Raw genomic sequence first — 288,358 nt, forward strand, 5'->3', positions numbered from 1 at the left:
GCCGACCGATAACGGCAGAAGAATTGATTGGGCTGTCTGTAAAATTTTGAAGGCAACCCAATATCGGCCATTGTTACTGCTGAATTGTCAGATACAGGTAGAATTCTATTGTTTCTACCTGTATATCGGACAAATAAGTTCTACACGTGTGTATTGAAACAAATCATCTTTCCTTTTTCTTTAGTGGCTGATCCTAGGAATGACTTCTATTACTGGAGTCAGAAAGCAGTCTATGGCCACCATAAGACATAGTAACTGCCACAATCATGCAATCTTCTCTTGCGTCTGCACAGAAGAGACACTTAAAACTGCCTCCACTTGGTCAATCAGTGTTATATAATATTATCCGCCCTGCTGGCTGGGAACCTTCAGATAAGAAAGCCCTTGTCAGATTTTGTAGTTAAGATGCACAGTGAGTAACCTTTGCACTCCAGCTGTTGCTCTAATACAGCTCCATAAAAGGAGTCCCTGTATATTCCTTTACAATCAATGTGTTCCAAGTGGTTTTATGCCATTGGGACACCTATTCCTCTCCATCACTAATTGTCTCTCCAGTTTAGATATTATGCCAGGTGCAGGTTAGTAACGCTGGAGCCTCAGCAAGACAGATCTGATTGAGGCCAAACGTTGTACTTGCACATGGCACTAAAACATATATTTAGTGAGCGTTAAATACAGGACCACAAAATGGTCAGAAAACTGGTGTGACATTGGAATATTTGCTTATCTGCATGCCTACTAACCCAATCTCTTCATTATTGGCTGATGGGCTATTTAATGCACCATTGAGTCTCCACTCAGCCAATGACGTTTGGCACAACCTACTCTACACGTATCCCTTTATAGTACAAGTAGGGTTAATAGTTTTTGTATGTTGTATGGTTGGCAGCAGAAGAAAAAAAGCTTTACAGACTGTGCAATGATATTCAAACATTCTTATCGCAAAAGGAGTGTTCTAAATATATATTATAAACATGCTTCTTGGCAAGCGGGCAGTAGATAAAGGTGAGATTTGGCACCATATTATATAGCCGTGCACTTTATAATGAGCGTGGAGATCAGCTTGTCAGACACCGCACATATAATTGCACATGGGGCTTTTTGATGACCACTTGCATCTGGGTGGAAACAGCGGTGATCAGAACGCCCCTGTCAGTTGAGTGAAATATTTTGCTGCACAAAAAATGGCCATAATGTTCAGTTAAAAAATGTTGTATGGGTTTGAAAAATCTTGCGTGTCAAATGGCCCATTGGCAATTTCGTGAATTTTCAGTGAATCGAAACAAATCATATATTATAATGTAATGTGTGGCTTAAGCTAGGCATGCACAGGAGCATGTTGCCAAATGTGCAGAATTGTGCTTGATTTAGTCCCCTACATGGGCCATGTTGGGCTGATCCTACTGCCTGCCTCCAAGGCCAACAATTGAATCACCCATCGAGCAAAGGTGACCATACATGGGCAGATTAAAGATTCTGATATCGGTCCTTTAGACCGATTCGGCAGCTTATCTGACCATATATGGTTGCATCCGAAGGGTCTCGACGATCGATATTAGGCCAAAAATCGGACAGTTTTAGATTCAATGAAGGAAATGGGCGTTGACGGATCAAAAGACTGCATCAACTAGCCGATGCGGTCCTACTACCCGTCAGTGCCTATTTCCTTCATTGTGGATTGGTGGGCATATTGGGTTAAGATCCGCTCGTTTGGCAACCTTGCCAAACAAATGGATCTTATCGTATATGGCCACCTTTAGAAATGCATCCACAGTTAAATACAGTGCTCAGGTCAATGGGATTTTATGTAAATGAGCCCTGATGCTGGGGGAAAGGGAGGGGGTGATATCACTCAAATTTGCAGTACAGCCATAAGGAATGAATAAAGTCAGATGACTGTGGACAGCTGGGAAACTGACACTATGTCTAGCCTTTGTCAGATTTCAAAATTAAATATAAAAAAACACAGGGTAGCTAGTGAGCAGATGTTGCTCCAACGAGGAGAAATAGTGGGGTAAGGACCCCGTGGTATTTGAACCACTAGAGCAAGGACTACAGTGGGTGAGTTGAGGACCAGATAGGGTGCCAAGACTCAAGACCCCAGGCTGAATACAGTGGGTGAGGTGAGGACCAAGTCCGGTGCCAAGATACAAGACCCCAGGCTGAGAAACCCATGCCTTAGTGTTCAACCAGAGGGATAGTGCCCAGTGAGAGTGGTAACTATTCCCCAAGTCTATTGTTGCTGTAACTTTGATACATATTGAATATTAGCCCGTCTGCTACTTGTGAACTACTACCTTGCCACTGTTCTCTGTAAATAAACAAGTTATAGTTTACTGCAAAGAAACTGTCTGGCTGAATATCCTGCTGCATTAATCTACACCAGGTACGGGAGTTGCAGTGAGTTGCACGGGTACACTGGGGTCACACTACAAGCAGTTTTAGCCTGGTCACACACAGCCTTAATACACAGCAAAAGTACACTCAAGGGTGTGCTACATATAGGAAGGCTGCTATTTTTTTCCAGAAAAAGTGGCAACCCTATTGCCACCTGGCCGGTATTTTACCAGCCTAGCTGGTGAAAATGATGGCTGGTCCGAATGTTATTAATTGGGAAAAATGATAAATATATAGGAAGGCTGGTATTTTTTTCCAGAAAAGGTGGCAACCCTACCTCCACCCCACTCAGTGCTCCAATGTGTACCTCCTCTCTCCTACTGGGCCAATGGCTCTCAGCCAGAAGGGGGCCCACAGACCTGGTCACAGATCTTGGGCAACAAAGATGCCTGCAGACTCTGGCCATCAGGGATTTAGGAAGGCAGTGGCCCTGGGTTAGGGGCACAACAGGGTTTCTTCTCCCGGCCAGTATGTGCGATCATAGATTGTAAGCTCCACTAGAAAAGATTGTATTTGTGGCACACCTAGGTCACCCGTCTTCCCGCTCCCCCCCCCCATCTTGAGTGTGTATGTGCACATGCTTTTTACTCCATTGGTACAAGAGAGTTTTAAAAAACTGTCAAAACATCCTACACGCCCCCAGTATGTGTAGCAGATAGGTTGCCACCTGGCTGGTATTTTACTGGCCTGGCCGGTAAAAATTATGGTTGATCCCAATGTTATTAATAGGGAAAAAAGATAAATATATAAGAAGGCCGGTATTTTTTTTCTAGAAAAGGTGGCAACCCTAGTAGCAGATAGGGAGCAGATACGTCTGGGCAGCATGCCCTCCCTAAAACTGTGCCAGCCTAGGCCCAGACCTTTATGGCCTTCCACAATTCCGTGTCTGCTGTAGGGGCAGGGACTGATGGAAATGATGAATCATTTCTGTAAATATAAATAAAGGATAATGATTTATATACACATATACACAATTAACTTTACTTTTTGATTTTATCCTATGCATCTACAGGACACAGGAGCAGCTTCTATTCCAAGCCCATCAGAGCCCTCCAAACCTTTCTATCTGCACAAACATCCCGCAGGCTCCTGTATCACTTGCACTTGTTTTTACTGTTTGTTCCTTAATCCCTGAACTCCCATTAGTGAAACTGAATAAATCCCCCCAAAACAGACAATGACTTGCGTCTTTATTTCTTACAGCAAATGCAACAAATACACACATATTGGCTCAATCTTCTCTCCAGTTCTCCCTGTGAATCCCTGCAGAAGGTGAGCTACTCATTAACCTGCCTGGAATCCCTCCTCCTCGTTGTTTTCATATGCAAAACAACACAAAAGGCTGTCTACGAAAGGGTTAAACAGATTTTGAAGATTGCCGGCATTCCTATTGAGTGCAAGCGTTCCCTATTTAGCAGGTGTGTGTTTGTGAGTGAGTGTGCAGTGCAATGGGTGTTGATGCAAATTGAGCTATAAAATATTCTAGGGTTGGAGATTCTTCAGATAGACATTGCTGACATCACACTGAGTCTTCTCAAATTCCTTTCCAGCCTTCCCTCAATCAGGTAATTCCAATCCAAACTTGTGCAAACTCGTTTTTTTCTCTGAGAGCTGCAGTAGGCGACAAGCGTGTGGGATACTTCGAGCTCTGTTTACAAGCAAGTCATGGCTTAACCACAGCTCAACGCTGCGAGACCTGGCCCCCCTGGAACAGGTAAGATGTCACTTTTTTTAACAGTTTTTTTTCCCCTTCCGACGCCTGAATTTGAAAAGGAATAAATTACATTTTTTTAAAAGAAATGTTTCCTGACTTGTCGGCGGGAGGACTGTACATGTGCTGCCTCTCTGTCCTGCTTTGAAAGGCAAAGTAGAAAGTAAAATCAGTTGGTAGAAGCCCGAAAGTATTTATAGCTGAATGGCGCTCCACAAACATAGGAATTTTTCCTCCCCCCCCCTTTCCCTGTTTCGTACACCTGGTGGGTTTCCCGGAAAAGAATAAAGTGAAATTAAAGAAAAGGAAGAACTTTGAAACCTGAAAAGAATGAATTTAGTAATATTGCAGACAAAATGGGATTATTTCCTATTCTTATCTCTAAACACGATGCTTGATATCATGACATAAATATATATTCATCATACAGTATAATATAGATATTTAGCTAATTAGGACAGCTGGGGAATGGGATGAAGGAATGCTAATGAGTTTATCCAAGAGAAAACATGTTGTGCTTCTTGGGATTGTAGACTTTGAACCCAGAGTGCTGATTTATCACCATTCTGGGGCGACTTTTGCTGCTTGTGTGGATTTTATTGTTGTGTCGTTGGGTGTGAGTCGCCATTGACAGAGGGGGGGGGGGCAAGGCCAATGGCTGCCATTCACTTGACTTAGATGGGTGTAAGTGATTCCCGCATCCCTGGCTGCTACAGTGAAGGTATTTCATATTTAAGTGATGAGAATGAGAATGTGGCAGTTGCACATAATAGATAATCAGTGGCGTAACTACCGGGGGAGCAGGGGGTGCGATTGGGCCAGGGGCCACACCCCCTCAGGGCCCCCTCGGCAGCTCAAGCACCACGATTCCCGTCGATTCCGGGTGTACGGAGGGGGCGGGGGGCCCGGCAGCGCGTCCCGCGCCAGGGCCCGCCCCCCTCTAGTTACGTCACTGTAGATAATCTGACACAGGTATTTGTACTGGAATGCAGCACATGTACACCACGAATACCACTGCCCATAGTTATATACCCTTGTGGCTATACAAGCTAACCATTACAATCCAGAGCTCATATACCGATACCTGTATATGCTAAATGGTGCCAAATTAAACCCCATAGATCACCTTATACTTAGCAATTAAGCCTATGCTAGATACTGTATATGCACTACACCTTTGTTGGCGCACCTGGCATAAGGTGCAAAGTGCAGAGATCAGGAGCACAAGGAATCCTTGCACATATCACCTACCTTGAGTAGACCGTCAATAACAGGGTTCATAATCCACCTTGTGCCCATAGGTGCTCCAGCTTGCCATTCAGAAAGTATAGTGTAGATGCCCATGGGTCCCGCTGGAGCTACCCCTTACATGACAGGTGAAGAGTATTCTACAAGGCGCAACCAGTTTGGTTCACAATCAGGAGCTGATAGAAATGTCCATTATTGGGGAGAAAAAATTGTATTTTTCCTCTGTCTTCTGCATTTTGCTAGCCTTGAGACAATTACCCGTTTTGTTTACTCGTAATACATTTTGTTCTCCGTTTTTATGGTTTTTTTTCAATACTCAAAAGAATGGAGGTCAATGCTACAATTTAAAGTGATTATTGCTAAGAGACCTTCAGCTGTCAGAGTGCTCAGCGTGCAATCATCCTTGATCAATTGTAATATGTATTCACAAATATAAGAGCAGTGGTGGTATTGCTGCAGCCTGTATTGCTTTCATTATTTCAACCGTGCTAGAAAGATTAAAAAAAAAATCATTATTGATTGGTTACAAATGTGCATAGAACTTGAAGTTCCCCAGTAAATGAGGGGACACTCACAAATGATCCCTCTGATAGGGGTTCATTGATGACGACTGAAGTCATGTGATATTATTGGCTAACTGGAGAGAGTACTGATTGCATCAAGGGTGATTTGGATGGCAAATTGCAGTGATTTGATCACGGGACTTGGGTTTCATTGATTTGCATCGGAAACAAGAGGAAGGTGTCACTCCTCTTGCCTCTTGGTCAGTAAAGGTGGCCACACACACACCAATATTATCATACAAAACAAATACACTTAATTGTTACGTGCATGGCCACCTTAAAGGTCACCAACAAGGACTGATGGGATACATTGTTATTGTTATCCGGGGGGCTGTAGAATTGGTTAAACACATAGAACCTATCCACTGTACTAGAGTTTTCATAAAATTGCTAAAGGCAGCAATGGGGGCAATTTTGGGTGTTTTGTCTTTGACGCAATGGATAAAATGTCCATAACTGTTCTGGTTGCCCCTTTCTGTCCCCCTCTCTAGTGCTGTCACCAACTCATCTAGTAGAAAAACAATGTACAGTACAAAAAACAACGCACAGTGTAATTTCTGAAATTTAAGAAAGGCCATAATTTCCAAAATATTACATAAACAAGGCCTGCGAGGACAAAGAACCAGTGTTACTCTCGGTGTAATAACCAGTTCACGCCAGGCACAAAATCTGTGGGAATGGAACCTATAAATATTGACATTTCATTTTTCTTTTCCTGTGATTTCTGAGTAAACAAAGCAAGTCCTGCTATGGAGGCACCAGCCGAGGTTGTTTCACTGTAACTCTGTTCCACTTGAATGGACAGGGCTCTCTGATCATCTCATAGGAACCTAGAGGAGATATTCCTATATTGCTTATTAGTTCAGACCCAATAATGGAAAAGTGGGCAGGGCCTGTAAGGAGTAGTTTATATGGGGGGCATTCATTGGTTCAGTCTTACTATGACATATGTTCATATAGAACAATAGGTAAGTGGGTGTAGCCAATAGTCCTATTATATATAAGGCGTTCCTCATATCTAGGTGTGCATTGCCTTCATCACATCAGTTAAACGGTTGAGAACACAGATTGAACCGTGTCAATGGAAAGAGACTGGCTGGAATTCGATGCTGCGACGAGATAGGTGGCTGCCATAATGGGTTATACCTTCGGCAGTAACTGGTAGGGTAAAACATTCAAACAAACAAAAACCCAAGTTTCCCGTGGAGGTTTTACAGAATACCCAATATCTACAGTGGATTTGCCCAGCATTTATTATATCTTACACCGAGACATGAGGTGAGTAGTGAGGGGTGAGTAAATTCGGCAGACGCAAATTTGCAGGCGAATTTAGGCATTTCTCCGCAATTGAATTCATTTACGAAACTGTGGTGACAATTAGCTGGCGAAAAATCTGCCGCGTCACCCCAAAACTTAGGGATGAAGGGGTTTCCATCATAGACCTTCCAAAAAATACTCTAATATTAAATCCACCTCCCATGTGGTAATGTATCTAGATGCAGACTGTGATGATGACTTCTGGGCAGCCATAGCCAGGAAGATGGGAAAGTCTCATAATTTAAAACGTGTATTAATCACAATCTCCCTTGCTGACTTTATTATTATGGCCTAGGGGCAGGGGTAGTAATTGCCCCTGGAACAGTCATCTTCATCTTTATACCCAGCAGCTGCAGTTTCCTATTTTATTGATAATTTCAGTCTGAGAAAACAGAAACCTTTCCCCGCAGCATTCTGCACTGAAATACTAATTCTCTGTACCACAGTCTATACTGGGTTCTATACTACAGTCTCTACTAGTGGCTTTACTACAATCTCTTTCTCTACTAGAGTCTATATTACAACCTGTACTGAATCCTATACTGAATCTGCACTGAAATACTAATTCTCTGTACCACAGTCTGTACTTGATTCTACACTACATTCTCTACTAGTGGCTATACTACAATCTCTACTAGAGTCTGTACTAGAGTCCATACTACAGTCTGTACTAGAGTCAATTCTACAGTCTGTACTAGAGTCTATACTACAGTCTGTACTACAGTTTGTACTAGAGTCTATACTAGATTCCGTACTGCAGTCTGCACTAGAGTCTGTACTAGAGTCTGTACTTGAGTCTGTACTAGAGTCTGTACTAAAGTCTGTACTAGAGCCCGTACTACAGTCTGTACTACAGTCAGTACTACAGTCCGTACTACAGTCTGTACTACAGTCCGTACTACAGTCTGTACTAGAGTCTGTACTAGAGTCAATACTAGAGTCTGTACTAGAGTCCATACTACAGTCTGTACCAGAGTCTATACTAGATTCCGTACTGCAGTCTGTACTAGAGTATGTACTAGAGTCTGTACTAGAGTCTGTACTAGAGTCTGTACTAAAGTCTGTACTAGAGCTCGTACTACAGTCTGTACTACAGTCCGTACTACAGTCTGTACTACAGTCCGTACTACAGTCCGTACTACAGTCCGTACTACAGTCCGTACTACAGTCTGTACAAGAGTCTGTACTAGAGTCAATACTAGAGTCAATACTAGAGTCTGTACTAGAGTCCATACTACAGTCTGTACCAGAGTCTATACTAGATTCCGTACTGCAGTCTGTACTAGAGTCTGTAAGAGTCCGTACTACAGTCTGTACTAGAGTCAATACTACAGTCTGTACTACAGTCTGTACTAGAGTCTATACTAGAGTCCGTACTGCAGTCTGTACTAGAGTCTTTACTACAGTGTTTACTGAGTCTGTACTACAGTGTTTATGGAGTCTGTACTACAGTATTTACCAAATCTGTACTACAATGTTTACTGAGTCTGCACTACAGTATTTACTGAGTCTGCACTACAGTGTTTACTGAGTCTGTACTACAGTGTTTACTGAGTCTGTACTACAGTTCATGCCGTAAATAATAGCAGCTGATTTCCAAGCATTAAATATGCACTTAGCAGTCATGTTTGTGTCTCTGGACCCATTCCCCAAAATTCAGAGCAGAACCCCTAGTTTGGAGGACGGAGGCTGGATTATCAGATCATTAGAGCCTTTCAGTATTTAAAGGTTGTTTTTGGACAAGTGATATCAGGCTCCCATTTCATTTCTCCTCTGAAAATCCTCAGATCTGCAGAAAAACAAGAAAATAACGTGTCTTTTTTTTCTGTCTTTAGCTGCCTAATTGTAAAAACCTGTCTGTGTTGTACAAAAACCCAATATTTTATAGGAATTTGCAAAGGTTGCTTTTAGATGTGTATATTTATTTTACCAGTCGCAGGGAGTGGGTAGCGCCAGTGTCACTGGTTTCAGTACAATATCTAGCTGGCTGGCACTGCCACATGGACTGGGTACTGCTCCAACATACATCATCCATGGGATCTGTTATCCAGAAACCTGTTATCCAGAAAGCTCCCAATGATAGGACCCATCTCCCATAAACTCAATTTTCATTAAATAATTAACATTTATTAATATGATTTCCCTTTTCTCAATAATAATAAAACAGTACCTTGTACTAGATCCCAAATACAATAGAATTAATCATTATTTGAGATAAAACAATCCTAGTGGGTTTAATTCATGTTTAGATGACTGTTTAGTAGAACTATGGTATGGAGATCCAAATTACAGAAAGATCCATTATGTGGAAGACTCCTGGTCCCAAGCATTCTGTTTAACATTTCTCATATCTGTAATTCAAAAATGTAAAACCTACATTCTTTTTCTCTGTAGTAATAAAACAGAACATTATACTCGATCTCAACCAAATCCTTACTGGAGGCAAAACAATCCGATTGTGGTGTGAGCCCCTTGGGGGGTGCGGGGGTCCCTGGGGCGACAGCACTGGTGCTCCCTGCACCCACTAGTCTGAGGCAACTCATACCTGTAGTTCTTATTAAATACCCACTAATAGTGATGGGCGAATTTGCGCCGTTTCTCTTCGCTGAAAAATTCGCTAAACGGCGAAAAATTCGAAAAACGGCGCCGGCGTCTAGTTTTTGACGCTGGCGTCCTTTTTTTTTACGCCGACACCCGTTTTTGACGCCGACAATTTTCTTTGACGCCTGCAAACTTTCGCCAGCAAATTTTCACGCCCGTTTCGCAAATTTATTAGCCGGCGTCGAATCGCGCAAATTCGCCACGAATTCGCACCTGCCGAATAAATTCTCCCATCACTACCCACTAACGTTTGTTTTTGATTTTTCAACATTTCACCTTAATATAGGTCGAATATTAGCAAGCCCGCATTTCTTCTGTGCATTCATGTAGAACAGTTATAACCTGTTTATATGTTATTCTATTTCTTTTCACACGTTTTCTTCATATACATGATGGCAAGTGCATTGTTTTCAGTAAATAGGGGTTGGCTGGGAGTCAATATAAAGTACCAGTATGTTACACTGTGTTGTAACCCAGGACAGAAAGTCTCTTTATTCTGCTACAAACTGGTTACAGGACCTGTAACTCCAGCTAATAAAAGGCATTGGTTACTATAAAACCCATTTACTCTGTGCTTGTAAAAACCCCCTGCTTCCTTCAGAAATCATTTATTGACTGGAAAGTCCACTTGCAGCTTTATATGCCTCCCCTCCCGAAGGTCCCTGTCTTTCTCAGCAGTAGTGATGAGCGAATCTGTCCCATTTAGTTTTGCGGAAAAATTTGCGAATTGGCGGAAAAAAATGCGAAACAGCGAAAAATTCGTGAGACGCGCAAAATTTTTATACGCGCGACGATTTTGTCCAAATGCATTAAACTCAATATTTAATTTTTTCGCTGTGTATTTTTTGCGGACTGCGAATGTATTTGCGGGCGGCAAATAGCGGAAATTCCCTGCGAATCCATGCCTGGAGAATTTATTCACCCATCACTACTCAGCAGGTAAGAGATAGTGCAATGATCACAAACAGAGGTCAAAACTTATTCTTGTCTCTCAACACATTGGTAACAGGTATCATTCTTGATCCCAGTGGAGGTTTTCAAGACCGCTGCCACCTGCTTGTAATTTCCACTTTAAAAAGCAATTCCTATATGATGAAACAGGAAAGGGCCTTGCCCAAACCATTGTTGGGAAGAACAACCAAAGCTTGAATGAATAATGTAGCAGCACAGTTTCTGCATTGGAGTATCTGTTCCTATATCCAGAAGTATTAACCAAAGCTTATGTTACTGAAACAGGAAGCATCTCCTGACGCTTCCCTGTTCTCTGAGCCATAGATCTGAGATATTTCATATAAGTGATGGCATTTCATTAACTCGCTACAGAGAGACTATAAACTTTAGTACCTGCGCCATAAGTGTGAGTAGGGGAAGGTGTGACACATAGGGGCCGATTCATCAAGCTCGAGTGAAGGATTCGAAGTAAAAAAACTTCGAATTTCGAAGTATTTTTTGGGCTACTTCGACCTTCGACTACGACTTCGAATCGAAGGATTCGAAGTAAAAATCGTTCGACTATTCGACCATTCGATAGTCGAAGTACTGTCTCTTTAAAAAAAACTTTGACCCCCTAGTTCGGCAGCTAAAAGCTACCGAAGTCAATGTTAGCCTATAGGGAAGGTCCCCATAGGCTTGCCTAAGTTTTTTTGATCGAAGGATATTCCTTTGATCGTTGGATTTAAATCCTTCGAATCGTTCGATTCGAAGGATTTAGTAGTTCGATCGAAGGAATAATCCTTCGATCGTACGATCGCAGAATTTGCGCTAAATCCTTCGACTTCGATGGATTTCAATTCCTAGTCGAATATCGAGGGTTAATTAACCCTCGATATTCGACCCTTGATGAATCGGCCCCATAGGGGCAGATTTACATAGGGTCGAATATCGAGGGTTAATTAACCCTCGATATTCGACTGCCGAATGTAAATCCTTCGATTTCGAATATCAAAGTTGAAGGATTTACCGCAAATAGTTTGATCGAACATTCGAATGAAAAATCATTCAATCGAACGATTAAATCCTTCGAATCGTTCGATTCGAAGGATTTTAATCCATCGATCGAACGATTTTTCTTCAACCAAAAAATTGCTAGGAAGACTATGGGGACCTTCCTCATAGGCTAACATTGCACCTCGGTAGGTTTTAGGTGGAGAAGTAGGGGGGTCAAAGTTTTTTTAAAGAGACAGTACTTCGATTATCGAATGGTCGAATAGTCGAATAGTCGAACGATTTTTAGTTCGAATCATTCAATTCGAAGTCGAAGTCGTAGTTGAAGGTCGAAGTAGCCAATTCGATGGTCAAAGTAGCCAAAAAAAACATTTTTTTATTCTATTCCTTCACTCGAGATAAGTAAATGGGTCCCATAGAGTTGTCGCTCCTATAGAGCTCAGGTACAGTGCTTGGTGCAGTCTGTTGTTTGCTTTGCCTGCCTGTAACGGCATATGAACAGGATAATCCTGGCGGAACCTTGCTTCAGGCATTAGGTGAGGTGTCAGGTTAAGTTCTGTCTGTGAAAGTATATTTGCATTGTACTGTGAAAACCCCAGTTTGAAATCTTACATGGTATTTTACAGATAAATAAGATGATCTGAGGGCAGGGCTAGCTAAATCAAAAGTAAAACATAAGTCTAAGATAAATTATTTATACCCTAACACTTTATTGTTTGTATGGATGAATATGTAGGCCGTATAATTATGGTATGTTTACCTACAGGCTTTGAGCAGGCTGTTCCTGCTGAATTGTGCTTAGTACAGGGGAATACCTATGCTGCCATAGTTTTATGATATCTCTCTGTACAGGCTATGAGCAAATTTAGGGGACTGTTCCTGCTGAATTGTGCTTAGTACAGGGGAATACCTATGCTGCCATTGTTTTATGGGATCTCTCTGTACAGACTATGAGCAAACATAGGGGACTGTTCCTGCTGAATTGTGCTTAGTACAGGGGAATACCTATGCTGGCAAAGTTTTATGGGATCTGTCTGTACAGACTATGAGCAAACTTAGGGGCTGTTCCTGCTGAATTCTGCTTAGTACAGGGGAATACCTATGCTGCCATAATTTTATTGGATCTCTCTGTACAGACTATGAGCAAACTTAGGGGGCTGTTCCTGCAGAATTGTGCTTAGTACATGGGGTAGATTTGCTTCCATAGTGTTGCTAAATGCTGCTGAAACTTGATAAGTTAAAAATCTGGGTATAAATTAGTGAAAGTTGTACTGTGGAACCTTGTTTTCTGTGTCAGGTTCAATGAGGAAACACATGTTGTTTATTTATAACCATAGAGATTATGAAAATGTTTGTATTATGTGAGTGAGTCTTTGTGCAGTATTTAAGAATACTCAGGGGTATTCCCAGCTCTCTGGGCTTGTGTAAGGACAGTGTGCAAAGCCTTAGATGTGCCTCCTGCTAAGATATCCGGTGATGCGGAACCTTCAGTATCAGCCAAGAGATTTGCTCCAAGCCCGGGACTCCTTTTATTACCTCTATTAATGGTATTAGTTGTTACTAAATGCCAAACGATCTTAAGTCAAAGTACACAGATTTGATTACCTGTTTACCACTCCGTTGGTCTTGGTTTAACCGATTTAAATCATCCTGGCACTAAATTCCACCTCCCGTGAGCTGCAAGTGCTAAAGCAAAAACGGAACTAGAGGGGGGTGGCCCTGGCGCAGGACGCGCAGCCGGGCCCCCGCCCCCTCCGTACACCCGGAACTGGCCGGGGAACATGTGGCGGGCGGACTGCCGGGGGGCCCTGAGGGGGTGCGGGCCCTGGCCCGCTCGCACCCCCTGCTCCCCCGGTAGTTCCGCCCCTGTGCTAAAGGGGTTGTTCGCCTAAATTAACTTTCAGTATGACGTAGAGAGTGATATTCTGGGACAATTTGCAATTGGTTTTCGGGTTTTATTATTTGTGGCTTTTGACTTATTTAGCTTTTTATTCAGCAGCTCTCCAGTTTCAGAAATCTGGTAGCTAGGGCGCAAATTACCCTAGCAACCAGGCACTGATTTAAATGAGAGCCTGGGAAAATGAACGAGAGGCCTGAATAAAAGGATGAGTAATAAAAAGTAGTAATAACAATGCATTGGTAGCTTTACAAACCATTTGTTTTTTGATGGGGTCAGTGACCCTCGTTTGAAAGCTAGAGAAAGGTAAGAAGATAATAATTCAAAAACTATAAAAAAAAGAAAACATGAAGACCAATTGAAAATATGCTTTGAATTGGCCATTCTATAATACTAAAAACGAACTTAAGGGCAGAGACACATGCTCATATTTGGGGGATTAGTAGCCCATCGACAAATCTCCTCTTCTGGGGGCGACTTATGACCCCGAACTGCCTCCCGCCAGCTAGAATATAAATCAACTGTGGGATGGCAATCGGTGAGCTTCGGTTTCCGAAGTCGCCCGAAGTTGCCTCACGAGGAGGCAGTTCAGGGAGATTAGTTGCCCCGAAGAAGAGGCGTTTTATTGCCGGGCGACTAGATCTCCCCGAATTTGAGCGTGTTTCTCTGCCCTAAAGGTGAATCACACCTGTAATGGGCCAGGAGATTTTATAGTTCCATAGAGAGAGAGAGAGAGAGCTATTAATTCTTGTTTATCTTCCTGTGTAAGAACTAAACCCATAGTATTCCATGAGACAGAGGCAGAGACACACGCTCATATTCGGGGAGATTAGTCGCCCAGCGACAAATCTCCTCTTCTTCGGGGGCGACTAATCTCCCCAAACTGCCTCCCACCAGCGAGAATATAAATCACCAGTGGGATGGCAATCGGTGAGCTTAGTTTTCCGAAGTCGCCCGAAGTTGCCTCACGAGAGAGAGAGAGAGCACTATTAATTCCTGTTTATCTTACTGTGTAAGAACTAAACCCATAGTATTCCATGCAGCTTATCGGTTATCTGCTGAGCCTTTGTCCTGTAGCCCTACTTTAGCTTGGCCTCATAGTGCAGGTCTATAAACCACAGTAGCATCGTGACGCTCATTACCAAACCCATTCATTATTTGGGTGTCATAACTCCTTTAAACGTGTATTCCTACTGGGTGCTTGGTAATGTAATGTTCCACAATTTCTTGGTAATTTCACTCGTCACCCTCATCATTCACAAAGGTTTCCATGCTGGAATGCAGATATGTCAGCAGCGAGGGCAAAACACACCCAAATATGATAATCAGTTAATACGAAAGACTTGTTTTCTTTCATACAGGGAATTATGCAAGGCTGGAGCCAGATGGGATTGAACTGGTGGCACTCGGGAATAGAGTCAGAGAAGGCAGTGCCTGTGGTTCTATGGGGTAGCAGGGATATAGTACGTGGGTCAGCGGATACAGTCACTACTGCAAAGCTCCAGAATGCCGGCACTATAATGTGTATATATAGCACTGCACCAGCCTAGCTAGGGTCTGTATTATACATTTACTGCCAATGTATAACCATCAGCAAATCTGTCCTGTTTCGCCGAAATAAATAGCGAAACTGTAGAAAATTTCGCGAAAGGGTAGGAACTTCACAAAACATTTTTGTCATTCAATCTACAGAAGGGCAGAGACAAACAAGAAGATTCTGGGAGATTAGTCGCCCGGCGCCTCTTCTTCGGGCGACTAATCTCCCCGAACTGCCTCCCCACTGGCTAGGATCTAAATTGCCGGCAGGATGGCACTCGGATCGCTTCATTTCCGAAGTTTACTCGTGATCACCTTCCCCTGATCTACTGTTCTTCTGTCTCAACAGGATACATGCTTCATGGTGAAATGAAGGGTCAGTGGTTGTATTTTGGGTTCATTGCCCTCCAGTGAAGGGCGAATTTCTCCCGTTTCATTTTGCCAAAATATTTGCGAATGTCCCGCAAAATTTGGGAAAAATTCATGAAACACGAAAAATTGACGCTCCGCGTCAATTTTGGACGTGCACCCGATTTTGACGCAAGCAACTTTTTGGATGTGTGTCCAAAATTTTTTGATTCTGGCTAGTTTTCGCTGGATTTTCGTGAATTTATTAGCCGGTGGCGAAACACGAAAATTCACCATAAATTCGCGCCAGATGAATTTATTCGCCCATGTTTAGATTTGAGGGGCTCTTTCTTCACTTGAGGTTTTGGAGGTAGAGACATAAAGGTTTATTTTTTATATGTCCTGTCCAGATACAGGTTTGGGATCTGTTACCCAGAATGCTTGGGACCTGAGGTTTCTTGGATAAGGGGTCTGTCCATAAATTGGATCTTCATACTGTTAAGGTGACCATACACTATAAGATCCGCTTGTTTGGCAAGGTCGCCAAACAAGCAGATCTTAACCCGATATGCCCACTAACAGCTAGGCAATTTCGGGTGAATCCGAACGTTTGGCCCTGGTTTGGCCCCCCACTATGCTACTAGTGGGTGCCGAGGGGTCGCAAGACTGCATCAACAATATGCGGTCCTGGATCGTTATAAAATCGAACTTGACCAATCGATAGCTGCCCGATTTTTGACCTGATATCGCTCGGGAGGACCCGTCAGGAGCCCCCCCCACATATGGGCAGATAAACTGCCGAATTGGTCTAAAGGACCAATATCTGCAACTTTAATCTGCCCATGTATGGCCACCTTAAGTCTACTAAAAAATCATATAAACATTAAATAAACCCAATAGGATTGTTTTGTCACTTACAATGATTCACTTTATATTTAGAATGAAGTACAAGGTACTGTTTTAATATTATAGAAAATAATTAAAAAAAAATATTTAATTAAAATGTAGTCTATGGGAAATGGCCTTTCTGTAATTTTGGAGCTTTCTGGATAACGGGATTCTGGATTACAGATCCCATACCTGTACCGTTTTTGGGGTTGACAATGATTATCAGCTAACAAGGAGCTTTTCTCGGGGTCCTATATTGTGATGAGCACATTTTTTTCACCAGGCATGGAGTCGTGGCAAAATTCGACACTTCGCCATCTGCACATTTTTTCATGAAAATGTGGCAAAAATCTGCCACGAACAATTTGTATGCAACGAAAAGGTGGCCAAGACAATATTGTCGCAGAGACAAAAAAGTCGCCATAAGAAAAAACACACATTGACTTTAATGCATTTGGGCAAATAAGTCAGCGAGAGGAAAAAAGTTGCAACAGAAAAAACTCTCATTGACTTTAATGCATTTGGAGTGAGAAAAATTTGTTGGATGTAAAAAATTGTTGACGCCTATTGACTTCAATGGGTTTCGTGACTTTTTCGCTGTTTTGTGAATTTTATCACGAATTCTTCGAAGAAGTGAAACGGGACAGAGTCATGCATCACTTGTCCTATATAAAGACCCTAGAGAGAAGTACAGGTATGGGATCTGTTATATGGAAACCCGTTATCCAGAAAGCTCCGAATTACGGAATGGCCATCTCCCATAGACTCTATTTTATCCAAAAAATCCAAATTTTAAAAAATTATTTCCTTTTTCTCTGTAATAATAAAACAGTAGCTTGTACTTGATCCCAACTAAGATATAATTAATCCAGCCTATTGGGTTTATTTATTGTATACATGATTTTCTAGTAGATTTCATATATGAAGATCCAAATTACGGAAAAATCCTTTATCCAGAAAACCCCTGGTCCGGTGCATTCTGGATAACAGGTCCCATACCTGTACAAGATAAAAAAAATCCGGGGACAGTTAAGCATGGTCCTTGCTGCCTCCTATGAGTACTGGGCCCTGCACCGACACAATGGAACTTTCATGGCGGATTCTAGGAATGGGGCACACGTTGGTACAGGTACAACATATATGGAGCCATTAGATCCGCCAGTGAGTGTGCCTTATCTCTATTGATGTTTTTTTTTTTTGCCAGACACGGATTCGCTGCGAAATTCTGCATTTCGCTATTTTGTGAAACTGCGGAGAAAAATCGCTGCAGAATATTCACAATTAGTGATGGGCGAATTTGTGGCGTTTTGCTTCGCCGAAAAATTAGCGAATTGCGCGCAAAATTTGCGAAACGGCGAAAAATTTGCGAAACGGCGCTCGTTTTTGATGCCGGCGCCCGTTTTTGATGCCGGCGTCCGTTTTTTCAAGAAAATTTTTTTTTGAGGCCGGCGAATTTTTGCCGCGAATTTTCGCGGGCGTTTCGTGAATTTATTCGCTGCCGGCGAATCGCGCAAATTTTGCCACAAATTCGCGCCTGGCGAATAAATTCGCCCATCACTATTCACAATTTATTGGCAAAGCGAAAAGGGACAAATTAGCTCATCACTACTTCCCCAATATGTAATAAAAGGCACCTAGTTTGCCCAGGAGCAGTAACCCATAGCAACCAATAAGATGTTTGCTTTTAAACAGGTGACTGGTAAATTCTACCTGCTGATTGGTTGCTATGGGTTACTCCTGGGCAAATTTTTATTACATAACCCCTCTTGTCTCTTACATCTAATGCAGCTGCAGACTGGTCCCAGACTTGACATAAAAGGAAATGTCCTGGCCAGACTGTGAGAAATGTCGGAGTTAGTGATGGGCAAATCTGGGTCGTGTTGCTTCGCCGAATAATTTCGCGAAATGCTGAAAATTTGCAAAAGGCATTGAAGTCAATGGGCGTCAAAACGCGCGACAATGTTTGCCCGAGCGACAATTTTTATACTCGTTACTATTTTGTCCAATTGCATTAAAGTCAATGGGTGTACGAATAATTTCGACGCATGACAATTTTTATGCACAAAGTTTTTTTTGTTGTGGTGGATTTTTCCCCGGTGAATTTTCAATGCATCTTCGCAAAAACATTTGCGGGCGAAAATTTGCAGTGAATCCATGGTTGCCAAATTAATTTTTATTTTTGGAGTCGCTCATGGGGGTCGCAGGCCAATAACAGTTCATGGTCTATTGAGTTTGCAGGGGGAATTGGAAAAAGCCTGATAACTTGTTATTGTAACATTGTCTCAATGCATCTTTGGATCTGATTCTGATGAAGATCTTTATGTACAGACCCACCCATAGAAAGGCAGATTGTGAGCCGGATAAACTATTGGGCCAAGCAGAGTTAGAGTTAAAGTCAGAGTTAAAGGCTCAAAAGTCAAGCATGGCAATTCCGCTCCCCCCCCCAGTCTGCTGTGTATTGGCAATTGACAATTGACAGTTCATTGATTTAAAGTTATTTATAATTGAAATTGCTCTTGAAAGCGGAGTTTGTTTATCCTTTTCTGTTCTTCGGTTCTGACTCGTGAAACAATGTACCGGAAAGTCCAATTCTCCTCCACGTCTACTAATCGGTTAGCTTCTGTTACATGGTTTCAGAAGTCAGAACAAGCAGTGCAAAAATATATACAGCCAGAGGGCTACTCCAGTTACAGTTATAAATGACTGTAAACCATTAAAAGGTAGGATTGATAAATAGTGGAATTTTGCTTAGAATGACATTTTCTTTTATTCAGCAAAAAGCAAAGATCCCTTTAAATGCAATCAGTCTGAAATTGGTTGAGCCCAGCAACTTGCATTTATTTATAAGTGCCTTGGTCACCTTACTGTAAGTCCTATGGGGGAGGAATCTGAATACACACGGTCAGCGCCTATTTACCCCTGTGTGACTGCATGTATAGTAAGGCAAGGGTTGCCATTAGTGATTATGGGGTACCATACTACCTTCTCTGGGAGCCCCAATTATTAGCCCACCAGTCATCTGGGACACCTGGTAAGTGAGCCCTTCAACCATGCAGAATGGGCCCCAATAAAAAAGAAAATGCCCTACATGAACAGTTTTCCCCTGACCCACCACACAGGCATTGACCATAGTAATGTGGGGGTCGACTCCTAACCCTATAGGCACTTCTAATTGTAGACCCATATAACATCATAACATGGGAAGGGGTAGGGCAGGTGTCTATAAATAGTGGCTGCTGGAAGCAGAACTGGCACAGTTGAATAGCTCAACCCTCCCACGACCCACAAACAGCGTGTGGAATTCAACCCAATAACCAAGGGACGGGCAGGTTCGGACCTGCCTGAACTTCGAGTATTGGGTCAATTTGTATATCACTAACCTCCCCTAAAAACTCCACCTGTAAATCCGGTGCAAGCTCTACCCACTTTATGAACTGCAAATCACACCCTCCTGTCACTCAGGGCCCAACGCTCTGCCCAGGGGGTCCTCAGTGGTTGGGGAAAGCAACACAAGTCTTTGGAATTTGGGACCTGCCCCTCAAGGGTTTTGGGTGGAACAGGGTTGCCAGGTCTAATTTTCAAAACCAGCAAAAGTCAGCTATAAAATTAGCCACGAGGCACAAAAATATCACAATATGTGCAGTGAAAAAAAAGTTTAAAAAGTAAATGAATATATGTGAAAATATGCTTTTTTCAAATTTTCACTATTTCGGTAATTTTTCCATGAAGCAAAATGGGACAGATTCACCAGGGACGTTACTACAGAGGGGAGCCCAGGAGGTATAGGGGCCCCATAAGGCCCTAATATAAATACAATTTTAGTAAAACAGGTCAACCTCTAGACATTTTGGTGGCTAGCAGATTTTTGCCCTAAAATTGTCTAAAAATTGAGGAAAGTCACTGGAAAACCTGAGAAAAGGGACGGGAGACTTGGGTACAGAGCCTGAAATCTGGTAACTCCCGACAGGGACAGGGGGGAGAGTTGTAGGGGGCCCGAGGGTAAGGGGGGCCCTGGCCATGCCACACTTACTTGATTAGCCGGGCCCCCCATCTTTCTGAGAGCTGCTGACTTCGGGAAGGCATTGACGTTTAAGGGGTCCTGGCCACCAATTTTCTCATAATGTGGGGGGGGGCCCTGCCCACCAATTTTGGCCACCAATTTTTTTTCTCATGTGGGGTCCTAGCCACCAATATTTTTTAATGGGGGGGGCCCTGGCCACAAATGTTTTTTTATGGGGGGCCCTTACCACCAATATCTTTTTATTTTTTATTAACATGTGGGAACCCTAGCCACCAATATCTTTTTTTTGTTTTTTTACTGTGTGGTGGGCAGGGCGGACCTGTAGGTGTTGCTTGCGGTGGGCGCAGCCCAGGGAGCCCAGGAAATGTTGTCGTATGGGGCCCTGCGATTTCTGATGTCCCATTGCATGCTGGGTATTGTAGTCTTACATTAAAATTGGCAGTTGGCAAATTGTTAAACAAAAACTACAGTACCCAACATGGATTGGGAGACGCAGGCTTGGCAAATTAGGGCAAGAAAAAACTTTGGCTGGTTTCCAAAGTACAAACCAGTCAAAGACCCAAAAAGTAGCCCAAATCCGTACCTTGACTAGTTGGTACTTTCAAAAGCCGCCATGGGCTTTAAATTAGTAGCACGGTTTGGCTGGAAACCCACCAACCTGGCTGGAAACCCACCAACCTGGCAACCCTGGGGTGGAAGCTCAGCTGTAACCATTAACCCTTTCCCATCATAGACGATAGGCAGTGCACTGCACTTGGCACAGCACCGTGAGTATTGTGACGTCACTGCTGCCCTTATACACAACTAGATCCCCTTTTCAGCCCGACTATAATGGCAAGGAGACACTGACACCTGTTTTTCTCAGAATCCGTTGATGGAGTGGAATGGTGTTTGTTGCACTAAATACAAATACCATGTGCGTGTCTCAAATGACTACATCAACCTTGTGCCTCAGCCTGAGCCCTGCCATGGAAGTAGCTAGACGAGAGGAACCAGTCTGACCGGCACTTAAACTCCCAATCGTTTAAGCTAAATTTGTGCCGCTTTCTAAAATGAGTAAACAAAAAGAAAACAAATGCCACCAGGTTGAGATGGAGGAGGGATCAGAATATATTAACTGCCTCTCTCCTGCACCGTAGGGAAAGAAAAAAGAAGTTATGTTGCACAATGAATGTAAATGTCTTTCAAAGCAACTTCCCAATAAACATTCATTACATATTTGTAAATGTAACTGCAATGGAAAGCTGTGTCTCTATATGCTCTCTGGTACCGACTCTTGAAACAATGTTCCAGAACTTAGTCAACCGATAGATTGACCCGGAGCAGAACTGTCTTTGGATAAATTGTTTCTAGAGCCAGAAGCAGAGAATAGAAAGGGATAAACAAATACTGCTTTCAATAGTTGAAGTTTCCACTCAGCATTAAGTATCTTTATTATGTGGAATTAGAGTTTACAGTTCCATTGCTTTTTGTGTGCGCTAGTGATGGGCGAATTTAGTCGGCACGTGCGAATTCTCTGCGAATTTGGCCATTTCGCTGCCGGCGAAAAAATTTGCAAATTTGGCACGAAAATTAGCTGGAGCAAATTTCGCGTCGTAGAAAAAAACGTTTTGGCGTCAAAATCGCCGTTTTGCGAAATTTGTGGTCAAACGGGACAAATTCGCCCATCACTAGTGTGCGCTGAGAGGCACAGTGTGGACAGCCCCGGATTTACAGTACCCGTGTCCCTAGGTCAGCCTCTATATACCTCCCAGCACCCTATAACCTGGTTCTGCCATATTCTCGCACATGTACTCATCCCGCTACAGCCTCCATTGCTTGTAAATGCACAATCAATCATCCCTCCTTGATCCCGGAGCACGGGGAGATCGTCAAGCAGGAGATCTTCCCATAAATCCGTTCCTGAGTGCGGAAATCTATAATCTATGCATTTTTTTTTGTGCAAAAATCTGCCCTGTTTGTGCTTGTGCCATTAGCCTTGAGATGGACTGGATCATTTGTGCCCTGGGATATATTGAGCCCACCTAAACAGCAATAAAACTAGTAATACATGTTGAAGGAATGCACTTTTTTTGTCAAAATTACCAGTGACCAGTGATGCCTGAGTGAGCAAGAGAGGTGTGAATATTTGGCAAAGGTGCTGCCCATGGGGACCATAATGCTTCCCATAGACCAGGGGTCCCTAATCTTTTTTAACCGTGAGCCACATTTAAATGTAAGAAGAGTTGGGGAGCAACACAAGCATGAAAAAGTCCCTGGGATGCCAAACAAGGGCTGTGATTGGCTATTTGGTAGCCCCTATGTGAATTGGCAGCCTACAGGAGGCTTTGTTTGGCAGTGCACCTGGTTTTTATGCAACTAAAACTTGCCTCCAAGCCAGGAATACAAAAATAAGCACCTGCTTTGAGGTCACTGGGAGCAACATCCAGTGCAACATCCAGTGCCGGTCCAGTCCCGGTCCTAGATTGGCCCCTAGATTGACTATATATATATATATATATATATATATATATATATATATATATATATATATATATAAAGTCAAATACAAGAGTCCTCTGCACTCAACCCATTATCAATATATTTAAGACAGCTACATTTTGTGCATACTGCTACTAAAAAATGCCTTACCCTTTAAACAAAACAGGGATTGTTTGTCCATATATTGCAATATATTTAAGCTGGCCAACTACGTCAAAGTCATCCCATATCTGGCCAGTCCTATGCTCAATTTTATCTGATTCATTAAGAATTCTATTGCTTAATTATACATTTTACAAAGGGACTTGGTTTTACCTGCAACTTAACTTGCTGCTTTCAAAGTAAACCCCCATACTTGGCTGCCCTTTTATTAGACACCAGTGGGATCACCTGACTATAGTTGGGAAGGGTGGGAGCTACAACATGGAGCTGGTCACTGCTCCTGTATAAACTATAACAAACAAGGGAAAGTTGTGCTCACCACTATTTTTTAAAACCATTAGGCGGGGGTGCAATGAGGGTGTGACCACAAAATACATATAGACAAATACAAGATTCCTCTGCACTCAACCCATTATCAATATATTTAAGACAGCGACAGGTGAGCACAACTTTCCCTTGTTTGATATATATATATATATATATATATATATATATATATATATATAGATAGATAGATGGAAATAGCTGTTGGATAGGCTTTATACCCTCCCATATACCTGAGCTGTTGGCGTGGGACCACAGTTCAACACATTTGTGCAAAAAGGCAGGCAAAATTCATCTTTTAGACTGTTAGCTCTTTAGGGCAGGGCCCTCTTTTGTTATTATTTTTGGTGGTTTTTGTATGTTCAATGTAAACACACATTTAAGGCCCGATTCACTAACTTCAAGTGAAGGATTCGAAGTAAAAAACTTTGAATTTCAAAGTGTTTTTTGGGCTACTTTGACCATCGAATGGGCTACTTCGACCTTCGACTACGACTTCGAATCGAACGATTCGAACTCAAAAATCGCTCGACTATTCGATAGTCGAAGTACTGTCTCTTTAAGAAAAAACTTCGACTCCCTAGTTCGCCATCTAAAAGCTACCGAACTCAATGTTAGCCTATGGGGAAGGTCCCCATAGGCTTTCCTAAGTTTTTTTGATCGAAAGATATTCCTTCGATCGTTGGATATTCCTTCGATCGTTCGATATTCCTTCGATCGTTGGATTTAAGCGTTTGATCGAAGGAATAATCCTTCGATCGTTCAAATCCTTCGACTTCAATATTCAAAATCGAAGGATTTTAATTCCCAGTCGAATATCGACGGTTAATTAACCCTCGATATTCGACCCTTGGTGAATCGGCCCCTTATTGTAGAATATGTTGGTATTTTATTAATAATCCAAGATCTTGTAACCCATGGCAAAACATCTGCTAGTAGCATTTATTGACAAGGAAGAAGGAGGCCGATGTTGGGATCAGAGGGATCTGCAGAGTCAGATTCAAGCTGAAGGTCAAGGGCTGGGCTGGACAGAAATAATGGTACAATGAGATCAAGTCTGGGTGGGATTAGGATAACTTAAGAAACCAGGAATTCAATCAGACTTGGTAGCATCTAGGAGCTGGGCACCATCACAAAGTCTGGGAATATGGTACCAGAACTGTGACAATGAGATCATGTCCGACGTAAGCTGATGATGTCACATGTGATGAATTTAAAACATGAATTCACATCTTTATATTCCTATACACTATCCAAAGCTTTATTATTGCCTTCCAGAAAAAGGGCGAGGGGTAAATGCTTCTCTGTGGCTGAGACATGCGACCCAGGCAGTTCTTTCGCCATCAGCCTTCGGTATACTTGCTCTTTAACACAGTGGTTGTTATTCACTAATCTAAGGGAGTTTACTTCTAGCAGCAATCCTTAACCACACTCTATAGAAGGCCGTTTGTCTTTGCCTGTACAGTAAATGAGTAACAATACAAGGAGTCAGCATATAAAAGAAAAGATGGTATCATTGTCATGATGTGACGACAAAAATAGTTCTGCCGAATGTTTTAGTGGTTTAACGTTGCACAAAGTACATTGCACAATAAGTTTCTTGGTTTATGTGATATTCATGTTCGCAATAAAACTATCCTGGATGTTCATAAAGCACAGCACTAAAAAAAAACTTAACCTTTATTGGTCATGAGAGTAACAATTAATGTCTTATCTGGGTGTGGTGGAATGTTGAAAGAGAGAAATATTAAACAGATTTATAAATAGCAGATTTACTTCTCCCCGAGTTCAATCCCCATGGAAGTAATGTCCTACTGTACTTGTATTTATTGGCTCTTTTGCCATTTGTATGGTACCTGATGGTACAGGTTCAAATCCTTGTTGAGCTATTCTTGCCTGAGCATGCCCTCTTTCTTCACTATTCATCATTGCCAATTTCAGTGAGTCCTTCCCCTTGTTCATTGGATTTTCCCTTCTCTTGCAGACAGGTTAAGGTTCTGCCTTGATCAACACAGGAATAGGCAAGGGATAGTATAAAACCCAAAGACAAAGTGAGGACACAACCAAAGGGGAAAAGTCAGACAGCTCTTAGGGACCTTTCATTGTGATGCTCTTCCCACTGAATTCAAGCTCTGAAAGACCTTCTCCATAACAGTCCCCTCCAGGCCTGGATTTGGGGGATTTTGCACAACTGCACATAGATCATCAGTGGGCTCATCATAACCTGTAAACTGTACTTTTTCCTGAATTGGTACTTCTTCAGCTAATAATGTTTTTTTTTACATAAGAAATAAAAAAAATAAAAAAATACGTAAAAAAAAATGAAATTAAAAATACAAAGATCTATAAAACTTTTAAAAAATTTAAAAATGAAACAATAAATGAATTCAAAAAAAGGAAAAGGAAAAGAATCTTTGTAACTAGTAGCTACTAACTAATAGTAGCTGTAATAGTAGCGTTTGAAAATCAACAGAAGCCCATCAGTTTAGACCTTTCGCTCATATAGTTCATATCTAACTTCTAGCTGACACAGGGTAAGTTAAAAAAGACGTGTGGTGTGTGGTTGTACCTCCAGTTTGGGCAAATTGACTCCAAAATAGCAACAGGAATCTCTAAAATACTATGAGCATTGGATTTCTCACTTGCTGAAAAGGCAGCCAACCTTCTTCAAATTACGAGTCAATCCAGCTGGTATAGGAAAAGAATTCCCTGGTTTACGGCTCATACCATGATGGACTTTCTTTGTTTCTCTTGACCCCATCCACAAACCAGTTAAGACTTTTTCCCTTCGACATGACCCATATTTGGTTGGACTTTGGGGATATCTAATCTTCCTGGGACTCAAACTTATATATTTGAACTTTCATTTCTGAACTTTACTCTCAACCTCCTTTTCTAACCAATAATTCCTCATTTGTGCTGATCCAGAAACCTGTCTCTAAAATCTACAGGACTGACCCGTCTGCCAAAAGGCTCTATAAGAAATCCAGCCCAAAAATTAAATATGCAGTAAAAGAATAAATGTTCTTCAAGCAGGATTAAGAACCAATCAAAGTCCTACTTTTCATAGCAATGAGCATCCCAAGAAGGCACTTTAATTATGCAATAAAGTGGAACCTTGATTTCACAATGGAATAGAACATTTAGTTATAAATGGAAATATTGTATAATATGGGTGGCAGTATCTCATTAATGCATAGGGCCACTGATACCAGGCTAGAACTGTTCACTTTCATTGGTAGGTGTTGGTGGCAACGTTTCCATACCCCATCAACTACATTGAAATGACATACAGTTATGGGACTTGTTATACAGAAAGTAAGGCTTTGCTGCTAAATCGATCTTTCCATAAATTGGATCTCTATAAGCTCTATGGAAGCTGACCGCTTTCTAGATAAATGATCCTGTACCTGTATTGTTATACAGTATGTATATAGGCAACACCAGTCCCTAAAATCATTTTTATTTAAATCTGAATAATGAGTAGTGGTTAGATGCAGGGGTTTATTTTTTATTAAGGCACCCTAGGGCCTGTTTTGGGGGATGGCTCTTGGGTGCCTATAAATGTATTTTTTAAATAAAATAAAAAAAATCGCCCAGCCATAGGAAATCCGGTGAAAGAGCTGAGGGGGTGAAGGGTATGGGGCAAGGCTGGTTGGCAGAAGTGGCGCACACATCGCATGATGTCACTTCCACGACGTCCGTGCGTGTGATGTCATGCGCACGACGCTCTGATGTCACGTGCATTACGTAGGGGTCGTGATTAGGTCCGGTGCCTAGGGCAGCAGCAGTCCTGGTTAGATGGGCAATTTTCTCAAGCCATTTGTGTGCACACCTTGTGTGCTGTTACGGCCTACTGGTTGCCAACTACTTAACTTGTACTTTGTGTAAGATCTAAACCATTGCATTCCATGGAGCTCATCTGTTATCTGCAAATGAAAATGTGTGCCCTGTAGCCATATTTCAACACAATGGGTTACCCCATGGCTTCTTATTTATAGAAATGAAATTTTTGCAACATGCATTATTATATTTAAATGCACACTATATAGATGCAAACCCTTGATGTCAGGGATCCTGGGGCTGCTCCTGACTAATGCAGCAGCCCCAATGCCGCCCCCTCTCCTGCTTCTCATTAAAAACGTCAGCAGCAGAGCAGGTCAAAGGTGGGCAGCATAGGACAGTTAGTGCAATATCGCTCTGTGCATTAGAGGAGCCAAATTTCTGGTGGTGGCTTTTGGCCGCCCCTTCTAACTGGTCACTCGATGCCTCCTGAGGCAACGTTCTCACCTTGCCTCATAACAGAAGTGGCCCTGCTTGGTTTTATTGGTCCTCTAAATTGACTTTGACATGGTATTCCATCTTTAAACGCATTATTCTGTGTCGGTGTTGACATGTTCTCTATTTGACACTATATCCACTAGACCCAAGGCCACTGCTGACGTATTGGGTTGGGGGGGGAGTCATTATTCCAAAACCCTGAGGATTTTGTTCAGAAGCCTGAAACTCATGGTCATGGTTCCACGCAGTGACTGTCAATAATCAACCTGCCTCATTAATATTGAGCTGTTAGCGAAAGGCTAAGGAATAGGCTCTGGAAATACTTTGCTTTAGGGTGGTGGCACACCTGAAGATTTGGGGAGATTAGTCACCCAGTGACAAATCTCCTTTTCTTCAGGCACTTATCTTCCCAAAATGCCTTCCCGCCGGCAAGAATGTGAATCGCCAGCGGGATGGCACTTGGATCGCTTCGGTTTTCTGAAGTCGCCTGAAGTTTCCATTTGGCATCCCTCCCAATGGTATCTATAGCCCAGTTAATCCAGTAAATCAATGCACCGTTACGGTTACTGTCGGTAAGTGACATAAAAGCTGTAACAACAAAAGCCTGTGCTTCAGAGGCAGAGCTCTGGCAATGATTAATCAACTCTGCATTCTTTTTCTGCCGACTACAAGTTACAGCCCAATTAATCCAGTTAATGGAACATTGGAAGTTATAATTTAATGGTAAAGTATCACTGAGTTCAACCACCCTAAACCTACTTAAGGTATAACAGTTACTCACGTTCCGATTAACGTTTGTTTCACGTGAGGCTTTGAGCTTTATTGTGGTGCAGATTCTGCTCATTTAAAATTCGCTAGTGTTACTTCGCACCTTTACGCCTGGCGAATTTGCGCAACAGACTACGCAAATTCACTGACGCGCGCATTTTTCTGAACGCTACCTTTTACGCCAGACTTCCTTCACCACCTCAGACCAGGCGAATTGCAATAGAGTAGATAGGGATTGCTTCAAAAAAAGTTAAAACATTTTCTAAGTCCCAAAAAACGCTGGCGTTTTTCTTTTTTTATGGGTGATAGGCTGAAAAAGATTGAAGATTTTTTTGGGGCTCCCCTCCTTCCCCCCTACATTTCCTAACTCATGGCACCTTAACCATACCGTCGGCACATGTGTAGGGCAAAATAAACATTTTATTTGTTGTTTTGTAGGTTTCCCAGGCTTGTGTAGTGATGGTACATATACCTCCATTGTAACTTGAATTTGGCCCCGTATGCAAATTAAGCATCGCTAGCGTAACTTCGCTTTGCTTGGCGAATTAACGCTAGTGCAACTTCTCAACCTTACGCTTCCCCTGAGTGCAACTTCAGATTTTAGTGAATTTGCATAGCGCTGGCGAAAATACGCCTGGCGAAGTGCGGTGAAGCAGACGCTGGCAAAACTACGAATCTTACTGAATTTACCCCATATGTGTTTCTGTCCAGGGGTGTAAATACAGAGCAAGCAGACCCTGCAGTTGCAGGGGGGCCCAGGAGGTATAGGGGCCCCATGAGACCCAAACAATGAGCGATTTCAACATATACAAGTAAACAGGGCAACCTCTGAATATGTTGGGGGTCCTAAAATTAATTTGCTGCTAATTTACTGTTTGTGTCCCTGAGTTTCTTTGCAGTCATCTCACTGGCATCTTGTGATTGTAACTCTTGTGATGGGTGAATCTGTCCTGTTTCACTACGCCAAAAAATTTGTGAAACGCCAAAAAAAAAAAATAGCGAAACAGCGAAAAATTCATGAAACGCATTGAAGTCAATGGGCTTCAAAATTATTTTGACGTGCAACAATTTTACACGAGCGACAATTTTTACATGCGTGACTTTTTTTGTCCAAATGCATTAAAGTCAATTGGAGTCAAAATAATTTTGATGCGCGACAATTTTTATGTGCTTGAAATTTTTACACGGCCAACTTTTTTGTCCAAATACATTAAAGTCAATGGGGACAAAATGATTTTGAAGCACTGCAATTTTTACACGGGCTTGCAGCAAATTTTTTTGCTAATTTTCGCAGCAGTTTCGTGAAACAATTAGCAGGTGGCGAAATGCAGAAATTCGCCGCAAATTCCATGCCTGGCGCCCATCACTACATAACTCTTGCTAATTGCTGCTAATTGGACTGGGTCATGGTTTTCTAAGCAGAATGCAGAGAAATTATAACTAATTTAATATTTTAATATTCTATACAGTATATTGGATCTTCATAACGTAAGTCTACTAGGAAATCATTAAACATTAAATAAACCAAATAGTTTGGTGTTGCTTCCAGTTAGGATTAATTACAGTATATCTTAGTTTGGATCCAGTACAAGGTACATGTACAGGACCTGTTATCCAGAATGCTTGGGACATGGAGCTTTATGGATAACAGATATTTCTGTAATTTGGATCTTCATACCTTGAATCTACTAAAAAAATCGTAGAAATATTATTTACAAACAACTGTTTTATTATCACAGAGAAATAAGAAATACATGTCAAAACTGTGCATTATTTGTATAAAATGGAGTCTATGAGAGACGACCTTCCCATAATTCAGAGCTTTCTAGAAAACAGGTTTCTGGATAACGGATACCATACCTGTACTGTTTTAATATTATAGAGGAAAGGGAAATCATTTTAAAAATTGTGGATTATTTGGATAAAATGGAGTCTAGGGGGCAGATTTATCAAGGGTCCAATTTCGAAGTACAAAAAACTTCGAAATTCGACCATCGAATTAAAAAATTCGAATATCGAATTTGAAGTTTTTTCAGCAAATTTGGCAATCCTGCAGTCGAATAAAAATCGTTTGATGGAACGATTAAATCGTTCGAATCGTTCAATTCGAACGATTTTAGCGTACGATCAAACAATTTTTATTCCATGTGTAAGGACTTAGAAAAATGTTGTAGAAGGTCCCCACAGGCTAACATAGCACTTCGGCAAGTTTAATTTGGCGAAGTATTGAAGTCGAAGTTTTTTTGAAGAGACAGTACTTCGATTATCCAATGGTCGAATATTCAAATGATTTTTACTTCGTAACCAATCTAATCCAATTTTTTTTTAACTTCGAAAATTCCCTCGAATTTAGCCAGTAAAACCGGTAAAACACCTGCCAAGGCTGGGGCCGGTATTACAAATTAACCGGCAATGTAGCTGCTGGTAAATTTATAATACACCTTACAAAAGCCCGTGGCCTGCCCCCAGTCTGGTCAGAACTGTTTGCTGCCAGATTCTGGCCAATCGTGCACAGTGGCTCTGCCCCCTTTGACGTCATGACCCGTCCCATCCAATCACGCACCATGGCTCTGCCCCCTTTGCTGTCACGACCCGTCCCCTTTGAAGTCACGGCCCGCCCTATTGTTCCCGCCCCCTCCACCGGTCGGTGGAAATTTTATTAAAAGGTGGCAACCCTATCTATGGGAGATGACCTTTCCATAATTTGGACTTTTCTGGATAACAGGTTTCTGGAAAATGGATCCCATACCTGTAGTAATTTGTGCTAAATATGTGAGTTTCACAGTTCACAGTTGTAAATGAAAGGAGCACTATACAATTTTTCATCAGCATTGCAAGTACAAATATAGGATCCCTTATCTGGAAACCCGTTATACAAAAAACTCCAAATTATAGAAAGGCCTGTAATAATAAAACAGTAGCTTGTACTTGATCCCAACTAAGATAGAATAGATCCTTATTGGAGGCAAATCCAGCCTATTGGGTTTAATTAACGTTTAAACAATTATTTAGCAGATTTAAGGTATCAAGATCCAAATTACAGAAAAATATCTTATCCCCAAGCATTCTGCATAACTGATACCATACCTGTACTGAGGCCAGTGATCATTATCATAGTTCTATAGTATTTCCCTTGATTTGATATCAGCAGTAAACATGAATTGATGAATTGTACTTAGTACAAGTGTGGAACCTGTTATCCAGAATGCTTGGGACCTGGGGTTTTCCGGTTAAGGGATCTTTCCGTAATTTGAATTTTCATACCTTAAGTCGACTGCAAAGTATTATTAAAGTTAATTAAGAAAGCACTGCACCACCCTATAGACATGGAGGGACCTAGATTGTAGTTATTATCAGCCCAATGATAGGAACCTAAATACCTATGCTGTTTTTTGGTATCTGTCTATATAGGCTAAGATCAAATTGAGGTGCAGAATTGCATCTGGGTGCTTAGTATATGGAATACCTGTGCTGCTATTGCTTTATTGTGCAGTCTGTGATCAAACCTCAGTGGTACCTTCTGCACCGATGTCTCAAACTATTATTGTATTTATTTATTTTTTTACTTCTTATAATGTCAAGGGATCCCTTGTCCACTAGGCCAACCTTCTGGCTTCTTGTACAAGTATGGGATCCGTTATCCAAAAACCCATTATCCAGAAAGCGCTGAATTACAGGAAGGCCATCTCCCATAGTCTCTTTTTCTCTGTAATTATAAAACAGTACCTTGTACTTGCTTCCAACTATGATATCATTAATCTTTATTGGAGGAATCCATCCTATTGGATTTTTTTTATGTTTAAATTATTTTTTTTAGTAGACTTAAGGTATGAAGATCCAATTTAAAGAAAGGCCCCTTATATGGAATACTCCAGATCCCAAGCATTCAGGATAACAGCCCCCCGTATCTGTAATAGGACTATAACGGTCTAGATGGGTTTATGGAAGGTAATAAGGAATATCAGTCAAGGTTGAGAACATTACGTTGATCTATCATGTGCTGATTGTGTGTAAATATATTTTACTTGTGAATGTTTATATCTAATTAAACATACTTTAATAAGAAAATGCATTCCAAAAGCAAAGCAAGCTTTCCCTGTAGGCTCCATAGTATCACATAATAGTCTTTGGATTTTCCCTTTAATCCTCTGTAATGGCTTTCACCTCTCTCGTTCTCAGGTCTCGTAAAAACATGTTTTGTTAATATTTAACCTCCTACACGATGTAGTACACAAGAATCACAACGCTACATTCTATTCTTCTGCCTAAATGTTGTCCTTTTGGTGCCGAAATATGAAATATTCATGGTTTTTATGCCTGTGTGAACATTCTCTGAAATGTAAATAATTCAGCCTGGAAACAAACAATCCAATTCACTGCCATTTCCTCCTTTAAACAAACAGCCGAGGAAGCCTTAGGGCTTGAACAAGACTTTGCTTTCATATGGACAAAGCGCTCGGTAGAACTTTGACAGCGGAACATTATTAATTAACACTGTGGACGAGGCTCGGCTTTGTTACTAAATGTTACCCATGAATCACTAATGAGCTGCTTGGAGAACACAAGTTATTATTGGATTGTGCGGCCGCAGGGGACTGACCAATAAATTTCCCTAATGGAGATGTAAATGCCCATTTGCTGGAGTTTCAAGTGGCCGTGTTAAGTGGACTGGGCATGACGGGGAGGGGAAAACTCAAACCTTTCAGGGGAGGTTTAATTTATTTAATTGATCTTAAGTAAATCATCAGCCTTGAGTACCCTAGACCCATCGCACAAAACACTGCAATGTTTAGGCCCAATAACCCTGACAATCTTGGAATATTTTGCAGGTAATCCAGGTAAGTCTTAAGTCAACTTGTATAGAGAAGTTCCTATTCACTTTCATGGACTTTGCCAAGTATATATATATATATATATATATATATATATATATATATATATATATATATATATATATATGTATATATATATATATATATATATATATATATATATATATATATTTATTACGGAAAGGCCATCTCAAAACAGACTCCGTTTTATCCAAATAATCCAAATTTTGTAAAATCATTTTCTTTTTAATAATAAAACAGTAGCGTGTATTTGATCCCAGCTAAGATATAATTAATACTTATTGGAAGCAAAACCAGCCAATTGGGTTTATATAATGTTTACATGATTTTCTAGTAGCCAATTGGGTTTATATAATGTTTACATGATTTTCTAGTAGGTCCAAATTACAGAAAGATCCATTATCCAGAAAACCCCAGGTCCCGAGCATTCTGGATATATATATATATATATATATATATATATATATATATACCTGTTTTACCAATATTTATTCAATTTGTGTATAAATTAGAGCCTTATTACAGAAAGATCCATTATCCAGAAAACCCCAGGTCCCGAGCATTCTGGATATATATATATATATATATATATATATGCCTGTTTTACCAATATTTATTCAATTTGTGTATAAATGAGAGCCTTATGGGGCCCCATATAGTGCTTTCTATATAGTTATGCCCCTGAGGAACCTCTATATCCATGGTAGATGGTGATGCCAGACAGGGACCTCCATAGCAAATGTTTCTAAATGACTCACCATTCAGCTGAATGGAAAGCAAGTGCAGGCTCAGAAGCATTTGGTTACAGCAGTTCTCATTTACAGCACCACTGTGATCCAAAAGTCCAGTAAATCTCAGGCCTTGCAGATGCACCAGAATGCATTGATGCAGGGAGCCCAAAATGGACAGTAACATTTTTGGGGTTCAGTACATTGGTCTCAATGAAAATCTTGCATATTGATCACCATGATATTTAGAGGAACATGTTCACAATCCTAATAAACCTTAAATGTTTCTTTTTTGGGGGGGGGTGTAATTCTACATTTAGTGAAATGAGTCATTTTCTTGCGTTTGCTGAAATCTCCCACTGTTACTTTATCTCTGGAATGTACAGATTGGCAGATATTTTGTACTAATGGCAAAGCTCTTCGAACCACTTCCAAGAATTGCAACCTCATGGAATGAAGGGAAGATCTGGCCCATCGGTGAACCATGAGCTGGAATTTAGGTGGGGTTTGGGAAATGCAGAAACTGACAGTCCTGATTTCTATGAACTGGTTTGGGCCTGTGATATTGATCTGAACACTGTGATATCTGACATATTGGCTTAAATACTGTATACAGGAATTGTTGTTCTTTGCCCTCGACCGCCATTTTTTTCCAAGTAACTTTATTTTTTAGATAAGTATAACTATTAGTTATGTAAGTATAAATATATATACTGTATATATACATTTATGCAAATTAAGAAGGAGCAATAGGGTCAAAGATTCTGCATAGGGTCACAGGTTCTTTTCACCCTAAAATGACTTGCATTATCTATAAGGTCAATCAACTCTTCCCACATTTTTCTTATGCAAAAAAAAAAAAAAATGCCAATGTCCTTAGTTTTCACTTACTTTCCTTCTAAACTAGGGTCATCAACAGACAGATTATCAGCCTTAGAAATGCAAGTTAGATAACCATTGTTTTTTTCCATTGTAACTTTGCTAGGTTGCAGGAGGGGTTATTAGCATGCATCAAGCCGACATTTATTGTTTTATTGAGCTAAATTTCTCGTGCCCGTCTATATTTACAGGTCTAGGGAGTGTACGCTGTGCAACTTCATGCTTCACTGACTTTAATGTTTCCAGTAGGCAGGGACAGTACAGACTGGACACTCACTAGTTGATTCCCATTCAAATCACAGTCAGACTACCTTGGTTTGAGCCAGATCTTTTTTCCTGGAAAGGAGATGGACATTATGTCTTTTTGTCTAGTGCTCATGGTTTTGAATGCCACAATTGTTATAAGATAGCAATGTAAAAATGCCAGATAATCAGTTCCATAAGTAACAGTCTAATCTGTCGTACATAAAACTTAAAGCATAGCATCAAAAAAAGATGGCAGAAGACTGTGTCAATGGACTGATGTGGTCCTTGCCTTCTGAGATCCTCTCACCTGCCTGACTGATAGCTACAGAGCTTGGTCAAATAGTATTTGTGCTCAAGGCAAAATTTCTTTGCTGACACCGACCCCCGATAGGCACAACCCTCTTTCCCCACTGCCGATAGCACAAGTTCTGCATTATGCATGTTCGTTTACTTGCTAACTCACTCTCACACTTGCACCATAAATATGTGTCTCTGCTGGCTACTTCTAGTTCCATCCCTGGATAAATGCAAGGTGTTTGACCAAATACTGGTCAGGCAAGACACTGGGCTGCTCCATGCACAGCATTATAAGCTGCTCAGTCTCAAGAATCTGAATCAGCAATTATATCAGCCATATTTGGGCAATAATTACTGAAATTAGCACCTCTCAGACATTATCAAACCCACATTCCCACATCTGGCATTAGCCTATTCAGCAAGTTTCTATTTTAAAACTGGGTCACTAATAATTCCATTGGCAAGCCTGTGATCTCCGCAGTTGCCGGAGCTAAGCTGAGATATTACTTATGCCCTATAAATTATCATAAATGCATAATTCCTTGGCTATAAATAGCAAAACTTGCAAGAATGGTTCCATCGTACTTAGAAATTCCTCTAGCAGAGAACCACTGACAATTCCCATTGCATGAAGTAAGGCTATGTGATAATGCAAAGCTCACAGCAACATCTAGATAGACAACTCTCTTTCTTTGCATTAATTATATAAAAGCTGAACTGCTTAAAATGGTCCTTTGTTGTTGATACTGTTGTTACAACTTCCAGCAGGTTTTTGGATTTTTGTTTGGTTTTTGGTTGTTGTTGTGCTGCTGGATTTATTCAAAAGCATCTAAAGGTCTATAGACACAGTATGCATTGTTACAAATACATTCATAAATTTGCAGTGGGCACCCATTTTGAAGCTGTCAAAATCCCTGTTTCACAAATTTTTCACCCGTTTCGCGAATTTTGTGGCAAAAGTGGACAAATTCGCCTATCACTACTACTGTCGCCATCTTGCTTTACTTTTGCAAATTTGCCCTCCTGATGCCATTGTCCCTACTGACTCTACCTTGCCCTACAGCATCATTCTAGCCTTATTTCTACCGTCTTTCCATACTCTTGCTTTTTTAAAGTCAACCTGCCCAGCACTGCTAACACAGTCCTCCATTTCTTTCCTATAAACCAAACAGAGACCTAGAATAAATGAACAAAAAGAAGTTGCAGAATGAAGCCATAGGACTAGAGTCTATTCTAGCACTAATTTCATGGCACACAAAGCAATGAATAAACCATAAATTGTCATGGACCTCAATGGATGACTTCTAACCACTTCCTTGGTGATTTCTAACCACCATTGATTTTATGAAGTCTCCTCCTTGGTGACTTCTAAGGGCCTTAGATTTTAGATAGGGTATATATTATTCCCTCTATGAAGCAATGATGTAACATTTTTTACCGTTTCAACCAGACGGTGTCCAGAAATTCCTTATGTTTGAACTTAGGGTTTAATCAACGTATTTTCTTTTCCAAGATCTTTATTCACAGTACATTGTAGATTACAGTAGACATGGAGACTTGTTCCATAACATTTAGATTTGTTACTTTTCTATACTGCAGATGACTTATTTGTTACAAGTAATTGCATAGCATTGGAGCACTTTGAACCCGTTCAGCATTTTACGTATCTCTTTGGATACTTTTCATGATAAGTATCAGTACAACCTTGGGTATGGAAGTAAAATAGTCTAGATTATTACAGTATATGATGTTAACTGCTTAACTTATCTTACTCCTTTGATAAAATGATCATCTTGTGGACGTGTCAACGTCAGGTAGAAGCATTTTGTCCCTGTGTCTTTGTATATATTCCCATGGCTGATTACTAAAATGTACTTGTTTTCCTAGGGCTGAACCAGGACAGAAGATGGATGCAGGGCATTCAGATCTATCAAGTTGCCCACTTGTGCTCGATGATATCCATGTTGAAGGCAAGTCAGAAAGACCTAGAGTTATCTCAAAAAGCGGACACAGCAATGTGAAAATTGACAAGGTGGAAGGAGTTTTCCTGCTTTACCTCCAGGATTTGTGGACCACTGTAATTGATATGAAATGGAGGTACAAGCTCACTCTGTTTGCAGCTACCTTCTTTTTGACATGGTGCTTCTTTGGTGTCATCTATTTTGTCATTGCCATCTGTCATGGTGATATGAATATTGAACCTTTGTCAAATCATACACCCTGTGTTATGAACGTTGACTCCTTTACCGGAGCTTTCCTCTTTTCAATGGAGTCTCAGACAACGATTGGCTATGGCTTCCGTTTTATCACGGAAGAGTGTCCACATGCCATTTTCATGCTGGTGGCCCAATTGGTCATTACAACATTAATTGAAATTTTCATCACAGGCACCTTCTTAGCCAAAATAGCTAGACCCAAAAAACGTGCAGAGACTATAAAATTCAGCAACAAGGCTGTTATTACTAAACACAATGGAAAACTTTGCCTTGTGGTACAAGTGGCCAACATGAGAAAGAGCCTCTTAATACAGTGCCAACTTTATGGAAAACTTCTTCATTCATACGAAACCAAAGAAGGTGAGAAGATCCTTCTTCAGCAGGCCAACATGAACTTCAATGCGGACTCTTCTTCTGAAAGTCCATTTTTAATCTTACCATTGACATTTTATCATGTGCTTGATGAGAACAGCCCACTTAGGGATCTAACGGTGGACAATATCAAGACAAAGGATTTTGAACTTGTCGTTCTTCTGAATGCCACCGTGGAATCTACCAGCACAGTATGTCAGAGCAGGACATCGTACCTTCCCGAGGAGATGTACTGGGGCTACGAGTTTGTGCCGGTTGTTTCTTTATCTTCCCAAGGGAAATATGTTGCTGATTTCAGCAATTTTGACAAAATCAGAAAATGCAAAGCCATAGAAACTATTTATCTTGCAGATTTTGAGAAATGCAAATTGGAGGAAACGTACAGACAACAAGAAATAACAGACAGAGAGAGGCAAACCAATGTTTAATTAGCATAAAATTGTATTTTTTTCAAGTGACAAAAGTAGTCAAGGCTGATGGAATAAAGGCTTGAGGAATTAATGCGCCTTGATCAGTAATAGCTGCACCATGTTAGTATGGTCGGTAAAAAGAAAACTCATTAATTTTTTGGATACACTGGAACTGGATTAAGCAATTGCATAGTCTGGGAAATTGAAAAGCTTTCCGCCTGCTCTAGTGGAAGTCTCCAAAATGACCAAAATTATATTAAAAAATATAAACTAAAAACATACACACACATCCAAAAGACATACAGTAGTAGACACCAAAATAGAATATGTGAACAAAGGTCCTCCTTGTATTCATACAAGACAGCAACATGGACAATGCAGGCACGTGAGGCAGGACATCAATTGAGTAAGACTTTCAGTGGACAATAATCGCACCATTATCCTTTTTGTCTCTTACATTTTGTATCATTATTTGAACCATGCACTGTTTGATAAAGAGAGTGTTGTAGGAATATACCTGACTTATTAGCCTACTGTAAATGTTTGTTAGTTTCTCTAAGTCCATAGACCTTAGAAGTCTAGTTGTGAGGAACATCAATCTTTGCAATGTTTTATGAGACAGGAACATGAAAGAAGCAAAGTGTAGGATGATGCAGGCAGTCTGTTATTTGAAAGCCAGTACCAAATACAACTCTTAATGGGGGTACAGGGGGTAGTCCAGTCATCGGCAAACAGGGGTACCAAGAGTTGCAAAGGTGCAACTAACAGGGTTGCATAGGGGGTTAGTTAAGCAGGTAGAGAACATGGTTTTGGCACAATGGGGTATATCATGGGAGTGACCGTGCATGGGAAATTTTTTCATTAGGGTCCCCTATTTCTGGTAGACAGGGCCCAGGAAGCCTGGGTAACTGGTGGGCTAATAATCAGGGCTCCATGTGGGGAAGGCTTTTCTAACTTAGTAGTATGGAGCCCGATGATTACTGACAGTGGTCCTGTGCTTACTACAAGGTTATACCTACACTGCAATTTTATCTCACGTGACACATGGGCAGCACACTGCCATACTGAGGAGACTGCCATCATGGAAATGGCCAGACACATTGAGTGACCTTAATCGTTGACTCTACTGTTGACTTCTAGGGGTGAATGATAGCTGTGACTGACATGAGGTAATTATCTCATTGAGACCCTAGAGCAATGATGTCACCAACATTATTTAATTGTGATGACTTCATAACACAGAAGTCACATGACAACTTGATTTAGCATTGTAGAAGGTCTTTGGTTACATGGATATCTACCGCTGTGGGAAGCATTGTATATACAGTATATATTGCGCAGAGCTGGAGTAATAATTATTTTCCAGGCTCCAGTGCACTTTGGGAGAAGATAGGTCCCCCCATTTTCATAACTGTAGTGGCTGTCAATCTTATACTCAAAGCCAATCATAGAGTGCCGCACATGGACCATGGGCTCCTTTAAGAATCTGTGATCAAAGACCAATTGTCTTTCTCACTTTTTTCAAAAACACTTCTTAATTTCAAATGTTAATTATGGAAGAGAAACTTGTATCCTGTGACGATCAGTTTTCTGGAAGCTGATCTGCTGCTAATATTTATCTGTAATCTATTGGAAGTAAATTAAAATAGTCACTGTAAATTTACTATGTATGTGAATATTGTTTTGCACCTTTTTTTTTAAATACACGTCCATTTGTGTGCACAATTTTATATTTGTTATACGGTGGTGGGTATTCTGTATTAAAGAGCCAACCTGTGTTTGTATTGCAGAATTTCCATTTGCTGCTGTATATCATTGCCAGTACTATGCATTTTTTGTGGATTGTTGTCAATAAAATTATAATTTGAATGTACAGTGTCTTTAAATATTTTTGCTGTCTTCATTGGTTGTGTACAACAATGAGATTAAGACAGCACTACTCAATTTCTTTGAATTAAAAATGCCTTTATTGCATTATTCTCTGGGCATTACAGTTATGTTTTCTTTATTAAGCCAAGAAGTGCTCGAAACATAGCTGCAATGCACAGAGAATAATGCAATAAAGGCATTTTTAATTCATAGAAATTGAGTAGTGCTGTCTTAATCTCATTGTTGAACACACCAGTGAATGTGGCTACTGGGGAAATCTGCACTATGTTGAAAGTCTGGAACCTGCTGTGCTGACTACTTGCTGTTCATTGGTTATGTAGCAAGCTGTGTCCCAAAGAAGCTTACAATCTAATTCCCTTTATTACTGTCACATTCTGTATATTTAACAGGCGGTAACAGTTTAATCAGGAGGCAATTAACTGTACAGATTATAGGAGAACACCTACCACTCATTTTTTGCCACCCCCATCACCTGCCCAAACTCCAGCCCATGCTCTGGTGAGTCCTGCCCCTTTTGGGCAGTTGGAAGGTATTTGTGATGTACAGGGGTGACAGAGGGATCAGCATTGTGCATGGTCCTAGAGAGTATGAAGGGAAAACACTCAACACTATATCCAAGAGCTGGGAAATATAGGATGATAGAGGCATAAAGAGAGTCCATAAGAGTAATTTACAAAGAGGAAAGTAGGGTGCAGCATATGAAAAACTAGAGCAATCTACTAAGTTTTTGAACTTTGTACTCTACCCACAACCCTAAATAAATTACAACATCTTTGCTCAGCTTTGGGCACAGAGACCTGAGCCTGCCCCATGAAGATGTGCTGCTAGCATTGGGCAGAGCTGTATTCATGATGGGTGTGAGATGGGTATGCATCATTCAGAGGCACAAATTAGGGCAGGGCTGGAAATAGGGGTCGGCAGAGTAGGCACGTGCCTAGGGTGCAAAGCTGGGGGGCACAAGGCACATACCTTCTATGCCTTCTACCCCTAGTCTGGTCCACTCTCTCCCGCAGACACAGGCCCTATGGCAGGCTATATGTTTTTATCTGGCAAAGACAGATAAGACCCCAATTAAAAGAGCTTCCTTAATGTGAATTAAATGCCACACTTTAAAGCCCCTGGTTGCCCTTGCACTTATGTCCAAGGTTTTTGCTAATGATTCCTGATGTGTCTTACATGAAACCTTGTCAAACACAGTAAAGCATTTATTCTGCCCCGCCTAGAAAGGTACTTTTGCTTTCAAGTTGCTATATGATTAAATACCCTATGCACAAAACGTGTAAGGCTATTATATTTCTCATATTTGCTTAAAATAAAGTTTGCACTTTGCCTGTATGTCGGATCTGTAAATGCCTGCAGTACATCTGTGATACGGTTCAGTTTGCTATACCTTTCTTCAGCTGGGTGGTGAGTACAGACTTTAGAGCTAGATTATCATTCAATAATAAGTGTCCATTAATTTAGTGCTTAGGATTCTAAAGATGTTTGCAGCTGCATATAAAATAGTTGCGATTAGCAAATAAAACAAAGTAACTGTGTTATATCCCTTTGCAGGAAGACAGAAGGGGCAGGACCTAGCAATTTGGAAGCTGTTCAGTCTTGGGCACTGAATTCAGTGCTATATTGCAGCAATGCATCTTAAGGCTATGGGCACACAGGCTGAAGGATCCTGCTGTTGTCACCCTGTGTGTTTTTACAGGCTGAGAGAAGCAGATCTGCTCAGTAACCCTGCTCTATTAATTTGAATCCAATCACACACAGGATGAGATCAGCCCAAATACTGATTGGATCTAAATCAATGGAGCAGGGGCACTGAGCAGATCAGCTTCTCTCAGCCTGAAAAAAAATACACAGTTAAGCAGAAACAGCCCCCTAAGTTTGATCATAGCCTGCACAGAGAGATACCATACCATTATATCATCTTAGGTATTCCCCTGTACTGAGCACAATTCCGCAGGATTAGCCCCTAAATTTGCGCATAGCCTGTACAGAGAGATCCCATAAAACTATGTCAATATAGGTATCCCCTTGTACTAAGCACAATTCAGCAGGAACAGCCCCCATGTTTGCTCATAGCCTGTACAGAGAGATACCATAAAACTATCATGGGAAAAAAAAAATTCAAAATGAATAGTGCTGCTCCAGCAGAATTCTGCACTGAAATCCATTTCTCAAAAAAGCAAACAGATTTTTTTATATTCAATTTTGAAATCTGACATGGGGCTAGACATTTTGTCAATTTCCCAGCTGCACCAAGTCATGTGACTTGTGCTCTAATAAACTTCAATCACTCTTTACTGCTGTACTGCAAGTTGGAGTGATATCACCCCCCTCCCTTTTACCCCCCCAGCAGCCAAACAAAAGAACAATGGGAAGGTAACCAGATAGCAGCTCCCTAACACAAGATAACAGCTGCCTGGTAGATCTAAGAACAACACTCAATAGTAAAAACCCATGTCCCACTAAGACACATTCAGTTATATTGAGAAGGAAAAACAGCAGCCTGCCAGAAAGCATTTCTCTCCTAAAGTGCAGGCACAAGTCACATGACTGGGGGCAGCTGGGAAATTGACAATATGTCTAGCCCCATGTCAGATTTCAAAATTGAATACAAAAAAATCTGTTTGCTCTTTTGAGAAATGGATTTCAGTGCAGAATTCTGCTGGAGTAGCACTATTAACTGATGCGTTTTGAAAAAAACATGTTTTCCAATGACAGGACCCCTTAAGCAAAATTCAGCAGGAGCAGCCCTCTAAGGTTACTTATAGTCTGTGCAGAGAAATAAGATAAATGAAACCATAAAACTATGGCAGCATAGGTATTTGCTTGTACTGAGGACAATTCAGCATGAATGTTATTTTGCCTCTTTAATGAAGTGAATAACCGCAAGAAAATATTTCTTCTTTACAATACACTCATTATTCAAACTAAGTAGCACTTGCAACGAGAAGTGGAACAAAAAGTAAATCTGCTCGTTGCTATTAATTGTGGCCTGAATTGGTGTCCCCTGACAGGTGATATTGTTGTTATTATTAAGGCAATAGCAATATTTCATGATACAGGGTAGGGTATGACATGGGAGTGAGCTACGCACTGTTAGCCTTATCTGCTCTAGTGATTTGTTGTTAATTAGCGCTGTGATCTCTTTAATACAATCTGTCTAATGAAGTGGAATTACAGTAGCACAAAGCCAAGCATATCCCTTCCATCATGGAGAGGCAGCTTCCCCAAGATCCTCTGCTTCCCCAGGCCTATTAATCTTCCTTATGCTAAATAAAGGCAAATTAGTGCTGAAGTTAACCAGATAGAAAAGAATTGGGAACGTCTGATACAACTGTAAGTTAAAGCGACATGCACCCGGTTTATTGTGAGCTGTTCAGGGGGTCTGGGGATTGCGGTTGGGGCCAGTGCCCGGGGGGGGGGTTTGTGGGCCCCGGAAGCAGCAGCCCTAGTGGGCTCCGGATCCTCCAGTCCAACGATGCTCTTTCAAATTAAAAAAAACCAAAATGCTAAGGCTACACATTTATTTTTATTGCTACTCTTTATTACTCATCTTTCTATCCAGGCATCTCTTACCGTATTCATATTCCAGTCTCTTATTCAAATCAGTGCATGGTTGCTAGGGTAAGTTTGAAATTGCAGGCTGGAGAGCTGCTGAATTAAAGCTAAATAAATCAAATACCACAAATAATAAATATAAATAAAAATGAAGACCAATTGCAAATTGTCTCAGAATATCAGTCTCTACATCATACTGAAAGTTAATTTAAAGGTGAACAACCCATTTAACTAGCTAGTCTGCAGGAGCTATCTTGGTCTCTCCAAAGCCCAACACAGTGACATAACAATGGAGGGAAGATTATCAGACGAAGAAAGAATTCAGATTGGGGAAGTCTGAATAGAGGACTTACTACTGAGCTGTGAACCTTGCTGTGAACGATTCTTGATCACTGCAGGAACCGTCAGCATTTTACCTGTTCAATGACATCAGATTAACACAGTTTGCCTGAAGCCAAGCAGATGCTTATTTCTTATTCAGGTGATATCACAATAGGCATATTGCACTGTTAGCGATCTGTATGGTCTGAGATCCTCAGGTGTCAGCCATGAAAGAGTGTACATGAGAAAAAAAAAAAAAACGTTAAAATTACCTATTTCCAGGCATTTTTTTAGAACTTTTAGGACAGTGTGTACAGAAAGGCTAGGTGGCTTCCGGAGAAGCTGCAGGTAGGTGGGATAACATGTAGAACTGTCGTGCCAATAATCAATTAAATCACAATAATGAAACCCGAAGCCTCCAAATGTTGTCAAAATAGTAGCACCATCGGACAGCCCAAGAAACATCTCCACTAGGAAACCCAATACTGCATATTTAAAAGGGAGAATTCGGTTTCAGGTTTCAGCTTTTTTGGCCAAATCAGTTATACAAACCCCAAGCCCTTTGTTTGAATTACAATTGCACCACACTGCAAATATATCAGATAGCGTGGCAGTCGGCTGCTGTGTTACGCTGCATAACGTCCCATTTCGTATAATCCCATGCAATGGATTATGCAAGGTTATTTACTGTAGGTACTTATTACACAGGACTATTGCCACAGTAACACAGGCGGGTGCCATTCATTTGTTTGTTATAACTGAAGTGAGAATGAGTGATTGAGCTCTCAATGGAGCTCATGCTTTGCTTAGAATAAGCAGGACTAAGCAGAATTTGAAACACGGTCAGGATCAACAGTGATCAGGTCTGGAAAAGGTGGCGGTTAGGACATTCAGTCATCAGGCAGAATCTGGAACACACCCTGCACCAGTTACACAGGGACCAAGCAAAGGCTAGAATAGGTCAAAGTCAGAACAGGCAGAGATAATGCTGAGTTTGGGGCACATCACATTGAAGATAGGCAGTGATCAATGGCAAGGACACTCATTGTCCATAATGGCAGTTGACCAAAGTGAACAATATGTTGGTTGGGATTTGCACCTAACAAAGATAGTCACAGACCCATCAGAATATGGTTCAGTTTAGTTTAATGGCACAATAAATAATGTATGTTGCAGTAACTGTGAGTGCAGTGATCAAGCAGACTACGGAAGACACTATGGTCAGTTGTATTATTACCTGGGAGGTGTGGGAATGCCTGCTGCCTCCCCTCTGCTCGTTTCTTATGCACGCCCATATTTTTTACACTAGTGCGAAATTCAAATATTTTTAGTCCATTTTTCCAATTGCCCAGCATAGGTCCTGGGATAGTTCCTGGCATGTGATCTTCGTCTGAAGAGATGTTTTTTTTATCCTGTATTAAAGTAATGTCCTGGCAATTCAGTAACTGCCCAGTAGATGTCACTGTTCTATTCCATAAAAAGGGAAGCACAAGTGTTTGGCCTGTTTTGTTCTCCACTTGCTGGAGGAGGTGTACTGCTCCATAGAGTCTGGAACAAATGAAGGATCCAGTATAGGATAAGTAAGTGCTAGGAAATTTGTAATAGTCAGTCTAGGAATGAAATGCAGGATCAGGGTAGTTAGTAGAGCAGACAGAGGCTCCAACGAGAAGGCTAATAATTTCATGCAGTGTCAATGAGGCCAATAGAGGGACTCAGGCCGTCAGGCTTAGACATAGATAGATTTCTGGAGTGATTCACCTCTTTGAGGTTTACCTGTGGCTGGGGATTGTCCCCCAGACAGTAAGTACTACCTTTGGGGGCTGCAAACTGCAAGTATATAACATCTGAATGCATTTACTGTTTGGGATCTTCTACCATCAGCACCCACCAAAGAGAATTTGTGTCACATCCATCAATGAAGTACTTCATCTGTGTTGGCAGTATGGCAGTAAAGTATAATGAAGGGGTGAGTGCAGTCGGTAGTAGTATGGCAGTACTGTATGATGGAGGGGTCAGTGTATTATTATTATTCAAGTTGTAATCACATTGACAAAGTCGTACAAATGTCTGTCCCAGTACAACCAGATCCACATTGTGTTCTGAACTCCAGGTGCCAGTCCAGTTCATGCCGATCTATATTTAATTCTGAGCTCAAAAACTCCTTTATAAAAAATCAGATTGAGATTATAGAGAGCCAGGCGCTTGGAACTACATTAGGGCTCTGAATTCACCAATGTAGAGTGCATCTGCAATTTCACTGGAATTATGGGGGGAAAAACAAAATAACTGTATTTCTGGTAACGGAGGGGTTAAACACAACTGAAATTTTTTTGATATATTATAATTTCCTATTTCCAGTTCAACCTGTTTGTTCGATATTGACCGTGAGACGTGAGCCGTAACAGCTCATTTAATTGTTTCGGAGCTTGTAAAGTCCTGGGTCTTTTTATCCAAGCGCAGGCAACCAATAAGCTACAGGACTGTCAGGCAAATGGCTTTGGCTTTGCTGGAAATTATACAGATTTGCTCAAGGCAAACAAACAGTGTTTATGGGCATTCCGAAAAATAATTCCTGAAACGTTACTCCCCCCTGCTGGAGCAGCCAGGCAAGTGCAACTCAGTCCCTTTTTGGGATACAAACATCTACTACTGATTAATACAAGATCCTTTTGTCATTATATTTTGTTGGTTGTTTGGACTTGAACACACTGCTAACACATCTAGTGTTACAAGGATGATAACTCCCAGAGTGCATTACATAGACCTCCTTTATAATGGACCCAAGGTAAACTGGTGTCGAAAAGGATGTTGCAGTCGAGCTTTAAATTAGAATTAATTGGTCGTTCTTAACCATGAACAGTCAAATGTTCCATGTTAGGGCTCTCAGACTCTCTTCTGTACCGAGGCCTTTAGTATTGGACTTGCTTAGAAGGTAGACACACCAGGTTGGATATAATTCAACCTTTATTCCATGGATTAAAATCAAACGTTCTAATGCGTTTCGTATCTAGAGATAATCATAGGCATGGTGATTATGATAACGTATCTCTAGATACGAAACGCGTTAGGGCATTTGATTTTAATCCATGGAAAAAATGTTGAATTATATCCAACCTGGTGTGTCGCAGAAGTGCATGCCTATTCATCTATTTTCTTGTATCTCACCCCATGCTACAGGTTCGGGGCGCTGCACCCACTTTCCACTTTCATCATCAGTGAGTGAGAACATCATTTACATTATTTTGAACCTAATTGCAGAGAATGCTACACCCATAAGAGACGGACTTAGAGCCATGCAGCCAGGTCAATTTTAATTAGAAATATTAGAATATACACTTTTTGGATAGAGTTGTGGGTTTTTTCTGTATGCATTTGATTAGAAGGTGACAGAATTATTCAATGATGTAATTAAAGGGACGCTATCTCATAAATAAAAAAATATAAGCTTTATCCCACTGAAAAGAGGTACTTTCTAAATATAATTACTTAAATATTCTATGCCATTTCTGAAATAATGAAGTTAATCTTCACTATCCCCCTCTCATATCTCCATGATGCCTGTCTGTACCTTATAAAAATTTCCCCTGATTCTGAACACAATGGACACGTGTAGCTTAATTTCTAGTTAAACCCTATAGTATTTGATATATGTTCATAAACGCCTTTTTTAAGGACCCACTTGGTATTGCCAACATATTTTATATTAAAGTGGACATACATGGCCAGATCCCCTTGTTTGGCCTCATCAGATCATTCATGGGGGGCCCATGTAGACCCATTGGACAAGGACTGTATCAACAAGGCTATGATATGAAGGATATGAATGTCCATGATATGAATGAATTGCAATATTGAGCATTATGAAAGATAAATTAATACTGCAGATTAAAAAGGATTTGACAACTATGTCAGTGATCACATAACCAATTACAAAGTATTTTTTTTATTCTCATGAAGACAGACTCATGAAAGCAAAGGTGCCATTGGTTCAATAGGGTCTCGGCACTAGGGTAAACATGCACCTTTTTAAAAACTGATGTCTAGAAGAGGGTCATTATACCTACCACAGTCATGGGACCTGAAATAAAGTATCACCTAAGAGTCTCTTGTGAGCAACCTATCATACACACTTTGGAAGATGCTTTAGCTTAGTTTCACTTATAAGCCAGGAGAGTCACATTGTCAAATGGGTCAATGGCTACTTGAGCATTATCATTTTATTGGGCACTTCTATAATAATGTGAGTACTTTAGGGTTACTCAGAGGTCTCTTGTATTGAGTATTATTGAGTTATGTAGATGGAGGGTCAAACATTCATCTGGCAATGGCTCAGCTTTAAAGAAACAAGAATGTTTTTCTTTTAGTATTAAAAACATCCCTCCCTAAATAAAAAGTCATAGGGAAGGTAGAGGACAGTGATGGATGGATCTGGGGGTTTCAAAACAATGTAACAAAGAAGGATGGTGACCACTTTAGAAATACGACTAAAGTAAATAATTAGGGCTACTATATGTTGACTTACCAATTTTGTGCTTGAGTTTTTGCTTGGTTGACTGAGTGTGTAATTGAGTCAAGGTCACCTTCAGTAGTCATGGAGACCCATGTTACTAAATTATCAGGGACCTAGCACCAGTGGGCACCAGGGCTGCCTCAGTGGCGGTCACTGTTAAAAAATTAAATATGGCCCCAATGTCAAAAACCCCTTTCATGCACGGCCATGCCCCTGATTTACCTTGGCCACTCCCCAATTATGCCAAAACCCTGCCCATGATCCATCTAAATTTTTCCAACTACCCACAATACCTGCCCTTTTCTGACCAGTGAATCAAGCATTTTTCATGGCCCCACAGCTCACTAACTACAACAACCTTGCCTTGTGCTTGGGAGCCCAGATGCCCCACATTAGAGCCCTGCACTGGGTTGGGTACCTGCAGGTACCTGCAGAATACCCACAAGGCGTTCGAATTCTGGGTAGGAAATCCTGGATTCCCTTACCAAGGGGGTAGTCCGCGGGTAACCCGCTCGAGTACCTGGTGAATGTGCAGGACTGGTCCCACTAGCCCTCGCAGTCCTGTAGGTGATTTTCGTACCTTTTTGGAAGAATTGGCACTGAGGTGACAACACTTACGGTCTGTGATGACTTCACTTCTGGTTTTGCAGCACCCAGGTCGGAAGGTAAGTTTAAATTATATGGTCCAGGTTGGGTAGCAGATATGGGGAGGGGGATGTGCACGTCAGGTTAGGGGTCTAAGTCGGCATGGGTTCTTCCAATTGCACCCGTGCAGGACTCTACTCAAAATGTCACCCCAGCCCCTCAAGCTTGTTAACCTGCTTCTGCTCCTACTAACCCTTTCAAGAACTACTAAACCAGGACTGGAGAAGGAGCAGAGTATTTTCTTCATTATTTATTTTGCCCCACCAGTTGAACCCTAGTTCCTACCCCTAGTTCTGACCCTGATACTTTAGAGGCATTGGACAACACTCAAAATTCCAGTATGACAAGCACTAAGCTAAACACTACCAAATTATTGCATCATTAGACTAAAATGTATAATTAAAATGAAATTAAGAAAAAAGCCAAGGAATTTTTGTTGATGATTTTTATTGGTTTATATATTTGATTTCTTTAAATAATAATTAGTACTGCTGCTTTAGACAAAGTCTTTTTTCTGACACATCTAATAAGCTGCCTTTAATGCAACAAAGAATCAATTAGTGTTAGGTCCTGGTTACACATATAACACAACCATTATGGGGTTTTTTGTAAGAATGTAGTGGTCCGTAAAAAACAGAGGGACATTTTTGGTTCTTTTTCTAATTAATTCAGAGAGAATGTATTTAGGAAATGTTTTTATGTACATTTTTCAACCCCCTTTAATGTACCAAGTTAAATAATTGTTGCATCAATGTTTGCTGATTGCAGGCCATTTGTAAAAACCTGTGCCCCCCATCAACGGTTTATACAGTGAAGTTTAGCAAAATGACTAAAGCAAAGGCCATATCTGTGTTCTGAGCTTTATACGTTATAGTCCATTTTACCAATAGCCCCCGAAAATGATGGAATTGTTATCCCTGATCTTCCCAACAAAATCACCCGACCAGGACACACCAGTATGGAAATCTGGAATGCTTTGAATATCTATGACAATTCACGAGAAGAATAGAATGGACGTTCTGTTAAATGCTCCTTAAAGGAGAAGAAAAGGTCTTTTTACTTGGGGTGCCAAAAGTTAGGCACCCCCAAGTAGTCGCATGTTCTTACCTGAAACCCCAAGATGGTGCACCTAATAGGAGAAAACTGCACCAGCCTGGCGTTATTCCAGCGAGCACCACGGAGCGATTGTCTTCTGGCTTCTTTTTTCTTGTGGCTGCGCATGAGCAGTAGAACGAAAAGTCGAACTTTAACTAAGAAGTCGGTTATTTCATTCTATTGCCCATGCGTCTGCCCTGGGAAATTTGAAGAAAGAAGAAGCAGGAAGACAATCGCTCCATGGTGCTCGCTGGAAGAATCAACAGGCCGGTGCAGTTTTCTCCTAATAGGTAAGTACATGTTATCACAAAACAAAGCCAAAAGTTAGGCACCCCCAAGTAAAAAGACCTTCTACTTTAAAATGGGTTGCAAGCATAAGACATTGCTACATTCAACTAAGCACATTCTCATTCGGTTTCCATGTTGGTGTCTCATTGCAATGATGACCTGATTTTTCAAGCTTTCAGCCAAGCTTTAGGGGGTACCAGTATTATTGTTTTGCATATCAACCCAGAGTTCTGTTTTAGAATTTCATAGTTTTTGTAGTGCATTGGCCGTGGTAAAAAAATTTGGTTGTTCTATACAGGTATGGGACGTTATCCTGAATGCTCAGGACCTAGGGCTTTTCAGATAATGGATCTTTCTGTAATTTTGATCTTCCTATCTTAAGTCTACTAGAAAATCATGTAATCATTAAATCAACCCAATATGCGGGTTCTGCTTCCAATAAGGGTTAATTATATCTTAGTTTGGATCAAGTACAAGCTACTGTTTTATTATTACAGAGAAAAACTAAATCCTATTTAAAAATTTGGATAAAATGGAGTATATGAGAGATGGCCCTTCTTTAATTCTGAGCTTTCCGGATAACGGATCCCATACCTCATCAGTAAAAACATGCTCAACCGCGTCCAATTTATAGTTAACATGAGAATCAGATTTTTTTCTGAAAACGACATCACTTTTTACATCGTATTTATGGAAAAGCATTGAATTTTGAAAAATTGGATTGCATTATAATTTTTCTGTTTTTTTTTCGATAAAACATTCCAATTAGAAAATATCTGTGATCATATTCTTCAACCAATTTTCTTGAACCATGGAACCCCCCCCCCAAATTCGACATTTAGGGGCAGATATATTAAGGGTTGAATTTCGAGTTAAAGGAATTTCTAAAAACTCCCATAAACTTGAAATTTGAAAAAAAAAACGACCAATCAAAATTTATTAAAAAATTCATATTTTTTAAATCCGGTTGAATAGGATCGAATTTGATTCATGTTTTTTTTTTCAAAAGTCCACCAAATGACTCCAAATTGTAGGCAGTCCCCCACAGGTTAAAACACCAATCCGCCAGGTTTTAGACAGTGAATAGTCAAATTGGAATTATTAAAGGGACAGTACATGATAAATTTCAAAATTCTAATTTTTTTAAACTCAAATTAAATTTGGACTATTACCTAGTCGAATTACACTAAAATAAATTGGAAATTCGAATTCCATAATTCGAATTTTAAATTCGACCCTTGATAAATCTGTCCCTTAATAAATCTGTCCCTTAGAGAGAGATGCAGTTTTCTTAAATTGGGCTGATAAAAGCTGCCCAATCAGCCCTTCTGGACTAGTCGTCAACTTATTGGACTGTGGTTGGGGTGCACAGAAGGACCTGTTCAACCAGTATCTGGCTTAACATCAGGCAAGTTTAAAAATACTATTGGAAGAGGACCACCTTATTGCAGTCATTGTCCAATGACCAAAGTAGACCCACCACCAATAATTTTGACCTGCACATGGCCAGGGCCAAATTGGGAACATCTGGCAGTGTATGTGGCCCCATTTACTCAAAGACACATCTACTGTTAGAGGAAGATTGTGGGGTTTTAAGTAGTCACTCCAATTAGTGATGGAGAGGTACAAATGTTTTTTTTCCTCACATTATCCCTTCAATTTTTTTCCTATAAATATTTTGGATTTGTTTTAATTTTAATTAAAACTCTGAAAACATTTTAGCACAAGTATAAAAAGAAGACTGTAGTTAAACATTGTCCTTAAAACTTCAAAATTGACCTTATAATAAAGTTGTTACAAAATTAAATTTATATCATATTTTACAACTCCAATATTGTTTGTCCCAATTTTTTTGGTTTCAAGACTTGACACTTGTTCTAAAGGCAATCATGGGAATGTTGCAAGGGAAAAAAGAAGCAAGAGGTTGGAAAATTCCAATGCCACAGGCGAAAGTGGAAGTGAAAGAGGTGGTCATTTTGGTCATATTTATATGCTAAGGAAACTACAATGCCATGCTAGGCCAAGCTAATTGTATTGCTCACAAACGGCAGTCTAAGTACTACTAGTTCATATTGTAAACAATAAGCATACAGAGTTTAAATTCAAGGCCACAATTGTTTTTTTTGTTTTTTAAATGTCCCTTGTTTCTTTGGTTGGCCGAGTTCAACTCGTAATGTATAAATGCATAACTTATATAATTATATATATATAAAAAATTAAAAATACCATTGACTTGTATACTTCAATCTGACGAACGCACAGCGTTCGCGGCTCATATAAAACTGGCGCCTGCTTATTCGAGAAGAAAAAACAATAACACACAAAGTCCGATAACTCAGAGGAAGCTGCTTTTACGCTCTATCCAGACTCCCCTTAAAAAATGATTTAAAAAAAAGACATCACAAATTCCGCCCTGAGAGCATAGGTAGCAAAACTGGAAAAGGTCTTTATAGGATCCCATATATAAATTTATATTACGGTATTTTTATTGCTGTTAAAAAGCATCAGTGCGATATTAAATCTGCTGCCTTGTGTCGCATCTTTTTTAAATTATGCTAATGTAACAACTGTTATATAAGAGGTTCGATGCAACATATTTTTTTTAAAAAAAATTGTAAATGGAAGTTATAAAATATGCATGTGAGAACTTGGTTTAAAAAAAGAACACCAGATACTTATGTAAATATTGTTAAATTTGATACCCCCCCCTACTTTTAACAGAAAAGCCATGCTTCTCGTAGAAGAAAATGTAGGATGCGGTGTACAAATGACAAATGAGATCCTGAGTGTTCCTTTTAAATATCAGACAATTCCAGTTTTATAATACAATTATCTAACCTATACTATTTCCCTTTTCAATTTTTATCCAGGTTTTGTATTTTGGTTCTGCCTCACGGGAAAACTGTAATGGCACAAGTAATACTGTCAAAAACATTTCCAAGTAAGATCACAAAAACTGTCCTTCATATCTTCTATAGAAACGTATCCCGCATTCTCCACTACTTTTCTCTCTGTTTTTTCCATTTGGGTGTCCACACCTAGACTAAACTTCTCTTTTAGCACATTCTTCTTTCCATAGAGTTCAAACTTTTCTTACGGCTGAATATTAAAAAAAAAGTGGATAATCTTCACAGTTTGACAACAACATTATCTGATATGTTTCCATTTTTTTCCTTTGTGGTTACAAAAAAAAAAGATTAAAATTAGCATGAATTCAATTGTGATAATGTGCAATTTACATTAGCTTTTCAACTAAACTTTTATATATACATCTGTTTTTCTTTTTTTTTCTTTTAAATACTGATAATTTCATTTTTCTTAAATCAGAAGTGTAAAAACTGCATTTTCTTGGTAACTGTCTGGCATATATATTTATACATATAGTTTTTTTTCAGTTGCTGTCATTAAGGAAAGAGCGTATGACATTGTAGAATCAGTTTACTCCATGTTCGGAGAATCCTTTGCAGACTTCTGTTTAAAGTCTGATATATATTGGTCCAAAGCTGTGATGCCTTCTATATTACATCTTTAGCATCTGAACTTCGTTAGTAATAAATCCTTTTCAGCCCTATACTCTACAACATTTCTTTTCTGTTCTGTCCCCTTTGTCCTGTAACTATTATAAAAGGCACTTGTAAGTCAACTCAAGTCAGAGTCAGTTGCAACAAATTAGGGACTGTTACCCACGTTATAGTCTTTCATAACTTGATTTAATAGTAGGTTCCAAGATGAGAAGACATATGGCTAGCTGGCAGCCGAGTATTTGGATAAATACTTCCAGTTGGTGAATTCCAGTATGCATTAGGGGCTGCAAAGAAACTTGATGATGTCACAGGTAAAGTTGGTGGATGGGGGGCAACAAAGTTCATCTTCTGTGGATGTGCATGGTATGAGCTCATATACGGAAGTTCTGAGGGATACTTGTACATAGTTGATTCTGGAGGATGAGGTTGAAGAGCTTGAGCGATCCCATGAAAATCAAATTTGTAAGCATAGCGCTTGCCATGAACTTTAGTCATAATATTTTTATCGTAGTAGTAACGGAGTGCACGGCTGAGCTTGTCATAGTTCATGTTGGGTTTGCTTTTCCTCTCCCCCCAACGTCTTGCCACTTCATCAGGATCGGTCATCTTAAATTCTCCATTGGTTCCTTCCCAAGTAATGCAGTTGGAGTTGGAACTATCCGAAAGAAGTTCCAGTAAGAATTGCCAGAGCTGAATTTGTCCACTTCCTATAAATGGCAAACATGAAAATGTTATGTTTTTTTTGTTGTGAAACGCTCAAAGTGTTATAAGTCTACTGATAAAAATTAAGGTAAATACTTGTGGTATATTGTAGACATTTTTGTTGCAACTTTTCAGCTGGACTTTATTTTAAATTAATTTAAATTATTTTAAATTAATGGCCTTCCTATTTTGCTTCTTTTCAGCCTGCAGTTTTGACTGTTTATCTGACCCTTTATTAAACTCAAAACCAGAAAATGTTTCCATATTTCCATATTTTTCCAGTTTATCTCAGGGAAGCATAGATAACAAAATTTGTGAAATTTCAAGGTTTTTTTTTTGTTTGTTTGAAAAAACTTGAAAACTCACCAGACTCGAATGTGAGATTATTTATTAAAAAAAATTAAAAAAAGACTCAGTAATAACTTAAATTGGAACATTTAGGGGCATATTTATCAAGGGTCGAATTTCGAATTGAAAAAACTTCTAAATTCGAATTCAAAAAGACCAACCAAAATGAAGTTGAAGTTTTTTTTGGTTTGAATAGGTCCATATTCGGCCATATTCGAATCTTTCGAATCAAAGGAATATCACGTTTGATCAAATTTTATTTGAAGTTTTTCCCAAAAAAAACTTGACAATTGACTCCAAATAGAGTCTAGGAGGTCCCCCATAGGCTAATACAGCAATTCAGCAGGATTTAGATGGCGAATGGTCAAAGTCGAATTTTCAAAGAGACAGAACATGATAAATTTCAATATTCTAATTTTCTAATTTTTTGCAAATTCAAAGGGAATTTGGACTATTCCCTAGTTGAAGTATACAAAAATAGCTCGAAATTCTAATTTTTTTCAATTCGAAAATTCACCTTGACCATTGATAATCTGCCCCTTAGAAATTTGGTTATGTAACTGAGTATAGCTATTGGGTCTTTAGCTCTGGCTGCTAAACAATCTTCTGTGAAAAGCTAGTTATTATTGGGTTACTTGTGCCCATCTCACCCTAACCAGATTCTGTTTTATGGTTCGGTTTCTAACAAAACATTGAAAACATTTCCTTTCATTGCACATTTTAACAGCAGTAAAAGTTATTTATTGTATTTATAATTTTTTCCTAGCATTTAAAAGATGCAACAATTGTTTACATTCACAGACCAAAAAATATTTTACAACTTCTCATCATGAAACTCGTGGATCAAGGATAAACAAAAAAGAGTTTTTTGTTACTGCTTTTTAAAACTGGAGAAAACTTTCGTTAGGAAAAACAATGGGGAGAAGTGAGGAAATTTGATAAATGAACAACGTTGTTATTTTATTTTTTGAAGAAAGTAAAAAAAGCTTCAGACTGTCGGGAATACCTTTTATGAATATTAAAGTGGACCTGTCAACCAGAAGCTGTATAATAAAAGTCCTTTTCAAATGAAACATGAAATCCAAATTCTTTTTTTTATTAATGTGTTCATAATTGTTGTAAAATCATTTAAAAATATCAGCTGTCAATCAAATATTGTCTGCCCCTCCTCTATGCCTTAGGCATAGAGGCGTGGCAGAAAATTACTTTCACTTTCCATTCACCACTTTCTAGATGTCACTGCTCTCCCCACATTCCCTCAGTTTTCTTAACCATTTAATTGTGTAGCCAGGGCATGGGGATGGACATCTAGTCCCCCATTCTGGTGCACAAACAAGATTCTGAGATGATACAAGGCTTGTCTTAATAACAGTGTCCACAAAATGGCTCCTGCCTGCTTGTTATAATTATAAGTTCCCAGACTGAAGGAAACAAGATTCAAATAATTTATACAATGTAATTAAAGTTAATTTTGCTTGGCTAACATGATAAAACAGGATTTGGAATATTTTTTTTGGGTCAAGGGTCCCCTTTAAGAAAAAATTAGAGTTAGAATTAAAGTAGGGGAAAATGCTATATTTTTAAAATTCTCATTGCAGTGTTTTTATATTTATATGTAATGGATTAATGGATTAAAGAAGATGATAAATATTTTTCAAATATTAAAACCAGATTGTAGTGTGATTTTGAAATGAAATATGGAATTTTAATTTCTATTAATTGATATGTACTTCATGTATGTATATATATACACTATATATTTACCATAGAGCATTACTAAATAACAAAAAAAAAAACAAGTTTATTTTTAAATCAACTTACCTGGATTTGCAAGTCGGCTGCTTGTTGGCCCAAGAATCTGATAAGGATCTAAAAACAATAACATATATAAGTATCATACTGCACACATAAAACGGTACTGGTACAAACAGGGGTTCTAAGTATACCATGAGTTTTTAAAATGTATTTAGGTAATTTAAATGGAAAATTTAAAGAAAAAAATATATTTTTTGAATATGCATTTCTTGAGAACCCTGGGAGTAACACTCCTAAAGGGATATGTTAACTCCGGGGCTCCCTTGCATCAATTTTCCCTGTATTTGTTGCCCTGTTCAGCAATTAAAGGATAAGTAAGCCTTTTTTAAAGTCCCTTAAAATTACTCTGAACAGAATTACATACATTTCTTCCTGCATTCTGATTTATTTTGTTTCTCTATTAAAGCCTTCTCCTCCTTCTCTCTCCAACTGAAAGAGGTGCCTGTTTGACTTGCCCACTGCCTCTGCTCCAATATAAACCAATCAGGCATGCACAGTAGGCACCTCTATGGGGTCTTCATAGTTGGAGAGAGAAGGCTTGCTCAGAAAGCAAAAGAGGATGGAGCTTCGTGCTAGGCAAGGAAGTAACTAAAAGACCTGCAGTTGAACTGGTTGTAATAGAGAAACAAAATAAATCTGAATGCAGGGAGAAGCATATGTTATTCTGGGGGTTGTTAAGTGTAGTTTTACTTATTCCTTAGCCTGTGTTTAACATTAGTGATGGGCGAATAAATTCAGCAGGCATGGATTCACAATAAAAAGTGTTGCGCGTCAAAATTATTCGGATGCCCAGTCACTTTAATGCATTTAGTCGTGTGTATAAAAATTGCTGTGTCAAAATTATTTTGACGCCCATTGACTTCAATGCGTTTTAAGAATTGAATGTTTTCACAAATGTTTTCGGCGTTTCGCTAATTATTCGGCGTAGCGAAACGGGACAGATTCACCATCACTATTTAACACAAGTATATAGGTGCATGTATTGACATGTGAATATAGTTTTCAATGCACAACAAGAACAGTCTTGCTTGTGTTTGTAATAAGCCCTATAAAATGTTTTTTTTCCACACCGACATACATTTATAAACTTTGCCAAAACCTTGTTAAATAGGAAATTGGATTAATAAAAGAAATTCATTATGGATGTAAATAGGTACAGTACATAAAAGACTCACCAAAATATAACAACTTACCTAGCTGTGGTCTGGGGTCTTCTGTTTTGGGAACTGTGGTAGATGGTTGCAATGCTAAAATGAGAAAACGTATTATTACTTATTTATCTAGACAGTGTTTTCAATGAATATATGAGAATTGTCCTTCAGACAGAGATGACAATATCATTTTGGGTGAGTTTATTTTATAGGTGTAAATTATTGCAGAATCATGTAGCATGGTCAGCTGTTTGAAGAGAAATCTGCTATGGGTTACTAAAACTTACTAAAACCTTTCATTACATTAAAAAAAAGTCCCAGTAACAGTGATAAAAAGTCAGTATGCCTCATTATCAAAATAGTGCACAGAAAACCTTTAAGGGGGAATTTAATTAAAGTTGCAAAGAGAAAAACAATTTGCACCAATAAGAATAAAAATCCACATCTCACAATGTAATATTGTTCCTTAAACTGTTATTGCATTGCGAATTTTAATTGCGCATTTCGAATTTTAATTGTGCATTGCGAATTTTAATTGCGCATTTCGAATTTTAATTGTGCATTGCGAAATGTAATTGCGCATTTCGAATTTTAATTGTGCATTGCGAATTTTAATTGCGCACTGTTAAAAAGTGCTTGAAGGTGTTGTAATCTTTTGGAGCAAACATAACGACTTTTTCAGTAAGAAGTTTTATTAAATTTACTGCGCATTGGAGCAAACTATAAAATTCGCAAACAGTCTTCCACTGTCGGAAGTGGTCGCTGAACAGTTTCCGGGTTCGCAAAAGCTATATTAAATTCGTGCAAAGCAGAATTTGTTCTCGCAAAGGCATAACTTTTCGCATTGCAAATAGTTTTTCCGTTACCGACTTTTATTGCATTCCCCCCTTAAGAGACCAAAAGAGGTAAATACCAAAAACTATAGATACACTCAGTGCACCATTTAAAGCTAAAGAAAGACAAGTTTTTCTTCAACATGTTAAAAATAATTTTACAATTTACATTTCAATACATTACCCCAAAACTTTAACCATTGTTACCACTAGGTAAAAATAAATCAGTCATATGTAAATCTGCCATGTACACTGACATTTGTAATAATCTGTCAATTTTGAAAATAGGTTCATTGATGATTAATCTTTTGGGTTTTTTCCCCCCAAAAATCATGTGCCAAAATGATTCTTTGTATTCCAAATAGGAATGTCTCCATTTAGGAGTAAAAAAAAGGAAAAGTCAGGTGCAGTTTGAGATATTTTTTGGCACAAACCTTTTGATGGTGGTGCAGGATGATTTGCCCAAGCAGATCTCCTTGAGGGCTCATATGATAAATCTGTTGGGAAAGAAGCACTGATTATATCATCCTGTAGAACCAAAAATGCTTTACACCTCTCTTTTTATAAAAAAAAAAATACCCATAGAACTCCCATTTGACTCTCCAACATATTCTAACTAGAATATTGCAACATATCACTTTGGAGCGTTTTCACATTAATCTGTTAATGATACAGGTGACTAGTTAATTTAAAGTCTTCTGCTTTCTTTGTTCCTCATAACAACCCATGTTTTAAATCAAGGATCTCCAACTGGAGGCCCATAGCTGGCTTGGGTTCCTTAGATAAATATGTTTGGCATCATTATTATGATCTAATTGGGCCTAGGAACATAGAAAGGCATATTTATTTACTTTTGAATTCAAATTAATTTAAAATCCAATTTCAGAACATCAGTTGCTCTTAACCTTGATTGGCTTTTTTTTTTTTCCACCACTGTGCTTTTGTTTTCATTATTATCATTAACTTGTTTACAGAAAAACTTGGATCAATTTATCAAATTCAGATTCAATTCATTTGTGGGAAAAGAACTGTATTGCACTAAAAATGGCATTGCCCCATACAAATGTACACATTTTACTTATATTTAAGAAATATAATAGCTTGAAGTTTGAAAAATACAAGTAGACGCTCCCTAGGTTTTTGGCCACATAAGTTTTCATTAAAATTGAATTCAAAAGATTTTTTTCGATTGATAATTCTCTAGTATTAAAGTACATTAGAGTTAAATCTTTGTTCAATAAAATGAAAGATTAGATATACATATTAACCTAAGAAATCAAACATCACATGCTGAGTATAAGTAAAAGGGGTGAACATTGATTGCTTTAGAGCTGCAGGCATGCATTTCAAGAGAAAATGTTCCTTATCCATAATTGGTTGAATATAAATTCCATTCTAAATAAGATCTCATTTACCTTTGGATAATGAATCTGATTCTTTGTAGCACTCACTGAAGTGTTTATGCTCAGTCAATGATATCATTAAAATTTGGCTAGTTGAAGCAACTCTAGACTTGCTCTACATTTCACCATTTCCTCAAACACCAGGACGGCTGTCATTAATCAAACACACGGGCAATGCCAAACTAACAAAATCTAAGCGTTGGATATGCGGCAAAACTTTTTTTTTAAAATGTTCTGTTTTGTATTGACATGGCCCTGGGGAAATTGGCTTGTGCAGACACTTTATTATACGCAACAGCGATGAAGTCCAGTGCAACAATAGCTGGTTTGTACACATTCGGTTATATAAAGAAATTGAGACAGAACTGCCGCAGCAAATTTTCAACAGAAAAACAAACTGAGATGCAAATCCTTGTAGCATATGTGCTATAAAAAAATATACAAAAAAGACCATTTGTTGCCAAGAAACTGTTCATTTGTAGGTGCTGGATGAGCAGATATAAATATGGTTTCAGTTGCTGGTCCTTTAACAGAGCTCCTGCTAAAGCGAAATCACATGCAGTTGAACACGAGTTTGTATTATGTACCTTGCCTGCTGGAGATTCTTTGGCTTGCGTCTTGATAAGCGGATGTGTTTGGGAAAATAAAAGATGCCCCTCCTGTAGAAAAGCAAAATCAGAGCTATGTATTTCATTTTGGCTTAATGAATTATTTAAAACAAACTATTGCATTTCTTTAAGGGATAACAAAACAGAATGAATAATGTTTACTAGAAAACTACGGAGCAGGTTTACCACAAATTCGCTGAAGGGCAGGAAAGTGTTTAACAAATTCACACGTGTTAAGGTAGATGAATGTGTCCATCCATCAGCATGTGTTAGAGCTTAACAGAAGCACTAAACTCTAACCCATTTCAGAAATATGAACTCCTAATGCAAATTAATGTAGGGATTAAAAAAGATCTCTTCCATGCTTGGACAAATTGTTCCAATGCGGATAAATCTAAAAACACTGGTATTTTGTTACTTTTGTAAAATAGCGGAAGACATGTTTACTTTATTATAGTCCATTTCTTGTATGTGAACGGGAAGGTATATTTCCTGGTATTTATGTTACAATATAGTTTCCTTTCTGGCAGTCTATCTACAGGGAGTCCTGATACACATGCAGGATCAGGTCAATTGTCTTAGGAGACAAATAAAGAATTATTCAGCTTTTGATTCAGGCTGATTTTTGAAATTGTTTCCATGCAAGCTATAGGGAAGGCATAAGAACTGCATCTGCAGCAAAACAAGCAAACCCCTAAACTTTGTAAATACATGAAATTTGAAGTCTAATGTGAATTTCTCTCCCTCTATCTCTCTCTTTTTGGGTTATTATAAAAAACGAGGTAAATGCTTTTCTACTCATTTTGCAACCCTTTTTTTGCTGCATTTTCTAGCTGCTGGGAATCTTTTGGGATTCCTCTTAATTTTCAACATAAATATCTTGTTCAGATAGGACCTCAACACGCCTGTTGTGCTTCTTATGTTTCACCCTATTCATAAAAAAAACTATGACTTCAACAAAATATCAGAGAAATTACTTGGCTGCTTCTGAACCCTTTAAATCCCATTATTTCCTACAGGAAGAGGTACAACTTGGCAAAATTAGGAAAAAAAAAATAACAAAAAAATACTATTACTACTACAAATTAATTTCTTCATCTTCTCATAGAAAATAATGGGATTTTTTTCCAGGATGGTCAGTCCAAGATATTTTGGGCAATGTCGAATTCAACGTTTTTTTTTTGTAAAGAGGGGAAATTCGAAAGTCATTTTATGTACTGAATTCATAATTGTTTGGTCTGGCCAAATACTTAACATTATACCAAAGGTTTGTGAAATAAATGTGAAGCTTAAGTGCATATTAACTTATTATCAGCATTATCAGTGAACAAAAACGTTTGTAAAAATGGCTGTTTCATTTAAGCTTTTCAGTGCCATATGCAGCAAGAAAGAATAGAATTAATTAATTAGAATTTAATGCTCTGGTTCATTTTATGTGAGTGCCATGGAGTCTGCATGATGGGCTGGATTCAGTTTGGCAAACTTGTATAGGCATTAAACATTTCTGTCGTAGATGAAAATTCATAAATAATTTGTACAAATCGTTGGAAAATAATCAGCAACCAGTTTTCATGAGTTTATATCTTCTCAGCCCTATACCAAAACAAGCTAATGCGGTATTGCCATTCTGGTTTCTGTGAATGTTTTTACTGTTCGGATGTTTCCTAATCATGTAATTACCCAGCTTTATGTGTCATAGCCCGTTATTTACACGTTTCACTTCTCCCCGTAATGTACAGCTATGAAACACATGCTGCTCCTAATATTAATTACAGCATATTAAAAATGGTTTTATTGGTAATTGCAGCTCAGTGCATAAAATATCATGACACATTTGCAAGAAATTGTTTCTCCATTCCTTTTTAATAGAAGGGATTCAGGGATTTAATTTGAGAAATTGATTATCTCATTAAAATGTAATTACATGGCTAATACAACCCTGTTTCAGAGGATGATATGTTATGAGTCATAAAGAATGACACGTCTGTATTCAAAATGTTTCATTGGTGGCAAAGGCTTAGTGGATGTTGAGTACAACATAAAGCTAATCATTTTCTCTAATTTAGCTAAACAATCATTAAATTAAATTGGCTTGATGAACATTTTATATGCATATATTTGTGCAGTTAAAGCACGAATTAAGGCCTGAGATTATTCAGCCAAAACAAAATTGCTCCCTGTTACCTCCCATTGAGTCTGAAAGTGCCAGGACACAAGAATATTTTGAGGTTGAAAAGCACCAGGGCTGCTGCTTTCAGGGGTATCCCAATTAATTTAATGGGAGTAGAAGGGGACAATTTTGGTTTTGTGCCGGTTGAAATCTGTACCATTAGCCTAAACAGTAATATTTATAAAGTTTCGGGTCTGCTTATGATTGAAGGATTAGGGTCTGTGCCAAAATTACCTGTATTTCTAGCATGCATTAACCGTGGCGAGTTTTGTAAGGCCTTATCAACATCATCTGAAGTCAAATGTGGAAGAGGAGCTACAAAACAAAACAAAGCAACACCAAATTGAGTAATAAGACGTTTTTGAAGGTCAGATGAAACCACAACCCCACCATTTAATTACATTTTAAAATTCATCAATTCTAAATGAATTTAAATGGCCGAGCCTCTATTATTAGCCTGGCAAACGTGCATCAACACAGAAACCCACCGGAAGTTAACTCTCATCAGTCTTTTGCTGGCTAGAAAAATGGAAGTAAATTTAAAATTGGTTTCTATGGGTTACTGCTTTGGTACCGATTTGCCCACTAAAAGATGGCAGCCACTTTCAATAAATGATGTACCGAAAGATACATTTGTTACCGTCACCTGGAAAATGGTTAATATCTATTCATATCATTTTTGGGGGGGAGGAGTATATGGATATTATTCTACAAATGTGTCAGGATTTTATGTTTTAAAATGCATGCCATGCCATAAAACATAGTGTAGACTAAATACACACTGTATGGTATAGACGTGCACATATTCACCTGAGGTTGTCCACCAAGCTCGACTCAACTATAACACTTTATAATAATCACATTTATATCTACAGAGCCAGAACAGTTATAAGAAAGAGAATTAAATTCCATGCCGTGGTCAAGCAAGCACATGCGGTGACAGTTAGTGATGCTGGTTATTTAATCTGGCAGTTTTCCTTACTTTCTCTGAGGTAGTGAAGATGTGAGAGGAGGATATCAGCGTTGTAACTTGGAGTTAGTCGATGGAAATCTTCTTTGGTCATCTTGCATAATTCCTTCCCGTCGATATTTTGAAATAGAAGCACATCGACATCTGGAAGGCCGTATTCTTTTATTGCCCATTCCAGCCACTGCCTTACATGATCTGTGCTCCACAAAGTAGGGTCTGAAAACACAAAAATAAATTTGTAGATGAAAAATGCTGCAGCCAACGACCTATTCATAAATAACAAATTCGTTTTAATTTTGTAGCATTTCAAAAGGCCTAAGCTGAAGGGTCACCCTCCTATTGTTCCATGAGTATCCAGGAAACTCTTCTGGGTGAACTGATCATCGATCAAACTTGTTTAGAACTTCTAACATCCCACATCCTCCTTGGTAAAGTTGAAGCCAAACTCCAGCTCATTAGATGAGTGTCAAAGCTTTGAGTCCCTCTAGCTAAGTACAGTGAAATGTCTGTGCTTGGATAAGAATATTAGAGTAAATCTTTGGAGTAGCTATAAGCAAACATAAAGCTGGCCATAGATGTTGAGATTTTTAAAAGATCCGATCCTCATCGTGAGACCACGATTTTCTCGGAACAAATTGACCATCAACTAAAAAGACCAATTTGCCAGGAAAACAAAGGGGAGCTGCCTGCTTGTCCCTGCAAACATAAATAGATTGCACTGGGACCGACAAAGATTTTTAACCTGGCCGATCAATTTCCTGACAGATGTCGGCCGAAAAATCGTAAGATGGTCGATCGTTCGAATCCCACTAAACGCACGATAATTTCGAAGGATTGGTCGAACTTCGCTAAAATCGGTCGTTCGCCAAGAAGAATCGTCACATCTATGGGGAGCTTAAGGTTGACTGTATCATTAGACCATACAGTACCAACCAATTGTCAGGTAGTATTTACTGGACTGCCCATTGAGATACAATTTTTGATTGGTGGCTACACAAGGCCATATTTATATATAGGCACCCAAGGTCCTGTGCCTAGGGCAGCAGCTTTAAAGAGATGGCCCTTGGGTGCCTATATAACAAATTAATTTACATGAACATCGTCACTTCTGCATGGGGGGGGTTGCCAAGTGCTTATGACAGCACCAGACTTAAAGGAAAAGGAAAGTCTGTTTGCACTTGGGGGTGCCAAATGTTACGCACCCCCAAGTGATTGTATTGACTTACCTGAATCCCTGGGCCAGTGCTCCTATCCACAGAAAACTGCACCAGCCCGGGGTTTTTCTAGCGAGCACCATGGAGAGATCTTCTTCCGGCTTCTTCTTTCTTCAAATTTCCCAGGGCAAAAGCATGCCCAGTAGAATGAAATAGCCGCGCGAAGAAAGAGGAAGCAGGAAGAAGATCTCTCCGTGGTGCCCACAGGTATAACCCCGGGCTGGTGCAGTTTTCTGCTGATAGGAGCACTGGCCCAGAGTTTCATGTAAGTCAATACAATCACTTGGGGGTGCCTTACATTTGGCACCCCTAAGTGCAAACAGACTTTCCTTCTCCTTTAAATATTGCTATGGGTTACTTGACATGGAACAAATTACATTACACCCACAGGTGGATGTCCCTGTCAATTCTTTGACCATGAAAAGCCAATGAAACCAACTTTCAGTTGGCCAGAACCCAATGACATCCAACTGTGCCACCTTGGTCATTGGGACAGATACTGCTTCTAAGCTTCTCGATACAAGATTATAATACTTTTGGAGGGATATGCAAGGTTGCAGTTGGAGATGATGAAAGCTTGGCTTTATTGATACTATCATAGAGACTATGAAACGTTCTCCCTATTTTCTGAAAAATACTCCAACCAAATCCGCACTAACTTCCCCCCCCCACACTATTTTTCAATACATTTAAACTAATTTTTCTTGTGCGGAAAAAGTCACTTTAAAATCGTAAAAAACCCCAGAATTCTAAGATTTTTTCAGAAATTGCGCTCAAAACCTATGATTTTTTTCATGAAAAATCGCCCAAAAGCTTTGTTTTTTTTGGTAACCTAGCGCAACTCAGAAAATCTTCCAATTGTTAACGGGACATCTGCCATTGACTTTTAAACGTTCTTGGCAGGTCTGAGTTTGAGTACTTTTTTCATCTGACTTTTAACACCATCAGAGTTTAATTAAATTTTGAAAAAATCTATTTTTTTTTATCTCTGAAAATATGGTATTTTCCCTTTTAAAAGTCCAATTAGAAGCTTAATAAATAACCCCATGGGTGTTAAAAAAATGTCAATAATTATAAATTCACCTATCTGTATATCAATTACACCACTGCTGAGTTAAAAAAAAAGTATGGCATATTTTATTATTCTATTTTTTATGAAAAATTAGTAGCCCTCTGTTTTTCCGCTTGTCTTGTAACCACTGCAACCTAAAAAAATCACTGACTCTTCACCAATTCATTAACAAATGAATTTCCTCGAAACGCCAAATGAAATGATGCAAAGACAGTGGCAATGCCAGAATATTTTTTACCTGATAAATACGGCCCATTGTGTATAGCTACAGCTACCCACTGTGTGTGTTGGAAAAGCTTTTCAACTACCAGAATTAATCATAATTTTTCCTGCAGTCTTGAAATAATTAGCAAAATGTACTTGTACATTTCAGAAAACGATACCATTAGCTATTCAGGAAAATATGTGCTTGGCGAAGCCAACTACACTGTTCCCTGCTGAACAAGCAGAATCAAACAGCAGAAGAAAGTTGAAAACACCTGGAAGGGAGACAGATAATGGACTATGCCAACACATTTGGGACAAATAAACAAATACAAGTGAATAAAATGAACATTTCGTGAGCAAAAAATGTTTTTTCATATCAGTATTTAATAATTCGGTTATGGTTTTCCCTTGGGGAGGTCCTGAGTTACGCTAATCCCAAGGCCATGGTCAGGCTTATAAATAAGGATGAATCTATTACACCGGAGATTTAACTGGGAGGGAGAATCTCATTAAAACACCACCCTTCTCCTCCACTTCCTACAGTTGCTCTGAGCTAAGAAGTTTCCTGCTCGATTAAAATGTTCTCAGGATTCACAAATGTCTCTTCAGATACTTTATGGATGTTATATAAAAAGCAAGTATATGGTAGTAAGAACTTTACCGTTTGAGTGTTTATTAATACTTATGATATCATATATAAAACTTCATGTTTCTGGAGGAAAGGTTGATAATGACTCTCTACATTGGTTTTCTCATAACCCGCCGCCCATATTTCATAGTTATTTAAATAAGATAAAAGAAACTAATCTGCAAGGAATGGTAGTAGTGCAAGATCTTTACCAGCAGGGACAATCACTCTCCTCTCATTGGTTGTCATATTTGGGGGAGGAATGTGTTTTTCTTCTATGTAGCTGCCATAATTCATTCCAACATTATCTGGCCCTCCGCCCATTTTGCTTCCTTTTCCTATACTGCAGTCATCTGGGGAGCTCCTGAAATGAAAAATGGAACAAATTTAACAAGACAAGATTCAAATTTCTCAAATCAACTTGGCTGCTTAGTCTAACATTTAGGAGGTTATCTATTTAAGGCTGAATGCAAAAAACAAAAAAAATCTAGTTTTTTTTACTATAAAATTCAAATTTTTAACCCAGAGGATGGAAAAAGTCAGAATCCCAAAATTCTCCTTCTCAGACCTTGCTGAGGAGTCAGTGGGAGAAGTTCTTATCCTATTTGGAACTTTCTAAGGTCTACGCTGGAATAAGCCAGAAAATCCAACTATTTCTGGCTTTTCGGGCAAAAATTTAAAAAATTCAGATTTTACAGGAAAAAGCCTGAAAAAAATCAACCGATCCGGGGGAAAAAAAATCAAAAAAGTGCTTGATTTTATAGAGTTTTTCCCCGATCCAATTAAATCATGCTTTTTTAAATAGTAAATCAGGTCAAATTGTGGATTCTAGTTTGCTCTAACTTTTTTAAAATAAAATAATCAGAAAAATTAGAATTTTGATAAATAACCCCGTTAATATTTGTGTTCACAGCCTCAATGTCATCCTCTGTATGTGGTTTGGAAGATTTTGACTTATTGTGCATTTAAAAATCATTTAATGGCTAGCATGTCTCTTCATTGAATAAACTCTATATAGATATAGTCATGGGATCAGGAAACCTCTTATCCAGAAACCCTTAAATTACAGAAAGGCCATCTCCCATAGATTCCATGTTAATCAAGTAATTCACATTTTTAAAATTGATTTTCTTTTTCTCTGCAATAATAAAACAGTACCTTGTACTTGACCCCCCCCCCAAAAAAAGTTTGCATTTTTTCAAATGCTCATGTAATGAAAACGAAAGTACAGTACAATCTGCAAGTCAGATCAGCCTATAGTACCATCTGCTAGTCAGAACTGTCTGACAGTTGGGAGAACATTTCAGAAGAGGGAGGTTTTCTGATGTTGCTTAGATAAGAGTAGAGAAGCAGAGCAACAATTATAATAATTTAAAAAACACTGTAAATCACAAAAGTGCTCAGAAAAATCATCTCTATTCTTTTCCAAGTGGAGCAACAACATAAGACTTTCCTTTTCTTCTGGCATTTCCTCCCGACTGGCAGTTGGCAAAACTGAGCAGCTGGTGGCGCTGTTGTTTCAGTTTCATCATGTCTGCAGTTTAAAACTGATAATATATAAGAAGAGTAATTTTACATTAATATCTTTTGATGATTTGCACTTTGGACTATAAATCTGTGAGAGATCGTTTGATGACGCTTAAAATTTTCTGCCGTATCCCAAATCCTTCCTGAAAGATTCGTCTGAATACTGAGCCGAAACCGAACCCTAATTTGAATATTAGGAAAATGAGGATGAGAGAGAACCGTGTGACACATGGGTGGTTATTTTTGAAATCTTGTTTGTGTGATGAAAAGTCACATGATTTTTTGGATTCGGAATCAGTTCGGCCAGGTACTTGGATTTGGCCGAATCAAAATTCTGTTGAAAAAGGCCAAATCTTGGTCGAATCCCAAACCGAATCCTGGATTTGTTGCATACCTAGCTCAAACATTTCTGTTTTATTACACTAACTTCCAATTTGTTTTCATTCCCACTCTATATTATGTAAGAGAGAATTGCTCTTTGTATTTGACTTTTGAAATTCTGTGTCCATAACTACAGGCTGCTGGGGGGTTCTGGGAGTTGTAGTTCCATATTAGCTGAAAGTCTTTAGCTCTGACAGTCCGACTCTGCATAAATAAGTGAGCCCTGCAAACTCTTTTCTGCCGCAGACCCCATCAAAACTAAAGACAGCTCCGCTTGCCAGAAATCACAAGTCCCTGGTGCAGACCTTTGGCTGGACTGTGAATTAACATTAAATCTATATTAGTTGGATAAGAGTCAAGACCAGCTTATTTGTGTAACAAGCACCATGTTTATGGCTTCTCGTGCGCTGCCCCTTATGTATCGAATAACAGCTTGACAGAGACAGACGGATTCATTTATTTCGCTTCAGAAAATATTTTGGTTGGTGCAAACTCAGAGTATTTGCTTTAAGCACCGTGCTTCAGCTTAGAAAAACAAGGCATGACATCCACTACTGCAAACATGACAACAAAATAGGGAAGAGAGGCCATGCAAATAATACTAATGAGAATAATTCTGTATGGTTTCTGATGCAAGCCTAAATTCTATATCATTGTCATTATTGCATGACATAGAGGTATAACTTTCTATGGTGCAGAATACCCATAAATCTAGATAACTAGATGTTATTGGGCCCCACAGCAAATTCATTTTAGGACCTCCAATGTATCCACAGGTTGGCCTTTTTTACCAATATATGTCGAAATTGCACATAAATTAGGGCCTTATGGTGTCCCCTATACCCAGGGCAGCCATCAGGGGGGACAGGGGGGAGAGTTGTAGAGGGCCCCGAGGGTAAGGGGGGCCGGTCACGCCACACTTACTTGATTAGCCGGGCCCCCCATCTTTCTGAGAGCTGCTGACTTCGGGAAGGCATGGACGTTTAAGGGGCCCTGGCCACCAATTTTCTCATAATGTGGGGGGGGGGCCCTGGCCACCAATTGTTTTTTCTCATGTGGGGTCCAAGCCACCAATATTTTTTAATGGGGGGCCCTGGCCACAAATGTTTTTTATGGAGGGCCCTGACCCACAAATAGCTGTTTATTTTTTATTAACATGTGGGAACCCTGGCAACCAAATTTCTTTTTTACTGTGTGGTGGTGGGTGGACCTGTGGGGTGGGGAAGGCGGACCTGTAGGTGGGGCTTGCGGTGGGTGCAGCCCAGGGGGCCCAGGAAATTTTGTCGTATGGGGCCCTGCGATTTCTGATGGCGGTCCTGCCTATACCTCCTGGGCCCCCTGGGCTGCACTGCAGCCAAAGGGTCTGCTTCCTCTGCAGTCACGCCCCTGACTGTAAAGTACTGTACTTCCAATACATTAAAAATCTTCTACAATAAGAGTTAATAAACCAGGGCAAAGGTTGACTTCAGTTCTACATATCCCCATGACCCTTCACACCTTTTTTTATTATATATAAGTATCATGTGGTGTTTATACAAATGGCCTGTAAATATCACTGTGCTCATACTTATACTGTGCATACTTCCTGGTAGCTTAAAAGTGAAAGCTTACTGTTGTGTAAGGCCTGCATGAGCCTGTTAATAAAGCACTGTTATACTCTAGTCATCCTCGGCTACCAAAACATAACATATCACATAATCAGATAATACAGTTATATAAGTCACCCGCATTTGGCCTTCACAATTCCTTATTAAAACCTCAAACCCTGCATGTAATGAAAAATTTGTCAGGAAAATGTAAGAAGAAAGAAAAACTATGGGCACAACACAAGCCAAGGAATGTGCCTGGTGGAGAAGCAGATGGTTGGAATTAAAAAAATATTCTTTGGAGGAAATGGAATCGTTAACAGGACCTGGTTTTGAGATAGAGCATGGAAGGCCCTTAACAGAAAAGCAATGTATGATAACCTGCGCAAGTAATACACAGGTATTGCATTCATGTTTGATTGGAAAAATCACTATGGGTTACTAGATCTGGTCAAATTGTTTTTGTAACCCTATGGGGCAGATCTACCAAAGGGTGAAGTGACTGTCACCCATCTGCATCGACATTGCAAATTTACTAACAGGTGTAGAGCGCTCACTAGCAAAATAGACCATCGCTAGCTCCATTTCACGCCCTGTCGCCAGTTGAATTTTCGCTCAGACGAACGATCACTACTCCTCAAATTCACTAAAGTGCGAATTTTCCATTACATTACGCCTTTCTCCAGAGTTTCCTCCGCCACCTTAGACCTGGCGAACTGATAAACTGAAGCTTCATCCTCCGCAATCTTATGTCTTATGTATGCAGAAAAGTCATGCAAAAAAACTCATATTTTAAAGTGGGATTGTCTTTAAAAGTTGTAACTATTAAAACATTTAGTTTTAACCTTTTTTTAACCATTTGAGGGGCATGCCACATTTGTTTTAGGGTGGGCTCATGTCTAGGGCATTAGAGGATCTATTTTGTCTTTATTTTGCTTCCTTGGACATTTTTAATAAGTGGCCACTTCAAGCATTTGCACTAACATCTCTAATAAAGACATATATGTGACCTATATGTACCCGCACTATTCAAATTGACCTAAGCGTTAGTTTATTAACGAAGTTTCGCTAGGCAGAAATGAACATTAGCCAAAGTTTGCTAGGAAATGCCTGCGCTGACCAATGAACGCTTGCGAAACTTTGCCAGCGTTTGGCTGCAGAGACGCAACTCCGCATTTTAGTGCATTAGCGTAGTAGTAGCGAATTTGGCTACCCTAATACACTGGCGAAGTGGCACGAAGTGTGGTGAAGCCTTCACAGGTGAAAATTTGCCCTTTAGTGAATTTGCCCCTATAAATGATAGTGATAGGAAAAAAAATCACAGTTTTGATCATCTGGACGCAGTCTACAGCATATTTTCTTTCCTTTTCATTCATTTTATTCTCTTAAATTAGGGGTGCAAAACTTCCCACCCTGTCACCCCCCTACTAACCAAGACACTGGTATTCTATACAGACACATTTCGAATTGGACAACAGCACTTGAACTCCAACAATCCAATGATATGGTGTAATCCAGACCAAAGTCACAATATCTCCCAATAGGGCATCACGTTTCATTGTGTTCATATTAGTAACACTAAGTAATGGGGGAAAATCACCGGAATTTATTTCTGAGGCTATAATTCTTCTCAGACCTCTTGTGCTGTTAGAGTGTGAAAGGCTCTGTCATTAAAGTGCAATAAAACATAAATTATATTACACAATCCTGCTCTTGTTAATGATCTGTCTCGCTGCATTGAGAAACAGCTCTTCTTTATATGAACATTGAACTGTTCATTCAGTTTCCTTAAAGGGGAACTAAACACCCCTCCCAAATGTGAAAGTTGATGAGAGTGCTCTCCTCTGCACTTGCAATCTTTATTTCTTTTCATCTACACAAATGGTTTTCAAGAAATGGTCTCCTGGCCAAAGCATTAGGTGACTGATGTAGGAGAAATCTCCTGATACTCCTCTGCTTAGTTCTCACTCCTTGTCAACTCATCCAACTTGACGAGGAATGAGAGAACTGAACAGAGAAACATAAGGAGATACTTCTTGCACCGGTCACTTATGTAACGTGCAACTTGCGTGGCAGCATGGGTCATGAAGTTGGGTGCAGATGGGATGACATGTGAGTGAGTGTATTGATATTGGTATGTCATGTCTTGGCATCCATGTTCTGGCACCCTTTTTGCCTTGAATCCCCTGTTTTTGAATTATAAAATGAAAGGCACTTAGGGTTGATATATGGCCTGCAGGCAGCTGCATTAAGCACCATTCATTAAAGCTTGTGAAGAAATGTGCTTTTTGCTAGGGTTGCCACCTTTTCTGGGGCTGGAAAACAGACAGGAGGGTGGGTAGATGATGTCAGAGGCAGGGGCAGGACTGGTGACATTGGGGGCAGAGCAGTGAAGTTGGGGGCGGGACTGGTGATGACGGGGGACTGATGATGTGGCAATCAGTGATTGGCTGATCGCCATGTTATTATTGTTTCACCCAGACAGCCCTTCCAAATACCAGGCTGAAATCAGGACAGGTGGCAACCCTACTCTTTTCATTTCCATATAGCTGCCACTTAGTCCATCCTGCCTCCTTTTCTGAATCAAGCGCAGTTGCACCTATTGATGCAGGGGTTACCTCTGGGCTAGGTTTGCCACCTGGCCAATATTTTCCTGGCCTAGCCTGTGAAATACCAGCCAGGGCCCGGGGCCAGCATCTATCTGCCTATTACTGCATTCATGCTGCCTCCTAGCTGACTCTCTGGATACCTGAGGATGTAGAAGTCCTGCCCTCATTTGAATTATAGGCACACCCATTTTACATAATAGTTCCGCCCCTTTTTGGTCCACCCCCACCCACCTGCATATCATTATGGTCAACAAAAAGGTGGCAACCCTACCCAGGGCCCTATATAGTAGATAGTAGTAATAGGTGCAGTGCACTTTTGGCTAAAGTATTGAGAGCAAACATCACTCTAGCAGTAAACACTGGAAATGACTCCCACCTGACTTGGGAAATGGTCAGAGCAATTGAGTCCAATTACAGTGAAGTGCGACCATTATTATGTCATTTTTTTATGCATCAGGGGCAATTCCGTCAGACGCAGCGCCCCCTTATAATCGCATCAGTGCAGTAATTCTGGGGAAAAATGCAGCATTGTCAGAAAAAAATTGCTCTCAAATTTGCAATTTCCTCTCTGCACTTGTCATAAATACAGCCACCTAAATGTGCCCAGGTACAGTAAACTATAGTAACCAATAATCTGGCTGCATTTACTGTTCACCATTGGTTGCCATGGGTTACTGCACCTGTGCAAACTTAGGGCCTGCTACTACACCTGGGAGTTCAGTTCTAATGTTTCTAATGTAGTGACCCAAAGCTGTTATTGACCAGAAATTTGTGCTGCATTTCCTGGCCTTCTGCCTCTCCGAAGTTTTTTAATTTTGCCTTACCCTTGTCTGAACCGTTGCTCCTGTCCTCGCTCCTCACCAGCAGTAAGGGTTCAGGGCACCAGCAGTAATGTAACTACACGGTGCGGGGATCCAGGTTCAGCTGGGACCCCCCCTAAGGTTGTCACCTGGATAGCCCGGTTTTCAGAAGGGCTGCCCAGGTCAAGACAGTCTGCCCAACTTCCCAAATAAGGTCACCCGGACAGGATCTCCCTTGATTGACATGTAGATCCACCAATCACTGATTGCTGTATCATAGCGCTGCACTTGTGATGTTGCTCGCTCCACCCACAAAGGCACTTGCCCGCCCCTCTGGCATTATGGCCCTGCCCTCTGCCTGGATCGTGGAAAGGTGGCAACCCTAGACCCCTTCCCCCAGAAGCAATCTTCACTGAGGATTCATGTGAATGCGAACCACTGGCAGGCCTGAGGGGATCCGATTTCTAGTGCAACAGTGAAAACTGGGACTAGTATGGTTATTTCTGCTTCACTAAGCATTGAGCTCACACACAAACACGGGCACACATTCATGCTAGGTTGCATCAGCCAGTGAATGCACACAATCTTTTACTCCCTTCTTTCCTGTTACACTTGGAATCTGCAATACTTCCTGTCAGGTGATCTCTGAGGGAGTACACAGAACGTTACAAAATGGCGCCTCAAAGGAAGATGTTAAAAAGACAGCAATTGCTGATATATATATTCTGTACATATATACTGTATTTATGTCATTTTGGTACAATTTTTTAGGTCACCGATTAGGATATAAATGATCTGCTGCCTTTTACAGAAAATGGAAAAAAGGTGATGGCTGCAAATAGCAATGACATTTAAAAATCAGGGCCTTATTTTAAAGAGGGGTTCCAATTTGGAGATGTATACAGTTTTTCTTGTGAACTTTCTAAATTCACTTTCTCTAAGTAAAAAAACCCATAAAGCTGGCTATCCATGGCCAGATCGTCTTATTTCGCGGGGGGAACCACATCAGGGGCAATTATATTGCTTGAGTTCCTGGCCAGTTATCAGATCATATAGGGGCAGCACTGAGGCCTGGGGGAAGGGGAGCAGGACATTTGGCATAACAATTTCAATCTTCCAACCAGCCTCCAGTGCAGATGTGGCCTGAGTAACATGCCACTCTTAGAATCTTGCTGCCCTAGGCCATCCCACAAATCGCAGGTAGAATTGATGGCTCCAAACTGAATCGTCCACCTGACATGGCCCACTATTTAAGGGCATTTTCCACTTTGCTGGCTTGATCTTGGTCTATACATATTCCAATAAGATGTTAATTTACACAAGGATGGACAATAAGAAAAGGAATGTCACCTCATATAACCAGAATAAAGAAATATATGTTATAATAAGATGATAGCTCAGCTCTTACCTTGATCCATTGATTTGACTAGGGTTACATTCCATCTTGATGGTGACCCTAGATGGAGGCTGTGAGAGCCAGTCTTGTTGAGGCACACGTGGACTCATTTTCGAGGTTTGCCCATAGTCACTAGAGGAAGATGCGGTCATCTCCGTTTTAGTAAGATGTGGCGTTCCGTAGGTGCACTCAAACAATGACTGATCTTCACTCACCACTGAAAGCGCTTCCTGCAAAAATGGGAAATACTCAGTATTACTCTTAATGAAGAAACCCTAAAACTTAAACTACATATATAATCTTTAAGGGTCCATGAAGTCCAATAATAGAGTCTTTCAACAGTTTTATGTTATCAGGCTGAACACATGAACTTTATTTAATGGGCTATTTTTGGGTCCTGTTTACGTTTAAATTTAGAATATTGTAATTATATATTGGCTATAGCAATGTTAACTGTACACATCTTATTGGTTGCCACTGGGTTGCCAGTGCCTAGATAGATTTGTTTGTTCTTTATTAGAGACCCCAAGGGACTTTTTATTTTATTCTTGCATATAGCCTTATCCATTTTCAGGGTCAGACTGGAGCAATGGGGGCCCACTCGGTTTCAAACTTCTGGGGCCCCCAGCATTCATGCACGAATGTTGCATGGCACATCATCTTATTTTGGAGGGCCAGTTGATCGGGGGAGCAGGTCTGGGCCAGCAGGGGGCCCATGAGGGCCAAGGCCCAGTCCGACCCTGTCCATTTCCCATATAGTGTGTGCTGTCTGCTGCTGTAGATCAGCATTGTCCATTATTTTACATTTACGTTGTTTATCATTGAGGTCTAGATTTTGGCCTTTCTATATCATATTTGAACAGTAATGATCGATAGTGATGGGCAAATTTGACACGTTTTGCTTCACCGAAACAGCGAAAATTTGGCAACAAAATATTCTATGGGCAGCATTTTTGAAGCAAAACTTGGTGAATAATTTCGCTCATCAGTAATAATCAATCAATCACATAAGTACCGGAATTCCCAGTTAGGCTAGTGGCTATTTTAAAATATACTTAGAAACCCACATGGTACCTTGCAAGCCACTGCTTGGACCCTAATGGCAGTTTGCTCACACTGGGGTCTGTGCACCATTGCTCTACAGCATAATGTGGCACAATACACAAACAATTTTTTTGGGGTGGTATCTAGTGTCTCGTCATCTCTCATGGGTAAGCACAAGCATTTTGTAGCCTCTCTTCATCAAGTGTAATACATCTGATAATTGAACTCTAAACAACCCCTTAAATATGTGAGTTAGAGTCCTGCAGCGGGTCGGGTACCCACGGGCTACCCGCAAAAACCTGCAGTACCCTGCGGGTTGCTGGTAGAGGTTCCGGATGCGGTTAAAGACGCGTATCGGCGGGTCGCGGGTCAGGCCACGGGTCTTCTCAATAGCGATATTTACTCCTTTTTTCTGATCACGTCTAATTCCGATGATGTCACTTCCAGTTTACAATGACAGCACTTCCTGATTCTTGATGGTCAGCGGGTCCAGGTTGCGGATAAGGTACTTGCGGGTCGGATTGGGTAGTGGTTCCAAGTGGCTAAGAATGCGGGTTGCGGGTCCTGGTTGCGGATTGCAGGTTGCGGGTACTGGTCGGTTACAGGTCCCAAAAAATGGACCCGTGCAGGACTCTAATGTGATTGTTTAGCCTTCAATAAATTGATTCAGTTGGGAATGTAAGAACAGGTGCATGGTACTCTGCAAGCCATCACTTTCAGCCAAAAGCCAATTTACTCATACTGGAGTCTATGGGGATGAGTTACACCATTACCCCAAAGCAGAATACACAGAGGAAGAAGATCTGCTTTTAGTAAAGAGCAACTATAACCTTCTGTGTTTGTGGCTAGACTGTAGACTTTCACTTGTCATATATTGTGTCCTTGAGATAATGAATGCAATGCCTATAGTGGATAATAATGCTTGCAGGTGGGGAGGCAGCTTGAGACCAAGAGATCCCTGTGGGTTCAGATCTGCTGATGTATCTCCTGACTCATCCAAACACCAGTCCAGCTGCTCAGGGCTGGCTACAGGCCAATGAAACTGCTCTGAGGTGATCATGATGAAAATATTAGGAACAAAAGAGCAGGGAGTGGAATAATCCAAGGGCCATGACCAGTTTAGGAGCAAAAAAAATATAAAATTGTATAATGGGAGATTAAAAAGGGTGCATGTAAATAAGTAAGGTGGTAACTGAGTGTGGCGGGACGAATTCTAGAGGGATAACAAATAAGTCCTACCCAGGAGATCAAAATACTTTAGGTCTAATCCACCACCATTGTTAAATGCTCCTATTGCTAATATTCTGTATATATTTCCATATACCTTTGAGTGCAGAAAAGGTGGACACTGCCATTTCCGTTTTAGAAAGAGTTGCAAACTTTCAGCACAGTCACTGTCATTCTCAGTATGTACAGTACATAGTCCAAAGCACTTTACAGGTGATGATCAACCACATAGGAACGCATTTTATAAGGTCAGTATGTTTTATGGGGAAACCAGAGGACCCAGAAGAAAACCAAGCAGCCATGGGAAGAACATACAGAATCCATGCACCCAGTCTATGGTTGATAATCAACATCCCAATAAACACTAAATAAACCCTATATATAATTGGTGGAATTGACAAGTAGAGAAATAGTTACATGCCCAGGTGTAGGACACACATGCATATATGCAAACACACACGTATTTAAAGGTATCCTGTCATCGGAAAACATGTTTTTTTCAAAATGCATCAGTTAATAGTGCTATTCCAGAAGAATTCTGCACTGAAATCCATTTCTCAAAAGAGCAAACTGATTTTTTTTATATTCAATTTTAAAATCTGACATGGGTCTAGACATTTTGTCAATTTCCCAGCTCCCCCCAGTCATGTGACTTGTGCCTGCACTTTAGGAGAGAAATGCTTTCTGGCAGGCTGCTGTTTTTCCTTCTCAATGTAACTGTATGGGTCTCAGTGGGACATGGGTTTTTACTATTGAGTGTGGTTCTTAGATCTACCAGGCAGCTGTTATCTTGTGTTAGGGAGCTGTTATCTGGTCACCTTTCCATTGTTCTTTTCTTTGGCTGCTGGGGGGGAGGGGGTGATATCACTCCAACTTGCAGTACAGCAGTAAAGAGTGATTGAAGTTTATCAGAGCACAAGTCACATGACTTGGGGCAGTTGACAATATGTCTAGCCCCATGTCAGATTTCAAAATTGAATATAAAAAAAATCTGTTTGCTCTTGTGAGAAATGGATTTCAGTGCAGAATTCTGCGGGAGCAGCAAAATTAACTGATTCATTTTGAAAAACATTTTTTTCCCATGATAGTATCCCTTTAAGTTAAGCAAATATGTTGACTATCTTAAGATTTAAGATAAAACGGACACGTTACATAGGGACTGGGGGGCTTGCTCTGTCTAATATTTGCCTGTTTCGTCAGAACACTTACAATTACACCACATCCCATATTTGCAGTTTCTATTACTTAATTTCTTGTAGATTTCATTTGTATGGGAAACAAATGTAGTATTGCAGTAAGAAGAGCAAACTTAGCAATACCGGTAAGCTCTTCTTTGTAGAAATAGTAAATATTTGTCATAAACCTCAAAACATTGCAAAACACACTTTTAATAGGCTCATGCTGATGAAAGAGTTTTAAAAATACCTTTTCACCTAAATAATTAATTCCAATTACAGGATCTTTATAAATGAATATCCCACATAAATAGAAGGCTAAATTATTCCCATAAGCCTGCTCCTTGCCTGGATTGCTCCCTCCCTGGATTTTGTTTTCTTTAAAAAACTGCTTCTCTTCTTGTCCCTCTTGCAAGCTACCTACCTTGATTCTTACACGGAATCATGTGCACCTCAGCTAAAGTTTTAGTCAAAGCGCACACAGTTCTGTGTAAGAAGTGATCAAGGCTCTCAGCTTGTAAGAATAGCATCATCTTTATTTTTTTATCGTTATTTTTCCCTATTTCCCTTGTTTCCAGACCAGTTTGTTTCCTCTTTTAAGAAGCCACTTCTAAAGCAATTAAAGCCAATGTAATCTAAACCGAAGCATTCTGATTTCCTGAGTACCATATAAACATCCTGAAGCTGCATACAAGGAAAAGATAAGCAACCTTTCCACTGATGGAAAAGGGTTAAAAAATAAACCCTGAAATAATGAATTTTGCAGACTGTGTCATACAGTAGGTTAATGCATACTGTGCTCATTGTTCTGAGTGTTTACATGTGTTAACAATGGCTCATTTTAGCTTCTGATTTGGAATATGTCCAAGTGGTAGCTCACTCCAGTTTTCTTCCTTTAAAAGGACAATTATTATAAAGACAATTATTATAAAGTAGACAAAATAAATTAATTATGATTTTTTCAAATACATGTTTTTTTTCTGTATCGATTACATAGAGTACATAGTGCTTGAGGTCTTAGAATCTGCACCAAAACATCTTTATATTAAGAATACATATTTAAAAAAAAAAGTCTAAGAATTATTCCAGAGTTCTTGTGTATCTCTTCCATTGTATTAAAATGCTCAATAAACCTGATGATGTGGCCTCACATGGCAGCCATTCAAGCACAGGAGACACAGTAGATATCAGATAAGTTCAGAAGAAGCCCATTGTATACTAAAGAGCTTATCTGTTATCTGCTGTTTATCCTGTACCTTGTCTCCTTTTCGAGCTTTGAATGGCTGCCCCCATGGCTACACAGCAGCTTGTTTATATAAACTATAGTAGTACTTATCTGTTATCTACTGTGTATCCTGTGCTTGAATGGCTGCCCCATGGCTACACAGCAGCTTGTTTATATAAACTATAGTAGTACTTATCTGTTATCTACTGTATATCCTGTGCTTGAATGGCCGCCCCCATGGCTACACAGTAGCTTGTTTATATAAACTATAGTAGTACTTATCTGTTATCTACTGTGTACCCTCTGCTTGAATGGCTGCCCCCATGGCTACACAGCAGCTTGTTTATATAAACTATAGTAGTACTTATCTGTTATCTACTGTGTATCCTGTGCTTGAATGGCTGCCTCCATGGCTACACAGCAGCTTGTTTATATAAACTATAGTAGAGTTTCTGAATCAATCACACCCTCTTTACTTGTGCACAGCAACAGTACATTATATTTTATTACTTTAAAAAATTTTCTTTTTTTAGTGTTACTGTTCCTTTAAGCAATGAAGAGCAAAATTAGAGAAAGATCCATTATCTGGATAAAGCATTCCGTATAACAGATCCATATACTGTATAGATCATGCATACAGGTGTTCAACTATCCTTATTAGATCCATGTTTGTATTGTAAGCTGAATATATTTAACTTATTGAAAAAAAAACTATTTTCCTATCATTAACCTTATATTTCCACTTAATCAATACCATATTGGCCGGCCTGGGTTACAATATTTGCTTTTTCTGTGCTAGAAGATTCAGTTCAGTCATTATTATTATTTTCAATGTGCAGGAATGTTACAATTCTTCCAAAGCACTTCAGGCGCATTATTCAACAGTCTGTAACCTAAACGCATCCAATCGCTTAACTGTGGCAAGAGAAGGGGATCAAAAAAAATCTTTTGCTAGTGATTCAGTTGTTAATGTAAAAAACAAAGATGAACAATTCTCTTTACAACGGAAAGATAATGAATTTTCCTTATGACAAGTCTCAATGGGTACAGCCATCTCCTTTATTGCAGCAGAATTCAGTAAAAGAGGTTCATCGAGAATCATTTAGGCAACAAAAACATATATTTCGGATTCAATGGTTTTAAAAAAAATTCAGGTTCTAGAAATAGCACAAAAAAAGATTAACATCATTAAAAAGAATCTTGCGGAACCATTTTAATTTTATGTAAAAAATTAAAAATAAAGTTGAGATTTTCTTTTTAAATATTCTCTTTCTAACTTTGTATCTTATGTAGTGATGGGCGAATTTATTCGGCAGGCGCGAATTCGCGGCAAATTCACGGTTTTTTGGAAGCCGGAGTCCAAAAAACGGATGCCGGTGTCCAAAAAACGGACGCCGGAGTCCAAAAAACGGACGCCGGCGTACAAAAAACAGACGCCGAAGTACAAAAAATGGACGCCGGCGTCAAAAACGAGACGCCGGCGCAGTTTTGCGAATTTTTCACTGAAGCGAAACGCCCCAAATTCGCCCATCACTAATCTTATGCAATATGTTGTTAGTCTTTTGTGCATAAAATGTATAGTTCTTTATTGTGCATTTAAAAAAAATAAAATACAGTATATTGAACAGATATTTCCATTATAAATAATCATTTCTTTAACTATCTTTAGTTAAATAAAAATATTCAAATTTGATAATGTTGTACTGAGATGTATCTCTAATAAACACTGGTGTAACCACCTCAGTGCTTTAGGTTCCCACGGAAGTTTGTGGTTGAAAATGTTTCTATATGATTTTGATAATCCAGTTGAATGTTTTCTCTCAATTATCTGTCAGTAGCTGAAACCTACACAAAGGGGCAGATTTATCAAGGGTCGAATTTCGAGGTGATGCCAGTTTTTTTTTAAACTCCCATCAACTCAAAATTGAATAAAAATGACCAACCAAAATGTATTAAAAAAAAAACAACATTTTTAACTTCGTGTGAATAGGCTGTATTTGATCTTTCAAATCTAATTTGCATTGTATTTTCAAAAAAAAACCCATAGAATTTTCAAAGTCCACCAATTGATTCCAAATAGTTTCTAGGAGGTCCCCATAAATTAAAACAGCAATTCGGCAGGTTTTAGATGGCGAATGGTCGAAGTAGAAGTTTTAAAAAGACAGTACATGATAAATTTTGATATTAGAATTTTTGAATTTTTTTGAAATTCGAATCGAATTTGGACTATTCCCTAATTGAAGTACACAAAAAATAGCTCGAAATTCTAATTTTTTTTACTTTGAATTTTCACTTCGACCCTTGATAAATCTGCCCCTAAAATTAGCTGGAAATTAGAATTTAAAAATTTGGTTTTTCAATTCGACCCTTGATAAATCTGCCCCAAAATGTAGCGTTATTTTTATATAAGCATATACAAACTAGGAAAAGCATCATAGAAAACACAAATTTTATTACGCCCCTCACATTTAAGGGCAGGTTTATCAAGGGTGAAATTTCAAGTTTATGTGAGTAGGATCGACCCGCAAACTCAAATCAAATTCAAAACTAATTTGATCTAATTTGATTCGAGTTTTTGCAAATAAAAAAAAAATAGATTTTTAAAAGTCCACCAAACAACTCCAAATTGATTGTAGGAGGTCCCCCATAGGCTAAAACACAAATTCTGCAGGTTTTAGATAGCGAATAGTCCAATTTGAATGCTTAAAGGTACGATACATTTTGAAATTCGAATTTTGATTTTTTTTAAACTCGAATAGAATTTGGACTATTCCCTAGTCGAATTACATTAAAATAAACTAGAAGTTTGAATTTAAAAATTTGAATTTTCAATTCGAATTTAAAATTTCTAATTTTAAATTCGACCCTTAGTGGAAGAGCAGAATAACAGTCTATCACTGGTTATTGGAATCTCTATATGGAATTTTTGTGGAAAATTTTATTTTTGTCCTTTGATGCCCCCATGTGACATAGGGAAGACTTAAAAAAAGGAGACTTGACAAAAAAAAGTGACCAGATCTTGCTTTAAATCTTTATAAAACCATTAGTTTTAAAGGAGGATTTTTCTTTGATTTTTTACTGCTTGTGTGCACAGGTATTCGTTATCCGGAAACCCATTATCCAGAAAGCTCCGAATTACGTAATGGCTGTCTCCCATAGACTCCATTGTAATGAAATGATCCAAATTTTTAAAAAGAATTTCCTTTTTCTCTGTAATAATAAAACAGTCGCTTGTATTTGATCCCAACTAAGATATAATTAATCCTTATTGGAAGCAAAACCAGCCTATTGGGTTTATTTAATGTTTAAATGATTTTCTAGTAGACTTAAGGTTTGAAGATCCAAATTACAGAAAGATCTTTTATCCGGAAAACCCCAGGTCCCAAGCATTCTGGATAACAGGTCCCATACCTGTATTTTTTAATTCATATTAAACATGGAGGAGGGCATTACATTTAATAGTAGACTAAGACATGGCCTTCCCTCCAAAAGGGGAGTGACAATTAATCTCAATAATTAAAAATTTGGACAATTGACTGAAAATCCTGTGAAAACATATTTATTGAAATACATGATCTAATTTATAGACGTAATTGCCATATTATCCGTACCTAAAGCAACTGACTGGAGTGAGGAAGAATAAATAGACCAATTGCAGTGCAACATGCATTGCTGTGAATTTTCCTTTAAACGGGGACAAAATATATATCAGAGTTACATTACACCTACTTCCTAACAAAGAGAAGAAAAAAAAGGACAACACATTGTATGCAGCCTTAGGGTTGAAAGAAAAGGCACAACTTACTTTACTATACTCCTCGTAGGTTGGGATGAATGCCATGTGTTGCATGTTTCCTGATCCTTTAAAATCCAAATTCTCATCCTTTTCTTTCTTATGCTTTGGATGTAGTTTGGCATCAATAGTTACATTGATATGTAAAAAAAACCCCAGACTGCCTTAATCTCTATTACACCCAGCGAGAAATCAATCCACTTCCTTGGGAGCAGGTTCCCGTGGATCGTTTTCGGCACCTCCAGGTCACAAGATTAATCAAATGACGTGGTCCAGTATTTTAATAATATTTACACAAATGTAATTATTTTGAAGAGAACGCAAGACCAGATCCAGGTCTTTACACTGTGCTGGCAAAAGAGAGAAGAGCTTCCATGCCTCCCTGAGTTGTGTAACTACTGTCTGACAAGGATATTGTGAAACTCCAAGTGTACAACTTGTAGTGATTGATGTTTAAGCACCAGGAACTAGCAGTTTCTTTAATCTGGAAGGCAGCATCTCCAATTCCTGTTTTGTTTCCCCTTCCATCACACTACAATATGCAGCACGGTCAAACAAACCATTCATAAAATACCCACTTGGACAACTGTTTTTTTATATATATATCTTCTTATTTATATCTTTCATTAAACAATCAGATTTGTTTACATTTTTAAATGTAGGAAAAGAAAATGCCTACCAATGTATAATGTGCTCTACAGTTTAATTATAGTTAATGATAAAGTTAGCCAACCCTACTTTCCTAGAATGCCCTTTACAAAACCTTGTTGTCTATTGTAGAAATTATTAATAAATGCAATGCAGATTATGCCTTAAAAGAGAAGTAAAGGTCTTTCTACTTGGGGGTGCCAAAAGTTAGGCACCCCCAAGTGATCGCATTTACTTGCCTGAAACCTCGGGCCTGTGCTCCTATTAGAAAAAAACTGCACCAGCCCGGGATTCTTCCAGCGAGCACCACAGAGCGATTGGCTTTTGGCTAGGCATGGGAGAATTTTTAGCCTTTGCATCAAAAAATTTTCTTTTGATGCCTATAGACTTTAATTTCGATAGCAACGAATTTTTGGCAAAAAAAAAACGGGTCAAATTCGCTCAAGCCTACTTCCTTTTTCTTCTGGGTGAACATATGCAGTAGAGTGAAAAGACGAACTATAACGAAAAAGCCGTCTATTTCATTCTACAGCGCATGAGTCTGCCCTGGGAAATTTGAAAAAAGAAGAAGCAGGAAGACTATCGCTCCGTGGTGCTCGCTGGAAGAACCTCGGGCCGGTGCAGCTTTCTCCTAATAGGTGCACAGGCCCGGGGTTTCATGTAAGTAAATGTGATCACTTAGTTGTGCCTAACTTTTGGCACCACCGAATAAAAAGACCTTTCCTTCTCCTTTAAATACTGGAGACCATTCAGCACACACCAAAGTCACCAAATCCAAGAAGAAGCCTGGCTAGAATGCAGACAACCACAAAAGAACCCAGACCTTTTATTACACAGAGCTGCCTTATAGGTATGAACCCTTTTTTGCTCCATAACAGTTTCCAGTCAAAATTTGCTAATTTGCGAGTGTGCCCTAGAATTCCAGGTTTGTTTCAGCATCAAGAATAAACAAAGAAATCATTATCATCCTCCCCTTGCCTGGCACGTCAACCAACGGAATTGGACCCAGATCTGGATAATTTCTGGCTTAAATCAGCTGGGAGAAAGGATATCTAGATGGTTCGATATTGATGAATAAGTGGCAGACACATTGAAAAGAAATTGGCAACATGGGATAGTTTTTTCCTATGAGGAACAGTTGTAGCAAAGTGGAAAGGAGCTTCTCTAGCAAAATAGGGCAATATATTTGCTATTCCACAGCTAAAAGTGCCTTAACTGCAATGTAATCAGTGTCGGACTGGGCTGGTGTGATGCCCTAGCCCTCATGAGCCCAGACCCGCTCCACAGAGCCTGACCTCCTCCCCCTCAGCTTCTGACCTCTGTCCCCACTGCTTGCATAAAGATGACGCATGTGAAGTAGGGGAGCGGGGCTTGCGACTGGGGAGGGGGGACCTTGGGGGGTGCAGGGGCCCTGACCCCCCCAGTCTGATCCTGAATGTAATTTTGCCTTCCCTTTGTATCCAATGTACATTGGAAAAATTTTGCAGTTTTGGCAACTTTTATACAAATCAAAACGATACAGCTATCACTAGTGCCATACACCAAGCCTGTGCCCACACAGCAGGATTTGTCTTTATGTTTGCCTTTTTTGCTTTTATTGCCTTTAAAGGAGCAACAACAAAATTAAACATCTAGCCCCACATGTAATAAAAGGAACTAAGTTTGCCCAGGAGCAGTAACCAGTAGCAACCAATAAGACGTTTGCTTTTAAACATGTGACCAGGAAATCCTACCTGCTGATTGGTTGCTATAGGTTACTGCCTCTGGGCAAACTTAGTGCCTTTAATTACATAACCCCATTATTGTGCACTCTTGAATACTGTAAAATGGTTACGTCAAAATACCAAAACATTTTATAATTATATTTTACCAAAAGTAAATTCATTCACCACTGTATGTATATATATATATATTTATTTTATTCCCCCCCCCATATATTTTCTTTAAATGCCTTTTATTTCGATGGCAGCACAATACAGGTATAGGATCCCTTATCTGGAAACCCATTATCCAGACAGCTCCAGATTATGGGAATGCCGTCTCCCATAGACTCCATTTTAATCAATTAATTCAGATTTTTAAAAACAATTTCCTTTTTCTCTGTAATAATAAAACAGTACCTTGTACTTGATCTCAACTAAGATATGTGAAGAGTTGGTGCACTCTGCTGGATCCAAAAATATTTAGATACACTAACCAAGTGTCAAATACTCCAAATGAGAAAGTAAATGGCTATAAGGGGAAAATCTCACAGCTCAGTTCCATTCTGAGGGTGCAAATATGAAATCATTTGAGTTTCCCAAAAAATCAAGGAAACAAAGTACAAAAACATTTATTAGGACATGAAAGACAATTCAGCCTGATGTGTTTTGTGTGAAATGGGACACTTACTCATAGGTCCAACAAAGATACACAGTAGTTAAATCTTATTGGGTTTAATTAACATTTATATAATTAGTTTATCCATATTACAGAAAGACCCCTTATCTACAGGCCCGGATTTGTGGCAAGGCCACAAAGGCCCAGTCCAGCAGAATTTACTTGGCGGCAAGCCGCCCAGCTGAATTTTAATTAGTTACCAGCACTGGTGACATCAGGAGATTTGGAAGCTCTCCCGCAGTCCCAGTACTCTGGACACGACGCGGGTCAGGATGTACACACGTACAGGAAGAGGAAGTAGCAGGGGACAGAGGTGCGACGAGTTGTGCCTAGTGATGGGCGAATTTGCGCCGTTTCGCTTTGCCGGAAAATTTACGAATTTCGCAAAATGGCAAAAAATTTGTGAAACAGCGCCGGCGTCTCGTTTTTGACTGCGGAGAATTTTTTTGGGGATGAATTTTCGCTGGCGTTTCACGAATTCATTCGCTGGCGGCGAATCGCGCAAATTCACTGCGAATTCGTGCATCGCGAATAAATTCGCCCATCGCTAGTTGTGCCGGATTGGGGGCGCCAGATTTGTAAATCCAGACCTGCTTATCTAGAATACCTTAGGTCCCAAGCATTCTGGATAACAGGTCCCAGGTACTATTTATTACAACACACTGAAGACTGAAGTAAGAATTTTCAGTTCCCACTGAAATTTTCTTTCTGTTTCGTATTTTTGTTTTTCTTTTAAATTGTGGCCAACTGAAATAAAGAGTCTCCCTGTTTGGCCTCCATAAAAAAAAATCATAAATCCACTTTTCCGCTAATATTTTACATTAAAGAAATAGTATTGGCATTGAGTTTAAGACTCAAATCTTGAATTTGCATTCGAAGAAAAAGACAAGTTGGCCATTGATGTAGAGCAAACTTTTTGTTTATTGTATCAAAAGTGAACGACCATATGTGGTTTCAATTAAGTAAATAAGAAGGGGAAAAACAGACTCAAACAAGACTCAGTGGTCTTTTTAATCCTGGATTCAGACTGCATGGAAAATGTCCTGAATAATTATTTTGGGTATGAAAGCGTTCTCTTGTACTGTACTCTGTTTCTTCGACCTATGGGCAAAGGTATGACAAATAACATGTCATGTTACCCTAGAGTTGACTAAGAACAATTCACACTCTATAAACTACAGATATAGGGGATAACAAGCTTCCAAGGGTACATGATCACATATTATAATTGTTTCTTTTTTGTGTGTCCAAGTGCGAAGAACTTGCGGTTTTGCACTTGAACTACTTGCATTCAATCAGGACGTCTCTTTTAAAGCGTTTTTTCAGAGCATGTTGTACCAAATGTTGAGAATGAACTTCAACAAGAGGAGCAACTAAAGTGTATGCATCACAAATGGAGCTAACCTTGTATATCTGAACTTGTTTTAATAATAAACACAATTTTCTATAAACACATTTTAGAAGCAAACTTATTGGAGCCTTTTTTCTGCAACTGCTATTTTTTTGTTCATTCTGAATTATTTTCTGTCAGGCAAACTTTACACTAAATCTAAATTCCAAGTTATAATGAATATCCTCTAAAGATTGCAGTCTCTACTCCTTCATTTATTTTTTCTATTTTTTTTATTTACACCATGTAGTAATATTATATTTTCTGAGCTCAATACTTCTCAATAACACATCGGGGCAGATTTATCAAGGGTCGAATTTCGAATTCTAATCTCAAGGTTTTTTATGGACAAAACTAGGGATGCGCCGAATCAACTATTTTGTATTCGGCCGAACCTCCAAAGATTTGGCCGAATACCGAACCAAATTTGAATCCTAATTTGCATATGCAAATTAGAGGTGGGAAGGGGAAAACTCTTTTTACTTTCTTGTTTTGTGACAAAAAGTCACGCGATTTCCTTCCCCATCCCTAATTTGCATGTGCAAATTAGGATTCGGATTCGGTTTGGCCTGGCAGAAGGATTCGGCCAAATCCGAATCCTGCTGAAAAGGGCAGAATCCCGAAACGAATCCTGGATTCAGTGCATTCCTAGACAAAACTATCAAATTTGACTACAGAGTTATCCAAATTTTGAAATTAGATGTTCGAGATTTATCATACTCTGGTCTTCGAATTCAACTATTCACCACCTAAAACTTGCCGAATTTCTGTCTAAGTCAATGGGATAGGTCCAGGGATCAATTTGGTGATGTTTGCAGTCTTCCTGACTTTCTATTTCGAGGTTTTCACCTGAGTTGAGAAAGTTATATTTTTATAATAAATTTTGATTTGTCGAATTTCGAGTTCATGGGAGTTTATGGAAGTTTCAAAGAACTCCCATGAATTTGAAATTCGAACCTTGCTAAATCTGCCTTATTAGTAATTAAAGGTGTTTTATCACAAGGATAATTATTTGGTTCTGTGGGTGATTCCAGGCTGTTCAAATCATTGGGGGGGGGGGATCAAACAGGAACAAAAACACAATTATTTAAAAATCAAAAAGCCTTTATTGTGCACTTTGGACATTACAATGTTTAAGGCCATACCTCACTATTTATCAAATCAATGGGGGCGTGATACCATGAGTTTTGTTGCCTGCATATGGAGCTATTAATCATTATGGATGCGAAAGCTTAAAACAATACCAGGCCTTTACATCACTATGAAATTGGTTGCTAAATAACAATATGATCTCTTATCATCTCCAAAAAAATCCAAAACAATCTGTACAATCCTCTTTATTTTGCTTTCTTTAAGATTTTGATATTTGATAGTGAACCTCTTCACACCTTACAGCATATAGGGGGTTATTTATCAAGGTCGGAATTAGTATTTCTTAAGTTAGAAATCCGAGCAACTCTGATTGCCCGAATGGACCTTACTTATAAAGAAAAAAGCCCGAAAAAATAGGGTCGGACAAACTTCGGCGCTTTCCCCGAAAACTCAGAATTGTTCATGGTTTCTGCGGAAAAAACTCATAGAAAAATCATAGTTTTCAGTGTTTTTTACGCAGAAACCACAAACTCATCGGATATCGGTACGGACATCGGCACAGACACTAGGACCTTCCCTATTGACTTCTACAGGACCTTGAGAGCTTTTAGATGCCAGGGTTTTGGATTCTGAGTTTTTAGACCATCGGACTAATCTCAAAAAATTCGTAGTTTTTTTTTTCTCCGAAAACCACAAATTATTCGAGGTTCGGATACTCGGACCTTGATAAATAACCCCCATAATGTGGCAGTGCTCTAACCTTACCAACCTTTGGAAAAACTTTAGGAGGACCAATTTTATGCATGTCTCCTACAAAAAATGCACTTGAATATGTTTAATACCTTGGTGGGTAAACCAGTGCCCCACAATACTAACTCAGAACAAAGATTTATGAATTACATTCTAAAGGCTGCTAGACTATCCATTACTAAGTGGCAGAAAGACCCTAACCAACCCACCAGCTTCAGAAGTAGTCTATCTAGAGTGGAAGATATGAGGAATACATTTCTGCCACATTTTGAGAAAATTTGACCTTTACACCTAAAGAAAAAGCAACATTTACAAGTAAGCCCTTTAGGTAGAAACTCCAGAGATTCACACAGTGTAATTTTACCTTTTATACTAAAATGAGGTTTCTGTTGACTTTCCTATTGCGCCTTTTACTTTCATTTCTACTTGTTAATTCATTTGAGATGTTTATGATGATTATGTTTATGATGATGTTTATTATGTTGAGATCTGCTTGTTGTAGTCATCCTGACTGATTGTGGATTGGCTAAATTGTCTGCTAATGAAATTGACCTGTGTGAGCCCAGCTTTAGCTCATGCCTTTTTAGTAGTGATGGGCGAATTTATTCGCCAGGCACGAATTCGCGGCGAATTTGCGCGATTCGCCACCAGCGAATAAATTCGCGAAACGCCCACTAAAATTCGCCGTCCAAAATTCGCCTGCGTCCAAAAAATTTTTTGCCGGCGCAAAAAACGGGCGCCGGCGTCAAAAACGAGACGCCAGCGCTGTTTCACGAATTTTTCAGCGAAGCGAAACTGCGCAAATTCACCCATCACTACTTTTTAGAATTGCTGCCAACACACTGTAATACTAAGTGCCCTTTTCAAAGTGCCGTTCTTTATTTATTCCTTTTACTCAGTGTCGGACTGGCCCCTTCTCTAGATATTTCCAATCGTGGGGAAAAAAAATTTTCCGGCGATGCGCAGCGCCGCCAGCGCATACACGCTGAACGGCGCTGTTGCGCATGCGCGCCGAACGGCGCTCTTGCGCATGCGCGCCGAACGGCGCTCTTGCTCATACGCGCCAAGCGGCGGTGTTGCTGGCCCGACGCATCTTAGTAGGGGTGCAGGGGGCCGGAGGGGGGCCCCTGGACAGCAGTCCCGGTGGGCCCCGGGCCCCCCAGTCCGACCCTGCTTTTACTTGGCTGTATAGATAAGGATGGAGAGAAATTGAGGGGTTGGGTGTGGACTTTCCGCTTTACCTTCATCCCAGACAGAGTCCAAGATCACTAAAGTTGCACAATGATCAGTTTGAAGTTTAGCCTTTGGCAAAAGCTTGGAACAAAGCCAACGAAGACTCTCTCATTTTATACAATATAATAACGTAGTTAACAAGCAAAATGCGTCAGTCTTCGAAGCGCAAGATAAGAGCTAGATAGATATTTGCCCATTGAAAAAAATAATAGAACATCTATTGTTTTATTCTGAATTAATGATATTCTTAATTGAATTAAAAATTAAATATAAAAATAAAATATACAACATAATATAATAGTAATCATTAATTGTCTGTGTTGTAATTGATTTGTTTTGTAAAAGCCCATCTATCTGTGCCAAGCATAGAAAATTTGAACAGCTTGACATGTGCCTTAATTCCAGCAGCTTTTCATCTCTTCCCCTCACTCCAACATGTTTCCTTCCATGGTGAATGCACCATTAAAAAAATGGAAAACAACAACAAACTGGAAATAAATTCTAAAAATGAAAAAAATAGAATGAAAAAAATATTTTATAATAACATTTTTGTAGAATGATGTTTTTGTATATTTTATATGTTTTATATTTGTGCAATACATGTTTTCCTTTCGGCCCTTGATTAAAAATGTCTGTCTGTTTATCAATGTATCGATACTAAGCATAGAATTAAAAAACAAATTGGATTAACTTGGCGTGTATTACAGCAGCTTGTCAGCTCTTCCTTTCTCTCCTACATTTACCCTTCCAGTTTGTGGCTGTACCATTATAAAAAAAACAAAAAATGAAAATAAATTCAAAAGTAAATTCTAAGAATAAACTAAATTAAAACGCAATAATCCAGAAATCCGGTTTGTGGATATATCATTAAAAAAAAAGAAAATAAATGTAAAAGTAAATGATGAAAATAAACTAAATTAAAAGACAAAAAGCCAGAAATCCAGTTTATGGATGTATCATTAAAAAAATGAAAATAAATTCAAAAGTAAATGATTAAAATAAACTAAATTAAAACACAAAAATCCAGAAATCTAGATTGTGGACATATCATTAAAAAAAAGAAAATAAATGTAAAGTAAATTATGAAAATAAACTAAATTAAAAGACAAATATCCAGAAATCCAGTTTATGGATGTATCATTAAAAAAAAATGAAAATAAATTCAAAAGTAAATTATAAAAATAAACTAAATTAACACAAAAAAATCGAGAAATCCAGTTTGCGGATGTATCATTTAAAGCAAAAATTTTTTTAAATTAAGTAAATTCAATTAAAATATGAAATTAATCACATGAAAATAATTTAGAATGATTTTTTTTTTGTATTTCGTTTATAGTGTATAGTACAACAACAAAAGAAACGTTTTCATTGTGACCATTAATTAAAAATGTCTGTCTGTCTATCTATACTAGTCAAAGAATTCAAAAAAATTTAGATTAACTTGGCGTGCGCCTTCACGTCAGCTCTTCCTTTCACTCCTACGTTTACACTTACATATGTTAAAGAAATTCAGTTTGTGAATGCACCATTAAAATAAAACACACACACCAATTGTCATTGTGCGATTGTTCCCCTGAACAAAGCCTATTAGTTGCATACCATTTCCATATCTCCCAAACCACATCCACCTTCCCAAAGAATCAACAGGAAAACAAAGTGCAAACTCAGAATAACTATTTCCACAGAACAATGCCCCCGGCTTGTATTGCCAAGGGATTTGATGAATATAGGAAGGAGCTACTTAAGGAGCAGCACTGAGGAATGTTTTGGAGGGGCATGATAGGTTATATAGACAGAAGCAAGTTGCTAAAGGTTATCGCTTGAGTTCTTACTCTTGACCCAGCAGTTTCTGTTGAGAAAACAAAAATGGCCTTGTCTATTCCAAATGCACAATTGTTGGAGTCGATTTCACTAAACCATATATGTTACAGTCAGTTTTTTAGTATTATGGACCTACTTGATTACATTAAACCTTTGCTGTTTCTTCTGTTTATTAAACCTGAATGATATGAATGACCAGTCTGTCTATGGAAGAGTGACGTATTAGGTAAGCACTCGCACACCCTTTTTCTTAAAGGGATACTGTCATGGGAAAACATGTTTTTTTCAAAACACATCAGTTAATAGTGCTGGTCCAGCAGAATTCTGCACTGTAATCCATTTTTCAAAAAAGCAAACATATTTTTTATGTTCAATTTTGAAATCTTACATGGGGCTTGACATATTGTCAGTTTCCCAGCTGCCCCCAGTCATGTGAGTTGTGCTCTGATAAACTTCAGTCATTCTTTACAGTACTGCAAGTTTGAGTAATATCACCCCCCCAGCAGCCTAACAACAGAACAATGCGAAGGTAACCAGATAACAGCTCCCTAACACAAGATAACTTCTCCCTGGTAGATCTAAGAACAACACTCAATAGTAAAAGCCAAGTCCCACTGAGACACATTCAGTTACATTAAGTAGGAGAAATAACAGCCTGCCAAAAGTAGTTCCATCCTAAAGTCCAGGCACAAGTCACATGACTGGGGGCAGCTGGGAAACTGACAATATGTCTAGCCCCATGTCAGATTTCAAAAATTGAATATATAAAATCTGTTTGCTCTTTTGAGAATTGGCTTTCAGTGCAGAATTCTGCTGGAGCAGCACAATTAAAATGCGTTTTGAAAAAACATGTTTTCCCATGACAGTATTCTTTTAAGGTAATACAGATGAGTCTGGTGCCTAGTGTTTGGAGGATACGCCAACCTCCCAATCCAATGGAGAAAAGAACACACCAGCACACAAGAAGTTATGTGCCGGGGTGTTATTTTCTATGTAAGAGTGACAGAATGGGTCAAGCTCATACTCATACACATACGGAATCCTGAAAGGAAGTAGTTTTTTTTTCCATTGCTTAAAAAGATATTCCTATTCATTGAATCATGGTCTACAAACATCTAGAACATGTGTATATGACAAGCTTAACAAAGAAAACACTACTGGCACACTGCCCCCACCATGATTAATGCTGCCACAAGTGCCAAAGATGATTACAGCCGCATCCCCATGATCCACCCCACGATATTTTATCCTTGTGTCTCGGTGGGCCATTCGACCCCTGCCCCTAACCAAAATGCTTCCCTCATGAGTGCAAAAGGGGCGCACTCTTGCGCTTCTGTCTGGTTCAAAAATAACCCCTTTATACCATATAATATAAAGAGAACATTCTCATTGGTTCTTAAAGGAGAAGGAAAGTCTTCTTCCACTTGGGGGTGCCAAATGTTAGGCACCCCCAAGTGATTGTATTTACTTACCTGAAACCCAGAGTCGGTGCTCCTATCAGCAGAAAACTGCATGGCCCAGGGTTATTCCAGTGAGCACCACAAAGCGATCCCCTTCTGGCTTTTTCTGTCTTCTCGCTGCTGCGCATGCACAGTAGAACGAAAAGCTGAACTTTGACTAAAAAAGTCGTCTATTTCGATCTACTGCACATGCGTCTGTCCCAGGAAATTTGCATAAAGAAGAAGCCAGAAAAGAATTGCTACGTGGTGCTCGCAGGAAGAACCCCGGGCCAGAAAATGCAATGAGAGTCTTTGGACATAAGTACCTTTAATTGATGGTATCAAAGTCATTCACTTTTGTGTGACCGCAACTGCAGCTGAAATAGTAAATGAGCCCTAGAATTAGTTTTACGTTTTTTGTACAGGTACTGTATCACTTAAAGGGATACTGTCATGGGAAATTTTTTTTTCCCAAAACGCATCAGTTAATAGTGCTGCTCCAGCAGAATTCTGCACTGAAATCCATTTCTCAAAAGAGCAAACAGATTTTTTTATATTCAATTTTGAAATCTGACATGGGGCTAGACATTTTGTCAATTTCCCAGCTGCCCCTGGTCATGTGACTTGTGCCTGCAGTTCAGGAGAGAAATGCTTTCTGGCAGGCTGCTGTTTTTCCTTCTCAATGTAACTGAATGTGTCTCAGACATAGGTTTTTACTATTGTGTGTTGTTCTTAGATCTACCAGGCAGCTGTTATCTTGTGTTAGGGAGCTGCTATCTGGTTAACTTCCCATTGTTCTTTTGTTTGGCTGCTGGGGGGGGGGAAAGGGAGGGGGTGATATCACTGCAACTTGCAGTACAGCAGTTAAGAGTGATTGAAGTTTATCAGAGCACAAGTCACATGACTTGGGGCAGCTGGAAAATAGACAATGTCTAGCCCCATGTCAGATTTCAAAATTGAATATAAAAAAATCTGTTTGCTCTTTTGAGAAATGGATTTCAGTGCAGCATTCTACTGGAGCAGCTCTATTAACTGATACATTTTGAAAAAAATTTTTTCCCCATGACAGTATCCCTTTAAATGCTCCAGTTTTATAGGAACTTAGGGTCATGCTAATAAACTATCTTATGGTTGAGAAAAGGCACAAACAATCTTTCCATGTGGTAATGTCTCCCAGTCCCATACATTTTTCACACCTTCAGTATTAGATTTTGGAAGACAGAACTAGACAATCAATGAAGGACTGAGATCCAGAATGCCCAAGTGGTTTATAGAGACAAGCAGATGGGTTTATTCATTAAGTAACAAATTAATAACTTGGGAAAAAAATAAAAAAATCACCATCTCTCCAAGCCGAATAACAACAAATGTTCTGCAAGGAACCCGGCCCTTCCTGAGTCTGCCCATAAGTTCATCTATCTTGGAGGAAGTATGTGTGGCACTCTAATGCTTTGCTTGTTCGCAAGGAAATAAACTACAGTATATTTTGTTGCAAATATTTCCATCACTCTCAGCTTGCTTAACAGGGAGCCCTAATGAATTATCGGTTTATGTTCCATTTGCAAACCAGAAGCAAAGAAACCAGGCTTCTGTATTAGTATTAAAGAGTTAGGATACACTTACAGTCCTGTTGAATTGTGTTTAGTACTGGGGAGAACCCTATCCTGGCTCACAGTACAGGCTATATCACTAGTCTTCAGCTCTTCCTAAATCTTTAAAGGAACAGTAACGTCAAAAAATAAAAGCGTTTTAAAGTAATAAAAATATAATGCGGTGTTGCCCTGCACTGGTAAAACTGCTGTGTTTGCATCAGAAACACTACTATTGTTTATATAAATGAGCTGTTGCATAGCAAAGGGGGCAGCCATTCAAAGGAGAAAAGGCTCAAGTTACACAGCAGATAGTAAATAAGCTCTGTCTGTCTAATGGGGTTATCTGTTATCCATTAGTTAACCTGTGCCATATAGCCGTTTTTCAATTTCCGCCATTGCTACACAGCAGCTTGTTTTTATGATCTATAGTAGTGTTTCTGAAGCAAACAGATCAGTTTTACCAGTGCAGGGCAACACTACATGATATTTTCATTACTTTAAAACACTTACATTTTTTGGTGTTACTGTTTCTTTAAGTCCATCGCTAGATCACTCTCAGCTGTACATTTGCCTGATGCTGATGATTGTGCAGGGACGAGATTCCCTGACACTTTAAAAGGCAATTTTTTTTCGCCAAGTGTGGATTCTCTGCAAATTACCAACATTTTTTTTATTGAAACTGCGGCAAAAATCTGCCATGAAAAATTTCCCTGCCACGAAAAAAGTCGTTGGGACAAAACTGTCGCAGAAACAAAGAAAGTCACATTAAGAAAAAACACCGATTGACTTTAAAGCATTTGGCCAAAAAAGTTACTGAGACAAAAAAGCTGCAGAGACCGAAAAATCTCAAGAATAACACAAGAAAAAACGCCCACTGACTTTAATGCATTTGGAATTAGAAAAAATTAGACACCTATTGACTTCAATGCATTTTATGAATTTTTTCCCCAGTTTCTCAAATTTTTTGACAAAGCGAAACAGGACAGATTCTCTCCTCACTACCGAACAGACACTTTATCTTCTATTCATTCCCATTATTTATCTCACCAAGGGACATGTGCAGTCATATAATATCCCAGTTTAGCGCCTGCTCGCTGATCAGCAAGATGGATGCTGGGTTTTTGCGAATATGGAATTTGTATTTACATCAAAATACACCAAAATGCTAAATTAACATTCCCCCCACCCCCCATAGAGTATGTAGATCCAAATTACAGACAGATCCTTATCCAGAAGGCCCCAGGTCCCGAGCATTCAGGATAACAGATCTTCTATCTGTATAAATATTGATTTTTTTGGGCCAACGTTTGACAAAATCTGGTTCATCCCTACACTCTCCACCTATAAGAGACATGGAAACCTGACTATATTTATATTATTTAGCAGTAAAAAAAAAAAGGGAGATGTTTCTATGGGCTGAGGAGATAGTTATTACGGTATATCAAAGCAGTATTTCTAAAGTGCCATTTCTTCATAACTGCTTTGGGTTATTAGGATATGCAGGAAATCATAGAACTTCATGTACCCGCACAAACTATTGGGAAACTTCCTCATTATACTGCGCAACCCTCGCCTTTTAGTAACTGCCATTCTGGCAAAGTCGTGTTCTGCTCGGTGCATAATTGTCAGATAATTAGAGATTGTGGTAACGTGGGGAGCCGCACATCCGCCACAGGAGTGCAGGATGCACAGTCACCCTGCTTCTATAAGATGCTCCCCAAAAATATATGTGTGTGTCTATAACCAACTAGCTGTCAGCTTGGGGGTCTGGAGCCAGTGGAGTAACTAGATGTTACTGGGCCTCACAGCAAATTGATTTAAGTGTCTCCAAAATATCCAGAGATTATCCTGTTTTACCATTATGCGTTGCTCATTATTTGGACCTCATGGGGCCCTCTATACCTCCTGGGCCCCCACCTGCAGCCGCAAGGTCTGTTTCTTCTGTAGTTACATCCCTGTATCTCATCAATAGGGTGTTTTTCTTATGTAACTGTCCCGTCGGATATAATAACAGAACAGAAAAACCACAAGGCGATCTTTACAGCCGCTGGTCCTTCCTACTGGTAAACCACCAAGAACAGATAAAGAACAAGTTAAATTCACATAGATAATCTTCAGTGAGACCCCCTATATGGGGACCTGTTATCCAGAATGCTCAGGACCCGGGGTTTTCCGGATTACAGGTCATTCCGGAATTTGGACCTTAAGGGGCAGATTTATCAGAGGTCGAGGTGAATTTTCGAATGAAAACAATTCGAATTTTGAATTATTTTTTGTGTACATCAACTAGGGAATAGTCCAAATTCGATTTGAATTTGAAAAAAATTAGAAAATTCGAATATCGAACTTTATCATGAACTGTCTCTTTAAAAATTCGACTTCGACCATTCGCCATCTAAAACCTGGCGAACTGCTGTTTTAGCCTATGGGGAACCTCCTAGAACCTATTTGGAGTCAATTGTTGGACTTCGAATTCAATTCAAAGTTTTTCCCCAAAAAAAATAACTTTTCAATCGAATGCGCTATTCCTTTGATTTGTACGATTCAAATTCAGCCAAATACAGGCCTATTCGTTCAAAAACGGACCGATTCGACTAAAAAAAAAAAACTTTGACTTAATTTCGGTTGGTCTTTTTGAATTAGAATTTCGATGTTTTTTCAATTTCAAATTCGACCCTTAATAAATATGCCCCAATGAGTCAAGTCTTGCCCTGACACGCGTTTTGCACAAAAATTCATTAAGTTGATGTAAGGGTGGCAAGCGATAATCCGGATTTAATTAAGTGATGGTTAAATGAATTGGTCTTAAAATAAAATCGTTACGTTTTTATTAAAAATCCTATCTTCTAAGTGAGAATAAATTCTATAGAGTTTGTTATACAGACATAAAACAAGGTTTTCTTTCTTTCCTCTTTAGTCTTATTTTGCCAGGGATCCAATTAAAAAAATACCAAAAATGTCTCTTTTCCACTCAAAAAAAAAAATTTGCTGTCTAGCCTCATGTCAGATTTCAAAATTAAATATAAAAAGTCTGCTCTTTTGAAAAAAACTGATTTCAGTGCAGAATTCTGCTGGAGCAGCTCTATTAACTGATGATTTTGAAAGAAATAATTTTCCCATGAGAGTATCCCATTAAGGCTTTACCTCTTCTTTTATCTTTTTCTGGCTGTGGCCCGTCAGTTGAATCGACCAGCAGGTGGAGCTGTTGTCATTTTATTATTTTAGCAGTGAAAAAATCGATAAAAACACGGAATCTAGAAAATAAATAAATTTGTGTAGATTGCAAAAAAAAAAGTGCTTAGAAGAGAGCAGGGTATACCAGCAGGTACAAAATTAGGTAGCAGAAGTACAGTATGTACCGAGGGTATGATACTTGGGTGCCTTAGGCACATACTCTGCTGCACATCCAGAATCAGCAGTGGCCACTGAGCTACAGAATTGTGTGGGTGGGTAGGTGGATGATGGCTGAGGGCGTCTTGGGTGCAATTAGCCTAGTGCTGAATGCCAGTTTGGCAACATTTCACTCTGAGGCAAATGGCACATAAGTAATAGCCAGGGGTGTTTTCCAGATCGATGAGAAGCTTATATTGCTCCTACAGTGACCTTAATGGCATTTGCTGGCACATTAACCTAACCCACCTAACCTTAACCCACATATTCAACTGAACTCTGAACTGCCCCTCCATTTGCTTCAATTAGGGTTAGGATTAGCCACTGGATTAGGATTAAGGTTCAAATGGACGGGCATTTTAGAGGATTCAAAGTTCTAAAGTCTGTAGGCTTGGGCGAATTTGACACGTTTCGTTTCGCCAAATATTCGTCGCCAACTCCCATTAAAGTCTATGGGCGTCAAATTTTGACGGGCAGAAATTTTTTTTTGATGTACGGCGAATTTTTTTTGATGATTGACGCCATACAAGTCTATGGGCGTCATTTTTGCGGCGAAACAAGGTAAAAAAATTCGCCCATCCCTATCTGTCATCCATCATTTTGGGTGATCAGCGTAAGAGTGCTACAGTGATTGATGAAGGGTGTTGTGAGAACCCTGGAACTACTGCCTGGTCAAGAGGTGGCGGTTACTCCAGGGTTCCCCTTAGGGTTATCAACTTTCAATTTCAGAGCACTTGGGGTGGGGTAGAGTCCTGCGCGGGTCCATTTTTTGGGACCCGAACCCGACCCGTACCCGCAACCTGCATTCTTACCCGCTTGGACCCGCTACACGACCTGCAAGAACCTAATCCGCAACCTGGATGTGCGACCCACTGACCATCAAGAATCAGGAAGTGCTGTCATTGTAAACCGGAAGTGACGTCATTGGAAGTAGACGTGACCAGCAAAAAGGAGTGACTATCAATATTGAGAAGACTTGCGGCCCGACTCGCGACCCGCAAACCCGCAGAACCGCCGATCCGCGTCTATACCCGCACCTGGAACTTCTACACTCAACCCGCAGGGTACCGCAGGTTTCTGCGGGTAACCCGCAGGTACTCGACCCGCTACAGGACTCTAGTGTGGGGTGTGGTGATGTCAAAAGCCAGGATAGTGTCATGGGCATGACTGCTGATGTCAGAGTTGGTACTTGTGACATCAGGGGTGGGCTATGATGTGGCGGTCAGCATTTGACACAATTGAAGTCCTGATTAACTTATTTGGAAAACCAGGCAGGCAGTCTTGTAATCTTGACCAGGACAGCCCCTCCAAAAACTGGGCTTTCTGAGCAGGCACTAGGTGTTAACCCTAGTTTCCTTGCATCAGTGGTCGCACCAGCGCTCAGTTTGGAACGAGAGGCAGGAAAGACTGCGCAGCACCAAGCGCAACTATGGAGAGGTCCAAGGAGCTCATGTTGACTCAAGCACCTTCAATGAAAGTAGTTTTACTCCCTGCCGAGAAGGGCACAAGTTCCCAACTGCACTTGCGGACATGAATGAGGCCTCTTATCTCTTACAATCAGGCTCCTTGGAATATAATAAACCACAAAAGGCTTGAATTCCTTAGAAGTGACTACATAATTGGGAAAGACAAATACTTTGAACTACCCCAAAAAACAATAAAAATCCATTAGAGGTGACTCCAAACATGCGAAGTGGGAATAGCGTTAATGGGGGGGGGGTCTCATTAAATTGGCTGCTGATTTGAATTGTTTCTAAAAATCACGGCCTTTCAAATGGACTCAAGTCTAAAGATGTTCCCTTGCGATAGGATGTGCTTCTTTTCATTGTTTGGCACAGCGAAACACTTGAGTGGGCCCTTGGCATATCCACCCAGCTCCGAACGGCCGATGACAGGTCAAATGGCTGAGCAGAAATCAGTTGAAGGAAGAGGAAGTCTTGTTGGAAATGAGATTAATCTTGTAACGAGTGTTCAGTACTGATAACCCATCTGTGCCTAGAGGAGCCTGAGCTGGAGAGCTATTAACCTTCACCTGACAAGCTGTGTTTAACCGTTATAAACAACATTAAAGGCGCAGGATACTCTTTTTCCCCCCCACTTTAACTAAACATTCATGGTTGCGTTTCATGGTGAATAGGCTGTATGATCCTTGGAGATTACGGCTAATGCATTACATGCGTGCCACAGAGAAAAGAGTTGGGGGAAACAAAACATATTTAAGAGAGATGGAAAATCATGATTACGCTTATTGTGTTCCAAATGAAAAATACCAGTATATTGGTGCTGGAAACAATATGGCGGCCTTTGAGCCGATAATCACAGTACAGATGAAATGGTTACTGGTGTCCTTTGCTGCTTTAATATAATAAAATGTACTTATGGCAACCAATCAGTAGGCAGCACTTTGAGTGGGATTCACATTGCTGCCTATGATTTACAGTAGGGGGTACATTATCCCTTATAATATATGAAAGATAATCAAAGTACCCTGTATAACTCAGCCTGCAGCCTTGTGCCTTTATATGGTCACAGAGCCCCTCAGTGACTTCTAATATCCTTATCATTTACAGTAGGGGGTACATTATCCCTGATAATACATGAGTGATACTCAGAGTTCCCTGTATAACTCAACCTGCAGCCTTATACCTTTATATGGTCACAGAGCCCCTCAGTGACTTCTAATATCCTTATCATTTACAGTAGGGGGTACATTATCCCTTATAATACATGAGTGATACTCAGAGTTCCCTGTATAACTCAGCCTGCAGCCTTGTGCCTTTATATGGTCACAGAACCCCTCAGTGACTTCTGATATCCTTATCATTTACAGTAGGGGGTACATTATTTCTTAATACATATGAGTGATACTCAGAGGTCCCTGTATAACTCAGCCTGCAGCCTTGTGCCTCTAATGCCCATATATTTTACAAAAGAGAGGACATTACTCACTATATAATATATATATGTCAAACTAAAACTTTTATCCATTGAAATACATCCATATAAATTTTGGTTAGTGATGTCACCGATAGCATCGGTGCTTGTCACGCAGTGTGGAACTATTAGGACTTTAAAAGTCTATTATCAGAACATGCTGTATATAAAAACATAACGTAGCAGTAGATAAGTAGGGATACTGTCATGGGAAAACATGTTTTCTTCAAAACACATCAGTTAATAGTGCTGCTCCAGCAGACTTCTGCAATTAAATCTGTTTTTCAAAAAAGATTTTTTTACATTTAATTTTGAAATCTGACATGGGGCTAGACAAATTGTCATTTTCCCAGGTGCACCCAGTCATGTGACTTGTGCTCTGATAAACTTCAGTTACTCTTTACTGCTGTACTGCAAATTGGAGTGATATGACCTCCTCCCCCATCAGCAGAACAAGGTAACTAGATAACAACTTCCTGGTAGATATAAGAACAGCAATCAATAGTAAAAATCCATGTCCCAACGCAACGCCTTCAGTTACATTGAGTAGGAGAAACAATAGCCTATCAGAAATCAGTTCCATAGTACAGCACTGGCTCTTTCTGAAAGCACATGATTAGGCACAATGACCTGAGATGTCTGAACTTATGAAACCATCTGTTTTGCATACATTCATAAACACATAAATCCCCCTGTGGCCTCCACCAACGAAAACTCTCCAGCACCCAAAAGCTGTACATCAACAACAGCTGAAATATCCTAGGTCTCATAATCCTACTTTATAATGGGGTCTTGCAAAGTCACAAAGTGGGTCCTGGATCTACACAAAAATAAATTCACATTGGTGTCATGGTAACAATTTCTTTTTCTTTTTCTCTTAACTGATATTGCTCCCCCATGACAGCCTTTGTTAACAAATCGCAGGTGGGTGAGACACCCATTATAAATATTGATTAAAACAACAGTAGTCGATAGTGAACTATTGGAAAGAATGAGCCATTCCAAGCGATAACAGGCAGACAGGCAGCAGGGAGATTGCACGGAACCCAGTGGAACACTTCCATGCACAGCATGAAAAGATTGCTACTGCGTTCCCATGACCCTGTTCAAGACTATCAGACTCTGTCATTGCTAAATCACTACCCATGGAAAGAAATACAGGGTGTGAAACTAATCTCACTGCATGTTTCAGCAAATTGGAGAAAAAGCCGGTTCTGAAGCCCTGAACGCACTAGGGCAGAACAAAAAAATCTACAGCCTGCACACTTAAGATAATGGAATATAAATATTTGAGACGGAGGCTCACAATTGGTTATTTCTCTAACCCTAATTCCAACAAAGTCTTCCAAGTTAAATATATTAGAGAGCTCCGAGCCAAATAGGGATTGGGTCCAAGCCAGGCTGAAGGCTTGTGGAGCAACCCCCAACCGCACAGACCACCGTAAGATTATCCAGATGCCATTATCACTTACTGAACATCTTTTTGCTTCCAAAAAGCCACAGATAGCAGACTATTTATACATTATTTGTGCAACTGAAACTGTTTTTCTTCTTAGCTGAAGGCTCACATGACTTCAGATATTCCATGAGTTGTAGAAAGCAGGATATCTGGAAATATAGATGGGGCATCTGATTCTAAACACAAAGCTCAAGGGTGATGAAGGCCATTTTAATGTCCACTTCCATGTGAACCTCTGTGATAACAGCCCATTGAGTTCACCTGCAGTAACAAAAACTGAACTCCCTGCTTAAACTGTAATAATAATTGCAAATTCTGTGCCAGGTCTATATCTAGTAGAAGCAACTGGACTTGCTGAGTAATCATTGAAGATGTTTAACTACTTATTCCTTCAGTTGAACTAAAGAAGCTGCTCAGATGAGTAGTGAAATGTCTTCTAGAGACCCACTAGGTCCATAAACCCATAGCGCCTAATCTGGTCAGCAAACATGTATTAGATTTCCCCTAGCAGTTCTTTAAAGCAGAACTAAACCCCCGTTAGTTCTCATTAAAGGAGAACAAAACCTCAGTTAATCGAAAAAACCCTTCCCTCCATTGGCCCCCTTCCCTACTTTCTGCCTCCATAGTACCTTACTTGAAAAAGCATCTCTGGCATTAACATTGACATATGCATGCAGTGTAGCACAGCAGAGCTCTTCAGTATCTTCAGATCCTCTTCTTTTCCTTTTGCAATCTTGGGCTCGGTGCTCACTTCTCCAAGGAATCCGTAGATACTAAAGATGGCACCCAAGAGTTCCGTTGGGCTACTCTGCATGAATATGCTAACATTAATGCCAGGGACACTTTTTCAAGTAAGGTACTATGGAGGCAGAAAGTAGGGAAGGGGGCCAATAGAGGGAAGGGTTTTTTCGATTAACTGAGGTTTTGTTCTCCTTTAATAAGTAGTTTAAGATGGTCACAAAGACTGCACCAACTCTAGTACCATATAGTGTCTAACAAGCAGGGACAATTTACAGATCACTTGTTTGAAAATTGTGGCTTGATAATAATGCTTTGGAAATTACTACCCAACACCTTTACCCGTGTTTATTAATGAATGAGAAGGAAAGAGGTATCCTAGTTAAAAAGGCATAGGCATGGGAGTTGGAACAAGAGGAGCAGAGAAAAAGGAATGATTTGGAAAGTTACTGTACTTTCATCTACAGAAGTAGCTTATATCATACATATCAAGCTATAGGGGCATGTCTTCTTTGCACTGTAACTAGTGATGGGCGAATTTGCGGCGTTTCGCTTCGCCGAAAAATTCGCGAATTTCGCGCGAAATTCGCGAAACGGCGAAAAATTCGCGAAACGGCGCCGGCGTCTCGTTTTTGACGCCGGCGCCCGTTTTTTCGACGCCGGCGCCCGTTTTTCGACGCCGGTGCCCGTTTTTCGACGCCGGCGTCCATTTTTCGAAAAAAAATTTTTTTACGCCGGCGAATTTTTTCGGCGAATTTTCGCGGGCGTTTCGCGAATTTATTCGCTGGACGCGAATCGAGCAAATTCGCCGCGAATTCGCGCCTGGCGAATAAATTCGCCCATCACTAACTGTAACCATTGACTAAGATGACAGATTATGGTGAAAAATAGAAATGCCCTGAAATAGGCCTAAAGTATATGCAAGTTTAATGCTGTAATTTATAAATTACACGTGGATTACTGATTAACATTGATAAAATGTTTTGGAAACATCTGAGCCCTGCAGAAAACGTTAGGGACCAAGTGGACTCTACCAGCAACATAGTCAACCTGATATGAAACCCCATGGTGAAAGCCTACACTGTATCATTATAATGATGTGTGTAAAGCAAAAAAAAAATATTTAAAAAGTAGTTACCACTACCATGACCTACTTTCTCTTCCAAGCAACTACTAAAACACTTATCCATGCCGTTATCCCACCTAGACTACTGCAAACTTCTACTGAACGGCCTTGCAGAAACCCATCTCTAAACTTTTCTACTAGACACCACCTGCTCTCACCCATGTCTTCATTAATGTCTGCATAGGTTTCCAGGACATCTACTTCAATTCTCTTTAATACTCTTAAGCTGTCAATACACATTTAAGCTACCGATTCAGGCCCTTTAGACCGATTCAGCATTTTATATGCCCGTGTATAGGGCCCTCTGACAGGCCTACCCAATCGATATCTTGCCAGAAATCAGCCAGACGTCGATTCAGTCAGACTTAATTTTTCTGTTGGATAGAGGGCTGTAAAGATGGCCATATAAGAGCTGGACAGGTAAGATATATAGAAACCACAGTAACAATCTTATGGTAATATAGAAGTAGAAGTGCTTCCCTAGCGTGCAGAAAAACAGCACATGCAACTTCACAGATCTGTGATTGGGAACCAACATGAGAACTGTGCTCAAGGTCTATGATCACCTACAATGCCCTGTTTCATTTCATTGTGTTTCAGCATTTTGTGTTGGGATGTGTGCCAGAACATGCTGGATGTTGATAGGCAAAAGACCTTGAACATCCTGATTCAAGTTGGATGACTTTGGGAAAGGGGTTGTTGGTCCCTTCTAAAGGAAGTGGCCGAGTGTTTGTGATTCCCATTAAAAAAAATGCATTGTAAAATAGAAAAACAATGGCAGAGTTCACATAAACACCCCTGTTTGATGCTGACTTTGTTCCCTTCCAATCGCATTGGATGATACGGTTGTGCTACCTTTAAAGTAGATCATGAACAGAAAACTATTCAACAGGAAGTTGCTATTGGGAGTATTTCCTTAATTGGCCCTCCCTGTTTGGCGAGTTATCTCTATGGGAAATTAACAAAGGAAGTATCTGTCTGCAGGCATTTTATCATTAGGTTTATGCTGTGGCAGCACTTTGGTGCAATATAGGCAGCAGACATATTCGCCCAGTGGCGGATTAAGGACATGTGAGGCCCCTTGGCTACACTTTGCACAGAGCCCCCTTCCAGGGCAGGGTCATATTTCGACACATTTAAAAAAAAAAAAAAAAAAAAGCCGCCATGTAAATACGCTAGCGGTTTAAAGCTTAGGCAATGGCACATGATGCTAGCATATTTACACAGCGTATTATTACTAGTAATAGGGTGCACCTGCAGCAGGGGAAAGTGACACAATAGACTAGCTGGGCCTGGGACTGAGACAGACAGTTAGGCAAGTTAGGCAGGATCGAAGGAAGGTGCAGGTAGGGCTGAAGCCTTATCTGGTAACATCACCAGCAGGTAATAGAGGTTTAGTGGAATCATAGCCATATTTCTTATTGTAATTGTGGAATAGGTTTTTAGCATCTCATAAGAGATAAGTATGTAATTTTATGTGGGTTGAGTGCTTATTCGTGCCCTGGGTACCCCTGGAACTATAGCAGGGTGACTGTTACCCCAATGTTTCTATATATCTGTAACTTTGTTATGAGCAAAGGGGACCCAGTCTGAAGAACACTTAGGGGAAGATTTGGGGTGAGTGTCATTTGTGTCCTGGATACCCCTGGAACTATAGCAGAGTGACTGTTACCCCAATGTTTCTATATATATCTGTAACCTTGTTATGAGCTAAGGGGACCCAGCCTGAAGGTCAGTTATGGGGAGATTTGGGGTGAGTGCTTATTTGTGCCCTGGGTACCCCCGGAACTATAGCAGGGTGACTGTTACCCCAATGTTTCTATATATATCTGTAACCTTGTTATGAGCTAAGGGGGCCCAGCCTGAAGGTCAGTTAGGGGGAGATTTGGGTTGTGTACTTATTTGTGCCCTGAGCAATGTGAGCATCATTGGAACTAAAAGTTTGCATTATGGTTACAAATTACAGCTTCAATTGTATACAAACAAAATATAAAGTGTAAACAAAATATTACAGAAATACATGTAATTATGCGATTACAAAATGTGTTGACCAAAAACTGTACGTACAGTAGATGCAAATTGTGTAATTTCTGTTTATGTTAAGTTATGCATTAAACAAGTTTAAATAAGGAACCTTCTTCCATAAACCGACCCATTCACGGTGAGCCCCCCCCCACCTATATCAGTGGTTACTGTGTGTGTCAGTTACAACACTCAGTCATATAGGAATGTCTGACACATAATAAAGCTATGTAATAACCACAAACCTCAAAATGTCACTTGCACATGAGTTAGCACATTAGAAATGCAACATCTGCCTAACAGAAAAAAGGGTTGGTTTGTGCTGCGCAATATTGTGGCCCTTATCCCTTCTAGATGATACAATATATGACCAGGGCAAGAGCTGCTGTATAGCAAGAAAACAGCAGAAGTATATCAGGATACACACACATTTGGCACCTGAAAAGAATCTTATTTTGGAAAACATATCATTAGTCACAAGTGGTTTGTAAGAAGTTCTAGAAGAAGCCTAGAAGAATCTAGTAGAGTTAGTTTTAGAGATATCAAGAAACAAGGAATAATTTAGATTAATAGAAATTTACCCCAGCACTCCAACATATAGCCCCCTGGGAAACCTATTTTTGCACAACTGAACTGTAACTAACACAAAAAGAGACACTTTTAGTTACAAAGTTTGTACAAAGCATGCATAAGCTGACGCGCCCCGTCAAGGCAGTGTCCGTGCGTCAGTCCTATCCTAAGTCACTTAGGATAGGACTGACGCACGGACACTGCCTTGACGGGGCGCGTCAGCTTATGCATGCTTTGTACAAACTTTGTAACTAAAAGTGTCTCTTTTTGTGTTAGTTACAGTTCAGTTGTGCAAAAATAGGTTTCCCAGGGGGCTATATGTTGGAGTGCTGGGGTAAATTTCTATTAATTTGTATATCAAGCCGTACCCACGTGCACCCAATAAAAAGGGATTGAGCTGCATTTTTTTGATTTAATTATAAGGAATAATTTAGAGTAACAATAACTTTTAATAAGGGATCCTTTAGAATTTTAGCCATATGCATTCTTTATTAAAGGTTGGTTACTGCAGGAGAAAACCTGTACTTAGCAAACTGTTTCAGAAGACAGCTAGAAGGCCTCGCTGGAGGACCTGGCAATCTACAGGAGTTACGTTATATATGGATAGTCAACACGTTGGATAATATCATGGAAGCTGCCAAGGAGCTAACTATTTATGATATAGAGGAATATATGATACCAGTGATCAATGCAGGGCTAATTCTGGGTAAGAACACAGAAGACTATAGACTCTTATATGCTTTCAAACTCATAGATGACAAGGCAGGGGAAAGACAGAAGTGAGAAAGCAAGAAATAGCCTTAGTTCTGGCTGTTGGTCAAATATTAATAGGACTCATTTGAAACCACATAATGCAATAGTTACACCAACTCAATATTGCTCCACAACTTCGGAATGTTGACTTCCCAAAGACTTTAGGGCAAAAAGTATCAATCCAACTGGAAGAACGGAATGGTTTGGTATACAGGTATGGGATCCCTTATCTGGGAAACCATTTTCCAGAAAGCTCCAAATAATAGGAAGAACATTTCACAAATACTCCAGTTTAATCAAAAAATTCATATTTGTAAAAAAAAATCCTTTTTCACTGTAATAATAAAACCGCACCTTGTACTTGATGGTAACTAAGCTGCATGCATCCATATTGGTGGGAAAACAATCCTATTGGGTTTATTTAATGTTTAAAGGATTTCTGGCAGTCTTAAGTTATAGAGATCCAAATTAAAGAAAGATCCCTTATCTGGAAAAACACAGGTCCCAAGCATTCTGTATAATAGATCCTAGGCTTGTACTTGATTTACAGTGCTAACTAAGCATTAGCAGTACAGGTATCTGGAAACCTAAAACTCCAATTACAGAAAGGCTCTCTCTCATAGACTCCATTTTAACCAAATAATCCAAATAGTGATGGGCGAATAAACTCAGCAGGCGCAAATTCGCGGCTTATCCCCGTTTCACCACCGGCGAATAAATTCGCAAAACTCCCTCAAAAATGCGATCAAAAAAATTTGGAAACCTGTCATGTCAAAACCAGCGCACATCAACACTATTCGGACACCCATTGACTTTAACGGTGGCGTAAAAATTTACGTGAATTGACCCGGGCGCCAAAATTTTAGTTTAGTTTTGTGAACTTCGCGAATATGGGAGAAATTCGCCCATCACTAAATCCAAATTTTAAAAAATTATTTTCCTTTTTCTCTGTAATAATAAAACAGTAGCTTGTACTTGATCCCAACTAAGATATAATTAATCCTTATTGGAGGCAAAACCAGCCTATTGGGTTTATTTAATATTTACATGATTTTCTAGTAGACTTAAGGCATGAAGATCCAAATTACAGAAAGATCCGTTATCCAGAAAACCCAAGGTCCCAAGCATTCTGGATAACATCTCCCATACCTGTATAACCTGTATCCTTTTATTGTCCCACTTTTAGATTTATGCCATACTGTATATTTTTTAAACATTCCCCCACCCCCCAAAAAAACCCCGCAGCTCTGAGTTATTTAATATATCTCTGTTTCAATGCATCATTTCTCCACAAGCTTTTGTTACCATATGAAACAACAATAATAATCCTTATCAAGACAGAACAGACGTGCAGAGCCGATATAAATATTTTGTTGGACGGCTTCATTGTTCCACAGAAACACTTTGCTTCTAAAACAAATCAGCTTGCTTAAATTCTTGTTTTATGTATTTTTAAATCATTATTAAACAATAAATACTTTTAAAAAAATGAAAAAAATATGTTTTCTTCTTCACTTTTTTAGTATATTTTTATGTATTTTCAAATGATACTTTATTAAAAATATTTTGACATTTTTTATTATATTTTTCCTCTTTAATTTAATATATTTTTCTAACATTGAGACTACTACAGGTATGAGACCTGTTATCCCGAATTCTCTGGACATGGGGCCTTCTGGATAATGGATCTTTCTGTAATTTGGATCTACATAACTTAAGTCTACTAGAAAATCATGTAAACAATAAATAAACCCAATAGGCTGGTTTTGCTTCCAATAAGGATTAATTATATCTTAGTTGGGGTCAAGTACAAGATACTGTTTTATTACTACAGAGAAAAAGGAAATCATTTTTAACAATTTTAGATTTATTTGTTTTAAATGGAATCTATGGGCGATGGCCTTCCCGTAATTTAGGAGGATTGATCCCACACCTGTATCTGTTACAAGGTATTTACCATAAGCAGTTTCAAAAGAACTAAATAATTTACTTTTTTTTTTTGCTTAGATCCTAGGCAATTTAACAGTATTTTGGCTGAACCCCCTTTAATATTTTACTATTGATATGGCAATTTGCATTATGCTAATAAGCAGTATAATTACATCATTATTATATTATTTCTTTTGATAAACATAAAAGGGTTAGTATTGGTAGTATTGTGTATAATCCAAACCAATGCACTCACCTAAAAGATCTGTTATGAATGATCGGTCCAAATGTTATATTTTTTTATCGACATATATATACAGGTATTGGACCTGTTATCCAGTATGCTCGGACCTTGGGTTCCGGATAACGGATCTTTCCATAATATGGATCTTCAAACCTTAAGTCTACTAGAAATTCATATAAACATTAAATAAATCCAATAGGCTGGTTTTGCTTCCAATTGGGATTAATTATCTCCTAGTTTGGATCAAGAACAAGCTACTGTTTTATTAGTATAAAGAAAAAGGAAATCATTTTAAAAAATGTAGATTATTTGATTATAACAGAGTCTATGGGATACGGCCTTTGTGGAATTTGGAGCTTTCTGGATAACGGGTTTCCGGATAACCTATCCCATACCTGTACAATTCCACATTCATAAAAATGAAGGTCCAAAAAAATTAAAAACTAGTTACCTTTAAAACTTCATAGTTGCTATTAATTAATGTAGTCAACAATAAACCTTAGGCAAGAAATATTCCGAAGAATGATTGACAATTAACCAACAAAAACTAAAATTTATGGAAATCTTAGCGTAAAACCACAAATGAATACATTCACCATTCAGCTTGCATAAACGTACTTTTCAAACAATTGAACAACGTTCAACTACATCCCATAAGGAAGGTAAAAACAAAACTCTTATTATATTAAATCTTTCATTAAATCCAAATATGCAAACTGAATTAGGGAAGAACAGTCTCTTGGAAAATTGTCGCTTCCAAAAACCCCATGGCAAAATAAATGCACCATAAGCTTGTTTTGTTTATGATAGAAAAGTCATTCCAATGTCCAACCATCTGAAGAAAAAAACAGACACGAATGTCTGTATCAAAACCAAAAAAATTCAAAACGTTTTAAGTGAAAAGGGAAAAAAATGATAGAAAAATTGCACGGCGGGTCCACACTATTCAAGCTGAAATTTTAAAAATATACAGTTTTGCAGAGATTGAAGTTTTTAAAGCTTGCGGATGGTTGGGATAGGAAAAAGGAAATTTACTAGGCACGGCAGAGGAAATCTTGTTGCCTGCTATTGTGGCAGTTGGGGGTGTTGCCCGAACCAGACTTATCTGTCTTTGATAAAAATGAATTTTTAATTTCAAAAATAGTGAACATGAAGAAGAGAAAACAAAAACAAAAAGGTATCTTACCTTAATGGTGCTAGCCATCTTCCCAAACAGTTTTATAATTGGATTATTATTGGTAAAAAAAAAAAAATAATAATTATAGCTTCGCTCTGAGCAGAAAGTAGATTTGATGGGGTTGTTTGGAGCGGATGAGATTGTGCTAAGGCTGGGAAATGAAGTCAGCCAGTGGCAGGAAGAGAATTCTATTGGTCCTGGCCTCACTTGCTCGAAGCAACAGGATATTTGGGAGCAGCGAGATAAGAGAACTTAAAAACAATGGTGTTTTTCTGGATGATACGTGCTAGGAGATATATATATATAATTTTTTTTCCAAGTGTCAAATGTCCAAGTCTGCATGGGCAGGTGTGACAGCGTGTAGCGTATAAATGATATGCAAAAGTTCAGGCAGGATACAGATGTCAGGAATAGCTGGCCAGAAATGTTTTTGTCTGGGTTCATTGTAGCGCGTCCCTTGAGGATTGAATTTTCTTTTTTTTTTATGGTATTGTTAATCGCTACAGCACAAAATGTTATGTTTTTATTTTGAAGATATTTGTAAAAACGTCTACAGGGCGCAGAGATGGTCCAACAACAACAGGGCAATAAATAGAGTGGCAGAGGGGGATTTTGATAAGCAATTTCACTTCCAGTTTTGGTCAAATGGTGTCACAATGGAAGGTCAATATTATACATACACGGAAAGTAACTTTGGACGAATGTTGTCCATTAGGGGTCCACAACTGGTCACCCTGAAATTGCAGATTTATAATTCACAGCAACCCACCTCCCCACAACACCTGAAAAACTGTAATGCTGTAGTTAGGAAATAGCCGGAAGCCCACATTTTTGCATATCTAAACTCTACATGCAAAGTCATGTTTTTTCTTACCCTGTATAAACCTGAGGAACTGAGAAGCTTAGACACCCTAAAACAGGGGTCTCCAAGTGTTTATACCCATGAGCCACATTTAAAGGAGAAGGAAAGGCTTTGTGCACTTGGGGGTGCCAAATGTTCTCTTCCGTCTTGCGATTTCTTCGCACGGCTGCACATGCGCAGAAGAACGAAAGGCCGAACTTTAACTAAAAAGTCGGCTATTTCAACTGTGCATGCGTTTGCCCTGGGAAATTTGAAGATAGAAGAAGCAGGAAGAGGATCTCTCCGTGGTGCTTACTGGTATAACCCTGGGCTGGTGCGGTTTTCTGCTGATAGGAGCACCAGCCCAGGGTTTCAGGTAAGTCAATACAATCACTTTGGGGTGCCTAACATTTGGCACCCCCAAGTGCACAAAGCCTTTCCTTCTCCTTTAAATGTAAAAAGTGTCGGGGAGCGTTCCAAGCATGAATATAGATCCCTGGAGGTGCCAAAAAAGGGCTGTCATTGACTATTTGGACTGACAGCCTACAGGAGGTTCACCTGGTTTTTATGCAACCAAAACTTGCCTCCAGAAACAGCCTATTAGGTTTATTTAATGTTTGAATACTTGTCTACTAGACTTAAGGTATGAAGATTCACATTATGAAAAGATTCCTTATCTGGAAAAATTCCATTCCATATTTATTGTACAGTATATTGGGGCTGATACCCATGTTATATTTGCTCCTTTTTATCTGCACAAAATGTCCTCTTTTTGGCACATTAGGTATGTGAACATCATCAAAATACTACAGGTACGGGACCTGTTATTCAGAATGCCCGGGACCTGGGTTTTTTCAGATAATGGATCTTTCCGTAATTTGGATCTTCATTGCTTAGGTCTACTGGAAAATGATGTAAAGATTAAATAAATCCAAATCGGCTGATTTCGCTTCCAATAAGGATTAATTATATCTTATTTTGGATCAAGTACAAGCTACTGTTTTATTATTACAGAGAAAAAGGAAATTCATTTTTTAAATTTGTATCATTTGGATAAAATGAAGTCTATGGGAGACAGCAGTTCCGTAATTCAGAGCTTTCTGGATAACAGGTTTCTGGATAATAGATACAGTGTACCTAGTACCCTTATTGTTCTCCCTTAACTTGAAAATGTGAAGGTTTTACCTTTCAATTAAAGAAGCTGAAGGGGCAAAGCTTAGCAATACAGGGGGTGTGTGTCCTCAAGAGATGTGCAAGTTTTCCTCCTGTGACACTTACCATATATACTCGAGTATAAGCCGACCCGAGTATAAGCCGAGGTACCTAATTTTACCTATGAAAACTGGGAAAACTTATTGACTCGGGTATAAGCCTAGACACAACTACAGCCCTGTCTCCCAGCAGCGCACATTCCGCCAAAGCGATCCCCCCAGCAATCAACCGGACTTCTTTGCAAAGTTGATGGTGACAGAGAATCGCCAAACGGATTACTGTGTGCATTGTCCCACTGTCCCACTACCATGTGCAGAGGGTGCTGTGTGATATTGCCATCACTGTTAATCTTTAGTATAACCAACAGATGGCGCTGTGTGATATTGCCATCATTGTTAATCCTTCATATAACCAACAGAGGGCGCTGTGTGATATCACAGTCACTGTTATTCTTTCATATAACCAACAGAGGGTGCACTGTTATTCTTTCATATAACCAACAGATGGCGCTGTGTGATATTGCAGTCACTGTTAATCTTTCATATAACCAACAGAGGGTGCACTGTTATTCTTTCATATAACCAACAGATGGCGCTGTGTGATATTGCAGTCACTGTTATTCTTTCAGGGTGTTGTGTGCTGTCTGGTTACCTTCCAATTGGCTGCTGGGGGGACAAAAACTTGCAGTACAGCAGTACAGCAGTAAAGAGTGCCTGAAGTTCATCACAGTACAAGTCACATGACTTGGGGCAGCTGGGAAATTGACAATATGTCTAGCCCCATGTCAGATTTCAAAATTGAATATAAAAAAATCTGTTTGCTCTTTTGAGAAATGGATTTCAGTGCAGAATTTTAATGGAGCAGTACTATTAACTAATTCATTTTGAAAAAAAAAAAATTTTCCATGACAGTATCCCTTTAAGGGCAGAGACAGACGAGATGATTCGAGGAGATTTAGTCGCCCAACAACAAATCGCTTCTTCTCCAGGCGACTATTATCCCCGAACTGCCTCCCCGCTGGCTACAATTTAAATCACTGGCAGGATGGCACTCGGACCGCTTCATTTTCCAAAGTTGCCCGGCGGGGAGGCAGTTTGGGGAGATTTTTTGCCCAAAGAAGAGGTGATTCGTTGCCAGGCACCACTAAAAACCCTGGTGGTTTGGCTGTTCTGGCCTTGGACAACACATCACTGACAATTCCATTGGATTTATTTAATGTTTAAATGATTTCCTTTGCGAAATATATTGATGATAAGGTATAGGGATCCAAATTATGGAAAGATCTCTTATCCAGAAAACAGGTCCCAAGCATTCAAGATAATAGATCCTCTCGGGGGAATGTAAAATGCTTCGTTAGGGCAATCACAAAAACCATTGTGAATGTTAGCGACCATGTTTGTATCCTTTTTGACAAACTTCTTCTCAAAGTTTGTGACCAAATGGCTTTTGCGCCATCACAAAGTGTATTTTTCATCAAAATATTTAACGAAACGGGTGTTGACGCTAACCTTTGCTTAGCGATATAATATTCGCTAGCGAACTAATTGACATTGTGATAATCGATAAACATTCTCAAAAACAAGGAAACCCTTACATTACATATTACAATGTTCAGCAAAGCCCATAATGAGGCAACTTGTGCGACATTAACAACAACCCTCATGCTTTGTGCCTGTATTATATAAGTCTTGCTCCTAGCGGCAGATCAAACAGTCGGGGAATTCTACTAAAAAAATAATTCTGCATTCTGAGAAAATATATGTGGAATTGTACAGATTTAGCACCAATGTCATTGCACAGGGGAAAAAGACAGGGATAATACTGAGAGTCCCATTTGTCTATTATTCTGCAAACTCTCATTCTTCCACCCTTGAATCTGGCACATTGAGCTACTAGACTTATTCCTTTATTATCTTTGGATTTTATCCAGCCCTGTCTCTCTATAGCAAGTCTTCTATCTCATAGACACTACAGTAACCCTTTTAGCTTGATGGGAGGACAATTAGATTCTGATTGAGTTGAGACTGATTGACTCTTCCCACAGGGCTGATAGACACTAAAGAGGCCACACAGTTCCATAACGTCACCACCACTCCAGCCTCAATTGTTATAATAAAGACAGTAAAAGGTATTACAATACATAGTCCATCCGTGAAGTTCTCACCTCTGATATTCTCAGGCCCAGATTTTGTGGTAAGGCAACAAAGGCTTGGTCTAGGATGACACAAATTAAGGAGTAGAAGCTTCTACATTTTTTTACAAAGTCCCAAAAATCGGAAGAGCATACATGAGCAAACAGGAGGTTGGGAGGAGCAGAAGTGAGCGTGCAGGAGTCTGAGGGGCAGATGCACCTTCCAATGGAGACCTAGCCTTGGGGTGCCCAGCTGGCAAATCCAGGCCTGGATATTCTCCTGTAGAGTGCCTACTTGAGTGCTGACTCCTCTTATCCATGGTTGGACTGGGCTGGCGGTATACCGGGAAAAATCCCGGTGGGCCCCATCCATCGTAGGCCCTGCTGACCCAGATCTGCACCCACCTGCCTCACCTGCCTGCCAGTTTTGCTGGCAGCTGCCGAAGAGGGGCCCTGAAGTTGTCGGTGCGGGAGTCGGGGGCCTGTAGCGGGTGCATGCAGGTAGGTCTGGACAGGGATTCACAATAGGCCCTGGCATTCCAAGTACACAGAGGCCCAAGCTGCCCCCCACCAGCCCAATAAATAGTGACTGTCTATGTCAACTTACAGCAGCCCCTCAGATTGCCAGTCCGGCCTGATTCAGACCCCTGATATGGCAGCCCTGGTGGGCCAGGACCTCCCCCCCTAGTCAGACATTCACTCCCTTGTAAGTCATTCTTGGTGTAGCCAGGCTGATATAATGGGTAGTGATGAGTGACTCTGACCCATTTCGCTTCACCTAAAATTGGCAAAATGGCAAATGCATTGAAGTCAATGGGTGGCAACGTTTTTTTTGACACACAACAATTTTTTCACCCATTGGAGTCTATGAGAGTCTTTTTGCGGTGAACCTGGCTAAAACATTTCGCTCATCACTAGTAATGGGTACTAAGCCCATCACTTCCATTGGATTTTTGGGGAAATATATACCCAGCTTGTGTCTTGCACTGCATTGCTGGTCAGAGTTAATGAGCACTCTGCCCGTACTGGATTGCTAGCCTAGTCTTCATAGGGAAATATCCACCCAGTCCCTTCAGTCTGAGTTTTAGGGGTAAAACTTGAAAATCTATACGGAGCACCCTGCACTGGACAGGACTGCCCTGACTGTAGTTCTTCTCTCAAAGGGGAAATATGCACCTTGTCCATCTCTTGTATTGAGAGGGTCCCAATGCAAATGAAACGATGTTCCCTTGCCCAGGATTTTAGGAGTTCACCTTTAAATTAACTTTTAGTGTGACATAAAGATCCAGTTTATGCTTAAAGGGGGTGTTCACCTTTAAAATTAACTTTTAGTATGACATAAAGAATAATATTCTGTTTTAAGATGGTTTTCATTTCTTATCATTTGTGGTTTTCGAGTTATTTTATTCTGCAACTCTCCAGTTTGCAATTTTAACCATCTGGCTGCTAAGATCCAAATTACGCTAGCAACCACGCACTTATTTGAATAAGAGACTGGCATATGAATAGGAGAATAAAAACAAGCGTCAATAACCATAAATTTGCAGCCTTAGAGAGCATTTGTTTTTAAATTGGGGTCAGTGACTTTAAACTATAAAAAAAAGAAGACCAATTGAAAACTTGAGCCATTCTATAACATATTAAAAGTTAACGTTAAGGGCACCCACCTCTCTAACATCTGTATTATTCAGTAATAGTGTAGTGCGGTGATTCTTCAAGTGCTACAATATGTCCCCTGGAACAACCAATCAGAAATGTGCTTTCTTCATTGTATCTGCACCAGTCTTATTAAAACTAAGTGCTGATTGGTTGGTGTAGAATACTGAGCCCTGGCACCATGTTAGTGTATGACCTCAGCTGTGTTTGCGCCAGGGGGTGCTGGGAGTAGTACGGGTTACATAAGATGTGGCTTCTTACTGTTTGGGTTTGGGCTGCCTTTATCTATGAGAATGAAATAGCAGAAGCAGAGGATGTGCATTTAGAGGACACTTCCTGCCATCTAGTCCCACAGCAGTGAGCGGGGAGATAAGACTGAATTGTTTTGTCATTACTTCCCTGAAATAATAAATAGGGCATTAACCCTTTCAGGGATAATGAAGTCAAACTGCAAACCAGGGTCAGACTGGGCTGGTGGGACACCAAGAAAAAAGGCCCCAGGCCCTTGTGGGCCCTGCCGGCCCAGAACCGCTATTATCGCTGCTCCCTGAACTCACTTCCGGCCCCCGGTTGTCCAGAGGGGGGTTGTGGCATGGGGGGGTCTGAGGTGTCACTGGCAGGGCCAGGGGTTTGGGGGCCCCAAAGCAGCAGCCCTGGTGGGTAAGTGGGCAATGTGCAGGGCACTCGGTCTGGAGCAATGGCCTTAGTAAATTGAGGCAAAATTCTGCTGATAGTGTATTTTATAGTCCAGACCAGGGGCAGAGTTTAGGAAGAACATTGGGGCAGAGATGTGCCAGTTTCACTCACTTTTGGCAGAATGAAATTGGGCAATGAGCGAGGGCATGGGGCAGATCAAAGAGGAACATGCTATAGGTTTCCTGCACATGGAAGTTCCTGTAGATATACGGGACACGGAAAAAATCTGATATTTGTTTCCCAGTCCACTCTGCCTGCTGATTGGCTTCTATGGATCAATTGATCTGATGCCAGTATTGCACCTGCACCAATACAAAAATGTAACCCAGACAGAACCCCATATCCAGTACAGGCATGGGACCTGTTATCCAGAATGCTTGAGACCTGGGCTTTTACAGATTATGGATCTTTCTGTTATTTGGATCTTCATGCCTTAAGTTTACTATAAAATCATATAAACATTAAATAAACCCAATAGGCTGTTTTTTCTTCCAATAAGGATTAATTATATCTTAGTTTGGATCAAGTACAAGCTACTGTTTTATTACTGCAGAGAAAAAGGAAATCATTTTTAAAAATGTGGAATATTTGGATGAAATGGAGTCTATGGGAGATGGCCATTCCATATTTCGGAGCTTTCTGGATAACGGGTTTCTGGATAACGGATCCCATACCGCTACTGTGAGCCTCAGAAGGCTCAGGTCAAAACGCTATTACAATCAGCAACACAAGAGGGAGCTAAAGTGTCATACGGTGGGAGTGTGTACTTGGTAGGCGTGCGAGAGGGAGACCAAAGCAACATATTTGCACAATGTGCTGGAGACAGGCACCTGAGAAGTGGCAGAGCACGCGCACCCTTCTTTTTATCTTCTTGCCAGCAGCCAATTAACAGAGATCTTTTGTTAGTGCAGGTCCAGATAAAGGGGCTTCAGACGGCAGCAGCCTGACAGATGTCACACCGACTATTGAACCGACACCCCCCCCCTTCCGCTTATCAAAGATTTCTCTCCCATATTGAGCAAAGCTGTTTCATATTTTCAGCCCCGGTGCCAAGCCTGGAGTTCATTAAAGTGCTTTGTGCATGAGCCTCAGCCATGGCTTGTGTCCCCAGCACTAAGGCCTCTGCCGAGAAGCTGCTTCCAAATATTAGTCAACATGTGTGGCTTTTACCCATACTCATCCTCGCTAAACTCCAATTGTCACACCACCGCAATGTCGGCCGTAATTAAAGTTTTGGAGAAGTTTGGACTGATCAATGCTGCGCTAGAATGGAAACGACTCTGAATCTGAGCAGCTCAAACTAGAAGATACAGGGCCCCACAGCAAACTCATTTTAGGGCCCCTATAAACTTTGGGAGTAAGACTTGTTTTCATAAATATATATTACACCCAACTGGAGCCCTAAACTTTCTGGACACCCCGGATTCCTAGTCTATCTTTTCAGCAAACCATGGACTGTGAGCTTATATATTTCTAGGGATGCCGAACCCCCAAATCCTTCGCAAAGATTCGGCCGAATACCAAACCGAATCCAAATCCTAATTTGCATATGCCGAATCTGAATCCTGCTGAAAAAGGCTGAATCCTGCCCAAATCCTGCACCGAATCCTGGATTCGATGCATCCCTATATATTTCATATACTGAAGAGTCTAGTAGAAAAATGATTGGTCGCTTCTAGGGCCACTCATTCTTGTATTCTACTTTCCATTTGTATTTGAACTGGAATTTATTTTAGTGGTCATTACCTTTCTTATGATCTCTCACAGTCCGTCTTTTGTGTTGTAATCCTCAAATAAGAACAGAGATACTATGGCAGCATAGGTATTACCCTGTACTAAGCACAATTTAGCAGGAACCGTCCCGTAAGTTTGCTCATAGTCTGTACAAAGAGATCCCATAAAACTACGGCAGCATAGGTATTCCCCTGTACTAAGCACAATTCAGCAGGAACAGCCCCCTAGGTTTGCTCATAGTCTGTACAGAGAGATCCCATAAAACTATAGCAGCATAGGGATTCCCCTGTACTAAGCACAATTCAGCAGGAACAGTCCCCTAAGTTTACTTATATCCTATACTATTTAGCAGGAAAATCTGAATACAGCAACTGTTTATGGCACAAATACACATATATCATAATAAATATTAATTTATTGCGGTATCATCGAGTGCTTCAGGCACTGACATTACAACAACAGATGGATATCTATAAAGGCGAATCAATGTCAAGGATCATGATAAAAATGCACTAAAAAAAGCTGATTAAAACTGATAAAAATGCCCGAAATCACCCTAGTTAAAGCAGTCCTGTTTTCCATGTGTTTCAAACCACGATAAACAGCATGCAGTGTGTACATATTTTGAAACAGCTGTGGTTGTTGTGACTATGCCATGCTAAGGCTTCTTATATCAGGCGCACTCCTCATAAATGCAGTCAAAGTATCTTGGAACAACATAAACTCTTATTATAGACAGGAACTCTGAGCTCTCTGTCACAGAACGTTAAAGGGATACTGTCATGGGAAAAAAATTTTTTTTCAAAATGAATCAGTTAATAGTGCTGCTCCAGCAGAATTCTGCACTGAAATCCATTTCTCAAAAGAGCAAACAGATTTTTTATATTCAATTTTGAAATCTGACACGGGGCTAGACATTTTGTCAATTTCCCAGCTGCCCCATGTCATGTGACTTGTGCCTGCACTTCAGGAGAGTAATGCTTTTTGGCAGGCTGCTGTTTCTCCTTCTCAATGTAACTGAAGGAGTCTCAGTGGGACATGGGTTTTTACGATTGAGTGTTGTTCTTAGATCTACCAGGCAGCTGTTATCTTGTGTTAGGGAGCTGTTATCTGGTTACCTTCCCATTGTTCTTTTGTTTGGCTGCTGGGGGGAAAAGGGAGGGGGTGATAATCACTCCAACTTGCAGTACAGCAGTAAAGAGTGATTGAAGTTTATCAGAGCACAAGTCACATGACATGGGGCAGCTGGGAAATTGACAAAATGTCTAGCCCCATGTCAGATTTCAAAATTGAATATAAAAAAATCTGTTTGCTCTTTTGAGAAATGGATTTCAGTGCAGAATTCTGCTGGAGCAGCACTATTAACTGATTCATTTTGAAAAAAAAATTTTTTCCCATGACAGTATCCCTTTAAGTAGAAAGTGAAGGAACTGCAGCCCTATTACCATACTGTACATGATATCCCGAGACAGTTCTGCCAGTGCATTGCCATTTCCAAAGGGGCAGGAGGGTAAGATCCCAACCCATTTCCTTGTCCACAGTTCTATAAAGGTGCCCCTTAAGATCCTATAAATCTTCTTTAAGATCATAGCATCAAAGATCAGAACCACTGGATCACATGAATAGGGTTTTGCAGGATACTGTTGAAGTGACAAAGGATTCTGGGAGTTGTAGTTCTGAAACAGCTGGAGCCCTAAATAAAAACACGCTGATAGGAATTGGACTGATCCACCCTGCACAATATCACAATTTCATTAATTTGCCTACTTTAAAGGTGGCGGTTCACCTTTAAGTTAACTTTTAGGGGGTTATTGATTAAATTCCTAATGTGAAAAATGTTAGTTTTTTTGACTATAAAATCCAAATTTTTAGTGGGAAAAAAACCTCGAAATTATTTCGAGATGTATTATACCCCGAGGCTGCAATCTGAAAATCCGGCATCTCAGACCTACCGAAGTCAGTGGGAGAGGTGCCTGTCCCATTTGGAATTTTCTGTGTTCTGCAATGAAATTAGCCCAAAAATCCCAAAAAAAACAAATCTGGAAAAAGCCGGAAAAAATTGTGTGTTTCGGGGAAAATTTAGAAAAACAACATACGATTCGGAGTTTTTTTCACTTGATTTTTTCGAGTTTGTCCCCGATTCGATTAAATCGTGCTTTTTTAATAATAAATATGGTCCAATCGTGGATTCTAGTTTGGTCAGACTTGATATATACGGCCCCTTGTATCTTATAGAGTGACCTTCATTTTTGTCTTTTTTTTTTATTTTTTATAGTATTTGAGTTGCCTTCTTCTTCTGACTCTTTCCAGCTTTCAAATGGGGGTCACTGACCCCCATCTAAAAAACAAATGCTCATAAGGCTACAAATTTTTATTGTTGTATTTAATTATTTATTAAATAAATATTTTTGATCCCATAGTTATATTTCTCATGTGTGGCCTCATTTCCCATGAGGGTGCAGTGTTACGGTACATGAAAAATACTAACAGGCATTCATTCAAAGAGAAAGAAACCCAAAATTACCGGGGGCTTTCAAATGGGGGTCACTGACCCCACCTAAAAAACAAAGTGCTCTGCAAGACTACAAATGCGTTGTTATTGCTACTTTTTATTACTCCTCTTTCTATTCAGGCCTCTCCTATTTATATTCCAGTCTCTTATTCAAATCAGTGCATGGTTGCTAGGGGAATTTGGGCCCTAGCAACCGAATGACTGGATAAAAAGCTAAATAACTCAAAACAAACAATAAAAAATGAAAACCAATTGCACATATCACTCTCTAAAGCATACTAAAAGTTAATTTAAAGGTAAACAACCTTAAATGCCTTTTGCTTTGTGTCGTGGAACTCAGGTTGGGAGAGACTGCAGTGGTGCACATCTGGTCGGGGGTCCTGGGGGGGGAGTGAGCTCTGTATAAGTATTTATGGAGGTGGGTGGGTGTTTATTCCTAGTTGATAACTGTTACCAAATGTTACAGAGAAAGGCCAGGTCAATGCAGAATCCCTCATCTGCTCTGATCATGTGCCGCGTGTCTGGCTTGGCCTCAGCCTAAATGCCACATCAAATAGCTAAAAAAAGTGGCACTTTGTGATTTGCCACATGTGGGGATTGGGGCACACGTCATAAAATCTAATCCTAAACATAAATAAAAAGGCTTGAAGGCAAAAGATAAGGCAACATACAGTTAATTGGGCAGTGGGGGGTTTCTTCAAAACAGTCACCTCCTTCACAGACCCCCCTTTAAGTTAACTTTAGGGGGCACATTTACTTAGGGTCGAATATCGAGGGTTAATTAACCCCCGATATCCGACTGTCGAAGTAAAATCCTTCGACTTCGAATATCGAAGTCGAAGGAATTACCGCATTTCCTTCGTTCGTACGATCGAAGGAAAAATCGTTCGATCGGACGATTAAATCCTTCGAATCTAACGATTTGAAGGATTTTAATCCATCGATCGAACGATATACCTTCGATCAAAAAAACCTAGGAAAGCCTATGGGGACCTTCCCCATAGGCTAACATTGATGCTCGGTAGGTTTTAGGTGGCGAAGTAGGGGGTCGAAGTTTTTTTAAAAAGACAGTACTTCGACTATCGAATGTTCGAATAGTCGAACGATTTTTAGTTCGAATCGTTCGATTCGAAGTCGAAGGACGAAGTAGCCAATTTGATGGTCGAAGTAGCCAAAAAAATACTTTGAAATTCGAAGTATTTTTTATTCTATTCCTTCATTCGAGCTAAGTAAATGTGCCTCTAAGTATGTTATAGAATAGCTAATTCTAAACAACATTTCATTTGGTCTTCCTTATTTATTGTTAATAGTTTTTTAATTATCTGTCTTCTTCTTCTTCTGACTCATTCCAGATTTCAAATGGGGGTCACTGACCCCCATCTAAAAGACAATTGCTCTGTAAGGCTACACATTTATTGTTGTTGCTACTTTTTATTACTCATCTTTCTATTCAGATTTTCTCCTATTCATATTTCAATCTCTTATTCATAGCAATGCTTGGTTGCTAGGGTAACTTGGACCCTAGCAACCAAATTGCAAACTGGACAGCTGCTGAATAAAAAAAGCTAAATAACGCATGAACCACAAATAATAAAAAAATTAAAACCAATTGCAAATTGTCTTCGAATATCATTTCTACATCATACTGAAAGTTAATTTAAAGATGAACCCTGACATTTCAATTCCTTCTCCCATGTATCCACTGGAATACGAATAGGAGAGGCCTGAATAGAAAGATGAGTAATAAAAAGTAGCAATAACAATATATTTGTAACTTTACAGAGTATTTGTTTTTTTAGATGGGGTCAGCGACCCCCGTTTGAAAACTGCAACGTGGTAGAAAACAATAAAAAAAAAATAATAATGACGTCCTATAGAATAGTTGCTTGGCCATTCTACAACATACTAAAAGTTAGGTTAAAGGTAAACTAAGTAGTTTAAATCACAGGGGAGGGTTTCATATCCAATGTATGCCCCCCAGTTTCCTTCTCTTTGAATTCCTGCATGTATTTTTACATACAGAATTGCACCCTCAGGGCAAATGAGGCCACATATGACAAATATAAACTACGGGAGCAAGATTTTTATTTAACGTTTTTAGAACTAGCACATTTAGCCTTTACATATGATATATGAGATTCTAGACAGTGGAAGTAATTATGTCGGCTTCACCACTGAAGAAAAGACTGCAAGCTCTTCAACCAGGTGACAAGTGGATTAGCATACCGGCCAACATTTTGGAAATAGAAAAAGGAGCAAAGAAAGAGTTGGTGAAAAATTTGACCACGCACATTTATGTGGCCACACCTCCTAATTTGGCAGGGTATGAAAGCTTGAACACATTTCTGTGGTTTGTATGTGTTATTACAGTTTTGCTAATGAAGGTGAATTGCCCTTTAAGCTGTAACTTAGAGTCCTGCAGGGGTCCAATCGGGCAGAACCGTGGCCCAACTCGGACCCGCAGACCTGCAAGCCAACCCACTACCCGAACCAGTCCGTTAACAGCTAGCTTACCCCCCCCTCCGACCCGGCACGCGCGATAACCGGAAGTGACAACAACTTTTACCCGAAAGGGACTTCACTTTTACCAGGCAGTGACATCGCGCAGGATCCTATTCCACTACCACAAACTCAGCAATATAACCGGGTACCCAGGCGGGATACCAACAGACTACCCGCACATCAGGTACTGCCAAAAACCAAACACCTTCCGGGTATTCCCTGGATACCCGACCCGATGCAGGACTCTACTGCAAGTCACAGTTTCCCAAAGAGACCTGCTTATCGAATTGTTGCCGGCGTAAAGATCGGCTTTTCGCAAATTTTTCGCCAGTTTTGCGAATTTCGCAGGAAATTTGCAAAATTTGTGGCGAATCGAAACGGGACAAATTCGCTCATCACTAATTAGGGGCTCTCTGTTAAAAGCTAATTACGTTTATAAACTTTGTAGCTTTTTCTGTTCAGTGCAGGAGAGAAGAGAAAGAGAGAAAGTCGGGACATTTCAGTAACAATCCGGGACTGCGGGTTGAGCTGTCAATATCAGGACTGTCCTGGAAAAACAGGATAGTTGGGAGGTATGGGTTAGAAAACAGCACCTGCACCTGAGCCTTTGCACTAGCGTGTTCCTGGCATCCAGACATCACCCGGGGCACATTACCCCAATAATAAAATGAGAAATAGCACACAGTTTATTCCTGAGAAATTGCTGAGCCCAGACATTTTTTTCCTGCACAAACCAGTAGCTTCCACTCACACATGCAAATCATTTTCATTTGCTCTAGCTCTGGGCTTTTCATTGCTCTCCAAAACCGTGGCAAACAGAGCTGTCATTTCTCAGGCTGAACATTCAAGTCAATTCCTTATGAAAACCAGATGTTCAAACAAGCCGTCGCTTTGTATCCCTGCTCCCCGGCGCACAACCCTGTCATTGTACCTCGGGAATAAGTCAGGGCAAAATAGCAATCGCTCCCATTCTTTATAAATAGAACCTTGAGACTTCACTTTCAGAAGATTAATAAATGGGAAAGTAAAAAAACAAAATAAATTGTCACTTTCCTTTCCAGCTATTTCTGAACAACAAGTCCCAGAATGCACAGGGAAGTTCACCTTTAAATAAACTTTCCAAGAAACTTTCAATTGGTCTTATATTTTATATATTTGCCTACCTATGCTGCTTCTTTCAGCTATCTGTTTGATGGGGGTCAGTGACCCCAGCTAGGGTTGCTACCTGTCTGGACTTCACCCGGACAGCCTGGTTTTTGGAAGGGCTGCCTGGGTGAAAAATTCCTGTCCGGATATCTTAATTAGGAAATCCGGACAGGACATTGAAGGGAATGGCAATCGCTGATCATCAGTCCCGCCCCTGATGTCACCGCCCCACCCCCAGATGTCAATATCACAACCCCAACATCACCTCCCCGCCCCCTATGTCGTCGGCCCGTCCCCCTGCCTGTTTTCTCAAAAAAAAATGTGGCAACCCTAACCCCAGCAATCAAAATCAGATTGGCGTCAATAAAGCATTCCTCATGCTCATGACTTACATCTCATTGGTTGCATTACCTTAACTAGGGGACATGTGACATCCCAAAATCTTTTTAATTGGTGCATATTACCCCTTTGAGAGGAGGATATGATATATTGCTTCAAGTGCTTTATTAAAGAAAGGAAAAATTGTCTCTATTCTCCCTCTAATATCCTGACCTGAATCAAACAAATAATAGGATCAGTATCCAGAAGGTCTGAAGGGCCAGTGAGAGGAGACACAGGGAAGTTCACCTTTAAATCGGAACATTTTTTTTAAAAAAAAACATTTTTTTTTTTAAAAAAAACCATTTTTTTTAAAAAAAACTTTTTTTTTAAAAAAAAACTTTTTTTTTTTTTTTATTTAATTTTTTGGGGCCCCAATGTGTTTTTAACTTATAAGGGGACCCCTGCCACCAATGTTTTTTTAAAAAAAAAACATTTTTTTTTAAAAAAAACATTTTTTTAAAAAAAAACTTTTTTTAAAAAAAAAACATTTTTTTTAAAAAAAAACATTTTTTTTAAAAAAAAACATTTTTTTAAAAAAAAAACATTTTTTTTAAAAAAAACATTTTTTTTAATTTTTTTTTTTTTAATTTTTTGGGGCCCCAATTTTTTTCAACTTGTAAGGGGGCCCCTGCCACTTTTTTTTTTTCAAAAAAATTTTTTTTTGGGGCCCCAATTTGTTTTTAACTTATAAGGGGGCCCCTGCCACCAATGTTTTTTTTAAAAAAACATTTTTTTTTACATTTTTTTTTGGGGCCCCAATCTTTTATAAGGGGGCCCTGACCATCAATAGCTTTTTATAACTTGTGTGGGGGGGTTACTTTTTTAGCGATGATGTCTGTGTGGTCTTTTAACTGCGATGTGGAGTGGGCGGCATATGGGGTGGAGCTTGGTCGTTAGTGTGGGCGGGGCCCAGGGGGCCCCAAAAATTTTGTTGTACGGGGCCCCGTGATTTCTAATGGCGGCCCTGGGTACAGCCCCCTAACTTTGCTCAAAGTTTGCACAGAGAGATCCCATAAAACGGTGGCAGGATAGGTATTCCCCTAAGCACAATTCAGCAGGAACAGCCCAAAGTTTGCTCATAGCCTGTACAGAGATATCTCATAAAACTATGGCAGCATAGGTATTCCCCTGTACTACGCACAATTCAGCAGGAACAGCCCCCTAAGTTTGCTCATAGCCTATACAGAGAGATCCCATAAAACTATGGCAGCATAGGGATTCCCCTGTACTAAGCACAATTCAGCAGGAACAGTCCCCTAAGTTTGCTCATAGTCTGTACAGAGAGATCCAATAAAACTGTGGCAGCATAGGTATTCCCCTGTACTAAGCACAATTCAGCAGGAACAGCCCCCTAAATTTGCTCATAGCCTATACCAGGGCCAGAACTAGGGGTAGGCAGAGTAGGCACGTGCCTAGGGTGCAAAGCTGGGGGGGCTCCAGGCACGTACCTGCTCTGTCGCCTACCCTGTGTCCGGTCGGTCCCGTCTCTCCCAGACTGCCGAGTGTAACTTTTCCGAAAATGCGCTTCTGCGCATGCGCGCACGCCATTTCGCGCATGCGCGCTGAGCGCAGTTTCGCACATGCGCAGTTTCGGGCGCCGTGGCCCGCCAGGATGCCTAGGGTGCCTGGCCAGGTTGGCCCGGCTCTGGCCTATCCAGAGAGATCCCATAAATTTATGGCAGCATAGGTATTCCCCTGTACTAAGCACAATTCTGCAGGAACAGTCCCCTAAATTTGCTCATAGTCTGAACAGAGAGATCCCATAAAACTGTGGCAACATAGGTATTCCCCTGTACTAAGCACAATTCAGCAGGAACCGTCCCCTAAATTTGCTCAAAGTCTGTACAGAGAGATCCCATAAAACTATGGCAGCATAGGGATTCCCCTGTACTAAGCACAATTCAGCAGGAACAGCCCCTAAGTTTGCTCATAGCCTGTACAGAGAGATCCCATAAGCACAATTCTAAATACATGGTTACAGGGAGATAGCTTTTTGTTACTGGAGAGAGATGACCCTACACATAATCCCATAATCCCAATATGATGCACAGAACAATATACATAACACATCAGATCTGAACATGAATATTTGGCTATAACTCATACGATGCACGCTGTGATAAAAACAAATGTAATACGTTCCGTTTGTTGTCGTTTGCGCTTTATGTTTGTGATTAGTAAAATCTCGTAGAAATAATTCCTTGGAATTTCTTTAAACTTAGATCAAATAAAGGAAAGAAAAGAGACGCCTTTTCATTTTCCTCTTCTTTTCAAATGATCTATTTTGTGTAATACATTCTAGCTTTTGAAAGGCCCAAATGCTAAAGCTGTGTATGAAACACATTTATTCATTTTATATAAAGTATCTATTAATAAAAGCTTAAAGGAAATACAAACCCTTGAAATAAATTCATGTAAAATTGCTCAAAAGCGAGTACTTTTGCAATCTACATTCGTGCAGTACATTTGTTTCTGGTTTTCAAGATATAAGCCTTTTCTAGGCTGCTAATATAATGAATCTGAAACATCAGCGCCACCCGCTTCTCATTTTGGCCAACTGGACAGTTGGTAGAAAATTAAGGTAGTGAGAAAAGGAAAGTCTTGCGATGTTGCTCTGCTTAGAACTGGCCATAGAATCTTAACATAAATCTTCTTTGCTCACTATCTTTTTTATTTTTTAGCAGAGCAATATGGCAAGACTTTGTTTTCCTTACTCCATAAATTTTCTACCAACTGTGTCCAGTCGGCCGAAATGAAAAACAGATGGTGCTGTATTTTCAAATTCATTCATTCATTGCACCCGCCACATCCCCGGTAGTTTCACCCCTGTCACAGAGTTAAATATGCTCTTTTAGTGTGAAGGTTAGTAGTAACCCACAATTGGCCTTCGTGACACAGCCCTGTCCTGGTTCTCTTCTTACATCACCAATCTTTCCATCAGTGTCTCCTACAATGGAGTATCATCTTCTCCCCTACCTCTTTCTGTTGGAGTTCCTCAAGGCTCTGTCCTGGGACCATTACTATTCTCCCTCTATACTTCCTCCCTCAGCAAATTAATCTACTCGTATGGTTTCCACTACCACCTCTATGCTGACGATACTCAGATCTATCTCTCGTCTCCTAATATCAACCCAGAACTCCTAACTCGCGTCTCCTCCTGCCTGTCCGCTATCTCTACCTGGATGTCACAACGCTACCTTAAATTAAACCTCTGAAAACTGAAATGGTTCTCTTTCCTCCAACTAACACCAGTAACATCCCGGAAGTATCCATCATAGTTAACAATTCCACTATCACCCCCTCTCCCCAGGCCCGGTGCCTTGGGGTTATCCTAGATTCTGCCCTGTCATTCACTCCTCATATCCAGTCACTTATTAAATCATGTCACTTCCACCTAAGGAACATATCCAAAATACGATCATTTATCACCCAAGATGCTGCCAAAATTCTTTTTCACTCTCTCATCATATCGCGTCTAGACTACTGTAACCCTCTTTTAATTGGCCTTCCCCTCCAGAGACTGTCACCTCTCCAGTCCATAATGAACACTGCTGCGAGGCTCATACACCTCAGCAACCGCCCCTCCTCCGCCTCGCCATTCTGTCAATCCCTGCACTGGCTTCCGTTAACTTTCAGAATCAAATTCAAATTAATCACACTGACTTTCAAAGCACTTCATAACTCTGCCCCACCCTACATCTCTGAACTCATCTCTATATACTCACCCAACCGCTTACTACACTCCTTTACTGACCTGCTACTCAACTATTCTCTCATAACCTCCTCACATGATCGCATTCAAGACTTTGCAAGGGCTGCACCCCTCTTCTGGAACTCTCTCCCACGGTCTGTCTGACTTTCTCCCAACCTTTCTACTTTCAAGAAATCTCTTAAAACACACTTCTTTCGAGAAGCCTACCCTCACTCTGCTTAACTACCAAGCGCAACACCACATACAGTACCACATTTCTCGCCCACTTAATTCGATCTTGCCCACTCCCACACCTTGTGTATTACTCCCTTCCCTTTAGACTGTATGCCTATGCATAGGGCCTTCCTCACCTTTTGTACCTGTATTGATTGTGATGTATGTAACTCCATTTGTTCTATGAATAGAATTCATGTGATTTAGTTGTATAATCACATTTACTTTACAGTGCTACGCAATATGTTGGCGCTATATAAATACATGTTAATAATAATAATAATAATAATAATAATTGTATTTGCCAGTACAAACTTTTTTAGAGAGAGGAACCCTTTAAGGGCTCTAACACCTATGGGAATCATTCAACAAGACTGGCACCCTTAAGGGTTCAATAAGATGACTCCATATTAGGGCATTGTAGGATAGAACCATTGCAGGACTACTATAACCAATCATCATCTATAGTAGGGTGGTACTGAGGTCTCCAACTTAATACACACTGGACATGTCTAAGGTAAATGGTTAATATAGATATATATAAGCAATCATATATATATATATATATATATATATATATATATATATATATATATATATATATATATATATATATATATATATATATATATATATATACACACACAGTATATGGCTATAATTCTAACCCAATATAAGGCACAAAGTTTGCCCAGGTGCTATAGGTGGCTAGAGCCGACAAGTATTTCTGATGACTTTCTCAAGTTGGAGACCAAAATGTTGACCATACAAGCGTCTATTACTCAAAATCATATATATACCTATTCCCAGGGTCATACTGGGTGGTCCCTGGCTCTTTTGGGCTCCGCTGGCCTAGACTTGCTCTCTGCACTGACGCTGCTTACCTCCCTCCATGACCCCGGCCGCGACGCACCAGAAAAGGAATTTGCGCACCCAGGCGCAGGGGGGGGGGTGTGAGTTGTGGCTGGGATGGGAAGGAGAGGGGGGATCTGAGGCTGGGGGGCCTGAGGGGTTGGCCCCTGAGGCTGCCTATTTCTCTCTGCCTATCTGTTTGTTTAGAATCTCTAGCATTACAACCACGAGGCACAATTCTCATCTACAGATATGGGATCCAGAAACCCTGAGAAAGCCTGAGAAAGCTCAGAATTACGGAAAGGTCATCTCCCATAAATTGATCCCATCTAAGATATAATTAATCCTTATTGGAAGCAAAACCAGCCCATTGGGTTTATTCAATGTTTACATGATGTTCAAGTAGACTTAAGGTATGAAGATCCGCATTACAAAAAGATCTTTAGAAAACCCCAGGTCCCCAGCATTCTGGATAACAGGTCCCATATCTGTACCTCCTGCCAACCCATCTCACTCTCATGTGGCTGAGGACTCAAAGAGATGTCCAGACCATGATCTCATTTGAGAGGGACTTTAATACCACATCATTGGAGCTTACAATATTTCTGCTAAACTTAAGAATCATATGTCTCCAAAAATACAGTCCCCGTTCATATAGATAGTCCTGTTGACTCTACCAAACTGATACCTGGCTCCTCTGAGATACTGTATGTTCTGCGCATTGGGCCCAGCCAGTTCTTGAAGTCTATATACAACTCATGTGAGGATTGGTGGATCTCTCTCTCTGACAAGCATCTGCCTTTCCTCATGCTTTTTGCAAAGACTACACCAACAGCAGAAGTAACCCTACTTCAAAACAAAGGCACCTTAGATATCACAAAGGGTTCGTTGACTTATATTAAAGGCCCCAGCCTGTAGTCTCAAATATTTAAAGATCTGAGAGTGTCAAATATACCTACAATTAAAGGGTTACTGTTGTTCAATGTCGGACTGGCTTTCAGGGTCCCCTGACCAAGGGAAACTCTTTTTTTCCACTATAGTTTTATAGATACTTGTTACAGTTAGCCCTGTCTACATTTAATTGCAATAAGATAAGATCCTCAATGTCAGGTTCTGTGGTGGGCCCTTGAAGGGTCAGTCTAACATAACTGTTGTCATACAGCAAAACCAAACCTCTAATATTTTAATAGTACTTAAAGGGTGCTTCACCTAGTATGCTATTGAATGGCAAATGCTAAGCAACTTTTCAATTGGTCTTCATTATTTATTTTGTATGATTTTTTACTTAATGGCCTTCTTCTTCTGACTCTTCCCAGCTTTCAAATGGGGGTCACTGACCCCACCTAAAAACAAATGCTCTGTAAGGCTACAAATGTATTGTTGTTGCTATTTTTTATTTATTATTTTTCTATTCATATTCCAGTCTCTTATTCAAATGAATGCATGGTTGCTAGGGGAATTTGGACCCTAGCATCCAGACTGCTAAAATAGCAAGCTGGTGAGGTGCTAAATAAAAAGCCAAAATAACTCAAAAACCACAAATGATAAAAAATGAAAACCAATTGCAAATTGTCTCAGAATATCCCTCTCTACATCATACTAAAAGTTAATTTAAAGGTGAACAACCCCTTTAATGTATTATCCGAATCATGTTTTCTTATTATCTGTCACATGGCATTAGAATAGTGGGGAATATTATAACCCTACAGCCCTTCTCTGCACTGAGGCTGCCCTGTCAATCACAGAGTGTCCGTGTGTAAACGACCTCTTACATCACCTGAAATAGTGCAGGGGCCAAGCTCAATATTCCACCGTTCAAGTTACTTCACTACAAATATGCTGCTCATACTTTCCATGCACGAAACCTTGTTAGAGTGTTGTTTGTACGGACAGTGTAACATGAGCGTTATTGGCTGCAGGTCAGTATGTATGAGCAATCATTTATTAACGGCTCTAAATGATAGAGTGTGAGCAAATTTCATTTTCTCAAGCGCATAAGATAAAATATCTCGGAGAGGAGATGGGTCCATATATCTGTAAAGCTGCATTGATTACATGCCGACTAGTGATGGACGAATTTATTCGGCAGGCATGAATTCACGGTGAATTTGCCCATTTCGCCGCCGGCAAATAAATTCACGGAATTCGTGGAAGAGCGAAACAAGACAAATTCGCCCATCACTAATGCCGACTTATGTATATCACCTGTACTAAGCACAATTCAGCAGGAACCGTCCCCTAAGTTTGCTCATAGCCTGTACATAGAGATCCCATAAAACTATAACAGCATAGGTATTCCCCTGTACTAAGCACAATTCAGCAGGAACAGCTGCTCATAGCCATAGGTATTCCCCTGAACTAAGCATATTCTCTTCTGCAAACTATCCCATAAGTACATGCTATTAATCATGCAGGTAAAACACCCTGGAAATACCTTGAATCATAAACTATTTCCAGCATGTGGGCGGAGTTTAAGGCAAACCATAGGCGTGGCGAATGTGGATCAGGTATGGTCTTGAACACCTGATCTGTATATGTTGCCTTATATTAACTGTACTCTGTGTTCCATGTGCTCAACTTATTTGGATAGTTATTGCTAAACTGTTGAGATAGGATGTGTATTTAAAGAGGGCATACAGCCCCCCACTTTGTTGTAGAAGAATTTGGCATTTCCAGGTGCAGCTTGTGTCTGCCTCCCCCCATCAGTGATGGACTGGTCCACTGGGATATCAGGAAAACTCCAGATGGGCCCAAGTGTCAGTGGACCCTTTAGCTTCTAATCATATGGACTATTTCATGGTCATTCCCTATTTCTTTAAGAGGCATGATAATGGAAGAATATAGTATAGTATATAGAGATAAAAAGACTAGGAGAATAAAGAGGTTGAGTAGAGGAGAGGAAGAAAAATAGTTTGGAAAGTGGGCCCACAGTCTAAGGTTTTCTAGGGGGGCCCTGGTATCGCGACACTGCTCCCCATAATATAAAGAGTGCTGCAGTCAGCTGGGGGAACACCTGGATATATCATTGCAGTTGCCTGTGGATGGTGCATTGAAACACAGCTTATGAATTCTAATAAATGGGGGGTTTAGCACAAGCAGCTTGGAGTCTTTGTTTTGGGCAGAGTTTGCCAGCGCCGGGTATGTGACTCATGTCTCATCGCTTTCATTTTCTACTGCAAATTGGAATAGCAAATGGGCACGGAAAGTCCCCTGCACTCTCCGTACATTGGTGCCATTGGCTCATGTGCCAGGACAGGGGGTTCAGAAAGCAATGTATTAGTCAGACTGGTGCCACTATATTCATAAGAATAATTCCCTACTCTCCCTAGTCTTTGGAAACTGTTACATTGCTATTATTGTTGGAGGTGTAGGATCCGTTCTCTATTATAGGAAGGCCTTCTCCAGTTTTAATCAAATAATTAAGAAAGCTCCAAAGTGCGGGAAGGTTGTCTCCCATAGGGGCAAATTCACTAAGCGCCGAACGCTAGCGTTAGTTCGCTAGCGTTTGTCATTTTGTTTACTGCGCAAATTCACTAACGAACGCTGGCGTAGTTTCGCTAGTGTTACTTCGCACCCTTACGCCTGGCGAATTTTCGCTAGCGACGTAACTACGCAAATTCACTAACTTGCGCAGTGTACTGAACGCTACCTTTTACGCTAGACTTCCTTCGCCACCTCAGACCTGGCGAAGCGCAATAGAGTAGATAGGGATTGTTTCAAAAAAAGTCAAAATTTTTTCTAAGTCCCAAAAAACGCTGGCGTGTTTTCTATATTATGGCTGATAGGCTGAAAAAGATCGAAAAATTTTTTGGGGCTCCCCTCCTTCCCCCCTACATTTCCTGACTCATGGCACATAAACTAGGCAGTGGGCACGTGTGTAGGGCAAAATAAAATTTTTATTTGCTGATTTGAAGGTTTTCTAGGCATTTGTAGTGCTGATACGTATTCCTGCATTGAAATTTGAATTTGGCACCGTATGCAAATTAGCCTTCTCTAGCGTAACTTCGCTTTACATAGCGAATCAACGCTAGTGCAACTTTGCAACCTTACGCTACCCCTGAGCGCAACTTCGGATTTTAGTGAATTTGCGGAGCGCTGGCGAAACTACGCCTGGCTAAGTGCGGCGAAGTGCGGCGAAGTTGCGCCTGGCGCAACTTCGAATCTTAGTGAATTTGCCCCATAGACTCCATTGTAATGAAATAAACCAAATTTGAAAAAACTATAAAATATAAAACAGTAGCTTGTACATGATCATAACTAAGATACAATCAATCCTTATTGGAGGCAAAACCAGCCTATTGGGTTTATTTAATGTTTACATGATTTTCTAGTAGACTTAAGGTATTAAGATCCAAATTGCAGAAAGATCCATTATCCAGAAATCCCCAAGTTCCAAGCATTCTGGATAACAGATCCTATACCTGTATTTCCTTATTCTATTTAGTTATACAATATTAGCTTGTACTTGATCCCTACTAAGATATAATTAATCCTTACTGGAAGCAAAACAATCCTATTGAGTTTAATTAAAGTTCATATGATATTTTCATTGATTTAAGGTGGGGAGCTTCAAATTACAGAAATATTCCTTATTGGGAAACCCCCAGGTCCCAAGCATTCTGGATAACAGGTCCCATATCTGTGTTGTAATCTTCTCTCTGTATTTGTCTGAAGAAAAGTACATGATATACAGGTATGGGATCTATTATCCGTAAACCTGTTCTGCAGAAAGCTTAGAATTACGGGAAGGCAATTTCCTGTAGACTCCATTTTAATCAAATAAGTAAAGAATTTTAAAAGCTATTTAATTATAAGTAGTGATGGGCACAGAGAAAATTCGCCAGTGAAAATTCGCCGGCGTCAAAAACGAGACGCCGGTGCCTTTTTAGTGAATTTTTCGCGGTTTCGCAAATTTCTTGGGAAATTCGCCAATTTTTCAGCGAAGCAAAACACGCCAAATTCGCCAATCACTAATTATAAGACAGTAGCGTGTAATTGAACCCATCTAAGATGAAATAAATCCTTATTGGAGGCAGAACAGTCCAATAGGGTTTAATGAATGTTTATATGGTATTTTAGTTGACATGGTATAGAGACCCAAATTACAGAAACATCCATTATCCAGAAAACCACAGGTTCCGAGCTTTCTGGATAAAAGGTCACATACAGTTCCTGTATAAGCAGGGCAGCCATCAGGGGGGGACAAGGGGGAGAGTTGTAGGGGACCCGAGGGTAAGGGGGCCCGGCCACGCCACACTTACTTGATTAGCCGGGCCCCCCATCTTTCTGACTTCGGGAAGGCATGGACATTTAAGGGGCCCTGGCCACCAATTTTCTTATAATGTGGGGTGGGGCCTGGCCATCATTTTTTTTCTCATGTGGGGTCCCAGCCACCAATATTTTTTAATGGGGGGGCCCTGGCCACAAATGTTTTTTTATGGGGGGCCCTGATCACCAATATCTTTTTATTTTTTATTAACATGTGGGAACCCTAGCCACCAATATTTATTTTTTTTTTACTGTGTGGTGGGGAGGGAGGACCTGTAGGTGGGGCTTGCAGTGGGCGCAGCCCAGGGAGCCCAGGAAATGTTGTCGTATGGGGCCCTGCAATTTCTGATGGCGGTCCTGTGTATAGGTATCAGGGCTGTTTTGAAGTTAGGACAAAGAGGGACCCCAATGTCACAGATGTTTCTGAACTGCAATTTCCAGAATCCCACCAACAACATTTGTAGGACATAATAGAAGCCTAAATATCTTTCCTTCTTGGAATTAAATTTCAGGAGGTTTTTGGCCACATCCTGGACAAGCCCCACCATGCCCTGTTGTTCCCATGACCCTGCCTTGTTATCAGGGACGTAACTACAGAGGGCACAGACCCTGCGGCTGCAGGGGGGGGCCTAGGAGGTACAATTTACAATTTCAATAAATATTGGTAATACAGGTCAACCTCTAAACATTTTAGGGGCCTGAAAAAGAATTTGCTACAGAGGCAGCAGACCCTGCGGATGCAGGGGGGCTAGTAGGTATAGGGGCCCCATGAGGCCCTCATTTAGATCCCCAATGAGCAAATGTATCAGTGTATGGCATAACTCCAGCACACTGCGCCTGGGGGTTCAGGGCTGCCTTCCTCCTTCAGACAGATTAGAGCAGTGATCCCCAACCAGTAGCTCGCGAGCAACATGTTGCTCCCCAACCCCTTGGATGTTGCTCGCAGTTGCCTGAAAGCAGGTACTTGTTTTTGAATTCCAGGCTTGAAGACAACTTTTGGCTGCATAACAGAGCCTACTGTAATCTGTCAGTCCACATAGGGGCCACCAAATAGCCAATTACAGCCCTTATTTGGCACCCCAGGAACATTTTGCATGCCTGTGTTGCTCCCCAATTCTTTTTATTTTTGAATGTGGCTCACGGGTAAAAAAGGTTGGGGACCCCTGGATTAGAGAGTCAGTACATCTGTGTGTCAGAGCAGTCTAAGCATCTGGGGAGCAGAGAGCATTAAGCAGATCAGGGGAAAAGTATACAACAAAGGCTGATATGTCTGCACATATGTTACTCATATATATATATATGTATACTGTATAATGCGCCAAATTCTGCAGATGGGGAGGATAACCTGTCCCTTTACAGCAGCTGCGCAGAATCCCAGTAATCTCTGCTGCCACAACCAACAGGCAGGGGCTTGAATTAATTTTTTTAATTTTTTTTAATTTATTCATACAACTCACCCTTATTTATAAGCATCAGCCTTTTATTTTGACCAGATATCAGTGATAAGGAACTGTTGAACTGTAACTCTCAGCATGTCACTGACAACCTTCACCTCTGGCCATTGTAGCAATAATGATCTTGCCGTAAACTAGATTCCAGTATTGTAGCTACATTGCTAGGGTGTTAGTGCCTACTGTTATGTAGCCAGTCTGTGGCTACCCATATGTACTCAATTGTCCATCGTGGAATAGGTCATGCACCAGAAAGCTGGCTGGTCACATAACCAATCAGAATGCAAACGAAAAGTGATTTTCATTTTCTATTTGAAAGAGAAGAGAATGGCATTGTTATACATGTAATAAAAGGTGCAAAGGCCACAAGACGAGTCGCCTACAGCAGCCAATCAGCAGGTAGCATTTACTGGTCACCTGTTTGAAACCTTGGATTGGCTGGGATGAGTTACTAGGCATGAGAATACAGTATATTATATCTTGTATCCAATTCTTAGCGATGAGCGAATTTGTCCAGTTTGCTTTGCTGGAAAATTTCCGAACTCAATGGGCGTCAGAAAATTGTTTCCACTCCGAATGCATTAAAGTCACTTTTTGACCAAATGCATTAAAGTTAATGGCCGTTTTTTCTTAAGGCGACTTTTTTGTCCAAATGCATTAAAGTCAATGGGCGTTTTTTTCTTTTGACGTGGTGACTTTTTTGTTTTGGTCAAGTCAAGTGACAAAAAAATTTGAATCATTTGTAACATTTAGTATGTTATAGAATATCCAATCCCTAGCAACTTTGCAATTGGTCTTCATTAATTATATTTTATCGTTCTTGAGTTATTTGCCTTATTTGCTTTTTTTTCCACTTTCCAGTTTTCAAGTGGGGGTGACTGGCCCCATCTAAAAAAACAAATGTTCTGTAAGGCCACAAATGTATCATTATTGTTACTTTTTATTACTGATCTTTTTTTAGACCCTAGCAACCAGATGGCTGAAACTGCAAACTGGAGAGCTGCTGAATAAAAAGCTAAATAATTTAAATACCACAAATAATAAAAAATGTAAACCAATTGCAAATTGCCTCGAAATATCACTCTCTACATCATACTAAAAGTTAATTTAAAGGTGAACAACCCCTTTAAGTTATTAACGACCCATGAAATAATTATTTTACAGAAAGACTATAAGGGTAAGGCCACACGAGGAGATTCAGGGAGATTTTGTCGCCTGGCGACTAATCACCTCGTCTTTTGAGCGACTATCTCCCCGAACTGCCTCAGCGTTTTTCCCTCATAGGCTGCAATGAAAAGTCGCCTGCGCTAATGCACATTGTGGCGATGCGTTTTCTGTAGTCGCCCGAAGTTACCTCAGTGACGCCAGGCGACAAAATCTTCCTGAATCTCCTTGTGTGGACTAGCCCTTACTGTACGAGAGCGTTAAATATGTGACATAAAGGCTTAGCATTGAGCAGCCTCAATTAATGGGCAGTCTGTCAGCACTTCCCAGCCTTTCCTATAAATAACAATAAACAATTTATTGGGCTGTATAATTCATGTATCATTAGGCAAACACACACTGTTTGTTTTAGTTAATTAACCAATCAAGGAGGACATTAAAGGGACTACAAAATGTTTGTGCCGGTCATATGTGTGGCACCAAAGCCTTCTCTTCTCAGTTGTTAAACAAATGGGATTTAACCTGCTGAAATCGGAATGATGTACAGGACATTGCTATCTAGCACAACTCTCTATGGGCTCTCGCTTCCATCATTCTTATTTTATGGGACATTATAGGGATGAGTTAGGGGGAAAACACTGCTTGTGCAACATTGGTTAACAACATATGGTTCCACTCCTGACCCCTAACTCTCAAGGATAAGCTTCACCATATAGACAGTATCTGCCAGGGCACATACAAGGTGCTGGTGCTACAGAAGATACAGTAGATCAGTGATCCCCAACCAGTGGCTCATAAGCAACATGATGCTCACCAACCCCTTGGATGTTGCTCCCAGTGGCCTCAAAGCAGGTGCTCATTATTGAATTCCAGGCTTTGAGGCTTTTGGTAGCATTAAAACTAGGTGTACTGCCAAATAAAGCCTCCTGTAGGCTGCCTGTCCAAATAGGGGCTACCGATAGCCAATTAGGGGATAGGGTATCCAGCTTCATGGTTTGGAAAGCAATATTTTGTGTTAGCCTATAAATTATCCAGTTGGGATTGCCCAATGTCCTGCCATGGCCACTTTCTGGATAGTCTTCCAGTATATAAAGATAATGGGCCACATTGGATAAAGATGTGTATATTTATGCTCTGTACCAATGCGACTATGATAGCTTCGAACTGTATGTCACATGGCTAGCAACAGTTCAGATGTTAGGGTTTATACCATATTCAGCAGGGGTGGGCCAATCAAAACAAAGTTGATTTATGTGACACTAGCAACAGTATATCCTTAAGCCCTAGAATTTTATGACCTGTGACAGATGGCGAGCATAGAAAGCAGAACAGCCTGGCTGTGGCATATGTTAATGTTTGATGGCAGAAAAGAATCAGTATCCTCATCCAATTTGCCCATTTCTTGCTCTTACCAAATTCCATCCTGAAAGCAGATTTATATCTACCCCATAATTTGCTGTTATTGATCTAATTAAACCAGTATGCCTATTAACCTAGGAGTGTGTAAAGGCAAACCAACTGCCAACCCAATTAATATTTGACAATGTGTAAACCAGACATCTGGCAGTTTTCATAACAGCATAAGTGTAAACCAATATAAATTGAATGTTGGCCCCAGGACCAAATCAGATCAGCCCAATGGATGGTCCAGTTAAGCCACCAGAACCTAAATTGGTAGTTTATTCACCCCCCCCCATCACAATCCTTGGTGGAGCAAAGCTGCTCAGTCAATGCCATCATCCCCTTATGCTCCTCTAGGATCTAACCCATAACTGTTTATTTCTCATTTACAAGGTACGTTTGCCCCAACTTGGGTTCTTTGTAAGGCCTCTTGTCTCAGGCACACAAATCTTGTATTTCAGCCCCAAATTGTATGCATTCATCCAATCTTTCCCTAAAGAAGCTCCAAAAACCTAGAGCCCTTTGAACTATAGGGGATCACCAGACAGCACTGTATCAACGTAGAGGGTGCCAACTAACCCCAATATAATGAAAATGACTCAGTTTAGAAAGTCAGCCATATATTATATACACCTGCATTGGCTTCAAGAATTTTACTGCAACTCTAGAAATATCTACAGATCTTCTGTTGACTATCTAATGCAGTGTAGACCCTGTAACAGCTCTAAAACAGAATAGGAGTTAATTTTGAATCCAAATCTAAGCAACGGCTGTATTTTCACAGCACCTACAGTATGCTTGGTCACTTGGAATTCACATCCTATAAAAGCAAACATCAACCAGCTGGAATTTCAGGTTGTGGAACAGTTTTCTTCTTACTTCAACTGATTTTCCTGATCCTGAATCAAAAAGGAAATGTGATACATCCACTCCCTCCGCAACTACTATAAATATATATATAGCTGTAACTTGTAGATACCAAACTCATGGGCTTTACAACAGGGGTAGAGTGGTCACCCTACACTTTTATAACTGGAGCCACATCCTGTGCGGCTAATTATCAGATAAAGTAGAAGCATGCTGCAAACTGCACTTCCATTTAAATTATTGGCTGGTTAAACTTACACTATATGCATTTCAGTTGTCAAGGGTTATGGTTGATGTTGGTGGCCATTTGTTGTACATTTGGGGAGGCTATAGATTTGGCAGGGGGCCAAGAACTCACGGCCATACCTCAGGCAAAACCATCTCATAAATAGGGATTTGTATAGAAAAACATGGCTAAGGTTACTTCTTTCAAGTCAAGTATTGTCATGTGATCCTGCTGTGGGTTATTTCAGGAATAAGCTTTCCATGATGGACCACCTCTGAATGCACAATGATATATGATACTTTATTAGCATTAATATGTCTCTTTAAGCACAAAAATGCATGGTCTTGCATTCACCCTACTCTGATCATTGGTATCACACCCCTAATTCACATTTGTCTGGCCAATTAGCAGAAAATTTAGATGCATACTGCAGACTGCGCTCCCATATAAATTATTGGCTGATCAAACTTACACCATATCCATTTCTCAATCTGGCAGTTTTACAGAAAAGCTGGGCTTGTAGATATCGAACCCTTTACAACAGGGGAACAGTACCTTTCCAAATGCTTAAAGCCTACTGTGAGGTTTGATGGAGGAGGAATAATGGTCTGGAGTAGGTTTCCTTGGCTTGGGCTAGGATCCAGTGACATTCTTGACATTTAAGTACTTCCTACTTTGTGGCGACAGTTTGTGGAAGGCTTTTTAGCACAACAATGCCAAGCAGCATCTATTCATGTTGGGTTTGCTGAGATTGGAGTAAAAGAACTTGACTGGCATGCACAGAGCCCTAACGTCAACCCAACTGAACCCTTGTGGGATGAATTGAAGTCAGGCATGATCCCCAAAATCAGTGCAAAACCTCATTTATGCTCTTGTGGCTGAATAGCAGCAAATCCCACCAACAATGTTGGGAACCTTCTCAGGAGAGTAGGGACTATTATAGCGGCAATGGGAAACGCAGCATCATATTGATCCCTTTGGTCTGCGAATGAGACGTCCAGATGCTTTTGTCCTTTAAACGGGATACCATATAAAAGATACAGATTGTAGAATTCGCCCCTAATTTACCCAATATAATAGTCCTGGAGAGACCTGTACATGTAGGAGCTGCTAAAACACGTTCCACCAACATGAACTTCTGCACCAAAGTTCACAGGAAATTGCTGGCATTGAATTAATTTCACACTTTCTTTTAGTGCTAAGCAAATAGTTTGGCTTATGCACAAATCCAGAATCTTTTCTTCTTCATTCGTTTTAACTTTGTCCAGATTTTTCAGCCTGAAATCTAACAGATGCTCACTTTTAAATATGACAATTTCTGTGCATGGCTGTCGGGTTGTGCCAGGCCGCTCAAGCAACACAGGCACAATAAGACTTCTACAGCTGAGCTGCTCAAATTAAAAAAATATTTCAGATATTGCTGGAGGAAAAAAACATTAAAATGTAATATTAGTTTTTACGGCTTGCGTTCTTCTGCATCAGGCACAGACCCAGAAGTCGTTCAAAAAATATGTCTCAGAAAACCACAGGTTTGGGTGTATATTAATTTTAAAAAGTCCCAAACTGAACGCAGAAGTGCCGATTCGCTTTCCCCAAAAATTCTCGAATTTACCATGAAATTCGCAAAACGCATTGAAGTAATTGGGCTTCAAAATAATGTTGACGCTCATCAATTTTGACGTGAGCATGTGTATAAATGCGCTGCAGTGCGCATGCGCAGATACGCGGCACACAGGCCAGCGCAGAGACGTGCCGAACACGCTGGCGCGGCAGGGGGGCCAGAGGGGGGTCTCGGGCCCCCCAGTCCGACCCTGCAATGGGCGTCCAAATAATTTTGACGTGCATCAATTTTAATGCGTGCGACTATTTTTACTAGGGATGCACCGAATCCACTATTTTGGATTCGGCCAAACCCCCGAATCCTTCGTGAAAGATCTGGCCGAATACCGAACCGAAGCCGAAGCCGAAGGGAAAAAAATGTTTTACTTCCTTGTTTTCTGACAAAAAGTCAAGTGATTTCCAGCCCCTAATTTGCATATGCAAATTAGGGTTCGGATTTGGTTGGCAGAAGGATTTGGCCGAATCCGAATGCTGCTGAAAAAGGCCGAATCCCGAACCGAATCCTGGATTCAGTGCATCCCTAATTTTTACACGCGTCAATTTTTTTTGACGCGCTGGATTATTTGCTGAGGAATTGTCGCAGCAGTTTCACTAATTAATTCACGGCGGAAATTCACTGTGAATTCGCATCTGACAAATTTATTCGCCCATCACTACAAATGGATCATCTTCTCCGCAGAACTATGAAAAAATTATTGCAATGTTAATCATATATTTATATTTGTTAACGTTTTCCTAACTTGGTATTTGTGAGCCTGTTTCCAACCAACTCTGAAGAGGGGGGCCTCCAAAAAACCTCTATCCACTCACAAAGTATAGACCAGTTTGAATCCATTCAAAAATGAGAACTTGTAAACCTAAACCAAACTGTAACTTCATAGGTTCCTACAGCCAATCAGAATATTCACAGAACTAGATCATCCTGGAACTAACAGAAGTGGCTTACCTAGATATTACTGGGCCCCACAGCAAATTTTTGGGTGGATGATGAATAGATCACCATATCACTAGGATCAAATCAGAAAGCCAGTCCTCAGTAAATATATACAGACATTAGGGGGCAGATTCACTAAGCTCGAGTGAAGGATTCGAATGAAAAATACTTCGAATTTCAAAGTATTTTTTTGGTACTTCGACCATCGAATTGGTTAAATTCGTTCGAATTCGAACGAAATCGAACGAATCGAACGAAAAATCGTTCGACTATTCGACCATTCGATAGTCGAAGTACTTGCCCTTTAAAAAAAACTTCGACCCCCTACTTCGGCAGGTAAAACCTACCGAAGTCAATGTTAGCCTATGGGGAAGGTCCCCATAGGCTTGCTAACCTTTTTTTGATCGAAGGATTTTCGTTCGATCGTTGGATTCAAATCCTTCGAATCGTTCGATTCGAAGGATTTAATCGTTCGATCGAACGAAAAATCCTTCGATCGAAGGATTAGCGCTAAATCCTTCGACTTCGATATTCGAAGTCGAAGGATTTCAATCCGAGGGTCGAATTTCGAAGTATTTTTAACTTCGAAATTCGACCCTTAGTGAATCGGCCCCTTGGTATTTGTGGAATTCTTGGGACCTTGGAATTTTCATTATAAGGATCGTTCCATCATGTGAATCACTATTCCTTAAGACTACACATTTTTAACACACATTTTTATACACACAATTAAAACACAATAGGATTATTTATTTTCATCATTTAGTTAGCTTCAAATCCAAGGCTCACCCCATTATTACAAAAATAAGCAAATCAGTGAATAACAAACAATTATTTGCATGGGAAACTGCATTTCTATATTCATGAGTTTTCTTAATAACAGCTTTTTGAAGAATAGATCCAATGGGATTTCCGCAGCTTTGCCAGGAGTACAAATTTCAGCAATATATCAGTCAATGCGGACCTTAAAGGTTTATATACACAACTTATTGCACCAGCCTAAAGTTTCAGCTTGTCAATAGCAGCAATGATCCAGGACTTCAAACTTGTCACAGGGGGTCACCATCTTGGAAAGAGTCTGTGACACTCACATGCTCAGTGGGCTCTGAGCAGATGTTGAGAAGATAAGCTTAGTTTTTGGAAGCCCAAAAGGCTTTAGTGCTCCTTTCAAGTTTTTGATTAATAAGGAAATTTAAAAATAATCTAATTTGGAAGAAATTAAAGGGGGTTTTCACCTTTCAGGTAACTTTTCGCATGATGTTGAGAGTGATATTCTGAGATTTGCAATTTTTAATTATTTGTAGTTTTTGAGTTATTTAGCTTTTTATTCAGCAGCTCACAAGTTTATAATTTCAGCAATATGGTTGCTAGGGTTCAAATTACCCTAGCAACCATGCACTGATTTGAATTAGAGACTGGAATATGAATAGGAGAGGCCTGAACAGAAAGATGAGTAATAAAAAGTAGCAATAACAACTGATAAGGCCACACGGCGCGATTTCGCCGCGATTCTGCGCTGGGCGAGTTGTCGCTGCGTTTTTTAAGCCGAAATAGCTTTGCTAATTTTGGCGCTGGCGTCAATGCAAATCGCGGCGAAATCGCTGCGCTAATTCACACGCGGCGATTCTTTTTCTACTGTCGCCCGGAAACGCACAGCGAGGCAACTTCGGGCGACAATAGAAAAAGGATCGCCACGTGTGAATTAGCGCAGCATTTTCGCCGCGATTTGCATTGACGCCAGCGCCAAAGTTAACAAAGCTATTTCGGCTTAAAAAACGCTTAACCGCAGCGACAACTCGCCCAGCGCCGAATCGCGGCGAAATCGCGCCGTGTGGCCTTACCCTTACAGAGCATTTGCTTTTTAAAAGGGGTCAGCGATACCCATTTGAAAGCTGCAAAGAGTCAGAAAAAAGCCAAATAACTATAAAAATATAAAAAATAAATAATGAAAACCAATTGAAAAGTTGCTTAGAATTGGCCATTCTGTAACATACTAAAAGTTACCTTAAAGGTGAACCACCCCTTTAACTTATTTTGACCAACTTTGCCACGTAATGGTAACTCCACGTCCAGCATGACCAATTACCTGTTGCCAGGACAACAAATTTCAGCAATATATATTGGTCAATGAGGACATTCAAGTTCTTCAGTAATTGTGCATTTTGAAGATTTGTAAGAAATTATGATTTTTTGGCCACCTTTGCCACTTTATGGAAACTCAAAGTCCTGCGGTTGCCATGAGAGAACAAATTTCAGCAATAAATCGGTCAATATGAGGTCTTTAATGTTCTTGATTAACAAGGCAATTTAAAAAAATAAGCAAATTTGAAAGAAATTGTCACATTTTGACCAGCTTTGACCATGAAAGTCCCTTACAGCCAATTAGCTATTGATTTAGATACAATGTACAGACTATACACATACATGCATTGAAATGATTTGCTTAATATCCCTATCAAATGCAAATATAGATGTTAAAAATGTTTAGAATGCAAATCTAAACATTTTTACATTGCATGGTGTAGAAAAGCCCCCATATTGTGATGCTAGCTCGCCATGCTTGCGGCCACCAATATAAAAGCAAGCTCTCCTAATAAAAGACAATAGTAAAGCCTGTTGCAAATAAAACTAAAAGCCTTCAAAGATAGATTTAGCATATCAAAGGAAGGCTCTTATTTCACTTTCTTGAGCAGAAATGCTGAAATATTTCATCGTTAATCACAAGCTCCGGCTTCCCAAAACTAGGGCTTTATGTAACGAGAAGATGCCGCGGGTTTTTCTATTTTTTTTTCCGTTTTGGCATCACGATGTTGTAAACAAACACAAGTAACGTGGCCCTTTGGCTGTTGGATTCCTGGAACAGGGACCTTTCTCCGATCTGCGCTTTTTGGAGGGGGGGAAGGAATTTCTTGATCTTTAAGGATCTGTCCAAGGAAAATGACTTGAAATGATAAAATAAGCAGGAAAAGATATATCTAGAAAGAGGTTTAGTTTGCAGGTGGTGAGGTTTTGCTGAGCTTCTTGAATTTCCCTGAAGGCAGAAATTTGCTGTAAATGACTGGCTTTATGGTCAAAACTGCTGCTATGTAAATATTATCTTTTCTTTAATGTGAGCAGAACCCGCAGGAGCGATGGGTAATTCCCCGAAATAGGAGAGCAACGTGCAGAGTGAATGCTGAGTGTCTTTAGAGCTATATGGGTAGTAAAATGCAACCGATTATTTAAGAAATGATATATGGGCGTGAGATGGGGTGTCTGACCCTTGTGTTGTGAATGCTATATATTGTATATAAATATTGTTAGAAACTCAGGAGACTTAATGGGGTGATTGGCCTTCGTGTTAACTTGAATAGCTAATTCTGAGCAACATTTCAATTGATCTTCAAGTTTAATTCTTTTTTTTTTATATATAGTTTTTGAATTTGCCTGTTCTGACTCTTTCCAGCTTTCAAATGGTGTGTGTGTGTGGAGGGGGGTCACTGACCCCATCTAAAAATCAGTTGCTCTGTAAGGCTACACATCTATGGTTATTGCTGCTTTTTATTACTTATCTTTCTATTCAGTCCCTTTCCTATACACATTCCAGTCTCTAATTCAAATCAATGCATGGTTGCTAGGGTCATTTTTAAAATGACCCTAAAATGCAAATTGAAGATAACTTGAAATGCAAATTGAAGAGCTGCTGAATAAAAAGCTAAATAACTCAAAAACCACAAATAATAAAAAAATGAGACCCAGTTGCAAGTTGTCCTAGAATATCACTCTCTACATCTAAATGTTATCTCAAATGTGATCAACCCTTTTAAAGGGCACTTGTTGCCAAAACATTATCCCCAACCAAAGGTGTGGGCTAATAGAGCTGGCACTCCAGTTGGGGTAACAGTATTTTTTTATAATTGCCCCCCACCTGTGCTAGGAGCGAGGGTCCTAGCACTGGTGGGGGGCAATTAAAAAAAAATACTGCTTCAGTTGAGAGCTCCCGGTGCAAGCATAACATGCTTCTGACGTCACGTGCTAATGCACATAATGAGCAAGTTGTTGCACTCACTCATTATAACATGCTGCTGGAATGATTGTTACCCTCAACTGGAGTGCAGGCTCTATTTTTTGGAAAGGGGTAGCCCTTTAAGCAGTTTGTTACCATTCCATATAGATCTCTAGGGTTGAAGGGAATTTGTCATTCCCTGCTCTTATTAGTCCCCATTCAGATGAATGTTTACAAGGGAAGAGACATCAACATGGGTGGGAAACAGTTGTAACTCCATTAAGGAGAAGACATGCCCTGTGTCTGGGGGGAGGTCCCCATTGGGACAGACAAGGCAGGTGATCTCATAGAGGGAACACAAATGTTAGCTCACTTGGACATCCCTTATGGAGAATCATGGGTGGTGTCAGAAGCCTGGTGGGCTGCACCACTTGTATCATTGTTTCTCAGACAAGGCAACATGGTGAACGTTACAGTGGGACCTTTCCAGTGAAATAGAAAATAAATCGCTGACAAAATTCTAGTTTCCATGGAACAAGCTACAAATAGTTGAAAGGATGGGATTTAAACAATTCCAAGTGTATTGTGATACCAAGATGCAGTACACTAGCTACAGTATACAGTAGGTGTGATTTAGGCAAATACTTCATAGAAACTTCTGCCAGTGATCCCCAACCAGTAGCTCGTGAGCAATATGTTGCTCCCCAACCCCTTGGATGTTGCTCCCAGTGGCCTCAAAGCAGGTGCTTATTTTTAAATTCCAGGCAAGTTTTGGTTGTTGCACTGCCAAACAGATCCTCCTGTAGGCTGCCAGTCCACATAGGGGATACCAACTCTTATTTTGCACCCCCAGGAACTTTTTTTATGCTTGTGTTGCTCCCCAACTCTTTTTACATCTGAATGTTGCTCATGGTTGGAAAAGGTTGGGAATCCCTGAATAATTCTGCCACCCCAATTACTGAGGATACCCGAGTATGCAAAGAGCTATAAATCAGTAAGAGCTGATGGGGGTAAAGGTTACCCATCTCAGCACCTTGCCAGAGCAGAAGTTACAGGGGATTCACAAGCTGTGTTCTATTCGTATGTTGGCAAAAGATCATTAACATTCTTAGCCCTTAAGATTCTTTAATAAAGCAGAAGAACAGGAACAAAATTGCTACGGCATCTGCATTTCATTGTCTGGATGTTTTTATTTAAGGGAGAAGTTGAAAATTTTCCTTTGACTCTTTGAGTCTGTAGGGTTGATATTTACATACAGATGTTCAAAATTGGAGTCAAACAACTTTCATATTGAACAGATATAAAATCGCTTGTGCCCAACAACGTGCGTATCTGTTAATCTGTCTACTTGGTGCCCAGGGCAGTTTTATACAAAACTTGTAACTGGTATAGGATGAATATGTCTATCAGCCTCAGACATCCACGGTCATTAAATAGAGTAACTTAAGGTTCAAATGCATGGGCTACTGGGATTTTTTACTGGCGTGTTCAGTGGCGTAACTAGAAGTTACTGGGCCCCACAGCAAATTCAATTTAGCCCCCAATATTTCTTGAGGTTGTACTTTTTTTAAAAAATATATGTTGAAATTGCTCATTAATTAGGGCCTAATAGGGCCCCCTACACCCCCTGCTCCCCCTTCAGTCACAGGGTCTGCTTCCTCTGTAGTTACGGCACTGGGAGTGATGTCCATGACATAATACTTGGGTGTAATATATGCCAGCATATATGAAATGTTAACACAAATTACATGCACACATTGATGGCTGAATGTACTCAACTGGGTAATCAACCCTCTTGATTGCTTCATTTTGCTGTGGTCATGTACAAGGCTGATCACCCAAACTGATCACATCACAAGATAAGTCAGAGGTAAGTCACAAGCACCTTGATCAGGTATCTCCAAGTCTCTGTTCTGCTACGTTCCCTACATCTAGATCTTATAGAAAAGTGCATATAATGAACTTCAATAAATCAGATAATTACAAGAAAGACACTGATGAAACAATATAAAGACAAAGGCAAAGAGAAATTAGTATAAATGCATCCCTTGAATATATAAATACCCTTGAATAATGAATCTTAAAAAAAAAAGACAAAAAGAACTCCCCTTGATCTTCATATTAATATTTTCCTCTTGTCAACAAAGGCCAAACTATAATAAAGAGGGGAAGATAGAAAGCAGTAAATTACCAAGTCAATGGCATAGCAGTAGATCCACCCATGTGGCAACCAGCAAAGCTGCAGACAATACTTCTGGATCTAGTTAAGTCTGCAGTAATTTCCAAATCTATTATAGATTTGTCTCCCTATTCTCCCTGATCCAGTTTTTGCATCGAGCCTGTGTCTCAGCCACTGGTTTCTATTTTACTGCTTATTTTTCTTAAAAAAGGGAATATATAGGGGTGGCCACAAACAGACCTAATCCAACTCTTTCAACACTTCTGGCTCGGTCTCTGCTTGATGATCCCATCTGTTGTTAATTATGAAATCTGGCTTATTTGTGTGGCAACAGAAGCCTTAGCCTAGAGATAAGAATGTTTAGGGAGCCTTTGATGAGAAAGCTATAAAAAGAATGTCAGGGTTTGTCTATGAAGAGTTACATTATTCCAGCACATGATGAACAATATCTAGTAGTGGTGAGTCTAAAGCAACTGACTGAGCAATTTTGAAAACATTTCAGCACTCATGTGAGCAGCTTCTTCAGTTCAACTACATGTTAGGGAATGTCCTGGCATTTTAAACCCTTACCGTCACATAATCGAGTCACAATGGTACCATAGAGCTTCTCCAGTACACCTCTACCATTCAAAAAAAAGTTGGCTTCTCCTCCTTCCCTTCCAGTTGTACAATTTCATATCCCTCACTGTCTTGTGCCCTTCTGTTCTCAGCAGACCTTGGAACACATGGTAAGTGAGCTCCCACACCTTTTACCAGTGGCTCTTCTAAGCTTAGAAATTCATAAGTCCATGGCAGTGTCTACTGTACAGAAGATGATGGAGCTCATCATGGAGCTAAATCAGCCACACCTCTTCCCACCTGCACCAGGTATCTTCAGCCTATATCCAAGTCACCCTCAACCCAACCCAAAACCCACAAACTGCAGAAATATTCCTGACAGTCCAGTATTTTCCCCAGGCCATAATATTTCCTGTCAATCAATGAACATGCGGGAAATATCAAACTTGATACCCTTGTCAGTAATATCTAAATGAATGATTAATTGACCCTTAAAAATGTTTTTTTATAATATATATCTGGCCGCAGTGTATTATTAATTTATTATAAGTGGGCTTGCTTACTTGTAAAAGTTATATTTTGGCTCCGTTGGGTGAAACCAGAAAACCACAAATTGTAGTTGTGTTTGTAGGTTTGTCGTTTGGCTGGTAAATGTAGGCACAGCCCCATGAGCTGTAATGAAAACAACATGTTTTTGGATATTGTTTAAATGAGACTCAATGGGCTGATTGAAATCATGTTCTTTTCCACATATTGTTTTTTTGTATATTTTTTTAAATTCAAAATGCATTTATTGAGGTCAGAGTGATATTTCCCCTCAATGCAACACAAGACAAAGTAATGTTCCACCATTTACAACTTTAATATCACAGTTATTTTTGTGGGTCTTTCCACATCTCTTTTAAGATTGATCCTGCTCAATGAGCCATGGGTAGAAAATAACTCTAACCACGACTTGCCTTCCATCATATAACAGGGAGGCCCACCAGCACCCAAATAAGAGGTGATGTTCAAACATCTGGCACCATAGCATACAATACACTGTAGATTATTCATGTCCATGTTCCACATATTTCTATGCAGGATCTGCACCTGTGGACTAAATCAAATTTGATACAACTGACCAAAGGCCACATGGACCACTAACGTACATGGATGTTGAGAGGTTTTTTTTGGATGTTTATGAGATATTCTCCTACACCTAATATTTCTGTATTGGTGAAAACAACTCTTCCCAGAATCCCAGAACAATATAGCAATAATGTAACATCCATAACACGAGTGGTACAGCTTCATAGCAATGGCAGTATCTCTTTAAATGGCAACACCACCCTGATAAATGTTATATGTAATCAGGACAAGCAGTGGAAAAAATAGAAAGGGACAGATTTCATATACTAAATAATTGTCGGATAACATTTATTAATCAATGTATATTGGAAAGTTTCTTATTATATCTTATTTTTCATTGTGTAATTTTGTTCAATTATTAGGATGAATTCCCTTATGGAAATGGGAGCATAGCTCATTAAATATTTATTTTCATGATATAACTGCTCATTAAGTAGGTTCCAAATGCATGATGATTCAATAACTCATAGCAACTAATCAGATATTTGAATTCTAAAGCAGACCAATGAATTCTACCCATTGATTGGTTGGTATTAGCCATTGGCACCTTCCTCCTTATACAATTCATCTGAAGTATGACATGATTCATTATCTGGCAATATGTATAAAAGTATGATCACTCACTTTGATATGAGCCGATGGGTCTGGAACAGTCTGAATCATGTCCTTATTCCAGTCCGGATAACATACCACACATTCAGTCCCAGGGATAACTAGAAGGCAAGAAATACAGACGTGAGCCTTAAGGAACGAGTTGGAGAAACAGTGATAAATTAGCAGCACATTCTTGCCTGAAAGAAATCCTTTCTTGTATAAGTAGAAATATAAAACCACATCCACAGCACATCCAAAATATTTCAGGTAGAAGTCGGCATTTGTTAACGTTGGGCCTGAAAAATATTTCCAAGAGATGGGCACTAGAGAGGACTTGTCCCAGTATTCCGTGTTTTTATATAAATGTTATCTCTGTCACTGCTGTATAATTCATATTGTTCTAAAGAAAATAAACAGAGAAGAACCATGCAGTCTATCTGTGCGGCAATAAAAATAGCCTTGATTAGTCAGGCAGCTTAGACAGTAGAAAAAACACACATTTTCTGCTTAGTGAAAAACACACTTTCCATCCTAGAGAGTCAGAGAGCAACCCACATTGCTGGTACCGAACATGTAAACATGGCAGATGACATTCAGTTAATGTCCTCTATCTGATTATCAGAGGGTCATAGACTCTATGCACCACCAAACCATATCCTATCAAAAGTATCTCATGGGTCATGAGCATGGGTCACACTGGACACTCTTAGCCAGACAGGTCACCCCATTAAGGTTATCAGCTAGTGGTCCAATTATCCTCCAGTGCACTCTGTTTAGTGAGCAATATGCTAACCCCGAATCCCTTTAGCTATGTGGTCCATTCACTTAAGTTCAGAAATGCCGAAGGAGAGCTACCTCCAGTTATCAATCTTTTGGTGGAGCACAAGGCTGCTCTTTATAGCCTTGCCTACTATCTTACATTCCTAGAACGTACTACAACAAATGCTAGTCCTGTAAACTTTACTCATAGGTTCCCTGCTCCCCAACATCCTCTTGAAGGGTTGTCACTCTACAACTTTAGTAGAACTATTTTTACTGGATCTTGTTGACACAAAGCTCTCCAGGCACCTGGAAAGAGAGAATGGAAGGAAGAACCACCCCTTTTCCAATTACTGTGGTCAATATCTTTATGAGCCAATAACACAGATAACACAGTATCTAAGTAGATAAAAGATACAGAAGCTTCTGCCAATGGCACTTATAGGAGATGTCCATTCATGGGGACTATTAACACTATGGGTCCCTACAGATGCTTAAAAAATTATTTTTCTGATATTGTGCCTCACTGCTGTACATGCATAACTTTTATAAGAACAACAGTTCAGCTAGTTCATGGTCAACCTGCATAATAATCTTCTTCAAAACTCCAGGTTTGGGTCAGTGATGTTGAAAGAAGGAATTTGCAGGACAGTTGTCCCTTTTTCAAATTTGCTTTTGTTCCAGATCCTGCTCACATATATAGTACTAAGACTAAAACCATATATAGTACTAAGACTTTTAAAGGTAAAAAAACGTGTGATGATGCTGAGCCATTGCAGTGTCAACCATTACATTTCTTTTATTTGAAAAGATTATGGGATGGGATCCTATCAGCTCAATACAAACCAATTCTTGCCCATCATTCATAAAGGTATAAAGCAGAAAGTCAATACTTGAAGAAGATTTGATGGCCATGCACGATAGGCACATCTAGCAGTGTCGAACTGGCCCACCGGGATAACAGGGAAAACTCCTGGTGGGCCCAAGTGTCAGTGGGCCCTCTTACTTCTAACCATGTGGCCTATTTCACGGTCATTCTCTATTTCTTGATGGGAAAAAAGAGGCTTAATAATAGAAGAATAAAGAGTAACAAGATATAAAAGACTAGGAGAATAAAGAGGTTGAGTGAGGTGAGGAGAAATGATAGTTTGGAAAGTGGACCCACGGACTAAAGTTTTCTGGTGGGCCCACGGTCTAAGGTTTTCTGGTGGGCCACTGGCATCCAACTCTGACACTGACATTTAGAATGGTCACTAAATAACTTTGGAAATTCCTTGGGATGAGCCGTTGCACCAGATCTTAGAGGAATGGTATTGGTTAGCCATTTTGCACCCAGATAGAATGTTATAATTTTTTTTTGGGTAATTGTATACAGTATCTATCACAGTATTCCTGTCTATATTTACAGTATGTATAGGAAAAGAATGTTCAACAGAATTTCTGTTATTTCACTATAACCTGGACCAATTTATAAAAGTATTTTTCTTCTGTTGACTCTATGTTGAATCTATGTACAGTATCTCTTGCTAAGTTATTACACTATCATCTTATAATATCCAATGATGGAAGTCAACTACAGATTTAATTTAAAGCACCCAACAATTAAAATACCCATATTCCATACAGTATATTGCATGGCACTAATGGTACAGAATACTCATTATAAACAAGTTGGTCCATGACAAGATTCTGAAAGAGGACAAAAGCCACAATAAACAGTGATGTCAAAAAACCTTTCTCATTGAAGACAATAACAGTGTCTAGGACTGGACTGGACTGGACCCTGCTGCACTATAGAAGAATTATAGTGGATACATTTTATTTTATGTAAAAATAAAGACCACCAGGTCATTTACTAGCAGACTTCGGTTCTGCTGTCATATGGTAATGATATTTATCCCTCATTCCTGGGAGCCAGATGTGCTAAATAAAACATGGCCCGTTGATATTTTTGGCAAACTGTGAACTTTAACTCAACTTTGAACATATTTTATTTGCCAAATGCCAAAAATCTATCAGTAAAATAGAAGAAAGTGGGATAAAAGTATCTTTTATTATATTTGTACCAGGTCTGCACAGGTCAGCTTTATGGTCGGCAGCAGTCTAGGGTGGAGTAAAAGGACAGTTTGCTTGTTCCATAAATGTAGATTTAAAAACGATTTTGACTTAAAGGTAAACTATACCCCCAAAAAATGTAGGTCTCTCTATAAAAAATATATTGCATAAAACAGCTCATATGTAAAACCCTGCTTCATGTTAATACATTTTCATAATAATATAATTTTTTAATACTATGTGCCATCCTAAATAGAAAACTGCCTTTTTAAGAACTATCTGTGATGCTTCAATTCATGGTGAACACACAAACCAAACAATCCACCTGTTGCTTATGTTTTCATTTTGGGGGTATTGTTTTCCTTTAAGGGTAAAAACAATGGAGAGAGGGGCAAAATTAGAAGAAATAAACTTCTTGTTAACTGACTTTCAAGCAAGAGTGAGAAAACTGTATTGCAAGAAATAGCAAAATATAGGGGAGTTGCTTAGAGAATGAAAAAGTGGAAGAAAAAAGAGAACTAAAAGCAAGATGAAGAATCATAATTGGAGTTTAATAAGGTTTGATATTTCTAAGAAACACCGTAATGCAGATTGCATGAGATCCCACATCATCCACCAGGCCCTGTTTGTTCTGTGATGTAGTATATTGGCATTGTCTTGCAGAGTATCAGGTATCAAAGTTTCCAACATTCTACAGAAGTGGCACCAACATGATGTCAGGCTCAAGGGAGAAAATAATTGCAATAAACTCTTTTTATTGGGGTTTTTAATGCTGTTGGTTAATTGAAATATGTTTTTTGTTTTTTATTCGACATTGCCAAATATTTGTTTTAAAGCTGTTTGATCTGAACCCTTAAAGGCTCGGCAGAAATCTATACGTGTAGTTATAACTGCATGTAAGTTAAAACTGAGACACTTCTATGAGAAAGAGATTGCCCCTATAGTAGTATTTCATATAACATAAACAGAAAAACTATAATTTGGGAATCCAAAACAGCTTGATACAGCACCAGTCATGCACCACTATAACTGAACCATTATAACTTCAAAAGACTATGGTAAGCTCGTAATAATAGCAGAACGTTAATTATCACTTCACACTTATCCCTGAGACTTCTGTCTTCCTTAGCTTGTACCACACTCAAGCACACAAGGGCTTTCAAAAGTCAAGTGCTTAGATGCCTTCTGTAACACTGGTTACAATATACTTAAACTTCACTGCCACTAAGTACCAGCTGATTTGTATAACATACATTGTTCCATAGAACAAGATAGGTTTAAGTATGTTTATTCTGCTAGGCAGTTCTGTTTATTCTACCGACCACTAATAAGCCTCACACTGCTGGCAAGTGGTAGTGAAATGGCTGATATTTCTTCTGAATAGTAAAACCAATGTTTTCATTGGAAAGCGCTTTGTGGAGTGAAATATGGGATTGTTGATGCATTATCCTACGTGGTACATTCCAAGATTGAAAGTCAACTGACACGATAGGGTTGCGTAGGTTTCAAGCTCCCAGCGTCATCCGCCTCCAGCAGATCTGAACTTCAAGGGAAAATATCATTGGCAAATAAGAGATTTAATTGCAATTCAAAATTAATGTTTAATGAAGAAAACTTAAAAATGTATTGTGTCAGAGCATATACTTTATAGTTTTGAGTAAAGCTGAAAAATCAACATGATCAGGGGAGGAGGATGACTTTTCATTATTTGGAGTTTCAGGCATTTATGTCACTGCATTTTTCCCCACACTAAAAACTTGACATCAAAATGTCTAAATTCCCCCCCCCCCACAGCTGTCCATGGTACATTTTCAAATGATAATCACCTGTATTAGCATTTTAATAGGGAGCAATGGAAAATAATGTGTACCTGGAGAGAGGAGAAAAGTTAAAAGAAAACTGTGCCCATACTGTATATTTAATACTGCATATAATGTTTAACAATGGGCTTAGATAGGGGGCAGGTTTGAGTATGTGTAGATTGGACAGATGAATTTTTAAAAAAAAACCTTTGCGCCAGGGCCCCCTTTACAAGAAAAAAAAATTGGTGGCAGGGGCCTATAGATTATTAAAATAAAACATTGGTGGCCAGGGGATTAGAAAAAAAAAACCCACATTGGTGTCAGTAGAATTGAACTCGTGGCTATAGGACTTCAATTATAGCTATTTTCGTGACTTCGGGTCTTTTCACAGATTCAGGACTTCAGTGTCGGCTCCTTTAGTGACTTTGAGTCTTTCCGCCGCTTAGGACTTTGTATGTTTGGCACTTCCGCATTCGGCTGTTCGGGACTTCGCAAGCAGAGGCACGGCTGCGGAGCAGTCAAGGGGGGCCGGCTCACTGAAAAGCGCAGCACTGCCAGGCGCCCCTTCAGCCCGGGGACACTTGTCCCCCCCCTCTCCCCCCCTGATGTCGGCCCTGGTTGCAGGTCAAACATGACAACACTTTTCTAAGCAACAATAGACCCTCCCTGCTTTAAATAACATGCACTGGAACAATCTCTGTCTGTTGTTTTCCAACATGAAGGTATATGAGGCAGGCAGAATGAGGTGGTGAAAACCCCAGAGAAGACAGAGCCTTGGTACAAGAAAAAATGTTAGAATAGCAGTCTGAAGCTCCTCAAACTAGAATTAAGAGCTAGTACATATGGTCTTTACGAGAGTAGAGAGGCCCTTTTACTTTACTTTGAAAGGTCTTATACTTCCTTTTTAGAATTAATAGCTCTGCTTGGCATGTTACATCTTTAAGCCATTGATTTTTTTACATCTGTCCCACCAAAGTTGCAGCAGTTAAAAAGATACCCACTTCATTAAAAACCTCTGGTGTCTAGATTAATGTACAAGAAGCCTTATACTCTCCTTTACCAATCTACAGCAAGGTTCTAGTACTGTCATAGTTTCTTTCATTTTCCACTTTTCTTGTGCAACACTAGGGTTTAGTGTAGTGAAATAAGAGACCAAAAGGACTTCAGACCACTGACTCTTTTTTGGGTTAGTGTGAGCTAAAATCACATGCCTCACCATACATTCGCCAGTAAATATATATTTTGGCCAAAAGTACAGTATCTGGACACGTGTCTGTTTAGCTTTGCACTGCAAAAACCAAGAGTATTAACATGAAATTGATCTACAACAACAGCCCTACACTTCTCAAAAAGGCATCCTCTAGATGTTGGAACATCCAGCTGGGTTTGCTTTAATTCATCCTTAAGAGGTTTGGCACTGATATGGCAATCGAGTCTGGCTCACCTTGACATTTCAGTTGTCCCACACACATTCAGTTGGGTTCAGATTATGGCTTTGTGTAGCCAATTTAGCAAACCTATTCTATATGGACCTAATTTTGAGTATGGGAGTATCACTATCGCCACAAAGTTAGATTCATGAATTGTAGAAGAATATCAGTATATGATATAGTGGCACCGATGCCAATAATGATGAGTGTGGCTTAAATTACCAATTCCAGCCATTACAAGGGGTCTCTATAAACTTTTGGCCATATAATATGTAAGAAGAAGTCACTATAACTTTCTCATTTTACTAGCTAATTTCATTTATTAAACCAGGGATCCCCAACCTTTTTCACCCATGAACCACATTTAATTGTAAAAATAGTTGGAGAGCAACACAAGCATGAAAATATGTGATTGACTATTGGTCAAGGAGGCTCTGTTTGGCAGTACAGCTGGTTTTATGCAACTAAAAGCAAAGATTAAAAATCAGCACCTGCTTTGAGGCTACTGGGAGTAACATCCAAGGGGTTGGTGAGCAACATGTTGGGGATTACTGCCCTAAACCATGTACGAAGCTTTCAACAAAAATGAAAAATGTTGATTTTAATGGTGGTTACTTTAACCTATAGAAAATATCTGCTCACACTCCATACAGCATCTCCATTTTCCAAGTATTAATGTATTAAAATAATGTGCTAAACACATTTCAGGAACTTTGCTTGGAACTGCTTAAGTCCAAACAAGATCTTGCTGCACACTAGCAGACTTGCCCACCCAACACGCCTTTATGTTCTTGTGATCGAATAGCTCAGGGGAAAAAAAAATGGCTCTGCTTCAAAAATATAAAATGAGGGAATCTTCCCAGCCAAGAGGATGATTTATTGGTCTTGACAATTTTTTGGCTTTTGGGGGACATGTCCGGCCACCTCTTAAACCATCATCACATGTGGTTGTGTCCTTCTCTCTCGGATGGAAATGATGACAGAGGCTGTTTTCAAGACTTTTCCACCCCCAAGAGGAAAGGAGTGAAAATCTGAACCTCTATCTGAACGGCGTCCAAAAGAAACGCATATTAAAGTGCACATAATGTTAAATAAGCTACTCTGTGCAAAGTCAGTGACACTAAATAAATCTGTTTGTTCAGTGTCGTATTGAGCCAGACAGCTAGGAGAACTCAAGCTATGGCAGCTACCTCTTTGTACACGTCACCATGGATCTCGCAGAGATGTTACAATCCATCATGGGGGCTTTTCTGCAATATGTGCTGGCTCTGCCATACCTGCTATTGAATATCTGCAGCTGGGAGCAAAAAACTGTCTAAACAATACACACATCTATATGAACTGAGCATAAACATGTTGAAATGAGAGCTGAAATATGAGGAAATGAATGTCACTTTCTCATATTTTCATGCTAGCATTAATATTTTCTATTCTTAAAAGGGATGTAAAGTTTTTAAAAAATAAATAAGCAGCAAGTGCCTATGCATTTGCCAGTATATAATAAGATTATAGTAATGCTCTTCATGGCTATGTGCCAATTGCCAGGGCCATACTGTCTATGTAGGCATCCAAGGACCCATACCCACATGGGAAGACAATTGGCACAGACTCATAGACAGTACTGTGCCAACAGGATAGAGGAGGTGGGACATACCTAGGGCATCACAATATAATAATTCAGTGCTCTTAGTAGAATCATAATAGCATCACTAGGCCTCAACAAAAAAATGTCTTATTGACCACTTTCCTAATCCAGTGGATCTTACAATAAATATCCCTATGCCTCTGTGCTGTACTTTCTAAGTAGGCATCCAAGGGCCCATACCTAAATGGGCAGCCAATTGGCACAGGTACATAGACATTACTGCACCAATTAGATGGAAGAGAGAGAGAGGGGGACATGCCTAGGGCATCCCAACATAAGAATCCAATCATAATAGCATCTTAAAAAATGTCTTAGTGACCCCTTTCTTGATCTTACAATCAATGTCTCTATGCCTATGTGTTTGTAGTATGGGAGGAAACTGAAGTACCTTGGGGGAAACAAGAGGTAAGTATATAAAGTCTTTGCAGACCATGTTCGATTTTGAATCAAATCAACTCATAACTCATATCTCATACTGGGCAGTTAAAGGATCTTCTGATACAAAGTAACACCACTCAGTGCCCCAGCACTGCACAGTTCTCATACCATGGTTGCCTGCAAACTGAAACACAAGGGCTGATTTACTACTGCAACTGTGGTGTGGCAAATTCTTGCATGGATTGATGGCATTCATTAAAGGTAATTGTGCCCAAACACACTCCTTGTACATCCTTACAGTTGCACTTTAAACCAGTGTATCCATCCTACCCACTGTTCCAATAATGTGCCTGGTTACATAGGGGAACCCTGGATCTACTGTCATCTTCCAGCTGGCAGTAAATCAAGGTTTCCCAGTGTAAACTGTGTCAATACATGCAGCGGACTTGCCTAAAGGATCAACTGCCTGACTGTCACCAGAAAATGTCCCACCAACTTTCAATGCAATAACATCCAATTCATGTTAAAATACAAGGATAATTATTTTCACAAATGAGCACAGTTTCTTCACCTCGTGATCAAAATTACACTGGAATTGTGGGGATAAACGGCATTCTGGGTAAAAAAACATGGCAAAGTAAACTGCACTTTGCACATTGTACTTGTGTTCGCCCTACAGATTCATTCAAACGAATGCACTAGTTTCTTTGGTGCACCTAAAACCGCCCTCAAGCGCTTTCTAAAAGATGATAATGGGATTAAAACATAGACCTCCTACTTTACTCATTCAGCCCTATTTCAACTCCCCCAACAAACCCACGCTTGGCTATTTACCCCTGTTTCCATTCTCATTCTACGGGAAAAAAAAGAACATCTTGGCACAAATAGAAATCTCGGTTGACCAGCATGAAAATAACAAGTATTTGAAGTCAATCAATTTGTATTTGATCCAGGGGTGCTTTGCCAATGAGGCGAGTTGAGGCTGTCGCCTCAGGCGGCAGTGCCCCACTAGATACCAGGGGCAGCAAAAATGCTGCTCCTGGTACTTTAAGAGCGAATTTCCGGGGGAAGGGGGCAGCAGCAAATGCTGCTGCCTCAGGCGGCGGAGGGGCCAGGATCGCCCCTGATTTGATCTCTCTAAAAAGAAAGAAAAGCCTGATTTTTCCATGAAGCCCCCCATTCCAAGAAAAGAGAAAAAGGAAAAGAAAAGCTTATGTGGCTCCATTCGACATCATGTACAATGGGGTAGAAAAGCAAATAGATGATGAACGGATATATTCTGTGAGCGCTAAAACAGCAAATGAAGCCGGTTTATTTGCCACTCTCAGGAGCAGAGGAGGTTTATTTTTCTAATTCCCGCAGCATTCTCCTGATTCCGAGTGGAAAAGGGAACCAGTGTGAAGGGCCTTTTCCCAGACACAGGAATTTATTGAGAGAAAGGGGAGGGGGAGGCATAGAATTAAATAAATAATAGCACTGACATTAATAGTTTTGAGGCTCTAGACTAGTTACATTCAAATTTGGACACTTGTGTACTTTTTCTCCTTTGAGAAGTTTGAGAAGGATGGGTGGCCTCAGTGAAATTTTGGACATAATAAAATACTGTTACTTTTCTTAGAACTAGAGATGCCAATGAACCCCATATCATTTGGATGTTAGAGATCCTGTCCTTGATTCTTTTTCACCTACTTCCTTTTAAATAAGGTGTCGAAAATTCCCAAAATGGATCATTGCCTCCCTAATAACATTGGGTCAGTTAGTTGGTCTCTAGTTGAAGCAGGATCGAATCTAGTGTTAGGCAGATGAGGCAAATGTTTAGGGTGCACATGTTTAGGGACAGTATGACCTCTGGCACTATGGATCCACTTGCCTTGGATGCCAGAAGCTTTCTGGCCAGTTGATGACTCTGTAGAACCTACTTGTCAATTAATCCGGGCCAGTTGATGACTCTGTAGAACCTACTTGTCAATGAATCCTGTGAGTTGTGTTTAGCAGCTGGAGGGGCACAGATTGGCCCTTCCAATGTAGTAATGAATGATATTGTATTTATAGAATCCATTTCAACCATATGCCCAATCTGAACCTGGGGCCCCAAAGCAAATGGCTGGGCATCCAACTGCCTGGAAAGGCAATAATATAAAGGTAAAGAGACACATTGGTATAACAGTAAGGGAAGCAGACCTTATGATGGCTCAGTACAAACGTCTATGTATACCCACAGCCACACTGCTTGTGGTCAAAAAATAATTTTTGCACCCTCTGAAAATGTTTCTATATGAGAATTTTGTTTTATGTGCTTGTTTCAGCAATGTGAGAAGAGAGGTGTAACTACAGAGGAAACAGACCCTGCGGTTGCAATAGGGCCCAGGACTGTAGGGGTAGTGATGTACAGGTCAGGTTTTTCCCGACCAGCATCCGATCTGCACCCGCCATCCCTCCACCCATCTTGGTCAGATAGGTAAACTTATCAGTTTTTTGGGTCCCTAAATTGAATTTGCTGTTAGGCCACTGGTTCAGCTTCAGTTGACCTTAGGCTGGCCCAGAAGTGACAGTGCTAAATTAAAAAGCACTTGCACTTCTACACCTAGCCTTAAAATGGAAATTCAGCTCAAGGTATAAAATTGGTAGGCACAAGTCAGTCCTGTCCATAGACAATAGAAACGTAGGCAGTAAACGTAGACAGAAAGTGGGATATTTATGTGCCCCTTGCCCCTCATGAATACAGAACTGCCCCAACACAGATACGTCTGTATTTAATTGAGAGGGGTACCGGCAGTTTCAGACTGGGATGTCAGGGGCCCACCAGAAAACCTTAGACTGTGGGCCCACTTTCCAAACTGTTATACCTCCTCTACTCACTCAAGCTCTTTATTATCTTAGTCTACTTAATAAATTCTTCCATTATTAAGCATTTTCCCCCATAAAGAAATAGGGAATGATCATGAAATAGGCTAAATGTTTAAAAGCAAGAGGCCCACTGACACCTGGGCCCACAAGGAGTTTTCCTTGTATCCCTGTGGGCCAGTTCCATGCGGGTACCGGTCCCTGCCCAGACACCTGTAGCAATTGTTATATGTGCAAGGCACAAATAGTAAAAACATGGTGGATTGCACCCATTTTCTTGCCCTGCAGGGTACAGTGTAAAACCAACAAAATTAAAACTACATTTTAATGCTTTCAATATCACAAAGAAAAGAATGTCAGTGTAGGACTGTATATATTTTTATGTATATCTATATATAGTATGAAATACATACAGTACATACATGGGCACACAAAGACTTTTTTATATATATGTACTTTGAATAAGGCAAATTTAGTTAAGGAGAAAGAGAGATGTCTCCATGTGCGGGGGTTTGCCACAGCATATTTTTTCCTGCAGATTAGCACATGGCGGCCTACAGACTATCTTGGATTATGTGGCTGAATGGAATGCAATGGAACCATTCCTGATGCTGACATCTGTTAAGAACAGAGCAGAAAATTCCCCAAACAGAACCTTTACAATCACAGTCATTTACCAATGTGCTAAGAATAAACAGAAATCGTTCCTATAGAAGGGAAGGAGACGTGAGTCATGTCTGACACATTTTCTACGTTGGACCTCCCCTTCTTCTCGTTTCGCTTCTCCTCTTGCTCAAGGAACACAGTTGTTTTTTATGAGTATTAACTAGCTGTAAAATAAAATACTGACACTATATACTGTATAGGCATGCCCGTTGGGAGCCCTTTATGCAGCGCTGTTGGAATGAATCCAAAGATTTTATGGGTTTCTTGCGCTCAAATATGGTAAACAATAATTAAAGTCACGCATTTGTATTTTACATACAGTAGAATATTAAAATGAATGGTATTTTTCTCCTCTCCGGTATCAGAACTGCTGGGCTTTTTAATAATAGCCGCTAAGAACTCCTAAGGACTCATTTAACAACCAAATTTCATAAACTGATGGCATTCGTTATAGCTGCTCCCTCCACACTGATGTGTCCATCTCTTTAAGTATTTCAAACCATGCTCATACTTGTGGTACAGAAGACACAGACATAATTTTGATGCCATGAAGGGGAGATTACAAAAATGCAGACTTTTCAGGAAAAAGCCAGAAAAAAATTGTACGATTCGGGTTTTCTATGATCCAATTAAATCAAGCTTTTTTTTTTAATAATAAATAAGGTCAAATTGTGTATTCTAGTTTGGTCTGACTTTTAGAAATAAAATATCAGAAAAATTGGAAATTTTGATAAATAACCCAGATGAAAATAAGCATCCCAAATGGCAAGTTTACATCAATTAATTCTTTGGGTTTAAATCCCCTTAATAGAAGAATATGTTAGCCTTTTATAAGGGGCAATAACAATATTTGGAGAAGCAGAGTGTAAGAAACTTTTACTACATTCTTAGAAAGCATTAGAGTAGTGCCAATAATAACTGTTATTTAATTTGCACTGGACAAATAGCTAATTTTGGCCCAGCTCCATATAATATACTGACAAATGACCAGAGAAAACAGTCATGCTGAGAAATGTAGAACTTGTTACCTATATCACAGCGATGACCATGAAGGTCTAACATATGTAAATCAGGCTTTTCTATGAGCACAACTCCATCAGGCAGAATCTGTTAAAATTCCAAGCCAAGAATCTTAGCCAAAGTTAATGTTATGATTGTTCAATGTTGATGATATATACGCTAATTAAAATGTGCAGTAACTGTTGATATCCCAAGAGTAATGCAAACAGTATTTGAGAAGAAATGGAGATAAGAAGAGAACTGGAGAAAGAAGATTGCATAAAGCATAAAGCAGGGGTGTAACTATAGAGGAAGCAGACCCTGTGGTTGCAGGGGGACCCAGGAGGTATATCGGCCCAGGAGATATGGGGGCCCCATGAGGCTCTAGTTCATATACAGTTTCAATAAATATTGGTAAAACAGGTCAACCTCTAAACATTTTGGGGGCCTGAAAAATAATTTGCAGAGGGACCCAGTAATATCTAGTTACATCACTGGCATAAAGATTGCAGAAAGCATAAATGCAGAATGATGAGAAATGGAGTGGCAGAGCAGAGAGAGAAGGGTGAATGAGTAGCAAAAGCGAAAGGGAGAATATAGAGGGCAAGAGTTGAGAATATCATGGAAGAAAAGGAAAATTTGGGGAGCAGAATGGAAGAACAGAGAAGAGAAAAGAGAAGGAGAGCAGAAGAAAAAGGCAAGCAAGTAGTATGATGGAAAATAATGCCCAGGTTGTGTATCGCGTATGGTTGGTTGGAATAATTTAGGGGAACAAGACCTTTTTAAAAATATGAGAGACTGAGACAAATGTTTCTTATCCGTGCATGGGGATTTCTATAAACCATTTATTTCTTCGCTCTGATTTATTCTGGAATAATATAAAAATGATTGGTGTGCGGCCATGCAAGTAAAGGATTTCAATCAGTAAAGTACATCAATGTTGCCGTTTATAGGTTAATTCATGTACTTTACCGATTGGTGGGTCCAGGGTATATATAGGCCTTGCCTGTTTAGCCTATGTTTAAATGCCGAGGTGCACAAAGCGAATAAGGCTTTCTGTACGTCTACTATTTGTCTAAAATAAAGTCTGCAGTTCCTTTACTTTGCCCATTCGCAGGATCTATGAGTGCCTGCTGTTTTTATCTTGTCCTGATTTATTCTTCAGACTTTTTTAATCATCTGAAGTATCCATCAACAAGTGAACAATATAAATACAAGTATGTCTTACCATATGACTTTACAATGAAAGTACACAAAAATAGAAATCAGGTCGATGTGTCATTTTGGCAGATAAAGTAACAGGATATAAGTCATACTCTACAACACTTTGAATTTTGATTTTAAGTGTTTGGTTTTTAAGAGCGTTGGACAAGCACCAGATGAGTAATTGTAGAAGGTTTCTCTGTGTTTAGCAAGAGCAATTTGTGGGAGGAAATACTTCTGTTTTGCTCCTGCAAGATAAATACTAAAGAAAGAAAATGTGATGGATCACAGTTTACTCAGACTGATGCATTTATTTATTAACACAGAGTACAATTGGATGGCTGAGAAAAATATTTAAACTGAACGTATGGACTGTGTTGTATAAGCATGTCAACATGGATTTCTGGCCAGCTGTCTAACAAGGCTGTGAGCTGGTTTCATCCTACTGGAAATTTACATAAGCACATATGGACAAACTACCCACTGAGTGGTAGAAGTAGATGTGAACAGTGTAGGTGGTTATTCAAAGCTCAGTATCAGTATATATAGTCTTGGTTATTATGCTTGCTTAATATCCCATCATCCAAGCCACTCTCAAAGGCATTAAATAGAATCATTAAAAAGAGAGTATTACCGGCACACAGGACAGCACTGTATAATTTGTTGGAGCTATATAACTAAATGATGATGATATAACTAGCAATCATGTTATTTTTCCTCAAATGGGTGCAATCCTATTTGTTTTTAGTACTGTGCCCTACACTGCACCTTCAGAAATTGCCAAAAGTCTATGTGAAGAGAGCTGCACCCTTGTTATCAGTATAGCACTGACAACATTCAGCAACACTGTATTCATGATTTTTCGGCAGGGGAAACACTAGTGGGGTTCATTTATCAACACTGGCCAAATTTGCCCATGGGCAGTAACCCATAACAACCAATCAAACTGCAGCATTCATTGTTCTACTTGCAGCTGGCTTTTAAAAGCTAATCACTGATTGGTTGCTATAGGTAACTGCCCATGGGCAAATTTGCCCAGTGTTGATAAATGAGCCCCACTGAGACATATGCCCTCCCATCCACTTTTGAGCCCCTAACTTGAGCATCATTGTGGGGGGTCCCAGCTGCATGGACTGTACCTGGACACACTGCTCTGGGTAGTTCCGTTACTGGGCAATTTTATTTACATTTTGACCTTCTCCACAATGCCACAGCTGAAACTTGTCACTTACTAAGTGCTTGACAAAATCTACCCAATGGATTGACCATGCATTTTTAGCTTTCAGCAGGTACCATCTTTCCTGTAAAAAGCCTGTTGCACTCAATCTCCCTGTCTGAAACCATCACCTCCAAATAGTCACTGGTAGTCGTTACTCCATGCCCTCTTTATAATATAGTCACTAACATCATATACAGTACATGCCCCTCATGAGCAGACCCCAAATCATACACCATCATATTGCACATCCATAACATTCGTAACAGTTTGAGGGCAGGGATCAAATTCTCAAAACCACTTTGCATGAAAAGAACAAGTAGCCAAGTCATATTAAAAATGTAATGTTATGTAAAATGTAGCATAATGTATAAAAAATAAAGAGAAATATTTAAAAAGGTGAATTAGATATATATGTATATAGTATCGCTAAATAAGGTTGGATGCACAGTGCTGTGCTTTAAATAATGATTTAATCCAGTAGAATGACACTTATGGGATAGGATCACTGAATGAATTTTGGCTTCTGTAGGTTCCACTGCTGAAATGGGTCCACTTCCTCTCCTGGCTGAGAACTGCAGGTGCTGAATCTTCATCCCCCACACACACACACACTTAGCACAACTTCTAAGTTGAGTACATAGTAAGAGTCTCCCAGGCCCCCCCCCACCCCCCTCCAGAAGCGGAGATTGTGACGATTCGCAATCATGCGAACTGCCGCGTGCCCCAAGGTGGTGCTGGCCCTGATGCAGTCACACCTCCTGCACCCCTTGTAGCTCTGCCACTAGGTTCTCCTCTTGGGATCTCTCCATTCCTGGGTGTCTGAGTGGCACCCAGGGTACTAACACTAACACTAACTCTTTCCACTCTCCTCATTGAAGCCTCTATGTGCTCTGCTGCCTATACTCAACCTGAGTCCCACTCCAAAGTGAGCTAGAACAGGATCTAGCCTCTCTAATGCTTTTCCCATCTTCTCCTACTGTGTTACCTCCAGCACCATTCACCTGCAAAAAAAAAACAGATGGTGCCTCCCTTTTTAAAGACTAGGGACCAGTAACGTAAGTAGGTCTACAGTGGTGCACGATCTGCCAGGCGGCCCTGAGGGGGTGAGGGCCCTGGTCCAATCGCACCTCCTGCTCCCCCAGTAGTTCCGCCACTGCTAGGGACCACTAACACCCCTGGTCAATAAGGAACTACTATAACCAGGAAGGAGAAACAGCTCTCCCCTCCCAACTCTGAACAGATCTAGTCCATTGCTGGGGTTAACCCTTAAAGGAGAACTAAACCCTCCCAACAATAAAACCCCCATTCACTGCCCTTGATAGTCCCCCCTCCCTGCTTTCTCCCCACATAGTACAGTATTCCAAAAAGTTTCCCTGAATAGCATGCTCACTTATTTATACAGAGTATCGCAGCCAAGCTCATAGGCGCCATCTTACAGAGCTTCTTCTTCTGTAAGGGGACAACGACATGGAGGTATTTGGAGCATGTGCAACTGGAGCAGTCAGGTAGCCGTACCAACTGTGCAACTGCCAAAACATTCTGCAAATTACCTAAGGGAAGAGGATTAGATGCGGAGGATGGAGCCCATGAGCTCTGCTGAGCTACTTTGCATTAATAAGTGAGCATAACATTCAGGGACACTTTTATGAATAATGTACTATGCGGGGAGGAAGCAGGGACAGGGGGGCTATCTAGAATAGTAGATGGGGCTTTAAAGGGACAGCTCCTTTAAGTAAGCTGAAAAACTTTAAACTCCTACGTTAACAATGCACCAAATCTTTCGTTTTCAAATGGAATCTAAAGTTTAATTTCTATATTCAGATCTCAACAAGAAAACTGCATCATCTGCTGTCATTAATGTGTCACTAAATATGCAAAAAGATTCATCCTTTCTCTTCATTTCTGTTGGCTATTGGGATATTAAGTTGGAATCAGTGGAGGAACAATGAGGGGATTGCATCAGGGCCTGCACCCCCTCAGGCCTGCTGGCGGTTTGCATGAATGTGAATCCACCGCAGAGGGGGTGGGGGGCCTGGCTGCATGGCCTGCACCCGGATAGTTACGTTACTGCTTGGAATATCCTAAACGTTTCACCTCAAAGTTGTAAGTGTTTACTTAGCAAAGAAGTTGCTGTATGAACTTCATTTCAAGCGAGCTTTATGGATACATTTGTTGTTGTTGCCAAAGCAGTTGCCAGTTGGCTCAGTTGACATTTGAATTTTCGAGTGTTCTGATGGGCTACTGGCCAATGACAACACTAATTACAAACGGAGACAAAATGACATGACGATAAGCAATCACGCTCAAGTGAAACAGCTAAGAACAATGTAAATAAATATATATCATTTTCATTGAAGTAAGATAAACCAATAAAAAATTTACCAATTGAACTGTATGTCAACTTTTCAACACTGAGTGAGGGATCCATGCTTATTATTTATATAGTGATATTGATGGCAATCCTCTGAACAAATTGTGTAAAGGTTTATGACCGAGCAGCGTCAGTCTGGGAACCTGTCTACCCTCTAATACATGTACCCCTTTATATATGTCACCCCTTTCTTTACCCCACTCAGGAGACAATAAGGATATCCAGGTTGTTATGAAACAGGCCACAGCTTTATTCACAAACAAGCAGGAACTATATAAAGCAGTTAAAAACCTTTTGCAATGCTTGCTGAAAACCACAATAGGCTACTCGACAAACTGCCACATTCCACAATAGTATCAGATGGGCAAGTGAGTATAGGGAACCATTGCTCCCTCCTGGGACCTTTTGCCCAATCAGATCATACACCACCACTTGCACAATAACACATAAAGCTGGGCCCCCCAACCCATGTTCCTCCTAGCTGTTATAAATAAGTATCCTAAAACCATATGGCCCCTCTCTACCCATGCCAGCATTACATGACGGGTAGGCTGTTCTCTGTGCCATTGAACCAAGGAAGAGGTTGCCCTTCTCCTTTTAATCCCCTAACTGCTGAACTTCCCCCACTCACTCTATCAGGGTCAGACTGGGCCTACGCTACACCTGGCTCTTGTGGGACCCACTGGCCCAGACCTGCTCCCTGACCAAGTTCCTGCCACTGACCTCCCTCTCCAGAGGGTTGTGGCAAAAATACAGGTGTGCATGGCAAGTGCGAAGCCCAGAGGACCCTACACTCTATTAGCCTTGCCCAGATTCCTATCCCAGTCAAGGCTAATGCCACCCATGCTGCTCTCCCAGTTGGAGCCCCAGTTTTCCAGGCAATAGATAAAGCAGTGGTCCTCAACCAGTGGCTCGTGAGCAACATGTTGCTTATCACCCCCACTGATGTTGCTCATATCCTCAAAGTAAGTTCCCATTTTTAAATGACTGTCTTGAAGGCAAGTTTTGGAGGCATAAAGACACAGGTATGCTCCAAAGAGTTCCCTGTAGGCTGCCAGTCCATAGGGAGCTACCGATTAGACTATCACGGCTCTTAATTGGTATCACCAAGGAAATTTTTTCATGCTTGAGTGGCTTACAGGTAAAAAAGGTTGGGGACCCCTGACATAGAGCATAGATTGATATTTTTCCGGTTCTACTAATTAATCCTTTTGAAAGCAAAAACCAAAAAGAAATGACAGATAGCTATAACAAAATGTTTTTCACCAAATTTGAAAATTCTTTTAGATCAAGGGACAAGAATAATAGCACAGGATAATAGAATATTTCATTGTCTAGTAGCTTCACTTAGAAAGGTTGCTGCCCTACATTAAATATTCAGCTTTCTCATTTAACCTGCAAATCAGCAAAAATAAATAAATAAAATAGAAGAGAAAAAAACGCTTTCTTCTGGCTTGAAATGATTCCTTTGAGCTTAGCAAAGATTATAGCCCTACCCACTTCCAAGGTTTTGTTACGAAATGACTTGGAATGACTTGGAAATTCCTTTTATTCCACAGTTTTGACAAAAGTTTGGACTGAACATTGAATCAGCTATTTTTTTTAATTTAATCATCTTTATCAAAATGAGTAAAGTCAATCCAAGAGAAATGTGACGGGTGCATGAAGTGCCCAATTCTTTTCATACTAAGACACCTCACAAACATATTTTGCTTCACATATTCTAATAAAAGTACACATATGGGATCTGTTATCAAGAATGCTTGAGACCTGGGGGTTTTTTTTCACAGATAATATCTTTTCGTAATTTGGATTTTCAAACATTATGTCTGCCAAAAACATAATTTAAACATCAATTAAAATGAATAGGATTATTTTGTCTTCGATAAGAATTGAATATTTCTTAGTGTCATGTATAAGGTGCTGTTTTGTTATTATTACAGAGAAAAATGTAATAATTTTTTAACATTTTTAATTATTTGATGAAAATGGAGTGTACAGGAGAGGGCCTTTCAGTAATTCAGAGCTTTCTGGATGAAGGTTTTCCAGGTTATCAATCCCATGTGAATGCTTCCAGGGCCTATAGGGCTTATTTCTACAGCAAGTGGAGGCTGCGTAAAAACAAATATAGTCATTGGCCTAATCAATGACATTGATTAAAGCAGGCATGTCCAAAGTGCGGCCCGTGGGCCAATTGTGGCCTGTTTTTAAATTTACACCAGCCCTCAGCCTCCATCATGAAATTAATAACAATGAGGCCCCCCAGCACAGGAATCGCTTAGCAGTAATATTTGGGCACATTAGTGAAATGATCTGCCACTTGGTCTATATTGCTGCCTATGTGCTGAAGGTGTTAGCAATAGACATGTACTGGCACGTAGAGACGCACTGTTTTCACAAACGTCTTTAGGGCTGAAGGTATCAATAGACATACTGACGTGCCAGTACAGTAAACTAAAGAAGTATGGCGTCACTCCGTTCCAGTACTTGTCTATTACTAACACCTTCAGCACACGGGCAGCAGTATAGACCAAGTGGCAGATCATTTCACTAATTTGCCCAAATATTACTCGATTCCTGTAATTTAATGTTAATGGTTCAAAGAATGTCAGGCTGAATTGTAGGCCCTCACACACTTTCACTTTACCAAATGTGGCCCTCGTTGCAAAAAGTTGGGGCACCCCTGGATTAAAGGTACTAGGGCCAAACATGGTTTTTGCCCTTCTGCTTAGTTGCACTCAGTGCCTGAATTGGGTACAAGAGAACCTATTGAAGAGGGGTCTATGTAGGGTAGAGGGGTTTTTATTAGGAAGGGTTTGGTTCAGCTCAAGATGAAACCAACATCATAGTATTCTGTTTGGCAAGATAATTTGGTGGAAGATGATAACTCTGAAAGTTTATACTACTACTATCGATGTTGATCCTACACAAAACTTCTGTTTTCATAACCGCAGGCCTTTAGCCAAGATGAATATAAAAGAACCCGGCTCTCGTTTATCTGTGAGACGAAGATCTCCAAAGACTCTTCATTCTCATTCTTAAATCCTTATACAATGAATAATCTGCATAACCAGTGTCCCCCGACACTCTCATTCAGCCAATTTCCCAAAGAATCCAATCTGAATGGATCGATCCTTCAACCCATTTCCCTAGGCGTTACCCCATATTCTGCTGCATTTATAGGTTTGTATCCATCAGAAACAAATACTCTTTCTCGCACACATTATTTTGCGAGGCAGATCATTTCTGATAGTACTCGCTGTAATACACAAGAAAGTGTTAGAGCACACGCAGATACTAATGTGTTTATAATCCCTCACTTCACATTTCAGATCATTGGCCGAATTTCTGTTGGGGAGAACGCCCAACACTCAAGGCCAATCAGATTACCTGCAGTCAAACAAAACATTCAATTGTGACTTGTAATATATTTCCTTAGAACGCAAAATATAGAAGAGCGTGTTTCCTTCATTGGCTCCCCCAATGAAATTTGAGCTACTGTTCTCTGAGAAGCATGGCTAGAATGTATAACATTCTTTGTAGGCACATTGTGTTTTCTATTTACCGGACCGCTCAAAAAATGGATTTTATTTTTCTGCACGAGCCACGTATGTACACAAACATTCAATGGTATGGCATGGGTTAGATTTCCCATTACATTACTCTTTAAATGGATTTTGCAGTGCTAAGAAGCACGTTCATTTCTCAGAATAAAAGCCAAGAGCGCAGGCTACCCCCCCCCCCAATTTTTTATGTACTTTGCCTATAGCCACACTGTAGGCCGGACCCTTAATCTCTTCCAGATGCAGAGGTTGGTAATTCCTTACAATACCATCCATCGGACAAATAAAAGGCTCATTCATTTCATGAGTGGTGGTTGAAATTGAATCATGAAAGTATTTGAGAAGTTTGAATAGGATTCTGGGCAGTCAAGGTAGAATAGAGGTCTTAATCTCATGGTTTGGATAGGGGGACGGGAGGCGTTTTGACAGGAACAATATAAATGGCTTTAAAAGTAAATGATGAAAGATGAAGTCCGGGAGGGTCCATGGTGACCATTGACTTCCAAGGTATATGATCCATTATCCGGAAAACCCATTATCCAGAAAGCTCTGAATTACAGGAAGGCCATCTCCAATAGACTAAATTTTAACCAAAGAATAATTCCCTTTTTCTCTGTACTAATAAAACGGTACCTTGTACCTTATCCTTTTTGGCGGCAAAACAATCCCATTGGGTTTATTTCATTTTTAAATTATTTTTAGTAGACTTACTGTATGAAGATCCAAATTATGAAAAGATTCCTTATCTGGAACACCCCATCTATGGATGAGTGAAATTTTAGCCATCCTCTAGATCATCTAGCAGTTAGGCAGGTTAAAACTGAGTTAAAAGGTTGAACTTGATGGACGTCAAAAACTTGTCGCGCAACAAAAAAAATTGTTGCCCATATTCGCACATCACTAGACTTGCATCATAGTTTACTTTAATCATATTCATATTAGCTAATTCATATATATATATATAGATATATATATATATATATATATATATATATATATAGATCCTTGAAAAAGGTCCCAGTGAGGACCGAAACGTTGGAAAATGAACCTGTGAATAAAGACACTTTTATTTCACTGAATTTGAACGAGTGCGGGTCCTGCTTACTGAATTGTATTACACTTTGACCAACGCACCAACATCGATTGAAACAAATCCGGAAGGAGTGCATCCACTGAACCGACAGTATATATATATATATATATATATATATATATATATATATATATATATATATATATATATATATATATATATATATATATATATATATATATATATATATATATATATATATATATATATATATATATATATATATATATATATATATATACTGTACCCGTTTCAATTTGTTAAACGGCAAAAATTTGTTGAAATGCATTGAAGTCTATGGCAGGCAATTTGTGTGTCAAATTTTTTGATGTGCAACAATCATTTTCGCTTTGGAACTTGGTCATCTCGCTCAACACTCATCACCTGATTCTAAAGGGCACTCATTTTTTGAGTTTTTCCCCAATCTGATTAAACCGATAATTTTTAATAACAAATAAGGTCAGATTGTGGATTCTAGTTTGGTCCGACTGTTTTTAAATAAAATATCAGAAAAATTCGGATTTTGATGAATAACCCCCTTTATGTCAGAGACATCAAACTCACAGGCACAATTTGGCCTAACCCCAAAAATGCCCAGTTAATTGGCCTCTTACCTCAATGAGAGAGGTTCCTATCCTGTTTCGAACTTTCTGTAGTTTGTGCCGGAAGTAGCCTGAAAATCAGACTATTTTGAGCTTTTGAGCTTTTAAAGCAAAAATCCGAAAAATTTGAAAACTCAGGAAAAAAAGTACGTTTGGGTTTTCGCTCAAGTTTATCGCTTTTCCCCCAATCTGATTAAATTGAGTATTTTTAATAATAAAGAAGGTCAATTTGTTTATTCTAGTTTGGTCTGACTTTTTTTTATTCAAACAATCGAAAAAAATTGGATTTTGATAAATAACCGTAACCCCCTTTATGTCAGAGACACCAAACTCACAGGCACAGGGACCTTATCCCCAAAATGTCCAGTTATATGGCCTGTTTCCTCCAACTGCACCCTCTTGTGCCCTACTATTGCTCCAACTTTGGTTGCTCGTATTTGATCATATCTTGTATTATTAAATCCCCCTTGGCGGTCAATACCCCCCATTTAGCCAATTCCAGGGTTACAGACATATATGTTGCATTGTCATCTATTCAGCCATAGTTCCAACAATTTATAGAACAGAAAATAGTTATCCACCCCTGATTGCCACTCCATTTGCCTTTTATGCTAAGGTTCCAAGTATATCTAGAACAGTAAACAGACATTCTCTCCAAATCTCAACCTACTTGGCTTCCAGTCTGGGCCCCTTATACTACTCATATAGTAAGTTCTTTGGCCCAGTAACTCATTCCAACTGTGTCACCGATTTCTTATCCCTTATGGATTTAATTCTATTAATATTATATTAACTTTAACCCTGTGTAAGTGTTTTGCAAAGCATGTTACGTTATCTAAATAAACACAACACAATAAAATGAAGGAATTCGGACGTGTGTGGCCCGATGAAAACTCAACACACGGCAACAGCAATTTTTTCTGGTGATATTCGATCAACATTCTTCATATGTAAAATCAGATGAAAGAGACGTTCCAGCCATTTTCCATATGGTTTTTCACATGATGGATTAATTTATCCTAATGGCAGACGTATCAGAGTTTCCCGTTTCGACTCGACGTGGATCAGTAAAACGTGTGCAGCGCAGGGAGTTTAAAGGCGAAGTCTATTTTGGCAGATGAGGAATGTTTATTGCGCTGTTTGTCCAGTGTTTACTCCATGCTCGTTTATTTATTAGATGATAAAAGGATTAAGACAGATATGTATAAATAGACGTATAAAGAGGCAAAGGCAAACATGTAATTCTCGGTGCGTCATAATAACAAATTCTACCATCTGTCGGCCAATCCCCCTTTTGCTCTGGGGATCATGAATAGATTCTACCAGGCCAATAATATATCAAAATCTATTCAAATGAACCTTATATCAAGTCTTTGGTAGTTGGGGCCCTGGTATATTGGATGAACCCCAGCCAGGGTTGGACTGGGCCGATGGGACAGCAGGAAAAAACCCAATGGATCCCCAGCCTTCATATGCCCTGCCGGCCCTGATCCGCTCCTGTACTACTGACAATGCTGCTTCATTCCTGGTCTCCCCCCACCTGGTCTGAGTATTAGTGATGGGCGAATAAATCTGCCTGTCATGAATTCACTGTGAATTTCCGCAATAAATTTGCGAATCTCCTATGAAAATTCACCGGCTTCAAAAATTTTTGGATGCGCGTCCGAAAAGTAACTCGCGTCAAAATTGCTGCGCATCAACACTATTCAGACGGCCATTGACTTTAACGCCAGCGTCAAAATTGACGCAATCGACTTTTCGGACGCGCGTCCATAATTGGACTCGCTGTAAATTTTCGAGATTCCCTATTTTTTCATGAATTTTTCACCGTTTTTCACCATCACTACTGAGTGTGAATCAGTGCACAAAGGTGGTCTGGCCGTGGGGGATAAGGAAAGACAGAGTGGGGCCCATTGAGGTAGTAGAGAGGGTGTGACTTGGGGGGGGTTTAGGGTTTCCACCTTTTGGCTGTCTAACTCTGAGCAGGGGGCGGGGCCGTGATGTGGCAATCGGCGATTGGCTGATCAGTTATAAGGAGTCCTGCCCGGTTTCCTTATTTGGAGTGGTTGCTACCCTAGGGGGGTTGCGGGCCCCTGATGTGGCAGCCCCGGTAGATCGACACCCCTTCAGTCTGACAATGTTTCCATCATTATTCAGTGACTGAAAAAACTTGAGCAAATATTCTTCCAATCCATAAATTTGCCCCATAGTCTTACATTAAAGCAGTTGCTATCCTTTAAACTAACTTTTAGTATAATGTAGCGAGTGATATCCTTAGACAACATGCACCTGGTTTTCATTTTTTCATAATTTGTATTTTTTCATTATTTCGCTTTTATTCAGCAGCTCTCCAGTTTGCAGTTGGTTGCTAGGGTCAAAATTACCCCAGAAACCATGCATTGAGTTGAATAAGAGACTGGGATATGAATAGGAGAGGACCTGAATAGAAAGATGAGTAATCAAAAGTAGCAATAACAAATAGTAATGGGTGAATCTGTGTTTCGTTTACTAAATTCTTGAAACGTTGAAAAATTATAAAATGCCATATTTTATATACATATTTTTTTATTGCACCAGGCTAAAGTTTTAAGGACTGGAGACCAAAACTGCACTGCATACTACCAGGTGAGGCCTTACTAGGGACCTATCGAGAAATTGACTTTTTGTGAATTCCCACCACTGTACCCATAACGGGGAAGGCATGTAGGCATTTTCTCTACTGCCCCCTACTGTCCTTCAAAGGGGTGGTTTACCTTTAAGGAAACTTTTAGTATGTTATAGGCCAATTGGCCAATTCTAAGCAACTTTTCAATTGGTCTTCATTTTTTCTTTTTTACAGCTTTTGAGTCATTTGCCTTCTTCTTCTGATTCTTTCCAGCTTTCAAATGGGGGTCCCTGACCCCATTTAAAAAAACAAACGCTCTGTAAGCTTACAAATGTATTGTTATTGTTGGAGTGGGAATCGGGTGGATAACTATTTTCTGTTCTATATATTGTTGGAACTATGGCTGAATAGATGATAATGCAACATTTATGTCTGTAACCCTGGAACTGGTTAAATGGGAGGTATCGACCTCCAAGAGGGATTTAATAATACAAGATATGATACGAGCACCCAAAGCTGGAGCAATAGTAGGACACAAGAGGGTGCAGTTGGAGGTAAGAGGCCACATAACTGGGCATTTTGGGGGTTACCGTATGTCAAATTGTACCTGTGAGTTTGATGTCTCTGACATAAAGGGGTTTATTTATCAAAATTCAAATTTTTCTGATATTTTATTTAAAAAAAGTCCTACCAAGCTAGAATCCACGATTTGACCCTATTTATTATTAAAAATACTTGATTAGATCGGATTAGGGAAAAACCCAATAAAACCGTGCAAAACCCCAAATAGTACGTTTTTTTTTTTCAGATTTTTTTCCCCGAATTGTAGATTTTTTGGGACTTTTTCCCGAAAAGTCAGATTTTTTTGATTTTTGCAAGAAAAGCCTGAAATAGTCAGATTTTCAGGTTACTTCTAGCGCAGACCACAGAAACTTCCAAATAATATAGGAACCTTTCCCATTGACTCATATACAGGTATAGGATCCCTTATCCGGAAACCTGATATCCAGAAAGTTCCGAATTACAGAAAGTCTCCCATAGACTCCATTTTATCCAAATAATCCAAATTTTTAAAAATGAGTTCCTTTTTCTCTGTAATAATAAAACAGTACCTTGTACTTGATCCCAACTAAGATATAATTAATTCTTATTGGAAGCAAAACCAGCCTATTGGGTTGATTTAATGTTTAAATTAATTTCTAGTAGACTTAAGGCATGAAGACCCAAATTACGGAAAGATCTGTTATCCGGAAAACCCCAGGTCCCGAGCATTCTGGATAACAGGTCCCATACTTGTACAACCTAGGGCAGGTCTGAGATGCCCGATTTTCAGATTTGGACTTTTTGCATTCTCAGGGTATAATAAATCTCAAAAATTCTATTTTTTTTTTTAAGTTTTTAGCATTCAGACTTTAATAAATAACCCCCAAAGTCTGTTTTGATCCTGGTTAGGGGCAAGGCAGCACATTAGAATTATTCTGCTTAATAGGGAACTTTTTAGCAACTCATTGGCAATGCACTTGAGATCCTTAATGCAAGGGGTTAAAGGAAAAGCATTGCAGCTCATTATAGATAAATATAAAGCAGAAGGTGCAAAGCCCTCACCCAAACCTGACGCTCTCCTGACAGGTTGAACCACTGAGCGACTGGGAGCAATCAGGCCCGACACTGCAGTGGGCAGGAAATCTAAAATTAGCTTTTACTGCCTATAATAGAGGATTTATGGGATGGTTTAATTGGCAGTCTTGGGACCCAAACCTTAGCTGGAGAACAAAAACAGCAATTTGGGCAAGTTATATGAACTTTTCCTTTAGCGGGATGAATAATGCGAGTGGTGGAATGAACTTTAACGATGGAATATCCCTTTCTTCTGACCGGCTGCCCCACTACTCCTATTCTTTTTCCCTTTCTTTCATTCCCAAGAAATCTCTTGATTGATTTCACATTTTTTTTTATTGTTTGTGGCTTTTCTAGAATTTGAAACATATTTTGTTTTCATGGATATGAATCAAAGCACAACTCAGTATTACAGAAATTACTGTGTAAAGTATTATATTAACTGTCTCTGGATATACTTTCTCATTAGCCCCTAGGCCCTTCAGACTGCCCCCCCCCACCTCTCTCTCTCTCTCATTACGCAATATAGAGTAACAAAATAATACATTTTTATATCTGCCCACCTTCAAATAAACACACAGCTACAATGAAGGGTTACAGTATAGAAATATATAGAAAATCCTTTAATTTTTTGATGTTACTAAGAGCATGTACCACCCCTCATAATTTATAAGGATATCACTGCTCTGTGACCATATAAAGGCACAAGGCTGCAGGCTGAGTTATACAGGGAACTCTGAGTATCACTCATGTATTATAAGGGATAATGTAGCCCCTACTGTAAATGATAAGGATATTAGAAGTCACCGAGTGGTTATGTGACTATATAAAGGCACAAGGCTGCAGGCTGAGTTATACAGGGAACTCTGAGTATCACTCAAGTATTATAAGGGATAATGTACCCCCTACTGTAAATGATAAGGATATTAGAAGTCACTGAGGAGTTCTGTGAACATATAAAGGCACAAGGCTGCAGGCTGAGTTATACAGGGAACTCTGAGTATCACTGTATCACTGTATTATAAGGGATAATGTACCTCCTACTGTAAATGATAAGGATATTAGAAGTTATTGAGGAGTTACTTGGCCATATGCAAAGACAAAGTTGCATGTCATAACACCAACATAACAGCAAAGGGTGCAGATGGTGGTGGCATGGGGCGTGTGGAAGGATTTGCAGGGCCACTAGAAGAAGGTATAGGAAGGAAACTGACAGTAGTAAGGCAGAATGGTGGCAGAAGGGCAAGGTGGCAGCATTATCACTTTTAGGGGCACATTTATCAAGGGTCGAATATCGAGGGTTAATTAACCCTCGAAGTTAAATCCTTCGAATTCGAAGGATTTAGCGCAAATACTTTGATTGATTGATCGAAGTAAAAATGGAACGATTCGAAGGATTTTAATCGATCGATCGAAGGATTTTTCTTTGATCAAAAAAAGCTTAGGAAAGTGATGGGGAAAGTCCCCGTAGGCTAACATTGTACCTTGGTAGGTTTAAACTACCGAAGTATGTAGTCGAAGTTTAAAGAGACAGTACTTCGATTATCGAATGGTCGAATAGTCGAACGATTTTTTATTCTAATTGTTCGAATCTCAGTCGAAGGTCGTAGTAGCCTACTCGATGGTCGAAGTACCCTAAAAAATACTTCAAAATTCAACGTTTTTTATATTCGAATTCTTCACTCCAGCTTAGTAAATGTGCCCCTTACTGTTGCTGATTATCAGTAGCTGATGGTAGTAGGTTAGATGGTCCTACATAATATACATAATGGAGCCCCTCACTATCTGTTTTAGCCCAGCCCTCCTCCCAAGTGAATATAAATCTCAGATGTATATTGTGCCTTTAGGCTGCTTTGTACAAGCCACATGTAGGTTTAAATCACTGAAAATTTTGCTCCCATTTGCTGAGTGATAATAGACTTCTATTTCCTTCATGTTTGGGGCCTAATTGCTTGGCTTCCGCTCACCAAAGGGACCTGCAGTACAGGGTCAATGGGGTCAACATTCAGCAGAGCCATTAAAGGTCAACTCTCCCTGAAGCTATTGCTTCGCCCTTGTGCCTTCTGTTTGGTTCCATTTTTTCATATGTTGGAAAAACAGCAATGGAATCATTAACAAAAGTTCTGCCAACCTAAACATTTGTCCATTTGTCAATTCACAGCATAGACAAAGCACGAGAGGCTTACATGCAGTGCAAAAACATGTAGCACGCTACGGCTTAATTTATTATACCAAGCAGGGCTGGAAAGCCCATTGTACACTTATATACTAAATATGTATGTGCTATTCATTATGAATTTGAGACAAAGTGCTCCTATGTCAAATGAAATCACATGGTTAGTACAATTTCTCAAGGTGGCAGAGGCCATTGTTCTACTAGAGTCAACAGAGAAGTCTTGCTTGGTAGTTCCAATAATGAAGAAAGGACATGGCTAGGGGAGGGATGCTATAGCAGCTATAGAGAGTATAGAACATGGTATAGCACCAAACCAATGCAGGCAGGTGAACCAGAATGGTGGGCTGGAAACCTACAAACACCTAAACCTATATCAGGGGTGTAATAACACATCACTAGTAGCAGGGTCGGACTGGAGTCTTTGGGGCCCTCAACGAAGGGCACACCTGGCAGTCCCAGGGGGCCCCCTCTAACCGTTAAATTCCTGGCAAAATTATGCGTATGAGCACAAACAGGCGAAACAAGGCCAAAAGCAGGCCAGCAACGCGGGCCAGTTCAACGCTGACTAGTAGGCACCCATGTGCACCACTGATCAGAAGAAGCAGGATGGACCCACTAGCAACCATGTGGAAGTGCAGGAATGTGTTTGGACCTCGATAAATTGCATCAGTAAAATTGTGTATTAAAGCACGGTGCCAAGCATGGTGCCAAATAGCACAAAATACAGAACTCTTCCACTTCCACAGAACTCTTCTCCTGCTTAGAGCCTTTGGCTAAGCAGGTTTTTTTTTCACCCAAATAATACCAACACCTGACATAGATATGGACCCATACTGATTAGAGAAACGACCCAGTGCAAGCAAGCCTACATGAATCTGCATAATTGCTCAGCACCCAACTACATTTGCTGCAAATATTTGAAAGCAAATCTTGTGCTTAGTATAAATGGTATCTCAGCAGAATAGAACAAAATGCACATAATAGTACAAAGGACATTGTGTAAAAGAATCCAACCTGCGCTCTAGGCTTGCCACTGTCAGCATGCCAGACCCAGGCCAACAGACAAGGCTCTTGGGAATTGTAGTACAACAACAGCTGCAGTGCTCCAGGCTGGGTATCCCTGCTTTATCAACATTTTCCCACCTTTCCCTGTACATAGAAGAGTAGGTTGCATTGCCACCAGATTCCAGGTGGGTTTGAATAAAGAAATGGAAACACCAGTTGGCAACCGCAAATAAAATAATTTTATTTGGAGGGCACCAGATGTTAAATCATGTTAACTGCCCAATGTGCTTCCACAGCAAACACCTCTTATGACCTTCCTATCACAGTCTTTACTCATCATTCTATTCTATTTTGTGTACCATAAAAAGACTATATAAGAAAAAGCCAATGTGGTATACACCACTTATACACAAAAGTTCTTGACATGGATTTGTTTGATCAGAATAACTACCAGGGTTGAATCAGATGAATGTGGAGAGCAATCCAAACAGCAGAATACCTGCTACAATGTGATTTATTTGCAACTACAAACACAACATGTTTCGGGCCACACACGCCCTTTATCAAGTGTAACCACTTGGGTTGGACTGGCCTACTAGAGTTCCAGAGGATCTGCCAGTGGGCCAAGGCCAAGGAAAATTCTGAACCAACCCATCCTTATTTATTGAGTAGGCCTATATAAAAACCTATGGGAGTAGACCTGTGGTGTCAGGTTATCTGGTGGGCCCTAGGAGACTCAGCCTGATACTGATATTGTCTAAAAAGGAGTTGTGTAATTTCCCCCTAAGCATACAGCTAAAGGTTGGAATCTGGTCTGGCTCTGGAGCTGCACATTTCTTTAGGGGATAAAACTAAAGCTGGCCATAGACTCCAAGATCCGCTCGTTTGGCGACATCGCCAAACGAGGGGATCTTTCCCCGATATGCCACTAAACTGCGTGGCTATATCGGGGGTAATTCGAATGTTCGGCCAAGCGGCTCCGATGGGTCGGTCGGGTAAAAATCCAACCTTCCCGATCGATATCGTGGCCAGATATCGATCGGGAAGACCCGTCGGAAGCCCCCATACACGGGCAGATAAGCTGTCAAATCGGTCCAAACGACCGATATCGGCAGCTTTATCTGCCCGTGTATGGCCACCTTAAGTCTGGCTGTAGATACTGATCCATGTGATCACCCATGTGCTTGTACAGTTACCGCTCTTCCAATCAGACTACATTATGGCAGCTCTTTGATGCTCTTTTATTATTGTATAAATTTCATTTGTATATTGTATCAGGGCCGTGTAACTGCGCTGTCAGTTATGCTTTGTGCGTTAGAAAAGCCCATAGACTGCAGACGTCAAACCCGCGTTGCTCAACTGCCGCTGAATTAGACGTGGCATGAGTCTTACATATTCACTGCAGATGGACTATGGCCAATCAGAATTGTTATTTAAATCTTACAGGGGCCACAGCTTTATACTGTGTTGCTGCATTATACGAATATATTCGTATGTGATGACATGTAATATATATATAAGTGTCTAAAAGGCTGCTGAATCCAACATTTCCCTGCAGAACTGTATTTATTATAAAGGCTATGAGCAAATGTGTGTGTGGGGGGGGGGATACTGACAAATAAATGCTCCCAAGCCCTATAAACTAAGCTTAGTGATTATATATATAATATAACTGATGGTGCAGGTGAATTCATGGATGCATAAACCATTTATAAACCCCAATAAACATTTTCTGTACTCTGTCCTCTTCCTGAAATTGATTGCACCATAGGCAGGTGCCCCTACTGCCCAACCCTGGTCCCTGAATGCAGCCCCAAGCAGGGGCGTAACTACAGAGGAAGCAGACCCTGCGGGGGCCCAGGAGGTGTAGGGGCCCTAATTCATATAAAGTTTCAATAAATATTGGTAAAACAGGTCAACCTCTAGACATTTTGGAGGGCATGAAAAATAATTTGCTGTGGGGCCCAGTAGTATCTAGTTCATTAAAGGTACTTTCATCCAAACGCACCCTTGCACTTCTGTTTAGTTGCACTAAATGTCATTGTGCCCCCACCCCGCTCTTCTGTTGAATCAATCATCAATGATGGAACCCTCCAGCTCCCACCACCCTGAAGCAGAAATTCCAATGTTCCCACAATGTGTTGTGTCAAGAGGCATGCACCAATAGAATCACACTATTACCACAGTTAGCCACAACTTCCTTCCAATTTTCTACAACCGGCACGTGCCATTGCCTTTGTTTTGACACAATTCGGTGGGTAAAAATATGTGGATTTGCATCCGAAATGGCACTTTCTAAACTGCACTTGGGTAAAGTAAATGAGCAAGGAACAGGCTGCAGGGGTTAGGAAGTAAAGGTAAGGGCATGGTTTGTTTAATGTGGACACCAAGACCAACAACAAGGGACAGAAGGACTGCAAGTAAATATGAAATTATAAACACACTGATTTTCAGATCAAACCCTGTAGCACAGCCATAGAGGGAAATCTGACCAGTGAGTGGGCTCTCAAGAGCTCACAATTAAATTAATGGGACTGGTGGGAGACTTTCTGCACACAGGTACTGACGACCTAAGGTCAACCTGTGTTACGAAAGAGTTAAAATGAAATAGTAAGAAAGGAATAAGTGGATAAACCGTTGGTGCCACTAGGGGTGGGCGGGCGGGTGCAAACACAGCAGCACTGTTTCTATATTAAGAAACTGTAAAAGGAAAATATACACTGCTTTTAATAGGGTGTATCTTGCAAATGTTTTTCCTTTAATAGACAGTGACGTATGAGAGTCTCGGTTTATTTATGCACAGTACAGTCATTATGCATATTTGCAATGAAACCCAGGGGGAAGCTGCCATATTGCAGCATATTACCTCATCTGATACTGTGCTCAGAAGCTGAACTGCACAGAAGTAATCTTGCAACTCACGCGGACTTTTTGCCAACACAAACACGTGTTCAGAGATGAAAGCTGAATCTAGTTTTTATTGTGCTTATTACTGGTCTCTATTTCTCGAGTGGATGGTCTGCTACTATGAGCACAAGCGTTAGGGCAGTGTGCAAAAGGCAAAAGCCTGGCTGCAATGGTTTTCTAGGTGGTAGTAAGACAAGAAACTAATGCCAGGCTGGGCTTTATGCTGAAAAAAGTAAAAGAGTAAAAATGATGCCTGCCTGCTTTTATAGTAAAATATACAGAAGGGAAATGTGGTCATCAGCCCAACAGTGCCTCTGAGTGAGCCAAGTCTCCATGTTTTGGTAGTTGTATCCCAAAAAATCCCTCCTTCAGTATCCTTTCATATCGTCTACATGAGAGAGACATGGTCGGGATACGCATAGATCTGCTTGTATGGCAAGGATACCCCAATCTCTACCCACAAATGGTTGGCTCATAAAGGGGCCTATGCCGACCCTTCATGCAGCACCCACCCAATGGGAGCTTCTAACCTTCCCACAGATCGCATCATACATTGGTTGGGCAGGACATTGATTTGACCTCATACACAGGCTTATAAACTACAGATTTACAGATTTTGAAGGGGCCATTAACGTCGTTGGCCTTTATATATGACCATCTTTAAACCTGCTGTCAGATTTAAAAACATTGGTTCATTCATAGCAACCAATCAAATACTTCCTATCATCACCTTGACTGCACTAGACTGATCAAAGCTAATTTCTGATTGGTTGCCTTGAGTTACTAGATAGGACAGTGCCTACAGGCACTAAGAAACAAGCCTGGCTCTCTCTCTCTCCCACTCTCTCTCTCTCTCTCTCTCTCTCTCTCTCTCTCTCTCTCTCTCTCTCTCTCTCTGACCTTCCTTACTGATACATGATCCCTATAAATAGCCTTTTTTTGCACTGTTGATAAGAGAGATTTCCCTTTACCTCTTTGATGGGTTAAATGTTGTGTCATTTTGGGAGCCCTGCTCAAGGTGCTGCGATTGCAACAAAACATCACCTTCTTCTCTATCAACATAAAGGTAAATCGGACATGTTTTATGGAAGTGTTGAACTTTTTCATGTTCTCTGTCTCAATATTTTTACTATATCACCACTATATTTCTATTTATGATGGGAATTCCTTTGTACCAGAGACTAATTTTCCAAGTTAACAAGATAATATTTACTTAAATCTCATCCACTTGTGATTGATTGTCCAATGTCATATGGTACTACCGCCATGAAGTCCCCTCCTTATGCCTTTCCAAGATGTATTAAAGATCTGCTGATGTCACAATTATCACTGAAGCTTACTGTGACACCTGTAGTGTTCCAATTAATTGCCTGTGACAAGCAAAATAATCCACCACTGTCTGAGGCAAATAAAATTCGACTGAGAAGATGTCAAACCTGCAACCGTCGAGCTGTTGGAAACCACATAACCCAGCACCATAAGCATCAGGTTTGCTGGAGGTTGTAGTCTCCAAGAGCTCGGGTGTGCATCAAGATTGACAAAGGACATAAAAGCACTAATGTTGCTAAGAAATACACCACATGTATTAGGCAATTTATTCAGCAATGCATCTGTAACAAGTTTCGTTTTTCCAACCCTTGCAGTGAATTTTCAAGCTACCAAGAGCTGAAGAGAAGAGAAAGAAAGCTGAACTGTTCTCCCCAGTGACCGATCCACATGTTTTCTTAATAAACCTACTCGGAATTTGACCTTCCTGCGTTGGCCAAACCTATAAGTGCCCTATCTTCTTTCATGTGCCTCGAGTGAGACGTTGCTTATCCCAAAAGGTGTGATATAATACTGTACACGGCAGGAGTTTAACAAGGCCCGTCTGTCAACGGGGAGTCAAATAAAGTGGAAAAGGGCTAATCTTAAAACACATCAATGGCGGGCAATACGATTGGTCGAGTCATATTCCAACTTCTGTTATTCACTTGGCCACTACGTAAATCCTTTCTATTAAAGTAGTGGCCGTCCTGCTCCAGAACCTGAGCATCTTGAGCTTAACCCTTCATGGCACAGAAAAGAGGAAGGCAGATGAGCGCTGAAGGGCTAATGCTAGAGATAAAGAAGCCTTTATTTGCCTGCAGTCATTATGAATTAGGATAAGGTCAAATGCCGCCTCCTTTTCTGCTTTAAACATCACCATTCACCCCAATCACTGACCTGACATCCAAAACAACACTAGCCAAGGGGGATAATAGAATCCCATCTGGATAATACAAGTTAACTTTAATCTGATAAAATATGCCAAGATACTCTTCCTTTAACATACCATGGGCTGTCAAAAAATTCAAGTTACCAGCCCATATCTGCAAAATTAATTAATGACACAGTAGCCGGTCCTGGGATAAATATGTTACAATACATACAGTTTCTCTTCAGTAAATCACAACACCGGCTTGACCAGCATCAAAATATAGCACCCATTGTGACATCTATCACTGCTATAAAGAACAGACAGTGACACAAAGCTTCTTTCAGTCAATTCTTCAGAGATATAGGTTTGCAAAGTTAAGGAGGGGGATAAATAAACTTTGCTATGCTCTTAAATCAATCTGTCCAATTTAATATTTGGACACCAGAATTCTCCTCTCTTTGGAGGCGCCGTTTGGAAAGTTCGAAGTCATGAAGGACTTTATCCCATGCCATCATCAGATGAGAATGAAGAAAAGTGGCTGGAACTTACCGAGTCTGCTGAACAGACGTGAGCACAGATCCCGTGGATGGAGACTTTTCCACTGCAGCAGAATAGGAAGGAGGGTGGATAGAAAGAGGCTGGACTGAATGTTGTGGTGACTCCAGCAGGAGCAGCAGCCAGTCTGAATGTGTAATCTCTTCGTGTGAGTGAGTGGCTAATGTGTACAGTTTGAAAACTACATGCATGTGGATGGAGGTGGTGGGGGGAATGGACTGACTCACAGGCTTTGGGAATAGGTTCAGCCCAGTGAGTGTGTAAGTCTGAATGAGTCTCTTTCTTTCTCCAATCATGGATCAGTGAAAACTAACTCCAGTCCTTCCAGACCTGTCCTACCTCAACGGGCTCATCAAATCTTGCCCAAGGAACCAAGGGGGGCAAAAGTAAATATAAAGCGCTAGAAAATAAGAAAGTGATGTAGGCAGTAACAGAATTAAACAAAACACTTTTTTTTTAAACATTTAAAAAAATTTATTCAAAAAGTAAACATTTTTTACTTTATTTTCAAAATGTTTGTTTTATTGATGACCGCACTTAATATGCACTTGAACACCAAATCCATCGTTGAGTGCGAAGCCCATGACAGTTAATAAGAGTGATGAGTGGAAAATACAGTCAATAATGACATCATAAATACAGAAATGGGAAAAACTCTGCTCGCCAGCCAAAATCCGAAATGTGGACAAATCTCTCTTTGCATTTTGAATTTCCTTTTTGGATTATTTATGAAAAATTTATATTTTTGAAAAGTGCCTCATGTTCAGTACTGTGCTCTACACGTCTCTTAACTAAAGAATTGATTTTACGCTAACACTTGTCCAAAATCTAAACAAAGCCCAAAACTCATGATTTCTCATGACACATGGAAGAATTTTGTTTTTAGCATGTCCAATTGATCAAACATGATCACAGATCATTGAAAATGCATGGTAACGGCAAGGAATGGAGCCAAAATGATGTATTATTAGTATTTTTTTATTTTATATTATTTAGCATTATCTTTTCTTTATAGAGCACCAATTTATTGCGCAATTGTGATGCATGCATACCCTTTTCAATTTCAATATTGCATCTATTGATGCATAAATTTTTTGATAAATTTTAATAAATTTTTAATTCATTTAATAATTAATTTGTAGCAAATCCTGATGAATACAAGAAATACACCAAAACACAGAATACCCCCCCCCCCATGATGAATACAGTCTTAGGAGCCAATTGTGTATCTTGCCCAGACTGAATTATAAACTCAATTTTTGGAAAATAAAAACCTTGAAAAAAAAAAACCCTTCAGCTCATATTAAATATCAGTTGTGTATGAAACAACACAGCCAAATCCTATGAGGTCGTCTTTTAAACAAAGTTGGATTTCTGTTGCTCAGTCTAATCCTCAGTGTTTACCTATCCCTAATTTTATGTAATTTAAGCACAAAAACACCAAAAAAAAAGCTGTTGCAGAGCAACTGCCAGAAAAAAACTGGGAAAGAAATGGAGGCAATTTTGAGTTCTGTAAATCTCAGCTGCATAATGTATTAATTGGTGGCTATTAAGGGGCCGTTTGACCGTGCGCAGCACACAGAAGTCTGATTGTGAGCGAGGAGTGTTTTCAATGAAAGTGGAGTTATTTTAGCTACAGACGTGTTTACATTTCTGTGGTTTAGTCTATAACTTTCCCTTTTTCTTGCTTCAGGATTCTGCTCCATGAAGGAAAGCCCTCAGCTCCCAGACATTCCAAAAAGTCTGCCAAAATAATAGAAAAAATATTAAAACACACACATATACACAGTGAGACCCCCATGATTAGGTCAGGCAGGGGGCTGTGCTGACAGAGTTATGTGCTCTATTCTCTGCCCCTCTATCTTACGGCTCCATCCCACCCCCCCATGCTCACTTCTCTCGCACCCTCTCGCTTACAGCCCCCTCTCTCTCTCACTCTCTCTCCTTCAGGGCTCCATTTCCTGTCCATAAGAGACACACAATGAAATGATGTTAAATCGGAACTTTAATTTGGCGTCTTCAGGTGCTTCAGCAGAAATATTACTACTGCTACTCTTGGGGACTAGAATAAGTTGTTATATGAAAGGAACATGCATGTATACTGTCATGTTTATTGTCAAACTGTATTTATTAAGGATGCTCTGAATCCACTCTTTTAGGGTTCAGCTGAACCCCAGAATCCTTCATGAAAGATTTAGCCAAATACCAGACTCAAATGCAAAATTAGGTTCGGCCAGGCACAAGGATTTGGCTGAATCCAAATCCTGCTAAAAAAGACCAAACCCTGGCCAGATACCAAACCAAATCCTGAATTTGATGCATCCCTATTATTTATATAACTCCAGTTTATTCTACTACCATTGCAGAGAAGTAGTTGTTTTACTCCATGCAGAGGTTACAATCCAAACTACAATCTACACTCTTCACATTCATACTCACTCTCTCACTCTAACACTCCTATGCAATCGCTCAAACACACACACACACACACACTATCATACTCACTCTCTCACACTAACACATACACTCCTATACACTCTCTCAAACATACACACACACTCTCTTACTCTAACACAATCCTACACACTATAACAAACAAGGGCAAGTTGTGCTCACCACTAGTTTTTAAAATCATTAGGCGGGGTTGCAATGAGGGTGTGACCACAAAATACATATAGACAAATACAAGATTCCTCTGCACTCAACCCATTATCAATATATTTAAGACAGAGACATTTTGTGCATACTGCTACTGAAAAATGCCTTACCCTTTAAACAACACAGGGATTGTTTGTCCTACACACTCTTATACATATACACTCACATTGACTCCCTTACTCTCACCAGGCCCAGATATGCACACATATCCTTGATCCAATACATATGTGTATTCAATAAGGGGTGAGATTGTAAACCTAGGTTGGGTGACCAGCATGGGCAAGATTCCCACAGGTGGTGTTGATTGCATAACAGTTCTATGTTTATTAGAAGTGTAACCATTATTTTATGTATTATGTTTCATATATATATGTAAACTGGTTATTCATGTTCAAGCTTTATCCTCTGTATCCCACAATCTGTGTTCCTTTGCCATGCCCAGGATCAGACTGGGGTATTTAGGGTCCACCAGGGATGGCTTCAAGGGCCCTCCTCCTAGTTCCTCCTACCCCTACATGCTTTGTACCTTTTACCTCTTGAGTTCTGAACTTTTCATCTGTCATTGGGGATGATCCAAGGCAGGGGAGCAGGCCTGGATCCTGGCGGAGACCTGAGTATGGGCAGGGGAGCGGGCTGAGCCCAAGCGGTGGAGGAGGCCTCAGTCTGGGTCAGCGGGGCCCATGAAGGACAAGGTGCATCAGATTTTTTCCTGGTGTTTCACCAACAAAGTCCGACATTGGCCTTATCTCTGTCGGAATTAACCCAAGGCACGGGAGGCTGGGAATAATTCTGTTAGCAATAGTGATGGGCAAATCTGTGCTGAAAAATTTGTGAATTTACTGCTATATTCATGGAAAAATTCGCAAAATGCATTGAAGGCAATGGGCATCAAAATAATTTTGTCACGCGTCAATTTTGACGGGAACGACAATTTTTATACGCACAATTATTTGGTCCAAATGCATTAAAGTCAATGAGCGTCCAAATAATTTTCATGTGCGACAATTTTCATGTGCGCGACAATTTTGACTCGTGTAAAATTTTTTTGGACACAGCTAATTTTTTGTTGGCGAATTGTCGCAGTTTCGCAAAATACTTTGACTGCGGCAAAACATCGAAATTCACCGGAAATTCATGTCTGGCGAATTTATTTGCCCATCACTAGTTAGCAAAGCTGAAAGGAGTTACATTGTGCATAAATGGTGTAAATATCTTTTCCCTAGGGCCCAAGTTCCATGTGGGGGATACTTTTTATGTCTTTGCTGGGTTTATGTTTCTATTAAATTAAAACATTTGCAGCACAGAGGACACGGTAGAAAGAGAATTGCTTCCTTATTTGCCTAAAGTAAAGTATAATTAAAGAAAAAGTATTTCAGTTTTTCTCTGACAGGAATTATTTGTGTTTTTTTGGATCGGTAACTGACGCGGCGACACCCAGAATTTGCTGTCATTTACAGAATTCTTTTTCACATTTATTGCTATTGGTAAAAATGATTTTTCTTTACGCCGCTTGAAGTGCTCGGTATTACAAGTTTCCATAAACCATAAACCTTCAGGATTTTAAAGGAAATTCTCAAAGCTCTTTTGTATTTCCTCTACCATTTGGGAGTATTGGTGACCCACAGGTGACTTTTTTTTTTTTGTGAGGACTTTTATGAGCGCTTGTATTTCTAAAAATCACCAGACAAAACTAACATGGTCTTCTAATCCCCTTTTACCTTTAGCCGCTTCATTAAAGGGTGCAGACTAATTTTAATATAAACATATGTACCAGTCCACACACACACACACACATATATATATATATTTCTCTTTTGAAGTATGGTTACTGTATATATTCATATGATAAAGCTGGAGAATTTTATGGGGCAGTTCATCATGCAAAAACTATGATATTTCTGAAGCTAAAGCTCTATTTTTAGTTATTGTTTGGCCAGAATAAAAACTGAATTAAAAAGCTGTGTAACAGTAAAAACTTGCATAGAAATGTGAGTTATATTGGATGAGGCACCTCCTATACCAGGAATCCGCAACCTTTTTTACCCATGAGCAACATTCAGATGTAAAAAGAGTTGGGAAGCAACACAAGCACGAAAAAGTCTCTGGGTGCCAAATAAGAACTGTGATTGGCTATTTGGTAGCCCCTATGTGGACTTGCAGCCTACGGGAGACTCTGTTTGGCAGTACACCTGGTTTTTATGCAACCAAAAGCTAGGAATTAAAAAAATACCTGCTTTGAGGCCATTGGGAGCAACATCCAGGGGGTTGGTGAGCAACATGTTGCTCACGGGCTACTGGTTGGGGACCACTGTCCTATACTATGGTGGCCAAGCCCCGTCTGCTCCAAGTGAATAATGGTTAGGGTGGTGCTAGTTGGGAAACAATTATATATTGAGGGCAGGGATGGGCAAACTTTTTCGCCTGGCACAGTTTTGCAACAAGGTTTGTGTTTTCTCCAATGATGACTATATTTGCAAATCTGTGATAGAATTTTGCCAGTGCCAGAATTTTGCAGCGTGTTATTTTTGCCCAGGCAAAATAGCCTTTTTTTTTTTTGAATGGGTAAATTGGGAATAAAAGTGGGGAAAACGTTAATCAGATTGGACCGTTGTTGTATTTTATTTACACAAGTGTATTTTATCACAATATGCAGAATTTTTCACTTAGTTCGAGTAAAATTGCAATTAAACACAGCATGGCATTCACTACAACTGTATCCAGGAGCGCTGTGCCAATAGGGCAAGTTTTTCACCTTGACTCAACGACAGCACCCTACCGGTTACCCAAAAAAAAGCCCTCCGGCGCTTAAAGGGATACTGTCATGAGAAAAAAACTTTTTTTTCAAAATGAATCAGTTAATAGTGCTGCTCCAGCAGAATTCTGCACTGAAATCCATTTCTCAAAAGAGCAAACAGATTTTTTATATTCAATTTTGAAATCTGACATGGGGCTAGACATATTGTCAATTTCCCAGCTGCCCCAAGTCATGTGACTTGTGCTCTGATAAACTTCAATCACTCTTTACTGCTGTACTGCAAGTTGGAGTGATATCACCCCCTCCCTTTTCCCCCCCAGCAGCCAAACAAAAGAACAATGGGAAGGTAACCAGATAGCAGCTCCCTAACACAAGATAACAGCTGCCTGGTAGATCTAAGAACAACACTCAATAGTAAAAACCCATGTCCCACTGAGACACATTAAGTTACATTGAGAAGGAAAAACAGCAGCCTGCCAGAAAGCATTTCTCTCCTAAAGTGCAGGCACAAGTCACATGACCAGGGGCATGTGGGAAATTGAGAAAATGTCTAACCCCATGTCAGATTTCAAAATTGAATATAAAAAAATCAGTTGCTCTTTTGAGAAATGGATTTCAGTGCAGAATTCTGCTGAAGTAGCACTATTAACTGATGTGTTTTGGAAAAAACATGTTGAGCAAGGGGAAAGGGGGGGCAGCAGCAGGAAAGTTGACTCAGGCGCTAGAGGGGTCAGGATCATCCCTGTCTGCATCCGGTACAACAAAACAAAAACAGTTGCTTGAGCATTCATTTGTTACTAGGGGTATGTCATGTCTTGAAAATTTTGTAGCGTGAAAGGCACAAAATATAGAAAACACAGTGCTTGTTTCTTCCACTTTCACCTTGCCCTGCACTTAATAAATGATCCCAAATGGTTTAACCATAGGCCTTGATATTATAAAATATCAGAGATTTTGGAAAAGCCTGTGCCATTGATTCCCGTGGACTTGGCCATTAACACATGCGTTATTAACACTGGGGACTGCTTTTCATGCAGAACTTGCGCACAACAGAAACTCACCCATTTGCGCACTTTCTATTAATAGCGGGTTAATATATCTGTCATAAATTTTGCATAATTTTCCACGATTTTTAGGTATAAAACTAACATTGCACCTTTGTAGGACCCATTATTCTTCTTATACACCTTTTTTTTTGTTGTTGTTGATACTTTTCTATATTTACATAAACTGTGCCAAAACAAACTATAGGTAAGAGACCCGGAAAAACAAACTCGAATTTTTCAAGATTTAATATACCCCAAGAGTGCAAAAAGTCAGAATCCGAAAAGACTCCATCTCCAACCTGTCAATGTCCTGTAAAAGTCAATGGCAATGGTCCTATTTGCAATTTGAAGATATTATGGTCTGCGCTGGGTTTTGTATGATATTTTGGGCTTCTCCTCCGATTCCACAAAAAATTCATATTTTTCAGGCGTCAAATCCAAAACATCTTGTTTTTCGCGCTACAATCCATAAAATTCATGGGTTTTTCCTGATCCGATTTTTTTCGAGGTTCTTTCAATGAATAATAATGAAAGGGTAAATCGAGGATCTAGTTTGATTTGCCTTTTTTTTTTTTAAACATTAGAAAAATTCGGATTTTGATAAATAACCACCTTAATGTCTATGGGCACCAGTGATGGGCGAATTTGTCCCGTTTCGCTTTGTCTAAAAATTTCGTGAACTTCCCGCGAAATATGCAAAATGGCGATAAATTTGCAAAACAAAAATTTTGACGCCCACTTCAGTTCGCGTCAGTTTTGACACCAGCATTAAAGTCAATGGGCATCGGAATAATGTCAACACGTGTCAGTTTTGACGCCAACAACTATTCCGACACGTTTTAAAAAATTTTGCCGCTGGTAAAATGTTGCCACTATTTTGCGAATTTATTTGCTAGCGGCGAAACGCAGAAATTTGCCGCAAATTCGTACCTGCAAAATTTATCCGCCCATCACTAATGCCCATCATAAAGCACCACTTTTATCTTCCAAACAGCTATAGAGCCCCAGCACTGAAAGACACAAGCAGTACACTGAAAGAGTGTATTCATGAACAGATTGGAAATAAATATATAAATATATAGTTCCCATGTGACAAACTGATGAGGGAGACTAAAACATTTGACTAGAAACAGATCCAAGCCCCAAGAGGGCAGAAATCCACGAGGGGTTATGTAAATATTTATACTGCTAAGATCTATCAGAGAAATGTCTTCTGGCCTAGATAATGAGGATCTTGCCCTTTCATTTCTATCAGTCCATTTAGAGCTTTCCATATGACATCACTGGGAATCACAATCAAGTCTTCTTGCTGCCACACAGAAAGTCACTCAAGATGCCAAGTGAGCATTCTCTTCCAATGAATTCAACAGAAAACATCCATGGAGAAAAGTAATACTTGAGCGTCTAACAAGGAACATTCAGGCAAAAACCTTTTTGAAGAATTAGGACTCCTACATTGAGGCATGCCTCTTCTTTTCAAGTGCTCAATGAGGGGAGCTTTGTCTCTCAATGGTAGACCCCTGCTGAAACAATTAAGGGGCCTATTGAATAAAATTTTGTACATTTTAAATTTTGAAATTTATCATTTGAAAAAGAATCTTGAAATTCAAATGAAAACATTTAGCAACCAACACCTGGATGAGTTTCTATGGATATAGAAGTCAATGGTTCAACTTAACGTAAAAATTAATGGAATTTTGTGATTCTTGTTGTGATTGAGTTTATTTCCCCCCACTAATTATTTTCTTTCTGATTCTATTTTTTTCATAAATATGTTAGTGATTGAGGGAAAAAAACACTTTAATTGCAATTTTTTTTTGGTGATCAAAAATCAACATTTGGAATAATAAATATGCCTCCCTGGCTGACCTGGCTGATTCCTTTTTTTTCCTGACAAGTACAGGTATGCGATCCATTATTAATAAAGATTCAAATTATGGAAAGGCCATCTCCCATAAACCCCATTATATAGTGAATAAAGTACCCCCGCTTGTAAAATATAAGGATATTATAAGTTACCGAGGAGTTTCATGACCATATAAAAGTACGAGGCCGAAGGCCGAGTGCTTTTATACAGGTCATGGAACTCCGAGGTGACTTCTAATATCCTTATATTTTGCAACAGGGGGTACTTTATTTATTATAATACACAAGTTTCAGTGAGTCATGTGACAGAAATGACATCAGAACTCACCGTTTATAACTGATGACATCAGAACTCACCGTTTATAAGGATATAATTTACAAGATATTCATGGCTTTTGTGTATTATAATCAAATAACCCAATTTTTAAAAATGATTTCCTTTTTCTCTGTTATAATAAAACAGTAGCTTGTATTTGATCCCAACTAAGATATAATTAATCCTTATTGGATGAAAACCCAGCCTATTGGGTTTACTTAATATTTACATGATTTTTTTCTAGTAGACAATGTATGAAGATCCAAACTATAGAAAGATCTGTTATCCGGAAAACCTCAGGTCCCAAACATTCTGGATAACAGGTCCAATGTCTATGCTAACTTTCCCATTATTCTGTTTTAATATAAAGCATGATAGGAATGTGCCTCATTATATTACTAGTAAATTGAAGTCAAAACACTGTAGCTTAGACGGAAATGTCCAGTGAAATGCTTAACTCTGGCTCTGCCCCTGGAACCAATATTAACTACACAGAATCGACACCTCTGTGAATTTTAGATGTCACCTCTTTGAAGAGTTACAATGTGCCATTGTGATTGGATTAGTGGAAGAGTTTATATGCTGAGAACTTCCCACACCAGTCAGTTGAACTGAAGAAGCTGCTCGGATGAGTAGTGAAACGTCTTCAATAATTACTCAGCAAGTCCAGTTGTTTTTATATTTACTTATACTATATATACCATGACCTGGATGAATGAAAATCTTCATAATCATATTTCAAAATCTCATAACACAACAGAATTATAGAAACACAGTCAACCAACTATGAGGAGCAACTTTTTCTTGGTCAGACAGTGACATCATGACCCAACTTGGGTTCCTAGAAGCCTTAATAGAGTTGCTGGTAGAACTCAAATCTTTTACAGAAGTAGGAAATGAAGTCATAGGTGGAAACAATTCAAGGATTGCCTTATGGTTATATCTGGTCTGGAGCACCTTATGGTTTTTGACTTCATTGAGCCCCCTTTGTCCCCAAAAGTGTAGCATTGGTTTAACACGTTTCTCCCCTCAGAAACCCCTTCAAAAAATACCAGCAATGAGTCACACCTATTTATTGAACTTGGACAAAACAGTTTATTCAAAATCTAAAAGGCAGCACTTTTCAGCTTTTCTTAAAACAAAAAAATAGATTCTGGCTATGACAATTTAATGGGCACTTAAGGACTGCTTTAAGCTTAAGCTTTAAGATAAGGAAGGAATTTTATCTGACTTCCCAAACCAGTTAAATTAGTTTTAAAAAAAATGTTTTTAATTGTATTCTTGCAAATATTGAATTGTAATTTTTTTTTATTTTTTTAAAGCTCAGCTTGGGCATACCCAAGGTCCAGTGGTGTAACTACATATCACTGGGTCCCACACCAAATTATTTTTCAGGCCCCCGAAATGTCTAGAGATTGAACTGTTTTACCAATATTTATTGAAATTGTATATAAATTATGGCCTCATGGGGCTCCTACACCTCCTGGGCACCCCTGTAGCCACAGGGTCTGCTTCCTCTACAGTAAATTATTTTTCAGGCCCCCAAATTGTCTAGAGGTTGACATGTATTACCAATATTTATTGAAATTGCATATAAATTAGGGTCCCTATACCTCCTGGGCCCCCCTGCAGCCTCAGGGTCTGCTTCCTCTGTAGTTACACCCCTCCAGCGAGTCAGGGACCAGTTCTGGGTAGTGATGGGCGAAAAAAATCTGTTGTGTCAAAAAAAAATTGGCGTGAGTGAAAATTGGCGCGCACATAAAAATTGTTAACTTTATTGCATCTGTACACAATCAAAATTTTGACTTCAATGTGTTTCGCAAATTTCTTGCTATTTCGGCACAGGTTCGTCCATCACTAGTTCTGGGTTCTGTTCTTTGTTACATATTCATTCAGTGCACATTCACTTATGGCTTCATTCTTTTCTTTCATTTGAATTCAAATAAATTTTTCCCTTTTTTTCCCCGTGAGTGTACATATTCTGAAACTTATGAAAAAAAAAAATTTGTATTTATTTGATCATGACAAATTTTACAATTGCCCTTTGAAACCTTTCATCAGATCTCTGGTGCTGGAAAATTTGCAAAAATTTGGAATACTGAAAAAAAAATGCACCAAACAAAATGCATAAAATCAATCAATGCCACTAAGGAGCAGAGCCTAGGGCCATTGTATGTTTTCACCTGAGATGTAAACAGCTAAAAACAACCAGAGCTGAAGCAGGAACAAGCCTCTCCATTTGTTTGTAGAAATAAATATTGTTCTACAATTAGGGTTGGACTGGGGCACAGCCCCCTCCAGACCCCCACCACTGCTGCCACGCCCCTTTAGCACACCCACCTGCAAGCATGTACCTTCTTTTGCCACAACTGGGGCCTGAGAAATAGGTCAAGAGCAGCAAGGGCAGGGCAAAGCCCCCGAGAGCCAGGGCCCACTGGATTTTTTCCTGGTGTCCCGCCAGCCCAGTGTGACTCTGTATACAATGCTGGAATAGATATTTCCCTGAAATAAAAGCACAAAGCAGCATAAACATCGCCTGTATGGAGATGCCATTAAACAAACCAATAAGCACAGTTCTGCAGTTTGATGATTAGGCATAAGGTTCAATGACTTTCTATGAAGTGTACTTTAGATGGGGCAAGAAATTCAGTACATTTTTACTAGGGATGCACCAATCCAGCATTCCGTTTGGGATTTGGCCAAGATTTGGTCTTTTTCAGCAGGATTCGGATTCAGATGAATTCAAGTGTCTGGCTGAACCGAATCCAAATCCGAAAAATCCCCTGACATTTCGCCACACAAACAAGGAAGTCAAAATATTTTTATTCTCTTCTGCCCTTGTTTCCCTAATTTAAATATGCAAATTGGGGTTCGGTATTTGGCCGAATCTTCAGAATTCATCCCTACTTCTTACCCTACTTAATTAGAACAACACTCAGACTAACATATGACATAGAAGACCAGACGTAAGGATTATTTTTGCAAAAGGAAACTCTTTTCACTGAAGAACCATAAGGATCATTTGAAATGTTGAACCTTTAACAGTGACGCGTGTTATAGCAACAGCTTAAGCCCTAGGAATGGTTTCTATCAGACTCACATTTCAGGGGATATACAACATGCTCTGTCACACCTGTTAATCATCTGTTGTTACTCTTTTTCTATCCGGGACATGTTTCATTGTACATGATTCAATTTAAGCAACAGAAGATCCTCATCATCTGCGATTCCAGCCCAGTCCCCAAAGTTCAGGGATTTATGCCAAGGAAAATTAAGGAGGACTTATCTCACTCTTGGTCCAAAATGTATATTGTTGGAAGAAATAAAGTTCACAGCTTCTTTTTGTTCTTTCTTCCTTGCAGGTGGGGATAGAGAGACCATGTTTTATGACCTGCAAACTTGCTAGAGCTACAAGTGGAAACCGGTCTCTCTCTCTAATGCAAAGACGCAAGGTAGGAAGTTACAAACTGGCTTTTATATTAAGCAACGGCGTTGGATTATCCCCTTTAATATAGTCAAATCTTCAAAGGGCTCGTGACTTGGAGAGGGAAGATCGAGATTAGGAGAGGTCTTATCCAAGGAAATTTAAGAATACAAATATAATTATGCTTATTACAAGTTGCTTCAATATGACTTTACTCTTCTGCCGACTGGGGCTGCAGTGATTTCTGGCTAGAAACGGGGGTCAGAGATGAACATTTGGCATTTTCAGAATTGTTGTTTTGCAATTAAAGAGGAATCTGACAGGAGAGACCAAATTCTGAGAAGATCTGGCAAGAATTAAGGATGAATACTTCTGCATCTTCAGATACTCCATTCATCTGCCAAGGACTGGCACTGCCAGATAATATTTTTTAGTTTATACACATTTTCCATGATCCAATAGGATGGAGGAGCACATTCCCAGATGAACTGGCACCAAATTGTTTGACCAAATCTGGCCATGCATGGTCTCTCCATGTCAAATTAAATTCAGTAAAGGCCCCGGCATTTAAGTCTTGTGTATCCCATATATAAAGAACAATTAAACACCTGTTTTTTTTCCTATTGCACATCAGGGACGGAGGGCAATGGCAGGAAATTTAAGGGGGCTTTTGGTATGGGGGGCTTAGTTCGCCTTTAAAGGAGCAATCCTTAATTATAAAAACCCCTACCCCCCTACCCTACATGATGGCCTCCTTTAGGCAAGTTGAGTGATAGGGAGGATTTCCCCCGCAAAGAGAACTGTGTTTAATGTTAATTCAACATTAAACACAGTTCACTTTGCTGGGAAAATCCTCCCTATCACTCAACTTGCCTAAAGGAGGCCATCAGGCACCTTGACCAATGGAATATATAGGATAAGATTGTTAAATTGTATTTGTATGTAACTCAAAGTCATCCTTTCTCATGAACTTAACGGAATTATCTTAAATTCCTATATATTCCATCAGCTGAAAAGGGGTAGGAACTCAACACATGTGCCCCTCGAAAACATTAGACGAAGCCTTACATTATTCCATTCTTCTTGTCCTCACTGACCTGTCCTCTGAGGTCTCTGTGCTTAGACAATGTGACAGATGTGCTGCTCAATGTGTTTCATATCATGTGTTTGTGCGCTGTCCAAGCTGATAGGAATTATACATTATGAAATTTCTACTAGTGGCTTGTGGTTACCATATGTTATTGAAAACCTCTGTTTTTTAGGTCCCTTTTTATGACAAAAGCTTGTCTGTAGCTCAGTTTAACTATCACTATCTGGCCTGGATATAAAAGAAAGACTTAGAGGAATAGATTAAAATTTAATTAAAAAAGTGAAATGGATTCATAAGAAGGAGAAAGGGTTCTGCCTTTGCTGTCTCTTATATAGACATTCATTTTGGCAACAGGTTTGGAGGAGTGAGTAAAGCTCCCCACATGTTCGGGGTTATTTACAGAAAGTTGATATAAAACGGGACCACACAGTAACATCTATGAGATTTCTGAGAGCTTATTCACCAGTAGAGGATACAATGGCCGACCCTGAGACTACAAGAATCCTTTCTATAAGGAGCCTTTCTGCAAATCACATGCAAGTTGGGGACTCATTGACGCACAAAGTGCAAAGTGCAATGTTTCTTTACCCACAATTCAGTTCTACCCACACCCTCAAGCGCAGTACCAGATGCTGTGGGCGCAAAACAAGAGGAGCCTTTCTGCAAATCACATGCAAGTTGTTTCGACACTCATGTTTGCATAATTACATAATTAATTTAGATTGAAAAAAAACCAAAGTCCACTGACATAACTAGACTGCGCCCCCTGCAAATAAATCTTCAGTGGGGCCCAGTGCACTCCGATCCACTTCCCACCCTTTCAAGTGGAAGATTACGCTGGATTTGGCCAGGAATACCTCCTGTTTGTTTCTTTTGCTATTCTTGCCTTGCCACCCATGAGATTCTCAAAAAGTCTTCATGGACACCAACATCCTTGTTTTTCTTGTCCTGCTTCCTCATTGTCCAACTTTCACATTCATAAAGAGTCATGAATAGCGAATTTGTCCCAATGGCGAAACAACAAAAATTCACGAAATGCATTGAAGTCAATGGGTGTCAAAATAATTTTGACGCACAACAATTTTTGCAGTGAATAATGTTGATGTCTGATGGTTTTAACACGACTTTTCCAAAAAATTTGGACGCCGGTGACTTTTTCGCGCCAGTTTATCAAATTTATTCGCTGGTGGCAAAACGCAGAAATTCGCAGTGAATTTGCACCTGGTGAATTTATTTGCCCATCACTACTCATAACCTGTACAGAGAGATCCCATAAACTATGGCAGCATAGGTATTCCCCTGTACTAAGCACAGTCTCATTACTCTGCTCATACCCTGTACAGAGAGATACCATATAATGTACCAGCATATATATTCCACTATACTAAGCAGTTTTTCCTACGTATATTTTTTTATAGAAACATGATCTTACATGGAGAAGCCTCTAAGCAACTCCTTATTGATCCCTGATACAGTAGTACAATCCACTCTAAGCTGTTTCTGTTTCCCTGCCCCACTTAGGAAGTCTTGTATACAACTTCATAGCTCACAGGTTTAAACAGGTGATTAATCACTACTAAATGCAAGAACTGTAGACTGCTCACTTAAACTTCATATCCCTGCTACGGGCAGTTCATAATTTCTGTATAGACGTGGGGGGATGAAAATTTGCACATTTAATGGCTGGATATAATATTATTATTATTATTATTATTATTATTATTATTACATTTATTTTCATCATTGATAATTATTCAGGAAGAAAAAAAATTAGAATTTATAAACAAAGATATATATAATAATATAATATAATATATATAATATATATAATATAATATATTTATTCAACACAAAAAAAAAATTATAAATTCATTGCGTAATTTATGGGCAATGTAAACAAAAATGACCAAAGAGTTACAAGACTGTATACTGAAGAATCCAAGGATCTTGTTCAGTTATCTCATACAACAGCCTATAGAGCTTATTTTGGAGCTGGCTCCCTTGTATGGCCCCCAAATGGTTCTTGGGAATGGAGAGGATGAGCCTATAGTTTTGGCATCTTTATCTAATTCATCCATCTGACACAGAAGAATTGTGGCATGTAAAGTTGGCCTTGTATAGTAATACCTGCTTGTTTGGGGTTGTCACAAAATTAGCAGATCATCGACTGGTTTGATTTGGGCCAGATCAGGTTGATTGAATTATTTGGCCACTGGGCTGATTATCAGATCATAAAGAAAGCCTATAGAGACTCACTGGGAGAGTATTAGATGAAAATAGTGGTTAGGCAAACAATTGGAGAGGGAGCTCTTATCAACCCATGCATGGTCAATATAAACATGCACAATTAGCTTCAGGGCTCATTACACCTACCAACCAGGTAACATATACTCATCGACTTTTTGATGGGTTGTTGTAGCTTACTTCATTTGAGCACATAAAGCTGCTGGATGCTTTTAGATATTACCCGAACCTAACGTTTTATCATCCAAGTGATGGTCCTAGAAGTGGTCCAGCTGCCATACCAGAAAGCTGCACACTGTTTCTGCCTTCCTCTGTATCAGGTAAGAGTTACTTGATGGATGGGTTCAGTTTTTCTTCCTACTATATATCACATAGATATCTGTAAATGGTAAAGCTTAGACGTCAGCCAAATGTTATTCAATTAGAAAGAAACAATTTAGTCTGAGATCGTCAACAGAAAGATTCCACCCCGCAAAACTGAACATTTATTCTCCCTGTCGGCTAAATTGCTCTCAGCTGTTTGTGAGCAGCATCAGCGCAGCAGGTCATCTTTCCTTGCCCTCCAGCAGTGCAGCACCAGGTGGCAATTCCATTCGACACTAAAGGGATAACATTTTGTTTTTATTTTGGTCAACTTTTAGGGTAATGTTATAAAAGACTCAAGGTTTTCCAGGGTCTAAAAAGTTATAGCAACCAACCAGGTATTTGTGTACAACCGACCAGTACTTGCCATCTTTTGATTGGTTCCTATGGGTCACTAGATCTTTAGCGAAGGCTGCACCTTTATTACTACTCCCAGCATTCCCTTTCCACTGATGTTGGTGGTGGCTCTATTGCTCAGATGTCTTTAGTTAGAATAAAGTTGGAAAGTACATGCTTACATGAAAAATCTTTTCAAAAGAGAAAGCGAGGGAGAGGGGAGCAAAACTTCTGTTTTTGGCATCTCAAGTCAAAGACTGTTTTAAGGTTGGAGGGAAAAAATAGCAACGTAGAGTCTAGACAGAAGAGATTGGATTGAAATCTGGAAGTCATTCAGAGAAGCTATGGCACATGGCCGCCTGACTGCAGCAAGAGATCACGTTACACTGCCTAATTACACATGAAAAATGTACACATCACTTTGCCTAAATACTTGGAAAAATAAATGGTCAGATGGCAATGGTGCACGGCAGAAATTCAGCCTCTTGTCCATTGCTGGAAACCCCGTTGATTGCCCCCAAAACAGAAATTGTTTATAACTGCTTACTGGGAGATACCATATTATTTTACATTTGGCCTGCATTTTGATACTATTTGCTTCTTCTTTTTTAACAAACCTAAAACTCATAAATTTGGAGCGAATGAGTATTTTTACATTTTTTTCTCAAAATAATTTGCCTGATGTTTATTTGAGCTGGAATGTTCTTGAAGTGGTTTCGTTTCAGCCATTTTTAGTTCTGCTAAACATAACGCTTCTGCCAGTGTCCGGCGATTCAACTTTTCTTAAAATATCCAAAAAAAAACACGTACAACAATGCTGTTGTTTGTAAAGTTCAGCGGTGTACAGAACGCAACAGTATTCCTTTATCCAAAATGATTATTAACAAAGACCTTCCATATTAGAAAATGCTAAATAAATTCAAAAATACACAAAATAAAAAACATATTTGTATCTGCCATCTTTTATTTAAGAAATATTCTTCCCATTACAAAACAGGGGCAAAAAGAAACATTTCTGTAGGAAATATACTTTGAGTTAAAAAATAGAAATAATTTAGGAGCAAAGAAGAACATTTCTTAGAATAAAATGACACATTGGAAACTGCAAAACTGTCTTTACGAAATATCAAATTAAAAGAAACAAGAAAAAAGAAAAAAAAGAAAATTATTTGAGAATAAAATGGCAAGTTTGAAGCTATCATTATTTATTTTAAAATTTTACTTTGGGGCCTTATTTTTCAAAATCCTATTTTTTTCTGATTACGATAGAACCCCGATTTTACGTTTTTCAGGTTACCAGGAAAAAATTATGTAAAATCTGGGAAAATGTAAAATCAGGGAAATGCGTTAAAGTAAATTTTTCTTCAATTATTGAAGAGATATAAGCACAGGAGTCAGTTTTACTTTAAGATTCAATATTTACTGTGTTAATAACAAGGGTTAAACATTGCAGTGTTAATGTTACACTATGGGGGCATGTGCAAGTCTCTCTGTCAGTCACATACACAACCTAAAGCAATAAGTGATTGGTGCAGGACTGTATAAGGGACAGACTAATTGGAATAGACCATTTTCAGGCAGGACCATGGCAAAATATAGATCTGGTTAGTATGTTAAACCTCTTTATTTCACAAAGATTAACATTCATTGAGGGAAAAAAACAGTTTTTGGGAACATCAGGACAAAATTTTGATGTAAAATCCGAGAAAACGTTACTTAAAATCAGTGAAATGCACCCATTGAAATGTATTATAAATTGGTGGGATCACAAATAAAAATTGAGGTTTCACTGTATTTTAAGTCTGACCAAAGTAGCATCCATGAACCTTATTTATGATTAAAAAAGCACAATTTAATCGGATCTGGGACAAACACAAAAAATCTGAGTTTTTTTCCGAAAAGCCAGAATTTTTCTGAAAAGAAAAAAAGAAAGAAGCATCAAAAAGAAAATAAATTGAGATTAAAATAAACATGAAGCTGCCATGATTTTTTGGGGGGAAATTTATTCCTCCAATGTAAAAATACAATTTTTTGAGAATAAAATAACATATTTAGAACTGGTATCATTTCTTTAAGAGATATAAAAATGAAATGACAGAAATAAATAAGGGGCAAACCAATAAAATGTTCATTCTCAACTAATGTATACACACAACAAGGTTTGTTTGTAAAAACATTTTTTAGAACGATTTCCTGTATAAGAAAACAATCGACCAATACTTTATGTATGTATATTTGTTTTTAATTATTTTGTGAAACAATTCCCTATAGACTGCATTTTTGAAGTCCGATGGCAGAAGAAGATTGAATATAAATATCTTTTTATAATCAACAATTATTTTACTTGTGAACAAAGTATTTATTTATTATATCCACTGTCATTTTAGTTTACTGTCCCAAATATGGGCAAGAATTGTATGGCAAAAATGTGTTCTAAATATTGTTGTGCTCTGTTATCTAATAGATGGATAAATGTCAAATAGATGATAGATAGAAAGAAAGAAAGAAAGAAAGAAAGAAAGAAAGAAAGAAAGATGATAGATAGATAGATGATAGTTAAATTGTTATTGGGGTAATTAATTAAGATTCAGATTCCTTAATCTAGAAAACATCAAAGATTTATAGAATCAGAAGAAAAAACTCTTGGCTGCAGTCCCATCTTCTACTAGTAGACAACTCTATACAGCTGTTTACTCTACTTGACTCAATAGTCCAATTTTTTAAAGACATTTCCAGGGAAGGAAAAAATGTTTTTTTATTGAGATGGAATCTCTAGACAGACAGGAAGACAAACATACACATAGATAGATTAAGACAGATAGATAAACAGATAGACGTATGGATTGAAAGATCACTTGACTAGATTGCACAGAGACTTGGTCAATATAACTTGCTGCCATATAGGAAAATATTCACAAATTTGATGAGGCCAATGAAAGGCCTCGTGCAATCAAGTGGATAATAATCAGGAAATGATCAACACTTTTGGTGTCCAATTTAGAATGTCTTTCCAATTTGTCATCGGGAAACCAGTTCGCTGAAACAGTGTTTTTCCTTAATTCTCCGTTCAAAAACATCTGAAAGTGATTAAAAACATCATGTTCAATTCATTAAGTGCTTTTTTCCTAGAGCCAAACTGCTGATGGCAACCCGGAAGACTTGATCACAAGGATGAGTAGGAAGATATTGTTGACCATATAATTGGGTGTTTTCCCCATAGACCAATCTGAAACCTTTGGCAGAGCAGTAAATCCAGGGTCTTGACTCAACGTGGACACATTGTGAATCAGTATAAGAGTCGGTTGATGTAGATCTTCAAAAATGTTATTTATAACATAAAATAACAATGGTTTTAAGTGATGTTCATTGTGTCACAAGGAAACTTGTCTATTAAAAAAAAAAGTGTGCCCCTTGTTGTAAAATATAGATATGGGACCTGTTATCCAGAATGCTAGGGACCTAAGGCTTAACAGATAAGGGATATTTCCATAATTTGGATCTCCATACCTTAAAGGGATACTGTCATGGGAAAAAATTTTTTTTTCAAAATGAATCAGTTAATAGTGCTGCTCCAGCAGAATTCTGCACTGAAATCCATTTCTCAAAAGAGCAAACAGATTTTTTTATATTCAATTTTGAAATCTGACATGGGGCTAGACATTTTGTCAATTTCCCAGCTGCCCCATGTCATGTGACTTGTACTCTGATAAACTTCAATCACTCTTTACTGCTGTACTGCAAGTTGGAGGGATATCACCCCCCTCCCTTTTTCCCCCCAGCAGCCAAACAAAAGAACAATGGGAAGGTAACCAGATAACAGCTCCCTACCACAAGATAACAGCTGCCTGGTAGATCTAAGAACAACACTCAATCGTAAAAACCCATGTCCCACTGAGACTCCTTCAGTTACATTGAGAAGGAGAAACAGCAGCCTGCCAAAAAGCATTACTCTCCTAAAGTGCAGGCACAAGTCACATGACATGGGGCAGCTGGGAAATTGACAAAATGTCTAGCCCCGTGTCAGATTTCAAAATTGAATATAAAAAAATCTGTTTGCTCTTTTGAGAAATGGATTTCAGTGCAGAATTCTGCTGGAGCAGCACTATTAACTGATTCATTTTGAAAAAAATTTTTTTTCCCATGACAGTATCCCTTTAATGGAGACAGAAAGGCTTCTTGCACTTGGGGTGCCAAATGTTAGGTACCCCCAAGTGATTGGATTGACTTACCTGAAACCCCAGTATGGTGCTCCTATCAGCAGAAAACTGCACCGGCTCGGGGTTATTCCAGTGAGCACCACGGATTGATCCTCTTCCGTCTTCCTCTTTCTTTGCGAAGCTGCGCATGCGCAGTAAACCGAAAAGCTGAACTTTAAAAAGTCGCTATTTCGTTAAACTGCGCATGTGTTTGTTCGGGAAATTTGAAGAAAGAAGAAGTCAGAAGAGGATCGCTCTGTGGTGCTCACTGGTATAACCCCCGGGCCGGTGCAGTTTTCTGCTGATAGGAGCCCCTGCCTGGGGTTTCAAGTAAGTCAATACAATCACTTGAGGGTGCCTAACATTTGGCACCCCCAAGTGCACAAAGCCTTTCCTTCTCTTTTAAAGGTGACCATACACATTACAATTACAATCTTTCCTGCAAATGCTAAAAATGTTCCGCCTTGGCTGATCGACGAGAAAACTGATATCCAAGTCTTTTGCAGATATTGATCATCTCGTCTCCCACCATACATGCAACAAATATTGTACAAGACTTTGTTTTGTACAGTAATAATGTACAATAATATCTGTGTATGCATGGTCTCCTTAAATCTACTAAAAGTCGTTTAAACATTAAATAAATCCAATAGGAATTTTTTTTCCTACAGTAAGGATTAATATATCTTAGCTGGGATCAAGTAGAAGGTACTGTTCTATTATTACAAAGAAAAAGAAAATCACATTTTAAATTATTAAAAGGCCATCTCTCTATGGGACATGGCCTTCTCATAATTCAGAGCTTTCTGGATAATTGGTTTCCAGATAACGGGTGCCATACCTGTATATTATAAGTCACCTTGGAGTTCCATGACCTGTATGCCTTCACCTTCATTCATTCTTCGGTGACTTACAATATCCTTATATTTTACAATAGGGTAAAAATCCTCTTGGGTCAGAACTAGGCCACCTGAGACATGTACTCCAGTTGTATTTTTTTCTCTGTTGAGTGAAGCCCTGCAGCAGTTGAGGTGGGAAGAATGTAGAAACAATGGTAGGACATTATGGCCAGAGCAAGACAAGTTGGTGGTAGCAGTGCATGCAAGATGGTAGGGTATGGGCATGGGTTAAAATACCAGCAGGTCAGGCAAGGTCTTCCATTAATTTCTTAAAAACAGCAGCTACTCTTCTACTATTCTTTCATCCCTCTAAGCCCTATAATTATGACTTTTTATAGACTGCATGCATTTTTTTTTTTTCAATCTTGATGGAGGTCATGGGCTCCAGTTGAGTGGGGGGTCTAAAACATGCCTAAGCAGGTTAGGGATAGTATTGCTTTATATCTGTATTCCCTGGTAAAGGTTGTGGGGGGGGGGTTAATGGAAGATGTAGGTAGCTGATATAAATATTGGTACCCTGCCCTAAATCCAGTCATGTGATTCAAGTGTCCTTAGTTGACCGACTGATCAGATCAACTGCTTGTAAACTGTAAGTCACATGATCAGAGCAATAGATGTCTATCTGTAAGCTCTAGGTCATGTGATCAGAGCAATACTTGTCTGCTTGTAAGTTCTAGGTCACCTGAAGGGATCCATAAACATCTGCTCACAAGCTCTAGGTCACCTGTGAAAGCAAAGTGATGGTTTGAGGTCTAAGAAGGAATGAGGCCATTTCCTGTACTGGAGGTGGAAGCTTAGAAATCTCTTATAAATAGCAAAGTAAATAAGAGCGGGAGGAACATATTACAAGCAAGATCATTTGGTGAGCAATATTTGGGCTTGGAAACGTGATTTCTGGTTTGGGGCAGGTTTATTTTTGAGGAGCTGCATGAGACAGACCTGATACTTAGGCCAGTCATTCAGAATGAACATCAGCAGTTTTTCTCTAATACTCTGGCATTAATTAAGCTTAATCTTATGTCTCTATATTACATACACACTGCAAAGGGGTAATGTTTACCTATGTTCAGTATGAGTGCAATGAATAGGCCTTGTTTCAGAATATTTATGCTTTATGGGGGTTGTTGGCCCATATGTCAGGCCTTCCTTATTCAGTGTGTTTATATGAAAAGGGTAATTTCATTAACTATCTCTTCCTCCCCTTCGCACAGTTCCTCTAAAGATCCAAGGTGCTCAACTGTCGGCACAGGGGAGCACCCTGAAAATTATTGGGGGCTGCAAAATATTACTCAGCATTTGCCCTAATAAGTTCTAGTTTCTTCTGCAGTTGCAGCAACTGTTTTTGCAATGTGCCACTAGGGGGAGATTCACTGACTTCCAGGCACAGTTGAATATTTTTCAGCAGGAGAAGGTCAGTTCCTACACAAGTCTGAGCGGCACATTAGCCTTGCATGCCTTTATCTTGTGAGGAACACCTATTAATGAGCAGTCTGTGGAACCCATACTCACCTTTCAACTGTTAACTAAGATTGTAGTGAAAAAATGTGTGGCCCCAAAAACATGTCCTATGGACTGTACTGACTAAAAGGAGTTTGGACCATGTCATTCATTTTTGTTTTTTCTACAGTGGAACTGCACTGTGATTGGATGTGCAGACTGAGGTTGTCTGCAACTAATAGTCAGTCACTCTTGTTCTCTTGATATATCTGTTGTATGTGATGCCCATGGACAATGCAACTTGGTCCAGTGGCTTTCTACTTCTCCCTTGCCCACAGTAGCGTAACTAGGGGACCATGGGCTCTGGTGTAAACACTGAACCCAGCCCCCCCCCAAAGATTTGCCATGTACTCCCTCTGCTCCCCCAGTAGTTACACCACTGCTTGCCTTCAGAATTGCACCATGTCCTCCCCAAGGTGGCATACATCTGCCTACCCCTTGTTATGGCTCTAGTTTTTGTTATATGTACCTTAATTAATACTGTATGTGATGGTCAGTCTCTCTGTTCCTGCTATATATATACATTTAGGTCCATAAATATTTGGACAGAGACAACTTTTTACTAATTTTGGTTCAGTACATTACCACAATGAATTTTAAAGGAAACAACTCAGATGCAGTTGAACTGCAGACTTTCAGCTTTAATTCAATGGGTTGAACAAAAAGATTGCATAAAAATGTGAGGAACTAAAGCCCTTTTTTAACACAATCACTTCATTTCAGGGGCTCAAAAGCAATTGAACAAAATAAAAAATAGAAAATAAAATGTAAATTTCTAATACTTGGTTGAAAACTCTTTGCTGGCAATGACAGGTTGAAGTCTTTAATTCCTCACATTTTTATGCAATCTTTTTGTTCAACCCACTGAATTAAAGCTGAAAGTCTGCAGTTCAACTGCATCTGAGTTGTTTCATTGAAAATTCATTGTGGTAATGTACAGAACTAAAATGATTTATTTAAAAAATATTTATGAACCTAATTTATACTTTATGATACTCAGTCTCCATGTTTGTATTGCACATGCTGTCCCTATTAGGGATGTCGCGGACTGTTCGCCGGCGAACTTGTTCGCGCGAACATCGGCTGTTCGCGTCCGCCGCAAGTTCGCGAACGTCGCGCGACGTTCGCCAATAGGCATTCGCGTCAAAATCGTTCGACCATTCGACCATTCGATCGCTAAAATCGAAGGATTTTCGTTTGAATCGAACGATCGAAGCCATTGGATTGAATGAAATCATTCGATCGAATGGCTTCGATCGTTCGATTCGAACGAAAATCGTTCGATCGAACGATTAAAATCCTTCGATCGTTCGAATCGAACGATTTTCGGATGTTCGAAGTTCGCGAACTGTTCGCGAACTGTTCGCATTTTTTGCCGGTGTTCGCGAACGGCGTTCGCGAACACATTATCGGCGGTTCGCTACATCCCTAGTCCCTATCATGGGTCCTGTATATATATATATATATATATATATATATATATATATATATATATATATATATATATTTATATATACATATAGTGGCAAAACTACTGCTAAAATGCTCAGTTGATCTCAAAATGTCTTTCCTATGTACTATAATAAAGGTTTTACCTACACAATCTAGTGTACAGCTGGCATTGCTAATATACCCCAGTAATGTGGAACATGCCATCAATCCTTTAAGTCATTAGAGACTTTAAATAATTTTCCCTTCAATAAATATTTCTTTATATAACCACTAGATGGCACGCCTGCTGGGGAAAATAAAGAGACCAGACGAAACAGCAATCTTTGCACTGCACTTCCTCATCATTTCATATTTACTGCAAACAGGGGTCTTACAATGGTTTAGCAAAAATGAACTACAGCATCATCCCTGTGATTGCTGCTGAAATGGGTGATCACAAGCTTTTTGTTTTCCACCTACAGAATTGCAACTCATCCATCACCCCACCTGCCATTGCCCCAAGTGGCACCTTGTGCCTCCCAACAAGATGATGTCTGAAATGTGCCACTTGCTTTTAAACGAATAAATAAAATCACACAAACGTAACATATTAAATCATTTATGTTTCCCAAAAACAGTTCATTTGCAGTGATTATGGAGTTCATAATGCAATCCTGGTGGCTGAGAAATACCAACATTTCTGTGCAGGCTGCTACATTTATCAAGTCGGATCTACTGTTCCTTTTGGTGTAATCCCAGGATTTCAGATCTGTAAGGAGGAATTTAATAATGCATCTTCCCCCTCGGGCTGTGGGATATTCACTGGTACACAGATACTGCCCAGGGCAAGGCGGGGACTAAGGAACTTGCGGTTTCAGTAATAAAACTCTTCATTATTTTCTTCTGTAAATGACTTTGCCTGTTTCACATTGAAAACCAATACATCAAGTGTAATGCATTTACTGAGCAAAACCCAACTATATGAATATCTGGAGCACTATAGATTGTGAGCTCTCCAATATTTGCGTCCATATTTAGAATTCAGTTGAAAGAAGAAGTGATTGGCTGGACAAGTGCTTGAGTTCACATAGAACTGTAGCAACACAAAACAAGGTAGGGTTATCTTCTCAATTGGTGGCCAAGGACCAGCAACCAGCAATACCCAACACCTGCCACCACAGGTTTGGTTTTAGCTTGGTGCTGGGTCTTGGGATGGGGGACCAGGAACAAGAAATTACATCAATGATCGGTGAAATATCTGTTCACCTCCTAACTCCAGAACACCCGATGGTAGCCAGTGCTTTGGTATAACATGTTGGAGTGTTAGACTTGAAAGACGAATAGGATGGGGGGATGGAGAAAATGTATTATTTAGTTCATTAATTAGTGATCATGGCATAGTACTATAAGTCAATAAGAGGTGAGAAACTATATCATTGACAACCCAACTTTCAGGCTCAACAAACATCTCAGGAACAGGTAACCTCTGTATGAACATTCCATATTATTCAGTTTTTGTTTAGGAATGATTTTGGGGAGTTCCATATAGCCTTGGAGTCAGTTCCTAATTTTATCAGGGTGAGCACAGAGGAAGGAATAGAAGCGTGTGAAACAGCCTATTGCAAATTTTCAGCCAAGTTTTGATGGTGGAAAATGTAATCAAACCTCAAATACAAGAAAAAAACTAATTATCTTTGATTAGTACATGTTATGCTTCTTTAGTAATGACCTTGCTATCAGGTAACAATCACCATTTCTCCTGGAGCCTGCTGGAGAACAATAGCAGGACTTGTTTGAAGACCAAGTGCAGTATGCTGAATTGGATTAGAAGGTGTATCCTTGTATGTCCTGCGGTTGTGAGCTAAGACCTTGGTTCCCAGGTTTCTTGTTCCCAGGTTTCTTGGCACAAGAAACCTGGGAACCTGACAAATCCTTCCCAAATCGGTGCTTTCTTGTTCCTCATTAGTGTCAAAAGCTCCACAAAGAAGTTGTTTCCATACCGACAGGTGGACCCCATTGGAGGACCTAAAGCTAATGTTGAAAGATTGAATTAAGGTCAGTCTGGGCTTTTTGTCCTGTAAATATATGGAAGCATAAAATAAAGCTGGTCATAGACATGCAGATTCTTTGTGCAAATAACACTCATTTGTTTCAGTCCAACGATCTACCATTACCCATTCAGATTAAAGTAAGTAGGAAAAATAACAAATCAGATGATATTTTGGCTAGAGATGGGCGAATTTCTCCCATTTTGCTTCGCCGAAAAATTCTAAAATTTCTGAAATTCGTGAAACGGCGAAAAATTTGCGAAAAAATCACGAAACTCAAAAATTGACGCCCGTGTCCAATTTTGAACACACATCCGCTCAAGTAAATTTTGACGCTGGCGTTAAAGTCAATGGGCGTCCAAATAGTGTTAACGCGCATCGATTTTGACGCGAAAACTTTCCCCTAGTTTTGGCCACTAATTGACAGAAAGCATTCGTCCAAAAGTCAAGCCCGAAAAATAATAGTGACAATCACCCACTGATATCGTTAGATAAGAAATACATGCAGAGATCTTATCGGTAGCCGACATAAATTGTTTAACTTGTCCGATCAACTAAACTACCGATTGCCATCTTTCCGAAAATCCTGCGAATCTTCTGTTTCATATGATTGTATCTTTGTGTCTATAGCCAGTTTAAGATTGAATGGATGTCTCCACTTGTTTACTACCATAGATTAGATGTTCTTGGAACTATAAGTAGAATGGCCGATATACAGTTTATTTTTAATCCTGTAATCATGAGATAAGGGCGGCAGACCAAATATTGGCCCATTAAAGGAGTAGACAAGAAATAAAATACCTTCAATGTAGGGTTGCTGTACCGCCAGTCTGGTATAACAACCCATGCTGCCAAATTTGTCCCCTGAAGCTCAATACCCCAAATGGAGTCAGACTGGCATCTGGAAAACTTAGTTCCCAGTAGTTACCATTGTGTAGTATCTATACTTAGGATGGTCACTCTGTGTCATTGTCAGTAGTTAGACAAAATATATCCAGCTCTCGCACACCACAATTCAATTAGATATCTGGTGCTCTGTGGTAGAGGTTCGGCAACCTCACAATCTGTTTGAAGTACAAAGTATCCACGGCACACAGCTTAGTGTAAGCAAGGGTCTCCTTGCACGTTTATTGCGGTAGTGAGCAACGTTTCGGGGTCACGCCCCTTTGTCAAGCCTCTTTGTCAAGCCTGGCTTGACAAAGGGGCGTGACCCCGAAACGTTGCTCACTACCGCAATAAACGTGCAAGGAGACCCTTGCTTACACTAAGCTGTGTGCCGTGGATACTTTGTACTTCATTGTCAGTAGTTACCCAGGGATCATATATTACACACTCTAAACTATTGGGTCCATAGGCTGATGGATATCAATACAGTAACGTGGTAAACGTTATTTAATCCTAATGAACTTGTACTGCTAGAGCACCTTTAATCATAGCAATGGCTGATCATCCATCATGAGGGCTTATCTACTACAGACCTTGGACCTGCATTGACCCTTCCTTATGAGGAAGATTAAAGAGAGTCACAGAACATGGGACTACGTAGAATACTTATGCATAGGATCTTGTAGTGCTACAGTAACTTCTCCCCCTATCTCTTCCAGAAAGTATTTTCCTACTTCTCTTCCTACCTTTCAAACATACATATAGGGCCCCATGATTTTCAAACCTCACTGTCTCTATTTCTAACCTCCTCAGATTACTGAGCTACTCGAAGGTTCATCTTCAGCCTACTCCTCCATTAAGTTAGGACTTTGCAACATACAGTAATTTAAAATTAATATGACTTAGATGTCTAGGATAAATAGACTTACATTTACGTGCCTGTAATATTTTGCATGCAGGCATATAAAGCAGTCTTTTCTCAGAACCCCAACAAACTCTGGTAGAGGGTTTTGGAGCTGAAAGGCTGCACCATTAAATAAACACAGCACTTCTTCTTTTATAAATTTTGTATCTGTATAAAAGGTAGGAGAGAAGTCAAATAGTTGTAGATATTATTAATTTAAAATTCTACCCTGTAAGCAAACATAAAATTGCCAACCCAAACAAGACTTCAGTTTTACTGGTACCAAATGTCCCATGCTGGCAAAAACAGTTCTCAGCTATGTCCAGTGGGGGGCAGTAAATGCTAATTCATCCAATAATAAAATGCATTTTAAACCCTGTACAAAGTTGGCAGCTCCTGCAGATGCAGTTCCTTCATTTCTCTCAGAGATCTAGAGAGTTTACATTCACTGAATGTTTTTGTTGGACAAAACGCAAAAGAAGAAGAAACACAGAGTGAGTTTGGGAGACAGGGCATCCAAACATGTGGCAGGGAATTTATTTCCTTTTCTGAACGATTCTCAGTCCAGATCTGGACGGGGGGGAGGAGGCACAATATACTTCAATTCATCTTAAGGGAATTTAGAAAGGCACAAATGTTCTTTAGATGAAAGACCAACCAGAGCAGTGAAGTAAAATCATAATACCAACCTTTATAAGGGATCATCTTCATTACATTTTTGCTGTAGATGCCACTGGGCTCATTTGTGTACAATGGTCAACAATTGCCATATTTTTGCACATAATAAGATGCAGAATAAAAATGTGCAACTGCTATGTAGTATTCATGGCAACTTGCCTACAATGTAAGGGCATTAATGTCTTTTTTCACTTGGGGCAAGAGACTTGGTACCACCAGGATCAGTGGCATAACTACAGAGGAAGCTGACCCCACAGCCATGGAAGGCTCACTCTGTAGTCAACCCCAATTTTGTGCAGGTGAGGTCATGGGTGACCGAGAAACCTGTGCACCTGTGCCCCCAAAGTGATGCCCCTGGTACCTGTGCTGCTCATCTGAGCCCCAGGAGGTAGTCTGGGGAGTTTGAAGCTAGGTAGTGAAAAAGCAACCTTATAGAACTACAACTGCAAATGCAGTTGTGGTTGCACAAAAATGGACTCTTGCAATTCAATGACGATTAAAAATACTTGCACCTAAATCTGTTCCTTCCACAGGTGTGTCCGTCACAACCCCTGTTCTGAATCACACACAAGTGCACATATTTATGCTGGGGTATCCTGGAGTTAGCACCCCCTTTATGCTAGAAGTAGCTCCAAGGTTCCCACAGTGACCACCATCAATTTGTGTAGTGGAATAGCACCTAAAGAATCAGGTGCCCTGTCCTAGAAAGGATGGCATCCGGATTCCCCCACATGACCGCAATTATACTGGAATTGTGGGTAAAACTCTGCATTCTGGGTAAAAAAATAAGGCGATTATATTCAAAAGCAGCTCTTTGAACACTGCACTTGCACCCTTACAGGGTGGAATACATTTAATGGGAATTTCTTGTGCTTTAGTTTATTGAGTACGAGTTATTACTATACCTGCTCAGCCAACATAAACTGGAAGAACCAGGGCAAAGATTTTAGTTTGTGAGACAGTGCCCCTCATTGTCATGCCATGGTTTCGTTAAATGATAATGCATTGTGAACAATTTATCTGTAGTCTTGGGAAAAAACACAGTTTAGTCAGCAAAATTGTTTCCAAATTGTATAACTGGTTATGGAAATTATTCCCTGCTTCTCTTCATGCCTTACTGTAAATCTTTGGGCATGTGAAAGCTACAGTAGGTATTGGGCAACTCCCAATTACTCTGTGTAATATAATTGTGGGACTCTTGAGAAACATGCAAATATACAGCTGGACACGTTGCAATAGCTCACGTGCTGCTTAATGCACTGCAAGACAATGTCAGTTCTCAAGGGTTTGGGTTCAATTTGTATCCAGCAGGGATATACAGTCTCTGCCTGATGACTATAGGCCGGCAAGCTTGACATCTGATTATTAATTTTAAATGTTTTTTAAGAGATAAAACTTAAAATGATGCTGATTCTGAACAAATGCAAACCAATTTGTTTTACAATGCAGAAAGAAAAAATTTAACCTGGATTTGGAGGGGCCAACTTAGATTTTGGAATAGGCACATAAACAGTTGTATCCACACTATAACTCTACCACTCACAAAAGCCAAAAATTTGAGAGATGTCATCGGTTATAATGGGGGCTAGGTAATTCATTATTTATTTGTATACTAAAAGCAATATCCATTACTTTTAAGAGTAAGGATATTAAATGTTACAGTGCAGTTCCATAGCCTGTATAAAATTACTCATCCTTGGACCTTGTGCCACAAGTTTGAGGGAGAAATACAGTACATAGATACTTTAGTATGATATTCATCCACTCTCTGACATTTTCTATTATACACTGGTGAGGGGAATGTCTAGCCTTGGGCATACTATGGGGGTGAAAATGGCACATGGGGAAGGCTAAATATGGTACACAAAGAGAGAGGAATGGAAAGAATTTAGTCCATTGGGGAAAGTGGAGGAAGTTGTCACATAAAGGGGGGTAGGGGCAGGCCTGGACTGGGAGTCAAAATAGGCCCTGCCATTCCAAGTACACAGAGGCCCAAACAGCCCCCTACCAGCCCAAAACAGCCTCCTATTGGGGAAGAATGGTACTTGAGGATAGGGGATGGAATTAGCAGTTGTGAAGTTGCAGAAAATGGAAGACAAGGGCACATGGGGGGAGAGGGGAAAGAGCAAAGAATGGCAAACATGTTATTCTTTAGTATTAGTATTTATATTTATTATAATTTGTATTTTCAGAAAAGGCAGAATTGTCAGGGCCAGATTTACATAGCGGATTTACATGACAATGCATTACACACATTTCATTTTAGAATCATGGGACTGGTTAATAACATGGCACATTCACAATCAAACTGTTCAATTTTAAGGGGATTTAACAAAAGTGCAGAGGACCCAGGGGATAATAAAGACGTTTACCAGTCACCACTATGATCTTATCCTGTGTAATTATGAACACGTGGGCCACAGAATTCAATCGGTGAGGAACCCTTCAGGAACTCTAGTCACACGACACAAGAATCTAAAGAATGCAGTGAATAAAACCCGAACTGAGCTGTGGTGCCGGCTAAAGAGAAACCCAGATGGGCTAGAACAGAGCTTAGTATGTTCTCAGGGCCAAAAAGTGTCATTTTATATATATAGCAGGAATGTACAATCTGTAGTACTGAAACTCCCAGCATCCCTCAAAAACCATTATTGGCTTCTTGTTTGTTGATTAGAAAACAGTTGGAGGCCTGAAAAAAGTGGACCAGAACACACTTGATGGTAATGTAAATAAAAAGGCTTCAAACACATATTACCCAATCAGATGCTGACTTTCTACATACATGCCCCATGCTGATAGGTTGCTATGGATTACTAGACTTTGTTCTTTGAATATATACCTCCTTTAGCTTTTAGTGCTACTGGGATGTTGAGTTGCTGAGGACAATGTAGAGGGGAATATGAGCAGCAGCCCAGATCCCACCATATTTAATTGGCTCAGGCCAGGAAGTTTAGATTGCTGTACCCCTTTAAAAAATACACTTAGGCAGTCACCCCACAGTAGCTGTCAGTTGTTCAGGCTGCTGCAGGGAGAACAGTTAAACATGATTGGTTTCCATATGTTAGTTAACTAGTGCAAATTCAACCATTGTTTGTAATTGAGCCCAGTCTATGGCTGGTGTTAGGGAAAGACGGTAAGTATAGGAAAATGTATAATCGTGTAACAAGCATTAAATCCATTCAAGAAGCAAAGAGAGTGCCAACAAACTGTCAGGAACACCAGTGGCTCCCTGACCATTTTAAGGGTTTAGAAAGGATCAAGGAGACAGCCTAACTAGGAACCCTGATGTTCTTGCAATTCCCTGAACCTGCCTGGTGGACCTCTGCATGATGGTGTTAGTGCCAAGAACTAGACTGGAGCAAGAGTTACAGTGTTGTTAGGAGCCTTCCCATTGTTTGTGTGGCTGTATTCACCACTACACATCACAGCCCTTTATTATAGTGTTTCCTTTATTTTGGTACTTACCTGAACTTCTCCATCCAGTCTAACGAGGGCTCTATTTATATACTGTAGCTGCTGTTGCTAAATAAACCACCTTCATTCGTTTTATCCACACCCAGTAGCCAGAGACTCTACTACCTCCTTCTGCAAGACAATTTCAAAGTGGAAACATGGCAGCAATCTAAATTTATATAACTACCTTTCATATCCAGTGTTCCAAAAAAAAAAGAGACATAGCCAGGGATAACTTAATATTGTCTTCCCAAATGGTGCCCTGTATCTCCTTCTCATATGCCTTTAATTGTACGTGCCTCTGCCTGGCGAAAACGTGGCACTAGCCAAACCCACTGCACATCTCTGCATTTGGAGGGAGTTAAAGGGATCCTGTCATCGGAAAACATTTTTTTCAAAATGCATCAGTTAATAGTGCTACTCCAGCAGAATTTTGCACTGAAATCCATTTCTCAAAAGAGCAAACAGATTTTTTTATATTCAATTTTGAAATCTGACATGGGGCTAGAACATATTGTCAATTTCCCAGCTGCCCCTGGTCATGTGACTTGTGCCTGCACTTTAGGAGAGAAATGCTTTCTGGCAGGCTGCTGTTTTTCCTTTTCAATGTAACTGAATGTGTCTCAGTGAGACATGGGTTTTTACTATTGATTGTTGTTCTTAGATCTACCAGGCAGCTGTTATCTTGTGTTAGGGAGCTGTTATCTGGTTACCTTCCCATTGTTCTTTTGTTTGGCTGCTGGGGGGGGGGTGATATCACTCCAACTTGCAGTACAGCAGTAAAGAGTGACTGAAGTTTATCAGAGCACAAGTCACATGACTTGGGGCAGCTGGGAAATTGACAATATGTCTAGCCCCATGTCAGATTTCAAACTTGAATATAGAAAAATCTGTTTGCTCTTTTGAGAAATGGATTTCAGTGCAGAATTCTGCTGGAGTAGCACTATTAACTGATTCATTTTGAAAAAAAACAAAATTTCCCATGACAGTAAGTGGAAAATCACTCCTGACATGGAATTTCCACCTCGTTTGTAAATGTATTAAGGTTCCAAAGCTTGGGTGGAAATATTTAATTTAATCAATTATAAATGCATACAGAGCAGCTCCTGACAGGATAATAATTAATTCAAAATTATTAGTCCATGATGTTCAACCTTCTGCTTCTATGTGATCCTACCCAGCTACCACAAAACTCCAGCGGAACCATCAACAATTTGATATAAACATAGCAGATGTAGTTCTTTACCTTGATGCATCTAGTTCATCAACCAACAGGTTTTTGGGTGTGCCAGTAAAGGGGCATGTGATATTACCACCCATGCCCTGCATGATGACCATAATGAAGTGTGTGCAAATTAAAATTGAAGGGACCATTTATTATGACCGCGGACAAATGCATTAAAACATCAAGCGTAGGGCCAATATGATGTGTTGTCCGCCGCCATATCTGCTCCTGTTGGTCCCTTTTCCTTGTGAGGCAACTTCGGGCGACTTTGGAAAACGAAGCTATGCCATGTGCAAAGTGCAACTACAGTACAAGGCTCAAGGCATCCTTGTCCTTACAAAGAGCTATAAGGCATGCAAACCTTTTCTGAAGCTATCTATTGTATTTGCCAGTACTGCTGCTTCTGAAGCCTCTGATACTGGGGGTGGGGATGTAGGAGGCCACACATAATCAGATTGGGCTAGAGAGTAATAACTAACCTACTGCCTGACCATTAGAACATTTTGGCAGTGGGTTTGTTTGGAAATGCTCCTAACAATTGGTTTGTGCAAGCTGTAAATGTTCTGTTGCCTCGATTTTGGAGGTCCAGGAGTGAGAGAGGCTACAGATCCATCTCACCATTTAGAGCCACTCGATGTGGCCAATTTGCAGATTTGTCCACTTGTGTAGCCATGGGGGGAATTGAAAAAAGGCTATATGTCACAGGTTAAATAGTGGATAACAGAAAACACCATTATGTTCTGCAGAGCTTATCTGCTTTTTGCTGTGTAACCTGAGCCTTTTCTCTTTTGAATGGTGGCCCCTATTGCTACACAGCAAACTATAGTAGAATTTCTGAAGCAAACACAGCAGTTTTAAAAATGCAGGGCAACACTAAATTAAATTTATATTACTTTAAACGCTTTCATTTTTTGATGTAACTGTTTCTTTAATAAAGAGAACTGCCAGCATACGTGATTATTTAGTGAATCTGACATTATCTGTCTTGAAGGACTTGAAAATGTCATTGTATGAAAGAGGGCGCAGTGACATGTACTAATGAAGAAAACAGGATAAAAAAGATAGAGTTAGTAACCAGACTCTCCAGCTGAAGTGTGGGTGTTGCTTGGCAATGCAGTAAAGCCTTGAAATAATGCTTTAGTCCTCAATTACTCTAAGTGCCTTTACAATCATCTTTCAGAGCTTTTGTAGCTTCTCTTACATTTAGGGATAACTGTCTCTTTCAACGACCAGAACTGCTGGAGGGCTCATATCAAAGTTTGTGACCAGAGATGAGTTAACCTCCTGAAACATCGCTTTTGCCATGAACAAATAAGGGGGGCTGCTAAATTATTAGTGTTAAGCCCTTTGGTTGAGGTTTAAGAGAATTTTACATTTTAGAATTTACATTTTAGAATGCAAAGTGTGTTGCAGATAGGAGCAGCCTTGATGTGTCCATATACCAGCAGACAGGGCTGGGTCAAGCCAGCAGGGCGCCCTAGGCAACCCGGTCGGCAAGCCCTGCCCCCTGTGCGATCAACGGAGAGTGAAGAGACGGATGGGGAGGGAGGGTTGAGCGACAGAGGGAGGGAAGGGACAGCAACGTGGGGGAGAGAGATGAAGGAGAAGGAAGGGGAGAGAGATGGGAGAGAGGGAGCGCAACGGAGGGGAGGGAGAGTGATAGAGGGAAGGGTGTCAGGAGGGAAGGAGTAAGACTGAGAGGTGCGGACTAGAGGTGGCAGAAGACAATTTTAGAGGTAGCTGCCCAGTGCCCCCCTATTATTGCGCCCTAGGCAGCTGCCTGTTCTGCCTACCCCTAGTTCCGGCCCTGCCAGCAGATGTTTGCTTCCAACACAAAATCCTGTAGATGACACCACATCAGCCCAATGGCACTGTTCCCCAAACTCATCAGTACATGTTGCTCACCAGCCACTTTGATGCTGCTTCCAGTGGCTTCTTTTTTTGGCTGCATAAAAACCAGTTGTACTGACAAACAGAGCCTCCTGTAGGCTGCCAGTAATTGGGGCTACCAACTAGCCAATCAAAACAGTTATTTGGCACCCCTGGAACTATTTTCATGCTTGTGTTGCTCCTCTACTATATTTACATTTTTATGTGTCATGGCCTGAGGGTCAAATAATTAGCTCCGTCTGCCAGTCCAACATGTGCACTTGATCTCTAAGCCATAAACAGGAGCAATGGACAATTCAGGCTAATTCATGCAAGGCACATCTCATGGGATGGATCCATAAAAATTGCACTTTACCAAAAGAATACCACATTTTTTGCACACACTTGACTCATTTTGAGACTGCCCTAAGTTTACATTTCATCTTTTTTAACCTGAGTTAAAACATACGGGGAAAAAAGTCTGATTGAAAAGTCTGATAAATACATCCCCCACCCAACAACCCACCATTTATATCGTTATATTTCCACAACGACTTTACAACCCTCCCCAACGTTTCTCTGTTTACCTGATTCCATGTGAAGTTTACATAAAACATAGTCAGACAAAATTCTTCTACTTCTCCTAAAAAAAAACACATTTTTACGCCCACACAGGGAACGTGCCAGTACATACTTGATTACTTAACTCTTAGCTGCTATGATAGAGCTGTATAAACAAAAACTGCAGAGCCTTTGCTGTTATTGAGAGGGAAATAAAATCCATGATCTGTGGACTGCAAACAAAAACACTAATGGAATGTAAGTGGAAATTAAAAACTGATGGTAGAACTTGCAGGGTCCTCTATATGATTTCCTTATAATAACCAATATTTTCTATTGAGTCCTCAAACTACTAGAAGTGTCAGATTATGGGCTTCTGTGGACTTTTTGGGTTCAAGCCCCATGATCTAATATTTACTTATACCCACATTTATATATCATTCTCACTTTTGCAAATGCATTTATTTGTTTTTACCAGATTTTAAGTACAGTGATAAAAAAGTGGTGCAACTAGAATAGAGAGTAGATTGGTATCCTTCCTCTTTCCAAAATACTGCTATCAGTTTAGTCTCTCTTCTCTGTACTTTCTTCAGATTAATAATGTCCCTTTTTAGCATTCAGGGTAGGACTACATGGATGTTTTAGGTGTGATCCGACGCGCTGCAACAAAACGCCTGCACGCCTGCATCCGACAGTCGTGACGCGTCGGATCACTATGCGACTTCAACCGACATTTCTATCTCTTACCTTATTTTTGTCGCATGCAACTTGTCGCAGGCATTTTGTCGCAGCGCGTCGGGTTGCGCCAAAAACGTCCATGTAGTCCTACCCTTAGAGTCCAAAACTGTAATGCACATTCTAGAGATATGGGCAGAGGCCATCTACACTAATGGGACATTCAGCAACCCCAAGATCTTACAAGGTAACTGTTACTTCAGTGTTTCTATATATCTGTAACCTTGTTATGAGCTAAGGGGGCCCAGTCTGAAGACCAGTTAGGGGGAGATTTGGGGTGAGTGCTTATTTGTGCCCTGGTACCCCTGGAACTATAGCAGGGGAACTGTTACCCCAATGTTTTTATATATCTGTAACCTTGTTATGAGCTAAGGGGGCCCAGTCTGAAGGACAGTTAGGGGGAGATTTGGGGTGAGTGCTTATTTGTGCCCTGGGTACCCCTGGAACTATAGCAGGGGAACTGTTACCCCAATGTTTTTATATATCTGTAACCTTGTTATGAGCTAAGGGGGCCCAGCCTGAAGGCCAGTTAGGGGGGAGATTTGGGGTGAGTGTTTATTTGTGCCCTGGGTACCCCTGGAACTATAGCAGCGTGACTGTTACCCCAGTTTTTCTATATATCTGTAACCTTTTTATGAGCTAAGGGGGCCCAGTCTGACGGCCAGTTAGGGACAGATTCTGGGTGCACTAGGTACCCCTGGAACTATAGCAGGGTGACTGTTACCCAAATGTTTCTATATATCTTTAACCTTGTTATGAGCTAAGGGGGCCCAGCCTGAAGGCTAGTTAGGGGGGACATTTGGGGTGAGTGCTTATTTGTACCCTGGGTACCCCTGGAACTATAGCAGGGTGACTGTTACCCCAATGTTTCTATATATCTGTAACCTTGTTATGAGCTAAGGGGACCCAGTCTGAAGGCCAGTTAGGGGGGACATTTGGGGTTAGTGCTTATTTGTACCCTGGGTACCCCTGGAACTATAGCAGGGTGACTGTTACCCCAATGTTTCTATATATCTATAACCTTGTTATGAGCTAAGGGGGCCCAGCCAGAAGGCCAGTGATTTTGGGAGTTTAAGTTCAGCGCGTGTCGTCCATGGATTAGCCATTGCTGGACTGGTAGATAGATGATTTTCAGATTTAAAGATAATAAGTGTTACTGATGGAGAAATAATCCAGTGACCCAAGCCAATGGCCTGATTCAGCAACTCAGCAGGCAGAGGTCGATTTATCCACCCACACACTTTTCTTAGAGCTCAGTTTATAGGTGATACTTTAACTGACTCCTCTGATTGAATTAGGCACTGAGAAACTATTGTAAATGCTGGAAAAAATTGTTAATAAAATAAGCTCCAAAAATAAAGAAAGAACATGCTGTGGATTCTGTTATTTGCAGAATAATCTCAGTTCTATTTTGTATTATATGAACCAATCTCTCCCTGATAACGTCTAAATATCTGGCAGCATCATTATTTACTCCCTGTGTGAATAAGTTCAGCATTAGTGAATAGCAAGCCACTCACATTTCATTTTCCCAGTCCTCGAGGGTGAACCATTGAAATTAAAGGATAAGTAAAGCCAATTATATAGTATAGGACATTTGTCCACAACTACAGCAACCAGACCTTGTTCCCCCAGGGATGCAAAGTTAGCAGCCACAATGTTCTGGACCTCCTATGCAACAAGAGTGAGGCTTCTTGGCCTCATGTTTAGCCTATTTACTCTTGGTCCCCAGGTCTCTGGGAAACATGGGTAATGTTCTGTTCTTAATAGGGATGCACCAAATTCCAGAATTCGGTTCAGCATTCGGCCAGGATTCGGGCTTTTTCAGCAGGATTCGGACTTGTGCCTGGCAGAACCAAATCCGAATCCTATTTTGCATATGTAAATTAGGGGCATTTAGGGAAATCATGTGACTTTTCGTCACAAAAGAATCATTCTTTCCACTTTTTCCATTCCTGGAAAAGGATTCGGATTCAGTTTGGTATTGGTCCGAATCTTTCACCAAGGATTCAGGGATTCCGCCGAATCCCAAATAGTGGATACGGTGCATCCCTAGTTCTTGACAGGTGGGTGAAGAACATTTATATCACAAGTCCATTTGCCATGTTTCATACAAAAGCAGCCTATTTGGTCTAATGGCTCCAAGTGTGCATCTGTTCGTTTCAGAGTAATTGACCTCACCATGTTCAAATAATGGCATTTGGGTATAATTAACAATGAACGAAACAGCTGCACAGTTCCGCAATGGATCAAAATGAATATGCGTAATTTATCTAATCGGATGAGAGATAGACAAATCATGCTCACCCGGTAACAGACGTGACCTGGGTGTAAAAACCCCAGGTCCAGCGCTTGAATAAATGATTCAAATGAAAGGTCGCTGTTGTATAAGTGGAAAAACACTCACCCGTAGTCTTTAGTGGTCCGGGTGCATCGCCCCGAACCCGTAGCAGGGGGTGTGTGCACTGTTGAGTATAGAGGAAAAGGCAAGCACAGCCGGACGTCACTTCGTATGGGTAAAATTTCAACTTTATTTCAAATACATTAAAACCAGAATGTCCTACATTCTGGTTTTAATGTATTTGAAATAAAGTTGAAATTTTACCCATACGAAGTGACGTCCGGCTGTGCTTGCCTTTTCCTCTATACTCAACATTTGGGTATAATTGTTTCTTTCATTAGGCTTATGGCAGTTTTTCTAGTAGGTTTCCAAAAATATATTTTTTCCTAGTTTTCTCCCCATATCTCAACCTAACTGGCTTTCAAGCTGGGCTTTTAGTTGTATCTAGGAGAGCAAGCAAGGCTCTGGTGTAGGAGGTCTGGTACAAGGGTGTGTGGCTGTTCTCTGCAATACGATGACTGCCAACCCCCATACACAGGTTGGCCTTAGAAGGTCTGGTATAGGGGATACAGGTTTATTCTTGGGAGCCTGGTTGCCAGTCATAGCCAGAGACCCAGAAATCAGAAGTGAAAAGGCCAGACTTGGTATATGGGAGCACGACTGTTCTCTGGAATCCCACTACCCAGCTCTGCTTTAGGAGCTCCATTATGTCCCCTCCCAAGAACAACAGCTTAGGAACAAACATGCTATATTATAGAAAGTTGTTTTAAAGATGGCGCATCGATATTTTAAAAAACAGAAAAATGCAATGAAGTATGTCTTTAATATTTTATCTTTCCAAAGCCAAACATTCCTCCACCCTTTGCTTTTTGGAGTTGTAGCTTTTATATTTTCAAGTTCTGCTATTTATAGATCTTTTGTCCAAAACTGTAAACTCAGTTCCAAGTATTGTCCCTTTTCTTCATAAGAAAAGCAAAGCATAAGTGCCTACAATCCAACTGGTCATAACTGGGTTTGAACAACTAGGAAGGAAATGGAACAATAACATGTTTTGCTCAATACAGACATTGATGCAATTCAAGAAACAGTAAATGGATGAAGAGTTTCCCGCTCCCCCCTACCCTCCCGTCTCAGTTCCTATTTTCTACCTCGTTCCATTATGTGTATTTTAAGAAATATGTCCCTAAACACTTATATTTCTCAATAGGTTTTCAAATGGAGTAAAAAATATCCCAGGCTTGTTTTGAAAATTTGAACAGGGATGGAATTAATACATTCTTAGTTGCCAACTAACTCAGCCATGTATTGTGCTTAAAAAATAGAAATTTTTGTTAGATTTCCTGGACTTGTATTGTATGGGCAAAATAGCCTGGATACCTCGTCTAAATATTGAAACCATTATTGCCCACACAGATACCACTACATGTTACCATAACAATCCCATACTTACTTTGTGGCAACAGTTTTAGGAAGCCTCTATGTTTTAGGATAATAACCCATACACAAATTAAGGTCCATATGGAATTATTTTGCAGAGACGGGAGTGGAAGAACATGATTGGCCCACAAAGAGTTCTGAACTCAACCGAACAGAACCCTTGTGAGATGAATCTCATGCCTGCCAGGTCTGACTCCCAACATCAGTGCCTACTCCCTTCCAAAAAAATTCTAGTGGAAAGCATTCCCAGAAGTGTATAAGAAGAGTATATGCTGTTTTAGCAGCAAAGAGAGGACCAATTTAAGAATTATACCTTTGATTTGGAATTAGATGATGGACAAGCAGGTGAAACCCCTGACCAAAGATACATCATATTATGAATGCAAAATTCAAAATGCTAAATTTCTGTTTTAAGGTAATGCCAATCCTTTGGGCTTTCAGTTCTTTATGGCCTGAAGAAGAGTGAATAGGTGACAGTCCACATGCACTTTATACAAGAAACTCGTGCACATACGTGAACACTCAGCATTTAGCTTATAGACCAAAATTTGTTACATTACATTGATTACATTGTTGGACCTGGGAGGTCCAAGGTCCTCCATAGAAAGACATCTTAAATTCTCAAACAATTCTGACCATTCCAGAGTCCATTGCAAAAACAAAGCAAATGTATATGCAAATAGATTTTCTCACCTTAAACCCTTTCCTAATTAATTTGATTTTCAGATGTATCTCCTGGAAAATTACAATCCAGAGACTATCCATTGACAAGGAAACTTTTGGACCATGGATAAAACATATTTCAAATGGCATAGTCTCACCAAAAGATGGGCTGCTTGATTATACAGACCATAATCACAAATCTGCAAGACTGTGTCCAACTTAATCATTTGAATATACATTAGAACAAGAAAATGTCTAACAGACGTTGAAACCAGAATTTGTTTATATTCTAAACCATTTCTAGAAACATTCAGAAGACCTTAGAATACCATCCGTTATATAGATGGCATTCATTAAATTTAGAAAAAGGGAACTTCTAACTCCCACTCAAGAAACAGTTCATTAAAAATTTGGAATTTCCTACTGAGGATGTTAGTTATGGGCCATGGCTTGATATTAGTTGTGGTTTGTTCAGTCATCTGTTGTCTAAACAAACCCTAAAGGAATAGTAAGACCAACAAAATGAAAGTTTATTAAAGTAATGACAATAAAATGTACTGATTGTGCTACATTGGTAAAACTGTGTGTTTGCTTCAGAAACAAAACTATAATTTATATAAACAAGCTGCTGTGTAGCCATGGGGGCAGCCATTCAAAGCTGAAACAGGAGAAAAGGCACAGGATGTACAGTAGATAATAGATAATCTCTGTAGTATACAATGGGATTCTTCAGAATTTATCTGTTATCTACAGTGTATCCTGTGCTTGAATGGCTGCCCCATGGCTACACAGCAGCTTGTTTATATAAACTATAGTAGTACTTATCTGTTACCTACAGTGTATCCTGTGCTTGAATGGCTGCCCCATGGCTACACAGCAGCTTGTTTATATAAACTATAGTAGTACTTATCTGTTATCTACTGTGTATCATGTGCTTGAATGGCTGCCCCCATGGCTACACAGCATCTTGTTTATATAAACTATAGTAGTACTTATCTGTTATCTACTGTGTATCCTGTGCTTGAATGACTGCCCCCATGGCTACACAGCAGCTTGTTTATATAAACTATAGTAGTACTTATCTGTTATCTACTGTGTATCCTGTGCTTGAATGGCTGCCCCCATGGCTACACAGCAGCTTGTTTATATAAACTATAGTAGTACTTATCTATTATCTACTGTGTATCCTGTGCTTGAATGGCTGCCCCCATGGCTACACAGCAACCAGTTTATAGAAAGTATAGTAGAGTTTCTGAAGCAAACACACCAGTTTTACCAGTGCAAGGCAAGTAAGTATGATGCAGACACCAGTATTCTAGTCAATTTGAAATAACTCAAAATTATTTTTATTGTGTTTTTTTGGGGATACTTACACTTTTGGGTCTTCAAGCTTAAAGTTTCATATACAATCCAGTTGCTAGGGAAAGGTATTTGATTACATACTGTCCAACCCTAGGAAGTGTAGTATCAGACAAAAATATATGTTCTGTGTTTAGTTGTTGAGGAAGTGGTCTTATTTAATCTCTGGTTTCTATGGTTTCAAAACTCTTCTACACATTTCATGCCTACTACACGACTTCCATGCCAAATTGTTCACTCAAAAGAAAGCACTGTTTACTGTTATTAGTCACTGTCCTTCTTCCTTAGCCTTAAAAATTGTGAATCATGTTTATATTTTTTTCCTCTCATTGAACCTTGTAATTAATGTAAAGAAGCTGTTACAAAGCATCAACAAGATAGACAAGGAGGGGTTATTAACTATAACCCTGAGTAAGGTCAAGCCTGTTTTAATGCAGAGAGTGCTCCTGCCCTAGGTCAAGCAGAACTCTGCACCTCTCACTAGATTAAAAATCTGGCCTAGGTCCTAATCTCCTTCCATAGGACAGGTGGTCTATATAAGACCCCCTTGAAACTAGGGTTGCCACCTTTTCTGGAAAAAATACCGGCCAGGTGGCAACCCTACTTGCAGCTTATGTGTCTGGGTGATGCACAAGTTGTAGGTGGGTGGGAGTCAGGAGAGGGATGCCTATGTGCCTATAGTACAGAGCTTTGTCAACGTAGTGATGTATCTATGGGGGTAGACCTCCGTCTTTGTGTTCTGAAACATAAATTATTTTGGTGGGCATTTTGGTAGCCCCCAAGTTGCTTGCATGGTATAGTGGTAAGGTACTAAAACATTATGGGTCAAGGGGAGTTCTCTCAGAAGAGGAGCATGGGCTGTCAAAAATGAGGGCTAGTTCTGTAAAAAATGACCCCACGCACTTTCATATGATTTTATTTTGGTCTCTCAAAGCCTTTTCAATTACATTCTATTTTGCAAAAGGCATTTTATTAACAACAGGTCTGAAAAGGGGTCCCAGTGGGATCGAACATTGACCAGTGGGTTGAATGACCAGATCATCCTATTCTGGCTCATCATCAGCCAACAACTCCAACTTGTAGGGTCAGCTAATATGTCTACAATTCTTTCACTGTATATTCAGGATTAAAAAACATGCTATCCATGGTCCTTATAAACTGCCTCTTTCCTCTTTAAAGCCTTTTGAGGTTTGCTTGCAGACATGAAAATATTTTCTTTCCTAACCTCAAATACAGTTTATTTAAAGAGCTGTACATTGACTAAAGCTGTTTATGTCTACATAGACAGCAAAGTGGATATAAGTTAAAATTAGTATCAACTGGGTGGACCATTTTCATACACTCTCCTTTCATCATATTTATTTTAAAATATCATATTTCATCCATGTTACATGGAAGGGACAGCGGTAGAAAGGGATCAGAACTTGCAAAAAGTTGATGAGACAGTGGAGCCAGGAGTATAATAATAATAATAACTGGAACAATAGTTGGGTGAATGCTAAAACAATGTTTCTATATCTGTAACCTTGTTACAGTGGACCCAATCTGAAGGCCAGTTGGGGGAGATTTGGGGTGAGTGCTTATTTGTGCCCTGAGTACCCCAACTGTTACCCCAATGTTTCTATATATCTGTAACCTTGTTATGAGCTAAGGCCCAGACTGAAGGCCAGTTAGGGGGAGATTTGGGGTGAGCGCTTAATTTTGCTCTGGGTACCAATAACCAACATAAAAACCCAGAAACCGCAAACATACCATCTCTGATTAACTTGATCCATCGAATGAATCATGGTTTATGCAAAAATAAATCTGATCTGCATCAATACTATAAAGGGAGCTCAACATTTCCATCTGTGGATCCTTTATACTTAGATAATAATCACAGATAGGAGATCTAGAAATAAAGAAATGATTAACCTCTTTAGTGACCATATGATATTGTGTCATTTTTTCCACTTCTAAGTTTAAACAATGTCTTAAAAATATTTATTTATTAGTGTGTGACTAATGACGCATAATTCTGTTCTGCATTGCCAACATGTGAAGGTTTATTATACATTCATTTTTTAAACAATACTTCCTTTTCTAATGGAAACGCAAAGAGATGAATGTATAATTATCTTGACTCACCTTGCAGTTTCAGTCTCAGCTAGCCTTCCATTGTTCTCAACTGAGTACCCAAAACTGACACATGAGACTATGAAACCCATAGGGGGGTATACAATGAACCCAAGATTGGTGCTCTCAAGGTTGGTTCAGCAACTTCCATAACTCCACTCATGGCCTACTTGTGGTGCCATAATCCCCAATTAGTACCCAGCAGTTGGCCTGCTTAAAATCAGTGAGGACTATAATGGAATATTAAAGGAATAGCATTAGCAGGAACATTAAGTTGACTCATGGATGGTTTGAAAAAGCAATACCATAAATATCTACCTGTATGGAGCATAATATAGCAGGAAAAATATATAGTGGCTGCATAATATTCAGTGTTACTAAACCAAAACCTCATCTAACCATTATCTTAGGCTGATACATCTCCCACGGAGAAAGAAAGTGAGTGAAACGCTTTGACAGGACAAGAATAAATAATTAAACCACAAAATGAACCCTTTCAAAATCAAAGTACAGTCATAGTATGGTCACAGTGTTTCTCTTTATTTTGATGTTAGATAAGACTGCTCAACATCTGTTTAGCAATACCCTCATCAGAAAATGAAGACTTACAAAAAAGAGATTTCATTTAGTTTACCAATACCCTAATACTTGAGGGTCCCTCTTCAAGAAGCGCTGATGCAAGTCCTTACCAGAGGGAAGTAAAAGAAGAACACTTTGTTCTGAGCCATAGCCTTGTGTTCATTCAAGTTGCATCACTTGTTTGACGTTGTGTTTCAGTGAGAGCAACCAAAAATGAGGAACTTCCTCAATGGAGCACAGCTGTATATATGATATAAGGTCGCCCACTATATGTTTGGTAGATGTCGTTGAAAAGGGATGTAACCCTATCCATTTGAATTGATTTCAGCCATAAATGTCCCAAACTTTTTTTTTTTAACCGTGAACCACATTCAAATGTAAACAGAGTTGGGGAGCAACACAAGCATTAATAAAGGTTCCAGAGGTCTGCTATTGGCTATTTGGTCGCCTCTATTTGGACTGGAAGCCTACAAGAGGATCTGTTTAGCGGTACCCCTGGTTTTTATGCAATTAAACTTCCCTTCAAGCCTGAAATTCAAAAATAAGCAACTGCTTTGAGGCCACTGAGAACAACATCCAAGGGTTGATGAGCAACATGTTGTTCATGAGCCACTGGTTGGGGATCCCTGATTTAGATGACTGTTATTTTACTTAATTCACTCACTTCATTTCAACTATCCTGGATTATGATTATATCAATGGCAATTGCAAGTATGCATCATGGCAAACCACTGGTAATTAGCTCATATCTCTGTGCTCTCCTCCTGAGGATCTGGCCCAACTGGTGTTTAATGATGCGGTAGGTGATTATAATCTGAATATTTTGATTAGAGGAAGTATCTGCTCAAACAAGATTAGCAGGTAAGGTTATCTCTGTATGTCAATGTTCTTTGTAATGTTTTCTTCCATTGTGTTGACAATGATAATATGTTATTTAGAGGCAGAATTAACAATAGATACAGATTAAAGCTAAAGCAGATAAAATACTCTGGCTGGTATCGGACACCTTTCTTGAGTCGGTAGTCTGTGGGTCTTTGATTGGGGAAAACCATGTTTGTTACACGAAGTACTTAGTTTTCATTATTATTAAACCTCTCTGTTCTGGGTTTTAACTTTAGGGCAGAGACACACGTGAAGATTTGGGGAGATATAGTCGCCCGGCGACAAATCGCATCTTCTTCCCCCTCTAACTGCCTTCCCGCCGGCCAGAATCTAAATCGACAGCGGGATGGCACTTGAAGTGCTTCATTTTCCGAAGTTGTCCCGAAGTTTCGGGCGACTTTGGAAAGCAAAGCTCTCTGAGTGCCATCCAACTGGCGATTTTGATTTTAGTCAGTGGGAAGGCAGTTTGGGGAGATTAGTCGCCCGAAGAAGAGGCGATTTGTTGCCGGGCGACTAAATCTCCCTGAATCTCCACGTGTGCCTCTGTCCTTAACTTTCTTCCCTATATATTGATAAAATCAAAACAATGGCCGTTCTTACTGATATCTAATTGAGGTTTAATTAGTTATGGATCAGTAAAGCTAAAAAATTCTGTGGGGGTGAGAACAAGTGTTGGACTGGCCTAGCAAGATACGACGAAAACTCCAGGTGGGCCCAGGTCTCAATGGTACTCTTGGCTGACAGCCATTTGTCCTTGTACTGTTAGGCCATGGGCATTGATCACTTCTATATCAGAACAAAGAAGAGAAGTAAAAGTAAAGATAGATGATAATATGTCAAAAGTAAACACTGTAGAGTGGGCCATTGGTCAAAGTTTTTTGGTACCCCTGTCTGACAGTAGTGAGAACCTCCTCGGATGTGGACATGGTAGATTGGTCTTCATTGGCTTCCCTTGGGAGGCCAAAGACCTTCTTGCATATTCCAGCCAATTCAGGGTCAACTGTCAGGTCCAATAGTACAGGAGGCCTGGCATGAGGGAGATCTCACTGATGCAATACAAGTATGCAAATTCATTGATCTTCCTGAAGATTTTTGGGAATTGGGGTCGCTCATTTTGCTCTTGTTAGATCACTGCTTGAGTACATGCTCATAATGAGCAAGTTGCAGCATTCGCTAATGCGTGTGCCCCAACATGGCCACTTGTACCAGGAGCGTCCTCCTGGTGCGGGTGGCGTAGCAGGGACCAATTAAAACAAATAAATAGTGTTACCCCCAGCCAGAGCTCTATGGTTCAGGTTAAGCTGTTTCCGCTGAGCTTCTTTATTGCTTTGAACATTCTTTAAAACAACACCAGAAATTAATTTCATGCAAAACAAAAAACGCTATCCCTTTAATAAAAGGTAATGGTTTGTCTCACACTATGGAAATGCAAAGCAAGATCTCAAGAGCTCTTTGGGTCACGTTAGTGTTCTGCATGGCTGCAAATATATAATTAAAGTAAAATGAGGCAACTCTAAAACTCAGACAGTGCAAAGAACAGAGGACAGACAGTCAAACGAGGTCAGAGGTGTGCATGCTTATTGTGTGATTACTCATTACATGTTACAGCCACTCCCTGCAAAACATGCCAAAGTTCAGCCTCTGTAGACGGTATTTGTATATCAGAGAACCTATGTTATGGTTCTGTGGGCTGGAGATTTTAGCATATAAACACAGAGCAAACTAGGGTTGTGCAATTTTCTTACTAAACGCCATTTTCTGTGCTTAATACCTTCCATAGAAGAATACAGAGTAACTCGTGGCCGGGGGTGTAATGTGACCCCCGCTCATGCAAGGGGGGGTTAGGAAGGGGCAATCGCTGGACATAAGGCCCATCTCTTCACATCAATTGAATCTGCTCCCCCTAGTGCAGTGATCCCCAACCAGTAGCTCATAAATAACATGTTGCTCACCAACCCCTTGGATGTTGCTCCCAGTGGCCTCAAAGCCAGTTCTATTATTGAATTCCTGGTTGGAACCAAGTCTTGGTTGCATAAAAACCATGTGTACTGCCAAACAGAGTCTCCTGTAGGCTGCCAGTCCAAATAGGGGCTACCAAATAGCCAATCACAGCCCTTATTTGGCATTGCAAGGGACTTTTTCATGCTTGTGTTGCTCCAAACTCTTTTTACATTTGCATGTGGCTCACAGGTAAGAAAAATGTTGGGAATCCCTGCTCATGTGACATCAATGCTTGTGGCTTATACAGGGATCAGAAGCAATGTTGTGGCAGCCTGAAAATTAGAGTGAACAATGTTTGCTGGCCTAGACTGTTTTGGCAGGGTGACTGATATGACAAAAATTTTATATGCCAGTAATCTTGTTATGAGGTAAGCAGGGCCCTAACTAAAGGCTGGATCACAACTATTTAGACAATTATTTATTTGTTGTTCCTAAATTGTTAAATAGGAATTTATTGTTAGCAGTTTATTCACTGGTACTGCTTGTGAAAAACAAATACAATGAATAATATATCTGCCCCATAGAATCTAGACCAAAACAGGGTGTGTAGCAAAGAATGAGACATTCTAATGAATTCTCCCACAATACAAGAAAGCATGTGATCATCACTTACACTGCAAATAGGTACTATCACAAAGGCAAGGCTGCCAATGTGCCCAGTTCCTTCTATAAAGGAATGCTTTGAATCAATGGCTTTGGGTTTATTTTAATTATAATAGGATAGCAGGTGTAGTAGGGAGAGATGGTGTCTATAGTAACAGTGGGATAATAGTCTCTGGGAAGGGAGTGTGACTGTGGGATAGCAGGTATAGTAGGGAGAGATGGTGCCTATAGTAACCGTGGGATAATAGTCTCTGGGAAGGGAGTGTGGCTGTGGGATAGCAGGTATAGTAGGGAGAGATGGTGTCTATAGTAACAGTGGGATAATAGTCTCTGGGAAGGGAGTGTGACTGTGGGATAGCAGGTATAGTAGGGAGAGATGGTGCCTATAGTAACAGTAGATAATAGTCTCTGGGAAGGGAGTGTGACTGTGGGATAGCAGGTATAGTAGGGAGTGATGGTGCCTATAGTAACCGTGGGATAATAGTCTCTGGGAAGGGATTGTGGCTGTGGGATAGCAAGTATAGTAGGGAGAGATAGTGCCTAAAGTAACAGTGGGATAATAGTTTCAAGGAAGTAACTGTGGCTGTGGGACACCAGATATAGTAGGGAGAGATGGTGTCTATAGTAGCAGTGGGGATAATAGTCTCTGGGAAGGGAGTGTGCTGTGGGATAGCAAATATAGTAAGGAGAGATGGTGCCTATAGTAACAGTGGGATAATAGTCTCTTAGAAGGGAGTATGGCTGTGGGATAGCAGGTATAGTAGGGAGAGATGGTGCCTATAGTAACAGTGGGTAATAGTCTCTGGGAAGGGAGTGTGACTGTGGGATAGCAGGTATAGTAGGGAGAGATGGTGTCTATAGTAGCAGTGGGGATAATAGTCTCTGGGAAGGGAGTGTGACTGTGGGATAGCAGGTATAGTAGGGAGAGATGGTGTCTATAGTAGCAGTGGGATAATAGTCTCTTGGAAGGGAGTGTGGCTGTGGGATAGCAGGTATAGTAGGGAGAGATGGTGTCTATAGTAGCAATGGGATAGTAGTCTATAGGAAGGGAGTGTGGATGTGGGATAGCAGGTATAGTAGAGAGAGATGGTGCCTATAGTAACAGTGGGATTAAAGTCTCTGGGAAGGTAGTGTGACTGTGGGATAGCAGGTATAGTAGGGAGAGATGGTGCCTATAGTAACAGTGGATAATAGTCTCTGGGAAGGGAGTGTGACTGTGGGATAGCAGGTATAGTAGGGAGAGATGGTGCCTATAGTAACAGTGGATAATAGTCTCTGGGAAGGGAGTGTGACTGTGGGATAGCAGGTATAGTAGGGAGAGATGGTGTCTATAGTAACAGTGGGATAATAGTCTCTGGGAAGGGGGTGTGACTGCGGGATAGCAGGTATAGTAGGGAGAGATTGTGCCTATAGTAACAGTGGGATAATAGTCTCTGGGAAGGGAGTGTGACTGTGGGATAGCAGGTATAGTAGGGAGAGATGGTGTCTATAGTAACAGTGGGATAATAGTCTCTGGGAAGGGAGTGTGACTGTGGGATAGCAGGTATAGTAGGGAGAGATTGTGCCTATAGTAACAGTGGGATAATAGTCTCTGGGAAGGGACTGCAGCTGTTTTCAAACCAAAAAAGGTTTTGAATACAAAAATAATTAGCTAACAATCACCGGGTGACCATTTAAGAATGTGAAACTGTACCTCTGGGATCAATCCCTTTGATGGTTGGTTAATAATAGATGTCACCCTGTTATGACAAAAATACAAAAAACACAATAACCATTCATCCCTTTTGTATATTTGCAGCAAGATGTTGTTTGCTTACCACCTACATAATTTCTCCACAATGACCCCATTCTGGTTTGAGAGGCTGATAACCTTTACTTTCCTGGTCAGATTTAGACAAATGATATATAGAGCATGTTTATTTTATGCAGATAAAGTTGATTGCGAGTATAATGAATCCTATTCAAACAGAGCACTAAAGCTGCAGGGAAGTTTAGATATGCATTGCTCTTATACAAACACACAGCCACATATTAGAGGATATTTTTCCATATATCAATCAGACCTAAAGGGACATTTTTCCGACCAATTATGGATTGGAAAAACAAAAGCAATATTATTGCTTTTTCATGATGGCAACAACAATGTCACTCCAATATCGGATAGATGTTTGCCTTAAGAGTAGACAATGGGAATGGAGGCAATTCCTTATAAGCCAGATCATAATGTTATTTATTGACAAGTCATTTTTTGGGAAATTTGTCAGCCGCAGTAGTGTAGTTAGTGGATAATATCCATTATAATAACCTATAGCAGCCAAGCAAGTAACATGTACTGGCCTGCTGCTAGAAAGCAAAAATGTAAATGGTTGCTATGGGTTTCTAGACTGGAAGCAAACATAATTGCTTTAAAATACACTCACAACGTTTTCATAAGGTCTAGTGTCCCATAGCAACCAATTGCTTTCAAGTAGGTGAGTAGAAAATGCTACTTGTGGATTAGTTGGTTTGAAGAACTAGACCATTTATTACATTAACCACCAAGCGTCTAACAATCCAGGTAGGGTGAGATCCATCTCCAACTAAAGCAGTAGCTCAAGTTTTGATGAATCAAAAATACTTTATTAGGACATGCATAAGCCTAACGCGTTTCGTGCCTGTGTGGGCACTTACTTATTGGCTTCAACCTAAACCACCAAGCATCTACCTAGAACATCTAAAGCTGGCCATAAATGCTAGTTCCACTTAGTTGGTGAGGTTGCCAAATTAACAGATTGTGGCCTGATTTAAGTACCTATGTATCTAGGAGCCAACAATTGGATTATGCAACAAGGCCTACAGAGACCTGTCAGATAAGAACATCATCAACGTGCTGATGCGGTCCTTGCACAATGGGATTTTCAAACCTGCTTGATAGATGCTTGACCAGTTATCAGGCAGATTAATTGATAGGAACCATACATGGCTCAATAAGCTACCCACTCAGTCTGAAGGAACCAACTAGGTAGCTTTTATCAGCCTGTGGGTGGGCACAGGAGAATTCAACCCTAAAGTTAAAAAAAACCCTACCCTACATAGACTCCCCTCCCTCCTCCTTCCAGCCTCAATGTTACCCCTAACATTTTACTTAACCCTCGTTGCAGACTAGGGCATCGGAGTTCAAGGGCGCCAACTTCAGCCGTTTTGGTAATCTTCGGAATGAGAATGGCTCTTTGCAATTTTCGCGACTTTCGGCACATGAGCAGTTGTTGCGTACCAGAAAATTGCTCCAACTGCATATATGCCGACACGCCAGTCTCATTCCGAAGATTTCTAAAGAGAAAAAGATGGCGCCATGGACTCCGATGCCTGTATTTGCAAATAGGGGTAAGTAAAACATTAGGGGCATTTGCCCAGTGTAACACAGGCTGCAGGTCATTGCTCTTCTGCATGGACCTCACCAAACAATGGCAGCTGTGTAACCGCTCTGTCTGTACTGGCACTAGTGACAGAGGTTGGCAGTGCTGAAGCCATACAATTTGAGGGTACAATTTGCTGCCAAGGGACAGAAGACCTTATGGTTTAGACTTTATGCTCTTGGGACAGTTTCATGTTTTGAAAAACTGACCAATTGGATTTCAGTGATGATGCCATTACATGTGTGGGTGGGAAGTTCAAATGATTGGATCTTCCCTCCCACACAAGGGGTCCTGTTGATGAGGTGCAGGAAGAATTTTCATGCTGGGCTCTGCAGAAATTTATGGCAGGCTACTTTTCAGATTATCTCTCCCTCCCAAAGGAAGGAGATGACCAGTAAGAACTCCAACCTAATCTCTTTCATTGTTGTCATCTGCTATTACCTCTGAAAATGTGATGTATGTTTATTTTATAACTATGCTGTTGTACATAAATAACTGTTCAGTTGGAATAATTTGTGAATTTGACTCTGTGCCATCCTACTATGAATTCTGGGGGTATTATACATATTTATATTGTCAATGCAATAGAATAATATAAATGGAGGGGACGCTGAAAGTTCTTCACTGGGTGGGGGCCTGAATGTTCCTCTGCAGGGAGGCCTGACAAACTCTGGTTATGCCACAGGGAGATGAATTGCCAAGTGATGAATCTTCACTACTGTGGACGACTAATCTCCCCCAAATGCCTTCCCACTCACAAGCATGGTGGGAAGGTACTTCAGTTTTCTGAAGTCGCCCAAAGTTGCCTCACGCTTGGCGACTAATCTCCCTGTCTGCCACCAACCTAAGGAAAAAAAGGTTCTCTATCTTTAGCTGTGCACAATGTGTGATACTGCTCCAATGGTGTTGGCAACAGATAAGAGAAAATGATTGTGTCAAGTCCCCATATAAGGGCCGATATAAGCTTCTAATTAATAATATTAAGTTGGTATCTTATGGGGCAGTATATGGGGCCCTCTGATGGGCTTCCCCGATTGGTATCTGGTTAAAAGTCGAGGACCGCATTGGTTTGTTGATAAGATCCTCAATCTGACTGCCCATAGTCTCCATGTTATCCGATCGTTGGGCCCTAGGTCCCACAGTCAGATCGGGCCGATACCGCTCACCTCAAGGTGGGCATAACGGGGAAAGATCCGCTCGTTTCACGACCTTGCCAAATGAGCAGATCTCTGAATGTATGGCCAGCTTTAATTACAACTAGAGATATTGAAAGTCATGGTAGAGGGCAGCGTGAACTAGATAAAATGATAGTGTATGTAGACCCTGGAGAATTTCAGTCAAGAAATCATCCGGCTAGACAAGGTCGGGTAGATTTACCATAATGAAAGAGAAGTCTGTGAAATTATGCTGGTGGGAAAAACCATGTGGCGAACTACTGATGATTTAAAACCTATATTGATGTGATCTCCTGTTTAGCAAATGTCAAATTTAGTTAAAATAGTCTTGTAGGTCATGCTCTGTGGAGATATTCTAGAGCAGGGTTCCCCAACCTTTTTTACCCGTGAGCCATATTAAGAAAATAAAGAGTTGGGGAGCCCCACAGGAATGCAAAAAGTTCCTGGGTACCAAATAATTGGCTATTTGGTGGCCCCTATGTGGAATGGCAGACTACAGGACACTCTGTTTGGCAGTGCACCGGGTTTTTATGCAACCAAAAGTTGACTCCAAGCCTGGAATTAAAAAATAAGCACCTGCTTTGAGGACACTGGGAGCAACATCCAAGGGGTCGGTGAGAAACATGTTGCTCGTGAGCTACTGTTGGGAATCACTGTTCTAGAGTATTGAGGCATTTATATCCAGAACATAGGATTGTCTTGTTGGGAAAATACCAGTAGAGCAATGGTTCCCATACAACCTTGTGGAACTTGGAACAGTGGCGGGGGCTCAGTTTTTAGCTAGTAAGAATGAGCAATAGGGAGATCTCTATTTCTCCTACATATACATTAAAACCCATCTTGAAGGTCAGGCAGGGTGAGATTTTTGGTGAATATGTTGTCTTAGGTATTCTTGAAAGTGGCTAAATAACTGATACACTTATATTTTGCTGTTAGCTGTGCCCATTGTATGAGCTAATGTTGACCTTGAACACGGTTTAGCTATTGTAGTGTTACCCTGACCAAAGGTGGGACCTGGTCTTCATTTTTTCTTTTTTATCATTTTTTAATTATTTGCCTTCTGACTTTTTTTTTCAGCGTTCAAATGGGGGTCGCTGACCCCATCCCATCCATAAGGCTAAACATTTAGGGGGTTATTTATTAAAGGCCAGATGTCAAAAACTCGAAAAATTCTATTTTTTTTACTATAAAATTCAAATTTTTAGTGGAAAAAAAAATCTAATTTTTGGAGGATTATTATACCCTGAGGATGGAAAAAGTCTGAATCCGAAGATCTCGCATCTCAGACCTGCCAAGGTTGTATATATAAAAGTCAGTGGGAGAGGTCCTTATCCTATTTGGAAGTTCCTGTGATCTGCGCTGGAATTAACTGAAAATCCAACTATTTTGGACATTCTGAAAAAATTGGGCTCTTTGGGGAAAAAGCCAGAAAAAAATCGTGATTCGTGAAAAAAACTCAAACAAAAAAATCACACAATTCGGATTTACGCTAATTTTTTTCCATGTTTGTCCCCTATCCAATTAAATCAAGCTCTTTAAATAATAAATAAGGTCACGTCGTGGATTCTAATTTGGTCGGACTTTTTTTTATTTAAATAGTCCGAAAAATACGGATTTTGATAAATAAGGCCCTTATTGTTTCTTTCTATTTCTTAACTTTTAATTCAGGCCTCTCTAATTAATATTCCAGTCTCTTATTCAAACCAATCTAGGTGAAGTTGGACCCTAGCAACCAGATTGCTGAAATTGCAAACAGGAGAGCTGCTGAATAAAAAGCTAAATAACTCAAACATCACAAATAAAAAATGAAAACCAACTGCAAATTGTCTCAGAATATCCCTCTCTACATCATACTAAAAGTTAATTTAAAGGTGAACAACCCCTTTAAGTCAAAGGAGCTCTTAATTTCTCCCCCAGGCTGTGCCCAATGGATGGGTGGCATTACAACATTACCAGATCTTCTCTCATACAAATCTTTCTTTAATACTTAATGTGTTGTTTATGGTTTGTATTTTACTGTGTGATTGAGCTGGATGTACTGGATGTACCCTCAAGGTTACAGGTTGACCATTAAAAAACAAGGGTTTAAAAATTGCTTGAGACGGAAGCCTCTGAGAAAGCAGCTGTCCATGGTACAATGTACAAGAACAATCAGTGACTATTAGGGAGTATTATTTTTCCAAGAAGTCTATTTTGAAACCTTATTGCAGGGCGTCTTGGCTATTAGACTTGCTTTATGTGATTATCACCAATTACATTTCATTTGAATTGCAACACTGATGTGCTTTGCACAAAGAAGCCACTCCTTGATATTCATGTTTTCAAAACTTATTTCCCCTTATTTATCAATACATTTTCCCAGAAAATTCCATTGCGGGAAAAAACTGGAAACAAATTGTGAAAATCATACAAAAATTTGAATTTTTCAGATTTTCTGCCTGAAAAACACAAAAAAAACACAAAACAATTGAGGATTATTGCTCGAAACCCAATGGAGATCAAGATACCTTCAGGACTTCTCCCATTGACTTATATACAACCTCAACAGGTCTGAGATGCTGGATTTTCGGATTCTGACTTTTTCTATCCTCTGGGTATAATAAGTCTCGAAAAGTTTTAGGTTTTTTTCACTACAAATTCGGATTTTATAGTAAAGAAACCTCAAATTTTCGGAGTTTTTGGCATTCGGACCTTGAAAATAACCCCCCTAGGGTTGCCAACAAAACAGTATTTTCAAGGCCATGATGAGTGCTCCATGGTTTGTTGCTTATTTTAGCTGCTATTAGAAAAGACATAAATGCCTTGATGTTGTTTGTACCACTGCTCCTGGGATAACACAAGCTTATTAATATAATTACATTTTTATTAATGCTAAATGCGTTGACCAACACCTTACACCCACTTGTTATTGACGTGCAGGGAATCCAGTATGCACACCTTCCCTAAAAGGAAAGCTCGGAAATAATTACAAATAAATAAGCCTGATGTGAACTGGGTTTTCTCTTGTTTTCAGGGTGGGTGTGTGTGGGAAAGTTCATGACCAACTGCTGCAGATCTGGCTAGACAGACAAAAAACAACCAATCAGGGGCAAGGCTTTCAATCACAGAATGAGTGTATAGATCCATTGTTAATGTATAGAGCTTTTGATTGGCTGGCAATGGAACAAAATGATTTTTTTCATTGGTAAGTCAGTTTTGCTTACCAGAATATGACTAATGCCTGTAACATGCTATATCTCTAGTACATTTCTGTAATATAATCTAATAAACAGATATGAGCAGAGATTTTGCTAGTTTCAAAAATGTAGGACTTTTTGATGTTAGCCTCCTATAAACTATTTGTAAGTATTTATAAAAGTTATTGCGTCATTTCTCCTTATAATAGCAGTGGGATAATAGTCTCTGGGAAGGGAGTGTGACTGTGGGATAGCAGGTATAGTAGGGAGAGATGGTGTCTATAGTAACAGTGGGATAATAGTCTCTGGGAAGGGAGTGTGACTGTGGGATAGCAGGTATAGTAGGGAGAGATGGTGCCTATAGTAACAGAGGGATAATAGTCTCTGGGAAGGGAGTGTGACTGTGGGATAGTAGGTATAGTAGGGAGAGATGGTGCCTATAGTAACAGTGGATAATAGTCTCTGGGAAGGGAGTGTGACTGTGGGATAGCAGGTATAGCAGGGAGAGATGATGCCTATAGTAACAGTGGATAATAGTCTCTGGGAAGGGAGTGTGACTGTGGGATAGCAGGTATAGTAGGGAGAGATGGTGCCTATAGTAACAGTGGATAATAGTCTCTGGGAAGGGAGTGTGACTGTGGGATAGCAGGTATAGCAGGGAGAGATGATGCCTATAGTAACAGTGGATAATAGTCTCTGGGAAGGGAGTGTGACTGTGGGATAGCAGGTATAGTAGGGAGAGATGGTGCCTATAGTAACAGTGGATAATAGTCTCTGGGAAGGGAGTGTGACTGTGGGATAGCAGGTATAGTAGGGAGAGATGGTGCCTATAGTAACAGTGGATAATAGTCTCTGGGAAGGGAGTGTGACTGTGGGATAGCATGTATAGCAGGGAGAGATGATGCCTATAGTAACAGTGGATAATAGTCTCTGGGAAGGGAGTGTGACTGTGGGATAGCAGGTATAGTAGGGAGAGATGGTGCCTATAGTAACAGTGGATAATAGTCTCTGGGAAGGGAGTGTGACTGTGGGATAGTAGGTATAGTAGGGAGAGATGGTGCCTATAGTAACAGTGAGATAATAGTCTCTGGGAAGGGAGTGTGACTGTGGGATAGCAGGTATAGTAGGGAGAGATGGTGCCTATAGTAACAGTGGATAATAGTCTCTGGGAAGGGAGTGTGACTGTGGGATAGCAGGTATAGCAGGGAGAGATGGTGTCTATAGTAACAGTGGATAATAGTCTCTGGGAAGGGAGTGTGACTGTGGGATAGCAGGTATAGTAGGGAGAGATGGTGCCTATAGTAACAGTGGATAATAGTCTCTGGGAAGGGAGTGTGACTGTGGGATAGCAGGTATAGTAGGGAGAGATAGTGCCTATAGTAACAGTGGATAATAGTCTCTGGGAAGGGAGTGTGACTGTGGGATAGCAGGTATAGTAGGGAGAGATGGTGCCTATAGTAACAGTGGATAATAGTCTCTGGGAAGGGAGTGTGACTGTGGGATAGCAGGTATAGTAGGGAGAGATGGTGTCTATAGTAACAGTGGGATAATAGTCTCTGGGAAGGGAGTGTGACTGTGGGATAGCAGGTATAGTAGGGAGAGATGGTGCCTATAGTAACAGTGGGATAATAGTCTCTGGGAAGGGAGTGTGACTGTGGGATAGCAGGTATAGTAGGGAGAGATGGTGTCTATAGTAACAGTGGGATATTAGTCTCTGGGAAGGGAGTGTGACTGTGGGATAGCAGGTATAGTAGGGAGAGATGGTGCCTATAGTAACAGTGGGATAATAGTCTCTGGGAAGGGAGTGTGACTGTGGGATAGCAGGTATAGTAGGGAGAGATGATGTCTATAGTAACAGTGGATAATAGTCTCTGGGAAGGGAGTGTGACTGTGGGATAGCAGGTATAGTAGGGAGAGATGGTGCCTATAGTAACAGTGGGATAATAGTCTCTGGGAAGGGAGTGTGACTGTGGGATAGCAGGTATAGTAGGGAGAGATGGTGTCTATAGTAACAGTGGGATAATAGTCTCTGGGAAGGGAGTGTGACTGTGGGATAGCAGGTATAGTAAGTAGGGAGAGATGGTGTCTATAGTAACAGTGGATAATAGTCTCTGGGAAGGGAGTGTGACTGTAGGATAGCAGGTATAGTAGGGAGATATGGTGCATATAGTAACAGTGGGATAATAGTCTCTGGGAAGGGAATGTGGGTAGATAGGTTATTTGATGGAGAGACCTAATTGTACTTGCAAATATTGTTTTGCCCCAAGCCCTAGTACAGCTGACAGCCCAGTTTCTGTGCATTTAAAATATTGTTCTGAATACAGAGCAGAGTTGCCTATTTGTATAAGAAACAGATTTCATGGCCTCTGTTGGCATTTCCTGAAGGATCGCCTTATTTTTTGTTTACATTCACACCTGTGCCCTATATACATACTGAATGACAGTGCTGCCCTTACTCCTGTTCCTTTACAGTCTGCTTTGTTCCTTTGTGTGGAATGGGGCCCTTTGTCTGAGCAGGGGCCACACCTTTGTCATTCACTGAGTCAAAGTCATGGATTTTGCACTGACAGCTTGAGCCTGAATATTTCTCACCTAGTGGAAAACACCTTTTGAATCCATTGCATTGCAGAGGGTAAGGTCTGGCATGTTCCTCCATCCATAAGGAACAACAGAAAAAGGGGGTATTGCAATGATTTGGTGCAATTTATACTTGACTTGACTGTTGAGTCTCAGTTTATCCTCCAGGTGACATTTAGTAAGTAAGAAGGTGACCAGTATATAATAGAATTATCACCAAATAACTGTCCCAGCGGCTGCACAGATCCTATCCGATCTCTAATGGCAGCAGCAGTCCTGCCCTGCTTTATGGCAGCTGAGATTCTAGCTATCTGTATAAAAGAGCATTCTGTCCCAGTGGCTGCACAGATCCTATCTATTTATTTTAGTAAAGGTAGAACAGTTCATCTGCAACTAAATTGCCTTTGTTTTCTGATAAATATACTCCATTGTCTCCAAGATGGCTGCCTACATACAAGTCAAGACATGTGCTACTCTGGCATAAAATGGGCAAACTTTAGATCTTTACCTGAAGCGCTTCAGCTGTTGTTCCAGCGCAACTCCCTGCATCCTCTGACAGTTAAGGGTGCTTAAAGCTGTGGTTGGCAGGGCCAAAAGTTAGAAAGTTCTTCTTTACAACAATAATGGGGCCTTCACAAAGTAGACAACCCTACAGATTGGAATAATGTCCCTTGGATAGCATATAAAGAAAATAAATTATTATTTCCATCTGATGTCTGAAAACAAACATCTCATTGGTTGTTATTGGTTGCTAGACCTGGAGCAGACTTGGCAACTTTAATCATCAGTTTGTGCGATATCTTAGATACCCTACCCTTGTCCATTTGGCATATATTACCCAAACAAATAGACCCCTGCCCTGAACAAAGGGACCATTTAAGAGATTTTAGTGAATTTCAATTTCAGTGTGCCTGCTCCTTTAAATGATGATTCTTATAGTATTGCCTAATGCTGTTCATCTCTTCTTAACTGGATTTTCCTGGACCCAATTAATTCTCTAATAATGACACAGCTGATGGCGTGGGGGGGGAGACAGGACAGGTCTATTTATAGGGTACAAGGACGGGAGCTTTTATTTTTTTCCGCAGTGACTGCAACTGAACACAAACATCAAGCAGCTCCGACATGTAAATACTGGCATGGACGTCACTGGCTAATTGTCAGAATGGAGTGTGGTTTGTGGCTGTTTGGGATGCTCCAGACACTCAGTTGTCACTGCTCCCTGATTACTAAGAGCTAATAGTAAAGGGAAGCTAAACCCCAAATGCATTTTTTTCTGCCAAAGCAGCAATAATGTTCTAGATCCTCCTGTCCAACAAGTAGCAAGAAAGATGTCCATGCAATATTTGTGTTGATCAATGATATTTATAAGCATGGCCAATGATAGAGGTGCAGGGTGCAAAGTTAAAAAAAAATCATGCTTTTGCCACTTTTGCACCATGTAACACTAAACCACCCCCGTGTTCTTCAAATAATTGAAATTTCCCAGCATTCCCATTCAATATATGAGCAAGCCCAACTCTCTGTTGGTCAGAGAGTCCATAGTTTTGGGTCCATGCACCGGCCAATAAGCTTCCAGGTTTTTCCAGAGCCGATGTCAGAGTATGAGCAGCTTCAACCAATTGAAATTTCCCAGCATTCCCATTCAATATTTGAGCAAGCCCTTGTTATATGTTGGTCAGAGAGTCCATAGTTTTGTCCCATGCCTCGGCCAATAAGCTTCTAGCTTTGCCCAGAGCCAATATCAGAGTATGAGCAGCTTCAGAGCACTGCCAGGCAGGTCCCCAAAATACAGAGTGACTCGAATAAGCACCTATAGTCTAAAAGTGCATTTCAGTGCTAGATCCCAAATAAGGCAGATTTCCTCTCTGAACCAATCTATAACCAGGCTTTTATCTATTGGATACAGCACTTATATCCCCCACATGCTTCCAATCCTATTGATAAAGTGCTTTGTGCAGCGCCCATGAGTCCGTTCCCTATTACTTATGTATGAGTATCGACTGACTCCACTGCTTATGTGTCATTCCTCGATAAGTGAAATTTAATCCAGAAAGGAAATGGACTGTTCCCATCATAAAGCCAGGGCTATACTTAGATAGGAGCCGACGCATAGCAATATGAGCCCGGTTTACCGTAAAGTGTATGGGTATTCTGCACTCCATCCTCATGGGACACGATTGAGCATTAGTGCAATCACATTTCAATGAATGCAACATATAGAGTCAAGAGATGGGGCGATGAAGGATATATAAATGGCAAGTGTGTCAGCCTGGATTTTCAGCCAGTGTTACTTTCATGGAAGTTCCCTTGTTTTACTTAACAGAGAAGCCAAGACACCTACTTTTTACTGTACATTTTACTGTATTCCAAATCCCAAATTGGTCATCTTAATGCAACATTCATTCCATTCATTGCCCCAGAAGAAAGGTCAAATGACTTGCCTACATTTAATTAAAGTCAGGCTCCCCACCCCAAGCAAAGTCCACTTTGGACCTCATAACTGAGACCCTAAGACAGAGAGGGTAAGTCACCTTAGTTCTCCAACCAGAGTTGGACAATCTTAATAGTAAAGTCAGGGATGTCCGGCCAGTGATTCCTTATTTTTGATGTATTCAGGCAAATTGAGGCAGTTTTATTTCAACCAATAAGCATGAGCTTCCCATGTCAAATGACTTGCCCACACATTAATTGAAGCCAAGCGTCCCCCTGAAGCAAAGTCCACTTTGGACCTCATAACCGAGACCCTTCTTTGTCCTTCTAAACAACTTAAGGGCAGATGGCCTATGAAAAATGAATTGCAGAGCTGATTGCAGAGTATGACAGAGAGGGTAAGTCACCTTAGTTCTCCAACCGGAGTTGGATAATCTTAATAGCAAAGTCAGGGATGTCCGGCCAGTGATTACTTATTTCTGATGTATTCAGGCAAATTGAGGTAGTTTTATTTCAACCAACGAGCATGAGATTCCCATGACACTGGCCTTCCCCAGTAATGACTAAATAGTCCATTATCCATTGTTCTGTCATTATGATCTAGAGGAGAGGGGAGTTCTGGGAAATGCTGCTTGGTAGAGCCATCATCATCAGGAAAATACACTAAGACCTTCCAACCTTTATCATCATCATCATCATTTATTTATCTCTACAGCTGTTAGTGATCTACCACACCCTGTATCGTATGAGAGCCTTTGGGCCTATGGGCAGTGGTAGACTGTGCAGCCTATCCCAAGATTGCCTGTAGTAATATCACAGAGGCTCAGCTATCAGCATGCCCACAGCTGTCATTAAGAGGTCCAAATATCTGCATGTTCCATAGATGCCATTCACATATTACGGGACCCCAAAGAGCAGGAGTCAGTAGATTAGAAGAGAAGGGAAACATCTCTTGACATCATCACTTATACAGTATATTACAGTATTATCAGTATATGTATATTTATATATCAATATTTGCAAGACAATTCTGTGTATCGGTAAATCTACACAGCAGACCCATTAGGATTTGTCTAAAATGCTAAAAAGCCTTGGTGCATTTTGCAGCCTTATTATGTGCAATTAATAATACATGCCGTAAAAGGGTCCTAATTGAACCCAGAAGTCTTACAGCGTCTGCCTCCATATACCCCACAGACTTCAAAGGCACTGAGTCATCCCAGCAATTAGCCTTGCCGAGTCTTAAATTTCATTGCCTCTGGGGGTCTGGTCACAGCTATTTTTTTTTAAAGAAGTCAATCCTAATGATAGCCATTGTTGCTTTACTAGGAAAATAAGAAGGTTTATCAGTTTTCACGGTGGGCAGCAGGAGGGGAAGAATGGAAAAGTTTCCAGTTAAATAATGTCTAAACTCTAAGGCTGACTAATATGAAATGAGGGGGCCCCTTTGGAAACAAAAGGGTTATGCATGGAGCAGAGCCTGCCCGGAACAGAGTGACCTCACTGAGAATAGAGGGTTTTCATAGGTTAATGAGATGGCCTGAGCAATTAAAATCAGAGATGCTCTGTGTTGATTCTAAAAGCTTTACTTTCTGTATGCGGAGGGGTGTGAAGAGGAAACCCGTATAGTCTGTAAGGCATGTTGTATTATAGGAAGAAATAAAGTGCAATTAAAAAAAGGAAAATGCAGCTGGCAACTCCTTTTTTTATGGTTTCCATTGACATTTTTGCAATTCTTGTTATAGTTTTCTAAAGTTCCAATGCTTCCTGCATGGAGAACAAAGGATCCAAGGTCCCCATTCATCTGAGCTTGAAATTGGGGACAGAGATAGAGAAGAGTGGCCCCTACCGATGCCTTATAACTAGGGTCCACAACTATAGGAAAAAAATGATGTTGGCCATGAATCCATATGAGCCAACAAGTTTATAATTGAACTGGTCAATCAGCTGTATGTGGGAGAACTATTGAGCTGATCAATTTGGCCAATCATGTGATGGCTCTGGTGATTGGTCGAAAATTCATATCAGACTGACCAATATTAAATTGCTGAGGTCCTCATCTTCAACTGCAATGCCACACTACTGCCACTGATGTGATCAATGAAATGAAGTGTGCCATGTGCGCATGTGGCTATATTGGGAACCAAAGACTCCTGTTATAGTATAGGCAGGAACTGGGATTATTCAATTGCCTTTAAAGTGGTGAAAACAAAAGCAGAAGAAGCAAGACGACCTTCCTTTCAACTGGCTACTGTACTGGTTTGCACAAGATTGTTCCTGTTAGCAGGGTTATGTAAGATGCATCATGCTCCGGTGCACACGGCGGCACAATCAGCCTTTACTTGCCTATAGCACTTGCTGAAAAAGAATGCAGAGTTACAGGTTACAATATGTATTCAAATAATTTCCTTTTTCAAGATACTTTAAAAACTCTAAGGGGCCAATTCATTAACTTCGAGTGAAGGATTCAAAGTAAAAAAACTTCGAATTTCGAAGTGTTTTTTTGGCTATTTCGACCATCGAATGGGCTACTTCGACCTTCGACTATGACTTTGAATCAAATGATTCGAACTAAAAATCATTTGACTATTCGACCATTCGATAGTCGAAGTACTATATCTTTAAGAAAAAACTTCGACCCCCTAGTTCGCCACCTAAAAGCTACTGAACCCAATGTTAGCCTATGGGGAAGGTCCCCATAGGCTTGGCTAAGTTTTTTTGGTCGAAGGATAATCATCTGATCGTTGGATTGAAATCCTTCGAATCGTTCGATTCCAAGGAATTAATCGTTTGAACGATTTAATCGATCGAACGATTATTCCTTCAATGGTATGATCGCAGTATTTGCGAATATCGAAGTCGAAGGATTTTCATTCCCAGTCGAATATCGAGGGTTAATTAACCCTCGATATTCGACCCTTGATGAATTTGCCCCTTAGTATTTAGGAGGCCCCACCATAAATGGAAAGATAGACACAGACGTGATCCAAAGAGGAAATTTAAGATGGTTAAAGGGCCAGTTTAACCAGTTGTTATTGTACCCTGTGATATATCTGACCTTCAGGCAAACATTTTGGAAATGTCCTTACATCAGATTTTATTATTGACCCATTACCCAACAGCCTCTAGACCAATATAACAGGAGACTGTGAAGAAAGATAAAAATGTTCCAGATTCCTCCGGGTTGGAGCCCGTGTTCACTGCTAAGACTTGTGAAAAGGCAGTAATTTCTCAGAAGTCAACAGGTAGAATGATGACCCCCTCGTGTGAAAATCCTTTGCGTAAAAATTCCTAATCCTTTCAAGCATGGTTGGCTCACAGTCTAAAGGGTGACTAACACATATCTACATCATGAAAAGCACTGAGGTACCTTAAAGTCAGAAAAGATCAGCATGTCATAATAACCATTGCTTGAGTCCAGGGCACAGGTTTGGCCATCAACCTGCAAACAAGATGTGCAACAGTTCATATAAAGAATTCATTAAAGGGATGTAAGATGGGACTGTAGAGCAGTGGCCGTACTTGAAGGTCCAACCTTTGACCCTCATGAAGGTCAAATCTCTGTTCTAATTAAAGGAGTACAGATAGCAGAAAATATTGGTGTACCAGCCATTCATAGCTTCAATGATATCTAGAGCAGACATACAGTAGTCTCCTGAATCCCACCATGACCTTCAAAATGGGCATTCAAACATATAGTGGAGAGCTAATGGTCAATCTCCCCAATTCTCCCTCTAACATCAGCAGAGGAAGAGTTTTCTTCCCTGCATAGTTGCAGCTGGTTATTAGGAAAATAAAATAGAAATCTATATGTTTTGTAAACTGAGCATGTATATAATCTTTATTAGTACTTTATTAGTTTATTAGTTCAACACTTGGTTGAACTTGATGGACACATGTGATCAACTGTGTTTTCAACTTAATCTACTATGGAAAGGGGATCAATCCACTTGTGGTTGTAGATGCTGTTTTTTTGCAGTTGCACTACATCTGCACTACAGATAACTGGGGAGGGGAAGGAGGTTCCAGTTGCAATGGGATCAATAGATCAAGACAATCTACCTTGCTATATAGAGAGGCACATGTGTGTAAGTTTGTGGGTGGATCAAGTTGTAATACTGCGCAGTACTTTTCCCCTATTAGTTCCAGATGTCTCATGGTCCACCACCTCTGACCCTGTAGTCTAAATAAGAATCTTGGGAAAACGTGTTTTTTTTTTTCAAAATGTATCAGTTAATAGTGCTGATCCAGCAGACTTCTCCACTGAAATTTGTTTTTCAAAAAAGCAAACAGATTTTTTTTTTATTTAATTTTGAAATCTGACATGAGGCTAGACATATTGTCAGTTTATCTGGTGCCCCCAATCATGTGACTTGTGCTCTGATAAACTTCAGTCACTCAGGTTGGAGTGATATCACCCGCTCCCTTCCCCCCCCCAGCAGCAGAACAACAGAACAGTAGCCTCTAAGCAGTTCCATAGTGCAGCACTTACTCTTTCTGAAAGAACATGACAAGCCAAAATGACCTGAGATTGTGCCTACACATCAATATTACAACTAAGAAAAAATACACTTGTTGGCTAAGGGATGAAATCTTACATGGTAGAGTGAATTATTTGCAGCGTAAACAGTGTCATTTAGAAATAAAAAGAACACCTTTTAATCCTCCTACAATGGCTTTGCCAATGGAAATGAGATGGTCAAAGTGTCAACATCATTGGCAAGAGGTGAGGTTAGGCAGCTCACTAGCTGGAGTATAATTCTGTGCTGGGATCCAAGGTACACAACTGTATTAATACTTTCTCAGCACCAGGTACAAACACGCCACTTCACATCGGTATTGATGAGCACAAACAACCAGGTGAGACTCAAGTAAGGTAAATGTCTTTTCCTGCACAATGAAGTGGGATACAGAAGGTCGATGTAAGTGTTCCACAAAAGGTATGTGTAGATAATATGTTCAAAGTTCTGGCTTCTAAAAGAATATATGGGGCGTTTGTTTACATTTTATTGCAAAATCCTTCAAAGCCTTAAAAATTGTATCTGCTTTGCCTCATTTAGTAAAATCTGTAGCCCCTCTATACTTCTGGGTCCCAACAAGGTTTGGAGATTCATAGCTAAGAGAATGGTTGTTGCTATTTTGGTTTTTATGTCCCACCAACGTCATCATGTGGGAAAATGTTTTCTTTCTGAAGAACAAACATGGCAGGACATCTGTTCACCCTTCCAGAGAGCCATTGTGAAAGGAGACAGTTAACAAGCGGAGCAAAGGGAACACCATAATTCACACCTTGATGCGAGGAGATAATAATGTGGCTGTCTGGGGCCTTTGTACTTTACATGACTTGAACCTCCCGGGCAGGGATGGAGATAAAAGGTTTAACAAGCATCAGATACCAAGGGACTTGTAAGTGTTACAATTGGGGATGCACCAAATCCACTATTTTGGATTCAGCCGAATCCCTGAATCCTTCGTGAAATATTCAGGCAAATACTGAACCGACCTGGAAAAGGAAAAAGTGGGAAAACATTTCTACTTCATTGTTTTGTGATGAAAAGTTATGTGATTTCCCTTCCCACCTCTAATTTATATATTCAAATAATGCATATGCAAATTCGGATATGGTTTGGCCAGGCACAAAGATCCGGCCGAATCAAAATCCTGCTGAAAAGTCGAATTCTGGCCGAATCCTGAACCAAATCCTGGATTCGGTGTATCCCTAGTTACAATGATGGAAGGTACCCCAAGCCTTTATGCCTACCTGATTGCACAGAAAATGCCAGTTGGGCACAATAGACTATTTTTTGTACATGTGCTTGTGTTATTTTTGACAGACTGGTACTTTTAGACTTTTAAATATTTTCAGTTAATAAATGGGGGGCCACACAATTTAGTAAATATAAAGCAAAATGCACTTTAAGGCTGTGCAGAAGTGATGAGAATGCCGCCTTCAGGGTTGTCAATGCACTTGCTTGGGAAGCACCCTCAGATACCAGGAGAGCAGCAGGGCCCATGAGTGTAGGACCCATTCTGGCTCTATCATCTTTTCTGACAATACAGATACAATCCCAACCTGTAACTTGCTTTGTAAGGTTTCAACTCCCAAATGGTTGACCTTTATATTGGGCACCACAGAGACCACCGGACAGAAGATGATGGGGTTATACCAAAGAGCTGGCCATTGTTCTGGCAAAATCAGTGGTGTAACTAGAGGCACCTCTGGACCCCCTATACCTCCTGGGCCTTCCAGAAGCCACAGGGTCTCCTTCCTTTTTATTCTAATAGTGAAAGGGAAAGTTCTGCTCACCAACAAAAGATTTAAATTATAACGCAGCGGTCCAATGGTTTTTGCACAAATATCCTTAAATATATTGATATAAGTACAGAGCGTCAATTCTTTGTCTATCCAGATACCCTGCCATAAAGCAAGCAAGGACTGCCGTTATTCCGACACATTAGTCACATGTGCAATGAGATCAATACAAGAGATTATAAATGATCGAGAAAATGAAGCCCAAAATGACAATACTTTGCATCCTACCAAGTAATTTTTTTATTCTAATGACGAGATATACTAGTGACCAGGGAAGGTTGTTAAAGGCAAAGTGCAACATTGCATTACATGTTACAGATCTATAAGCCGTGTGTAGCGTCTGTGCATGTGAATCAGAGGGAGTGCCTCTATGGCCCACGGTTGCACTGATAAGGACGGGGTGAGTAATGTGCTGTTCATGCCATACAGAATGGTTTGCTATGAGCACAGCTCTATAGAGCATTCCTGGATATTAATAAAGAGACATCTAATGTGAAACCGTCACACAGTGGGGTGATATGAATCATTCTGTAGGTACATTTTATCCCTATTGACATTACAAGCGTGGCATGCAGCAGGTAAGGTAGGGTATGCTTTGGGAAACCCAATGATGTAAACATATGTAAACATGATTAATTATGAATTACATTTTTTTATCATTATGATTAATCACTTTGTATGTTTGTACAGAAAACAAAGAAAGAAATCAACAGCTGTTGGTCTAACCCAGGCACCAAAAGCACCAATATGCCAGAACTCAGTCTATCCCAAGCACCAGAAGCCAGTCAATATCTTGTAGCCAAATATTGCTTCTACCAGCTGTCAAAGTTCTATTAGTGCCCAAGCCATTCTGTCCAACCCTGTCCCAGCCCCCTCCCACCATACCCCAGAACTCAGTCTAACCCAAGGACTGGAAGCACCTATATGCCATCACTCAGTCTAACCCACGCAGCAGATACACCCATATGCCAACCCTCAGTCTACCCAACACTCAATCTAACCCAAGCAGCAGATGTACCCATGTGTGAGCATTTGGTCTAACTCAACCACATGAAAGAACCAGTGACATAACAATACAAGAAGAAGACTTCCTCTATAGTCACTCACTGAAAATGTGCTTGCCTGTTGCCTGTGATGGCTGGTGCGCTTGAGTGGGTGGGGAAGGGAGGGCCGGAGAGGTTGCAGTCTGTGCTGGGGCCCAACCTGGTGTTGTTACACTTCTGGAAGGACCCATACCCTAGAACTCAGTCTAACCCAGGCACTGGAAGCACTCATACACCATCAATCAGTCTAACTGAGGCACCAGAAGCACCCATAAATGAGCACTCTACTGTCCTTCTTTCTGGGGTTGATTGGCTGCTAGAAACCAAATACTGCCAATATCTGCACACAAAATCTTGTATCCAAATACTCCTCTTATCAGCAACTGGGCCAAATTCTATTGGTGCCCAAGACCCTGCTCGGTCATCCCTTCCCACGCTGTCACTCACAACCCTCCCTCTCCCCCATGTAGTGTCTTCAGTGATCACCGGAACCTACTCCCACTGCTCATTTGCCCACTTGATCCTAATCTTTGTTCCACTAACTTAAAGATCCTTTTTCAATATGCTCCCCTCCAGCAGATCACAGAGTTTAAATTTTAAGCAAATTGCTCCAAATTAAGTAAAACCCCTTCTACAGAAAACCTCAGGATACAAACATTCCGACTAAAATATCACATATGCAGATTATTTTCTATTATAGGTATTTTCTATTCCTAAATCTCTTGCAAACAATGTCAACGTGACTACAGCACAACTCAAAATCATGGAGAGCAAAAGAAAATTGTCCTCCATTGTCATTGCCGGACTCACTATCTGATAGACTCCTCATTTATGTTGCTCCCAGTATAACGAGTATGACCTTAGCTCATGGGCTGATGCAAATCTAAAGCATAAGCTATAGGCAGAAGGTCAGGGCAGCAAGGGTTAAAATGAATTAGTTTGTAATGTGTAACTTACTGACAATCGATGCCTCCAGGCTCCTAAATATTTTCATGTGTCTAAACAGGAATATTGCTGGCTTGGCTTACTGAAAAGAACTACTCTGAGCTGGAAATGCACAAGTAAGTCTGTTTCACCCGGCAGCTCAGTCTGGCCCAATATCATAGGCGGAGGGTAATTTTTGTGTTTGTGGGGGAGGGGCTAATTTTCTATACAGATTCCATTATCCTAGGGTTATCCATTGTAGTATAGATACAGTGGTTAATAACCCCAGAACACATGGCAAGAAAGGGATTTTCAGTTTCTTTGCCACTCGTGGCCAACTGTCTGAAAACAACTGAACTAATAAAAAGTGTTTGGAAGGTGAACCACTCTTTTAAGCCTCTGTTATTCTCAGGCGCAACTCCCTTCCTTTAATTCTCCCACAGACCTCCTATTGTGTTCTAATCATAATAATTCATCAGTATTAAGTAAAGATCAGCAGGGGTGGGTGTAGTGGTCGCACACATTGCAATGATGTCCATGTCCGGCCCCCAGTTGCCCACTATACACAGTGAGTCTGCAAGAGCTGATGCCTGTGCAAAGAAGTTACTCACTAACACAAATGGACCCCACTAGATACGTTGCTTTGATTCCTGTTATCCTGGCACTGACCTTCACCTGCTCATATTCTGCCTGTCCACTGAGTGTTCAACTTTGGACATTTACCTGCCTATTAACCCTGCTTGTGCCAGTATTTCCTTGGTGTCTACTACAAACACAATGCCCAATCTCCCCTGAGATACTGCTGTGCCCCCCTTGTTTGTCACAGTGGCAAAGAATACTCTAGGGTTAATTCTCTAAGCCCTTCAGCCTAACAGAATCAAGAACTCAAATCTGGGTTGAAAGAGGATGCCATGATCACTCCAGGGACCCTTTTCTGTGCCATAAGCACCTTTTACGGGGCTGTATTGCTATTCACAATCTGGAAATAGATACAGGGCTCCAATCTGACTAAGCTGGGTGGGGCACAATACATTTAAGCATATATAGATTTAATACTATTAGAACTATATATTTGGAAGTCAAACTTTCAAGGTGTTATTCACACTTTGCTAGCAGGAAACATGTTTCATTGACTAGACCCAGAAGTGCTTTGTGGCTGTTGCCTTGCTCCATGTGGGGAATTCCTCTTACTTTGTACAACATCCCTAACAAATAAATCACTAGAAATTATCTAAAAATCATCAGAAAAGGGAGAAATGTAGGCAGCGAGGAGTTGTTTGGGGGGGAGGATAGTTAGGGTCATGCCCCTCTGAAGGTCAACAAGGGTGGAATTATTTGCTTTGATAGATATTCTTGGAACTATGACTGGATGGCTGCTGCAGCGGTTTTCATATATCTGGACCCTTGTTTAAAACTGAGGTCTGTGGGCTGAAAAAAATGATTAAACCTCGGATTTGGGCTTTAAATGAAAAAAGTCCACACTGCACTCCCCTAGGCCTAGAGTAGGCACTGCCACCAGCTCCCGTGCACTCAATCAGGGCTGACATGAGTTCTTCTTATATTTGTGGAGCAAACTCCCCTTTGGGCAAATTGCAGCAGAGATAAAAAGGTTTATTTCTGACACAATGAGGTCAAGTGTCCTTGGTTTATTCAGGTAAGGGTCAGTCCACACGAGGAGATTCGGGGAGATTTAGTCGCCTGGCGTGTCTTCCCATCCACTAAAGCACAAGTGGCGCTTCATTTTCTGAAGTCGCCCAAAATTGGCTCACAAGAAAACACAGCACCTAGAGCTACAGGTAACCTGAGCCCATGTTGTGGGTGTAGGGGGGTGATATTGCCTTAAGACAATCTGAATATCTGCAGTGCTGAGGATACAGGTTACTTGGCAAGTTTCTATAAAAATTAAACAGAAGAGGTGCCGGTTTTAAACATCTCAAAATAATAATAGTATTAGCTAGGTCAGCAAATCCCTGCATCTGTGGCTCAGCTTGTCAAATCATATGTACTTGAGGAAATCAGTCAATCCCTACAAGTGGAATGGTAACACAACACAAGCAAAGGCACTTTGAGCCTAGTAGGCACACTCTGGGCCGGATTTACATAGCTGGCGCTCCTAGGCCCGCTGTCATTGTCGCCCCCATCCCCTCCCTTTTATCCGCTCAAATTTTCATCATCAGGACCGAAGCAATGGGGATTGCCGCATGGGAAATTTAAAAAACTATCGTATCTCCTGCGCATCCCCAGTGTTTCTGAACCAATGTGGGTGTGGTTGAACAGCATTCCGCCCCCTAAAATCCTGCAGCTCTCTCCACAAATCTGGGTCTGGGCACAGTAGACATTCACTAGGGCTCATTTACAACAACAGCCACACCTGCAGGTGCACCAAAGAAGACACAAGGTTGCGTATAAAGACATTCCTTGGGCTTCCATATAGTTGTACTTGGCACGAGTAGATCTGCTTCGCCTAAATGTTTGTTTTTTTGTTTGCAAGAAAATATTAAATAGAGAAAGATCTAAAATGGGCAAAAAAACAGAAGAAACTTCCATCCTTCCGCTGTCAACTTGATAGAGTGCATATCATTATATGCAGGGGCGATCCAGGGATTGATGCCATCTACAGCCCTGATGCCGTCCACCTCTCCCACTCCATGCTTGAAACATCAGTGTCGGAGCGGGTCAAACGGAGGCTACATCGCTAGTGCAATGAGCTCAATAGCATTCTCTGCACTAGCGGAGATGAATTTCCAGGTTAAAACCCAGAAATTCAGCTCTTAAAGTTACAAGTGGCACCTTGTAACTTGCTTCATGGCAGGAGCAGGGGCTTATTTATATTAAGGCACCCGAGGGCCTGTGCCTTTTTTTTTTTTTTTTTTTTTTAAATCACCCAGCCTCCTTAACAGATTTCCATAGGAAATCCGGTGAAAGAGCTAGGGGGGTGGTAAGTGGTCGAGCTGGTTGACTGGAGAGACGTTATGCACACACGTCACCTCCGCGGTGTCCATGCGTGTGACTTCACGAGCACTGCGTAGGGGCCGTGTTTAGGTGCGGTGCCTAGGGCAGCAGCAGACCTAAATACAGCCCTGAGCAGGAGTGGCCCTGATTATATGTCCTGCTCATCAGTTATGCCACTAGAATGACTCCTGAGCTAAATCCAAACCCTAGACGGGATCCTTGATTTGGTGCATCTCTATAAATAATTCATAGCTGGTGAAGTACCATGGCCTCCAATCTTGCACACTCCTGAGGAACTTGACACCATTCAGTTGTTCTGCCTGGGCCCATTGTCAGTGAACTATTGTCTCCTTCCATGTTCTGCAGGTGGGCAGATGATTTGGGTTATGAGTATCCCTGCCCTCCCTGGCAGGAGCTGCCCCATCAGTGCCAAAGCTAACTTGGGCATATCTAATTAGTGCCATACAAATGTCATGCTAATTCTTCTTCTGTGCTAGAACATTTTGTTGTAGGGGAGATCCACCCATCATCATGTGCACCAGCCAGGGCATTCATCATTACAAAACATGAGAAGCAGTTTCATGCCGTTTTGCCCACTGCTGTTTTCTGCTATGATGACATTAACAGGGTCTTCCATAGTGATTCCCAATCATATGAATGGAAAATGGGTGCAAGAGGGGGAGTGCATTTTGGTAAATATTCCAGTGTACACCCTACTTTTTCCCTTGTTTGAGAGCAAACACAGAGGAACCTGAGGGGGGGGACTTAAATTCATATTTGAGTCCAGGTCCAGTATAGAAAGGTCAAACATATATTAAGATTAGACATTTCCACCTTTCTCTCTCTTGTATCACATAGCAATAATTTTGTTTTTCAAAATAAAATAATCTTACAACCAGACGAATCCATTCACTCCCTCTCCGCCTACGGACAAATCTAACGCTTAAATGACTGTATCCTGGCAAGAAAAGAAATGTCAGTGGAACTGTAAGCAGCAGCAGTCTGTTGAGTTAAAAGGATAGCTGGTGGATGGAAACAATCTACTGGCAATTAAGGAGAGGCAGAATTCTCAGGCTGAAGGGATCTGAATACTTGGCTCCAGTTTTTTGGAATTCCATCTGTGAACAAATGATAGCGGTGCTCATTGGACTCAGCGTGTATACACCAACCCACACACATATGCACGCTGCCCATACACTGCTTGTTATGTTCAGGGGTAGGAAGCAAACTCCCACTAGAATCAAAGTACCATTTCCTATGATTTTGTTTTCTCATCCAAATGCATTGACTGTTGGATGAAGATGCACGAAAAGTAGAAATGAGATGAGATTTTGTAGGACAGATAATCAAAGTGCCTTGTGTAGGCCTTACATGTGTTCTAGACTGAACCTTAACCAGTTACAGCATTAAAGTTAAAATGCTATGGCCAATCAGTGATCATAGATCTAGACCATCAAGCCAATCAGAGCACTGATGTTGAACATGTCTCTGTATTGGATACATAACAAATTATTTACTCATATCAAAGACTGGAGTCAACAGAGAGCTGCTCATATTTTGTAATGATGTTTTCATGAGATAGTTCTCAAATAGGTTACACTCCACTTTTTGCTATGGTTCCTCCACCCATTGCTTTGGGCACCACGGCAACAACAGCAATAGCAATCTCATTAAGAAGGCAGGAGGTGCCTGATCAAGTGTTGGACCACAAATGGGCTCTTGAACTACCACAGCAATTACAGTAACAGCAATCTCATTAGAAGCAATGGGGGTGCCTGACCAAGTGTTGGACCATAAATGGGTTTTGAACCACCACAGCAACAACAGTAATAGCAATCTCATTAAGAAGTCAGGGGTGCCTGACCAAGTGTTGGATCACGTATAGGCTCTTAAACCATAAGCCTCATGGCACACTTAGGCCATTGTAGTGATTCCAAGCAAGACAAGGAGACCGTCCTTCCAACTGACATCAGTGTTGGCAGGTGGATTTTGGCCAGGACCTCTAACCACTAGTTGACATTAAAACTAATAATAGGTTTTTCTGTAGTCTTAGGCCGAGTCTGCACCCTCCAACCCTGAACTATATCCAATCAGATGCTAGCTTGTACTGGTGTGTGGCAGATAGAATAGTGAAAGCAAACATCTGATTGGCCGCTATGGGTTATAAAGCTAGGAGTCTAAGCACAGTACAGACTGTTCTTGCATGTACGAGTGCATTTAATGACATCAATAAAGTAACAGATGGCCTCTAATTAAATAAGAGCAAAGTACACAAATAATTGCATAACAAATGATTGATATCAACGTGCTGACAATGATGGGTGATTGGGTAACGATGTCGGATTCACACAAGGAGGAAGAAGCTGGACTGCACTGTATAAGATGCCGGTACTATTAACACAAACACCCCCAGCGCACAAGCTTAATATACTATAGCATTCCTTACTGTAGCTGCTTGGCAGTTACAGCTTTCAAAATGAATGTTTCATAAACAGAAAAGCCTAACGAGAAATGATTATCCAAGAAGAGAGTTGAAATTACAAATTTGTGTATTAGTGTAAGTATGAATAATGTAAACCTTGCTAGTCTACAGCTATTTGAAATAGCACTTGCCCTCTTTATACTTTTCCCCTTGTCTCTGTGCCTATATATAATGCACCTATCCCCATTTCTGTTAGGGAAATGGGAGCAGAGCAGGCAGTAACCCTTCCAACACTTTCCCTTTGTCTCTGCCCTACATATTAGGCACCTATCTAGTGCTACCAATCCCTATTTCTGAAGAGGGAAATGAAAGCAGAATAACAATGTAATTTATTATAGACTGAAAAAACGTTTTGGAGCAGGCACTCAATGAAGGCAATCTTCCACCAGGCAGATACATTTCAAAGTGAAGTTTATTGTGTCCACAGCCTTACGCATTTCATGATAAACACAATCATTTCAAAGTGAAGTTTATTGTGTCCACAGCCTTATGCATTTCGTGATAAAGACTTAATCATAGGCCTATGATTAAGTGTTTATCACAAAATGCGTAAGGCTGTGGACACAATAAACTTCACTTTGAGATTTATCTGCCTGGTGGAAGATTGCCTTCATTGAGTGCCTGCTCCAAAACGTTTTTTCGGTTTGTCCGCTCCCCTTGCTGAGGGCTCAGGGCGGTGCACCTGGGCCTCTTCCCTAATGTGGTGAGTTATAAATTTCTACTTGCAGGCCCTAAAACTACAGATTTATAAATTTATTATAGACTGTCTGATCTGGAAGCCAATTGGTTGGCCATTAGCAATTTAGAAAAGTGACCAAGGAATGTAACACTGAAGAGAGAGATGTGTAGGGGCCCTGTACCCGCTTTCCATGCCTTAAGGTGGCCATACACGGGCAGATCAAAGCTGACGATATTGGTCCTTTAGACCGATTAGGCAGCTTATCTGCCCATGTGTGGGGGCTCCCGACGGTTAAATTTTTGGCCAGATATCGAGATTGATTTTTTCCACGATCCAGGACTGCTTTGGCTAGTTGATGCGGTCCTGCGACCCGTCGGAGCCCATTCCTAGTATTGTAATATGATTGTTCAGCCCCAGGGCCGAGCATTCGGATTCATCCGATATCGCCCAGCCATTAGTGGGCATATCAGGTTAAGATCCGCTCGTTTGGTGACCTTGCCAATTGAGCGGATGTTATAGTGTATGGCCACCTTTAGTCGGTAGAAAATAGACAGACAATGACTACTGCAAATGAGTTCCCCAGGGATCAATGATAAAAATAAGAAGGTGCAGACGCAGTTCTGGGTTGATACAAGGTTTGGGGTTAAGGTTATATCGTTTTATATCCCTCCAGGAAACAGAACTTCCCATAGGATATCCTCTCCATCAGCTGCTCCGTACCTTTTCCTGATTTGACTCACAACAAAAGATGAGCTTGAAATGACTGTAGCCCCAAAATAACCTTCCATTTCCTTTGTGTAATTATTACAGGTTCCTACGTATATGATAACCCCCCTCCCCACGTCTACCTCTGACTTACCCCCCAAATAAAAATAAAAGCATCGGCAGGAGGAAAAGAGGTTCTCTAGGTCACTAAACCTAGAAGAACAAAAGTTTAAGGGATTAAACTGGTTATTCACCTTTGAGTTAACTTTTAGTATGATGTAGAGGGTGATAATTAGCAATTAGTTTTCATTTTTTTATTATTTCTGGTTTTTGAGTTATTCAGCTTTTTATTCAGCAGCTCTCCAGTTTACAGTTTTAGCTATTTGATTGCTAGGGTCCAAATTACCCTAGCAGCCATGCATTAATTTGAATAATAGACAGGAATATGAATACAAAAGAGAGGCATGAATACAAAAATGAGCAGAAGAAGGCAAATAAATAAAAAAAACTATAGAAAATTAATAATGAAGACCAATTGAAAAGTTGCTTGGAATTGGCCATACTATAACATATTAAAAGTTATCCCACTGCCCACTAAGTTTAGGGAGGGATGCATATTAGACATCCCTGACTATAGTCTATGCAGCGATGGTAGCAGCATCATTACAGCTCCCCTGCAGCCACAGGGACTGCCCCCATTATTTCAACTCTGAGATATACATTGATCTTAGAGACTGCACAGTCGCAATCTCACCCTGAGACAGTAATGCACAAATTGGGATCTGAGGGAAGCCAGTACTACCAGGCTTTGCTAATTATGCAAATAACCACAAGTCAGAAGAGATAATGAACAAAGGATCAACAGTGCATGGAAGCGGCGCTTGTTTTCCTCATTGATTCCCTCTAAATATAACGCACCCAGTGGGCAAATCCCTTCTGCAAAGCTTGGAATATTGATAACATGCCATCTATAAAAAGATGCCTTGCCTCTGACCTCATGGATAGAGATTGAGATCACAATTAAATGGCTCCGGGGAACATGGGGCAGCAAAAGGAATAGAAACACCATATGCAGTAATAGTTACCTTTTATGTTAGCAACTGGGGAACAGTTATTTATTTTTGCCCCAGACCTAAGAGCCAAAGAACTAAGGGGGTGCAAAATTGTGCCTCTCAATACCCATACAGAGATGACTGGTGTCCAGGGTATTGGTTGCACTCTACACCAGACTGAAAACCCACTGCTGGACACAGGACTGTCCTGTACTTAACCCTTGCCGCTTCTACTATGCACCCCGTGTGACATTAGCCTCTTTCCGTGCCGTTCTCCACTTCTTCCCACCAGCTGGTTCTGACTCAATTGAAACAATAAAGCAGAAGCTGGCTGATTAGCAGACCTGATAGTGAACTACCTTCTGCTACACCATTTCAAGAGTCAGAACCAGCAGTGAGTGCAGAGTAAAGGACAAGCAAATATTGCTTGAAAAGGCAATCACACTGACAAACCACTTTAATGGACACAGTCACCCAGAAATGAATCCCTCACATCAGTCTCTGCCCCAGTGGAGCTTAAAATCTCATTTCCCTGTGCCACGCTGGGGTCTCTTACATCAGAGACCAACTTCCCTGCCTTTATGTGTTTCATGCGTGGGAGGACACAGGTATTTTTGGAGGAAACCAACACAAACCCAGGGAGAACATACACACTCCTGGCAGATGGTGCCCTGATCTAAATCAAACGCAAGACCTGGAAGATGGATCTACAGAGCTCAACCTATAAAATAGACACCCAATCCAACTCCAAGCCTGGGTGCCGTGGGACAGGGTATCTGAAAGAATTTAGAACTTTAAAGGGTTAACATCTATTATTCACTCTACAGCTAATTCTGTACTGTTTCTTGAAAGCATGATGATTTTATTTGACATTAGCTTTGTTTTCATGGGAAGGTCCTGATCTAATGGTCCACTAATAAAAAAACAGGACTTCTGCTCCAAATAAAGTACATATCATAATCTTCTCCTTTAAATACCTTGGCCTAGAAGTTCAGAGTTGGTCAATTTACAATTGAATTGCTAGCTCCTCGGTTTCTGTGGCCCAAAGTAGCCATTCTGATCTGACAGAGAGAGACCAGTGGACAATAGGGTCGGCCAAAGAGCTCAAAGGGCAGGTGCCCCATGCAGGTCTAATCCAGCCATCCAACGTGCCTGTATTTTTAGAAATCATTTTCATCAACTCTTGGGTTTCAACAACTGGTCCCCAAGGATCTGTACAATTTATTCATACACTCGTGGAGCCTCCAGATTGCACAGGATTGGCACCATGTGTACAAATTCAATCACACACAAATGGGAATATTCTTGTATGATTCTCAGTGCTCACTATCATAACATCTAGCAACGCCTTGGGCTGTAATGAAGGAATGTGCTCCAAGCCTGCCACACTTCTCCGCAGCACGTTACCCTGTAGAACAATGCCCAATGAAAGGCTGGTTTAGCAATGCAGAGAATCTATAGTCTTGCAGTCAGAGTGCTGAGTGTATTGGCCTAATTATGTAGGATAAGCATACACGTTTAACGAGTGTGCTGCTTTCTATGCCAGTATTAAGTACACACCCCAAAGGGTGAACTATGAAATTAGGCATTTAATTAGTGTGTTGTGCCGTATAATGTTGCACATATATATATATGACAATAGCAAATGCCTGCACATTGACACCTCCCTGAAACAGAGATGGGACAGTCATTCAAGGATTATCATTAAGCACAATGGGACCCAGTTCTGTAATAGGCACAGGGTAAGTACCTGCATTTTGCAATGGAGCTCCCTAATCTTTGTGTCTTATTCATGCACAAACTATGAAGCATCCAAACGTGTGCCCATTCGCTGCCTGACATCCACCAATCTGAATTCAGATCTGAAAAAGACAGGCAGCAATAGGAGCTATGCCTAAAGGTGGCCATAGACGTAGAGATCCGCTCGTTTGGCGATGGTTGAAGTGGGCAATATCGGTGCTGATTCGATCGTGGGCACTAGGGCCCAGCGATTGGATCAGAATGGATCCGATACGGGCGGTCGAATCACGGGACCTCATAGATGCACATATGGGGCCGTGATCCAACGGGATTTTTTAACTTGCCCGATCTGCCCCACTTTCAGCCAGATCTTGACCGGGGAAACCCGTCGGATGGCCCAACACAAGGGCCAATAAGCTGCCGACTCGGTCTGTCGCCAGCTTTCATCGGCCCATGTATGGGGGCCTTTAGGCTCAACCCATGGGGCGACCTGCACCCATTTTTGGCAACTTGCCCAATGGCCCCAACAGTTCTAGAATCTGGTTTCTGTCATTTTGGCACATGTGAATTTATATTAGCTTGGAGCAGTGCCAAATCATCTAAAAAATGTCCCGATAATGATAGTTGCAAGCTTTCCAGGCTATTACTGCTTTCTTTGCCCTCAAATTGCTCCCTTTTTGAAACCTATTGGCTGGAAATGACAATTGTATAGAAGAGAAAACATGGCCAAACACATGAATGCTGAAATCTGCAGAGATTTGCTCTTTTGGAAACATCACCAAAGAAACAGATATTAAGATTTATGGAAAGCTTAACTGTTCTATAGACTCATCGGGTGGAGATACATATTACTCCTAACCTAGGGTTGAAGGTTATAGAAACTGTGGGTGAATGTACAATTTGGGTACTAACTTGTACATACAGTAGTTGATTGTCTGTTTGCTTTAACTTTGAACTAACGCATAAGCATCATAGGCAGGGAGTAGGTATTTTCTTGGATTGTAAGGCCAACACCCCCTTCCCCACTGTTCCTCTTTATACATCAACTGCAACTCAACAGACACCCAAAACCCCTCTGTGAAGGACATGCCATGCACCATGACTAATAATGACTATGTGTACACCATATTGGATGTGACCCTTTTTGCACACTGAGCTACTAAACCAATGGCAGCCGGCCTATGCGTATTATATTGGCCTCATGCTTATGGAAAGCAGCAAATACAGAGACATCATATAATAGGTAAACTGTGCAGAACATGTAAAACACTATGAGGACTTATAATATAATAGTTTAGTTGAAAAAAAGACCATCCATCCAAAAGTCCATCAAGTTCAACTACTTTATTAATAATGCACTCTGTGCAAGTGCAAACATGGGGGTTTTTACTTACAACCAGGCCCGGACTGGCAATCTGTGGGTTCTGGCAAATGCCAGAGGGGCTGCCACAGAAAGTCAGTATTTAGTGGGCTGGTGGGAGCTGTTTGGGCCTCTATGTGGGTTGATTGGGCCTCTGTGTGCCTGAAATGCCAGGGCCTATTTTAATTCTCAGTCCGGACCTGCTTACAACGTTATGATCATAAAGTTGACGAGCCAACAAACAACATGCAGATAAATTCCATATGGTGGTTCTTTCTATGTCATAGTCTGTTGATTAAATCTCTTGGGAAAAGTGTCTTCTGACCAAAACATTGGCCTCACAAGCTGCTCCCCCTACACAGTGGCTTTAATAGGAGAGATATCTCCCTTTGCAGCTTCATATAGTAGAGACCCAAATTACAGACAGTTCAGTTATGAAAAAGGCAAATAGAAGTCTCCCAACTCTATATTTGGTCACATTTCTTGGTGTGCCAGTTGTGCCTGGCCTTAATGTCTCAATCTCCTTCAGTTTCCAAATTCTCTAGTCCTCTCCGGATAATTTGTTTGCATAAAGTGGTTTCTCTTGAAGTCTCTTAGAGATGCACTCTCTCTCTAGCACTATGGGACCTGCCTTTGGTTCTCCAGTAAAAATTAAAGCACTGGAAAGCTGGAGATGAGGACTCACGATGGGACTGTTACTGTCTGTAAAACAGGAGCCCTAAGACTACAAACTGGCACCTTCCTTTAATGAAACAGGAGACCCCCAACCAACACCAATCTTTACCTATGCCCTTTTGGGGCCCCAGGATATTCTGATGGGGAACATAACCAAAGTGAAGCACAGCCAGGGGTAAGGAAGAAATGTAGTCGGAAACATGCAAATGGAAACTTTTTTGGATATCTGTAGTGTAGTTTTGGGTTACTAACTACCCATTCTCAAGCCATGGTACATATAAGAAAGGCCTTCTAGGTAGGGCACAAAAATATCAGGACAAGGATTCATGGTGTCAGAGGTGACGTCACCAGTACCAATGAGACATGGTGCCGCATATTATCATCATGTCTAAGTGAAGGCACTGCCAATACACCGAAAATTTGTGTTCAAACTTCACGAAAAAGAATAACATCTATACATTCCCTTAAAGATGGAAAGACGCCAGTAGAGACACAAATCCATTGTGATATGATATCAGTCAATATATCAGAATAAACATAGAGAACTTGGACTGAGGACTGAGGTTGGACCATGATTTAATAAACAGACAGTGTGAAAAGCTTTATCTCTTGGCTCCAACATAAACTCCGACCTTCATCCTTTAAACCTGTCAGGCCACCATTCACCATACAATTGTCTGTGCCTCAGGGAAAGCGGGTGCCACAGATTTACATTAGGGATAATTACATTATTTCCCCTCAATTTCACAAGGATATTGTCCATTTACACCAACAGTTGATCAAGTTGCAACATAATGAATTCTAGTTTACAATTAAAGAGAATACTGTCCCAGAGGATAAGAAGAGTTTTGCCAGATGCAATTTTCTTCTCCTATAATGATGGCCAAATAAACTTTTTTATAAGCATTTGTTTAACATAGCCTTCCACCTTGAGCATTAATCAAGCCTAAGTGGATATTTCATTGAGACTGTTTAGGTTAGAAAATAGTCTCTGGGAAGGGAGTGTGACTGTGGGATAGCAGGTATAGTAGGGAGAGATGGTGTCTATAGTAACAGTGGATAATAGTCTCTGGGAAGGGAGTGTGACTGTGGGATAGCAGGTATAGTAGGGAGAGATGGTGCCTATAGTAACAGTGGATAATAGTCTCTGGGAAGGGAGTGTGACTGTGGGATAGCAGGTATAGTAGGGAGAGATGGTGCCTATAGTAACAGTGGGATAATAGTCTCTGGGAAGGGAGTGTGGCTGTGGGATAGCAGGTATAGTAGGGAGAGATGGTGCCTATAGTAACAGTGGGATAATAGTCTCTGGGAAGAGAGTGTGACTGTGGCATAGCAGGTATAGTAGGGAGAGATGGTGCCTATAGTAACAGTGGGATAATAGTCCTGGGAAGGGACTGTGGGATAGCAGGTATAGTAGGGAGAGATGGTGCTTATAGTAACAGTGGGATAATAGTCTCTGGGAAGGGAGTGTGGGATAGCAGGTATAGTAGGGAGAGATGGTGCCTATAGTAACAGTGGGATAATAGTCTCTGGGAAGAGAGTGTGACTGTGGGATAAAAGGTATAGTAGGGAGAGATGGTGCCTATAGTAACAGTGGGATAATAGTCTCTGGGAAGGGAGTGTGGCTGTGGGATAGCAGGTATAGTAGGGAGAGATGGTGCTTATAGTAACAGTGGGATAATAGTCTCTGGGAAGGGAGTGTGGGATAGCAGGTATAGTAGGGAGAGATGGTGCCTATAGTAACAGTGGGATAATAGTCTCTGGGAAGAGAGTGTGACTGTGGGATAAAAGGTATAGTAGGGAGAGATGGTGCCTATAGTAACAGTGGGATAATAGTCTCTGGGAAGGGAGTGTGGCTGTGGGATAGCAGGTATAGTAGGGAGAGATGGTGCCTATAGTAACAGTGGGATAATAGTCTCTGGGAAGGGAGTGTGACTGTGGGATAGCAGGTATAGTAGGGAGAAATTGTGCCTATAGTAACAGTGGGATAATAGTCTCTGGGAAGGGAGTGCGACTGTGGGATAGCAGGTATAGTAGGGAGAGATGTGTCTATAGTAACAGTGGGATAATAGTCTCTGGGAAGGGAGTGTGACTGTGGGATAGCAGGTATAGTAGGGAGAGATGGTGCCTATAGTAACAGTGGGATAATAGTCTCTGGGAAGGGAGTGTGACTGTGGGATAGCAGGTATAGTAGGGAGAGATGGTGCTTATAGTAACAGTGGGATAATAGTCTCTGGGAAGGGAGTGTGGCTGTGGGATAGCAGGTATAGTAGGGAGAGATGGTGCCTATAGTAACAGTGGGATAATAGTCTCTGGGAAGAGAGTGTGACTGTGGCATAGCAGGTATAGTAGGGAGAGATGGTGCCTATATTAACAGTGGGATAATAGTCTCTGGGAAGGGACTGTGGGATAGCAGGTATAGTAGGGAGAGATGGTGCTTATAGTAACAGTGGGATAATAGTCTCTGGGAAGGGAGTGTGGGATAGCAGGTATCGTAGGGAGAGATGGTGCCTATAGTAACAGTGGGATAATAGTCTCTGGGAAGAGAGTGTGACTGTGGGATAAAAGGTATAGTAGGGAGAGATGGTGCCTATAGTAACAGTGGGATAATAGTCTCTGGGAAGGGAGTGTGGTTGTGGGATAGCAGGTATAGTAGGGAGAGATGGTGCCTATAGTAACAGTGGGATAATAGTCTCTGGGAAGGGAGTGTGGCTGGTATAGTAGGGTATAGTAGGGAGAGATGGTGCCTATAGTAACAGTGGGATAATAGTCTCTGGGAAGGGAGTGTGACTGTGGGATAGCAGGTATAGTAGGGAGAGATGTGTCTATAGTAACAGTGGGATAATAGTCTCTGGGAAGGGAGTGTGACTGTGGGATAGCAGGTATAGTAGGGAGAGATGGTGCTTATAGTAACAGTGGGATAATAGTCTCTGGGAAGGGAGTGTGGGATAGCAGGTATAGTAGGGAGAGATGGTGCCTATAGTAACAGTGGGATAATAGTCTCTGGGAAGAGAGTGTGACTGTGGGATAAAAGGTATAGTAGGGAGAGATGGTGCCTATAGTAACAGTGGGATAATAGTCTCTGGGATAATAGTCTCTGGGAAGAGAGTGTGTATAGTAGGGAGAGACTGTGGGATAAAAGGTATAGTAGGGAGAGATGGTGCCTATAGTAACAGTGGGATAATAGTCTCTGGGAAGGGAGTGTGGCTGTGGGATAGCAGGTATAGTAGGGAGAGATGGTGCCTATAGTAACAGTGGGATAATAGTCTCTGGGAAGGGAGTGTGACTGTGGGATAGCAGGTATAGTAGGGAGAAATTGTGCCTATAGTAACAGTGGGATAATAGTCTCTGGGAAGGGAGTGCGACTGTGGGATAGCAGGTATAGTAGGGAGAGATGTGTCTATAGTAACAGTGGGATAATAGTCTCTGGGAAGGGAGTGTGACTGTGGGATAGCAGGTATAGTAGGGAGAGATGGTGCCTATAGTAACAGTGGGATAATAGTCTCTGGGAAGGGAGTGTGACTGTGGGATAGCAGGTATAGTAGGGAGAGATGGTGCCTATAGTAACAGTGGGATAATAGTCTCTGGGAAGGGAGTGTGACTGTGGGATAGCAGGTATAGTAGGGAGAGATGGTGCCTATAGTAACAGTGGATAATAGTCTCTGGGAAGGGAGTGTGGCTGTGGGATAGCAGGTATAGTAGGGAGAGATGGTGCCTATAGTAACAGTGGGATAATAGTCTCTGGGAAGGGAGTGTGACTGTGGGATAGCAGGTATAGTAGGGAGAGATGGTGCCTATAGTAACAGTGGATAATAGTCTCTGGGAAGGGAGTGTGGCTGAGCAGGTATAGTAGGGAGAGATGGTGCCTATAGTAACAGTGGGATAATAGTCTCTGGGAAGAGAGTGTGACTGTGGGATAGCAGGTATAGTAGGGAGAGATGGTGCCTATAGTAACAGTGGATAATAGTCTCTGGGAAGGGAGTGTGACTGTGGGATAGCAGGTATAGTAGAGAGAGATGGTGCCTATAGTAACAGTGGGATAATAGTCTCTGGGAAGGGAGTGTGACTGTGGGATAGCAGGTATAGTAGAGAGAGATGGTGCCTATAGTAACAGTGGATAATAGTCTCTGGGAAGGGAGTGTGACTGTAGGATAACAGGTATAGTAGGGAGAGATTGTGCCTATAGTAACAGTAGATAATAGTCTCTGGGAAGGGAGTGTGACTGTGGGATAGCAGGTATAGTAGGGAGAGATGGTGCTGAGGTATAGTCGCCCTGCATTTCACCCTGTAAGTTACAGTTGATTTCCCAATCCTGTATGTGAAGCACATAAAAGATCTGATTACAGAAATACAGTTTACACAACAAGAATGAAATGCTCTCCTGTTGCAATTGAATTTGCACCACACAATCCACTTGCGAGAAATAAAACTAAGTCGCTAAAAAATAAACTAAGGCACTAAGTCTGAATTTCATCTCAGATGTTTGTAATTAAATTATTAAAAGGGTTTGTTTGTGGGTGGCGGAGAGTTGGGGCCTGACTCATTGATATAATTGCATCTGAGCAAACACTGGCCAGTTTGACTAAGGAATGTTTTATTTTTCCTAAATGTCATGATATTTTTCCTTTTTAAGATCCCCTCAGATATCTACGGTCTCAACAACAGCATTCACCTCCGCATGGGGTGGGCTGTATATAACAGATTCTATCTGATCCCCATTGGAAGCAGCAGTCCTGCCCTGCTTTATGGCAGCAGAGATTCTAGCTATCTGTATAACAGAGCATTCTGTCCCAGTGGCTGCACAGATCCTATCTGGTCCCCATTGGAAACAGCAGTTCTGCCCTGCTTTATGGCTGACATTCTAGCTATCTGTATAACAGAGCATTCTGGCTGCACATATCCTATCTGATCCCCATTGTAAGCAGCAGTCCTGCCCTGCTTTATGGCAGCGGAGATTCTAGCTGTGTTAAAAAAAAGGGTGTTAGGCTGCTCTAGGTTTGGACAGTACATCACAAAGCCACATGTACCCATACCCCCCATTTATAGTGTTATTTACCAAAACAATACACAACATGCTGTGTTCTCCCCGTGTTCAGCACTTGCATGCGTCATAAAACCTATTAAAAATGACCCGGCTGTGTCTGGGCCTGCGCTCGAACACATTTAACCGGAACTAAGGGGCGCTCAGGAGAAACTGTCCGTGAGGAAGAACTCCAATAGGGCAACAATTCAAAGGGGCAAATTCACTAAGATCCGAAGTTGCGCCAGCTTAGCCAGGCGTAGTTTCGCCAGCGCTACGCAAATTCACTGAAATCCAAAGTTGAACTCAGGGAGGCGAACGGTAGAGAGTTTGCGCTAGCGTTAATTTGTCAAGCAAAGCGAAGTTACGCTAGCGATGCCTAATTTGCATACGGCGCCAAGTTAAAGTACAATGGGCGTATATGTAGCAGCAAATACATTACACTACACAAGCCTGGGAAAGCTTCATAAAATAAAATAGAGTTGTTATTTTGTCCTACACATGTGCCCAGGGCCGCCATTAGAAATCACGGGGCCCCGTACAACAAAATTTTTGGGGCCCCCTGGGCCCCGCCCACACTGACGACCAAGCTCCGCCCCATATCCCGCCCACATCGCAGTTAAAAGACCACACAGACATCAGCGCTAAAAAAGTAACCCCCCCCACACAAGTTGTAAAAAGCTATTGATGGTCAGGGCCCCCTTATAAAAAAAATTGGGGCCCCAAAAAAAAATAAATAAAATTTTTTTTTTTTTAAAAAACATTGGTGGCAGGGGCCCCCTGTTAAAAAAAACTTGGGGCCCCAACAAAAAAAAATGTAAAAAAAACTAAAAAATAAACAAACATTGGTGGCAGGGGCCCCCTTCTAAGTTAAAAACAAATTGGGGCCCCAAAAAAAAATTTGAAAAAAAATAAATTTTTTTTTGAAAAAAAAAAAAAAACATTGGCGGCAGGGGCCCCCTTATAAGTTAAAAACAAATTGGGGCCCCAAAAAAAAATTTGAAAAAAAATTAATTTTTTTTTGAAAAAAAAAAAAAACATTGGCGGCAGGGGCCCCCTTATAAGTTAAAAACAAATTGGGGCCCCAAAAAAAAAATTTGGAGAAAAAAAAATTTTTTTGAAAAAAAAAAAAAATGGTGGCAGGGGCCCCCTTACAAGTTAAAAACAAATTGGGGCCCCAAAAAAAAATTTAAAAAAAAAATAATTTTTTTTTGAAAAAAAAAAAAAAACTGGTGGCAGGGGCCCCCTTACAAGTTAAAAAAATTTGGGGCCACCAAAAAGAAAATTAATTTTTTTTTTAAAAAAAAAACCCAAAAAAAAACAATGGTGGCAAGGGGCCCCTTACGAGTTAAAAAAAAAATTGGGGCCCCAAAAACAAAAGTTTTAAAAAAAAGATTGGTGGCAGGGGCCTATAGAATATTAAAATAATACATTGGTGGCCAGGGGATTAAAAAAAAAAAAAACACAAACTGGTGTTCAGTAGAATTGAACTCATGGCTTCAGTACTTCAACTTCGCCTCCTTTCGTGACTTCGGGTCTTTTCACCGCTTCAGGACTTCGGCTTCGGCTGTTTTCGTGACTTCGGGTCTTTGCGCTGCTTCAGGACTTCGGCTTCGGCTGTTTTCGTGACTTCGGGTCTTTTCGGCGCTTCGTGACTTCGGGACTTCGGCTTTTTCCGTGACTTCGGGTCTTTTCGTCGCATCGGCTTCGGCTTTTCGGCACTTCCGCATTCGGCACTGAAGAGGCAAGACGTACGGCTCGGGCGCTCGTAAGGGGGGCCCGGATCTTCAAAAAAATGCAGCGCTGCCGGGCCCCCCTTCATGCCCGGGCCCGGTACGCTTGTCCCCCCTGTCCCCCCCTGATGGCGGCCCTGCATGTGCCCACTGTATAGTTTATGTGCCATATGTTAGGAAATGTAGGGGGGAAGGAGGGTACCCCCAAAAAAGTGTACAATCTTTTTCAGCCTATCACCCTTAAAAAAGGAAAAGACGCCAGTGTTTTTTGGGACTTAGAAAAAATTTCAACTTTTTTTGAAGCAAGCCCTATCTACTCTATTGCACTTCCCTGGTCTCAGTTGGCGAAGGCAAGTCTGGCGCAAGAGGTAACGTTCATGAAAATGCGCAAGTTAGTGAATTAGCGCAGTTACGTCCCTTCGCCATAGCGCAACTTCGTCTGGCGTAAGGGTGTGAAGTAGCGCTAGAGTAGGTCCACTTCGCTAGCGAATTTACACTGGCGGATTTGCGCTAGCGTTAGCCACTTCGTGCTTTAGTGAATTTGCTCCAAAGTGTTTTGTTCCTTCAAGGGAAAATCCTTTGAAGAAAATCCTATAAGGGATAAACTGAATTACCCCATGTGCCATGATTGGTCGTAGGACATGCCTTAAGGAGTGGCCGCACACTCACACATATTCCTCAGATAGTGTGTATGACGGGAGACAAGAGAACCGATATCTGCAAAAGATTTAGATATGGTCGTTGATTGGACATAACAGAAACGTTCAGTAGGCGCCCCAATGTGGGCCAGAGTTTACGTCTGAATCGTCAGATACAGGTAAAATTCTATTGGTTCTACTCTTAAAGTTTGTAATAACAACAAACCATTTTTTGGTTGCAAGAAAGATCCTAATTGCTAGTGTATGGCGCCTTAACAGCACAAACATCACACATAAGAATCTATCTCATACCTCCGGACTGTCCCGTTTTTCGTGAGACAGTCCCGATTTTGACAGCTCAACCTGTAGTCCCGGCTTGTTACTGAAATGTCCCGACTTTCTCTTTGATCTCCTGCACTGAACAACCAGAAAAAGATACAAAGTTTCTTAAACTTAATTGACGAGCCCAGAATATGTGGCGGGTGCCCTTAGATACTTTTGTAACAATTTAAGATAAGCAGGTCTCTCGGTGAAACTGTGACTTGAAGCTTAAAGGGCAAGCCACCTTCATTAGCAAAACTGTAATAACACATAAAATCACAGAAGTAGCGATTGGCGAATTTCTCCCGTTTCGCCAAAAAATGAGCGAAACTTGAATTTTGACGCCCATGTTAATTTTGAAGGCAGCGTTAAAGTCAATGAGCGTCCGAATGGTGTTGATGCGCAACGGGTTTGATTTGAGCGACTTGTCCAAATCTTTCTGGCGCCGACAAATTTTCACAGGAGTTTAGCGAATTTATTCGCCGGCAGCGAAAGGTGGAAATTCACTACAAATTCGCGCCTGCCGAATTTATTCGCCCATAACTACACAGAAGTGATCACATATTCATAATATGCAAAAATCTGTAAAATGAACATGGTAATTAGGGGGTGTGGCCACAAGAATGGGCGTGGTCAAACATTTTCATCTTTTTGTCCCTCTTTCCCAAAATGCTGGGAGGTGCAATATTCTTGTAACTGGCCTTTAGGCTGAGAGCACTGCTTTGGGCTTCCTGGGGTTTAGGGAGTGAACCTACAATTCGGCAGTTCATTGGAATACAAAGCCATAGAAATGTAAAGCGTTTGTGGGAGACAACTCCAGTCAGAGCGAGCGCTTTCCCAGCTGCGGAGAATTTCACACCTTGATCCCAGTCCGGTAAATGAGCTAAAAGAAGTAGGAGGAGTAGAGGCACCTCCCAGGCTCTAGAGATACAGTCAGTGGGCGGGGAAAGGGCGCTCCTCCCCTCCTTGTGTGTAATGGGCCGCTCCGCCCTTTCGCTCAGCAGCACAGTCAGCCCTGAGCGCGCTTCGTATCGGAGCTCCGGCCGAAAATAGAGATAACGCTCGCGGGATACTAATAAATCTCAGTGTCGCTAACGACTCCCTTCGGATTATTTGTGGATATAAATAGATATACCCGGGAAGGGCTTCTCCCCAACTGCTCAGGTAAGAAAAGCTCGAGTCGCTCTCCGATCGCTCGGACTAGAGCTTCATCCGCTGCTTCATTTTAATCGTGTGCGTCTGGAAATACTGCGCGACTGGGAAGCGGCTGATGATTGATCCAGGAAAGTCTATGGGGTTCACGTTCATTAGGACTGACTGGGGTTACAGAATAAGGGCCCCCGGGAGAGGGTTAAAGGAACATCAGCTGTTGCACAACTTTACAGCTGCTTCTTCTGTTCCCTTTGCCGGGGGTCTCTACTGGTCTTCACTTGTTCAGCTGGACCTTGGGGGTCACACTTTGTTCATCTCACCCCCCACCCCAATCCCACATGTTTGTCCTTTTAGTTAAAGGGCAACTAACCCTCAGCTCTGCCATTGCTTATTCAGCTTTCAACCCCTGTAAAACCCATTTTCGTTAGAGTTGTGTATCCATTGTGGTGATGCATTGTGTCTCCTTTTATAGTGTAACAATCTCTCACTAAAGGGGAACTAAACTATTTTAGAGGTTAAAATGTTTCTATATATCTGTAACCTTGTTATGAGCCCAGCCTGAAGGCCAATTAGGGGGAGATTTGGGGTGAATGCTTATTTGTGCCATGGTACCCCTGGAACTGGAGCTATAGCAGGGTGACTGTTACCCCAATGTTTCTATATATCTGTAACCGTGTTATGAGCTAAGGGGTCCCAGTCTGAAGGCCAGTTAGGGGGGGATTTGGGGTGAGTGCTTATTTGTGCCCTGTGTACCCCTGGAACTATAGCAGGGTGACTGTTACCCCAATATGTGTATATATATATATATATATATATATATATATATATATATAATCTATCTCCTTGTTATGTGCTAAGGGGCCCAGCCTGACGGCCAGTTTAACATGCATATCAATTTTGTTGCATAACTTTGCATATTGTGTTGGGATACGTTGTAACATGTTTGTGACACTTCAGGGTTTTTAATCCTGGTATTTTTAGTGGAGCTATAGCCAACTGCCCAATGCAAATAATATATACCTTCCATATTTAGAGCAGTCCTATAATAAAGCGTCTAAATGGTTTGGTGGTTTTTTGTTTTTTTTTTAATCTATAATTACAGCCTGTTGTAAGGGCATGCTGGGAGTTGTAGTTTAGGGAGTTGAATTGTCTCTGGTTTATTTAGTAGGCCCTCACTGTTCTGATGGAATTTCATTCTACCTGCCGGCCTCGCACACCCTTGTTGTAAATGTTTTTATTTTAGGCTTGGGCAGTTAATCACGGTATTGGAACAGACTCTGTAGCTCAGATTAGATGAGCTGCCCATGTACAGTACCAGCATCTCTTAGGTGCTGAGCATTGCCCCCCTATATGCACAGTATTGGGGCCTCTGCTCACCTGTAACAGACAATTAGAGGATGATATCAGGCACAGGCCATGCTTCTATCAATCCTTTTACATGGACTCCAATCCCATTTCCATGCACATTATTTGTGGACACGCTACATGGATCTGGCCTATTGAGTGTAGCTAATGGAAAGGCCAAATACAAAACCATCTGCTAGTTAAAGTGGCAGCAGATGTGTAGACTGTTTAACAATAGTGATGGGTGGATAAATTGGCCAGGCGCGAATTTCCGCATTTCATCGCTGCCGAATAAATTAGCGAAACTGTAGAGAATTTTCGCTGGTGAAATGAGCCGCGTGAAAAGACTTTGGGCGCACATCAGAATAGTCGGACACATAAAAATTATTCGGATGCCCATTGACTTTAATGCAGTTGAACAAAATAGGAGAGTCCTAAATTGGCGCGCGTCAAAATTATTTTGATGCCCATTAGTTTCACAAATTTTTTGCCGAAGTGAAACAGGACAAATTTAACATTGTATGCTGCTGTTTTGTCTCAAACTGCCCCATGTACTTTATATGACTGTAACGGATTAGTCCCCAGCAGCCCATAGAGCAATATTTTGGGTGCCCTTGCCATAGAGTTTGCTATGTGTATCTGCGTTCTGATGCTGGAGTAACCTTACCTTATATTAAAAGGAGGTTAACTAGTACTCCAACCATGTCCCCATCCCATGTCAAAAATCTACTGGTGTTGCTGCCATAGTGCAGAACTGTAATATATGGGAGGGGGGCATTGGGTGCTGTTAGGTGCTGCTCATTGGCAGTTCCTCGATCCATAACTTGAAGCCTTAAAGGGACACTGTCATGATTTTTATGGTGTAGTTTTTCTTTCAAAATTACATTGTTTATACCACAATTCACTCTACAATATAAAGTTTTATTCCTGAACCAACAAGTATATATTTTTTACTCTTGGTATTAGGGATGCACCGAATCTACTTTTTTGGATTCGGCCGAATCCTTAGTGAAAGATTTGACCGAATCCGAGCCCTAATTTGCATATGCAAATTAGGGGTGGGAAGGGGAAACATTTTTTACTTCCTTGTTTTTTGACAAAAAGTCACGCAATTTCCCTCCCCGTCCCTAATTTGTATATGCAAATTCGGATTCGGTTCGGCCGGGTAAAAGAATTCGGCCGAATCCCAATCCTGCTCCTGGATTTGGTGCATCCCTAATTGGTGTGTAGGAAGCCATATCATGTCATTTTGCTTGATCCTATGCTTTCAGAAAGAGAGAGAATTGCTTTCAGGCAGGCTGTTGTTTCTCCTATTCAATGTAATTGAATGTGTCATAGTGGGACATGGATTTTTACTATTGAGTTCTGTTCTTATATCTACCAGGGAGCTGTTATCTGATTACTTTCCCATTGTTCGGCTGCTGGGGGGGGGAATGTTACAGAATTCTGCTGGAGCAGCACTATTAACGGATGTGTTTTGAAATAAACGTTTTCCTGTGACGGTATCTCTTTAAGGTGGCCATAGACGCACCAGTGATATCATACAAAACTAATTTTTATACGGTATTCGGTGCGTGTATGGTGGGAGACGAGCCGGCCAACATATGACGAAGACTTGGATATCGGTTGGCTTGTTGATTGGGCCTGCCGGAAATTTTTGGTTGTCACAAAACAAGGAAGTAAGAAATGTAAACCTTGGTGCTTTCTCTCTATACGCTGAATACCAGGCAGCAGTTCAGGTCTCAGAGGGAGAGGTATCAGCCGCACAGGCTTTGCTAATTACGGCTTTGTAGTTGGGAACAGCACACAAGTGGAATCTCATTGTGTAGCTGCTGTGGAAAGCTTTGATGTGGTAATTGTGAATGCCCCCACCCCACCCACGCACCTAGCACCCACCTTCTCCTCACCCCCCCTCCCCCGTTTTCTGGCTTTAAAAGGCAAGCGTGGGTTTTAATGGAAGTCACCAGACAAATTCATCTCAAGGTTGGGGGAGACCAAGGAGCGAGGGGAGGGGGGTGCATAATTTGTCTCATTGCAGTTGTTCTACCTTTGTTTGTCTAGTGAAACCTCTGTGTAATCTCCTGTCTGTCTGTATATCAGATGTGGCCCTGTGTATCTACAGACAGAGGGTTTATATAAATATAATACACAAAAGCCATGAATATCCTGTAAATTATATCCTTATAAAGGGTGAGTTCTGATGTCATCAGTTATAAACGGTGAGTTCTGATGTCATTTCTGTCACATGACTCACTGAAACGTGTGTATTATAATAAATAAAGTACCCCCAGTTGTAATATATGAGGATATTAGAAGTTACCTCGGAGTTCCATGACCTGTATAAAAACACTCGGCCTTCGGCCTCGTGTTTTTATATGGTCATGAAACTTCTCGGTAACTTATAATATCCTTATATTTTACAAGAGGGGGTACTTTATTCACTATATAAACTGTGAGTTCTGATGTCATCAGTTATAAACGGTGAGTTCTGATGTCACATGACTCACTGACGTGTGTATTATAATAAAGTACCCCCAGTTGCAAATTATAAGGATATTAGAAGTTACCTCTGAGTTCCTTCGGCCTCGTGTTTTTATATGGTCATGAAACTCATCGTTACTTTATTCACTATATAAACCATTAGATATGCTACTTGATGCTATTGGCTCGGGAGTATGGCCGCTCCCACTAATGCTTTAAAGGGGTGGATCATCTTTAGGGTTTAAGCACACGGGCAGATTGGGGGAGATTGTCGCCTGGCGACTCATCTCCTCTTCTGCGGGGTGACCATCTCCCCGAACTGCCTTCCGCCTGTAATGAGAAAACGCCAGCGCCAATGCACTCGCGACACTTCAATTTCTGATGTCGCCCCGAAGTTTCCTTGTGAGGCGCGACTTCGGAAATCAAAGCGTCGCGAGTGCATTGGCGCTGGCGTTTTCTCATTATAGTAGGGGGAAGGCAGTTCAGGAAAATTGTCGCCCTAAGGAAGAGGCGACTAAATCTTCCCGAATCTGCCCGTGTGCTATCTCAAGAATGGCTATTTCTATGCAACTGTTCAATTGACCTTCATTTTTTCTTTTTTATATATTTTTTTTAAAATTATTTGCCTCCTTCTGACTCCTTCCGGCCTTCAAATGGGGGTCACTGACCCCCATCTAAAGAACAACATTTCTGTAAGGCTACAAATGAATTGTTTTTGACACTTTTTATTGCTCGTCTTTCTATTCAAGCCTCTTATTCATATTCCAGTCTTGTATTCAAATCGGTGCATGGTTGCCAGGGTTATTTGGACCCTAGCAACCAGATTGCTGAAATTACAAACGAGAGAGCTGATGAATAAAAAGCTAAACAACTCAAAAACCACAAATAATGACAAATGAAACCAATTGCATATAGTCTCTGAATATCACTCTCTACATCATACTAACAGTTAATTCCGAAGTCAAAGATCCCGTTAAACACAATGGGCTTTTTTTGTGTGTGTAGTTTTGTGTTTTTAAAATCTCACCTCCACCCGACTTTCTGCAGCCTGTTTTTTCATTATTAATATTGGTATCATGTTGCATCTGAACAATGGCCTCTCCTGTGGTTGCTGAACTATAACTTTTGTTTGTATGTAAACCGTACAATGAGAAATATGGTGTCTAAAATAGAATTTTCACCCAGATCTACTGTTAAAAAAACAATTTCCATAGAAGAGAAAGGGGTCATTGAGAGCAGAGGCTCAGGTATATAATACAATACAATACAGGCGGGGGGGGGGGGTGCAGTGTAGGTGTCACATGGTAGAAAGGCGGGGATAGAGTGTCGCTGCTGTTTGACCTGAATACACAAAAGGTGTGGGTTCAGTTTCACTGTTGTGTGAAAATAAGTTTCTTCTGAGGGATCTTGTTACCTCCTGGCTGTAAACACTGAGTCTTTGATTAGCTTTGTTTTCTCTCCTGTCAAGGGATTCTGGGAGTTGTAGTTTAATAACAGATAGAATATGCAAACGTGTTTAAATGCATTTCTGCCCCAAATCTATCACAATATACAACACTGCAGAGTGTTTTACTCCAAGTAACTGTGTTGTCTTGCTAATTGTGTTCTTGTTTGATTGCTGTTCCCTTCTGTTCACATGTCTGTGCTAGTAAATTGTTCCCTTCCCAGAAATGGACTGCGATAAAATTACCCACAAGCATTTGTGACATTTTCTTTGTATCTGCTATCCACTGTTACTATAGACACTATCTCTCCCTACTATACCTGCTATTCCACAGTCATACTCCCTTCCCAGAGACTATTATCCACTGTTACTATAGGCACCATCTCTCCCTACTATACCTGCTATTCCCACAGTCACACTCCCTTCCCAGAGACTATTATCCACTGTTACTATAGGCACCATCTCTCCCTACTATACCTGCTATCCTACAGTCACACTCCCTTCCCAGAGACTATTATCCCACTGTTACTATAGGCACCATCTCTCCCTACTATACCTGCTATTCCACAGTCATACTCCCTTCCCAGAGACTATTATCCACTGTTACTATAGGCACCATCTCTCCCTACTATACCTGCTATTCCCACAGTCACACTCCCTTCCCAGAGACTATTATCCACTGTTACTATAGGCACCATCTCTCCCTACTATACCTGCTATCCTACAGTCACACTCCCTTCCCAGAGACTATTATCCACTGTTACTATAGACACTATCTCTCCCTACTATACCTGCTATTCCACAGTCATACTCCCTTCCCAGAGACTATTATCCACTGTTACTATAGGCACCATCTCTCCCTACTATACCTGCTATTCCATAGTCATACTCCCTTCCCAGAGACTATTATCCACTGTTACTATAGGCACCATCTCTCCCTACTATACCTGCTATCCCACAGTCACACTCCCTTCCCAGAGACTATTATCCCACTGTTACTATAGGCACCATCTCTCCCTACTATACCTGCTATCCCACAGTCACACTCCCTTCCCAGAGACTATTATCCCACTGTTACTATAGGCACCATCTCTCCCTACTATACCTGCTATCCCACAGTCACACTCCCTTCCCAGAGACTTATTATCCACTGTTACTATAGACACCATCTCTCCCTACTATACCTGCTATCACACAGTCACACTCCCTTCCCAGAGACTTATTATCCACTGTTACTATAGACACCATCTCTCCCTACTATACCTGCTATCCCACAGTCACACTCCCTTCCCAGAGATTATTATCCCACTGTTACTATAGACACCATCTCTCCCTACTATACCTGCTATCACACAGTCACACTCCCTTCCCAGAGACTATTATCCCACTATTACTATAGGCACCATCTCTCCTTACTATATCTGCTATCCCTTCCTACTTTACCAAGATCATTTTATAAAAGTTATTGGCTGTTTTATATCTGTGGATATAAAGAGCTATAGGGGTGTTTTTATTCCTTCTTTTTAATCTCTTGCCCGGTTATGAACCTCTTGCTTTACATCTCCTTTCCCAGTACTCCCTGGTTACATGAAGGTGTGTATCAACCTGAGTCATGCAGAGGCTATGTCATGTGTAAGAATGTTATTTTGATGTCTTGAGCTTCTCCCATTTAATAGACTTATAAAGGGGAATATCAGGTTTAGGTGGAGAGAATTGTGTGTACATTCCACATGTGAGTTGTAAGACATTCCTCACCCCCAGGAGATCAAAAGACCTCCCTTCTGATAATGAGCTTTCCGCAAGTCCTTGCCGCCCATGACTCATATCTACCGGCGCTGAGAAATTGCTCTTTACTCTATTTATTACGTTTCCTTGAAGAGATAACCAGATTAGGTGGAAACCTATGGCTGCTGAATGCATTCTGTCCTCTGTAGAGCAGTCAGTGGGGAATCGCACACTAAACTCATGATCTCGTCTTCTCTTCCCCTTTAGGGCCAATGACAGAGTTTGGAATTCGGAACATGGACCAAGTGGCTCCGGTGTATAACGGCCACAGAGCAATGCTCAAGGTAAGTTCATCCAAGAATTGCTTTTAGCTTCTATTTCATGTATGTCCTCTGTTTCCTTTTTTGATTTCTTACATCCTGACTTTGCACCCTCGAACCCACAATGTTTTATTCATTTCCTGCGTTACCATGGCAACCCCTCCTGCACATTATCTATACTTAGTATGAGACGAGTTTCACACTTTTGTCACCAGTTGATCAGTATCTGTTACCGACTCTGATAAGGCATTAGATCGCAAACATAAAGGCAAATTTGCACACCCATAGTTACATGTGTAGCCGGGGAAACCAGTTTAAAGGGCTTGTTGTTTTGTTTTTTTCAGCTGGCTTCAGATTATTCACCAAAAATTAAGACTTTTTCCAATTCTATTACTTTATCCAATTACTTCTATTTTCTTTTTGTGACCGTTTTGCTAATATCGAAGCATAAAGTTTCATTTTTCACCTTCTAAAGCAGCTCTGGGGGGGGGGTCGCCGACTCTGTAACTGATCTAAATTGATACATTTAGTTAATACCTTTGATATCTCTCAGCTGAGCAGAATCCCTGAGTTTCATTAAAGGCAGCTGTTAGAATTGATACAATAGTTGATAATATTCCACAGATGCTTCTGAGCAATGGATCAACTAATGTAGCAAATTGTAAGGGCAGAGACAAACGTGGAGATTAAGGGAGATTAGTCGCCCGGCGACGAATCGCCTCTTCTTCGGGCGACTAATCTTCCCGAACTGCCTTCCGGGATGGCGGGACGCAGCAATTTGTTTTCTGAACTTCGAGCGACTTTGGAAAACAAATGTGCTCAGAGTGCCATGCCGTCGGCAATTTAGATTCTAGCCTGCAGGACGGCATTGCAGGGAGATTAGTCGCCCCCGAAGAAGAAGTGATTTGTCGCTGAGTGACTAATCTCCCCCAAATAGCATTGTGTTCCTCTACCCTGACAGTTCAGAATCTGCTCCTGGATTACTGAGCTGCCAGACTGACACAATAGAGACAGAAATGCTACATTTCAGAACTTCAATTTAGGGGGACTGGAAAGAAGCTGGAAAAAAAAAGTTATTTCTGGTGAAAAATCTGAAAACAATGGAATTGAAAAAAAAGTGTTTGGAGGGTGAAGATTGTTCTCCTCGCTTGCTTGTAAGGATATTGCACTTTTGTGCATGTCAACATATTTGGAGGCCCAAGCCAAACCATACAGTCATATAAACACCTTTGTTGGAATAACCTGGTGCATGTATTTGTAGGAAGAACAAGTTCTTGTGAATAAGAGATGATTTAGCACGAATGTTACTTGTTTGTAGCATTTGGCAACATCTACTATAGGGCCAACCAGAGAACCTGACACCCTTGGCCTACTGTCATTGTAATTAATTCATTGTATCGCAGAATCTATGGCATTGGCTCTGAAATACAAACTAGATTACAACATGGTAGGGGGGATATTGGAGAGGACAAGAAAGTTTGTGGCCAGGCATACATAAAAGATCCAGGCACC

At 40.3% G+C, this 288,358-nt stretch overlaps 3 protein-coding genes across 6 annotated transcripts in view; 2 read left to right on the plus strand and 1 right to left on the minus strand.

The window, feature by feature from the left end:
* The first annotated feature begins 3,916 nt into the window (after positions 1 to 3,916).
* On the plus strand, positions 3,917 to 40,357 carry kcnj15.S (potassium inwardly rectifying channel subfamily J member 15 S homeolog). The gene is made up of 2 exons (XM_018248911.2): positions 3,917 to 4,111; positions 37,378 to 40,357. The coding sequence occupies exon 2, from the start codon at positions 37,397 to 37,399 to the stop codon at positions 38,504 to 38,506; it is 1,110 nt and encodes a 369-aa protein (XP_018104400.1). The 5' UTR covers positions 3,917 to 4,111; positions 37,378 to 37,396; the 3' UTR covers positions 38,507 to 40,357.
* A 12,822-nt stretch (positions 40,358 to 53,179) lies between these two features.
* On the minus strand, positions 53,180 to 189,838 carry MGC80765 (protein). Of its 4 annotated transcripts, XM_018248265.2 has the most exons (11): positions 189,523 to 189,838; positions 153,886 to 153,974; positions 75,752 to 75,969; positions 67,653 to 67,804; positions 64,332 to 64,535; positions 63,584 to 63,664; positions 61,159 to 61,230; positions 59,603 to 59,665; positions 58,378 to 58,431; positions 57,191 to 57,238; positions 53,180 to 55,026 (listed from the first exon to the last, which is right to left on the minus strand). In XM_018248265.2, the coding sequence occupies exons 2-11, from the start codon at positions 153,922 to 153,924 to the stop codon at positions 54,506 to 54,508; spliced, it is 1,452 nt and encodes a 483-aa protein (XP_018103754.1). In that variant the 5' UTR covers positions 153,925 to 153,974; positions 189,523 to 189,838; the 3' UTR covers positions 53,180 to 54,505.
* Positions 189,839 to 279,285: 89,447 nt separating this feature from the next.
* Positions 279,286 to 288,358, plus strand: part of ets2.S (v-ets avian erythroblastosis virus E26 oncogene homolog 2 S homeolog) — a 17,067-nt gene continuing 7,994 nt past the window's right edge. Inside the window, exons 1-2 of the mRNA XM_041583433.1 lie at positions 279,286 to 279,544; positions 286,794 to 286,870. Of these exons, the coding sequence (XP_041439367.1) occupies positions 286,799 to 286,870 (72 nt within the window). The 5' untranslated portion in view covers positions 279,286 to 279,544; positions 286,794 to 286,798. The remainder of the gene's footprint in view (positions 279,545 to 286,793; positions 286,871 to 288,358) is intronic.

This window comes from Xenopus laevis, chromosome 2S (assembly GCF_017654675.1).
Source record: "Xenopus laevis strain J_2021 chromosome 2S, Xenopus_laevis_v10.1, whole genome shotgun sequence".
In the NCBI taxonomy this organism is placed as follows: Eukaryota; Metazoa; Chordata; class Amphibia; order Anura; family Pipidae; genus Xenopus; species Xenopus laevis.

Excerpts from the sequence above, each read along its gene's own strand:
- kcnj15.S (XM_018248911.2), top strand. The coding sequence starts at position 37,397 with ATGGATGCAGGGCATTCAGATCTATCAAGTTGCCCACTTGTGCTCGAT.
- MGC80765 (XM_018248265.2), bottom strand. The coding sequence starts at position 153,924 with ATGATTCAGACTGTTCCAGACCCATCGGCTCATATCAAA. Across the intron at positions 67,805-75,751 it reads AGTCAAATCAATGGATCAAG|GAGCTCCCCAGATGACTGCA; the intron begins GTAAGAGCTGAG and ends TTTTCATTTCAG. Across the intron at positions 57,239-58,377 it reads AGACCCCAGACCACAGCTAG|ATCCTTATCAGATTCTTGGG; the intron begins GTAAGTTGTTAT and ends TATTGTTTTTAG.